At 39.6% G+C, this 288,358-nt stretch overlaps 1 protein-coding gene across 1 annotated transcript; it reads right to left on the bottom strand.

Moving 5' to 3' along the window:
* Nucleotides 1-97,937: 97,937 nt before the first annotated feature.
* Nucleotides 97,938-263,930, bottom strand: CHSY3 (chondroitin sulfate synthase 3). Its single transcript, XM_049796466.1, has 3 exons — nt 263,188-263,930; nt 261,073-261,356; nt 97,938-100,449 (listed from the first exon to the last, which is right to left on the bottom strand). The coding sequence occupies exons 1-3, from the start codon at nt 263,900-263,902 to the stop codon at nt 98,884-98,886; spliced, it is 2,565 nt and encodes an 854-aa protein (XP_049652423.1). The 5' UTR covers nt 263,903-263,930; the 3' UTR covers nt 97,938-98,883.
* Between the last annotated feature and the right edge of the window lie 24,428 nt (nt 263,931-288,358).

The raw sequence follows: 288,358 nt of genomic DNA, 5'->3' as shown, positions 1-288,358 counted from the left end.
CCCTAGGAGACTCTCCTAGCTCCACTTTTTCATCCTCTGGCTGAGAATGAAGCACAGCTTTTCCTTCTTGGCTGACTGCAGTATTACTCTGAAGTACCAGAGAACAGCAATTAGATCATGTCTACATGGAAACTTTTAATTGGACTGAAACTGGGTCAAAATCAATAGCTGTACTCTTCAGCAGTCTTTCTGTTTCAAAGCTGAATTTGCAATTTTTTTTTTTTTAAATTCCTTTCATGCTGCAAAATCAACATTTTAAAAATTGTGTGGGTTACAAGGTTAACCTGTGCATTGAACAGACACTTTACAGTGAGTGCAACAGGTCAGCTAAGGAGAAACAAAACCATATTTAATGTGCGCATTTCTGAAACCCAAAATCAGAGGTAATGAGAATAAAAAAAGTTGTTGGTTTGGGTTTTTTTTCCTGGGGGACTGTAGTGTTTGGGGCCAGGCCTGGGACCTGGATACAGAAGACAGAATTGTTTTCAGATCCTTTTGTTTTGCTTTCACCATATGATGAAGGTTGTTTTACTGCAGAAGTCTGCTGGTTTACTTTTGGCTCCTAATACATCTGATCTGCAGAGATCTCTTTCCACAGACTGGTGTGCAAATGGTGACGAGTCAGGACAGGCTTTCACTGAGGTGCTCCCTCAAAACTCTGGCTCAGCCAGACCCACCCTGCTTTATTTATCACCAGAGGTTTACTGTATCACTTTTTCTTTTGCTCTCAAATTTAGTTAAATACCTTTATTTTCTATGTTAAAACACATAGATCAATCTGGACAAAATGTAGCAAAACATTTCCAACATCCAGGGGCAACCTCCTGTCAGGTTTCTTTCAGTTGCAACAACAGCAATTAGGCCCACACTAAAAGGCTTTATTCAGAGCTGATGAGGACCTAATCCTGATGCCAATGGAATTATTGTCCTCTTGTGTGGGTGAAACAAGAACAAAATTTTCTTTTAAGTCAAGTGGGAAAATTATCTTCAGTGGGTTTTGGCCTGGGTCCATAGGCTTTGGTTTTTGAGGCCTGGTGTGAGGGAGAACCTTTTTTGTTGTTTATTCCTTGTGAAAGTTCAAAGGTGTAATAAGTCATGCCAGCTTGAAAAATAAAGCCTAATATGCAGGAATGATTGAAAAGTTAAACTGCTACAAACTGTAGACATTATGAAGTGCTAAATTCAGCACTGCTTACGGTCTTTTATTATCTGTCAATTGCATGAGCATGTAAGTCATTTCAGTTCTGTTCATTAATGCCTCAGCACTCACCCTGTCAGGTTGCGCTTCGCTCCATACAAAACCAGTGTAAGGAAGGGTGTTATTCTGAGCTATGACTTATCACATCATGTCATTTGGCTTTTTCTCTACTGCCTTTGCAATACAGTTTCTCAGGCAATCAGCAAGAACATAACAGTGTTTCAGATATGTGAAAGAAGATAAGGACTATGCTTTAATTAGGTGAGATGTTTATGAATTTAACTTATTCAGGAATGACTGACTACATCGTAGTCAATGCAGCTGTGATTCTTCTTTAATTATTTCTATGAGGCAAAGGATTTTCATAGCCCCAAGCCTTATCACAGCTGGCTCTGAGCTCACCCTTGAGAAACTTGTCCTCCCTGCATGGACAAGGCCCATACAGAGCTGTTTCCTTGCAGTGGCAGTCATGAGGAGCCCTAGCTTTCTTCCACTAGCTCTTGGTGTTGTCCAAAAAGTGGATTTGTTACCTGGTGTGCAACAAGCCAATAATCACACACTTGGGAGAGATATTATTTGTTTCGTATTTGCACAAAGATGGATGCTAGGTGGTAATTCCACAAAGCTAGCACACCCTGCAGTTAAATAAATAAGCAATTTATATTGACCCACTTAATTTCCAAAGAAGTCCTTCACCAGAATCGTTATTGGTAGTTGCTTATCTGCCATCATTTCTATCAGGCTAAAGTCTTCCCCTGTTTGAATTAAAGGTACAGTGTTCTTTAATTCTACAGCACATGCTCAAGGGGTGGGGGGAGGGTGTAAGTCTTTTAGGTCTTGAATTGAGTCAGTGGTCGTGATTTCCCCCTGCTGCCTTTACTTTTCCCCTAGTTCATGCTTCTTTGGCAATCACTGGGCCTGCAGTGCTTTCTGGAGCAGGATGTTTCCTTTTTATCAGCCTTTAGTTCCTTCTTCAAGGGTATAGTTGCTGGAAAAGCCTGCATCGTTTATACAAAGTAACCAGGCCTACATAGTGAAACTATTGGGTAATGGTCCTCCTTAAAGGACAATGCATCATGGTTAACCCTAAATTGAGCAGTATCACCACAGTTAGGCTGAAACTCAAACATACGACTACACTGGGAGATGCTTCCTTTTGAATTGATATCTAGTTTTTCAAGAGACTGGATAATCACTACTTAGGGCAATACCACCACAAGCAGAACATCATCTCCCTACCTCCTGCCTGCCTGTGGATGTGGCTGGAAAACTCTTCCCACACAGCATTGCTGTCTATAAAGGAAAAGTTCCTTTCCAGCAGCCCCCAGGACAGATCCTTCCCTTTACGGCATATCAGGGAAGGAAGATAAAAGCAGTCCATATAGACATGGAGGGGAGCACAGGTTGGAGACACAGAGCTTGCACTCCCCTTTTCCACCACACACAGTGTGCTGGGGTTAATGATTGCCACAGGTCTGTCTATACAAATGCAAAGCTTTCCAACCAACTCCTGCAGGAGAGACCCCACAAAAGAAGTAAATCACTCTTTCTGTGACAGTCTAGCAACACCACCTCATCTTATTACTAACGGTTCAGGCATCTTATTGTAACCAAAACTGAAGAGAAATATTTGTTGCCTGAAAAACATGCCCTTTTTTCTCAACTTCCTTCCTGCCATATCTAGTGGTATAGTTCATAAAAATGCAGATAAACAAGAAACCTGCCTCTAATGTCACCAGAGAGATTTCATCCACCTCACTGATAGACGTGAAATAGGTGAACTTTTTTCTGGCCTAACCTACCACATACCACTGCCTACTCTTGTTCTGGATTTGCAGGTTCCATCTTTGTGTGTTTCCTCTCCTGCAAAAATCCTGAATGTTGCCGGGGCAGGATAATGGGAGAAGAACAAATCTTGGTAATCCATAGAGTTATATTAATCTTTAACACAGAAAAACAGAAACTAGTCAGCTATTACAGCTTCCAGATGGGCACGGAGCTTTATTACAGTGACCTGGTGTCAGCTGGGATAGAGTTAATTTTCTTTCTAGTAGCTAGTATAGTGTTATGTTTTGGATTTAATATGAGAATCATGTTGATAACATGCTGATGTTTTAGTTTGTTGCTACATAGTGTTTACACTAAGTCAAGGATTTTCCAGCTTCTTATACCCAGCCAGCAAGAAGGCTGGAGGGGCACAAGAAGTTGGGAGGGGACACAGCCAGGACAGCTGACCCGAACTGGCCAAATGGATATTCCATACCATGTGACATGATGCCCAGTATATAAACTGAGGGGAGCTGGTCAGGAGGGGCAGATCTCTGCTTGGGAACTAACTGGGCATTGGTTGGCAGGTGGTGAGCAATTGTATTGTGCATCATTTCTTTTGTATATTCTTTTAATTTTTATTATTATTATTATTACAATTATCATTATTATCATTATTATAATTGTTTTCTTGCTTTCTGTCCCATTAAACTGTCTTAACCTCAACCCATGAGTTTTACTTTTTTTGATTCTCTCCCCCATCCCACTGGGTTGGGGGAGTGAGTAAGCAGCTGGCAGCTGTGTGGTACTTAATTGCCAGCTGGGATTAAACCATGACATACAGCAAACTCCACCTACTGTGGCACTACTCAGTTAGAGGCTGGAATTTCTTTTTAAAAGGGATCTTGTTAGGCACAAATGCTGGTACTCTCAGGCCCATCAAATTCCAGTATAAACTTACCAGCACACCATAGGAGCCTAGATGACACACTGTCCTTAGTTTGAGAAGAATACAAATGGAACAACATGACTGGGAGATAGCTAGAACAATGTTCTTGCTTAGACTCCCATGGTACCAATCATCGTAACAGCTAGGCACTAGTACTAAACAGACACAAAAAGATAAATCTCTTGTTTATCTGACATATGTAATTTGTCACTCTGATAGCACAATAACCACATGGCAATTTATTGTGGCAATTTTTGTAATCTTAACTTCCCTGCCAGTCAGAGTTTGCACTGTGACTATTGGCTGTATTTTAAAATAAAGCTGGATTGTCATGATCCAGTTTTTGCAGTACTTAGAAAGACAGTTCCTAGGAAACTAGGTAAAACGAAGAGCTGTATGTGACAAAAAATACAGAAACATCTGAAGGAATTTTGGCTAGAAGAGAAAGTAAGTATAGTGAAAATGAAACTGAAGGTTTTGTTACTTGTAGTAGGTAAAATTATCTCACTAAAACCTGTATACCTTTAATTCACAAAAAAAAAAAAAAAATTGTCAAGTTCAGAAGGAGCAGTAGAGCACGCTTTGGATGTTTCAAACTACAATCACTATCATACAGGGCTCAACAATATATCCAAGCGAAAAGTGATTCTCTCCACTCCTGCAGAATATTTATTAAATTAATGCATCTAATGAATACACAGTAGAGGCTTGAGCCATTTGTACAGTATCAGGAGCAATTAATTTTGGACAGACAATTTTAAAAAGAAATCCATCATTCCAATATTACACCCCCCCCCCCCCCCCGCTGTATCTCATTTACTCAGTTTTGCAGTATAGACTTCTCTCACTTCAAATTAGCACTAGCGTCTGCAAATTTCTTCCAAACTCTAGTAGTGGGTTTACTTGTTATTGTCCTAATAGTGATTGAAAAAGTCACTTCATTAGCTAAATCTGTTGCGCCATTTTTAGCTGCCACTGGTAAAGATCCCAGAGAGGTGACAAAGGTGACAGTCTGGTTTTAATAACCAACATTGATGTGGGGATTCATCAAGTGACAGGAATAAATGGATAAGGTGAACAAATGTAACCTGGAAGTCAGGAGGAATATTTCTGTACACAAAACCAGAAATTCCAGTTTATAATTATGTGGTTTTATTTTACCCATTACTGACATCTTGAAGCTCATGAATTTCAATGTGGCCTCCTTTTTTTGAAGGGCATTGCAATAGAAATTGTATTTTATTTGAAATTTATTTTTCTCTGTCAGGGCATAGGACTCAAAACCTGAATCTCTGAACAAAGATTTTTGCTGGATTTTACCATAATGTTGACAATGACACTGACAGGAGGTAAAAGGCAGCTAGGTAATGATATTTTGCTTATAATAATGTATAGCTTGCCTCCTGAGGAAGTATGCACATAGCCTCCAAACAGATTCATCTCTGTCCATGACTATATATGTGGTCCTGAAAAAACAGAAATGCCCCAAAAAAGGGCCTTTAGCACTATGAAGAGGATACAGGGCTACTAAGAGAATGAGAAATAGAAAAGCAAGTGGGAAGACAGCAAAACAACAACAGAGAAAAAGAGCTTGGAAAAGGGATGAAAATTTTCATATAGACACAGGAGAGTAAATAATGATGTGGCTCTGAGAATGAGGACAGAGACACTGGGAAGTGAGCAGATATGAAAGGAAGGATTAAAATCAGGATGGAAGGAAACAAAAAGTGGTGATGAAAAGCATGAAAAGGACAATGGAAAAAGTGAGGAAAACACACTCAATATATAAGCTGTAAAGAACCATAACCTAGAGAGCTAACACGAATCCCACAGCAAGTATTTAACCATTTTGTAGAATGATTTCACTTACCTATCAGAAGAGCATAAGATATAGGTAGGCAAAGAAAAGAAGACTTGAAAAATAATTTAGTATCAAACTTTGAAAATTCATTACTGGCTCACATAAAATATACCTGAAACTCAATGCATGCACATCTCCTTGGAAACTTGAATCAGAAAAAATCTTTCTACTTGCTATTAAATTAATATTTTTATTACTATACAAGAATTACATTAGATTAAACCTCAGAAACTCCATAGAGTGTTTAGGTCCCACAGTTTCTCTCTGTTTGGAGATGGTCTGTACTTCACAGACTTTGGAATCGTCAGCCATAGGGTGTGCAGAGCTACTTACACTTCTATTTCTTCCACTTTTCAAAGGAGAAATGGATGAGCCAGTTACCAATTTCTAAGAAATGTAAGACTAGCAACATTTATTAGCATCATCCAACAAAGTTTAAAAGACCACAGTCTGCTGTTCAACTTTTTTTCCCCAGAATGAAGCAAAATGGTATATTCACAAGATGATCCTTGGAGCCTTCCAGCAAACACGTAGAAACTAGCCAGAAGTTTTCCTATAGGACATTGGCTGAATTGCTTCAACTGGATTTATCTTTTCATTCGTTCTCATTCATTCATTTGGCAATTTGTTACAGCTCCTGTTTGGTGATGATTGTCTTCTCTAGTACCTGTTTATGTTTCCTTAACATTTATTTACTATGAAAGGAAAAAAAAGCAGTCATTCCTTCCAAGTACACTGCCTTGTCATGAGACTATGAAAAGTGTCTGAGAAAAGCCAAAGCATATGCAGTGCTTTGATAAGTGATTCAAAATGGATTCTATTAACCTCAAAAATGAGCAGTTGCTTAAGGAAGGTCATAAGCTAATTACTTACCTTATTGTGCATTGCAGAAATTACAAGAACCACAGCAGAAAGAATACTGGATAATCACTTTAATATTCCATGATAAGATCACAAGAAGGTAATAAAGGACTTTCAGCTGTTGTTAATAATTGCAGAAATTTTACACAGTCTTTTAAAGGAATGAAAAAACCCCTACACTCTTGATGATAAATACAGAAATGATTTTAAGTAACCAAAGTACTACTAAATACAAAAAAAACCACCAACAAAATGTCTAAATTTAGATTGTCCAATTGTCCAAATCAATTTGCAGAAGTGAGCTGTGCTCCAGGGTGCCTTAAAATTTGGGGTACCAAAAATCAGACACCCTAAACCATGTTATTTCTTTAAATGTGGGTGTGAATCCCACTTAATATGTAAGAAACAGAGCCTTTAAAATCATTCATCACCTTTGAAAATCATGGTCTATTTAAAATTAATACATGGTGTGTCTAAAAATGGTTAAATGAATTCTCAAAAAACAGATTTGTAATAGCATACAAGGTGGGTTTCTGCACTGGTAAATAGTTATTCCTAAACTAATACCTATAGCTTCTGGAAATTATGAATTTAAGTAATGATCAAAAGGGATTTTAATATGTTGGGTAACAAACTTACAGTGAGATGGAGAAGACCCTTGTTTCTGTTCTATAGTAGTGCTGGGTGTTATCTCATAAAACTACAGCTAAAAAAAGAGTAACATTTATGATCTCCAAGATTCAGTTCACTTCTTTAAAAAAATAATTGTATTCTCTATCATGTCAATTATTTTGATTCTCTTACACAGTAAGAAAACTGACCAATTCTACAACAGAAGGAGAGGAAAGCCTTATTTTGAGCAGCTAAAACATTAGAGAGACTATCACATACAATCATTATGCATGGGAATAAGGTATCACAATTTGACTGATTAACTACTGAATAATTTCCTTAGAATCAACAGTACAATAATGTGTTATCAATGAAACATGCCTGTATTCATGTTCTGAAGAACAGGAAGCTTAAGAACCATTCAAGCTAGACAAGAACTTGATGCACAATGTGGCCATTGCTGCAGTAACTGGAGCTCCAGCTGTGCAACAGAGCTGCAAAACTTGGTAACAGAAAGCCAACATACGCCTTTGTTCCCCAAGGTGCCTCTAACATTCATTGGCTGTGGGGACCTCAGCTGACAATTTTGTAGAGGACCTGTGCGTTTCCTGTGCACATGTGCATGAATAACTATTATTAAGTATTTTATAAAGGAAGATTAGCATAAGCTGCTCATTTTCAAGATGGAAAGATGAGCAATTTTAGTTGTCATGTGTAAGAAACCAGAAAATGTCCTCTACCTTACAAAGACCATTGGAGCTGTTGCTTACACAACCATTTTGTGATCAACCCATATTGCCACATATCCACCCCTGAGCTTAGGAATAGCCAGCAAAACCCATGTAGAGTGCTACTATGCAAGGGCATAGTTGCCCTGGCAATTGTAATACACAGAAGGGCTACTTAGAAAAAAATATCAACGGTCACCTGCCCACCCCCCTAGGGAGCCCTTGACCTGCACCAAAATCATGTAATTTCAGCAGAATTCAATATATTCCTACCAATCTTCTTTGTCTTAACATCCACAGAACCCCATTTCTTAAACTCATATGTGTGCATAATCAGAGAATCACAGAAGGACTAAGGTTAGAAGGGACCTTTGGAGCTCGTCTGGTCCAACCCGCTTGAGCTGAGCAGGGAGGTTGGACCAGATGGACCTAGAGTTAGTTGCCCAGGACCATGTCCAGGTGGCTTTTGAAGATCTCCAAGGATGGAGACTCCATCATCTCCCTGGGTAACCTGTGTCAGTAAAAAAAGTGTTTCCTGATGGTCATACAGAACCTCTTGTGTTTCAGTTTTTGCCCATTGCCTCTTGTCCTGTCATGGGGCACCACTGGAAAGCGCCTGGCTCTGTCTTCTTTGCACCCTCCCTTCACGTATATAAACACGTTGATAAGATCCCCCCCCTGCCAAGCCTTCTCTCCTCGAGGCTGAACAGTCCCAGCTCTCTCAGCCTTTCCTTGTAAGAGGGGTGCTCCACACCCTTCATCATCTTAGTGGCCCTTTGCTGGACTCTCTCCAGCAGCTCCATCTCTCTCTGGTACTGGGGAGCCCAGAACTGGGCACAGTACTCCCCATGAGGCCTCACCAGTGCTGAATAAATGGGAAGGATGACCTCCCTCGACCTGTTGGCAACATTCCTCCTCATGCAGCCCAGGACACTGTTAGCTTTCTTCGCCACCAGAGCACAGCGCTGGCCTGTGTTCTACCTGGTGTCCACTAGAACCCCCAGGCCCTTTCTGCAAAGCGGATTTGCAGCCTGTCGGTTCCCAGCGTATACTGGTGCACGGGGTTGTTCCTTCCCAGAGGCAGGACTTTGCACCTCTCCTTGTTAAGCTTCATGAGGTTCCTGTCAGCCCATTTCTCCAGCCTGTCAAGGCCCAACACAACAGCAGCATGAACCTCTGGTGTACCACCCACTCCTCCCAGTTTTGTAGTGTCAGCAGATTCACTGCAGGTACACTCTACCCCATCATCCAGATCATTAATGAAGGTGTTGAACAGGAGTGGACCCAGTAGTGACCCCTGGGGTACAGCGCTAGTTACTGGCCTCCAACTAGACTTTATGCCAGTGATCACCAGCCTCTGGGCCTGGCCATTCAGCCAGTTTTCAGTCTCCCTCACTGTCTGCTCATCCAGCCCATCCCTCATCAGCCTCTCCATGGGGATGTTGTCTCTCTAGGGGGAGACGGTTTCAAAAACTTTAGTGAAGTTGGGAGAGACAACATCCACTGCTCCTCCCTCCTCTGCCAAGCCAGTCATTTCATCACAGAAGGTTATTAGGTTGGTCAACCAAGACTTCCCCTTGGCAAATCCATGCTGACTACTCCTGATCACCTTCTCTTCCTTCATGTACCTGGAAATGGTTCCCAGGATTAGCTGCTCCATCATCTCTCCAGGCATCAAGGTGAGGTTGATGGACCCGAAGTTTCCTGGGTCTTCCTTCTTGCCGTTCTTGAAGAGAGGAGTGGCATTTGCTTTCCTCCAGTCCTCAGGCACTTCTTTCATCACCGTGATTGTTCAAAGATTATCGAGAGAGGCCTTGCAATGACACCAGCCAGCTCCCTCAGCACTTGTGGTTTCATCCCATCAGGGCCCATGCACTTATGTCTGCCCAGTTTGCTCAAGCATTCCCTGATCTGATCCTCTTCCACCAAGGGAAGTTTTCTTTGCTCCAGGCTTTCCCCTTGCTCTCTGAGACCTGGGATTCAGGAAGTCCAGTCTTGCATTCAGTACCTCAGCCTTTTCCACGTCCTGTGTCACCAGGTCCCCTTCCTTATTCAGCAGTGGGCCCATATTTTCCCTAGCCTTCCTTTTGTCACCTATGTATTTATAGAAGCCCTTCTTGTTGCCTTTTACGTCCCTCATCTGATTCAATTCCAGCTGGGCTTTGGCTTTCCTAACCTCATCCCTGCATGCTCAAGACACTATCACTCCATTTCTCCCAGCTTACCTTCTCCCCGCTTGCACCTTCTGAATTCTTCCTTTCTGTGACTGAGTTTGGCCAGGAGCTTCTCGTTCATCCACACAGGCCTCTTGACGTTTTTGCCTGACTACCTGGTCAAGGCCATGGACTGTTCTTGAGCTTAGAGGAGACGATCCTTGAGTATTACCCAGCTTTCCTGGGACCCTCTTCCCTCCAGGGTTTCATCCCATGGCATTCTTCCAAGCACATCTTTGAAGAGGCCAAAGTCTGCTCTCCTGCAGTCCATGGTTGTGATCTTGCTTTTTGCTCTGCTCGCCCCCTCCTCTCTGGGTCCTGAACGCCACCATCTTGTGGTCGCTGCAGTCAAGAATGCCTTCAACCTCCACATCTCCAGTGAGCCCCTCCTTGTTGTTGAGTATGAGGTCTTCGCCTCGTTGGTTTCTCTATCGTTTGGGTCAGGAAGTTGTCACTGATGACAGCCATGAACGTCCTGGATTGCTGACGTCCTGCTTGTTTTTTCTCTCTGGTAAACATCAGGGTAGTTGAAGTCTCCCATAAGGACTAGGTCCTGTGAATGTGTGGCTGGTCTTGTCTGTCTCTATAGGGCCTTATCTGCTTTTTCTTCTTCATCAGGTGGCCTATAGCAGACACCCACTACAATGTCACCCTCACCTGTCTTCTCTTTAATCTTCATCCATAAGCACTCTGTTGACTCCCTATCCACCCCAAGGCAGAGCTACTTGCACCCTAGCTGCTCTCTCACATAAAGGGCAACTCCCCTTCCTCATCTTCCTAGTCCGTCTTTCCTGAAAGAGCCTGTATCCCTCCATTGCAACATTTCACTCATGGGAGCCATCCCACCACATCCCTGTGATCCCAACAAGCTCATAGCCATGCAACTGCCCACAGAGCTCCAAGACATCATGCTTATTCCCCTTGCTGCATATTTTAGCATACAGGTACTTCAGAGAGTCACTCCAGCATGCTGATTTCCCAGAAAGGTTTTGGAGATTTCTTCATAATGGTGCCTTGTAGGCATTTCCTTGCTTACATGCAAATGGTGGAGGTGACCCCGCTTAAGCCCCATTTTGTTGATTTTGTGATTCCTTCCTGTCACATCACTCTGTGCTGTTTGCTCATTGAGCTTGTCCATTATTTCTTTCTAGGGCTGCTATTAACTCTCTTCCTTCAGCATCATTCATAGTTTTAACCCCTCCTTACCAGCTCATACATCCTACTGGCAAAGATACCTTTGCCCTGCTTAGTAAGGTGGAGCCTATTTCTGTCAAGCAGGTGCTAGTCTGCAAAAAAGGCTCCAGTGGTCACAGAACCCAAAACCCAGTCACCAGCACCAGCTCCACAGCCAATTTCTGACCTGCATTATCAGCACCCTCCTTCTGACACCCTTTCTGCTCACTGGCAGGATTGAGGATAACACCACCTGGGCCCCCATACACTTGACTACTGTCCCCAGAGCTCTGAAGTCACTTTTCATACTGTCCAGGTTACCCCTGGCAGTATCATTGGTATCCACATTGAAGAAAAGCAGAGGGTAGCAGTCAGAGGGTCAGACAAGCTTTGGCAGTCCCTCCAGAACATCCTGGATCTGGTCCCCCAACAAGGCAGCAAACCTGTACATGATAGGTCAGGTTGTCAGCATTGGAGTTGTCCCCTGCAGCAAGGAGTCACCCATTACAATCACTCACTACTTTTTCATGGTGGTCATGCATGGTTTAGTGTCAGGTAACCCAGTTCCTTTGCTTGAAGGCACATCTGGATCCTCGTCAACTCTGAGGGCAGCAAACTTCTTTTGTAGTTGTAAGACCTTAGGTAGGGAGGAGCCTTTCTCTTCATGCCTAAATTCACCAACTTCCATCCTTCACCTTCTCCAGAGGTTGCATTTATACTAGAGGTGGATGCTGCCTGCACCTCACTAGCCGTTGGGGTCCAGGGCTTTTCAAAGTGTTGCGTCTCAGAGAAGATATTTGTCTATCTCCCTTTCATACTCTCTGATGCTGTGCAGACTGCTCACTTCCTCCCATAGCTCCTCCACTTGAAGGGACAGCTCGTCCAAGATGGCACACCTTCTGCAGAACAAAAAGCCATCTCTCCTGGTGTCAGAGAAAGGCCCTGGCACTGCCTACAGCCTGGGGCTTGGAAGGATGCTTCCACCATCTGAAGCTCTGCCTGTGTCAAAGCTTCTGCCTTGGCAGGGACAGCTGCTCCAGCACTTGCTGGGGAAACTGACCTGTGGCATGTAATCACTGTACCTGACACTGTTTACACTGGTACAAGCTCAGCTGAGGCCTCCATCTTCATGCCTTTCTGCACAAACTGCTGCATCTGTTGGCTGTCTTCATGAGCTGTGTTCTAGGCTTGGCTCTTGTGTAGGCTCCTCCCAAGCACTGACTAAAAGATGCTTGACTCTCCCTAATCAGGGGGTTCCTGCAACAAAGGGTCCAGGCACCGTGGCTCAAGGACAGCTGACCACACTTGTTAGAAGCTGCTAGAGCTTCCTCAGGCCCACACATAATTGTTTGATTTGACTTTGGGAGACAAAAAATGGTCCCAGTGAAGAGTGAGACCCCCATTGACTTCAAAGAGATAAAAAATTTAAATCTTAATAACATGTATTAATTCTTCATACAGTCATGGGAAAGCAAGCATTGTATGATTTCTCATCTGTGGGAACTGATGCTACTCAGGCACTTTTGAAAAAATAGGATTATAAAAACTTAAAGTATGGGAAGACAACCCATGCCAGCTCTTTGCTAAGAATTCTCAGCATGTTTGCCAGATTTTTTAGCAAGGAGTGAAAAAGCAACAAAACACACTGAACTAAGCCACAGCTATATAATTGAAACAGTCATTTTCAGTACAAGTATTTGAGAAATTAAAAATGTTTGAGTCACCAACGGAGATTGTGATAGTGAGCCATACACAGGAGCTGCAGAAAAGTGATCTGGACCCAGAATGAGTCATTTCTTCATTCCCTGATAGTAGAGCAAACCCAGACCCAGACTAAAGCACACCAGTCACAGTTGCTTGGGGTTACTGGCAACCACAATAAAAATATGTCTGACTGTAGATGCTTAGACCCATGGACCAGACATAAATAAAATAACTCTTGCTTGCAAAGAAGGCAATCTAATGGTGGGGAAAACCTCTGAATACAAACATGTGGTTGAAAAAACAATGTCTTATCTCCCTTCTGTAGAACTCTCTATTTAGCTGTTCCGTATTTATTTGTAGCATCCAGAAAGAGACAGTCCTAGTGCAAAGTCTCTTTGTAGAAGATGCTTTTCCATTTCTAGGGCGGCAACTCTAATTCATCACAGAGCCTCCAAAATTTTTACACTAATTGTTCTGTATAAAATTAGGTGAAAGTAATTGGGAAAAAGTTTGTACCATGAAGAGCACTAGCTGATAATTTCAAGTAGACTAAGGAATACTTATACCACATGAAGAATCACTGCTTTGCTTTTTGTTGTACATTCGTTCAGTCATTGATACACCAGCTCCAAGCTTAAGAACTGGAAAGGAAAGAAAACATACTTTTTAGAAATTACAAAATCTGTAGGGCATGAGATATATTAAAAGAGTAGCATACATAAGACATGGAACTATAGAACTTTGTATGGTAACATTATGCAGAATTATATGCTGTGCTAACAGCCCTTAAATGGTGTGAATTATCTTGTTACTATACAGAAAAAAATCATTTGATTAGCTTACAGAATATTCACTAATTTGGGCTGATTAAACTGCTGAGTGCAAAGCAATTAGTAAAAACATTCCATACACTACTTGTTTTCCACAGACAAGAAGTAAATTGGTGTTATTAATCCTTTCAAATATAGCTGTATTTATTACATACAAATTCTAGTTTTCAAAGGAATGTATTACATTATCCTATATACTCATCATATATCTTGCATACTACAGTCCATGAGACATATCTAGGTATTTATAACAGCTAATGTCAATATTTTCCTGGAATTAAAATTCTGTAACTTACACCTGCCTTCATAAAGAAAATTTTAGGAGACCTCAAATACTAATTTTATTTCAGAAGTAACCAAAAGTTCAGCCTTTATCCTTGCTTAATTTCTTGTGTTCAAATGCAATAAATACCAGGGTAAGATGCAGTGAAAACAACTGTGTATTTTAAGGAGTGGTTCCTTATGAGGGCTATTCACCCCAAAATTATTAGTTAAGACAAATAATTACACAATAGAGGAAGTGCTTTGGCTGATGTTTAATCTAAGACTGATGTGAATGCTAGTAACAAAGCAATCCTGCACTATGCTAATTTAATGTTTCATCAGCTTTAAAACAAGAGCCACATTCTAGTTTTTAAGTTTGATATTCAGTATTAATCAATATAATCCAAAAGTGTTCTATGGCATGTATTATTCAGGATTTAGCATTAACCAGTTTTGTTAAATACTCTGCTGCCAGAATTTGTTGAGAAATATAGTCAATTCACATATGTAGTAAGGGAGAATGTAGATTAGTGGTAAGCCAGTGAGGTAAGCAGTGATGTTCTAAACTGCTGTAAAATGTGCATAAATAACTGGATAAACACAGGTAAATAGTTGAGATGAAACTAAATGCTCATTGTAAACTTGTTATTTGAACCCCAGATTACAATTTCTTTTAAGTTCTCCCTTCTGGGAAAAGTTGTAATTATAAAAAACTTTGCTGACTTCATTTCAATCCCAGACTTACTTTCTGAGAATTGCAACAAATATATTTAATTTAATGAGATCAGGTTATCAAATTATATAAATTGCTACAGTTCCTGTCATTAACTTTAAAGACAACAGCGGAATTTACACAAGTCAAGAATCCATTCTTTCCACTGAGGTGTAAGACTATCTTGAGTGCTTTAGTTCACCATATCTTTACATCGTATCTTCAGGCATATGCAATACATATTCCCAAATCCTAAATTTGCTTGTCTTGTAAATTAAATTCCAACACCTGTCTAATATGTTTCATTGAATAAAACAGGTAGCAAATTTTTGGATTGTTAATAAAGCCTTTATTAATATTTCTGAAGAATTTTGCATGTAAGAAGTACAAAGTTAGTTTGAAGATGTACTCAAATGCTCAAAATTGTTATTCATTATTCAAGGAAAAAGTTAATTATGGACCGCTGCTCAAAGTAGAGATTCTGGTCAGCACTGGAGTTGTTATTCCATTGTATTAATTTTCACTGTGTTTACCTTCCTCTTAGTTCTGTCTGCTTGCTGAAACATCACAGCAAAGTACTAAGAAAACATGGGGGTTCTAGCTACATTATTCTCTCATTTCTTTCTTATTCTTTAACTTTAGCTATAACAAAGTTAAAACACAATTGTCTCCCCAGTTTCACAGTTGATATTACCAGTCAGTTGCAAATCTTACTGAATCAATATTCTCTTTCCAAGGCAGCAACATTTGATCTGCCATAGATGATTTTTTTCCCCAGTCCTGCAAACTGAGAAGGTTGCTACAAGGTCAATGAAAACAAAGCACCATTATGTGGAAGATGGAAGTTTACACCTCTATAATGCCAGTAGGATGATTTAGCAACACCTAGTAAGCTAACCTTGGGAATGAAAAACAGCTCCTTTGAAAGACAGAACTATGTATACACACACACATTTACTTGGAGTGTGTCTTTTCTACTAACTTGCATTATGGCACACTACAGAATTGTCCATTGAGGGAGAAATAAGTGCTTATAAAAGGTATTGCACATACGTTTTGAAACCTACTTTTTGTTGCATGAAATATATCTTTGACATTAAACACTATCTTTGTTTTAAGAGGGAAGTTACCTTTTAATTCTTTTTTATAAGGAGATTGTTTAATATAAGGATCTCTTTGGTTTTTAACATTGAACATTCTTAAAAGGCAGATCTGGATTTCTGAACTTGTTTTCTAGAATATTTGAGAAATTACCTCAAATATTTTGAATGACAGGCAAGGAACTTGTGTTGTCCATGTTGTTCATCGATCCTGTTTTTGATCAATATAAGTTGCAACATCAGGGAATTATGTAATGTGAGTCTATACTTGCTGAAGTGGTTGTGTACAATTCTGTTGTCATGTATACTCATGTACGTGGAAGAGAACACATTGGGAAATATGGTGAAAGCATCTAAGGTAATTTGCTGAAGATATTGTGAGGTTTGTAGATGTTTCCATTGCATTCATCATCTTTTTTTTTTTTTTAATTAACTTCCCTTTCAAAAAAGCAATGCCAGCTATAAAAATGTAACAATTTCTTCTAAGCTGGCTATTATGACTCTAAGGAAAAAAAAAATCTGGATCTAGAGAGCTCTGAAAATATCTACTAATTTCTCTATAGTAATCAAAGGCAAATTAAATGGTAAGAATTAAGTGGAAAAGACCAGAGAGCAAAACAATTATACTACTATATACATTCCAGTTATATCTGCATCTTAAATTCTGCATGCAGATCTGATTACTTAATGTCAAAAGCATACATTAGAAATGAAAATGTACAAAGGAAAGCAACCAGAATTATTAGAGTTGTGGAAAAATTTCCATATAAAATGAAATTAAATAGACAAAGACTTCCTATCCTGAAGAAGAAGCAGTTGGGGAAGATTATGACAGAGGTCTACAAAGTCTTGAAGGAGAGAAGAAAGAATGATTAAAGTTCTTTTTCAGAAAGTATATAGTTACCACATGAAACTCACTGCTGCAAGATGCTTAGGATATCAGAATATAAGTAGGCTAATCATCAATTAGGTAAGTGAGTGGTAGAAAAATAGAGATATATTAAATTGATTGAATGTTGCTACAACTCCCAGCTCAGGGAGTACTGAAACAGAGATTGCTGAAAACTAGAATTTTGCTCTAGAAAGACTGTGTTGGCTTTCATTTCTAGTTTTTCCTCTGTGACCAGGGAGAAGAAGAGGGTTCAGGTACTGATGCTGCTGTGGATTGACCTCACATAGTCTTTCTTAATTTGGTTTTGGTAGTGAGCCCACACACAGATTCCTTTGATAAATCTGCTCCTCACTTTGAGCAGAAAGTTAGATTGCATTGGAAAAAATGTGATCTGACAGAGACATCTGAAAGGATGATACCTGAAAAAGATACCTGAAAAAGCACATCTCACAACAAATTTCGTGGCATTTGAATCATTAGGAGGACTTTGTTTTAGTAGGATTTCAGGACAAAATAGCAAACATGCCTCTACTTGAAGAACAATGTGAATTCAACATGCCTGGCTGGAATTAGAGAAATTATTGTTATTAATGCTGAGTAACACTGTACAAAATCCAGATTACTATGGTCTGTATTTATGATAAAAATATGGGATCACCTTATGCTAGGTGATATGTTTTGTTCAGCAGTGCTTAAATCACTTAGCAAGTGTTCTAAACATTGTTTTTTTCAAATTTATTTTTGGTAGTTAAACCAAGCTAAAAGACATGAAATTACTTTTGACCACTCAGTGTGAGGACAGAATAAAGAAACACTCTTGAGTCCCAAATAAAGGAATGTTAAGTATATTCCTGGTCACCAATTTAGAAAATTACTTAGAAATGAAATATTGTGAGTTTATGGCTGGTTGCCCAAAATTCAAGAAAAAATAAAAATTAAATTTGCAATGTAAGTACCTAATGTCTTCATAAGCAGTCAAAACCTGTTATGGGGTCCAACTGGAATCTCAAGTGTTACTTAAAACATTCACAAGGGTGAGAGATCCAGTATCATGCTGGAGTCAGAAGATTGTTTTTCAGAAGTCACTCATGTCAGTACCAGTCTCATAAGGACATGAAGTTATGGAATGACGGACATGTTTGGCAGCAGAGAGAAGAGATTTTAAAACACAGCATTAAAATACTATCAGGGAAAAGTAACAAGAAATTAATTGCCAATTGCATACCTAGAAATGTAAATAGGTTCTTAACTCATTCGAAAAAGCATCATATTAGTTAGGCTGGAGACTTAGCCTAGAAAATCATTTAGCTGGGAGACTGAAGGATTTATTTTACCTCCTTGTAGAAACTAGCACTTAAACTAAGATTCTTTCTCATCTTATTATTGTTATCCAACAGTACAGAGAAAAGAAAATAGGAAGACTCTTCTGAGCTATGTTTCCCTCCATAGAGGAGTTCTTCAGTGACAAATGACCTGTCAGATGAGATTGGTAGAGAGATCATTTTTGCACTGATTGCTTCAGCCTTCTGAGTCTAAACTTCTTATTAACAAACTGATTTCATCCTGGAAATTAATAAGGGGTTGTAAAGTAGTTAGATAATTATAGCTGTTTGAGTTCTCTGACTCAGAGGAAGATCAGATAACAAACTGGCACTTCTTAAATTATGCCCTTACATAAGGGCATGTAGACTGGGTAATGAGCAATATGCAGGAACTGTTGAGCTTTCTCATATTTTGATGTGATTTGAAAATAAGAATGAAAAGCATGGTTTTAGAGGAGTTATTTCTATGAAAATGGTAAGTGCCGTTGGAAGTGAAAATAAAATTTAAAAAGACTGGCCAGCAGAAACGAGAAAAACAAATACAACTTCACAAACAATGGACACAAGTGAAATAAACTGTTAAGGCAGGTCTGTCTGACCTGTCTTTACCTATAGAAAACTCTTGCCTCTAGTTCTGCTGGGTTCCCCAACTCCACCTTCCCCAGCCTTCTTGAGTTCCCTCAGATTCATCTTGACCATCACTCCTTTGTGTGCTATTACTTGAAATCAAATAGAAGTCTACAGTTGCTAGCTCTAAAAATTCTTAGTATGTTTGTAAAGCTCCTACTACACTTTGGGGCCCTATAAAACACTACTCTTACTAGCAAAAAGACTATTTAGAAAAAGCTGAGAGCAGGGCAACAGCAATATTTATTGTGATGATCACTAATATCCAGTAATGGCAGAGCTTTTCGTCTCTTTTAATTCCTTTCTCAATAGGTCTTTCCATTCAGTATACTCTTGTTTGAACTCAGAAGTAACATCACTAAATCAGCTTCAGCATTGCAGGGGGAGCATGAACAAACTCAGATTGGAAAGAGAGGCAGTTACACAAATACAAAAAAACTCATAGACTTGGGCAATGTCTGTGCCCAAGTGACAAAGAACTATTTAACAGTATTTTTTTAGAACTAAAGCTCTGAACTATTTTTATACCAACTAAGAATTGGGTCTATAAATCACATATTCCACTGTTACTTCTTTTTTTTTTTTTTCCTAATTGCTGTTAAAAATATAGCATAAAAAAGTAATTCAGAAGTTGAAGAAGCAAATGACTGAATGCTTTAACAACATACTGATTATTACTGTGCTGCATTTGGGAGCTGTCAATAAGAAGCTGATTTCTTTTGAAAATCATCCCATTTTATTACAGCTTTAGGCTTCAAGGATTTGTGATGATTGTGCTTGTCAGCCACTTGCCACACATGAAGCATGCATTGAAAACAGGTTATAATTAGTTGGGTATCAGAGGTGAGTTTTGCGGTAGAGTTTTAAACAGGTATATTGATCCCCCTTCTTATGTCAAAGAGGAAGAAGTATCATTTCTAGAGGCCTTGACTTTTCAGAGGTTTTGAGCACTTACACAAGGATAATGAAAAAAATCCTTATTGTAATTCACATGAAGAAGAGGAGTCAGAGGTGCAACAGAATATCTGCAGTCTCTGTCTTTATAAACATTGCTGTTTAAGAGGGGAAGAGAAGGAAAAAGCATTGCTGTGATGACTTAAGGCTGGTTTTGGATGGTACTTTTAAAGCCATGTTAATAACTCTCTGAATTCTTCAGCATTATGATTTCCAAAGGTGCTTGGCCAAGAAAGCTGCCTTGATTGCTGTTTTTATCCTCATTCTGAAAATCCTCTCAAGAGCTTAAGGAAAGTTTTGATGAATTATTTTAGTCTTCTCTTTGAAGCCCCTACAGTCCCCCTACAAAAGCTGTGCAAACTGTTATACCAAACTTCTGACAAAGTGAAAACATGGAACACCTTCAGGTGCAAGTCACTTGTCTCCAGGACTGGTTCTTTTCTGAAAAGGGAAGCTCAGCCAGCCTGTTCACAATCCTCTCAGCAGAAAAAGGCTTATTCCTCACCATATCAAAGACCTTCTGGAGAAAGTGCATGTACAACTCACCACCCACTTCAAAGGTGTTGTGTTATGCATAATTTGGTGGCATAACTAATTAATTTCTGTGCTGTGCTTCTCTGCCTGAATCCTTTTTAGTCTCTCAGGCATTTATAATATGGGATTTCACACTTTCTTTAAAAAAATCCTGTGACAGTTTAGATTTTATCATTTTGGGATAAATGTCTTAATGATTTTGTCCAGGGAAGTGACACAGGACTTTATGGGCAAAGCCCAGCAGAGAAATCCATGGACTCCATGGGTACTGAGATCTGGTAGATAAAACATACTCCTATCAGCTCTCCTGCCCTAACTCGCCTAGGTCAGAGGCAGTCTGTCACAACCACTTGAACAAAATGATCTTCAGTATCTCATAGTATCCTGACTTTTTAAATGTGGCTTGGTTTCCAACATAGCAATCCAAGTTTTAAGCATTCTTAGGATGTGAAATGAAAACTCATAGTACAAGAAAGCAGTGAAAAGGCTGAAGGGACGTTTCAGCAACTTACTACTGTCAAATTCATTAAGGATTTTGGCTGGGAACCTTAATTCTCAGCATTTTCCATAATTTAGACTTTGTGGTAGGTGAGCACTTAAATGATGATAAAAAGCAACAGCAAAGAAGTAGTTTACTGTGCTGTATTCTATGTATATTATTAGATAAAAAGATCTAAGATTTTAAATTTGCTAAGCATCTGCTGATCACCTTGAGGAAATCTGCTGTGTCCTGTGGCTTACTCAAGAAATGTTAGGACAGGTACACTTATTTTGCTTGTTTGTTTCATCTGAACACGTGAAATAAGCTGTAATGGAGGTAGTCAACTTGCCTTGAAGTGTTTCAGGGCCATACCAGGTTTGTGGTTTACAGACGTGAAGATGCACAGAATGTGAGTTGATCAAGTTTTCGGGACATAGTGCCGTTTTGGCATCCTCTTAGGACTGTTTTGTTTGAGGCTAAGAACTGTTCAATAGCGGTTCAAATGGGTGCCTTGATGGTAAGCTGAAATGAAAATAGAAAGTCCATTAGTGTCATATGTTTAATTTTTCCTCAGATATGACCAGACAAGGATTTAGAAATCCAGGACGCAAACCTTTTTTCTTTCCTTGCAAATACAACAAGAAGAATTTAATGGCCAAGATGACAGTTAAAGTGGAGCAAATGGAAGACTTTCAGAGGTTATTGCATTTTCTGATCTTTGGACGAGACATTGGTATTCAGAATAAAGAGTAAACAATTTCACAGGTCTTTAGACAGGTCATGGTCATGCACCTTGACTTATCTGCATGTTCATTTGAAATGGACAGTAATTTAAACAGGTTGTGTTTTGTTTGTTGGTTTTTTTTTTTATTTTGGTGGAAAGAGATTTTTACGGACCTTGGCAGAGTTATCAACACCAGCCAGGTTGCAATCACTTGCTGTGGGCTTTGGCTTCTACAATGAACTTGAGAAAGATTTACCTTTTCAAACCCTTGCTCTGCCTTCTCCAACTGTTCAAATTCCACACAAAAAGGGAAATTTTAAAATTTTTCTTTTCAATCTAGACTGTGAATTCAGCTCTATCTGTGACACCATAGGACATTCTGTGTAAGCCCCAACGTTCTGTTTCAGCACATTAAAATGGATATTCTAGTAAAGGAGAAGTTCAGAACAACTGTCTTCTTTTCTTTTGTCCAGCACTTCAGTACCACTATATGCATGTTCGAGACAGAGAAATGATAGCAATTTCTGCAACCTGTGCTTTAAACAATTTACTACTTTTTCCTGTGTTGGTAATTATTTCATTATTGACTGTTTGCTTACATTAGACTTGATACTGTTTGAGCATTTGTTTATTGTAATTTTTAAATACAACATAAGAAAGAATATATCATAAATGTGCATAAGACATGAAAGCATTCTTTTGGATGCATTATACTTAGTTTTAAAAAGATATATAAAAAAAGATTTTAATATATGTGTTACATAACCAAACGCAGGAGAAATATTTATTCTGATCCCAAACGAGCCTACCCTGTTGACAAGCTTAGAGTAAGCATTTGTTTTGTATATACATTAATGATTAGGCAATAGAAGTAATTTCTGAACTGCTCACTGTTTCAGTTTCATCATATGTGTTGTAGTTGTTTTAAGCTTTTAGAACCACATTCAGATAGAGGGATAGATAGATTCCTATTGAAATATAAAACTGACATATAAGAAGTCCATAAAGAGTTTAAAGCCCATCTATTTTAGGAATAAATTTGATAGGTAAATCAAGAAACACAAAATTTAATTACTATTTGTAAAATGGTTGGACAAACATAACATAAATCAAGAGCTAACTAACCATAGCTGTTGCCATTATCTCAAAGTGAATTGCAATCATTTGGAGATTGGATGTTTTTATGATTAATATAATTTGTACTGCCTGTTTTTCCTAAGTACTTTCTCTGCAAAAACAACCACAGCAATGACCTCTCTTAGTAATTTAATGAGCAAGAGGAGGTTCTCATGCAAATTGCTACCACATATATAACATTATGATGCCTCCTGCCTTGAGACATACGGTTGTCTGACTATTTGAAATAATAATAAGGGTCATCTTCTGCTTCTTACGCAGTATAAGTGGTAATCATAATGGTTCCCCAATTGCTTTATAAATGCTAACTAATTAAATGCCAGACTCTCTTCTGAGGGACCACTACTGATACACAGTATATTATGGATACTTGCTGGTAGCAAGTATGCTCAGAAAACAGTATAAAGACACATAGGAAATCTAACTTCTAGCACATTAAAAAAAAAAGGTGCATCCTGATTAGGGTATGGCCTTCAGCTAGGGTAGCTGATGGACCGTTTAGGACTTGCTGAGCTTCAGAAAAATAGATATAATGTCCCAATAAGGAATGGATTGGTTTACTGCTGAGTATAGTTTATCCCTTCTTACCTACAGACTGTGATTATGAAAATGAAGGGTAGAATCTTCCCCATCCTACCAGGAGCAAAATAGCTTTGAGAAGAAAAGTGAAAGAAACTGTAAGGACCAGAGTTTCCCAGGTGGAGAATGTACTTGATTCAGGACAATCTAAGAGCATTTTCCTATGCATCAGTCTTTCCTGCTGTTTCAAAGAGGAGAGATTTATATATAGATATTACCATAATGTTAGTTGTTGACTTTATGGTGTTTGGAGAAGAAACTGGAATGTTTCTTTGACATTGTATTCCGGAGAGCACTGCCCCACAGAAGTGCATGTTAATAGCTGGATGGACCTCCCAGATCAACATTTGAAGGAGAAGAAAGTTTTACATAGATGTAAAAGAGGTAGGTTAAAACAGAAACCTTGACCACCAAAACACAATTGAAAATTCTGAGAATTATTTCACTCCTTTGTATGCGATAATAGCGCAGCAATGCAGAATGGAAATGCACAGGGGTCCACGCCAAACAGAGATAACCGAGTGAGCTGCAGTCTGTCAAAAAGTGATCATGCTTTTATACTAAAATATCTGATTTTTCAGGGTTTAGTTGAAATAGCAATAATCATTCAAGTCTTGTGAGTTTTTTGGGTGCATTCATGTAGGTAGTAAAGTTGAAATAAAATGAAACATTAATTCCAACTGACACACTAGGCTGCTTCATCTGAGTTTAAACTTCAATAAACTCACTGAAAATGAATTATTTTAACTATCAGTTACAGTATTAAACATATCTTACAAATTTGGGGCTAAATATTGGTTTTATTCCAATTAGTGTAAAGTTTCCATTGACTGCTGTTGAACACAAGAGCCAGTGCAAGAGAAAGAATGAGGCTGTGAAGCTTTTTGTGGGGTACAGAGTTTACCACTTTGGAAGCAACAAGCTGTTAATTTGGTTTACCTGCCTGTGGAACTGTACCTTGTGAAAATATGCATTATTCACATACCACTGGCACAAAATTTTTTGATGGCTAAGAGTCAGTTTTTGATTTAGACTTACTTTGAGCCACTGCTTTCCCTTTTGCTTTTTGTTTTCCTCCCAACAATGCTTTTATGAAAATAACTATACAACTACTACAATTAACAACGAGGTCGACATGCAGTATTCATAAACTATTGCAGAGTAATAATTCCTTCGTTATACATACATTAGGAATTCCATCATAGAATCAATTTATCATGTAAGAGAATGGAGTAGGATTCTTGTCTTTTTTTAATGTTGGGAGTAATAACCCTGGAGCTGTCAGTATCTATAAAATATTCAACAGTTAGATTCTCCACTGTTTTATGTCATCCTTCAGCAAATTATGTAAGACCAGAACAATTGCTACCTTAGTCCAAAACTTCATTCGAAGAAATGAAGTTGACTAAAAAATGAAGAGAATTCCTGGAATATACTTTTTTAAAATAATAAAAGTAATCTGAATGACTCTCCAAAGTTTAAGTTTATGAAAGGTAAGTTGATAAATGAGTTGAGAGGAGGCTATGTTCTCAAATTATAGTTTATAGCTGAGCTTGAAACCCTTAAGCTAAAATACTTTGAGTGGGAAAGCTGATAGAACCATCAGTGCACAGGACAAGATGATTCCACTGCAACAAAGCACATTTCAAGTATATTGAAAGGAACAAACTGGATTCCTCTGGGAAAAGTACCCCAGAGAGTAAGTCCAAGATTTTTAAGTCAAATAGAACAGTAATGGAACATGAAACTTCAATCTAAATGTCATTAAATCCGTGTTCAGCAAGTTAGATCCTTGGAGTGCTTTCAGATTTTCAGCTCTTTTCTGAAAAGAATATGCAGAACTAAGAAGCTCAAAAGGGAAGGCTTAAAGACTTAAGCTGAACTTAGCAAGCAAAAAAAAAAAATAAAAATACCACACAGACCCAGAAAAGATATAGCTCAACATACGCATAAACCCTCCAGGCAACTTTCACTTATGTAATAGTCATTTTCTTAGGACATAGTCTAGGGGCTAAATGTGGCAGAAGGGTAATATTGCAAAGAAAAGTATATCTGATAAACATGGTAGATACTACGCACAAAGGGCTTGCTTCAGAGGCAAGTTTTCTTGTGGAAAACCTCTATTTAGTTGAACATATACAATGTGGAATCTGTTTGCAATGAGCCTTTCTTTTTTTCTCTCTATGCTGAAATTGAGCACTTTGTCTACTGGATTGAAGGTGCTGTAAGACCACCATTTAAGACCAGTTTGAGAATGAGAATTACAATGTTGAATTAACAGAAAGAAAACAACAAGAAAAAAAAATCACATTTTTCTTTCAAGGATGATAACATTTTTAGGTTTATAGGGATGAAATACCAATTTGTTTCACAGCTCACAATTTTCTTTTGGATTCCCTTGTTTATAAGTTGTGGCTGCAATATGAAATGCTTGGGATGTCACATCTGCAAGATTTTCTGTGTAAAATTCTTGTGGAATGGTAGTGACTTGCTTTGGGAATCAAAATGGAATTTTAACTTGTCTTTTTGAAAGTTCTTGGGAGAACTTATTGTCCTGTCATGTTAAGAGTGGTGTTAGCATCATAAGCCAAAGGGAGGAAGCAGCTTTTTTAAGTCATTTGAAAGGGCAGAATTAGCAACAGCAGTACAGAGCTTACTACTACATCCCTCCCATCCCATTAGAGCAGCTAGATATCACATTATTAGATCCTGCTTCTGATGCTTGCTGTTGTTGTCAGCCTGTTGACCAGACCATTATCAAGACCAGGCAATTCCCTTGCCAGTGCCTGAACCCTGAACACCTCCACTTATCAGGGAGCATGCCCACCGAAGGGGTATGTGAACTAAGCGCAGCTGAAACACCATTCAGCTCCTTGGAGTGTCACATGTTTGGTTGTAGCATGCAGGTTTTTGTCAATTATTTATATGCCATAATGAGTCTCAGAGTGGAAAATAAAGTGCAGCTGTAAATTGCACCCACTTTCATCACTTCCAGTGCTTCAAATTAAAATGCCAGTAGCAGACAAGAAAATGACTGAATGTCCACCTTTGTTGAAACAGAAGCATGACTGCAAGAAATGCTACTGTTGTATCCTCAGCTAAGCACTACTGTCCATACATGCTCACACATTTCATAGGATCTATATGCTGGATGCTCTACAGCCAAGAAATCTGTTTTGGTGAGAAGGTATAAAGATGAAAAACACCTGCATAAGTTAGCACAGGGCAGAAAAGATTACGTTCTAACGGGATATAAAAAATAATAATGACATCCCTGCAATTTTCTCAGTCATTTGCTGAGTTGTAGCAACAATCAGAATTCACCAGTTGAACTGAGTAATTAAAAGAATTAGTTATATTGTTCATATAGTGCTTGCTTCCCAGTACTACCCTTACTCCCTTTGTTAAGGCCAGAGAAGAAGACATTGCAAGCATGAAGTTCTGAGATGAGACTTCTTGAGTTTTAGTTATGCAATGCATAGGAAAAAGTCACACCTTAAAATGTTCTGAATAAAGTATGAGATTCAGATATAGCCCATATGAGATGATGAAGAAAAAGAGATAAACGAATGTGATATTCAGTGTTTAGTGGTGACACAAAATGGTGGTATTTTTGGAATGATGGCAAATGTAGACAAGTAGGAGGGAAAATCAACAGTGATGATCTGCCAGGATGACCTTGGACTAATAGTCAAGAGAGATAACAGAGACGCTGTAATTTAGAAAGCAAACCACAGACTTTTCTGAGTTGCAAATGTGAGTAAGAAAGTTAAATCCTGGGAAACACAAGCTGAAGAATGAAAGAAGTTTTTGCCCTACTGCAGTTTTTCTGTTGAAAGAACCAACTTACTCGATAGTTGTTACAAAATAAACCCCTTAATTTCTTTACCTAAGTACACAATATAGCATTTCACATTTCTTAATGTGGGGGAGATACCAAATGCCTGGTGTTTCTTTCAGCATATAAACAGTTACTATATTCTATAATACAGAAACACTAGATCCAAATTCCAGTTAAAGATTTAAAATTTCCAGAGATGTTTAATTATCAATCTCAGTTTAAAACTAGTATCTAACAGATAGAATTCAGCTTATTTTCACCCAGAAGCTTTAGCTCACCTATGCAAGCTGCAACATAAGCTAAGGCACAGAAGATGAGCAGATCTGCCATTAAATTAACTCAGAATACATAGGTACGACCAAAATTTAGTGATGCTGATGAATCACTGAAAAGCCCTGGTGCTTTGCTGTGTTACTGACTTTCTTAAGAATGACAACAGGACACACAGTTGGCAGTACTATAGAAGTTAAGCCGTACAGTAAAATAGTGTGTGGACTTGTGTTTTAAGATGCGTGTTAATATTCATTGTCTTACACATTACCTTATACAGGAATGGGATTTAACAAAAATTGAATAAATGTAAATCTCCTCAAGATTGTTAGCCCTCTTAACACTGAGATCAATGGGTTTGAATTAAGAAAACCAATGAAAAAAGTATCACCACTTTCAGGAATGATTCTTTGATTTTATTTTTTAGAACATACTTGAAAAAGTAAATCCTTCTACAGCAAAGCGCTTGCTGATGAATATTATACAGCACTATCTTGGTTTGGAAAAATGTAGAAGTGAAAAAAAAAAAAAGAAGAAAAAAAAGAAAGGAAATAGACCAAATTATAGACCTTTTTTTGTTATTATGTAATATATATATAGATGTACATACAAAGATGTACAGATATAATTAAACACACAATTACCTTCAGAATACTCTTCTTGCACACAGCAATGTATTTCAGGCATTTCACATTACTTGAAGGGCATCAAGGGCAAAATGATCATTGCTAGAACAAGTCTTGCATTTCAGTCATCCTGATGGACACGCGAAAAAAATCAACCCAAACCAAACTGAACAAAAAACCTCAGGCTGCAAAAGCACTGACTCTTCTAGCATACACAGTGTGTAGTGGAGGAAGAGGGCAACAAAGATGATGAAAGGACTAGAGGGCACGACTTATGAAAAATGGATAAGGATATGAGATTTGTTCAAGTTAGAGGAGACTGAGGGGTGACCTCATTGCTGTCTACAACTTCTTCAAGAGGGGTAGTAGAGAGGAAGGTGCTGATTTCTCTCTCGTGTCTGGTGACAGGCCACAAGGGAAAGGCTTAAAGCCACTTCATGGGAAGTGTGAATTGGATATTAGGAAAAAGTTCTTTATAGAGAGGGTGGTCAAGCACTCGAACAAGTTACCCCTGGAAGTGGTCATGGCCCCAAGCCTGTCAGTGTTCAATAAGCATTTGGACAACTGTCTTATTACTAAGGTTTAGCTTGTAGGTTGCCCTATGTGGAGTCAGGAGTCAGACTTAATGATCCTCATGAGTCCGTTCCAAATTAGGATATTTTATGATTGTAAGTGGAAGCTTTCTGCTTGTTAGCATAAATCGCAACTAAATGTAATCAAGTTTTATTTCATATTAAAACATAAATAACTCTTTTTGCCTCTGATGTTTAATTTTATTAATTTATTAATTACAACACATGATTCTTCCTTGAATGTACACTTCAAACTGTTTTGTGGACTTATATTTAATATCTTTAAATAACAAAATTTAAGATGATTATGAATAAAATACCATGATGTTTAAAGGCAAGCTTTATCCTAGAGGATGGACTTGCCTACTATTCCTCTGGCCTTAGTTCCTGGAAGTTTTTCGTATCGATGTAAAAATGAAATACCTCCTTTGGTGTCATATAATGTATATAATAAGGAAGCAGGTAAGTTTTCATTTTAAAAGAAGTAGTAAACTGGTGTTTATAGAAACAGAGATGTTATACCTGGGGCTTATTGTTTCCTTAAATTTCTTCTGACATCAGTAAGGACTAGTTATTCATTTACTCATAAGCAAGTGTCTGGCAAGTGTTAGCACATCAGACATTGACAACACAAGAAATAGCTGTAGGAATGGAACTATCTTTTTGTTGGATTATTCATACCTCTGTTAAGGTCTCCCTAAAGTAATTAAAGAGTAAGACATTCATCTAGAGAATAAATCATCCCTGCAAAATAGCAAGATGAGAGCAGAAGAAGAAAGGAGGGGGCGAATGCTATATGACTAGATATTGTTTGAATTTTTTTTTTCCCTGTTATGTATTAGGTGTTAGAAAGGATTATGGAAATGAGATGGGATAGAGACGAGTGCTCTGTTCTTGTGTTGAATGACTTTCAGGACAGCAGTTAATTGAACTGTTTATCACATTGGAAGGTCACATGAAACATGGCTGTCAGAAGACTTCAGAATAAACTGCACTTCATGCTAAAAATAAAAAGAGACCCCCACCTTCATTTAGGTTTTTTAAAATTCTAATGTGGTTATTTAATCTCAAAGGAGAAATACTCATCATGATTGTGGCAGCGCTGCTGAAATGAGCAAGTCATCTACTCTCTGCTACATTCCTCTGCTAGCAGTTTTTCATTTAACAGGGTTTTTGTATAAAATAGTCTTGGGGTAAAAATCAGATCAAGTGATTTTGGGGAGGAAGAAGAAAGTGCGGCAAAATAAAAGTACACTTAATTTAAATTTCCAAGGTTATTTCTACAATGTAACAACCAATACTAATAGTAGGTGTTATTCCAAAGGATTCACTGTAGGACCTGCACACAAAGATGGACATTTGGTAACGTGTCAGATAGATCAAGCTGGAGTTCCTTTGTTGCTCCCATGAGCAGGCACCATGCACCTGTTGTGGCCTCTCTATATTATGTAGCTACAATTCCCCTGCAGAGACAGAATTATATTTCAGACCTTGCACACATTCAGATTTCAGTGCTGGAACTTCCAACAGGAACAACCCTGGAGCTGACAGGCTTTTACTGATAGGGTCACCTGGCCAGGGGGAACCAGGGCAAAATCCATTTCATGCATCACCAGAAGATGTAACTTTTCACTCCATGAATCATGCTACATCGAATACAACAGAGTTCCTAGAAACTTCTTTGAATACTCAGAGACACGATAGGGCCTTGCACCAAGTGCACTGAGCTGACTGCCAGCTCCTAAGGAGGAAGGCTGTCAATAAAAGGAGGTGTACCTTTTTATTTTTTCAGCACTTTCTCAATATGCTGCCAATGCCAAGATCAACATGTCAGGTATCCTGAAGGTGAGACATGCTGATTAAGGACAAGAAGTAATTAGCTTAGAGCTTTGCCTTTCCTTCACCTAAGTGACTTCTAGCTGCAGTGTATTGTCAGGTAAATTATGACAATGAAGATTTTCTGCAAAGTTTTCTCTGGGATTGACACTACTAAGAGAAACTTTGAGTGGGATTTGTGGGAAAGGAAATACCTCAACGAAGATCCCAGGCTGAACAGTTTCTCTTGGGAAGAAAAAAAGGTGCCAGGGAATATCAAACTGTTGGTGCCTGTTCTCCCTCACCAACTTGCCCAATCAATCTTTTGTCAGAAAATGGGAACTATCTTTTTTTACTCACTTTTACATGCACAGCCAGTTTTGCCTGCTGTCCTGGGTTCAGCTGGGATAGAGTTAATTTTTACAGGAACCTGGGAGGTGGGGGCATAGCCGGGGCAGCTGACCTGAACTAGCCCAGGAGCAATTCCATACCATGGGACATCATGCTCAGTATATAAATGGGGAGCGGGCCGGGGAGTGCTCTCTGTTTTCGGTGGGGGAAGTGGCGGAGCGTCGGGGTCCAGGTGGTGAGCAGTTGCACTGCGCATCACTCTTTTTGTATATTCTTTCATTAGTACCGTTGTTGTTGTTGTAATTTCTTTGTGTTGTCCCAGTAAACTGCCTTTATCCCAACCCTCGAGGTTCCAGTTTCTTTTTCTTTTTTCTCTCCTCCGTCTCCTCCCCATCCCACCGGAGGGGGGCAGAGGAGTGAGCGAGCGGCTGCGTGGTCCTTTGGTACCGGCCGGGCTGAAACCACGACACCTACAAGGAATACACACACATTTCTAAAATAACGTCTTTTTGCAGTTAAGGTAGTTTTATTTCAAAAGAAAATAATTCAGTTTTGGCATGCATTTAAATGTAAGATTTTAATTTTTTTTTGCTAAAAATATTCTTTTTTTTTTTTTTTTTTTTTTTTTTTTAACAAAACTCATTGCCTTGATCTGTTCCTAGTGTACTTTCTGCTGAATGCACACAAAATTTTGCAGGTCTGTAGTTGAAACCCTAAACAAATTGAACTAAAGGATGACAACACTCTGTTGTGCCTCACCTACTCCTTTTCATAGGAAGTTACATTTCATTGAGATTGTCCTCAAAGGTTATCTCCCAGAGGATTTTTATTTTGATTAACCCACGATTGCATTTATCTTCATTTTTGTAATATAACAGTGTTTAGCTACCTTCTGCTGGTGGTTTCTAAATAGCAGGTAACATCACGAGCCTGGAAGCAGAGTCAGCACCATGCTTTATGACTGCTTACAAATTTAGGGACAGTTTGCCATGGAGTTACCTGAGCATTAATTTAAGAAACTACAAGTCAAGAGTCACAAAATCCTGGTTATGTCCAGAAGCCTCAGCACAGAATCTTTGTGCCTGCTACAGGCAACTCCTGTCATTTTTCAAATGCAGTGCCCCTTTAAAGGCCTGATGAACACAAAAACCTCTTCCAAGAAAGAACTATTAACCCCATGGGCCTTTACTAACTTCATCACCTTTTTTAGCTGAAATACTATCCCTTTCTAAGTCATCTAATAATGCACCTTAATTGTAATGCCTGTGAAATTGCTCAAGCAGCACTTTGGAGAAAGGTTAGGGAAATGTGAAATAGGCAGGCCACCAGAGCAAGAGAGAGAAATTTCACCTTCAAAACCAGCATAGAGCCTTTACCAATTCCTAAATCTTTGTGCTGAATGATAATAAACTTTGGATTTGGTGTCCAACTTCAAGCTCAAACATGCTTTCATAAAAAGCCTTCACAAAGAAAGATGTTTTCATCTTTCTGCTGTAAACAGTGGCCCACCCAGTTCCTGTGTGTATTCAGCAGTCTTAGTTACCCCTCAGGAAAAGCCAGCCTCCACCAGACACAGTTTATTTTATTTTTTATTATTTTTTTTAAATAATCTAGCCAATACTTTTAATCTAGCCAATACAGTGAAAAGTAACTGTCACTTCTCTTAGTTGAAGACATTAGGTTTATGATTACATTTAAAACAACCCAGGGAGGAAGTGGCTTTGAGCTACTAAATGAGAAGCACTGCATTTTTAACTGCTACTGAGAAGTAAAGATTTAGCTCCACTAGAAGTAATCAATTCCTAATCACATCAGTTTTTGCATGCATCTGTCACATTTTGCAGTAAATCCTTTATTTTCTAGAAAATTTTGCAAAACTTCTAAGTGTTAGCTAACAAGTACTGAATGACTTGCACTTCCACAGAGCTCACGTCTTCTTTCAAGATTGCGTTCCTACCTCTGAAATCCAGCTGTTGAACAGCAGGCCACTATGTTGGGCCTATGCCAGTGCAGTTGTGATGTGCAAATTTAAACATAGGAGACCCTAGGTGCTGCTTTTGAGGTAGTGTGACCTCTGACTCCATTTCCAAAAGGCCCTGTGTCCATGCAAGAAACAGATCCGACACCTGGAATTTTCACAATGCAAAGACAGGGGATATCCACATTTTCCTGGGATTTGCTGATTTGGGGGGCTACTTTACACAAGCACCTTTGCAATTTCCATTTGAAGATTACTGAACCCTTTAGTCATGGCAACAATTACTAGCAGGGTACATGCAGAATCACCTAACATTGAACGAATTGAATGCTATCAAAAACCATCTCCATCTATTCTATAATAATGGAATTCCTGTGCTATACCTATCTCCCACCTTTTATTTCACATTCAATATAATTTTAATTTATTTTTCATTTTTAACTGGTGCTATTGGATGAAAATGTTCATGGGGAAAATTTTTTTCTTTGTTGTACATGAATAGGTTTCTATAACGCTATTATATTGTATTGATTAAGCAAGCATATCTTTGCCATAGAAAAGTTGGGGGGGACGGGGGGGAGGCACAAGCCCCAGAGGACTAAAGCATGCACGATACTGTGGGGAAGGTAAATGTCTGAGAGTCAATCATTTTAAAGTACCCCCCACCCACTCTACACCCCCAGAGGCCTTCCCAGTTCTTGTTGACCTCAGCTTTGATTCCTGCCTTCGTCCTCCAGCTACTGCATCACTGTCTCGGGGTGCGACTGCAAGAGCTTTGTGCCTGACGTTGAGCCAGCAGTGCCACAAGCAGCCTCGGAGCCTCTAGAGAACCTGGAGGCTGCCAAAACATCAGCAGCATTTCCTCTCCATCCAGGGGGAGCTGCAGTGACACGATTCTGCAATCTCTCATCAAAATGAAAGCACAATATGCAGAACTAGACAGAGAACAGTTGGTACTCAAGAGGCTTTGTTATGCCTGTATTGGTGGTGTATTAGGGCCATGACAGGATGGCTTTGCTAGCACTGTTTCTTAGGTGTCTATACCTAAAATTTAGGAGAAGCATATTCCACCTCAACAGAGCCCAACTCCTGTCAGCATTACCTGTGCCTTACAAAAGCCTAGTACCTCTGCGCTGTAATAGCTGGCTGGAAGGCACATGATGTGAAGTGGTTCCAACATTTCTCACAAAGAGGCCAAGCAGGGCCAGTCTTCTATTTGAAACTCCATTATGTGCACCGTTTAATTTAACAAGTAGCAGTATTTCTGTGATGTGCTTTCTGTCTCTCATTGCTATGTTGTTTGTTTCCAGACTGAATTGCTTTTATTGATTTTGTACTGTTTTGTCTAATGATTTTTCTTGTAAACCCCACTTAATATGATTTATGACCCTCACTCCTCTGCTGCAAATCCAGTTGTAGGATGCTTACTCTACTAGTAAATCAATTGTTTTAAACATTACCTCTAAGGGACTTCTCAGCAAATTTCTCCATTGTACCTTAGAGATGCCCTCTGCCTTTTCTTCCTCCTGTCACTTCCTATTTAACATCTTTGTCTTTTGATATGCACACACTCCCCTTTGGAACACACATCTCACAAATGTCTTTTGAGGATAAGGTATCGGGGGGACTCCACTCCTTTTAACATTTACGATGTAGCTGAGAGTTTGCTTATCCATAGACCTGATGGTTACAAAAGCAATCTGTGGATGGTTTAAGCCTTTAAGTGTCAGAAGGGGATGTCAAATCTGGTTTGACTTACCACCCACATAATAAGAAACAAATAAACAATCAAAACCCTGGCAAGGCTGTGATCTGAACCAGCATCTCCCTCATGATCCTAGTAAATTCAGGCTACAATGTAGTTTACCTTGTTTCTGTGGTATGAAACTACAGAGATTACAAATTGTCTTGAAATCAGCAAGCAGGTAACTCATCCTTTCATATGCACTTACCAAATTTTAAAGCTAAAATGTCAAATGAGTAAAAGAGCAACCTATGTTGAAGGCAAAGGGATTTTTGTGGCTTTAGTGCAAGGAAGCTCTCATTTGTGGCTTACATAATAAAAGCTACAGAAAAGAAAAGAATCCTAGTGTCTCCGGTCATGACATATGACTGCATAAAACAACAAACCATATGACACACTAAAACCTTATGACACACTAAAAATAAGCTTTTTTCCTCCCCTTTTCATATTAACAAACCCTAAGAAGAAAGTATAACAAAAGGCAGAAACATCTGCTACCTTTTTACTTTCCTTTAATCACCAACTCTAAGCTGATTTTTGGCCTAAAAGCTCTGCTAAGAATAAAATATTGCTATTAAGTCAGACTACACAATAGAATTAACCAGTTTTCTCCTCCATTCAACTTAAAAGACTGTATATTAAAAACTTAAAATCAGTAAAAATGTTAACCACAAGACTTGGTCAACACTTACCTATTTTAACTGCAAAAGTGGTAGTGGAGCTAAAAGAGATTTATAGAATATACCAGAACAAGGACAGGTAAATATTATTTCCCATTAGTCTGATGAAGCAGAGGTGGTTAAGAGGTACTAGGTAAAATGGATTGTACTAAAATAGCCTGACTTGACAAGACTTACCTGTACGATGCTGCTACTGTAACAGTTTTCTGTAAATCTTTAATACTGATAATTGCCTCAGTTTTTCACAGTTTATACCTGAGTAGCCAAATGCAGACTATGGACTTGGAAGCATGTAGGCAGTAAGTTCCTTATAATTGGATCCAGATGACATAATTTCTTGCTGCAAAATTTATTTTGTCAGTCAACTTGAGATGCGCCATGGCACATGTTAAAGAAACAAATATAGGTAAAGCCACTGAATTTGCTTGATTTCTTTGGCTTGTATGTGGATGGGTTTATTATCTTCTGTTCAGTAACAGTTTAGCAAGTGGCTGGTGCGGACTACAGAGGTTAGAACATGCTTGTACACTGCATACTTAGAAATCGTTTATCTGAAATGAGTGCAACATAATCCTGCCCTTGGACACTGCAGGAAGGACAACATGATAAATGACACCAAGAAGCCCACTGAAGCCTAGTCTGATAGGTCGTTTAAAATTAAACGAGCACTTTGCTTCTACTTGGCTATGGAAGCATGAAGTATTTTGTGGATGAGTTTAAGTCATTACATTTGTTCAAATACATATTTTAGCTGTGTTTTCTGTTTCATGTTCATTCATCCTGATAAGCTGAAGAACACACATGCCGTACAGTTCATTTTCACAGAACCATTTTTGCTATGCCTCCTATTTCGTCAGGTCTTAACCCCATAACAATGGTTTGATTTTGCTTTACACTGTATAAATATGCAATGCTGACAGATAACCCCACATAGTTTCGCTCCCCCTACCCTACCCCCCTAGCCCCCCCCCCCCCAAAAAAAAGACTGGTGCTTAACTTTTGAGGATATACTGTAAAGTGAATGATTCATTCAGTGGAAATACCCAGTTGTTCACCACCTAGTATGTGCAGTATAACTTCAGAGCCATCTTGTCTTCCATGGGCTGTAGGTGGCATCTGCTCCCCCGCTCCCCTCCGAGGGCTGGGGGGACACAGCCTGCCGTCTCACCAGGGGCTGCAGAGGCATCCCCTCCTCCCCTGCTCCTCCTCCCCTCCTTCCTCACGGACCTCGGTGTCTGCAGAGGGGTTCCTCTCATTCCCAAACCACTACTCACTGCAGGTTCCCCTTCTTAGATCTGTTCTCCCAGAGGCGCTACCACTGTTGCTGATTGGGTTGGCCCAGGCCAGAGGCAGGTCCGACTTGAAGCCAGAGAAACTTCTACCAGCTTCTCATAGGATCCAACCCTGCGGCCCCCTCCCCCGCTACCAAAAACCTCGCCACACAAACCTGAAACACGACCCTCCATCCATGGCATCTAGGCAAAAGATCATGTGGTTTTCTTCAGTACATGCCCTAATCTTAGTCTCAGCAATGTTATTTCAAGGCGTACTCTGTAGAGAAAACAATACACTCCATAGACTGACAGTGTAATTTGTGTCTACTGTGTCCTTAAGGAACAGAGAGGTTAATGCCCATAAATGCCTTAATTAACACTAATAGGGGTTAATAGATCTGTATTAGTATAATTTTATAGAATTATTTTAGCTCTCAAATCCAAAATATGGTACAAACTCAGCATAACCTCTCCACAGTCACTGAAGGGTTTTGATCTCTTACGCAAAATCCAAATACAGAGGGCAAATTTTACTCACATCAAGTTCTTTTGGACTGTCATCAACTCAGAATGACAGCATTAAAAAAATACAATACCACTGGTTCCATTACATTGGTAATATCTCTAGAAGATTAATTAGTCTTGAGCAATGCATTCATTGCTTGTGTCAAACAAAACTATGTCTTCAGGAACAGGGTAGCAAAGGTCTTTTCCCAACGCTACCTTTGCCTTCTTTACGCAATCTCCTGTTCCTGTGTGCATGACAGAAGGAGGCATACGCCTGGTTCGTTTGGATGACTGATGCACAACCCTTTTGCAAGATGGCTTCCCCTAAAAACTGTCCAGCTGCACCTTGCATAGCTGGCAAGAGTCCTCCTGGTGTGTGTCTTACTCCTCCCTCACCTCAATATTTACATCAAACTCCACCAAAAGATTGCACACAGAGAACCTGAAAGGGAGAGGTAGTGCTTACCTGTAAAGGCAGAGATGCACTAAAGGGGTATCTCCAGGAGAGCAAAAACCACCACTATAGACATTTGTAAAAGGCATGTGCCCCGAAAAGTGCATTTGCTTATCCCTAATTCTCGTCACACACACGTACTGCCAGGGTCACGCAATAGCTCCTGAGAGAACACCACACTACCACGCAATCCTCACCACAGGCAGACTTCATGTTTCTGGCAAGCTGCAGCCTAAGAATCACAGAAACTTCATGCCAAAATCTGGCACCTCATTTGCACAGAGATTTGAGCTACTAGAAAGCTATCTGTGAATACTTTTTGATACATCAAGAAGATGTATAAATTTAATAATCTTATGTGAAGTGGACCCTCATCATGACAGTTGACCAATTCCTACAAGAAGCAAATACAAAAAAGAGACCTATTGTGAGAGCTGAGTACCTTTGTCCCCAAAGGGACAATGCCAATAAATACCTCGGCATTAACAATTACTAATAGGAAACCCTTTGTCTATGGAGACTTTGCCTTTCTAACCCATTGTAAACACAAAAGTTAATTAACACTAGTAAACTGATGGGTTTATAATAAAAGGATTGTCACCTCGCCTGCAACTATGATTCCTTACAGTATTCAAGTACAGTGGTTATTACAGATTTGCTGTGTGATACACCAATTTTAAATGTTGATCTGCTAACATCCTTGAAGCATCTCAATCTCTAGTGAGTACAGTACGACCAGATCAGGAGAGACAGCATGCATCATTGTAAGATTACAAGCACTTTTAATTCAGTCATGCTGACCTTCCAGCAGGGAACATAAAAGCAGCTGTAAAATGAACCATTCAGTGATAAGACTGACTGCCATTGAAATTTAATTGTCCCTGGTGTTTGTGCAACTAAGGGCCTCACCTTGTCAATGCTTGCACTGGTTTTGGTAGCAGGAATAAACAGAATGCTTTATCAGTTTTGACAGTTATGCCTGAGAGCAAGGATTTAAAATGAACTAGTCAAAAGAACCAAAATATCCTAGCTGCTATTTTAAAGAAAGAAATGTTTGATATTTCTTACCCAGACATGTGTCTTCTAGGTCCTGCAGTTTATTTGTTCCTTGTACTTTTATGGTCTTGAAAATACAGTAACTAATTTTTGAACAGAATTTGCATTAAATTTGCCTTAAACACCATACTGCCCCCTGCCGCTCCTCCCCCCCCCCCCCCCCCAAAAAAAAAAAAAAAAAACCACCAAAAAAAAGAAACAAAACAGAGTGTCAAGAGTTATTATGGAGGACAAATAAGTATCACGGGTGGAAACTGACCCACCTGCCAGACCTGTTGGTGAGCATCCTTCTGTTAGAAGTGATACACTCTCTTTAGCTCTTAACTTCAGAAATGTTAGCCATGCAGTGATGTTAAACTACCTAATTATGAATTCAATTAATTCAATGAAAGAAAAGTTGAAGACAGTGACAGACTAAGTTAACTTAATCTCTAACAATAAAGCTGGAAATGCAGGGGGACCATCTTTGTAGAAGATACTTTGGATAAGTGCACTCTGCATGTTATATGTTTTTTGCTTTTTCATGTTAAAGCAAAAATTCTGTCTTAAACTGTGATAATATTTCAGGTTAATTTCAGTTAGTAACTTGAGGCCAAGATTATAAAATGTATTTTCACAACTTCCTGATGAGGCCAGTAGGAAAAAAAGGAGTAGAAAGTTTTAGAAAACTAATACAAATGACAGATACGGCACATTGATGATCACTGTGTTGCACATGAGCTGCACAAAGAAGAAATGGCAAGCTAGAGGTTGTAAATTTAATAGGATGGAAATATGGCGAATCTGTCTCACAATTTATAAAGCGTTGGAACAGTCTTGAACATAATGTTCACAACAGAAAGGGTCTTCAAGCTAGGAGGAACCTGCTGAATGATGCTCAGAGGAGAATGAAGGTGAACTCCTAGAGCAGACAGTAAGTGGGTTCTGCCTCCTGCTACATTCACTTTGCCCAGCAGTAAAACCAGGAGGAGTTCTGTGGAAGAAGACACGAGAGAAAAAAAAAAAAGACTTTCCACCACGAATGCAGGAAGATAAGAAGAGGTAGTTTTTCATCACACTTTCTGCCCCCACACCCTGCCAGACGCTTCATGCCCTATTCCAGCTATGAGGGATCTCACTGTGAAAAAAACTGTATTACTTTTTTATATGAAACAGTTTCCAAATTTATAATCAAGAATTTAACCCTCTCTTTTGCTAACTAGATGTAGCAACTTTTAAAATAAGAAATCAGCTTAATCTGAACTCAGCCAAATAAAATATGTATTGCTGGGATTCTTTGCAATGTTGCAGATAACCCCTTTGGGTCCCTACATGCAAAAGCAATTTTGGGAAGTCTGGAAGGCCAAGTTTGTTTTCTACTGTTGCAGATCAGTTTGGGGATTAGTGGAAATGCAGTCTATAATAGATGCAAGAGGATAGCTCCTAAATCTAGATGTGCTTAGCAGATGAATATCCCAAATTATTAGTCATCTGCTGCGTGCTATCAAATTTCAACTGAAAAGCTTTCAAAAAACCAAGCCTAGCTATCATTCAAAAAAGAAGAAAAATCTTTTGGATTGATTTCTAACACTACTGCTCCTTAAGGAAATGGAAGAGTAAACAACCCACACCTCCAAAACACCCCATCACATAAGGACAAATGCACACTATTGAAGCAGAACTTTATAATATTCTTCCAAACATGTGTCTATATCTGAGAAGAAAAAGAGAGAACTAAAAGGTACACCTGATTTACCTTTAGAGATCTACCAGAAGGGGGTCAAAACCAGCAGAAAAGCATATACAGAATGAAAGACAAATATAAAAATAGTAGAGACCAGATCATGACTATTACTAGGTGAACCAGCTTTCCCTTGAGACATACCTGTTCCTGTTTCCAGCCATGGTAGATGATTATGTATAGGTATCAGCATGTCAGTGCCTGAACAATTTGTAGGTATCTTTAAAAGAGAGCTGAATTAATTGATAATTTTTTCTTTAAAAAAAGAAGGTAAAGTTATATTTGATCACAGCTGTTACATGCTGTTTAGGTCCCTTACTGATAGCCCCCAACCCTTCTTGTTTTGTGGGCTCCCCAGCAGTTCCAATAGGGTGTAAAACGGAGAGTGAAGGCAAGACTACAGGTAGACTGGTTTTCTCCTCTTTCATAAAGATCCTGAAAATAGCCTGTGGAGCCTGTGTTTCCTGTCCCTCAGGTGTCTATTAGCTGGACCCAAAGCTTTCTGGAGTACTATGCTCTCTAAGAGATCATCTCATTTACCTAACAGAAAGCTATGACCTACATTTTCAGCAGTGCTTCTTTAATGGAGAAAAGGACCCAGAGCCATTGCTGTTCTAGGTGGTGTCACCTGAACAAACTGAGCTGGAAACCCCTGATCCGAGCAGAAGCACAGTGTAAAGTAACAGAAAAACATTCTAAATCACTGCCAAAGACATCACTCAGACAAGCACACAAATTATTTTCCCAATGCAAGATGCCACTGTACAAAAGATTCTGCCATAATAACACTTTCTGATGAGCGTAGTTTCAACTTAAAATAAAAGGTTTTGCCTTTAGATCTATACTTTTTTGATCTTAAGAGCCACTGAACAACACAAAGCAAAGCAATGTGCAATGGGGATTATGCATTCATGCAAAGATATTTTGATAATTTGAGATAAAATGTAACTTCCATACTACCTAAAATATATTTCTGTTTTTTTCCAGAGTTATATCAGATCTGACATTTTAAATTATAAAATCATAGTTATTTGATAATTTAAAAAACCATAAAGTAATAGAATTTCAGATCAAGTTACAAAACAGCTAATGCATTATGTCTTTTCATATTCACTTAATCCAAATCCTCCAATGTTATTAACATAAACCAATCTGCAGAGGGGTATATTTATCTACTAACTCCATGGAAATGAGAAAGGAATTATTAATAAAGAGTTCAGGAGTGCAGTTTGCCCATCCTTCTACATACAAGAATTCTGGCTCAAGCTCACATTTTAGAAAGAAAAATTCCAGATCTGGGCCCAAGTTTATGATCCTATTTGTAAAGCAGTTGCTATTTTTGTGAAGTCAGGCACTAAAATCCTGCAAAGAAAGAGTCTAAACACATTCAGAGTTATTTTCTAAACTGTAGGTTAGATTCTGTCTCTTTTATATGGAATATGTTCTCCTTTTTTTATATCCATATATCTATACCTATATAAATAATATAGCCCTACCATCTTTAAATGGTAATAGCCAACAACACAAGAATAATTTCCAATTGTTGATTAAAACATATTTAATACTTTAAACCAAGTAACACTTTTACAAAAAAGTTTTAAAGAATCCCTAAGAAATGCATGTCCAGAGCAAGCAGGATGTGTGGGATGTCTTATCCCACAACATATTTCCTGTCATGTATTTATGAGTCTTCTATAACTGTTCTTTCAGTTTTGTAAATATTCTGTATATCATCAAGGGACAAAACAAGGATTAACCCCTTAACTCCTCCACAGTCTTTGATAGTAACTGAACTTCCTTCTGTAAATGTAGTTAATACACTCAGTCTGTGATATCTGTAGTTTACGTTTTGTGACTAACATACATAGGAAAACTGTAAGAGACATAACGTGCAGGAAGAAATATGAAAAACTCACTCCAAAACCATACTGTGAAGAACAATCCATTGTCCATAACATTGTTTTGACCCATCCCTTCTTTCACCATTAGGTGAAAGTCATGATTTGCTTCATTCATCTGTTACAAATTTATGATTTTTTCACTACCATCACAAGTATTTCTTTTGCTTACACTTCAGCCATCAGAAAAAAAATTAGATAAATAATTATGTTCAAGGATTATGTTCTTTGTCTTAATTGCATATCATAAGAAATGAAGCCCATTGATATAATAATAGTAAAAAGACAAAAAAACCACTCCACACCACAACCACATCGTATTTGTAAATGCCATTTGTTAGCTGGTAACATAACTGTTACCAGTTTAAGAATTGAGTGCCAATAGCAATTATAACATTATTAATAATGTTCAAAAGTTATTATTCCTCACCTGAGGAAATGCTAATCATCTGTTTAGATTTTGGTATGGGAGCAGCCTGACTTTTCTCTTTCACCCCTGCACTCTCCTAAATGTATGTCATGCTCTTTGTGAAGAGTTTTTAATTGCCTTGTGCTTTGCAAGGGCCCACCCACAGCACAATCCTCTTTACAAGAAGGAAGAGTTTGGGAGAAGGAAAGCACTCTTACCAAACCTGGGAAAGGCAGGAGAAGTTATATTTTACTTTTATTTGTGTTTTCCTCCAGTACACCTTCATCTTCAGCCAAAAGCAGGTTGCACATTTTATGGCTTTTGCTGCAAGCTACAGGCTTGGCTTACGCCAGCACTAGTTCCTAGAGGCATGACAGACACTTTATGCCATTTCTCCTAACCCACATTGCCCAACCCAAATTTCTCCCCTCCCACTTCTCCTAGTCCGGATGAGCTCTCAGACCAATATGCTGCAACCCACACAACCATACAAAAGCAAAGAGGAGAAGTGGTACCAGCCCTGCAGTCTCCCATACCCTGCTCCAGCCATCTTCCCCACCTGCAGCAGTTTCAGTTTCCACCCACCCAGCCACCCTAATTAAGTAATAGACCAGCTCCCAGCATGCTCCAGCTGGCCATCCCTGCTCCCAAAAAGGGGTGTTGTGGTGGCAAGCATGAGGTATGGGTGGCTGAAGAGGAAAGGAGGCAGGCGATCTCCCAATCTGTGTTTGCACCATGTTTGGGTATGCAGTGTCCACCTCCACCAGCAACGTGGCAGCCGTGACACTGCAAGCACTCCCAGAGGCCAGGTCCGATAACCCAAGCATTTACATCCACTCTAAATCACCAAAAAATGAAAGCAGGGTTGTCATGAGTGGCTTTGCACCCACAAAATGCCCCAAGGAGGGTCATTGCTTGCTGCCCCTTGTTACTTTGGCCATGCCTCTGATGGGCCACCAGTAGCTTTTGCGAGATCACACTGTCACCCAGATTAATTCAGAGAATATCAAGCTTAAAAAAAAAAAAGAAATAATAATAAATTTAAAAAGAGGAGGACTTTTCAGGTGGATCAGTTTGCTGGATTTTAAGTTAACCAGCTCCTCATACACATTTCTGAATAGGAATGGAGATAAGCTAGGGACAGAAAAATGTCCTTGTTAGGACTCCCGAGTCTCAGATCCTAATTTTCAAAGTGCTGCTGTTACACAATCACATAACAAAGTATTTGACAATAATAGGAATCCTAATTAAGCAAAATGCACTTTATGCTGTAAAATGAGATTGCAGAGATTAAGAACATTTGTCCCTAGTTGCCATACAAAGATAATGCTTTTATACTTGGAGAATCATTGGTCACCATATCTAATATTTTAAAACCCCAAAGAACTAAAAAGTATAGTTAAAAATTATAGGAAATTATTCTTAAATCCAAAGAGAGTGTCTAAAATCAGAAATATACACAAATCAGTAACCAGTAAGACACATTTTTACTGCAAATTGTGCCAAGAAAACTATAATGTAGAGATAATCAGAGCAATATTCATCACATTTTTCACATATATACATTGGCATATGTATACGTACAATGTACATTTGAGTACCATGTGTACAAATACACACATATATAAATTGGCTTCTTAAAGGAAGATAACTTCTGTTGCAGAAATAAGGTACTTCAGTTCAAAGATTAGACCAGATTGGAAAATCAAAGTCCTGGCCTTGAAAATGCCAAATGCCTCTTGGGATGTGCTCACTTTGGTAGAAGGGAGGATATTGAACACTTGTTGCAGGTGGAGTAACTCACTTCACTCACAAGAGAAAAGTATCAATATGTTTATTGATACAAAACAGCGATTTAACGAAGTTTGATACTAAATGCAACAGTGGTTTAACAAGATTTGATGGCAAGGTTTACCTGAGTATTTACCCGAGTATTTACTGCATAGAGGGCAGGGTCAGGCAAAACTGTCAGGGACACTGTCCCGTTGAATCATGAGGTTCAGAAAGGACTCCCTTGCATTCTAAACTCCTTCTCAGAGAGCAGTTTAGATGCAGCTGGATCCTAAATTAGTCCCAGACTTGGTCAACGGTTTATGTCTAAAAGATTATATGTGCACAATCAATCCCTGATACCACTTAGCTAAGATTTCAAAGTTCCAGCGCTTTTATTCCCAATTTACTTACCGAGTATCTGATGCAATAAGGATTCTCTCAACCTCGAGGAGTAACCTTAAGCGGCATCCCTACTCAAGAAGACATCTTGGCATGCAGCCCACTGCCATGCAGGAGAGCTCAACAAGCTCTGGCCTGACCACTGTTTATGGAGTGCAATGATTGACTTATAGTCATATTTGCATATGAGCCATATTTCAGTTGGTGCATGTTCAACTAGCCCTCAGCTGTTGAGCAAGATTTATGGCCCTTAGCTATTGTGTTGTTATCTGATTCCCTGGAGCCCAGCTTGGCCCAGATGCAGCCATCATGACCGCCACTGGTGGCTGTTGCTTAAGGAGAAAAGATGTAGGGGGGAGTATGTTGCCACAACCCTTAGCTGAAAACTTCTGCAGATGTCATGGGCTTTTTTAATGGCAGTGTCACAGATAACATGGTGTAGCTGAGAGTTAATATTGATTTGTTATTATGCTAATCTTCTGTTCTTTAAGAGTTTAATCCTCAAAGATGGTTAAAATATATTTTTCTCCACTTCCAGTATTGTATATTGTATTTCAACATTTCAGTTCTAGACATCTGTAATAAAAAACAAAAACCAAAGGTCAGCACAAATCTTTGACTAAATTTTGCATGGGTACACAATGGTGTAGAAGACAGCTCATACTTGATATTAAATCAAACACGTCTTCCTAGAAGAGTTTCAGAACTTGAATGGTGTCCCAGTGGATGGTTACATGTTGAGTTGTAACATGGCCTGGACTAGTATTTCATGTCAAATAAATGTCTACATGAGAAAACAAACTGAAAAGAAAGAAGACAAATTCCTCATTTTACCCTATTGTTCTGAATGCTGGCAGAAATTTTGCTGTCAATATAGGTGGGTCAGGCCTCTAATCTACAGTGTATTTTGTTCTACTTTGTTTTAAGGAAAATGTCTTTCTTTTCCACTTTCATAAAGAAATGTTAAATCCATATATCTTACTTTCATGATATTTGGCATAATTGGCCCAAATCTGAATTCTTCTCTCTCTGAAGTTTACTTTCTATCAAATTGTATTAATTTTCTATGCAAACGGCCAAAGGATAATTTTAAATATGTTACCCAGGGACCCCACTTAAAACAGATCAAATAGTAAAAAAATTAATGTTTTGCATAAAATTAATCATCTTGAAATGAAAACCAAGCCTTACCCTATTGCCTTTTAGGATAGTTCAGGGACACCATTAAAATGCCTTTTACATCTATGACTGCAATCATTAAACTATCTGTTCTCTTATTTTGCATATCTAATAAATACAGAGACATTAATACATTATTTTTTTTAGGTAATATTGGGTGATAAAGAATTTAAAAAAACTTCCTTGCTTTTCTTTTTTTATTTCTTTTTTATTATATATGCACATTAGTACCATCTGGTAGAACAATAAAGATCTCTTATTCTCCACATCCTTCTTGGTTTGAATATGATTACTGTTGAAAAGTTTGAAGAGGTTTCCAAGGGCAATGAAAGAAAAGACAAAATCCAAACAACAGACACCAAATCAAAATTTGTATTAAAAATGTTGACCATGCCTGCCAATTAAACAGCTTTAATTTGGTGTAATTTTGCCTTACTGTGAATATGTCCCATTCACCTCCATATGCAGGTGTGTATAGCAAACTCCTTTACATAAATAGAAAATATTTGATCTTGAACCTTCTTTCTTACTGCAAATTTTGAAGAATTGTAATCTCCATACCATCACCAACTTAACCAAAATTTACATTTTGTTTTCCTTTAAAGTGGCTTGATTATTTTCTTTTCTTTTTTCTTCCTTTTTTTTTTTTTTTTTTTCCTGAGAAAGCTGTTTCACTCTCAAGAGGTGTGATATACTCCTTTTATCTAAACATTTCCTCAGTCTTCTGTATAAATGCACTGGATAGCTTTGCAAAATCCAGATAGACTTTGTTTTAAAATTTAGAGCTTTGTGCACATTATTGTTACTCAATACAGAAATTGGCCCCCTTTTTTTTTAATTAATTGTGTTAGGCTAAAGATAGATGCTGTGTGAAAGATGGGAAATATCGGAGTGAAGTTTTTTTAAAAAACATTGTCACCGGGTGACTCCACTGACCTGAGAACTGCAGCCTAACAATACATTCTTATCCATGGATTTACTTTTTCATATTTATCAAGGCACCATCACAGTTCTATTTCAATGTATTCACTTGAGGGACATGTTCTATGCTTGGTGCTATCACAAGTTAGTAGTGATACATAAAAATGTGAATTATTCAGTGCTTTAACCCCATACGGGGTAAAGTGTGCCACTCCTATTTATGTTGAATGTCTCTCTTGTATGAGAGCTCTATTTGCTGCTTTGGAGCTACAGAAACATCCAAGGCCCAAATGAAAGGGAATGGCAGAAGCCCTGTGTACCAGGCATCTGTTTCATGTCCTATAGACTATAACACAAAAACAGTTTGCTTTTTCTGTAATCATGACATCTTCTTTCTCTTTTGGCACCTCTCTATTAAAATGGAGCTCCTCTGCATCACTTGCTTGAATATATCTTATGTGAAATAAGGGACAAGTGGAAGTGTCCCCTTCAGCTTATTTAAGTGGGAAGTAGGTGTCAGAAACATAGCTTGTAGCAGAGCATCGAATGCGTACACACACTCAGGTAAGCACTGTAGCAAGATTAATCTTCAAATAGCTGCTTAAGTATTTGCTTCAACTTTAAATTGTTTGGAGTTAAATCCTAAGTAGCTGCCTTTAGCAAGAGCTAGCTTTATCAGAGATAACAACTAAATAGACTTCTTCCCCACATGAGTTATTTTACTACAAGGGATGCAAAAAGGAAATCTTTGCTAACACTTTCACCATTTTGAATTCTCTAACGGTCTTTCAAATACAAAATCTAATGCTTCAAATCTTAATAGTTTCTGCACTTATTTCATCTGTTAACCATATATTACAACAACAGCTAGCCCCTTTAGACCAAATAAAATACTGAAAGAGAACAGCAACAGGTGACCAGAAGGGCAGATGCCCATGCAGAGGGACAGCAGGGTCACAGCACAGCAGAGTGCAACCCGTACGCGGTCAGTCCCCACTGCTGCTCCAAAGTGAGGAGTGTGTGGTCTCTGTTTTGTTGTTCAGTCACTGTGCAGTAGGAAGGAGGAGCAGAGGGTGTAAGTGATATTCCTGGTCACAAATCCTTGATGATGCAGGATGCTTTGCCCACCTTCTTCATCAGCAGCCACAAGTGCAAAATATGCGTCTATCATGGTTTGGGGTTGGGCACTTTCTGTGGTGAAAGAGAAAAGGAACCTTGTTCCTTGCTGTGCTCCCGAATCACTGCAACACTGCACAAGCTGGGCAAAAAACCCCATGGAAGTAACTTACTATAATATTTTCTAGCTACCCTAAGCTATCCATGTGAAGATTTGACATCATTCTTAGACACTCTCTTTCAAAGAGTGACAAATGTGGAGGTGTACAAACAAGGGTGTCTGAAGCACTGTCATTGATTATTCCATTTAATAATTTCTTCGCTACAAATGGAGACGTCTGATTTCAATAAAAATAGATTATCTCATTTCCCTCTCTGAGACTGCTCAGACTCTTGAGACAAAAGGTCTCCTTTCAGTTGTTGTCATTATTTACTACGTGTACGCTTGCTCTTCCATTGGAAAATTAACTCTTTGTTCTGCGAGTTTGAAATTGGAAAATACATAAGATTGGTAGAAAGACCCTAATTCTCCCCAAAATCCAAGGTGTCTTAAACATTCAGGATATTTTGCTGCTACTAAGCTGTTCGATTTCGGTCAATGTGCTATTCCTTTTGAGATTATAAAACCATTCTGACCTGGATTATGTAATACAGGGATTTTTCACAGCAGTTCCTGTAGCTGGCAAGCTATAATGTGTTAACATGAACATGCCTGGACACTTTGCTTTTTGGATATTAGATGAAGGTTGGAGAAATTATTTGGAAATTATTTGCAATGTGATTTCAAACAGTATAAGTCATCCTCAACACATACATAGCAATTTACCCTAGCTGCTTCGAGGTATATGTACGGGATGATAAAAAGTCTCTAGCAATTACCTCTTTGACTCTGATTTTACTGTATACGTATATAAATAAGGAGAAATTCAATATAGTGGTAAGAAGAAAATCAATATTGTATTAGTTTAGATTAGACACTTAACTGGTGAAGACATCAGTACTGTCATACACAGTACTATCCTTTTACTTCATGTAGAAACCAAACTGATAAAGTTCCTTCCTTAAATAGAACAAAATATGTGGTCTCAGGTTTTGAGCAGCTCCACTAAGCCAGGAGAGAATTTGCTTTTTATATTATGGTATGGAAGATATAATTTGCAAAGCTTTATGAGGCAAAAATGAGAATAAGAAAGGAAAGGCAAAGTTATAAAGGGTATTGCTAGGTAAGGAAGACTGCATCAGTGGAGTACAAATTTCAGGCCTCTCGGCACTAGTTCTAGCCTTGTTAAATCTTCATGCTCCAGCCTCTGCTTTGTTTTCTGTGAAAACTAGGAGTAGCTGTTTCACACTATTAAACACCAATGAAATGTATGGTGATAATTAACTACTATTTGTCATAAACAGGCAAACGTGTAAAATATTCTCTATGTTTACCAAACGTGAGCTGAATAGTACAGCAGGATCTGTGTCTTACGGAACATTGAACATAAAAGTTAGGAAGAAGCAGAAGAAAAAGTGGCACAAGATACTGCACAAATGAAGGTGAGAAAAGGAAACCAACTTTTAACATATGTTCCCTTTTCTCCTTTCACTGGGAGCAGAAAGTTTCACAAAGATTTCACTGAGAACTGATGATTGATATAGCAAAAAATCTGATCCAGCATTAGAAGACAGGATTGTCGAACTCAACATTTCATGTATATTTGTGGTTTGTTTTTTTTTTCGCTGCAAACCTAATTTCTTATTCATTGCCAGGTATCCCATATTCATGAATCCATGAATGGCAGCTGAAAGAAGAAAACCCATCATATGTGGTGAAAGTCACAATAAATTGGCCCAGTTTGGCACTACTGTAAGGGTCTCAAAACAACAACTGTTTTTCCTAGGTGTAAGAATTTACAATAGTTCAAAGGTCTAAGATTTTCAGTAGGAGGTCAGCCAAATATGCTGCATCTGTATGTCTTTTATATGAATTTATTTGGCAAGATTACACACAGGAACTGCTACTGCACTTGAACATTGTGGTGGGTTGACCCTGGCTGGACACCAGGTGCCCACCAAAGCCGTTCTATCACTCCCCCTCCTCAGCTGGACAGGGGAGAGAAAATACAACAAAGATCTTGTGGGTTGACATAAGGACAAGGAAAGATCACTCACCAATTACCATCACAGGCAAAACAAGCTCAGCTTGGGCAAAATTAACGCGATTTATTACAAATCAACCAGAGCAGAGTAATGAAAAATAAAACCAAATCTCAGAACACCTTCCCTCCACCCCTCCCTTCTTCCCAGGCACAACTTCACTCCCGGATTCTCTACCAACCCCCACCCAGCGGTGCAGGGGGATGGGGAATGGGGTTTGCGGTCAGTTCCTCACATGTTATTTTCTGCCACTTTATCATCCTCAGGGGCAGGACTCATCACACTCTTCCCCTGCCTCAGCTTGGGGTCCCTCCCACGGGAGACAGTCCTCCACGAACTTCTCCAACGTGGGTCCTTCCCATGGGCTGCAGTTCTTCACAAACTGCTCCAGCATGGGTCCCTTCCACGGCGTGCAGTCCTTCAGGAGAATACGGCTCCAGCGTGGGTCCCCCATGGGATCACAAGTCCTGCCAGAAAACCTGCTCCGTGGGCTCCTCTCTCCACAGATCCACAGGTCCTGCCAGGAGCCTGCTCCAGCACAGGCTTCCCACGGGGTCGCAGCCTCCTTCGGGCACCCACCTGCTCCGGCGTGGGGTCCTCCACAGGCTGCAGGTGGAGATCTGCTCCACCCTGGACCTCCCTGGGCTGCAGGGGGACAGCCTGCCTCACCAGGGTCTTCCCCATGGGCTGCAGGGGAATCTCTGCTCTGGCGCCTGGAGCATCTCCTCCCCCTCCTTCTTCACTGACCTGGGTGTCCGCAGGGTTGTTTCTCTTACATGTTCTCACTCCTCTCTCCGGCTGCCATTTTCCATCCCAGCAACTTTTTTCCTTCTTAAAAATGTTATCACAGAGCCGTTACCATTATCGCTGATTGGCTCGGCCTTGGCCGGCGGCAGGTCCGTCTTAGAGCTGGCTGGTATTGGCTCTGTCAGACATAGGGGAAGCTTCCAGCAGTTTCTTACAGAAGCCACCCCTGTAACCCTTCCCCTCCCCCCCGCACCAAAACCTTTCCACATAAAGCCAATACAAACACTTAAATATTTATGAAACTGCACATAACCGGTCTGAATAATTTTGCCTTCTAAATCAATGTTAAGACTAGATCTCCAGCATCTGTCCCTTTCTTACAACTAAAGACTTTTTCAGCTGTAGACATGGCACCTTCCTAAAATTTTTTTCTCAGTTAAATTTTATTTATTTGTATGTAACACTAACCACAGCTCTTTAGGGAGTTTTGCCTTATTTCCAGGTTGATAAATTTCAGTATCTCTGTTATCAGGCTATCGCTGCAAATACGGCCAAGTGTAAATGTAGGTATAGAAAATGACCTGCTTTCATGTGCAGAAACCAATCTCAGTTTTCTAACAGTGTGAAACCATGCTGCTTACTCTAGTTGCTAAGGTTCTTGAAAGTGAATCCACTGTCTGCCTGGATGGATTAGCATCCTGCTGCAAAGCTGTGGGGGGCCAGAGCCACTTGTTTCAGAGGGTTATTGCCAAATGTGCACAAAGCTGTTATGTATGGGATGCAGCTCATCACAGGACATAAGATAAGATATAAACTGGATTTCTAAAGTGTTAGAGACTCAAAAAATATGTACTGAATCTACCCTCAGCACATCTTTTATTTTCACTAGGCATTGCCTTTAAAATGCTCGGGACATACTCCTGTGGGATTTCCCAATGCAGATGCCCCAAACACACAGGTGGTGTAAAGGAGTATGCTAAATGGCACTTTCCTTTGCAGAGAAGAATGACAGTCTCCTGGGGACATAATTTTGCTCTAAGAGGTATCCATATGCAGTGCATGACTTTGGGGTAAAAAGAACAACAGTGAAACAAAAATTGAGTGTTTTGCCAAGAAAATACATTTTAAAAGATTTTCAGAGTGTTAAGGGTTATGGTAGCAGTGTTTGGGGATTTTTCTGTCCTTTATGTATTGCAAAGTTCATGTATTATAGAACTTGTTTTCCATTTCTTAGGACTGTTTCAGTGTAAAACAGGAATGAAATACCAAAATGCCAGCAAGGACACCACAGACATGGGGAACTGCAGACGTTTTACTTATTTTCATTACACTCTCGCTCTAACTTACTAAGCAGTCACTAATCCTACTGGTTATTATTCACCCAGGGCTACACTTTAAAGAACTTAAAATATCATTTCCTCTGCAACATCTGCTGCATTTGAAGAGCCATTTCACCATTTCCTTTGCAGAACAATCACTTAGGTGTTGTATTGTATTAAGTACTCTAATGCCCCCATACAGCATATTTTTGGTTTTTGTTTTTCAGATGAACAGGTCAGAAGAATAACACCTTTCATTACCATTTTAAAATCTGCATTGAAGTGGATCAAGTCTCCATTTGCTGTATGGCACTCAATCCCTACAATTTTAATACAAATCTGTATTGCAGTACATTGCAGGCATGGTATTATATTCAAAATACCAGTAACTTCCATAAACAACATTGTCGTATGAACTCACAAAGATTCTTTTTTTTTTTTTTAATTCCATGGTTTTACTCTGTGGCTAATAAAATTATGCAAAATCACAGTACATCAAGAGATGCAATTACCTTAAATGAAGCACTCTACTGTAACACAGAAAAAAACCAACCAGACAATGTTCCATATCAAAGCCATTTTAGAAACAAATGTGACATTTTAGGGAAGGAATTTGAAAACTAACAACTTGGAAGCCATGGAAGGAAATGGCCTTCCCAAATAAAAATGCTTGAAATCTCATCTTTTTGTCATCACAAGAACCTACTAAAGTGATAATAGATATTTTCCTCATATGTTCTTCATTATATATGGTTGATGTATTGGTATATGTTTTGCTGTGCTTTCTAACCTTACTGCCTTTCCTTTTTCTTCTGCAGAAAAGAGGAGTTATTTACAGGTATACTTCTAGTCCCTCACCTCATTTTTGACATAATGAAGAGGGCAAGTGTGTCTGCCTCTGCAGGACAACCTACAGACCTTGTATCTTGGAAGACTGGAAAAAAGTGTGCTGATGATGTGGTACCTGCCCTTTTCTTGATTGAGAAGATAATACTGAATTTCCCACTTCAGTATGTTGAGGTAAAATAGTTCTGGAGATATTGTGAATAGGAACACACAAACTGGTTTATTGTACCCTGCCTCTGACCACCATGAGTTTTGGGAAAAGAAAAAGTAAAAAAATGTGACTTAAATGGAGAGGCCTAAGGTATATTTTCCAAGGCTCTAACAGTTGGGAAATTACAGCTACATCAGATACTTAATACTTAACATAGCTGTTATCCATTACTTTGCCTAAGTGTTATTCCAAACTCTTCTGTACTCTTTCCCTCCACAGCCTGATGACTGAAGATTTTGCCCTCAGTTTGTAGGACCCGTAGTCATATACAGCACCACAGTACTCTTCATTTAATTGTTCTCATTTCCCAAGAAAGCCCTACACTTTCTTCAGCCTTTTAACTGTCTCTACAGCTCGTCCTTCAAAAACTGTTGCTAATGGACCCCTGGTTTCTTTCTTAAAGGTAAAAAGTAATTAGAGCATCTTATGAAGTGAAGATAAGGTTAGTTTTTCCTGTGTACTACTTTGCACTTGCTGATACTGAATGACATTTGCCCTCTCATTTGCAGTCATGCAGCATTAAAGGAACTTTCTGTAGCTCCTCCTGGGAGCTTACAATGCAGCTATTTTGGATAATTTAGTACCACCTTCAAAGAATGAGTTCAGAAGGTATCTTGTTGTTTTCCCAGCATCTCAGGTTTCTCTACCCAAGCACAGACATAGACCCTGGCAGACACTGAACTTGATCAAGAAAGCTTATTATATTATAAGACAATACAAGCCCTGAAAAAGATGTCTCTGAGGAATTTGTAAATCTAGGTCTGTTCTATTCCTAACTGCTGAAATGATGGTGATTTTGTCTCTGACTTCAGATTTTTATGTCAAAGACATATATTTTGCCTTCTGTATCGTACTATTTACTCCCATATTTTTCATTTTCTTTAAAGCTTTATTTATAGTAAATTCCAGTTGAAAAAATTCCCTGCGTTTCTACTACTGCAGTTAGATATAAAAGTTTCATAACCATTTATTACCAAATCTGTAGTTCGTATTTGTCTAACATTCACTATAGCTCCTGGATCTCCTGGATATGAAGATCTGGAACCTAGTAGATGAATGATTTTCATGAATCCGAGGGCACTTCTACGGAAGTCACTGGAATATCATTCTTTGTCTCATTTATTCATTGTCTGTGCTCTTTATTGCCTTTTTTATTCTTCAGGGAGTCATTATGTACTTTCCATTCCTGCAATAAGAAAGGACATTACTCAGGAAAATTCAGAGACTCAAGTTAAATCCATCAGCAGTCTGGATTACATTTTGTGTAAATCACTTTATACCAAGACACTATTCCTCTTTCTATCACTATCCCAATTATATGTTTCCCTGATGTCGTTAGTAGGTTTTCTGTAGAGTAAGTATTTTAGTCATAATCTGCTCAAGTGCTTTCATTCCTAATCACTTATTTCTCCAATTTAAATGAAATAGCCATGTAAATAGCTTCTTCAGAAGCCAAAACAAAGACATATAAATACTTTTATGTGTATATAGCTCTAGGTTCCCATGCTTGAGCAGAGAATTGGAGCAGATGACATCCAGAGGTACCTTCCAACCTCAACCATTCTGTGATGTTGTGATGTGTGTGTGTTATGGATAAAAATATACATATATACATATATATATATATATAAAATAATCAGATTTGGTTTCTCCTGAATGCTGTCAAGCAGGCATAGTTAATTCTCTTATGATTTAATGAATATCTTCTATCTAGACAACAAGAAAGCTTAATTAATTTCCATGAAATAACTTGCATGACTTTCAAAGCGTCATTTGGAATACATACCAATAAGTAAAATCCAAGAGTGATCCTCTAGACTAAATGAAAAACAAATCAGTTTTTAATTTGTTTCACTATTTTTACAGTAATTACAGAGCATTGTGAGGGAAGCTCTCACACTTTATCTGAGAAATCGTCATGACCACGTGCTTCTCTGCAGTGCCTGTACACTAATGATGGCAGGATGGGGAATAAACAGGAGGAACTGGAGGTCTGTGTGCCACTGCAGTGCTACAATCTCACTGAGATCACAGATGCACAGTGGAAAAACTCATGTGGCTGGAGTGCTGCAATGGATGGGTACAGGCCTTTGTAAAGGACAGGCTGGGACTGTGAGCGGGGGCAGTTGCCCTGGATGTGGGAGAGCAGCAGGAACACACAGAGCTCTGCCTGGGACAGGTGGTCAGCTGGCTGAGAGTTTATGGGTAAGGATTAGAAGGCAAACCAGTGTGGGCAGCATTGTGGGAGGTGTCTGCTACAGACCGACTGACCAGGGAGAAGTACATAAGGCTTCTTCAGCCAGGCATTTGGAGATCCTGGTCCTCACGGAGGACTTCAACCACCCAGATAATCTGCTGCAGGGACAATGCAGCAGGACACAGGCAGTTCTGGAAGTATTTGAAGTTAATTGATTAATAACTTAAGACAGATGACTGAGGAGAAAATGAGGGAAGGTGGATTGCAGCAATCAAGGGAAGCTGAAGTTCAGGAACCTGAGAGGAGGGAACAAGGCAAACAGCAGGATCACAACCCTGGAGTTCAAAAGAACAATATTTGGCCTATTCAGGGACCTGCTTATAGGAATCCCATGGGAGGTGGTCATGGTGAACAGAAGAACCAGATGATTTTCAAGGATCACTTTATCCAAGTTCAAGAGCCTCATGAGCAAGAAATCAAGCAAAAGTGGCAGGAGGTCTGCATGGGTGAATGAGGAGCTCCTGGCTATATTCAAACATAACAAAGAAGGATACAGGAGGGTGCAGAGATGGTGCTAGGAAAACTAAAGCCACCTGGGCTTTACCCTGACAAGTGATGTGAAAGGCAACAAGGGTTTCTAGAAGTATATCAGCAGTATAAGAAAGAAGAAGGAAAACATGGGCCTATTGCTGAATGGGGCAGGGAACCTGATGACAGAGGATATTGAAAAACTCAAGGTACTCAATGCCTTCTTTGCCTACACCTTCAGATTTGCTTTCAGAAATCCCAGGCCCAAGACCAGTGGGGAAGTCCAGAGCAAGGAAGACTTACTCAATGTAGGAAGATCAGGTTAGGGGGCATAAAAACAAATTAGACACTTTTTTATACAAGCCCGTGAATGGGATGCACCCATGACTGCTTGGGAAGGTGGCTGACACCATTGTGAGGCCAGTCTTGATCCTCTTTGAAATCTGGGGATCTGAGGAGAGAGGTGGTTCTTGAGGACTGGAAGAAAGCAAGTGCCACTCCTGTCTTCAAAAGGAGCAATAAGGAGGACCCAGGGAACGTTGATCCCTGGGAGGGTATTGGGGCAAGCCCCTGTAAGCTCTCTCCAAACACATGAAGGAGAACAGGTGATTGGGAGTAGTCAGCATGCATTTTAAAAAAGGAGGAATCATCCCTGACCAACATGACAGCCTTCTACAATGGAATGACTGGCTTTGTGGACAACAGGAGAGCAGTGGATGTCCTTTATCTGGACTTTAAGGCTTTTGTTACGGAAAACAGTGTCTCCCATAACAGCCTCATAGATAACTTTTGGAAGCACAAGCTAGACAAGGGGCTGAACTGCCAAAAGTCCAGTGAAGGGCCATGAATATGATTAAGGGTCTGGAGCATCTTCCATACAGGGAGAGGCTGAAAGACCTGGAACTATTCAGCCTAGAGAAGAGAAGGTTCAGGATGATCTTATATGTGTGTATAAATACCTGATGGGAAGAACGAAAATGAGGGAGCTAGACTCTTCTCAGTGGTACCCAGTGACAGGAAAAGAGGCAATGGACACACAAAGTAAAATATAGGAAAAGCTGTTTAAACATGAGAAAACACTTTTTCACTGTGAGTGTGGTTGAACACTGGCACAGGTTGCCCAGAGAGGTTGTGGAGTTTGCGCCTATGGAGACATGAAAAATCTAACAGCACACAGCCCTAAGCAACCTGCTGTAGCTGACCCTGCTTTAAGCAGGGAGTTGGACTGCATAATCCCCAGAGGTTCCTTCCAACCTCAACCACACTGTGTTTCTGCGATTGCTGTTCTCAAGCAATCTACACACTTTTAAATAATTTTTTCACTTCATTGTAATATTTTGAACAAGAGCAGTGTCAAGAACTATTCCTCTAAAGCAGCACATAACATAAGAAATTTTAATGGACACACAGCAGTACTTTGACAGAAGAAAATACACTTGTCAGAATGCATTATAGTCTTATAACACACTTTGAAACAGAGATCATGACTTTATCCAATATTAAACATAATCTGAGAAGAAAAAAACCAGCTCATCATATGAAGTTTTCTACATTTTAAGTTAATCACAGTGCATGTCCTCAGACTGGGGAGGTGATGCTGTTCCAGTTTCTGTTTACTGCAGGTGAAAACCCCATAGCCACACAGCAGTTAAAACCATAATCACACAGGTCTTGTTCATCTTTTATGATTCTGTGACAGTAACCATTACTGTTCTTTGTTATACAGTGAAATGTATTAACACAGCTGTCCCTTTTCAGTTTCTCCTAACTTTCCCTAATACATGTCTTTGGGACCAACATTTCCCATACTTGGTTTCTGTTTAAAACATGAATGCTTTTCTACAGTATGAGCAAATGTAGTTGGTTCTTAGGTATGTGACAGTGAAAACATTTCTCTTCTTGTATATTCCAAACAGAAACATCATGCTCAGACAAAACCATAACTCAGAAACTAGAAACTCCAAAAAAAGAAATGTAGCTTATTTCATGGAGACTGCTGATATCAAGGATGTAGAATTTGCAGCATAGTAATTGTTTAAATTATCTGCTTTACCATGGACAAAAGTTTTCTTCTGTGATTCAAGGCATTTTCAGGCTCAGTCCTCACTGGTTGGAGAAGCAGGAGGTGTTCAGCTTCATGGAGCAAACTGAACCTTAACAAAATTCAGCTGAAAGACCGTAGTTTTATGGGAGGTGGAAAGGTGTAAGTCTGCCAATAACCTGGAGGTCTCAGGTTTTATAAATTCTTCCAGTAGACCTATGAGATCAAAGAGCCTTTAGCAAGCAGGAGGATTATTTAAAAACAATAAAAATAACAACAACAACAACAACAACAGATTTCAAAACAAACATAGCAAAATAATTTCCTCTCATTTTCTTTTAATCCCACTCCCCCCCCCCCCCCCCCCCCCCTTGGTTTTGGCAGGGATAGACTGAATTTTCTTTCTAGTAGCTGGTATAGTGTTATGTTTTGGATTCAGTATGAGGAGAATGTTGGTAACACGCTGGTGGTTTTAGTTGTTGCTAAGTAGTGTTTATACTAAATCAAGGATTTTTCAGCTTCTCTTGCCCAGCCAGCAAGAAGGCTGGAGGGGCACAAGAAGTTGGGAGGGGACACAGCCAGGACAGCTGACTCAAACTGGCCAAAGGCATATTCCATACCATGTGATGTCATGCCCAGTATATAAACTGGGGGGAGTTGGCCAGGAAGGGGACAGCAGATCACTGCTCGGGAACTAACCAGGCATCGGTTGGCAAGTGGTGAGCAATTGTATTGTGCCTTACTTGTTTTGTGTATTCCAATTCTTTTATTATTATTATCATCATCATCATCATCATCATCATCATCATTATCACTGTTTTCTTCCTTTTTGTCCCATTAAACTCTCCTTATCTCAACCCACAAGTTTTACTTTTTACGAATTCTCTCCCCTATCCCACTGGGTGGGGGGGAAGTGAGCAAGCAGCTGCATGGTGCTTATTGCTGGCTGGGGTTAAACCATGACACCCCTCCCCATTAATTTTAAAAACCTCAGAGATGTAGAGCACAGAAAGAAATCATGTATTACTAATCTGCTGCAATGTCAAGCACTCAATGTAGGCTTCCACTAGAGTTTTCAGGAAAATTGTTTTGGTCAAAAAGTGATCATGTAGGTAAACCACATTAATTACTGCCAGGTCAGCTATTTGGCTGCCGAATTGGTGTAGGGAAAGAAAAAAACCCCAAACTCAAACCAATTGAATAGAATTTAGGGAAGCAGCAGTCAGACCAGTAGCCTGTAGATGGCTTACTACAGCCTCGGAGTTAAGGTGTGACAGCCACAGAAGAGGGAGATTTGGAGATAATACTGAGAGGGCTTCGTCATACAGTTTGAAATTGTTTAAAATCCTGAACTGCAAGAGAGAGAGGGGAATTTTATTCCTCTCTTGTCTTATAAGTGTTAGCCAAGAGTTTTAGATGGTGAAGGATTCCCCCACTTTGATACTGTGAATGTACAAGAATGTTCTGAGGAAATGTCAAAACGTGATCCATGGTTTTTAATGCTCCCACTTTCTTGCTTGGGCTGACTTTTAGTTTATTGTTATCAGCTTAATTCATACCTCCCAGCTACATAAGATGTTCTCAGATATACTTTCTGACACTGATTCGAGAAGCCTCTGTAATTATCTGTCATGCAGAATTAGGGACCACAGTGTGAAAGGTTAGATTTGTTTCTTATGAGCTTTGTTTACAGAAAAATCTGAATGTGACATCAAGGGAAGAAAATGATTGGCTATAAAGAAAAACAAGGCAAACAAAAAAAAATTTATTATCCCATCTCACTGAGTCTTAGACGATTCAGCAGAATTTCTGAAGAGATTCTATTAGTAAACAAATAGAAATAGAAATGGTTTTTTGACATTTTAGACATGATTTTGATTAAAAACAGACTGCATAGTCCTTGGCTCTTTGCATCAATGGTGTGCCAGCCAGCCTCTCTTGTTTGGTGAAGGACTGCAAAAGCTGGCTGAGAGCAATTCAAGGGAATAATTACATCACCCTATGAATTAAATCTCACCACTGCTATTCCCAGAAAATCTGATAAGCAGCAAGAGCAAGGGGAGCTGCACTGAATTTTCAATGAAACAGTGTGTTCACTTTTGGAGCAGATATCTTCCGCACATTTGGTTTAACCTCATTGTCACAGCCCCAAGAAATAAAGGCTGACAACAAAGAGAAGAAAGTTACAATAAAAGTTAACCAAGAAAAATACCAAGAAACTTTAAGACATTGTCTAAAGCAAACATGGGTATCCAATTGCTATGCAGAGTTCAGTTTCATGTTTTCAGACCTCTGCTGTAAACTTGTTGAAATGAGGTTGGAAAAACAAAACTCATTCACATTTTAATTTACATATTCCAGAATACTGCAAGGTGGTAAGCCAAACAGAGCCATGCTGAAATCAAGTATGTTACTGTGTAGACCTTAAGGCAATTTTTATAGCTACAGCTGAGTCACTAAGGCAGCTGGGCCACTCAGTGAAATTAAACATAGTAAATTAAAGTCACATGTAATTGGCTCTCTGTATTTATTGCTCTCTTCCTTTTCAGTGCATCTGAATGTGCTCAGGATCGATTTCATAAAATCTCTTTCAGGAGAATTCCTCTGTTCTCTTTCTTCTACTTTCCTGTAAAAAGGATCTTAGTGAACATCAAAAAACAAATTACAACTAGTGTTAAATGAGGTATATATGCAAAATGGTTCTTCAGGGGCTCTCAGGTCTCTCTGTTATTTGTTTGCTTTTCTCCATGGGGGTCTCAGAGGATAATGAACTGATCATTATGACCTGAACTGAGTCTCTGTATTCCTTTTCATACATTTGAGGCAATAATTTATTTTTTTTTTTTTAACTGCCTCAGTAGAAGTTGGTAATGAAAACAAATATGTACAAATGAAGGCTATCTTTCCTGTACTCAGACATTTCTTTGACTTTAATAACCTGCCAAAATCTGTCATCAGTGCCATAATTACAATAGCAAGTTAAAAGTGCTCCTCTTCCATTTACTTCCATCTGACACATCTGTTACCAGTATAATCAGTGCTCCCTTGCACTGCCCAATTATCTCCTAAGTGGCAAGGTAAACCTTAACAAGTTAACTGAATGTTGATGCAGCAAGAGCCTAGGAAAAAAAAAAGTTTTTTCATCATTAGGATCTTCACCATTGTGGGTCATCAAGTGCAACTATGGCCAACCTGCCATCCTAGGAAGGGCTATGCCACCATGCTCCTCTCCTTCCCCCTTCTCAGCCAGCACCAACCGTTCAGCCCCAAACTCAGGTACAAACTAATGTCCCTGAAATGATCAGCTCCAGTGATACCTCCCCAGAACTTGTGCTGTCCTGGCAGTACTCAGTTTGTTTGAAAGGTGGGGTAACCAAGAGACTGGCAATGCAGTATTAGTGCCACCGTGACATATTCAGCTCAGGGAGGGAAGCTGCCTTTTGAATTCAGGTCTGCAAGGAGCTGTTTTGAACTGCAGTGGACACCATTTAACAGGTTTGTGTGCAGGGATGTGGTGTCAACTCCTTCCCAGCAGCTTGGCTAGCTCCTTATTCAGTTATTCGTAATTTATACAGAAAGATAGTGAAGGTGTCATGACACACTCAAAAGAGGAGGGTGAGTGACTCAGATTCTCAAATCCCCAGTGGCGTGGACTAAGGTGAGACAACTATCAAGATCCATATACAAACACTTATTAGATTCCCACAGTGATTAATATATGTCTTAAACTAGGTTTTCCAATAATTGGTTAGGTATATAACAAATTATGGCAAGTAGTAAGGTACACCTTGTATTACTTAACAACTCTGAGAGAAAAGAGAAACAGAAGGAGCCAGGGAGAGAGAGATCAAGAGATCACAGGTCCTGGTTCCAGCATTGGTCCAGCCAATGGGGAGGTGTCTCTGGTTCATACGGGAGCTCTTCTGTGGATTCCCACCAGTGACACCTATCCGATGGTCCCTCCTTACGTTTGCCTTACCAGTATGACCCACACTGCTGCTATGGTGGCAGCTTTGTTTCAGGTTCTTCCCCCTTTCCCCAGAAGGGAAAGTACTCAGGCTCTAAGAGCATTTCATGTCACAGTGAGCATGTCCCTGAAAGTAGACACAGCTCTAATAGGGTGACATAAACACTGACTTAAGACAAGCCTAAAAAAGAAAAATTCAGTAAAAATAAATAAATAAACAGACAAATTAATATCTCCCTGCTTTTCTTCTTTTCCTTTCTATTCCTGCATTCTCCCAGATTTTCACCCTTTCTGTGGCCACTCTTAAAACAATTAAAACACAAGGATTTTAAAACTGCTTGCTTAGTTCTTAGGCTGTGTAGCAGTAATGGTGGATGCTGCAGCTCCTCAGTGAGGAAGCATTTGTTAAACTCCAGAAAAAGTAATTCCATGGCATGTCTGCAAAATCACCCTAGTCTGTCAAATACAGCATGGCCTGAGGGTATTGGATCCTGGACTTTATCACTCAGCATTATAAGAACAAGGCAGGACACTAAAGCTTTCACCACATGAAAGTTAAAAGGACACAGGACCATAACCTCATCCGTGGACAATTTTAGTTGTGAACAAGAAGTACAGAGCCTTCCCTTTCTTACTAAATTTGAATGGGACTGCTAAAACACATCAGTTATTCTGCATTACCCTGCCTTACTCCCCAAAAGCAATTTTGTTCCCACTGCAAAGTTTAACAGATTATTTGGCTAGCTTTGAGTACAAAGTCTACCCTGCTCCTTCTTGCTAGTGCCATTCAGCACCATGCTACTTCTTGCTAGTGCCATTCAGCACCATGCTACTTCTTTGCATTTCAAGGGCAAAAGAAGACTTTACATCATTAACATTGGGCTAATTACTCCAAACAGCCTCACCACACTTCACAAAGAAAAGAAGTGCTTGCCATTTATAAAATAGATAGATTGACCTGATACCAAAGTGAATCAGTTAAAACCTAAAAAGCACGCAGAAAGTAAAAGGAATACGTCTAACAGATTTAAAAGCCCTTTTGTAAACAAGAAGGATCTTCATTAACTTAACAGAATACTAAATGTTACCAAAAACACAGTGTTTCTGACAGATTCACATTAATTTCTCCAGTACTTGCTGGAAAGCAATTAGCTATTAAAGGCTTCTTTTTTTTTTTTTTTCCCCTTAATATGTAATTTAATGTAATTTAAAAATTGTCTTCTTTTATAATAGGTGGGGGAAACAGAATGATTTATTTTGCTTCATATACAAAACAAACTGCAGAAGATGTACCAAAAATTTCTAAGAACCACAGTATGATACAACAAAACTGAAACTGTTACCAGAAAAGCAAAAAAAAAAAAAAAAAAAAAAAAAAAAGGCAACATTATCATTTTATATATCGCAAATGCTGCACTATATTATTCTTATCCCTACATTCCAGCAGCAGCTTTAAAGTGGTCAGCTCATGTTCTGGTAAGCACCCAGGTTAATATAGACTAGTCTACCCTCCTCTCTAACTGATCTGGTACGGGTCTACCTCAGTGCCTAAACCAGCTAGCGCAAGCTAGGTTGAGTGCTGACTCCCTCACTGAAATCAGGTATCTCACCCTAGCAACATTGGATTTGCCCATGGGAAAAAAATGGCAACACAACCATGAACTCTTCTAAGACTCAGCATGCCCATCTGCCTATGTACTCGAATTGTAGACTTAGAAATAAGTACTGAGTTCGGTTTTCAGAACAGATGATCCCACCAAGTGGGGGAAACAGGTTGCTAGAATGGGAATAAGTAACTCACTCTTTCATTCTGACTTTACAAATACTTGCTTGGACTGACTATTCATTTACAACTTTTTACCTCTTTCTATTTTTGCTCATGCGAATTTCTCCTGCCACCATATAGTTCTTTTTTAAGCAGAAAAGGTGAAAGGAGAGGCTTTAAAAATGACTGCAAGTGCAGGGAGAAATGTAGAAAGGGCTCCAGTGGAAAAAAAAGTAACATGTAACCATGTCAGGAAGACAGCACTTCAAAGTAAGGCAGAGATGGCTGCATCAATTATATTGCCAACTTTAATTCTCATAGTTCATAATTTCAAAGAGATTGATTTAGCAATCTTTCCAGTATTTTGAAACATAATGACTCGATGTTGCATTTCCAATGCTGCCCTCAGGGTCATTGCACAGGAGGCAAAAGGCTGACTGTCAGACTGCAGTCCTGCACGGCTGCGCCCTGCCGTGTTTCTCTTCTAAGGATAACCACATAGCTTCAGGCTCCTGAGCTGTCAGAGAGACTGACACCTTGAATTATCAATGAACTCCCTCTCTCTCTTCCTCCCCCCTTCCTACTTTCTTCAAGAGCTGCTCAGTTGACCTGACAGGATATTTCTCTTATTCCTAGGGGAAAAGGATCTGGTTTATTTTCATACAAATCTGCCAGCCTCAATTCATCTGCTTACCTCAGTGCAAGTAATTTGGTGCATTTGCTTCAAAGAAAGCATTAAGCCAATTTAACTAACTCAAGACATTTCCCCAGAGGAGGACAACACAGATGTAGAGGAAAAGCCCCTCTCCCTTCATTGTCCTTCTCTGGCAGAAGGGTTTTCTGGAGACGGGAAGACCATACGTAAGTTTGGGGCAGGGGCTAGAGCTGCATGAACACTTTTCCAACTCACTTGATTCTGAGCTGGGCCAAAGTGCTCAAGGTGTCCCTTCACAAACAAGACCATATCTAGACCTGAAGAGGACAGTTCCAGTCTGGTAGCAGGTTAAAGTTATTTCAAAGCTACTTGATACAGCCACCTCTCGTAAACCAGCTGTTACGACCTGTTGAAGTTAACACATTAAAGAGTGCTTTTTCATGTGAAGAAGTGTAGGAAAGGCTGGAGGAAGACTCTATTCAGCTATGTTGCAGCACTAGAAACCTCTGAGGTCTGTGTAGCCAAAAGGCAAGGCAATTCAAGGGGAGTGACAATAAAGAATTCCTTGTCAACCTGGCAGAATAATGAAAGTATCTGGGTATGTAACCTTAGTGAAGACTGTTGCAGATTTTCTCGGCTGTATTATTCCCGGAGTATGTCCTCAATACAATGACTGTAATCTGTAATTCTGAACATAAGTGTATTGGGTTTGTGTGACAAGATTTTGGTAGGGGGCAGGGGTGAGCTACAGGGGTGGCTTCTGTAAGAAGCTGCTAGAAGCTTCCCTTATGTCTGACAGAGTCAATACCAGCCAGCTCAAAGATCGACCTGCCGCTGGCCAAGGCCAAGCCCATCAGCAACGGTGGTAGTGCCTCTGGGATAACAGATTTATGAAGGGGAAAAAGTTGCTGCACAACAGCAACTGCAGCCAGTGAGATGAGTGAGAACATGTGAGAGAAACAGCCCTGCAGACACCAAGGTCAGTGAAGAAAGAGGGGGAGGAGATGCTCCAGGTGCCGGAACAGAGATTCCCCTGCAGCCCGTTGTAGAAGACCATGGTGAGGCAGGCTGTCCCCCTGCAGCCCATGGAGGCCCACGGTGGAGCAGATATCCACCCGCAGCCCGGGGAGGATGCCACGCAGGAGCAGGTGGGTGCCCGAAGGAGGCTGTGACCCCATGGGAACCCCACACTGGAGCAGGGTCCTGGCAGGACCTGTGGCCCCATGGAGAGAGGAGCCCAGGCTGGAGCAGGTTTTCTGGCAGGACTTGTGACCCCATGGGGGACCCACGCTGGAGCAGTCTGTGTCTGAAGGACTGCAACCCCATGGGAAGGACTCACATTGGAGAAGTTCGTGGGGAACTGTCTCCCACAGCAGGGCCCCATGCTGGAGCAAGGGAAGAGTGTGATGAGTCCTGCCCCTGAGGAGGAAGGAATGGCAGAGACAACGTGTGATGAACTGACTGTAAACCCCATTCCCCATCCCCCTGTGCCACTGGGAGGGAGGAGGGAGAGAAAAATCAGGAGTAAAGTTGAGCCTGGGAAGAAGGGGGGGATAGTGGAAGGTGTTTTAAGATTCAGCTTTATTTCTTATTATCCTACTCTGATTTGATTGGTAATAAATGAAACTAATTTCCCCAAGCTGAGTCTGTTCTGCCCATGACAGTAATTGGTGAATGATCTCTCCCTGTCCTTATGTCAATCCACAAGCTTTTTGTTATATTTTCTCTCCCCTGTCCAGCTGAGGGGGGCAGTGATAGAGTGGCTTTGGTGGGCACCTGTCATCCAGCCAGGATCAACCCACCACAGTGAAAAAAGAAAGAGCAGGTACATTTATTATGGAGTTGTCTAGTACTGTTACAGATGTCTTATTAGTGTTCTTCTTATGATGTCTTCCCCCACCTCAAGCCAATGCATGGATTTATAATAGTGAAGGCTGAATCAAAACTGAAATAAAATGGTATTTTCCTCTACTGGGAGCTAAGCATACCCTAAATGTAACTCCACCAGGTCCACCAACACCAACATTCCAGCTCCACCCTTTATTTTAATTCTGGTCATATGTGCTTTTCCCAAGTCCTGACCAGGTTGTAATAGGAATTTTTCCAGGCTGGAAAAATTCTGATGAGATTTTTTTTTTTTCTTTTTCTTTTTTTTTTTTCTTTTCTCCCCCCCCCCCCCCCCCTTCCCCCCCCACTTTTCTGCCATCTTGCTTGCCCCATTTTGGGGGAACCTGGAATAAATCATGTCTGTATGGTATCCAGACTCTTATTTCAACACACTGTGCTTTATTATACTTACTTTCAAATCTTTTGGGAGGGAATAGTAGGGAAATGGAGTAAATGGTGGGGAACAAATGTTTGGGGAAAGCTGGACTGCACTGGGGACACAAAGGGAATATTTAAGGGAAAACCTTATATTAGAAAACTTTTATTTCAGTCTGTGCATATACTATGCACTATACAGTCAGTAGATTTAAGGAATATTTTTCTGGCAAGAAAAGTCATGCCTTTGAAAGCAGAAGAGTTTTTAATAAGCATACAAGTGGTGGAATAAAAAAAAAAAAATGGGGTTAGCTGATAGGGACAGAATAGAGTGGATATTCAGAAGGAGCAAAGAAGAATGGTTTGGGGACAGGGATGTCAGACTGTTATTGCTGTTGCGACAAGAGAGAGAAGTGAGCAATGTGTGATCTTATAAGGATTTCCTTAATCCTTATAAGGATTTTCCCATTCTAGCTTCAATGGTAACTTTATTTTTTTTTTTTATACAGACACTCAGCATGTGCCTCCTAAATGATTATGCCTTAAACTAGGAGATGATTATGTCACAGCTATTTCAGGATAAGTTACCATATGATCGTACTAAAAAACTAAAAAAGTCATGGAAATCGCTTTTTTAAAATCAAAAAACACTACAGCACTGCATAAAAAAATAACATTTTCCAGCTCGGTGCTGAGGACTGGCCTGCGAACTGCAATAATGAGGGATAATTTTAAACATGCCTTTTATAAGCCCAATTTAGTTTCACATTCTCTCTATAAGTTTTCTCATCTGATTGGGTTTTTCATATGGACACAGCTTTTGTTGAGAACCCACTAGGCTTTCAGAAGTTGATATTTAAGGATCATGTTCTCTAAGTTCAAAAATAGTCCATCCCATCAATTAGGAAATCAAGCAAAGGTGGCAGGAGGCCTGCATGAATGAGCACGGAGCTCTTGTCTGAACTTGGACATAAAAAGGAAGTGTACAAGAGGTGGAAGTAGCAGCAGGTATCCCAGGAGGAGTATAAAGCTGCTGTCCCACCTTGCAGGCGTGGGGTCAGGAAAGTCAAGGCTGACCTGGACTTGCTGCAGGGAGCAGGGGATCTGAAGGAAAAGAAGGCAGGTTTCTACAAATACATAAACAGTAAAAGGAAGACTAGGGAAAACATGGTCCTGCTGCTGAATGGGGCAGGGGAGCTGGTGACAAAGTACATGAAAAATGTCAAGGTACTCAACATCTTCTTTGATTTCGTCTTTATCAGTAAAAATGTCCTTCAGGAATCCCAGGCCCCTGAGACCACTGAGTAAATCTGCAGCAAGGAAGACTCAGCCTTCATAGAGGAAGACCAGGTTGGGGAGCACTTAAAAAAAAAAGGATATACATAAGTCCATGGGCCTGATGGGATGCACACATGGGGGCTGATGGACCTGTCTGATTTCATTGCAAGGCCACTCTTGATAATCTTTAAATAATGGTGATGACTGGTATAGGTGCCCAAGGACTGGAAGAAAGCAAATATAGCTCTTAGCTTCAAAAAGGGCAAGAAGAAAGACCCTGGGAAATACAGGATGGTTAGCGTCACCTTGATCCCTAGTGGAACAACTAATCCTGGAGACCATTTCCAGGCACATGAATGGTAAGAATGTGATTGCAAGTAGTCAGCAGGGATTTAGAAGGAGGAGATTATTGTTAATGAAATAGCATTTTACAATGAGGTGACCATTTTGGTAGATGAGGGGAGAACAGTGGATATTCTTTACCTTGACTTTAGTGAGATTTTTGACAGACTCCTATAACACCCTCATAGGCACCATGACAAACTATGTGTTAGATAAATGGACAGTGAGGTGAACTGAAGACTCACTGAACATTTGGGGCTAGAGGGTGTTGATCAGTGCATAAAGTCCAGTCTGTGGTATACTAGAAGTGTACCTCAGGGGTTAATAATGGGGTCAACACTGTTTAACACCTTCATTAATGACCTGCATGATGAGACTGAGTGTACCCTCAGCAAGTTTGCAAGTGATATAAAACTGTGAGGAACAATTAGTATAGCAGGTGGGTGATACCATTCAGAAGGACCTTGACAGGCTGGAGAAATACACAAACAGGAACCTTACAAAGTTCAAAAAAGGTAAGGGCAAAGTTCTGCTCATGGGCAGGGATAATCCTAGGCAACAGTACGTGCTAGGATCTGACCAGGACTGGAAAGCAACTTTGCAGAGGAGGACCTCAGGTCCAGGTGGACAGCATGCTGACCATGAGCCAGCAGTGTGCTCATGCATCAAAGGCAGCCAACTGCCTTCTGCACTGCATTAGGAAGACCATTGCCAGTAGGAAGAGGGAGGTGATCCTTCCCCTCTACTCAGCACTGCTGAAACACCTCTGGGTCCCATTCTGGGCTCCCCAGTAGAGGGACACATGGACATACTGGAGTGAGTCCAGTGAAGGGCCAAAAAGATGATTAAGGGACTGCAGCATCTGTCATACAACAAGTGGCTGAGAGAGTTGGGAGTCTAGAGAAGAGAAGGCTCATGGGGATCTTATTCATAACTATAAATACCTGATGGGGAGGAATAAAGAAGACGGAGACAGACTCTTCTCATTGATGCCCACCAGCAGGAGAGGAGGCTATGGGCAAAAACAAAAAACCCAAACAAACAAACCATAAAATTCAATCCAAACACAAGAAAACACTTTTTTTTTTCTTTTTTTTTTTCCATGAGGGTGTTGAAACACTAGACCAGGTTCCCCATGGAGTCTGTGGACTCTCTGTCTCTGGAGATATTCAAAGCCCGACTGGACAGGGCCCTCAGCTACCTGCTCTAGGCAACCCTGCTTTAAGCACAGCGGGGGAGGCTAGACAATCTCCAGAGGTTCCTTCCAGCATCAACCACTATGTGATTCTGTAAACTTGCAAGTGTAAGACTGTAATTGTAGGACTGACAGTTTATACAATTCACATCAGCTTCATCCATCAACTTAGCCACATTCAATATCATAAACTATGAGAGTCACATATACCAACAAAATAAAATAAACTGGAGATCTCAGATCATTAAAAATGTATGTCCAGGTTTAGTTACTCTCATGTGATAACAAAAATCTGAAATAAACTCCAATAAAAGACATATGGAATTAAGGCAGAGAATACACTTTCCTCCATGAAGTGAATAGGAGTTTGGCTTTTCATTTCAACAAGGACAAGACAGGTATGGCGACAGTGAATAATGTCAGACCCCCAGAATCTTCATGGAATATACAAAGGTGCAGCTTCAGAATAAAGTAGCAGCCTTTGTGTGAATTTTATTTCTTGGCTTGCTGAAATTGAAAAGTTAATGCCATTTGGGGTTTGTTTTGATTTTTATTTTTTCTAATTTATAGGGATAATTGCTTTAGCAGCAGTACCTCTAATTGTAGCAATTAGCAATGTCACTTTTTTCCTCTTTAAAAAATATTCCAGCTGTGAGTGTGGAAAGAAATTATAAAATAAATGAGATTAAAGGTACCGAAGACTTCCCACTATGGCATATTTCATTTATACTCTCACTAAATAAAGAGACAGCAGGATGATTTTCATTTTTGAGCTTAACGTGCAGTTTTGAGAAGAAAAAAACCATGACCACGTGAAGGAATGGTACAGACCACAGAAAATTCTCTCTAGTCTAGGAGAGCATGTTTTCTTCACCTGAACAAAAGTTTAGTTCTCTATTTCAAAATTCCCTTTGTCCTGATGTGCTGCTTGCCCAGAGGCAGGTGAATGACAACAAAAGCTTTAAAGACTATCCAATAAATACATAACTAAACAACTCCTGACATTTGTTCTCCATTTTGCGTCCTCTTCTTGTGCCCTTACTCTGTATTGGTAAAGCTATTCAGCTTACTGACTGCTGCATCTTCTATTCATTCATCACAGTGTTTGTGTAACTGTGAAAAGAAAAAGAAATTCAGTCATTTACATTTCCAAAGAGCTTTCTGAAATTTTTCTAGAAATATGTTGTATGTTCAGCCTTTCCCCATTTTGCAAGCTAAAATAATGCATCAACTTCATCCTCTTGGAAGGCAGGTAATGTCAGAGGAGCTCGGTAGCTCCTCCTCTTGCCCCATCCTCCATCTTCATAAAGCACACACTAGTAGTGCCCAGTAAGGCCAAGTTGGATAGAGATGCTCCATCTCTACTACCCAAGTGAAATGTCATGGGCAGACAGTAAATCACTTACAGAAGCACATCATTGGTCAGAGATAGAGCACAATGGCATGGGAATTAGCTTCTTATATTGCTTTTTACCATCAGTCTCTACTCAGCAAATGGGTATCCCAGTGTCCTCAAAGTCATGGCAGATGCTTTTGACTCTTTCTTGCAAATCCATCTCAAAATCCTCTCAATCTATTACAGGAGCATTTTTTAAAAAAAAAAAAGATTCTGGGCAAGCAACTGAAATTAAGGCATGCCAGCTGCATCAGCCAAATTGAAAGAGGAATACATTTTTAAAGGAAGGATAAAGAGACAAGGCATTTGGGTGGCCTTTAGATGCATAACTATGGTAATCCTAGTACTGTTCAAGGGCTCTGTTTCAGATGCCATTAATAGACTAAGCAGCTGCATATTTAAGCCACTTTTGAACTGTTCTTCTAGCCATACAGGCTGCACCTCTCTAGCAGCCTAAGTGCGATTTCTTCTTTTCAGCCAGCACATAGCATATTTAACAGTCTATTATATATCCTGAGGTAGTCCAAAGTGAAATACAGCAGTTATTCTATGAAATGCTGATTTGCAGCTAAGTATAATTTCATGGCACATCACATATTAACATAACACAAGATGGAACTGACTGCATGCCTTTTGAGAAGAATATTGCTATAAGGGGAAAAAAGGCAGAAATATGTAGCTTCTTAGGCTTACATTGTGAACAAAAGGCTTTAATGCACTAGAATATAGAGACTTTCACTATATTCCCGATTTTTTTTCCTTTATGCTCCAGCAAGCAGGACACACAAAGTGAATTTAACACTGGATAGTTGCTCAGATACTCTTGTGACAGCACTTTGTAGGATGAATGAAGGGAAGGGTGAAAGAGTGAGGTCTCACTGTTAAATGTGGAATATAAATATCTTCTTTGCAATAAGGCAGAAAGTCAGTGATTTGAGGTCAGATCATTGTCTGAAGAAAATACAAAAGGAAGAAGGAAAGAAGAATGGATATCAAAACAATGGGAAATATGAAATTGGCATATACTGGACAGAATACTTGGTCATGAAAAAGAACAAATAAAGAAAAAAAAAGCATATATGAAAAGGTTAAGAGAAGTTTGAATATTTATCGGTTAGGATCTCTGGATGTTTTGAGTTTTGGTCTCTCTTTAGAGAAGGCCTATTCTCATCATGCTTTCAAATTAGAAGGTGTGAATGTAGATTAAATCCAGTGATAAACTACAACCTAGAAAAACTTCTGTAGAAATTGAATTTTGGCTGTGAAATGAATACAGGATCAGGCTGTGATTCAGTTAGCAGAATTTGTTCTTAACCATCTGTTCCACATCTTGAATTAATATTAGACCCTTCCCTGGAGTGGTTTTGGAGTCTTAAATAATTCTGCTTCAAGAAAACAGCCAGAGCAACACACAGGTGGGATCAGCCCTGATCAACATGAGTGATGTCCAAAGGCATTGCTTTGGGTAGCAGCAGCGGGAGCATCCGACAATGTCTCTTCTCCAAGCACACTGCAGATTAGGTTGTGTGGATGCCAGGGTTGTAAAAAGAAGGAAACCAGGTTATTATTAGCTTCTGACATCACTGCAAATGTACAAAGAGGGGAGGGAAAGGGGAGGGAAGGGAAACATTTTAATGGCTTTTACTGGTAAATGGATTATTATTGTTATAGAGAAAAATTAAGCTAGCTGACCAAATATAATTTATTCTTTGCAAGTTTTCATTTTAAGATCTTTTTGAAGGGAAACATTTTAAAGAGGATAACTTCCTTTAAAGTAGTGCTCAAGGGAGTGATCCAGCTGCACTAAAATGTCTAGCAGCTGAGTACAGCTTCCTTTAAAGAACATTTCATTATGGCAAATAAAGATACAAGGGCAAGATACTTTTGCGCTACCAAATATTAGTAAAAGTTCAGGTTTTCATTAAAAATTCCATGCCATACACTTAACTTGTAAAAGATGAGGCATTTATTCCTGTACATAACATTCCTGAGAGAGCTTCTCCAGACCCCTGCTACGAACTTCCAGATACCCTCCAAGAGGTCTCAGTCATTTGTTCAGCCCTGGCCACCAGATCCTCAACAGAAACCATAGAAGCATCACCTAGAGCATATCTCTGTTATGAAATTCAGTGTACCATAATGTAGAAGTCAACATTCAGTCCACCTGTGGTAGTTACCATAGGTTGTCCCTTCATTAAAGGAATGATGCTGTTTAAGTGAGGACTACATGCTGACACTTTGCTCACTCATGGGGGTTTCGGTCTGTGCTAAACTTTGTAAAGTTTCCTGGAGCTTTGAAATATTATGTGAAGATGGACAAATATGGGATAGTTAGTTTCTGCATTTCTTCTGAAGGCTGTTCATCACTTTGTACTGCTTTTTTAAATACTAGGTGAATGAATACTGTAAATAACTAGAATCTTGTCCTTTTACACTTAACGAGCAACTGTAACATCTTTCCTCTGATCTACTTTATCTTAATGGTGGGTTTGCATTTGTAAATTCCTTCCTTTTATATTAATTTTTCCAGATTGTTTCCCTGAGTCATCGTTGCCCTCCAGAGAGCATTAAAAACCATCTATGGCTTAATATTCAGGCCTGTGAATCCCACAGTTCACATCCTAAATTCAATAGGATTTGAGCTCCTATGCAGCCTGGGAGTCCCTAAGCTGTTAATGGCCAGAAGCTGAGGCTATAGTGGTAATGAGGATGTGCTGGACTTGGGCACTGAATTGGTGTGATTTGTGGTGTGATCTGAATTGGTGGGCTGATTTGTCTTCTTCCTATTTGTCTATATTTTACATAGTGGATTTTGCTTCTGAGACTTCTTAAGAAGTGTAATTGATACTTTATCCCAGAGTGTGAGTGCAGGTGAAAGAAGGTATAAAAGCCAGTGCCCTCCTTGCCCTGCTAAGATGTTGTACTATGGTATGAGGCATCACTCATTCCACCTCAGTCAACCTGCAGGAGAATCGTGGCTGCCTTTTGCATAGCAGGGCACGCTGAAATAAGAGTTTCCCTTTCTCCAGTCCAGAACATCATCTCCAGGACCTCAGAGAATTTGACTGGCATTTGCTCACTGCTAAGCAAGTACATGTTGTAGGACTGACGTGGGATGCTGAGGTGTCCCTCTTTTTTTTCTTTCTCTTTAACTCTTCAATTGCTTTTAACCTACCTCTACTCTCTGCCTCTCTCTGCCAGAGATGGCTAAATGATTATCTCAAATATTCAAAACTTCACAAGCTATTTGCCTGAAAATTACTTCCTTTGAATTAGATAGGAAAGGCTTGGGAGCTCAGCTGCTGTTCAGGTGAGGGAACATGAGGGTAAACCATACCGAAAATCTTAGTATGCACAGGATAATTCCTCAAGATCCTCCATATGCCCAGTGTTTTATAGGTGAGTCCCAACACTGTCATTCTCACTGTATAAGCAGAGTAACTAAGGTCACTTAGGAAAGTTTTGGATTCTTTGCATACCTTTCTGTTGGTCTAAGCTTTAACATTAGACTGCTTTACCTCACTGTAGCCTCACAGCAGTGCACAATGTAAGCGAAGAGTATCAATAAATATTTCCTAGACATCTGGGCCAAAATCTTGTTTCAATATGAATCTGTTCCAGTAATTTCACTGCTCTCTCTTCCTTATGATTACATATTAAATGAAACCATGACTGTGAAAATAATTAATTTTTCTAGAAATCTTATGTGGGATCTCTGGCCAGAGCAGCTGCAAAACAACTTAAAATTTACTCATCTCAGGTTGGAATCAATTTTAACAGGTTTGGAGAGCTTGTGAATATCATATCATCATAAGAATATCATATTATCAGTGATACATACAAACCCAGAAAAATATGGCAACTTTTTAATGAGGACTAAATCTGCTAAGATGCTGCATTGAAAAATACAGAATACTTCTCATCCAGTGTTTGCGGCTCTTCCTCATAGGTCTGTTGAATTTGAATATCACAAACCCTATAGAGCATTGGGGGCACAAGGGCTTAAGCTGCTTATACTTCCAAGAAATGTACCTGGAGAGTACCTGGAAAGACTACTTTGCAAAGGTCAGACAGATATTTGAATCATCACTTTTCTGGCACATTTCTTGTTACATTGAGGAGCCAAAACTAAGTGATATAACTGAACTTTTACCATTTGACTTTGGTGTGTATTCAGTAAACTTCATAAGCGCGTCTTCGTAAACCAATAAATTATTCAGTTCCTTTGCTGTTTAACTGAATCTTTTACACCGAGAAAGAAAAATGCTTTAAAACATAAAAAATGACAGTCTAAAAAAAAAAGTCACATGAACCCACATCGTCTTTTGCATGATTCAAAGACAATAGACCATCTGAACTAAGACACTTGTCATCATTTAAGCCTAAATATTTCATTATAAAGGTTCTCCTGGAATTCTGAATTAATGTTACTCCTCCTCCCCACATTCACAGTGGTCATTTCAGAACTATTGAATTATAGAGCACCTTACACTCACCTTGTCTGCTTGCTCCAGCAGCAGGTGCTGGCTGTGATGCAGTGCTTCACGGCAGCGTCACCTGGTGACTACGCTGCTTTACCTCACTTAACATTGTTGGTGACTTGGAAATTTAGGTTATTGTAACAGAATAATAAATGTTTCAGACTTTTCTTAACAAATTGGCAGAGCTAACAAAACAAACGTGTGTATCATATTTTGGATTAGAGGTTCTTCACATATTGCAGAGCAGGGCACTATGACTGTCAAAAGCTCTAGAAAGTACTTCTGACATATAGTATGAGGCCTCTGAGCAAACCCTATAATTATTTTTCTCCTGCTGTGTTTACTTCAAAAGTCACATGTGGTGATGAATTCTTTAAGGAAAAGTATTGATAGGCTGCACTCAAAGGGGCTGGCATCTGCCAGCAGGCTAACAGACTCCCCCACCAAAAAATACCCTTAAAAATTAGACTTTTTGTTGTTCTTGCAATATTCAAAAGATTATTCTTCTAGCACAAATGGTTAGGATGACTGGGTGACATCTCCTTCTGTCAATGAAAATGACTGGAGCAGATTAGCATTTGCCTAGAAACACCGTAAATGTTTTTAGTCTCTCTCTCTATCTAGAGTAGAAATGCTTTCCTTTCAACAACTTTAAAGACTTAGGTTGGTCTTTCACAAACACAAGGCTTCCAAAGCCATGCCTGTAGATTTCAAAAGTATTATTTATAAAGCAACGCACAATTTAATCAAAGGAAGATATACAACCTTTGAGGTAAAAATGACTTATTCAATGATGGAAATAATTTTGATACTATTCTTCTCTAGGATTCTGATGATGTTTCCTAATTGTAAAGATACACCCAGCAGCTGAGGCACAGCTTTTACATAATTTTGTGTGAGTGGAGATTTACACCTGACCTTATGCTGGTATAAAGAACTCAAAAAAAAGGAAACATACAGTTTTAAAATCATTGTCATCACAATATTGTCATATTATTTTTATGTGGCACATCTTTTATCTGGGACTTTTTTTCCCTATATATATATATTTTTTTTTTTCCCAAAAGATGGCTTTACAATGGTTTATGTATAATATAGTACATCCCAGTATTTTGAAATGAGAATGGCTCATTAATCAACAGTCTGTAATGACTACAAAGGGAAAACACAGGAAGCATCACCTTAGGTCCAGTTTTCCCGTAAACTGAGAACACACATTGGCAAACTCTCTCTTCTTTGTTCTCATTTCTATCCCTTTTAACTTTATTTTTTTTTTATAGCACAAGAAAATCTGCACACAAGAAAAAACAATGTGTGTCACATTTCAAAAAGAAATAAATCAGTAATCAGGCAACGCATTTCTGGGCAAATATAACAAGCCTGCAGTAGCACTGAAAGGCAGGTGAGCATAAGCCAAATGGCTCAGAAACATGCCACCTCGAGAGCCTTATGAAAATGACCTTGTACATAAAAAGAAGTGCGGCAGTCAGACTTGGCTGTGAGCTTAGGAGATCTTACAAATATGAGACCACCAGCAGCCAATTAAAAGCTTCATGTCTGTCACACACCTCTAACTATTTCACACTTTACTGTGTTTCCTTACATAGAAAGTAATTAACAATTAACCAGTGTAAAAGACTATAATTGTGTGAGAGAAAGGACAGCAAACCCCATTTCCAGAAAAGACTGTTGTAGAGATTTTTTACAAGGGGAAGCACATGCTAGTGCTACCTTGATTTTGGGTCCCCAGCTGGTTCTGGTGCTGAGGAAGCCAAACCTGGATTATCCCATGTTTCATCTGTAGCTGGTGACAGTTTGTGTATGAAAATCTACCATGAAAATTAACTCTTCAACTTTAAATGTCATAAGAAAAGGTCTTTGCTGTCTGACCCACAGCAATTAAAGTTAAGCATTAAGCATGTAGAAATAAGAGTAATTTCTACACCTTCAGGGAAATCTGTTCTTTGCCAGATAATAGTTTTGGTATTGTCCTACCTGAAACATTATATGGAAGTTATTTTATAGCATAAGTATGAACTTGCTCCTGAGAGCTTTAGGGTATGCAAATGTTTCAATTTGATATAACTGATGTGATATATGAGAAGAAGGATCGCATTGGGTTTTTTCTCAATGCAAAAGAATGAACATACATCCCTCGTTAGTAAACTGAGTTCACTGATAAGATAAAGAAACAGGTGTTCATCTGTTGTTTCTCAATCATACTCAATTTTCCATGAATAAACAATAGAAACATAATTAGTTTCATGAAATACAAACATGTTAGTGAAGTTGCATCCTTTTGTTAGTCACTTTATTTATTGTGTATTTCTGAGCACTAGCACTGAAACTAATTTAGGATCTTCTTAGCTGGTGATATAGGATGTAGTTACAGGATGTTCTGATTGCATCAGATTTTTGAAGTGAATTATTATCTTTGCTTTCTACAGGTGGTTCTAAACAACTTCTTTCAGTCTCTGTAAACTATGTCCATTTTCACATACCTGATTTTGGAGAAATGAAGATAATGAAAAATAGCAAGACAACATAATGCTGTAACATTTTCTGCCCAGAAATTGTAAGTCTTTCAAGATGAAGTCTGTTCTTGGGGAGATTTTCTGACCAATTTCCCAACCAAAGAGCTTTGATAAGAATCTAAACTTCAGGGCACTTCACCTAAACTAGTAATTCTTTTGAGGTCTGCACTTCACTAATACTTATGAGTAATTTGCTTTGACTGAGAGCAATTTAAGCAGATCTAGCTAACTAAAAAAACCTCACTAAATCAAGAAGGATGAGGGTTTACAAAATTTCAGCAGTTTTCTAAGGAATGACATGACACTGAAGATCTCTGACATATCTGCAGGATTATTCAGACAACTCACATGGGCTGAAAGACTGTAGACTATGTTGGACTTGAGAAATTGAAGAGACCAAATTAATTTACAATAATTAAGATATTGGACTGTATTACTTCTAGTTGATTTTTCTATCAACCATAATAGAGCAAGTGGATTATTCCCTAGGCTTTCAACTATGTACAACAGAAATAATAAGTCCTATTGGTTTCGGGATCTATGGTTTGAAGAAGCAATACATGTGCTGGTATTTTCTTCTAATCTTTTCCTTTGTGATATTCTTCCATTGAATTTGGAAATTCAGTTTTTACTGCTCTGCAGAGTTTTGTGCTCTCCATGGCCCAAACATGTGCACCCTCAGGACACAACCTGAGGCAGAAAAAAACTGATGGCAAGCAGGAGTTCCTAGCAATTCTAAGACTTTAGGTCAAGCCCCTCTAATATATACACAACATTTTGGTACAAAGCCACTTTTTCAGCACAATCAAGGCAGAGTATAAAGTTAGGAAAACAAAAGTATGAAAGCAAGATAAAGTGTTGTGAAGGCAATGCATAAAAAGGAAAGCAACATTACTCCTACAGGCACTCTCTATTGCATGGCATGCAATAATTAATGATAATTAAAAAATGAGAGATTAATTTCAAATTCTTTCACAATGTTAGATTTTCTCAAATTTTCCTAATATGACAAAAGTGAAATTAACATATACAGTCCCCTGCCTGTATAATACATGTCAGAAGCCTCTTTTTGTTAGTACTCAGGGTTTAAGCCTGCTGTAGCAGGCTTCTGCTGGCTTGATCACAAATTGTCCCTGCAGTTGCTTTTTTTTTATGAGCAGAGAGAAAGATGATTTGGTTCCTTTTAACTATCTCATAGAGTCATTCCCTCCAGGAAAAATCCATAAAGACTGTTGAACACTCAAAACCAGTGCTGAGTAACCGCCTCATCTATTTGCTTACATGTTCTTACTTGAAATCAAGTCAGCATCTGTAAGGTTTTTATTCTTTTTTTGGTCAATGGATTTGCAAATAAATGGCTTGTATTATGCTGATTTATCTCATTTTTACATCTGGTCACCGTTCTCTCCAAAATTAATTAAGCTGGGGTTTCAAGTGTTAAGAGGTTGAGTATAAATTTTCAGTCATATTATCTAGTTCTTTTCAAGTCCTAAAAAAGAACCCAGCGTTGTTTAGAAATGTGACCATCACTCAATTCAGTAAGACTATGTACTGCATGTAGGGCAGCCCAAACCTCTTTTTTGTTATATTTTATCTCCAGGAAATCTACCATTCTGACAGTGCAATATAGTGAAAAGCATGAAAGCTGAGCCATGAATGTTACTCTAGTCATACAAAGAAGTGTGCTGACACGTACGTGGAGGGCTAATGCTCTTCAAGTTATTCTTAAAATGAAGAGGGACTGTGGACTCTAGCAGCAAGGGCAACTCTGGAAGCACATGTTTCTGTCATCCTTTGTCCTTCCCATTTCAAGCTACATGTTTCTATCCTTCATGTTGAAATACCGCATTTTCCCCAGATCCTCTAGTATGTGCTGACTGCTAAATGCATTGCTTCATGTGGAAACAATTGCATAGGCTTCTTCACAGCATTCCTGTCAGACAGAAGGGTGGAGGGATATATCAATCTAGTTTACAAATGAATGCTCTTGACACATTTTCTTATGTTTTTATTAACTGCAAAATTACATACTCAAAGGCTCTAATATAATTACAGTTAGATTCCTAAAAGGGAAAAAGGTAACTTTAAATTTGTCAGACTGTAAGGACTTGTCAGGGCATTCTGAATTTTAAAGAGACAATTATGTCTCTATCTTTTCCCTAGTTCCTATTACAAGGAGCTCTGAGCCCTCCCCTCAAGGAGGTCAGTCGAGGTACTGTACTGGAAAAGTTACATGCCTGAATTAGTATGGTAATTCTTCATTTGAATTCACAACATTCAATTCATCTTATTCACTTTGTGAGCAAAATATGACACGGCATTATCACTTAGGACCAGCATATGGACCACAAGCATAAATAAGTTCAGAATTACAAAATGATCACAGAAAAAATATGCTGAAGGTGTTCCCTCCACCCTTACCCCTCCAAGACCCTGTTTTCTAACTATACCAAATGCTATCAGATACTACCTGCCAACTGACACTGTGACACTGTAACTGCATTTCTTTTCAGGAGTCACTTCTTGTAAACACAGTGTGTCAAATTGAAGGGGAATATGTGAACACTAAAAATGTTAGCACTAATTACTATGGCAACTCTGAAAATTCTGATGTTAAAATTAGATACTTCGGTTTACATTGCCCCTTTTCTCTGGAGAAAAAACCCAACTTAATAACATTTCATATATCTTACTTATAATGAAAATATTTAAACATATGTACATTCTCTTCATAGAAAATCTTTACATCCAAATAGGAATCCCCAACACAAACTGATTCAGATCTGAAATCCGTGAAAGATTGTAAATATAAAGTGAAAATGTTCTACAGATATGTTTTGCAGGTAGAATTGAGCAATGCAGTTTGGAAAGTAGACAGCAATTATCTTCAACTCATGCTTATCTCACCAGTTTTTAAAATGCTTTATTTCCAAAATAGCAAACAGCAACACCCTATGTGGAGAAGTAAAAGCTTGTAAAATGTCATCCATGGAAACAACCAGAGCAATGCCAAGGGTGCATTTAAGAGGCACAGAACATGTTCTTTGATGGCCTAGAATAAAAAAAGTGACTTTAAGAAAGATTTATCTGGAGGAGGGAGAAAGAAAAATCTAAAATGAAATGGAAAAACATACACTGAGATTCCTATCTTGATATCAAGACTTCAGCTGAAGCTGCCATGACCTAAACTAAAACCCTGAATTATTCTAATATCTAAGAGGGGATGTAAAAATAATAGAATTAGAAAACTTTACAGATTTTTATTGCTAGCCACTTTTTGATAGCCTACCCCACTGCTTTAAATGAATGCTCAAATGAAGACTGGTAAAGCATCAAGGCACGGACCACAGAGCAGAGGGCAACAGTGCTGCTGCCAGCTGTAACTGCTGTGTTCACAGAGGTGGTAAGGTGACCAGAGGAAAGGGCAGTCCTGCACTCAGTGTGTCCTTTTCCTCACACACATCACACAGGAGCTGGTCCCTGGAGGGACCTTGTCAGACAGCCCCAGGCCTCCCCCCCCCCCCCCCCCCCCCCCCACCGCACACTGGTAGGTGAGGGTGGAAGGGGAACCGCTGCGTGCATAAATCTTGTTTGCACTGGGTTCTGGGAGAGGGCTGGAATGTCCTTCCAGAGCTAGGAGATGCTCCAAAGGCCCGCAGTGTAAGCTGGGTCAGAATCAAACCTAAAATAAATATTGAAGACCACTGACTTCAATGGAAATCTGCTCTGCTTCACCTGGCCTAGGTACCTTATTCAAGTCTTTCAGACACACTGGTCCCATACTTGAATGTCTCTTAGTAGGGACAAAGCATACATATCTCTTGACAGACACAGAGAATTTTTGACAAAAAAAGATGAACATGAGTGACAAGAAAAGATCCCCCTCATTTTTATGTAGTCAGATACTGCTCAACGAACAGTCAACTTCAGTGCTAAAGTGGTGAGGGATTTTATGCTTTTGTTCTCTTAAAACTAACCATCAATCAAATGCAACTACATTTTTACTGGCTTCAAAAACCACTGCAAGAGCAGTGAGAAAGCTGAGGGAATGCTACTGGTTCGTGCAAACAAAGATGAACGGTTTCTGGCTGCTTACAGTGGTCCAGAACTACAACACAACGGTGATATGCTACACCACGTTATCTGTGAGGTTTCTTCACTTTACAAAGCATGGAAAATAAGTGGGTGATGAGAGAAAGATGGGACTTTTGACAGAGCAGGGAGCTGTGCTTATTAACAGGTTTCCCCTTCCCCCTCTCATTTTGTGACAGTTGTCAGCTCATCTCAGATTATGGAAATGCTTTCAATATGCCTTTCTGCATTAGTCTGTCATTAGTTTTACACTTTGTTCTTTCATCAGTGGCTCTTAATTACTGTAATTTTGTTCTACAGTCTTTGATAAACTCATACAGTGTCCCCTTTTCACATTTTCGTCCTATTGAATTGAAGGCGATGACTCCAGCAGTTGTAAACGGAGTTAATGCAGGACTAAAATACCCCACTACACACAAATGATTAAGTACCCACATCATGGCTCTCGCTTTCATGTGGTTATTTCAGGAGATAAGGCTTTGATGTGAGTTAAAGAAAGGCCAATCTCTAGCATGTGTGGAAAGGAAGGAGAACAAAGCAGATTTCATTACATTTTATCTGGACCTGGTTGTGGCTTCAGTCCAGTTTCCTGGATGGTTCTCTGCTGCCTGCTTCTGAGTAGGCATCAGATGTCCCTGCCTGCTTGCCAGTGCCAGTGGCCAGCAGGAATAGGCTTTAGCTGTAGAACACTTACAGAGATGGACTAGAGGTGATACACTTCGCTCACTCCCAGCTGACAAAAGCAAAATGCTCAGCAGAGTTATAAACACAAATATTGTTCTGAGGACAACTTTCAGCTGACACGTTTAGAACAAGTATGTTCAAAGGCAGGGTGCCCATATCTAAAGACAACCTTTAAAAGCCAACTGGGTTATCTTTTTTTTTTTACTGATCCATGAAGACAAATCCCCTCTTACTGGCAGTTTCTCTCCTTTCATTTTCAGGCAAGAGACATCAAAGACAAAAGTGTGTAAAGTTTTTATATGACCAAATTAATTGCACTCTTGCACCTGATAGAGGGGGTACTTAAAGTGGAAGATCTATACTGTGGTAGAGGTAAACCTCTGTAAGCAGACACAAAGAACAGTTTTCTGGAACATACTTTTTTTGCCATTGAATGCTTTAGCTATAAACTTCTAAACCCAGAACCATTCAATTGAACTTAGAGTTGCAAGGGGACCTAGCTGCAGAACTCATTGATCTTAATGCGAATTGCGTGGCTAGAAACCATATGTTTCTTTGCAAATGTATGTATAGTTCTTCAGTCATTTTTGTTATTTAGTATTTCTACCTACTGAAGCACTTATACATGAAGTAGAGCGATTGGAAGTTACTACAACAGAAATTTCTGTAATATTCAAGTTCATATTTCTACAATTAGTGTTTCCATAACTTGCAAGAGGTTGTATACTATCATATTACAGATAAAAGCTTTATTTCTGCAAAGTTGGCCTCACAAGATCTTAAATTAGTACATAATTTTATTAAAGGGTGAAGCACAAATACAATATAAGGCAAAAATCACAGAAGGCTTTTTTGTTACTGGGGTGCACTGAAGCCCACAAACAGACTTGGTGGCCTATTGTACACAGCACAAACACAGGCCAAGAAGTTGAAAGGACCTCAGAGGCCTAGCAGCCATGTGTCAAATAAGAGAGAAAGGGAACAAAATGAAGATGTATTAGTCAGCAATGGCAAGCAGAATCCACTCCAGACATCTCTATAAGATGCTTGTTTAAAAACGTAACAAGAGTTTGGCAGTAGTATCTTATGTTGATGATGAAAGAGAGATTGTATGTATGGAGGTGAGCTCAGCCCTGGAAGTGCAGAAAAGCAGCACTCATTTTAGGGAATATAGAAGATGGTTGGCTGGCATGATGCTGAGTTCCTAACTTATGTTTACTCAAAGTACATAATGAAAAAGATATTATTGCATACTCCATTTTGGATTTGCCTGGGTTTCTAATGGTTCTCATCCTAACTCTGAGTTCTAGCATGGCTTCCACTGAATTTATTAATCTTGTCAAGGAAAAAATAAGGACATTGTCAATTTTTTCCTCACACAATAAATACAATTACCCTTGTAAAAAATGCACACTTCATGTGATTTACAATCTCTTTAAAAAACTCCAGGAAACTGCATTATGCAAAATGGAGCACTTGTTGTCAAATAGTCAAAGGTTACTTAAGCCAGACAGGTACCCTCCACAAACCATTACTGTTAATTGAAACTGATAATGCTGAAACTGGGAGGGTTTCTAAAGGGTCAGTGGTGATGGCAATGATGATGTTTAATGGCATCCTATTTCTAGGAAAGGCATCTTGATCTCATAGGTTTTAGCAGGTTGTCAAATTGCATTGCTTTGATTAAACTTTGAGCTGCAAACTGATTGTTCCCATGATAAAAAATATGCTAGTTGACAAAGCAAGTCACATTTGATTCCTTTGGCATTTGTTCAAGAACAACTCCTGCAACTGGAGAAGTTTTCTACTGCTTTCTGCCAGCAAGATCCTCTAAGCCATTTCAGATCTGACAGCATGGGCTTTCTCAAACAGTTCCCTAGCTTCAGTGATGTTTATGTCCTCATCTTTTCCTGTGAACAAGGTAATAACCTATTTTCCAGGGTAAGCAGCAAATTTCTTCTGGCCTTCTCATTCTTAGCTGTATAACCATGGCATGCAGCGGGGCTGGGCAGCATCTTGCTTTCTCCTTCTCAAAACCTTTAAGGTGTGGATTGTAGTCCCAGTAATAAAGCTTACCTGAGTGGATGGTTCACAGTCCTTCTCTTCCAACAGCTGCAGGAATCCTGCTGCCTCCAAACCTGTTCAGTTCAAGCAACCTGTCTCCCTCCTTACTGAAGCTGGGTGCAGCCTTTTGTAACCTCAGCAATCACCACCCCCTTAACCAGGGCTGAAGCTTTATAAAGAGTGATAGGGCTCATAAGAAAATTGGCTTTAAACTTATTTCAGCTTTCAGTATAATTCTGTCAAGTAATCTCAATCTTTTGCATTTGTCATTATCTGTTTTCTCCTAGATGATATTATTTATACCACTTTTCCAAAAGCTGGTCTTACCCTTACCACAACAGCAAAGATGATGAAAAGCTTCTGAGACAATCTAGGAGTTTCAAATGATGTCTAGTGTAGCTTTAACTAGCCAAATAATGTAATCCGAATGACATTTATCCTTCACTCTATTCCCTTTCCCTGGTGAATTCCATTTTAATAAAAAAACTCCCTGAAGAAAATATTTTAAAATCCTCCATGAAAGCCTTCTGTAAAGATGGCTTTGTCTATAAATGGCCCATGAAATAACAGAAATTCCTACTGTCTTACTCTCAAAGTGAGCCCAAATTAAGAGGTGACTACAATTCACTCATATGGCTAAATTAAAGTGGTACATATCAAAAATCCTTTCTAAAAGTTAATTTATTAAAAAACGTGGATCTATTGCATCACAAAAATATCATTTATGTAGAATATGGCCTGCAATCTGTCTTACCAGTCTGATTTATGAATCCTATCTGGCTGCAAAAAGCACTTTCTGAATCACTTCACTTTGATACAGTCCTTCTTTGATACAGAAGCTCACTTCTGTACCAGAATAGGATAAATATTTCCTGCTCTGAAGGACTGCTTTTCAGTTTCTCAGGAACTGAAGAAGCTTTTAGAAAAGGCAAGTAGTTCAGCTACCTTGTGCCTCCCCACTCCCCACCAATCTCATACATTCAAGGTGGGTGAGAAAGAACAGGAAACTGGTTCACATCAAGTTTTGTTGGAGGACAAGATGGCAGAAAAATAGTAAATAATCATGAGTTAATGTTTAAAATTATTTAAAAAAATAAGAAAGAAAAGAAAGAAAAGATTTTGCAAGAATAAGACAGGTAGAACATCTAAGCAAAGTTTTCTTTCATTAGAAGGTATTTACAGAACCAGATCCTGAGTGCTGTCCAAATGTGATCTCCATGAGTGGCTGCCTTGATACTGTCTACAAGTGCCAAGCTATTCCCAACCCATCCATTTTGCTTATTTTCTGAGCAAACTCAAGACTACTGTGATACCACTTAACTTCTATGTCAAGTAGCAGAAACTGTGTGCCGCACTCTCTGATGCTGCACGTTGGGCAGGAATCATATTAGTTTTATGCTCCTCTTTTATTGCTGGCATGTTCTCAAAGACTGTTTGGAAGTTAGGTTACAGCTTTATGTTGTCTGACTCATGCCAAATTTAGATAAGTGAACTAGCCAGAAAGATGGTGTGAATATGCCACTGAATATATTTATAGGGAAAAGCCCTCTAATTCCAGAGACACGTGAAAGACACAATCTCTATTACTAGTATTAGAAATTGCTACAGTAATCTGGAGTGTACAAGTTGCCATTACAAGATCTTGCTTTTTAGTTATAGGAAACTTAGAGCACTTCTATATTGAGTTCTAATGGATGCTTCAGTCTTAGAGGTACTCCTTAACAACTTCACAAAACTGTGATTTCTTCCTCCTCCTAACTGTTAAAAGCCACCAGCAATAATTTAATTGGTCACTTGCTGCTCTCCAGAGTTTTTACCTTTATTGTTTTGTGGGTTAATCTGTTTTGGCAGCCTTATGATGAGACCAATTTGGCATATATTTGTTGCCACTGCTAATGACCACCATATTTAGCAAGTCTAAGCAACCCAGAGTAGACAAAAAAGGAAGAGATTATATAGGGCAGTAACTGGAGAAGCCATTTGTTCCCTGTCCTAGGAGGAAATGTCACTGCCTAAAGAAACTCAAGACTGACAAGACATAGATTCTCTTATTTCTATAATCCTAACAGATAACAATACATACAGAACATTTCCTATCAGTGTCAGTGACATTCCCCTTTTAGTGCATTTTCTTTTCTAATCAGGATATTATTGCTCTTTGGTGGTTTACACTAGGTTTGCATCACAGACATAGATTTTCAAATCCCAAATACGCAATGGCTTAGTTTATCAATACAGTATCATAGCACTTAACAGATATCTCTGGCCATGCTGGTAGTCTAGCTGGTCAGTTTACTGTCTCAGTTCAGTCCTCAGCAGGTAACTGCCTTCTTAAAAACAGCAGCACTGCAGTTTATCTTAGAAATATCAATAAGAAATTTCCCTGAGATGCTCCATATCTTTTCTGCCTGCTCATCCCTGGGTCTTTTCCCTGTGACATCTTTGTATCATTGACTATCCTACTTAGCACTTCAGAACAAGCTGGGTCCTGGACAGAAGCTTGCAGTATCTGTTTTGCACCTATGTATTCACTCCACAGGCATTTTTCAATAAACAATCCAGCAGAGTTTTTAGTAGTATGAATTACATCTGAAAACACATTCAGGCTACTAACTCAAAGAGAAATCAATGGTTTCTACTGGAAGGCTGCCTGAATACTATTGTATGAAAAACAGGCCTGCATGGATGAACAAAACTAAACATAAAAGCATACAGGAGGTGAAAGCAGTGACAAGTAACCCATAAGAAACAGGGAGACATTGTCCAGCATGCAGAGGTAGGTTAGAAGCCAAAGCCACCAGGAGCTGACCCTGGCAAGTGACATAAGGTAACAAAAAGGGCTGCTAAAGGTGTATCATGGGCAAATGGAAGAGAAGGGAAAATGCAGGTCCATTGCTGAATTAGGCAAGGGGCATCATGACAAAAGACGTGGAAAAGGTCAAGTTACTCAATGACTTCTTTGCCTACATGTCACTATTAAGATTTGCCTTCAGGAATCTTCAGAGTTCTGTTAAGATTTGCTTTCAGGAATTTGCCTTCATAGACAAGCTGTTGATGTGTGGATTGGAAAAGCAGACAGTGAGGTAGGTTGAAAACTATCTGAATGGTCAGGCCCAGAGGGTGATTTATCAGTGGTACCAAGTCTAGTTGGAGGCCAGTAACTAGTGGTGTACCTCAGGGGTCTATACTGGGTCCAGCCCTGTTCAACTTCATTAAAAATCTTGATGATGGGGCAGAGTGCACCTGCAGCAAGTTTGCTGATGACACTGGGACAAGTGTCTGATACACCAGAGGATCATGCTGCCATCCAGAGGGACCTTGACAGGCTGGAGAAATGGGCTGACAGGACCCTCATGAAGTTCAAAGTGGAGAATTGCAAATTCCTGCCCCTGGAAATTAACAACTCCATGCACCAATGTATGTTGGGGGCCACTCAGATGGAAATCAGCTTTGCAGAAAGGGCCCTGGGGGTCCTAGTGGACAGAAAATTGAACATAGGTCATCACTGTGCCTTTGTGGCAAAGAAGGCTAATGGTATCCTGCTCTGCATTAGGAGGAGTGTTGCCAGCAGTGCGAGGGAGGTGATCCTTCCCCTCTCCTCAGCACTGGTGAGGCCACACCTGCAGTAGTCTGTCCAATTTTGGACTCTCCAGTACAAGAGAGAGATGGAGCTACTGGAGAGAGTCCAATGAAGGGCCACAAAGATGATGAAAGGAGTGGAGCAATTCTTCTGTGAGGAAAAGCTGAGAGAGCTGCGACTGCTTAGCCTAGAGAAGGCTTGGTGGGGCATCCTATTGATATATATAAATACGTGGAGGGAGGTTGCAAAGAGGATGGAATCAGGCTCTTTCCAGTGGTGCCCAGTGACAGGACAAGATGCAATGGGCACAAAATGAAACACAGGAGTTCCCATATAAACATCAGGAATCACTTTTTACTGTGAGGATGACTGAGCACCGGTACAGGTTGCCCAGGGACATGGTGGAGTCTCCATCCTTGGAGATACTCAAAAGCTGTCTGGACATGGTTCTGGGCAATCAACTATAGGAGTCTCTGCTTGAGCTGAGCAGGGGGGTTGGACCAGATCACCTCCAGAGGTCCTTTCCAACTGCACCCAATTCTCTGATTCTGTGAATCTCAGGCCTCTGACACCAGTGGGAAAGTCTGGAGCAACAAAAACTTACCCTAGGTGGAGGACAACCAGGTTAAGGAATATTTGAATAAACCAGATATATGTAAGTCCATGGGACCATATAGGATACACTCATAAGTGCTTGGGGAGCTGTCTGATGTCACTGCAAGGCCACTGTTTATCATCTTTGAAAGGTCATGACACTCAAGGAAGGTTCTTGAGAATTGGAAGAAAGCAAATGCCACCCCATCTAGCAAGATGGAGGATCCAGGGAACTACACGCTGGTCAGCTTCTCCTTGATCACAGGGGGGAGATGGAGTAAATAAAGCTGGAAACCATTTCCAAATATATGAAAGACAAACAGGTGACTGGTAGTAGCCAGCATGGATTTTCAAAAATGAAATCATGCCTGACCAACCTGACAGCCTTCTACAATAAAATGACTGACTTGGTGACTAAGAGGAGGACATTGGATGTTGTTTATTTGGACTTCAGCAGGGCTTTCAACTCTTCCATAACATCCCCATAGGCAAACTGAAGATGTACAGACTAGGTAAATGGACACTGAGGTGGACTAAAAACTATCTGAATGGCCAGGCCCTAGTTCAGATCCAGTCCAGTCACTAGTGTTGTACCTCAGTAGTCAATACTGGGGACAATATTGTTTCACATCTTAATGACCTGGACAGGGGGACCAAGTGCACTCTCAGCAAGTTTGCAGGTGATATAAAACTGTGAGGAATAATTAGTATAGCAGGTGGGTGATACCATTCAGAAGGACCTTGACAGGCTGGAGAAATACACAAACAGGAACCTTACAAAGTTCAAAAAAGGTAAGGGCAAAGTTCTGCTCATGGGCAGGGATAATCCTAGGCAACAGTACGTGCTAGGATCTGACCAGGACTGGAAAGCAACTTTGCAGAGGAGGACCTCAGGTCCAGGTGGACAGCATGCTGACCATGAGCCAGCAGTGTGCTCATGCATCAAAGGCAGCCAACTGCCTTCTGCACTGCATTAGGAAGACCATTGCCAGTAGGAAGAGGGAGGTGATCCTTCCCCTCTACTCAGCACTGCTGAAACACCTCTGGGTCCCATTCTGGGCTCCCCAGTAGAGGGACACATGGACATACTGGAGTGAGTCCAGTGAAGGGCCAAAAAGATGATTAAGGGACTGCAGCATCTGTCAGTCATACATCAGCCATACAACGAGTGGCTGAGAGAGTTGGGAGTCTAGAGAAGAGAAGGCTCATAGGGATCTTATTCATAACTATAAATACCTAATGGGGAGGAATAAAGAAGACAGAGCTAGACCTTCCGTGGTCTGGTTAAAGGGGCACAGGTTGCTCTTTGAGGCTGTGGACTTTCCACCCATAGAGATATTAAAACCCAACTGGACACAGTCATGTGCAATGTGCACTAGGTGATTCTGCTTTGAGCAGGGGCTTAAACTAGATGATCTCCAGAGGTCCCTTTCCATCTCAGCCATTCTGTGATCATGTGTGCTTCTGTGAAATATGTGCAGTACATAAGCATGAAAATTTTTAGGAAGGTGCTTATTCATCTTCAGGGAACTGCACTCCACTATGGAAGCGACGTTGCCCTCCAGTGGCCTTGCTGACCCCACCACTCTGGGAGTGCTAACAGAACCAGCCTTGCAGTAGAGAAGTATGGGTGCATTTTTCCTTCTCTTTTCTCTCCCAAACACCTTTCCTGACATTTTAATTTACTTCACAAGTACTACTGTCAGCCAAAACTTAGCACTTAATTCTGTAATAAAGCAACATAGTTGTCATGAGTGTTAGAAGGAAAAAGAGTATTATGAAAATGTGACCTCACGAAGTCTGATACATATCTCAGGAGCTAGGTACCTCCTGCTTCAACATTTGCTCTCTCCATTTTCAAGGGTTCGCTTCTCTGTGTCACTGAGCCCTTTAACATCTGCTGAATCAGCAAGTCTTGTATTCTTCAGCCCTAATGTTGGAGATGCATTTTAAATTCTGGAAAGGTTTTGTGTTCCTGTTCCTGGCAAGAAACTCAGGATGTCAGGAGAAGAGACCTTGGGAAGTGGTAATAAAATTCAGGATAGTTTAAAGAGAAGTGACAGGCAAATGGAAATGGCTTGCAATGGAGCTGGGAACTAATTCAACAAAGTGCTGTAGCTCAGCAATTTTACACAGCAGTGACATCACTACAGAGTCTAACTTAATCATATTTGTATGAACAAACTACCACGGTGTCGAAAAATCATTTTACCTGAGATACATAATTTTTGGTTAAATGCATAAGCTCACAAAAAAATTTGTGCCCAAAATTTAATTCCTTGCAATAGTGATACTAAAAAGGAGATAGACTGCCTTAGTCCTCTAAGTTTGTCATCAGTACCTAAGTACAGCAGATGCTATAAACTGAAGGTGGAATAGGAAGGGAAAGAAGATGGGACAAGACTGCAGAGCTTCCTCCAAGTGCCACCTTTTTGTAGAGGACATTATAATCTGCCCTCCCCCCCCCCCCCCCCCCCCATATATTTTCAGAAGATATACCATAGTATTGGGTATTGCCATTTCTCTACCATTATGTTTCAATTGTTAGTACTAAAGACAGCTTTCCCATTTTATTTACTCTGTTAAAAAAAAGTAAATCCCAGTAACACGGCATTGGAATAGATATTTACCACACACCATGAGGGCAAAACAACATGAAAACAAATGTAGGTATTTTAGGCTTTTATAAAAAACAAAAGTAGAAATATTTTTATATTAGCTTGGCATTTGCTCCTTACACCACCCCCAGTTAAAGCAGTGGGGTGCAGTGTTGCAGAAATATTTTCTTGTAACGTTTCCCATGTTTCTCAAACAGCACTGCAAAGCATTCTGTACTCAGTGCTTAATGGTTACATCTACGCTAGTCCTTCAGTTGTTTTTTTATTAAACCTTTCTAAGTTCTTCTTCTTTTCTTCCTGCAGTTTCTTTCCTTTTATTTCTTGTGCTTTTTTCCCCCATCTACTTTGATGTCTACTTTAATTAAATTTTGTGTTTACACAGGTACTCTGTTTTCTGCACTGTGTCTGTATCTTCTTCCTTTCAAATTTATGGCCTCTTATTTCTCCCTCTCTATTACTGGCTTTTGCCCTCACATATCAAGGCTAGTAAAATTGCTTACCCACAGACTGAATTTCTACTTCACAAGCAAAAAAAAGATCCATTTTCTTGGCTCCTTGTACGATTTCCCATGCACTTTCCTTCCTATCACCCACCCTTATCTGTTCCTGTCACATACACAGCATTTATGCTCTCTTTCCACAAAGCTTTATGAATGGGCTTCCCCACCTGGTGCTGAGCTGAATCCAGGCAGACCTAGATTAGCTCCCTGAAGAGCACTGCAACATGTCAAGCATAAAGAAAAAGAAGAAAGGGAATCTTCTCATTGATTTCTTGCATGCTCCCTTCTTTGCCCAGCCCCATGTTTCTCTCAGAGCATGCTATCTTCTAGGGATGTTCTAGGCTAAGCATTGACCTCTCTGGTCTCTTTCGTACATGAGGGCAAGACCCAGGGATCTGCCTTTGTGTCCTTCCCTTAAACACCTGTTGATCATGGCAGAAGTTATGACTGATATAATTCTACAAGTAATACAGATCTGCTGCTACCAGCAGCTTTGGAGTGGAAAACACAGCATTTCTCATTCACTATTACCAGCGACATCTTCCTGTAACTTGTTTTCTTAAAAGCACCTATAGTCTCTGGATATCCTCCAAAATCAGCACATGCCAGGAGTATGGCTCATCACTTGGCCTCAGTTATTTAAATAAATTTGCTCAGCTTTGTCAACAGAAAATATTCAGTGATAACTCATATTCATTCCAGATTTCTCATCAAGCAAAACCATTATATCAATGCAGCAAATGAAAGACCATAGGTGAACATACCACGTAGCTGTGGTTGCAAGGTTACCCGAGCTGTATATTACTGTCCAGAAGCCTTTGCTCAAAGAAACTTTTTCATTTAAAGCAGTAGTGTGCCACATAATAGTGCAACGTATGAAATTAATGGTAAGACTAGGGCATCTTAGGCACAAACAGAACAAAGCTGTCAAAGATCTCACTCCCAGTTAAATAACAAAGAATGTCATGTCGAAAAAGAGAACAGCAAAAAAAAAGTTGTAATTGCCAGTTAAACTATCACTTCAGTCAACTTGGGCTTGCTGGTCAGAACAAACTGGGTGTGAAAGGTCTATACACTTGGTATTGCTCCAGATGGTTTCAGCATTTGTCACTGCATGTACAAGTGAAACTCAAAGCAAGGCAAAAAGCTTTCAGGAAGAAAGGAAAGCCCAGTTCTACTTTAAAAGAAGTTTTGTGTTCCACTCTTAACATAACAAAGACACACACACCTCTCTGGATTTACATCATTCCTATCCATCCTGTCACCCATGAAACACCTTTTACTGTATTCCTCACTTTTTTGTTCAACTGGTGGTAGCACTGTGTTTGGACTTTGTGCCTGCTCCCACCAATCATACACTAGAAGCATGAAGGTAGATTCCCAGAATCCATGATGCTTTGTACAAACTCAGGCTTCTGCTTCTTACCTCTGTCCAAGACAGACAGCTAGAAGAATTGTCCTTATCTCGGAGAAGATCTGAGTTTTGGTTTTGAGGTTGAACTATGCTCAGCAGTTCTCTCTCTGGTCACTCATGGTTCAGCCACCATCTTCATAGCATTTATTCAACTTACCTTTTCTCTAGTCAGCAGCGTATGGATGAATGTGTAAAATAAACACAGTTTATTGCTCCAGATTACCCTAAGCAAGGGTGAGAGCAAGTCATGAAGGCTTCTCAAATAACCAATAATCAAAATGTTCATGAACTCAAGCACAAGCATTTTTTTTTTTCATAATTCATTTTATTCCTTCTACCCCTTTTTTGATGAAATCACCTAAAGGCAATTTACCTGCTCTAAGTAAAAGTGTTTGGCACCTGCATTAGCTAGCATACATCTCCTTTAGGAATATCTTCACAGAGCCCGCTGTGCTGCTGGGGCCTCCTTTTTAAAGGGATGTCTTCAGTGGGTGAGCCCAGAAGCTGTGGCAGCAGATGTTTTTGACCTAAGTACCTACCATCTGATTATGCCACACCAGAGTCCTGCTGAGTCTGACAATCAGTCTCTCACATGTTTAGGTAAGTCTTGCCTGCTGTATGGAGCTGGATGCTATGCCCAGCTTTGCAGACACTTAAAATCATTGCTAGACATGGCTGATTTATGGAAAACACTATCACACTGCAGGCATCCTATGCAGGGCTGAGATCTTTCCACCTGCACTACAAAAGAAACAAAACCCAGCAGCCTACAGTATATAGAACACCTTCTGATCTCTGCCTACATGGCTAAGCTTTCCACTAATGCTAAATAAACACTAAATCAGCAAGGATGCTTTTAATTTATCTTCAAAGTTCCTATAAATGGCAAACATTTGATGAATAATTAGGTGCCTAGAAAATAAGGATGTAAAATTACAGTTTGTATCATATAGTCCATATATGTGCTGTCTTACATGTTAATAACCATTATTTACTTTATTAAAACTATGGAACTGATAAATGTGCTTCTGGAATTCTAGATGAAAGATTTGAATGCAAAAAAAACCCCCAAACAAACAAACAAACAAACAAGAGATCACGAAAATCCCCAGATTCTGTTCATTTCCCAGACTTTGCCTTGGTGGGATTCCAGTACAAAGGAGACCAGAGAAAAGGATGAAGTAATAATATTCAGAACACTTCTAACTTACAGTGACAGGCAAATGGAAACAATTTGAAGCAGGACTGGAAACCCATTCAGCAAAATACTCTAGTTCAGCAGTTTCTTATGGCAGTGACATCATAAAACCATAACAGAAATATCAGGCTAGCTCCAGAAGTTTCAAATACTGTAGTAATAAATACTGCAAATGGGAAGACCCAAGGAAAAGAAAAATAGGAAGGAGAGAGTGAGTCATGAAAAGCCAGCTCATTAATCAAGTGAACAAATGCTGACAGAAGAAAATTTGAAGAAAATTATTCTAAGAAATGAAAGACTTTAAAATGGACTGATTTAACTTTATATGTTACTTACGAACTCATGACAGAGTATAACCTTCAGTGATATTCAGTTATTGTAAATAGTTAAAGACTTTTGTGGGACATCTCATTGTGCTGCAGTATAGGACCACAATCATCACTGCTACCCTCACATCATGGCTGATTTTTGTGTGTATCTACTATAGGCATTTTTTGTTTTCTTCTCAGCTGATTCTCTTTTAAAAATAGAGCAGAAACACAAAACCTTCCTCCAGTCAATGGCTCACCAATTCTTAGTACCTGTTTTTTTCCAAAAATTTTAACCAGTTTCAAGTTGCAGGAAAAGCAGATGTGGACTGCATATGTGTTTTGTTTATATCTTAAAACTAGCACTGCTCTTTGGAGCAAAATCTTCTGTGTGGCAGACTACGTCTTAACTAATCACTAGAATTACTTCTTAAGAAACCAAAAGAAGTTCAGATTGCTTATTTGCTCTATTTAAAGAAAATGGTTGTTAACTCAATTCTTCTTGGATGTCTCCACATTTCCTCGGGATCCACAGTACACTCCTGTGAGCCATTTTATCAGCATTATAATTTCTGTAAGAGTCTTGAGGCACTGTTAAGCACTGGTACAAAAGCTCCAAAAGGCACTTCTGCGCACATCTTTCTGGTGTTTGGTGAGTGCAGAAGGCGCTTCTCTCTGTACTGCTTTTTGGGAAGAGTGTTTGGCACCCTTTCCCCCACATGCCCCATGCTATGGTAGTACTCCAAGTGCATAGTCCAGGCCCACTAGCCCCACTGAGTGGAAGGACTGCTGGTTTTGTCCCTTCCTTCACAATGCCCCTTGAAAGGAAACAGGGAAGAGGTGTGGGACCTCCCTTTCCACATGGGACAGGGAGACACAGGATCTGCACAAGATACCCGGCTGCCCCAACCCTATGAAACCTCAGTTCAGTGTCCTCCTTTCACTCCTCCCAAGCCCTGATTAAAACAGCCCTTCCACTCCCCAAAAGCAGCTGGTGGCAGCAAGCGCAGCTCTTCTGTGCTGGCTTGCACTGCCTGTTGACAGGTCCAGGGAGAGGCACCTGGCAGTGCTGGTGGCAAGGAGATGACACAGGCAGAAGGTGCTGACTCCCATGGCTAATCCTCATGCCTTCCCCTGGCCGTCTGCCTTTCTCCAGCTTGAGAACCAGTACCCTGATGCAGAGTATACTCGGCAAGTCTTAGGAAGTCCAGCCTGATGTGTTTCCTTCACCCAGAAGATGCAAACGCTCTGTTAAATTGAGTACTATGAATGGGAAAATGCCAGGATGGGGGTGGTGTGGGGGTTTCTGAGGTTTCTGTGTGGTGATTGCTGAGATTTAACAAAGGCAGTGTCTGAAAAGCCAAAGTGCGAGCAGTTCGCAACCCATTTCCCAGCAATGGAACCAGGGAACCTCTTCCCAGGGTAAGGAGGTTTTGGGAAAAATTGGTCCTTACGTTCTATTATGAATTCCTTAGTTACGCATTTACAAAGGGACATCATACACATAGAAATTTCATTTTACAATCATGATTATGATTCAGACTAGACAAAAGCAAACAGTTGATTAGCACAGACATTCCCATCTTAATCTATACATCCATAACATTACTCTAACACTTTTGTGCTTTTTTTTTTTCTTTTAATATGATCTCCTTAGAAGGCATATTATTCCTTAAACAAACTAACACAAGTTCTCAAGTTATCTCAGGATAGTTATTTCAAAAGACAATGCAATATTTTATAATAAACATTTATAATCAGATTTTTAACAAAGTAATTCATCATATAAACAAATGAATCAGTCAGACACTAAATAAATATTTGTACTGGTAAATACTAGCATTTTGCTTATATCATGTAGGACCTGATCCTGCAAGCCCTCAGTATACATCTTTATCCCCACTGAATGATTGGTTTAATTTCTTGTTCTAATCTACTATTTTACTTTGAGCTGAGCAAATACTTTCTGGCCACTAAGTAAGTAATTGAAACAAGCACTGGAATACATCCCAGCAGACAATTATTTCCTTAGATGTCTTTGTAAATCATTATTTTTTTTCCTGTTTATGAAATCATCACAAACATTTATCAACAGGCATTCAGTTTTTGACATTTACAATCTGAGTTGCATCAGTTAGACAAGATTGATCAAGTAAATTGTATGTTCCTTGTTCTTGGCTCTCTTATTGAACAAAGTGTGATCTTTGCACTCAATTTAAAGAGCAGTTTCCAAGAACTATTTCCAAAGTAATACTGAATTTTACTCTCTCCAGACATTCGAGCTAACAATACTGGGCTAGGAAGGCAAGTGCCTCAAGAAGAATAACAAGCCAGGAGCTCTCCTTGGGGAGGGCAGACAAGCACGAATTACCTTCTATCTGTTCTCAGCTACCACAATTAATACCTTCTCCAAGGCAACTGGGATGGCCTTTTTTAAAGCATACAAAAAGCTATGACCAGCCCTTCAGTTCTGAGTTTATTCACTCCTTTTCAGGGATTCCTTTTTCCTTGCACAGTAAATCCCAAACAGAGATGTACCAGTGAATTCCAATCTCTTAGTTGTTTTTTTTTTGAAAGGAAACACAGAAGGACTCAGTTACACCTGAAAAACTTACAAACTTAAATTCAATAATTGCTTACTTTTTCCTGCCCAGCTCTATTTCAGATATAGTTTGAAATCAAGGGTACTGAGGTTATTAGATATACCCGCTGCATTCATTTAAGTTTGGTTGAATTCTGATGGTTTCTTGGATGACTTTGAGTGCTTAGCACAGTGTAACATGAATGTTCCAAGCATGTGGCAAAAATAACAATGATTGTAACAAATGACTGCCTGAACTGAAAAGAGGAACATATTTTGAAATTACTCTGTCTCTATATCTATCTCTATATAGGGATACACACACACACACACGCACATCCCCTATATAAACATTTCTCTAAAATATCAAAATCGATTTTATTATTTCTTATGTTGGTATCATTTTAAATACTTTACTCCATAAATCCACAATATGACAACTTCAGGCTGTCCAGAGAGATAAATCTTAACATAGTCTTATAACCTCCACTAATATAAATATATTGGCAAGGAACTTTGACCAGCAATAGTAAATTTTGTAACTTAAATAATTATGCTACAATTATTTTAATTTTAATAATAAATTGCTACTGAGTACCAATATTCATGGAAAATGTAAAAAAAAAGAAAAGATATAGCTTTAAGTTCTAACGCTGTATCAAGTGCAGCTTTATGAAAGGAATGTAAAAGAAAATTATGTATCAAGAGGCTCATTCTAAAAAGAGAAACAGCAGCTTACAGTATGTGTTTCAAAAAAAGAATATTGTATGCCTGCACTTTATCGTAAATGACCATGTTAAGTCATAGTTTCTTCTTGCCTGTAAATGAAGGATGTTGGTTCACAAATCTTCTAAAGTGTACATGAGCATTTGATTAAATCCTGTTCCTTTTGAAATTAAAGTTCATTTACACTTAGAGTGAACAACAATGAGAAGTTTGTTATTATAATAAGACATTTAAGGACCTTGGTAGCCAGTACCAGTTGTATTTGCAAGTAGCTCCTCAGGTTTTCTTTTTTTTTTTTTTTAAAAAATAAAGGTACAATCATAGTTATTCATTTACTTTAAAAATTCTAAAGATGACGAAAAGTAGCGTTTATACATATAAGTCCTCATATAAATTATAAAACTCAAGTTTATCTTATAGAGTTCCATCCCCAGAAGAAGCATAAAGCACTTTTGTGGTACCTTCACCAGTAAATATTTGTATCACACCAAATCTGAGAAATGCAACAAAGATGATACTGCATCCCAAAGCCAAGAAAACATTCTTCTGATGCAGTCTATTGTGATGGATGTGCTCCATGGGATCATATGATTGCCGTGACTTGACTGAATTTCAAATAAAGGAAATATGAAGGAATTCACCTCACCAGTTCAGTAGGTATAAGAAACATCAGTGAACAGCAGACTCATCCCGTTTGAGGTCAAAGGTCTTTGGAAGACAACGAGGAGGGAGTTTAAAACTACGACAGCAAAATCAAATAATAACAACAAGAATGAGGTAAACTCCCCTAAAAAGGCCAAATAGGCTGAGATGTCAGGAGAGAGTTAGATTGTACCTGACCCCCAAATGTTTCTGTAGCCAGAGTTCAGCGAGCTGCATGGTGGAGGCAAACGTACTTGCTTTGGACCCTAAGCACATTTTATATTGTTTCGGATCCAAATTGGGGTCACACTGAACTGGATGAAAAATATGGACGACTCCTACTTCCTGACTTCTGAAAGCCTTCAAGCCAGATGTTATCACTTTAGTAAAGAGGTCTACATCCTCAAGTCCCCAGCCTTGAATCGAGGTATCAAATCCACCAGCAGTAAGTAGATCACTTTTGTAAATACAGGTAATTCCAAATCCATACTCCCTCCAAAATCCAGTTCTTTTTGTGAAAACAAAACTATTGTCAGCTGGAGGATTGCCTCCATATATTACTTTTGGATCATATTGGCTAAAGATGATAGGGTAGTAAACCTGTTCTCCCTGAACAGTGTTCTCTCTGCATCGCTGGAGGAAGTCGGGTGTGAATACCAGATCAACATCACAGAACAGCAGCAAAGTGCCATTGTCAAATCGAGATGAGGCCATTTCAAGACCTAAACCTCTAGAAAACTTTCCTGCCATTGGAATCAGGGTCATATCTGCCTTAGGATACTTAATGCTGTATTCTTTCATTAGTTCTATGTGTTTACTGGAGTCTTGGCCTGACTCAGAACTGAAGAGAATTATTGCCAACTTTACATTCTGCCTGGGAATCAGACAAGTCTTCTCAAAGTTACCCATAAATCTTGAGAAAATGTCAAATCTTCCTGTGAGAGGGACAAGAATATGTATTTTCTTGTCACTGCGTCCCACAATGTCTTTGGTGCCTTGGAACGATGAGGAAAAAATGTTCAAAGAATTTGAAAGAAAAGAGAAAGATTGAGTGTCAGTGTTGGTATCCTCCAGCAAGCTTCTTATATCCAGCTCCTCTGCTTCTTTGAAGAAAGGTTTGCTAAACAATTGCTGAAGGTAAGCGTGGCGTCTCACTGGAACTGTAACTTTCCTTCCTTTGTGCCTTTTGTACAACAGCAGTAAATCCAGGATGTACTCCACTCCATGCAGAGGGTCCACCCTGCGGTAGCCATACTGTATTTCCTTGAAATCAATAAGCCTTCCTCTAGACCTAGAGTTCTCATTTATCATTTCCATGACTTGCATCACCGTGTCATCCAGTGCAGCCCGCAGGATGCTGCTCAGGCTCTGCCGCGGTGGCTGGTTCTCCACCATTGAGTAAAGAAATTTTCCTGTCAGGAACTCCCACTCAATGACTTCATCCCTTTCATGTGGCTGGAAATGATTGAAAGATGGCATTACTCCCAGTTGCTGATCTTCCTTATTTACTTCACTGTTACTGAGTTTGCTCATCAGGGCACTTTCTCTATGGAGCTGGATGGTCCGATAGCGCAGTTCGGAAATTTTGCGACTCAGTATGTAATTGTGCAGCCTGTATTGGTAGGCTGGTCTTTTGTTTGGATGAAGTGTTATGGCTGTGTGAATCTTGCTGTTGTGAAGATCTTGAATGTAACCCTTGCGGTTGTGTTCATAGTTTTCATGGAACAACTGCTGCATCTAGAAAGAAAGAGAGAGAAAAAAAGGAAAGACTAAGTGGAAGTGCTTCTACCCACAAAAGGACCCACATTGGTACTGTGGATCATTACCAATTCTTACAGATCATGGCTATTTTTAGGCACAGAACTTTAAAGTATTCAGTATGAATTATTTACACTGTTTTGGTCTCAATCTCAGTACTGTCCCCAGTAAGCAAATATTGTCCTCTAACTAAACAGAAAGGCAGATATGTTGGGTCTATCTTTACTTCATCTAACTGAAAAACTAAATGAAACATTTAACCAAAGGTCTGTAGGTAATATTTCTGAGTTCCCAGGTGCAGGCTGAATGCTGCTATGCATGAAACACTAAGTCTTCACCTACATCTGAACCCTTATTAGCATAGATCCTTACTGAAAGGTTACCAACACTGGTGATCTTTTTCAAGAGGATCCTGGATTTACGTCTATGCTTGTATTTTCTATGGGCATATGCAAATAGATTGTGCTACTTAACATTCAAAAACTGAATGGACATAATTTCAACAAAACTATTTTTTTCCTCATGTGGACAAAGAATTCAATGATTTAAATATAGCCATTGAAATATGTGTGTTGGCAGGGATACATGTAATAGAATACATCAATTAAGCTATAGATCATGCTAGTAACTCACCCTGAGTAATTTCCAATGTATTTCTGTGGCAAGAAAAGATATTTTACTTCTGTCAAATCAGTAATTGTAATATCTTCTAAATAGTGAAGAGATACATTTTATGGCTGAAGCCCAGGTCTAGCATTAAAAGTATCTGGCCTTGATACCTTTCTGTGCTAACAGCTAAACTATGAGCAAATCATAAAACTTTTTCTGACTCAGTTTTCTCCCTAAAAGAAAACTTAGCTCATTATTAATTTAACGTGATGAGTATTTATTCTTAAATGGGAAGGAATATGGAGGACTAAAATATTAACATCATAAACACATTTAAGACCCACTGCTGTTTGCTAAGCTAACACCTACTAACTCCAGAGAAACAGAATTATTTCCCATGAGTAGCAGATAAAGTAGAGGCTGCTCTTTTTCATCTGCAGACTGGTCTGTAATTAATACATAAGGAAAATATGCTAATTAGAAAACGTTCAAGGACATGTTGTAAGTTTGAGCTATAATCAGATTTTGAGATGAGTATTGAAGTTTATCTTTTATACAATGAGGAAATCAAGAGAGGTGAGGTCTGATGACACAATGTCTCAAACTCAAAATATTTAGCTCATTTTACTGCAATTCTTTCCACAACAGAGGCTTTGCTACCAGAAGTAATATTAAGCATGGGGCAATAAATGTAAAACAACTCCTAACAGAGCTAAGAACCACAACAACTACTGAAAATCCATTAGCATGTACAAGAAATACACATTGCCATATTTAGAAAAACAGAATTCTAATACAAAATTTCAAGAATGTCCCTCCTACTCCATTTAGACCCCAAATGACTCTGCTTGAGCAAACATAGCTACTACCATTAGTCAGGTCAGCATTTTTGAGGCTACAGTCATGTAACATGGAGAAAAGCAACAGCCTAATTCTGAGAACTACCTTAAGCTATCTTAAATTGGCCTTTAGTAAAACAGATATGTCCGTTATATTAAAGTGAGAGTGAGCGTGGAAAAAACATACGTAGTTACAAAATGACTCAAATACTTCTTATTCACAGAACTCCTACCTAAAGCTGTCAGAGCACATTTGTTCTGTCTTGGGAGGTGGGTATTCCGCTTGTCTTGTGGTACCTGACTTTTCACAGTAAGTTTTATTTAAAGTAGTATAATGTATTTTATCCAAAAGATTCTTAACAGATGACAAACTATTGCTGTAAAACTAAATGGTGTCCTCTTATTGTGCAAATTCTTCTGTAACCCTTGACTTATTACAAGCTCAGCTTCACAGCAGATTCATTAGCAGTACTCATTTAACAGGAATATCCTATTAACATAAATACTGCATTTTTATTACATTCCAATTTCAGATGCCTTAGTTTATTAGATATGCTCCACTGAAATCATAGCGAGAGGATGTACTCGATTATACTAATGATTTTGCTTTTGATAATCAACAATAGATTAACAGCAGCAATGAAAAAAAATTTGAATCAACTCAGTAATGCAATATTATCACACATATACAGAACTGTACTAACCCATTTTAAATGATGTTACTGAACACTTTTAATAGATCTCAATACAGAGAAAACAGTTCAGAACAAATACAACACTGAAATCATAAAATTTTCCTGAAGATAGCAGGTTTTAATCTTGGTGCGACACTGAAATTTGTTTTTGATACTGCAGGACAAAAATGTCTTTTTACAACTCAAATTATTAACATCTGGATGAAAGCAATTCAATGTGTTCCTAACTTTGCTTTGAAATTTCTAAGCAAGGTAGTCAAGCTTAGGAGGCAAAGGGAAAGATGATTAAGTTTCCTGGAGAATGGATCTATTCAAGGGCCTGAACTGGTCAATACAGTCATAAGTGATCTGGAAAAGGATATAAATTGAATATAAATTAAAATTATTCAGCATGGCAAAAGTAAACCTGCTTGCAAAAGCTCTTGTGATTTTGAATGGCTAGGTAATAAAATGGCAGATTAAATTCTGTGTAGATAGATGCAAAGCACATGTGAAGAAGGCAATCCTAATATACCTTAAGAATATCAGACTGTGTGCAAGCTGTTAGCGCTCTGGAAAGAGAACCTAGTTACACAGTAGGCAATTCTGTGCAGATTTCACACTGATGTTCAGTAGTGATGAAAGGAAAAGCAAACAGCATGAGGACAAGTCTAGAGTGAGTCAGAAACATCATTATATGGTTGTGGCCATAGTGCACTTGAATCTTGAAGGCTGTGGGCAGGTACCTTGTCAATATCATGATGTCCTATCTGAAAACAATAACATATGAGTAGAAAGGTACTAAACAAGGCCACCAGATAATCACACATGTGGATCATTAGATGAATAGATGACTAAGGCAAAAGGAAGTAATCCAAAGGGGGCCAACCCCGAGATCTATAAAGTCAGTAGCACCATAATGGAAATGGATAGGAATATTGACTGTCTCTTCTCACATAAAGAACTATGACACACACAATGATGCTCCCAAGATTCAAAAACAAAAAAGGAAATACATAGCTCAACCACAGAATTTACTGGCACAGCAAGCTGCTGATGGTAAAATTTTGCATGGCTTCAAAGAGTGAGCCAACAGCTTAGTGGGAAGGTTCAGTCATTGTTATGTTAAACACAAAGGTACACTTCCTCCACAACATTGCTGTACTGCAGGCTCCTGGAGCCACAGATGAGGCTATATCACAATATGTCTTTATTGCCTTACACCCCTGCCTCGGATTCTTCTACTGGCTACTGCAGAGAGAGGATATTTTCTCAAATGAAAATTTAGTCTGACATAACACTTTAGGTTCACTAAAAGCAGCAAATGAGAGAAGTTGTCTTCAATTCAGTATAATACATGGAGGCACAACATTTTATTTTTTCATACTGCATGACTCTCTTACTTTCCTGAAGAGTTTGCTGTCTTCTGAACAGTTCTTACAGCACAACTAACACAGGAGTTGGCAAGGACTTCTGCTTGCCTCTTTTCACGCCAGCTGAAACTAGAAGTTGGCAAGAAATGTGAATAATCTAATTGTGCTCTGAGGAACTCTGAACTGCAAGCAGGAATAAAAAAAAAAGAGAAGAAACAAATCAGAATAAAGGCAATGCTTTATTATCGTGGCAGAGAAAGACAATAGCTAATATGTAAGTACAATGTAATTTGCATTGCAAGCTCTGAAATCATTGCAATCTGTGATTTACTGAAGTAATAAAAAAGGAAAGTTCTTATTACGTATACACAAAAGCCCAAACCAACCTACTTTATTATTGCAAGACTATCACATATTAAAAGATTGAATGCAAATAGTGCTTTTAAAATTAACACGATTTTTCTATGAGCATTGTTTAAGAACATTTTCTCTCATTTAACAGAGAAGACATGGAACTTAATCCTCCATCCAGACTAGCTCTTCCTAAATCTACAGTAGTACTAAACTGTTGACCATTTTATCTGAACTGGACTTTTAATAAATTTAGAAATAAGATGAACAGGAACTATTCCTGGTCTTTCTTCACCCTGCTCTTTAGTGTTTAGCTCTCCTAAAGATGAAGATTTATTCATATTCATTTCCAGTGACTTCAAGGGGCATTTCATCCATATGAAGAACACACGTAAAATCTGCTGTGTTTGAGATGATACTGTTTGGCTGAACAGCAATGAGCTGAGTACCTTAATTGAAGGATGAATTAAAAAAAAATAAAAATTTCAGGTAACTACAGGCACATCAGGATATTCTCAATAATGTGTACTATAATGAAATGCAACACTAACCAAAGGGTGATCATAAGTTTCTGGACAAGAAAACAGATTTCAGCAAGTCATTTTACATGGTGCTATGAGAAAAACTGTCAGCCTGGAGAAGATAAAGTTTAAGACTGGCATTATGAAATGCATGTGAACTGGATAACGAAGCAATAGCCACCTATGTTTAAATGGGGAACTCTCAGTTTGGAGAAAAGTCATCACAGAAGTTTCTGAGGAAAAATATCATACCTAGTGACACTGGCACAAAATCTGGGACACTGCTCATGACACAAAGTCAAGGACATCATGAATAGACAAGAGGAGAAGACACCCCACAAGAAGAGCCAGGGAACTTGGAGAAGCAACAATGCAGAAATTCAGTTGTTATAATAATACCTACACCCATGGATTTAAGAGGTAGGTGACTAAACATCTTAGAACAAAATGACTTTTTAAACTGGAGATAACTGACAAATAAGGGGAACATTAAGAATATTAGCAGACAGTAAGGTGACATGGAGAGATTATGAAACATCAGTGTGAATCCTCCACAGAAAAGGAAAACAAGATTTTGTGTTCATCACTCAGAATATTTCTGCAAGACACAGCAGACAATTTCACACAATTCTGAACGTGCATCTTTATCAAATGCGTGAGACCAATCAATGCAAAAGAGATTTGCCAGGACCAGAAGCTAACCTATGAGAAGAGGTTAATGTTATTTGGCTTGTTTAACCTTACAAAATGAAGGATAAGAATAATATTGTCTCTAAATACATTAAGTAAATAAGAAAGGGATAATGAAAGCAAACTAGCCTTAGGTTTATCTGGGCAGAAAGTTGAAGGAAAATTTCTAGCTGTGAGAAGAATTTAGATCAGATTTTCAATACAAGTAATGCATGCAATTTAATCAGGTTTAAAAAACTAGATTACTTGTGACTAGGGGAATCAATGACTTGAGAAGTCCATTCAGTTTTTCCTAATGATACTGTGTTTGGGTTTTAGAAGAATTAATTACATATTATTAATCAGCAACAGCCAACTTTCCTACAAACAGACATTACACTAAAAATACGTAACATCCTCTTTCTACTCACAGTCCTCAGCCAACAGTAGTTCTTTATGTTTCCACTTAGTGCAACATGTAACAAACCAGCTTTATAACTGTAAAAATGATGACTGGTAATGTAATAGCTTTATAACACAACCATTTGTTTGTAGTTTATAACGCATCTAATTTTGTGAAGCATTTTGCTACAAAACAAGAACAATGATTCATGTTTCACTATCAAATTATTGTAAGGGATTAAAACCTGCTGCTATCTGTATGTTATGCCCATCACTTTACCGTATGATGGACCCAGAAACAACAGGGAGAACTGGAGTGTGATTATAATTTATGAGTGATAGTAAAATGCCACGAATACAAGAGTTATATCTTGCTCCATATTGAAAGGCATATCCACTAATTCTTCCTAGAGAAGTAAGTTTGAGCCAACCCAGCCACAAAAGAAAGTACTGAATACTATTCTGTTTCACACATCATTAACAGACACATTAAGTACCTTAAGCACCAGAATCAACAGTCTTCCTGCTGACATCATCCCCAGGATGAACAAAACTTCATGTACTGATGCCAGCTCTTGTATGTAGGTGTTAGTAAGCAGAAAAATTACAAGCGCACACCACAAGTTCAATTAATAATTTCTTCAGCATTAGGACTATTCACTCAATAGAAAGGGATCTAACTTCTTATTTGCAGATTAGCTAGGTATGATAAGTAGTGATCAAAATAAAAAAGAGCTAATTTTTTTAGACTTTTTAAAAGTAGAACTGTGCATTGATTATTTATAACTCTTCTGCTGGCCCTCACCTTAAGGAGATTAATAAATAAAGGTTCAGAGCGAACCCTTTTGGACCATTTTGCCCTCACCTCCTTTCTCATGTTAGTCAAGCTGTTAGACTAAAACCAGCTCAGAGCGCTGTAAGCCAAGTGATAACGAGAAAACCTAAAATAAATCACTCATGAAACAGTGCTGCTCTGTTAATATTAGTAGACTTATTTTGACACCTCATCTCTTTATAGCTTTCAACTAAAAAACCCCACTCCAAACCCCAAAGTTTTCCTCCAATGTAGGACAGACAGTACAAGAAGGATGTATTAAAGTCATGCTCTCCTGTGTGCGATTCTAGCTATCCTCCTGCTATAGGGATACTTCACCAAGCACACAATGTAATAAAATCCAACAAATCTGTACAGGCAATATAAGCATATGTTAGAAAAAGAATGGTAAATACATTAACTTTTGAAATTTAGCTTGTAAACAGAGAAATTAAACAGCACTGACATGCAAGTATAGCAGCATACATGCAAGAAAACAGCAAAATGTTTTAAATTACCCTCAGCATTATCAAAATGGAACAGTTGTGGAAAAAGCTGCATTTCAGAAGTCAACAGGTTTAAGGAAACTAGGCTATCACCCTTTCAACTTGCTCAGGTTTGGTCTGCCTGGTGTCATTAACCCCCTTCTTTGGCACAAACCAGCCTTCAGAGTAGGAGCACCGTGGGTAATGGGGAAGGGGTGAGGGATTAATAAATTGGTAACAGTGCAACACTGACAGTGAACAACAGTGAACAACAGCCCTTCGCTCACTGCCAATGTTCCTTCCATTGGCATGTGAAAGGTAGAAGGCTGCCCCAGGAATTTTGGCGATGCTGAAGATCTGACTTATTCCCTGTTCAGGATGAAAAAGGAAAAGTGATCATGGAGAAGGTATAACTAATTTTGCTATCATAGCTTAAGCTTTGTGTAATTCAGTGATCTTCAGACTTGTGGTTGCTCCTACATCCTCAAGTCACTGAGAGAGCTCAGGAGAGGAAAGCACATCCATATTCTCATGGAGTCACACACTGAGACACCGGCAAATGCACTGAGACCAGCTACATGTTTACAACATGAGTCTTGGGAGCTGAATGTGCCCTCCTCAGCACTAACTGAATATACTTGCAGTCCAGCAGGTAAATCCATCTGCCGTTTTGCCATTCATTTGTCCCATTACTGAAGGTGATTTATCACAGCCACATTGCCTGCTATTGCATTCAGGCACCAGTCCTAAGCATGCACGTACTTCATGCCCTTTTGAAGATCTTGGCAGGACACGTGCCCTTCCTTAGGCACCAGGTCCATGCTTAAGACTTTTCCAAATGATAAAAGTGTTCTCGGGTTCCCTCCAGTCAGGTGAAGGGGTAACCCACCCTGGTGCAGACGAAACCCTCCCAAAGCCCTCAGGGCTGTACTGCCAAACTGGATCTTGCCCAGGTTCCTGCCATGCGGCAAAGGCTGCTGCAGCTCCCCGTAGAACCACCCTTCCCCTGGGCTCTGCCCCTCACCCACTGGTGGTGGCTGTGCCTCAGGTACTTTGTGTGGAAGCTCTCCTAGAAACAGGGATTCTGACTTTATTTCTGCAGTAAAGAAAGATGTCCAGCATTTGATAGCCAGTACCCAGTTGGGAGATTTAACAGATTGCTGCCTTGGTTTTTGAGTAAACTGTTCCATCTCTGGGAGAAAGGAATGCTGACAGCTGTTTGCTACTTGTCAGTGACCCCTAAAAAAAATTCAGATCTGGAAGAACTGTGCCAAAGGTGTTGACTTTGACTAACTGGTTTTTTTCTTGTCTGAGCTTGCTGACAGTTAACGTTTATCCCCCATCAATTCTTTTTGGTTGGAGTTTTCCTAAAACCAAGATGTCCTTTTAATAGCTTTCTATACAGCTCGGAGAACTTGAAGGTGTGTAACGTCCTACAGTAGTATCTATATAAATAATTCAGAAAATACAATTCTTTACATACTGAAATTCTATTTTCAGACTGTAAATGCTATGACAATTGTTCTAGGATCAACAAGTAGTACAGTAAAATGCTCTCATGCTGAACGCTTAAATGATTTGCTGTGATCAAAGTGAAGAAAAAAAATTTTTATTCCAAATATTAAGTCCTAGATTTCAGTGATTTCTCTTTTAGATATACAGTAGGAGACAGCTGCAGCGTTGGTTAGCAAGCAGTATTTCACAAATTTTAAGATATATTCCATAACTTTGATTCAGCATTTTAGAAACAACTCTTTCAGCATTTGTATCAAGTCCTTAAAATATTTCATCATTAAAATAGCTTGCTTAATTTCATTCTGATGGTCCACTAGTTACCCGTAATCTGTATCAACTACGCTCTACAAGAAACACTTGCTTTTTTATGTACTTGCATTAGTATTTACAGAATTCATACTATATTAAAAAAAATTGCAAAATTTGATCACAAAAGTGATCCATAATCACTTACAGGAAAAGAAAAATTCATCTTCAGTGTAAGTCACTAAAAATTCCCAAAGGTTCACACACAACACTTCATTAGAGCAATTAAAAATATTTCTACCTACAAAATGTACACTTTTTTAATATGCAGTTTAGAAAACGCTTAGTTGTTAACTTCAAGGAGCAAAAAAAGAGTAAAGATACTTTGCCAACATCTTACCCTTAAGCATAGACTGTTTCTGAAGATATTTTACAACCACCACTGAGTCATAAAATCAAACCCCAAGTTTTTCTGTTAGCAAAAATAATAATAATTAAAGTTTTATTGTGAATATGGAATTATTTATTAAAATAAGTCAAAGTTACGATTAACTCTATTTCATAATATATGTATTTTGAAATGTGTAAGTATTTTTACTTCTTAAACTGCCCTTTCTCACTGTGTGACAGATTTGGCCACACACAGGCAAAAACATTAAAATCTGTTAAATTATTAGCCTCCAACACTTGCATCAGAAAAAAAATGGAGAAAGTCTTTAAAGGTCATGTATTTAGTCAGAAATATTGAATTCTATCCCTTGGATTACAGAAAAAAGATGAAATGGTGATTCAATGACTGATTATCTTTTCTGAATTGTTTCAGTGTCTCTTGTGAAATGAGCTAGTATATTTGTTTAATGATAAACTTTATTAAAACATGGAGTTGTTCATCTGTGTATCTGATCAAAGATCTGAACACTGTAATTATTCTCCTAAGTGCATTAATAGCACAAAAGCTGATTCCACATATAAAAATTATATAGAAACTGGAAACTTGATGTTTTTTCTGCGTGTGTGCTATATGGGTAGTATCATGCTTGGAGAAGCAACACATCCCACTTTACAGGATTAATCCAGAAGGAATTTTTACTGAACAATTTCCCTTTTGTTACATAGACAAAGATCATGGGCAAGTCCATTATTTTCATGACAAATTGGGTTTTTCAAGCTTCTGATTTTCTGATCCTGTGTTTTATTACAGAGGATTAGAGAACATTTTGTGGCTTGTGACATGTGGCATGGATGTCCTCTGGACCCTTGTGCATCAAGCAACTAACACGTGTTTGCCTATAATCATTGCTAATATTCTACAATGAATGCATATTGTCTTTCCATTCTCATGTTCCCAGCAGTGCTCATATATTTATATTCAGCTCATCCCAACAAACCTCCCTCCCACAAAAAAACCTTCCAAAGAAACCATACAAATCTTGACAGTTAGCACACTCAGCATTGTTTAGCATGGATGTACTCAGCACAGTAAGAAGGCTGAAGCTCTCCACAGCGTTACACCAGAGTGTAGTTTGTTCTGTGATTGTACAAGGGTGCACAGGACAGTATTTCAGATACTTGGCTACAGCTATTCCTAATAAAATAGCCGCAATGCATCCTTTCTGTTCTTCCCTTGTAGAGACCAATCTTCTCGTACTATGTGTTTGAGAACACATAGTCCATCCGGCCCTGTTTCATGGTAACGAACCACGGCTGGGGCCAGGGAATTAACGTCCTGTAACGGGCCCGAGGCTGTGCTGCCTGGCTGTGCCTCACGTCATGACTTCACTTCTACCATACAAGCTGATTCAAGGACAGAGGCTCAGCACATGATCAGCACTCCTGTCACATCGCCTGACGTGGGGAAGTACCTCCCTCCGCTCACGGCCCTGCCACGTGCAGTGCATGAAAACTCTACTGCTGAATGAAGAATGGGGAGATTTTCTTCTGTGCCTCAATTTTACAGTGCAATATAAAAATCTAGTGTTCTATAGCCTTTATGCTTCAATTACTCTGAGTGGGTAATCTTAGTACAGTGGGAAAGGAAATTTTATATAGCAAGAGAAAGCAGCCCCCCACATGCCACCGCCCCAGTAACAACACTAGCTATAAACAGTGTGAGGCTCCGCTCCCATGAAAAATCCTTATACAGCAGTCATATTTTACACGGCACAATCCTCCTTACTGGGACATGAGAATCTCTGCAAACTACAATGGTCTGACACAAAGGGTTCTCTGGTATTCATGACTTCCCTTGGAAAATAAATCTAACTGAAGAATCTGCATGCCTGTACCTTACTTAACCTGTTACCCCTACAGAAAATGCACATCTTATGCTGCTCTGCAGGAGCTCAAAAGGTCTTCCTTAACTGGTTCAGTCATAAGTATCCTTACTTTTGAAGTAATTCAGCAATTCAAACGTTGAAGAAAACATTGTGAAAAAGCCATTACCATTTCTGATTAATCCGAAAAAAAATATTAAAAAATCAAGCCTCAGGGCTACAATCTCTGAGATCTAAGTGCTGAGGTAAATTGCTTCAAAGTAGAAATGCTTTTCTGCCTCACTAGTTGGTCACATTTCTGGCTAAATGAAAAGTTCTAAGTGAAAGCAATTATTTGCATTTAATATTCACAGTATATTTATCATTATAGCTTACAAAAGGGAAACACTCTGAGTTATTATGCATCAGTGCAGTCAATTATTGGGACACAAAACGTTTTTCCTCATCTAGTTTGATTGGGTTTTAGGAGTCTTTAATAAGTATTACTGTTTGAGGCTAAAATTTGAGGCTAAAATGAAAGCAAAAAATATTTTTTCCAAGCTGTTTTTATTACTTTTTACCCTCAGTTTTACCTAATGTTCTGCAGAATCTGTTTGATACAAAAGACAGCAAAAATGATCAGCCCTGTGCTCCCCGAAGTCCACAGTTATTTGGAAACGGCACTTCACTTTGCATAAATGTTAAAAGAAATAATAGGAACACCTTTACTGTAAGTAGAGGATTTATCTATACAAGTCATGTACTAAAAAAGTTCTCCTTTTAGGCTTAGCATCACAATGATTTGTTTTGCACAGCGATAGGCATTCTACCACATCATTCTGTCACCCCCAAACACTTCTATTCTGCAAAAGCATGAGTTTTGAGAACTTGTGAAGTAATGTTAATACAGTGCAACTTTGATCGTCAACCTTGAAGCTGATCTTGCTTGAAGAGCAAGGGACTGGACCAGATGATCTCCAAGGTCTCCAACTTAAATTATTCTATGACCCTACAATTCTGTATTAATAAGTATTCTGATACTATGAAACTTAATTTGAAGATGAACATGTGGCAGAAATTTCTACTGTACTATCAGTATTAGGGAATCTGTACCTGGCATCCTCCAAAAGTCCTTCCCAAAAATATAAACTGACACCAACAATTCAGAGTATTTTTAACTTATTAATACCTGACCTGTGTTATACAGCATATATCCAGAGGTTAACATATAGCATGATTCAAAATTGTTTGGAGTAACTCAGTCTTAAAGAGATGCTACTTCCTCTGTTCATTTATCCTTTTTTCCCTTTATCTTACAGTTGATTTTTTCACCTACGTCTTTTCTTGGGAGTGTCTTTCTCTTCCACAGACGTCTGGAAAGTACTTAGATACAGCAAAAAATAATCATTCTCCTCCGCTTAGTTGACACGCTCCCATTTAATCAGATACCTAACTCTTTTTGTTCTCTCTCCTCATCCCCCCTCCCCCTCCTCCCCCCCCCCCCCCCCAGGTCTAAAACTAAATGGTTTATATTGGCCTGGAATTATGTATTAGGACCCCTATGAGAAAAGTACCACAACATTCCTGACGATGAAATACACATTCTCAACAAAAACTATGGTACCTGGCCAGTTAAACAAAATTACACCAATGGCAATTTCATCAGCTGAACATCCAAGCAACTTAAAAAACCTGGCTGATATTTTAGTAGTATGCAGTTGATGCCATGTAGAGTGCTGTATAATGTATTGTGAAGAATATGATTCATTTTTTTTGCTAACAAGACTGTATGCACATGTACTAGATAAATTGCAATTGGGAATAGTCAGCTTACTACTGAATACTCACTACTCGATACTTATTTCTTGGTCAAAGTAGAGCTGTTAAAATACTGTCTGAGCAGAAAAATCAGTTTGCTATGGTTCTCTGAAAAGCCTATGAAGGTAAGAACAGAAGTTAGTAAGAAGGAGGTATTTTAAAATGTCAAACCCAAAAGTCAAACCAGAAAGCATCACAAGAGGACAAGGATGGGATGCCAACCTACCCTGGGAAGTAGTGAGGACCAATTCACTTACATGACCAAGTAAGAGCTGGGAAGGTCAGATATGCTGAAGGGAACTTCTCAATCTGAAAACATGCTTTGCCCCATATAAAGGAATGCAGTTCATCAGCAGATCTCTGCTAATAAAATGCTTCAGAACAGTAAAGACAACAAGGCAGGGAACGGTACATTGGGCTTGCTTTGTCAGAAACCGTGCATTCTTTGTCAACAAGTGAATACTAATGGTGTGCTCCTAATGCCGCTGCAGTCTTACCTACACCCTTCTCCTCCCACTGGGAATTTAAGCTGTACCAGGAATGCTCACACATTGGAATTAGGGGATTTAGCTACAGGAGACCATGAGAAATATGCACTAGATTCATGAAAAAGGCAGCTTTTCTAATACTGAAGGGTTGCTAGACAGAAGATCAATCCCAAAGGGGCTTAGGACTGCCAGCCAGAACAGTGCTGGTCCGTGGCTGAAATACCAGGAGATTAAAGTTTGTTATCTCCTGCAGCTTGGAACCAAACAGAAGGGAGTTTGGTGAGTTTTTCACCACAGACTTTGTTCTCTGACATGAACAGATCTGCAAAAGAGGAAATGTAACAGAATGCTGCCTTTGCCTTCGCTGTTGCCTGTCTGCTTATTTCTATAGATATTTTCTCCTCAGTATAGGCACATCTGAAACGAAGTGTTTTCATAACTCGTAATAGCAAATCAGATTAGTAATTAAAAGAATAACTTAAGCACTTAAAAGACAAAAATTGTTTAAAAAGTCATTGAGGTCCTCAGGAAAAAACTGAGATTGGCTGGAAAAAAATCCTGTAACTCTATCTGTATTTCAACACAATCCATAATTTTGCATCTAAAATTTTACTTCTCTTGTGACACAGGCACAAAGCTTGTTTTCTTCTCTACTGTTTAACTACTACAATTTTCTTCTTTTTTATCTTAAGAAGTTATCATTGTACTGCAAATACTCTTCAGAAAACTGAAGGGTATTTAAAGGTTTTACCCTTTAAAGAAGCTTTTGAAGCCTTTTATTATTAGAAGAAAAGTCAATAGATGCTCGCATAACCAATTAAGTACAGGTTTATATTCCAGCACTATCAGATATTGTTGAAATGATGTATGAAGAACAGCATCCATAACTTCCATTAAATACCACCATTAATTCTGTGTTTAAATACTTCACCAATCAAACGAATCAACTATCTGAATATATTAGAAATTTGTTTACATTAATGCCTAAACACCTACAACAAAACCAGTGTAGGAAAACACTTGGCCTCAAATGCCTTTGTTTATTCACAGTTAGCAATACTTCGCAAAAAATTAGTTTAAGTATTTCAATTGCCCAGTCTGTTAGCCTCATTTGGATAGATTTTCACACAAAATAAAGAAAGGACAAGCATTATAAAGAGACATATGTAACTGAAAAACTTAAAAGCTTAGCATAGGAGAGATACTTGCTTATATCTTTAAAGATGGAGAATAAGAATTCAACCTGCAGCAGCCATTTTAAATTACACTCAGCCAGGCAGCATCAGATAAAAACTCACTGCAATCTTTTATGCAGTGCTGGTCTAAGGACAGAGGCAAGAATGTGAGATAGAGGCAATATATGTTTTTAAAACTGACTAACATAAAAGGACAATATAAACATGCTTCTATGGGAAGAAAACTTTAAGAGACCTAAAAAGCTGCCTGGAAGCCTTCTGGACATCTTAGATAGCTGACTAGTTTCCTTGCTTCAAGCTCAGGCTGTAATGTTTGGATTTCTGTTTTCTGGTAATAAATGCAACATATTGACAAAATCTGAGATATCAAAAGGGATAAAGGATGACGGAAATTGGCAAACTAAAAAGATAAACAGATCTGGGCTAGTATGTACCTAAGACTTACGAAGAAGAACATACTGTTAATATAAAAACAGGCAATCTCATAAAAATCAGCACTTGTAGCACGGCACTGACTTTCTGTTTAAAACTCTAAGGGCATTAAATTTATCTGATTGCTTTGAAGCCTGTGTGTTTATTCAAACTGCTCTCAAAATCTGGCATCTTGCAAAAGCTCTTGGGTGGAAGTAGGTGTTCAGTTATGAACATGCTGGAGCAGAGGAGTCCTAAAGACAGCATCCAGGGGAAAAAAACCAAAACAAACCAACAACATCAAACAGCAGCAAATCAAACAGCATCTAGCCTTATCGCCAAGAGAAAGGAGATTTACAGAGCCCTCTTTGCTCACTCAACTAGTGGTGGGGCTTTGTATTTCCATTATGCAGAGGTCTTGCCTGCCTGGGTGCAGGGTCTATCCTTCCCAGGCAGGGGCAGGTGACTAAGTTTTGCACTGGGAGCAGAGCTCTGAAGATAATGGGAACTAAAACCTGCCTCCAGCCAGATTTTTCTAATGCTAGGAATATTAAGTTTACAGAGGAAATATAAAGTTACGCAGCTACAATAACACAGGAATAATTTACAAATAATTGATAATGGAAATCAGACATGTTTTTTATAGTAGGACAAAGAAATAGAAAGTCAGCAGATGTAAAATGGAGAAAAGGAAAGTCTATGTGTGATAAAGTACCTAAGGGAGCCAGGGCTTCTTAATATTACTGAAGCTCAGAACTTAGCATGAAGCTAAAAGGATTAAACATACAGATAATAAGAACATCCAAGATGACATTATAAGGGACAAGAGCAGTGAAAAACCTTGCTGCTCGAGGGCAAAAGCAATTTGGTAGGTCAATAATGGCCCATTGCAAGGTCTCAGCATGACCTCACTGCAGAGATCAAGCCTACAGAATGCAATATTAATAATTTTTCCCAGAGAAATTTATTTAGTAAAAAATGAGAATTTGACCACTTTCACATATATCACATGACATTAACATACTGAAAACAGAATTTTCAATACCTTTGGACAACAAAACAATAAACGTGGACTGGTGAAAAAAGAACTTTTCTCTTTTTTTAACTTGATAAGCACATCTCAGGAACACAAATGTATTGCAAAGTCCCATTTTCAACTCTCATGTTAAGAAAACAGAAGCATCAGCAGACCTACCTAGTATGGACCAACACTCTCTATTTTACCTCTGCTGATTAAATACTCCCTTCTTATAATAAAGTTAAGCATAAAATTTATAGCAATCTCTACAAAATTTGGGAATGACTGAAACCTGTTTCTGGTGGCTGGTAGACCTAAAAGTGGTTTCCCAGAGGTTACCAATGGAGAATGAAAGACCTAACTATAGCTCCCAAAAAGTTAGAAACCTCCCAAAGAAACAACAGGCAAAATCAGTAGGGTAAGAATTTGTCATACCTCTCCATTCCCTTGACATAAAAGCTGCTCAGCAGTCTGCATACTGATTGCCTGCATGATAGGCCAGATTTAATCTCTTTTTGATTTAATTTTCTTACACTCGTACTACATTGAGTCATTACTCAGCTGAGGAAGGAACAGCATGATCTCCTTGTCAACCTAGTTTGCCCTTCTTGCTTTGTCAGTAAAAGAACTAAAAAAAAAAAAAAAGGATGTTCAAATTAAGATTTTACTTCTTATGGTGTAATCAAGGAGATTAAGTATAGCTTCCTTCCAGCTGATTTTATTAACATTAAAGTTTATGATAAATTATGAACCACCCTTGAGCTAAACATCCAATTAAAATAGCATACGCATGGCAGGATGTCTGTTACAATGTTTTTCTTAGAAGAAATCCTAATTATATTGCCATCATACTCTTCCACAGGCATAGCTGTGTTTTCTCACTGGATGGCATGAAAATATAGCATTAATTAATATGAATGCATTCTTACAACATCACTGAGAATTAGTCCTACACTAAAAATAAACAACAAGCAAGCCTACTGAGTTATATGCTTCATGGGGACTGGAGATGTTGCATTGAACAGTGACTCTTCATCCTCCCAGTATGATAAAATATCCTTAACAAGATAATTCATTGTTGAATTTCTGAATTGGGAAGTGCTGCTGATTAGTAAAAAGAAAAAGTCTTCCAGCTACAGAGCGGTAATTGAAAACCCATTTTATACTGCTCATATGTCTTTATGGCTGAAAATGTTACTGTTTTTAATACACATTTGAAGATTTATGTTATGAAAAAAGTGGTATTACCCTTGTAATGACAATTTCTAATTCAAGTCATAGAATTCAAACTAAATTTTTTTCAGGTAGTAAAAGGTCTGCACATTCCTTGGTTCTTCAGTAATAAACTCTAGCAATTTTCTTACAAATCACAAACGTACATCTAGCTTGGCGATTAACTCATTAAGGAATTCATAATGTACATGCCCGGTGTCTTGTATATCATATGACATCATTCTGTTTTATACCAAATTTGTTACAGCATAATCAAATATACAGAAAGCAGTTCTAAAAATGCTTACCATAAAGATTTTGGAACAAAACAGAACAAAACAAAAAAGATGACAAATGGGGAAGTGCAAGGGGGTACAGCAAATGGCCAGATTGATATCTTTGGAGAAATACTCAAGAGAAGCAAATTCCTGGTGAAAACAATTCAGAAAAAAAATTAAGGACTTCAGATTTTACCAATATCATGGACCTAAATCATTCAGAAATGAGTTGGCCCTTGTTTTTATCAAATTGTTGGTTGGCTTGATTTGTGTTTTGAAAGGAGGATGTAAGGCGTAAGGGAACAGGGAAAGGAGGGTAAAAATAAAAACAAAGGGCAATAGTTAATTTTAATTTTCTCTTGACTCACACTGTAAAATGTTATAATACTTTGAAGGTATGAGACCAGAACTACAGAGAGCTGGGGCTATTTCTGTAGGATAACATTACGTTTATTTTTAATAGGATGAATATTAAGAAAATGACTCCTCAGTCAAGGTGGCCAATAGTTCTATTTTGTAATGATGTCGACACCATATAGTAAGATAAACTCTTTCTCACACAATTTCATTTTATGATCAGCTTGAAAAAACATTACAGAGCTGTTTGAAACCCATCTAACAGGATTATTACATTTGTTTTCTTGGATGTATGCCTACAGGGAGCTGTTACTTCTGTTACAACCATGCCTACCAATTCCTATAAAAAGTAAAACCAGACAATGTTTGTTTAAAATACTGAACAAATGGGGAAAACAACAAAGCGCTTTAGAGAGAGATGTTAATAGGAATAAGTTCATTCAAAAATGTGGCAATAAAATTATTTTTCCTATACTGCGACTGCAGACAGATGTGAAATGTTGGGATTCAAGCAGTAAGGCACAAAGGGTGCTGACACTCAAGTCACACTGAGAGACAGTTTAGGAGGATGGGTTGACATGTCACTGTATCTGGCCCAAAACTAGGTGGACTTTGCCTTCTGAGAAAAACTATATACTATAATGTGCAAATTACCTCAGGTATATATGGAGTGCAGAAATCTTATAAAAAGGAAGAAAAAATAATGTATTGGAACTTCCTGCTAATAAGATAAACCACACTAAGACTAGGAATTAGAAACATAATTGGTTATTGATCCTACCACTATTACAAATATGCTGAACTGATCAATTGTTTGCTGAAAGATTTCAGCATGCAAGCAGAATATTCAGCTATCTTCACTTTGGAAATTAGTTTTGGTCTTTTCTCTTTAGCGTCAGCTGGGTTCTTTAACATTTAAAACATCTGTCAACATGTTTTCCTTATAGATACCACCAACAGGACTTTGTTTCAAGAAGGTCTAAATATACAGATATGGCACCATTTGGAAATGCAGTGACCTCTTTCACCAAATAGGCATGTTGTGTTTAATGTATTTGTAAAGGGAACTATAGTGCTGTTAGTAACTCAGATTTAAGCTTTTTCATACTTACTCAGCCTAACTCTGCAACAGCTTCTATATGTTAATGTATTGCAATCACTACCAGTCTGAATTACAGTTCCACTGGTGACACAGAACAGCTCAACACCACAACAATGAAAAAAACCCCATCTAGCCAAAAGGATCTTTCTGTATTTATATAATTATGAAGCATGTAAGTTACATCAACTCATTTCTATACTTGAATAAAATTGAAAAACCTCTTTTCCCATTTTACAATTTTATTCTTTCTCTCATTCAGCTCAAGAAACTGTAGACATATGAACTGGTCCTCATTTCTCTTTCCAAGATAGGTGTCTACAAGATAATTCCTTACCAGCCCCTAATTTTAAAATGCCCATGTTAGAAGCCTTAACACATAGTGACATTAAATCTATTTTTGTATAAATAAATTCAGAATCATAATCACTGCAATTTCATCAATTTCATTTCCAAAAGTCCTTCCCATGCAAGACTTAGAAGAGAAAGCAAAACCTGGATGCAGCACACACAGCAAGGAGCATCCACAGACAACTGCGCTTAATCACTGCTTTAACACGGGCAATTTCTGGTACAAGAGGTATATTTTTTGTGCAGTCTGATCTATTAATTTTATACAGTTGACTTAGATTAAGAGTATGAGAGGAAGAGAACAGAACCACTTAAAATATGGAATGATCCAAACCCATTGCTTCTCATTAAAGATGTTTCTGGAGATCCTTGAATAGCAGTTTTATAATGCCTTCAAATGCATACAAACATAGGCATGTAACTCTGCCTTCAAGGAGCTGTAGTATCTTATTTGATACTTCCCAGGAAGCTGGCCCACTAGCTTTTTTTACTTTACTTTAACTGACATTTGTTAGCCTAGGAGAGCCACAGGGCCCTGATTTTGCTGGCTTCTGAAGTCTTCACTTAGCATCTGGAAAAACTTTCACTTTTAAAAAGATTAAGTATAACAACTTGGCAAACACCCCAAAATAAGACAACTTTTACCTAGTAAGTTCAGAGAAACAGTGGATCAGCATTTCTGAGTTGAAACAAATGCTACCTTCATCTTGGACACCAGTCATATCCACCAAAACTAAGGTGGCAGAATCCACAAAGGTCCTTGTTTTCTGTAAACAGGCCAGAATGTATGCTAAAGGAAGATTTGTATTTTAAGATATAAATTGAACTGTTTTCATACTTGATTCCTTTTCTATTTATCACCTTCCATCTCCACATTGGCTAGTAACATGGCTAGTTTAACTGGCACTGACTGCCAGACAGCTTTACTCCTCACTCTGTATAAATAAATACAGGAGATGAGAAGTAATATACAGAATTGTTAATGTAACGTCTTCATTAGTCTTTGAAAACATTTTCTACATGCTTATTGCATTGTATGTACAGGCAACACACCTGCTTACCAGTTCTACTCTATCTAGGTGTATACAAAACATAGATGTTTATTGTTCTTATTTCAAATAAGCACTACACATTCTTTTTACAAAGGCTATGAAACATATCGGTGAAGACACTACACAAAGGGCTGTTCACCATCATCAAATAGATTTTCAGAACACTGAACTTCAAACCTCATTATACCAACACTATTTTCTAAAGCTGACAGCCATTTGAGAATTACAGTAAGCATGTCAATACCCTCAAACCCCTCTCCATTACCTACACATTTACCTTCCAGAGATGGATTAGAAATTCAATAAGCCCAATATCCCCAAGACAACAAAGCTGAAATGAATGAAAACCTCCATATAGTATTTGGAAACACAAGTAGCTAAAATACGTATTTCCCAGAAACGTTACACAAATTACAACCCAAATTTACAATAATTTTAAGTTTGCAAATTAAAATTCAGAATTTAGGAAACACAGGGCCCTTTAGAAAAATATTAAGTGAGTGTATCTTAAAAGGATTAAAACATAATTCACTTCCCATATTCTGCAAATAAAAAGATCACCCATAACATAGCATCCTATCAGAATAAATGACTTCACCACCTTTCCAACGCTGTCAACACTTCCTCCCACTTGCTGCAGTTTTTCCTCAGATTATTTAAGTGATTTCATATAACAAAGTGACAAAAAAGTCTTTTCAAGTTGTCTGTAATTGGATATTAATGCTGTACTGCAGACTTGAAGAGGGCTTGTATGTCCAAATTCTATTCTTCCACCTCTATGAAGTATATCTTCCTCTTATGAAAATGCAAAAGCCTTGATGCAAGGAAAGAATTAAGCCTGACCTTCCCCAGTTTGAGTGTACGAGATTTCAGTGCTTCTATTCTTTACTAAATTCTGGATGCATTTTTCCTGTTCCTTGCCAAGAAACAAAAATTAAAAACAAGTACTTGCTATCCCATCCATACTACATAAATAATTGCTCTTGTCCAATTGCGGATTTCACAAGAAAGTTCAGGATCAAAGGTATGGGACATGGCAGCCTAGGGCTGGAAGATTAGAGACTTCAAAGCACAAAGGTTCAAGCCTGGGCCAGAAATAGCAAGATAGGGCCATTTTGACTCCTGGCTGCTACTATTAAATGTTTGGTCTCTTAGATCCTCAGCACAGGCTTCATCCTTTGAATTAATGAAGGCTAAGAAGATAAAAAATTCCAGTCTGCTTTTAGCTACTGCTGAACAAAATGGAGTGTAGAAATGAGAACTCCTGCTGTCACTTCCAAAAGGTGCATGCTCTAAAACCTACAGGTTCTTCTGTCTCTGTCCCTGCCAGTACCTGTGATCATTCCCAGCGTATTTTCTCCTTGAAGCCTTGGTCATGGCCAGTGCTCCTCTGCCAGTTGCAGTCTCCACTGCCCCATTCCTTTCCTATCTACACTGCAGTGCAATTTTGTGTCCCTCCCCACTCCTCCCTGCCACAGAAGGATGTTTCTGTTTCACCCCCTCAAGTCACTGCATTGATATGCTTTGGTGGGATAATGAGTAACTAGTCTTTTTGGCAGGCGGGAACTGTCAGATGGCAAAACATCGTTCCAGCAGATGGTATCCTTGGAGAGCATCATTGTCTTCGTCTTGACTACAGAACCACTGTCAGTTTGGAAGTAAATTTTCACAATGATGGTAAGTACACATCTCCACCTTGGTCACCAGCTTGTTAACTTTCAAGTAGCCACCCCCAAGTATGAATGTGAAGCAATTTATCAGTAAGAAGGCATTTCTGTTTTCCTTAGTACAGATCAGCAATATATTTTCCCTAATCTTGTTCTTCAAAGGACAGCAAAATTTTTCACAAAATTTAAACAAATCTGTTCGTGGCATAGAAAATTTCAGATCAAATGGTTCAAATCTGGCACAATTATATGCAAAGAAAATAAAGCCCTTTTCTAGGAAGTTTTATATCGCCTGTAATTAACAGCAGCACAATTAGCCCAGGCTATGCTAAATAATAGCATATGTTCTGTAGAAGAACAAGGGCAACCTTGAGCTTCTTATACAGAATTAAGTTTTCCTTATGCTCACTAAAGCAAAAGACAAAGAAATGTCTTTGATCAAAAGTCCAGGCACGTTTACATGATGCATTCTGATTTATCCAAAGTGTCCCATCACTTCTATTACTATATTGTGCTTGATAAATGAGTTTACCTCCTCAGGGTTTGTGGCTAGACTTGTAAATGTTTGCTAATTTCATTGTGTAAAGATTTTAAATATATTGCTTAAGATTTAAAATATTGTAACTTTTGCTTCTTTTTTCTTCATTTTACTTAAATTTATTTCTGTCTTTTATTTTCTATCAGCCTTTAACCACAATCATAGGAGATTTTTTTTCCCCATCAAGAGAAATAATATGCCCTGGCATTAACCAAAATTTAGATCAATTTAATGTTCATTTCACATCAGAGATTTTTAAAATTTTGCTAGAGGGTAATAAATTATGTGTTTTCCTATTAGAAAAGTTAATTAATTTTGAAGGAAACTGCTGCTGTATGTTTGGATGAGATTAGCCAATACTTTTTATATTTCTGTCTAGTAAAAAAATTTGAAGTTTGATATTTGCAACTGCTCCTTCAGGTCTCCAGTTACAGAAAACACTGTATTTTACCCAAGGCTCTTCAGTATTCTTTCTATCCCCAAAGAACTATTTGGACATGGCACTGCAGATAATAGTTAACTATAAAATTCAGGTCTCCTCACTTTTGGCCAGGCATTTTTTGAGAGAAGCCATTTTGGGTTCCAGCTTAGTTCCTAGTAGTCAAAGGTGCATTGGGTACTTCAGAATTGTGAATATGGGGTACTGCATGCACTAAATAGTAATTGAAGTTCAGAGATTTTTCTTGCAAGGTATTACTGCAGATTTGAACTATGCTGAAGAAAATCCCCATATCTAACAATTAAGTAAAAAAAACCAACATAGAAAGGGACTTCTTCAGATTATGAACCAGATAAATTTAAGTTCTGAAAGGTCAAAAAATAAAAGTAAGAAAGGAAATGTGCAATATAGTGCTGCTGTGTGAATATATCCAAAATTTGGAACGGAAAATAATGCAATAAATTCTTTCACAGAATGAATTCCTACATACTATTTCCTTTGGAAGGCATGATCATGCAGACCACTGTTTCTATGACCTTCCAGAAGGATGTGACATGGAGACAGGAGCCTGCGCTAATAAAATCCTCAAGGCAGAACTGCAGCACCCCTGTGACAAACCTTTGATCGAAGTGGTCCAACTTAGGCTTGCGGGCTCAGCAGTGTGTGTATTGTATTTATAGCCTTCTACTGGTATGAATGAAATCCTTGCTGATAAAAGCAAAACCACCATCACTTACACTAGTGAAGTGCTTTGCACAGATGTTCAAGAGCTATGAAAAAACTGCAAGTCGAGCTGATTTTATACTTGGTTATATTTTCTTTTAAAACAGATGGGTTTCTTTTTATGACTTGTAAAACCAATTTTTATATGTGTTTTAATTATCTCTATTCCATCTGTGCAGTTTAATTACTGATTTATTTCCCTTTTTAGTAAGATATCCATCTCTGTATATTTAATTACTGTCTATAGTGAGGAATGCAAATAACTTCATTTTCCTTATGAAAGTGATGATGCATCCTTTAAAGACAGCACAGATAGGACATGTCATCACAAATAACTAAACAAACATCACAAATAACTAAACTGCAGAGAGTAACAACTGTAACTGTAGTTCCCTTTACTATCCCCTATATTTATTCAGCTAATTGTAAAACCCAGCTTTTCATTGATGAGACAAAATAATATATATACTAATTCAATGTCCAATTCCACCTCACTTTGCATAAAACTTGCCCAGAAGTGTATTACAATTGTCTCTGCAAATACACAAACCCTATCTCAGGGTCTCTAAAAAAGTCTGCCACTTTTTAATGTAAACACTAAGATGCAGTTAGGATCACTCCCAGGTCAAACTTGGACAGACTCATTCTAATTTTGATGTAATTCTGCACATACAGTTAAACTGGCAGCACTCCCCTTGAGAATGTGTCTTTTTTTTTTTTTGTAAAGCCATAAAACCTAATGTGGGTCCTGTTATGAACATTCTCAAGATTTTAACACAACCCTGTCTAAATGGCACAGGTGCTTAAACAGCCATAAGGAAACACAGCAACAGTAAAGAAATAGTATGATTGATTCAGTTCACTATCCACAGTTGGGAGGTTACGTATGTGAATATATAAAATTTAGGAAAATGGTGTAGTTAACTCCTTAGAACTGATCACCCAGATTAGTAAAACTAGCATGGTTGCTTTAACAGATGAAATATTTTCTGGTACTTTTTTTTAAGCCTGGCTTTTCCACATGTGAGATGTTTCCAACCAAACGGAGTGTAAAACATCATAAGCATTTACCACTACAGCTCATAAATTGTTTCGTCTCCATGAGCAATTGCCGAGAAATAACTACATTTCAATGGTGACATTCTAGTATAAGCAAAGTGATGTACAAAGCCTACAGAAAGGCAGTAATACTGCCAGAGGCGAATTCGTATCCAAACTCTGAAAGTCTTTTAAGAATGCATGTAACTTTTCAACAGGTTGATACAAATGGGATCAAACTGTACCCCTAAAAAGGCATCTTTTACATTTGACTTAGCAATAGTCACAGTAATATAATAATAATAATGGAAGAAAGCAAAAACTATATGCTACCATTCTTTATAAACAGCAGCTGCATTTAATTTATATCAGAGGAGCTGTGAAATATAATAACTTGCTAAGCACCTTATGACAGCTGAAATGTTTTATTAGAAACAACTGAGAAGATCCTTCCCTAGGAACTGACAGATTGCATGTGTCAAAGTGCATCACTGACCAAGAAGTCTATAGTTTATGTTAACTGAATTATTATCACTTTCACTGAAAAACTTCAGAACTATAGTTTGTTGAGCTTGATCTTAATTTTAGATTAAGATGATGCTTTCATACAAGTTATCATATAGTATTAGGAAGTCTTCGAAATAGAAATCATTTATCAAGCAAATTTAACCTCATTTGGTCCTGTTAAGTCAGGGTGTGGGCTTAAATCACCACTTAACTCAAAGAAGTATTTTTCTACAGAAAGTGGGTAAAAGGCAAGACCAATGATAGTCCACCTTCGTTTTCTGAGTAATAGGGAGAAAGGAGAAAGTGGATTCCCGTGGCGGTGGAATAAAACAGATCACACAGTATTAGACAGCAGTGGGAATGGACTGCCAGTGTAGGTATGCTTCTGCGTGGACGTACCTGCTGCCTGCCACGGGTTTATCAGCCCAAAGTACCGCATTGCCCTGAAGCAGCTGTACCACTTCTCCACCTGGGAGCCACAGGGCTGTATCTGTGAAGAAGGCGCTGGAGCAAATACAACCAGCTTGGCACAGGACCAGCTCTGTGTGCCTGTATATGACACACTCAATTTGCAGGTCAAATAATCCAGCCTTCATTAATTCAAGAAAGAACCCTGCAAGAGAGCTGGGAGCACAGAGAAGATGACCTCTAAGCGACCTGCACTACCTATCACTCAGGACTTTGAACTGCAGCCACGGAGTCTCCTGTTGCTTGCAGAAGCCCCATTTATTACAGTGACCATTCTAAATCTGATTTCTGAAGGACTGTAGGTAGACCACTAACTCAAGTCTAAAGGTGCTTTTATGTGTATATTAAAACTTGCAGGTGTGTTATTTGTTCATTGCTGCCTGAGGAATGCAAATGACAAAATCCACCAGCTGCAAAGTGCATGTGGTCTCTCTGATCTTTCTGGTGTGACAACTGGAGAGATGATTATTCACCTTCTTACAAGTAGGTGTGTCTACTGCAATTTCCACAAAGTTTGCAAATGGCTTTTAAATATTTCTTACTTTACATACAAAGGCATGTCCATATGTATGGGAAGTGAGAGTGATAAGCACCATAGTCCAACGCTATCTCACAGGGGCAAACTTTTTGACTAGTTTCACTATTGCATGTCTCTGCTAAAAGCACATTAATCTTTTGTGACTACATACTCACAGCATCAACATACTGATGAATTCCTATGATCCAGAAGGGTGCCCCCCCAACAAAAAATCTGGCTACTGGTATGTATACAAAGCCTGTAAGGAATTTTAAATCAGCTAAACCTTTGAGAAAACCAGATACTACTTTCAAAGAGTGCATGATAATCACCCTTGTGCCATTCCCCTGCTCCAAGGAGAACATAAATAGCATTTGATCCAAGAAAACAATATAAGTTTCAAAAAAATACAACAGAAAAAGATGGACAGTACAATGCTAAGTAGGTTTTCCATCATGCCTAACTTTTTTAATGATACTGCCTCCCCAAAAGTTCTTATTTATATTCTATTTATTTTAGTTGTTCAAAGCTTATGTTTTGGGTTTTTTTCTAGGTATTTTATCTATTTAAAGCTATATGGTTGGATTTCCTGTGTTAGCTAGTGAAAAGGATACTAAAGTTCTTCTTTCCCTAGACAAGGATATCATAGCCCTCCTTATTTAGAGGTAAACCGTATTCCTTTTCTGTAAGATTCTTTAGAAACCTCAATACTCAAGTCAAAAAAGAAAAGAAAGCAAGACAATAGCAAGACAAGACAAATACATAATGAAGTCTAGTACTCTGCAGAAAACTAACACCTTTAAAGACATTCAATAAAACAGGATTCACTGAAAACAGACAAACAAACATAGTAAACTCCAGCATGAAAAAACAAAGGAGAGCATTTATAACTTGAGAATTTGTAATTTAAGAATTTCTTAAGTCTCAAAATAATAAGCTGGAATAGTTCAGTTGATCACCCTATTTTCAGATCCCAAGATTTAAGAAACATCCAGATGTAAACATCACCTATGACTACTGCTGCAGAATAACAACGTAAATCCTTGGCGTGTCTCATCACAGAGATGGGACAATGTACAATCGTGAGATGTATCTGAGACCAAGTTCTGAAAAAACAGGAGTCTCAGCAGGTGACTGAACACAATTAATCCAGATTTTGTTGAGACTGTTTCAGTAACTAGTCACAAAGAAGCACTGCTGCTGTATTGATATCCTAGTAAACCAAACGTTCAACACTCTTTTTCCCCACCCAAAAGAGATAAACAAATATGCACTGTATAGCCCACACAGAGAATCACCTGAGAATTACCTGGACTTATTTTCAGCTAAATGTGGGACTAGATTTCCAAATAATGCAGCTGAAATTAAAATGATACCACCAAGACATGCATTAAGTGTATACCAGCAACTAATTTTTTAAGCTAATGTCCCATGGCCTGTAGCTAATGTGACAGTTTCACAGACTATTACATAGAACCATGCATTTCCCTCCTTTTTTTTCCTACATTCCTCAAGACAGAATCATAAATAACTTCTTGAAGATTCGGTAATTACTGTAGCTTGATCAAAGGTAAAACTTTCAAGAGATAAAATTAGAAACAGGGAGGAACATGCAAGTATGCATAAAATGATGAAATGAAACCCTAAACACAGAAAGAAGGAATCAATTGTAGCCAGGTTTTGGTTGGTTTTGTTTTTTTTTTGTTTGTTTGTTTTTTTAATTTATTATCCAAGATTAGTATTTTATGCCAGGAAACAAAATAATTCAAAGAATCTGAAAGTGTTCCAGTCAGAGCAGAAGATAAATATGATGAGATCTGATTAAGATAAAGCTTTAATATCACAACTGGAAATACCATCTAGTTATGAGTCTCATCACAGGTCATCACTTCCCTTGACCACTACTTCCCCCTCTTGCTTTGACTTGGGATGGCTGCCTTTTAGACAGCCTTTTCTTCTTTCATCTGTCAAAAATCTTTAATAGAAAATTGCAATTTAACACATTATTAAAATTGAAGAGGTGGCATTGTTGTGGGCAACAACAGAATTATTTTGGGTTATTAAGTAGACTCTGGTAACATTCAGTCCTAAAACCAGAGGTGGTAATCTGCTGGAATGGTATGTTCAACATACATTACAAACAACTGACAATGCTGTAACACATGGTTAAGCTCGGGGTCACACACATCAGTGTTTATAAATCTCTCCCTAACCTACCGAGTCCTTGAAGGCACCTCTCAAAATAAACACCGCAGGGAGCCTTAGTTACTGATTACATTTATTATAAAGTTGGATGGATAAACTTAGAAAACTAAGCATTCCTGCACTTAGGGGATAGGCTTAATATGAACACTGATCACGTCAATTTGCATAAAAGCGCACTTGTGCACACACACAAAGGCACAAAAAGACTTTAATGAAAACAGTCAAATTTGAACCAAAACAAAGTCAGCCAGTTGAGTCAGACATCTTCAGATATCTTTAGATATTATGGTTAAAACACTGTGTTATGTTTCACTTAGTTCCCTTGTTATAATTATGACCACTGCTGTTACTGACAAACATGGTTTATTATGAAACTTTTTTGCAATAATTTTGTGGGAGCTGATATCCAGTGGTGTTTCCCTAATCTGGTCAAAATATGATTTTATCATCACAGTTTTCCACCTCTTTATGCTTTTCCCCAGCTTGTGTTGTAGGTTTCCCACATGCAAAATACTGTAAGAAAATTTTCTGCAAACTGCATTTTCTTTTCAGCCAAAAGATGGTTGAGAGCAACTAACAGTGCTATAACAATATAGCAATCATTATTATTATATCACAAATGTAAATTGAAATACTGCAATCCTGTAGATTGTATTCACAACCCAATTGTTCTGTAATACTCTTATCTGCAAGCACAAAGTAACACAATTTATTTTGCAAAACTGTTTTCCTTGTGTTCCATAGCCTTTTGCTTCACCCATACTATGCTCCACAGAAAATGCTTGTTGTCATGCTAAAGCAAAAAATAAATACATTTACTGTTACATTTATTTCCCAACTATTTCCATTCTTAATAAAAAAAAAACATGTAATGGTGACACAAGACTGGAATTCATGTGCTACATTGAAAAACTGAGGTAAGGAGTATACTAAAAATTAATATCTCATTACAGTATCTGCAGTAAGTGTTAGAGTTTGCTAACTTAGCTAAACGATAAGGATTAATCAGGTAGAAATGCCAGTTTCTGGTTTGAAGATCTTACATGTTCTCAAATTTCTAGACTCGTACAGAAGGGTACCTCACCCTTTATTCCAATATTCAGATATACCTCATGGAGGTATTAAATCTAACAGATAAATTATTCTTCTAGCCTAAAAAAATAAAATGTCATAATAAACATTTGGTTTTAACAACCTAACCATCGACAGTTGGTTACAGGTATTCACAAAATCTCAGAAGGAAAAAAGCTGTGGGCTTGTTTCTCTCAAATCATAAAATCATTCAAGAGCCACAAAAAAAAAAAAAAAAAAAAAAAAAAAAAAAAAAAAAAAAAAGATCTGGTCTTATGTCTTTATGTCTTCATGGCCAAACACTGTATTTTCCTCTGGCAAATAGGTTGACTTTCTCCAGCAGAAGCATTAGGGATGAAATCATAGCCCAACTAAAGCACTGAGCAGCAATGTAGCAAAAGGATTCTGCAGAGAGCCCATGAACATATATACATCCTTTCTGCAGCAAAAAGGTCCCAGTTACATGTGAGCAACCAGGCATACAGGAAAACTGGGTCCCATTACCTCCTATCGCACCATCTGCTTTCATCATGAAACTAGTAGTACACTCGCTGCACTTTAATTAGAGTGACCTCCACATATGTGGTAGAAGGAGTAATGCTTTTTATTACTTTTCTGGATTATTTCAATACTTCTTACGTCAGCTGACTAAAAGAAAGGAATCAAAAGGTTTATGACTTGTCTTTTGAAATTCAAACTCCAGTTTTCAAGACAAAAACAACTGATAAATATCACTAGTTAGAGGAGAATCCAGAAAAAAAATAAATTAATAGGAATCGGGGAAAAACCCCAAGGATTGCTGTTTATGTCCACTGCCAATTCGAAGTTACATTTTTGTTGGAGAGGGAGCTTGTTCAGTTTTTCTGGTTAGTTTGCTGCAGCAACTCTGTTCTCTAACTACATATACCATCAAGAAGTGGCACTAAAGTAACCTAACAATGGGCAAATATATTTTTCAATATAATTCAAAATCTATTTCCAGTGCTCAAACTGCAGAAATACTATTTAGAACAGTTCCTGTTATCACTCTTCCCTCCAAATGTGTTGAACAGTTCTTTATAAATACTAGCTCTCCCAGCTGCTAGTGTATTTTAATGGACTCCCATCCTTAGGTAAGGTAAGGGGGTGATGGCTGTCCATTATGGTTGCTGAACTGAAGATGGCTCTTTTACAATTAAAAATGAAGAATACATAAAACCATACCCACCATGAGGATATCTATTTTAGCTGTCATATACTCTATTACAGTTCACAAGTGCTTTTTCAACACAGAGTAGAACATAAAGCATTTGTGCACAGAGTTTCTCAAATGTCCTTTAGAATTTACGTGCAAATTTGTTTCTATCACAGATAGCCACATACCGTTTCACTATTTCAGTACTGTAAATAAATCTTTATTTCCAGTAACATTTCCAGCAGGAAAAGACATATAAACTATCTGTACCCCCCAAAATGCTTATAATCATCTACCTTCTGCCTTTTCAAACCACAGGACCCTAACACTGGGTGTCACAAAGGAAATTCTGAAAAATAACTAATTGTGTAACACCAACTCCTACTCTGACTTTCCAAAAACATATACCGAAAAAGGGCTTCAAGGATGCTGCAAGGGAAAAAAACCCCATCATACTGAGCTTAGGAGTAAGAAGTTTTTGACAGGGAAGAGAACACTTCAGTTTTTCTCTGCTGACTTTCTAACACAAGACATCTACATCTCTCCAGCACATCTGACTTGTGTGCCAAATTTGCTTAAGAATTATCAACCTCAAATTTTGATTACAGAATACCTTATAGCTGCAAAATGCTTGCCAAAATGTGAAACCTTGGTACTATGTTAACACATTTTATCATACTCCCTACTGGTCCCCTCCTTCTTTCATAAAGAGAGAGAGTCAGTCACATATTTCATTTGCTTTAGGTAGCAGACCCAATGATGGCAAAATCTTTTGGGGTCCACAGAAATGTATTACTGCAAGATCAATTGCTATAGGTTACTTAATGGGTGCATACAGCGTTGTCTTTTTTTTTTTTTTTTTTTTTTTTAACTAAATGGGATAAAAGAGTGTCTCCATAATTTTGAAACTTAGATGTATTCACCCCAGAAATGGACTGACAATATACTTGTAAAAATAGCGATCTTCCTCTTCACTGTACCTCAAATGTTCATTTAAGCAACAAGAGTAAGAGTAGGTTAATAAAAATGAAAGAAATGACAGTTCTGTGATTCAGCCACTGCAGTTTGAGGAACTCATATTCAGTTCCTTATGTCACCACAAATATACCAGTGACACTTGAGTCAAGTCACTTTGAGTCATGATCAAAAAACTAAAGGACACCAGAAAGAAGGCACTGAACAGAGACTTGGGCACTTAGAATCCAAAGTCTCACTGAAATTAGTTTTAAAGCTTATGCTAATGTTTGCATATACCCAAGGCAATACTTGCAGGTAGTCATCCCAGCCTTGTGCTTGCATGGAGCAGTGCCAACTGCAAAAAGGTACTCAGTAAATTGGCTAAATAACATCAGCAACAACAGGCACTAACTGCAAATATGGATACACATCTAGATGCACCATAACACTGTTTGGGTGTCACTGGACTGACCCCCAAAGATCAGATGAGCTCAAGCTTGTGCATGGGTTTCTGCTAAATCCAAACTACCTCCAGGAATGTAAGACCTCTGTTTTTGTATCCTTTTCCTGTCTTTCCTTATTCTTCTCTTCCCCATTGTGCAGGGCTCTTTTTCTTTCTGGCCTCTCCTCTGGAAGGGAGAGGAAAGGGATATTCACAGAGCTAAGGCTAAACCAGTTCAATTCAATGAAGTTCCACCCACCTCCACCTCCAAAACTTTGCAGAAGAATGCTAAGAGCAGTCTTTCTCATTAAAAACAAAACAAAACAAAACAACTCTCTGCAGTTAAAGCAAAAGAAAATAAAGGAGACCATAAAAAACTGAAACCTTCCTTAAAACGTTGTTTCAAATGCTTTAGTGGTTTCCCTCCTTTCTGTGCTTTAATGAAGTGTTTAAAAGGTTTAAGTAGCAAGTTTCTATATCTGAAATCCCAAACCCTGTATGACTGCTTAGTATTTTTCAGTGAGAGGATCATACTAACACAGTTGAATTTCTGAGCTCATTTAGTCTACCAGAATTAATATACTTAGAATAAATAATTAGACACTTGCAGTGTATTAAGGAAAGACTTGTTTAAAAGCACAGAAAATCTGTCATTTATCACCAGAAATTAATGAGACTTTTCTAATGTGGAAGAACGCTCTACAAGCCAATGGTTTGAAGTGTACTAAACACTTGGACATGATTTCACAGTACATTTGCAGCAGTTGGCATAAGCCAAACTCATATATTCTTTCTAGGTCAGTTTGTCAATACTTAACAAAACAGCCTTTTTTTGGAAACAGTAGATTTGACATTTTCTTATGGACCCTCCTAGGTAGCTCTCCTTGTGCTTTAATATGCAGTTCTGAAGCCAGCCCTAACGATCTCCCTGGCCATCATGTAATCACAGTCGCTGCCAGCAGTCTTGGGAGTGGAGTGAGAACAAGGCAATGCCACAGGTTTTCAAATCAGATGCTGAAAAACTTTGAGATGCAGCCACAGGGCATCTCAAAGGAAAGGCATGAGAATATATACTACAATCAACTGTGGAAATGGATCCAGGAACCACTTTTCTGAAATTTGTTGGGATGGTATCTTGAATAGCGTAATAGAAGAGTCTTCAGCAGCTCCTCCCCGTCCCCCCGTCCAATAGGTTCACAGATATTGAGACCAGCAAGCACCATTATGATAATTCACCTTAACTTTCTATATTACATATTCTACAACATTTTATGCTGAAATTCCTGAAACAACCCTATAAAATCTGATTAAGTCACATCTTTTGAAAAGACTGTCAGTCTTAAAAGATCTGGAGATAAAAAGCTCACATACCTACTCATCAATTGTTTCAAAAGTTAATTGCCTTAATTACTAAGCATCTTGCCTTGTTTCCTAATTGTCTTGTTTAAACTTTTGTTTGCTTCTGTATCTTGATGCCTTTGGGATTGATACGTGTCCATGAAACCAAAACATCCTACCTGTGCAATATTTACAGTATGAAAAGGGATTAGGAATGCCTGGGGAATGTAAGATGGTGTTAGTTTTGCAGAATTCCAGTGCTTCCACCCAGAATGACTTCAACATTTGTGTCTTTTAGCAAATTATTTATATGTCCTTAAAATAACCGAATACCGCTGGACATTCTGAGAGTGGGAAGGAAGACAAGTGTGTAGGTAAAGGAAGGGAGAAGAATTTCTTCTCTATACCAGAAGTGTTCAACTTTCTATTTCACTGTTCATACATGTGGCTTATGTATTTCTAATTCTCTCTCTCTCTCGTGAGTATACAATTCACAGTATTTACAGGAGACCTGGGTATACATTATCATTTAACTGCTCCTTTTGCCTGCCTTTTTTTACTCTACAGCAGTAATTTGAAAGGCAGAAAATCAGTCTGACTTTAATGTTCCAGGAACTTACTAATACAGCTTTAAAGAGGGCTCAGAACCAATCAAAACTGCAGAGGGATTACTTGGAAGCAGTGCAACACGTTTTTAATTTTATCAAAGACCAAGGTTGACTGTTGATTTAGTGAATATTTTGGTCTTAAGTGTTTTACCATCTTCTGAAGTAATATAAAGAAACAAGCCTCCATGTTTTCAAACCAGAAAAAAGAATGTATTTAGATCACTATAAAAAACCCACAACTGTTCCCGGGTCTCACGAAATCTTCGGTCAGACACTATACATTGCTAAACATCTAAGATGTATACAAAATACTGTCTCAGACCTCAAATCTAGGTTAACCAATGGTGCCCAAATGACAGAATATAACCATGTTCTATCATTGGCTTCTCAAATTAGCATTATTTGCCTGAGTTTTGACAGACAACACACAAGACTGGGTACCTGGCAGCAATCTGAAGAAAGGCAACATCAACAAGAAGGGCACAGGCAGCATTCCACACAGAGGGGGGAAAAAAAAGAGAGAGAGAAACAGAGAGCAAAGAGAGAAAGAAAGGGAGGGAGGAAAGGAGGAAATTAAAGATAGACATCTAGAACAGAAATAGAAAAAACAGTTAAATGTTTGCTATTGCCAGCTGAGCAGAAGAATTAGGCTCAAGAGAAGGGGAAAGAAATGCAGGAGGACAACAGCAATGGATGAAGCTGGAAACATGCTTCAAGGCATTCAGAAGAATTCATGAACCTGCTCCCAGAAAATAGAGTAAGCTGTAAAAAAAAAAAGAAAAATCTCCTTGGTTTTGCTAGATAAAGTGACAGGTGTTTTGTTTTCAGAATATAGCTGGGCCTGATATCTATTTCTTTTTAAACTTTTCATTTCAAATATGAGAAGCAAAATGCCCTATTTTTAGATTTTCTCAGTGTATAGGCAGTACAGAAATTCTAAACGTAGCAGCAATATAATCTCCGTATATATAAAAGTACATTTAAGCTGTTAGAATAACTTCCTTTCAAATAGCTCCTCTATATTTCTCTCTAAGATGCTGGTATAAGAAACATGAACTGACTATTGTCCTATTCTTTCACAGAAAAAAATTAGTTTTTCTTCTACATTCTTAGCATCTCAAGATTCATAGAATAAGACAATCTGTGAATATTATTGCACAGCACTACAGGCCAGAATAAAAAAATGCAATTTACAGAGAAATAACTAGATTACAGAAAACTTTAAGATACTTACAGTTTTGGTTATTTTTTGTTGTCAAGACAATACTGGAAGAAAGAAAACAATCTGAAAGTTTTAACTAACTAGTGTTTTTTGATCATTAGTCTCTTTAGGGATTTCCTCTTTAGGAATTTAAAGGCCATAAAACCTCAAGATTAACAAATTTGGAAATCATTCTAATAACGTGGAATAAGGTTCAGCACTGATATCTAAAAAGTAAACACTTTTTGATTCTCAACTAGCATAAACACAGAATTGATATTTTATTTTAGTAGTCCATACAGTTTAGTCCCTTTTCACATATAGCACCTTCAGCATCGAAAGATGTCAAAATCTGAAATGCCAGCATCTGTGAGCCTGATTATAGTTAGGTATTTCACCACTGAAATAGAAGAATAGTTTTACTCCTTGTTGCCTCAATTTCATGAAGAAAAGGTTAGGAAGGTTTGAGTTGTTGTTCTGAAAGAGATTTTTCTGGATTCTCAGTCATAAAAATAACAGGAAAATCAAACTGTTTCTTCCTGGAATTTTGTCTTTAGAATGACTGGATTGGCACAGCAAGACAGTTCCGTGTTTTCTGCCTTTAACTGGAGACACTTGGATATTTTGAATCTTTAGTAAATACATAATTTCTTTAATCTTTTTAAACTGTAATTGAGATCAGCAGGTGTTAAAACAAAATACAGCTTTAGACATCTTGAACTAAACCTGCTTCCTTTTCTCTATCACCTGTTTGTTCCTTAATTCAAAAGATAACAAATTACATGGCCCTGCCTTTAAAGGAAAAGCCACATAAAAGACATAACTTTTAATGCACAGAATGGGAAAAAGAGAGAGGTTTTTTATATTGCAGGGTGGAAACAGAAGCAAATGAAAGAATTAATAAAGTATTTTGTGTATGTTCTAAAGATCTATTGTCTTACTATATAAAATTGAATATATAATATGTAACATAGTTTATATGTAATATATAATATATGAAAGTTCTTAGCATGGTTAGTGAAAGAATATCTCCAGTAATTTGAATTTCCTTACAAACCCAACCACAGTGTCAATGCTCCAAAATAACATTAAATGTAAGACTGCTTAAGTAAAATGCACACACAGTTGTGACCACCAACTTCCTTGCAAATCTGCTATCTGCACAGACAAGCAAACCCCAGAGATTCTCACTTTCAGATGTATTTAAACTGACATGTTTTTCTCTTCACGTGGTACAGAAACCAGTGAATAACTCCTGAGAAGAAATTAAGTCAGTATGAAAATCTGGCAGTTAGGGAGGGATGATTTCCCTATTTTCTGCACTGGTTTTGACAAAGGAATAACAGGAGTCTTTATGTAGCTTAATGAATATACTAATTTCTTATTAGTCTGGGACCATCTATTGTATGCTTTGTGAACTGTAGATCATTTGGACTTCAGACTGGTAAAATGAAAGACTGAAAAAATCAACCAAAAAAGATGCCGTGATAAATGAAGCAATCTCATGAATTCAAATGGTCATGCACTTATTCTGATTTGGAGCAATGTGCTCTTAAAAAACTAAAGGTTTAGTTTTGTCTGTTTGTTTGTTTGGTTTGGGTTGTTTTTGTTAATGACTGAAAGCATTATTGCTACTCAGGGTCTATTTTTATCACTTACAGTATGCCTCTCATATTCCTGTGAGTGTACTAGCTTTGAGGAGTTCCTGACTGTACCTAGAACAGAAAGACTGAACTCTGTTAAATTTTTAATAATTTTTTTTTACTGCCTTTTAACCTTGCTGCTCACTGTACCGTCACATTCCCTCTTCTAAGCACTTTGCAGCTCAGAGTGGGAACAGTGGACAGCATAGCATGGATGTCAGCTGATGTCCATAAACCCATGGCAACACATTTAAGGCAGCTACCAGTACAAAATCAGATTTACCGCTGCAACTGAAGAACTGGCCACTGTGTTGCTGCTGCCCATTTGGGTGATCACAGCCACAGATAGGACCCAAAGGACAGATCTTGCCGTATTTTTTCTCTTACATGTTGCCTCATCTGTTTGACTCTCATTCCCAAAGTCTCAGATCTCTCCATGCCGTATTTGCTTTATTCTGATCAAACAACAGTTAGTTACCTTGAGTTTCAAGTGCCAATCTGTTAATTTTTTCCCCTCTGTGCTGACAGTTTTCAACTTTTGTTTGATTTTAATTATCTTATGTTACTATTTTAGCCCACCAGGAAGTTACAGTAACACAGCTGAGTTGTTTAATGTGCTCCTTCGGTTGCTGTTAAAATTTTTACCCTGCTTATTTCTACTAGCAAAAATATTGGTAGCTATCTCCGCATTCTTTTAATCACTACTCCTGAGAACTCAGTTTAGTTCTTAAAGTTCTTTCCTTTATAAGGTGACCAACCTCCCCACCACCGCACCCAACTTCCTCAGCCCCACCCTCCCACCCAATTGACTCCATCTTAGTGCCAGCATTATATTCTCATTTTCTACAGTATCATGCATGCTTTCCTTCCGTCTCGCCTGCCATAGTTCTTGGAAGCATTGTGCCCTTGCCATTTTCTTCATTTCACTGCAGAAGGGTATCAGAAATGCAATTTAACTACGTAACACATCAAAGAGCAACCTGGCAGCAGGTAAGCCAAAGAGGATCATCCATTTTCATGGACTAATGGACAGACTAATAGACCAGAACATCCATTAGAGTACACAGTCAAGCTTACAAACCACAGGTGCTTACATACCTTCTAGTTCAGCCCAGTATTAAATTCTATATATTATCTTTGGCAAAGAAGTAGCTTTCCAAAAGGCATGCCCTGATTTGAAGGCATCAAAGGGAAGAGTATCTGCTGTGTGCCTCAGCTGTTGATCCAGGAATTAAACACATTCCCCTTACCATTGTCAAATTTTCAGTTTAATCTGCTTGCACCTTTCAGCCCTTTGTTTTTGTTTTGTTTCTTTCAATAAAAAAAAGAACCATTTAGTACCAGTAATTTTTTCACTTCTGTGTTCAAGTAACCCAGTCATGTCTACACCTCTTTCCTACAAGCTAAACCACTGAGCTCCTATGTTCACCCCCACTGACATTTTTTCTAACTCCTGGACAGTTTTCTGGATCTCTTTTGACTTATTCTCATTTTTCAAAATGCAAATGCTATAGACCCTCAGGTGACATTCACAGGTTTTCTTGGTAGAAATAAATCCACCTTCTTTCTATTTACTACTTCCTCATTTTCAAGGATTTTGCTAGCTCTGGCAGCCACACTGTGAGCTCACGTTCAGTGTTTTCTGCTCTGACCCTGGAATCCTGTATGGAGATGCTTTCAGGGCAAAAAGCCTCCCATCACATTTTATAGGATGTTTCCTTTCCACGTTCCTGAAGCACTCACTCTTCACTTGTCTTGGTTAAAATCATATGCTGGTCAAATTTACCATCACTCTCTTCTCTTTTAACCTATCTTTCAATTGTGCCTTTCACCATCTGTGTCAGGTCTAGCAGAAAATGCAATTCCTAGAAACAACTGCTGATGGTCTCTCCCAGTTGACAAATATTTTAAGAGATCTGACATGGTGTTAATTGTATCTTAATGGCTTTAACATGTACTCTCTTCATAGCATACAATGCTATTATGAAATATTATACCAACCAGTATTAAGCAGTTAACAAAAACCATTAGTTCTACACAATTTACCTTTATTAAGCAAACCTGAATCTCATCAAGGGATGCAACTGAATGTGGCTAACATGTAACAGTTCTGATGAACATTAACTACATTCTTCACTCTTAACTCTAATTCATTTTTCTTCCAAAAATTACAATTAATAGTGGACTACTGAACTTAAAGATGTTAATCTGGTTCCAGAATGAATTTACAGAAACAAGTTATGGAAGAAGGACAATCCATGATGAAGGAGCAAACAGGGACTTAGAGCCACCAATACATTGGCTTGCAGAATCCCTCTGAACAAGAGTACAAAACAAGCTAGTTCAAGCCATTGCTTTTATGTTACCAAACTTTGAAATTAGTTTGATCTGAAAAGGCCACAGGGCACAGGATTTCCTAGTGTCATCCCACAACACAAGGACAAAGCAAGACAATCTTTCTATGGACGTGCAGAGAGGAAGTCACTAGCAACATAAAAGAAAGTTATCTGGCAACTGCAAAACAGCTGTCCCAGTCTATGACAGACATGATATGATCTAGTCCAGTAAAATATTTCATAAAGTTATTAATTAAAAAAAGTAAGGTCTTACAACACCACTATTTCAATGGCATACCTAATGGCATCTTCTTTTTTTTTTTTTTTTTAAAAAGAGAAAGACATGAAGTCCTCATAAAAAAATTGAAATGAAAATCACTCTTCGTTGTCTCAGCCAAAGCTTCTCCCTCTCCTTATCCTCCTTAAGTACAGAATACACCTACAAGGTTACAGGAAATACTGAGAACATTGAGCTGGTCTCAAGTATAGTAATCCCTTACTTTTTGCTGAAGAACTATCACAAAATATCCAGGTCAGGGAAGTATAAAGAGAAAAAAACCCAGAATGGCCACAACCTGAGAAAAGTTAATATGCATTTTGTGAACTGCAACAGTGAAACCTCTGAAGTGAACAAAGCTTCTTCTGTTTGAATATAACCGGCTGAGGCCAGCAGCCAAAATAACCAAATAGTCTAACTGCGCTTTTACAGTAAATTACATAATTTCACATTTGTAGATCCTATTACCAGATGACATCATATTTTTTAGCTAATGGAAACTCCTGGCTGAAATCTACTATTGTGAGCATACTGTCAAAAAGTCTAGGTAAGGTATGCCCTGAAACCTTATCCTGTGTTTTACAGTCCGTCATTAAATGCAGAGACTACTATAAAATAGTAAACTACAATAATATCAAAGCTCATTTTTCATTCAGAAAATGAAGTACTAGAGTCAGATATATGCTACGTATAAAATAAAAAGAAAAAAACCACTATAAGTGGTTTAAATACAGCTAGTGCTTGCTGCATATATTAGCTGGGAGAAGACAGAAAAGCCAACTACTTTCTTTAAAATAAATTGTACTATAATTACAACAAAACAGGAATATATTTATCAAATGCATGGAATGCATTCATCAGATAATACCTTATAAGGAAAGCGTGACTCAAAAGATAACCTTTAGTGAATGTACAAGCAGTCTGCCAGGGTTCACACAAAGTGATCACAAGAACAGACTCTAACATACTAGCAGCCCTCTAAAAAAGGTTTTTGAGTAAGTGTTTGTGCAAATCATGTTATATCAAAGGAATAATTTCTGTTGATAGATACACTGCATACAGCACTCACTGAAAGTCACTAAAATTAAAACATACCATAAACTGTCACCAGTGGCTATAATACAGGGATCACAACTAACTGAATTCAGGAAACTGAGCCTAATATGGGGCTATTTGTGTCTACACGTTGAAGAGTATACAACTCATTCATCTACAAAGTATATTTTAGAATTTTTTTGCTTTGACTTGACTCTTAAAAATCGAGGTGGAGGACACTTAAGATTCTGAGAATTTAAAATGAGAAAAGATTGGAGGCACTGAACAAGTAAGGACATTAAAGAAAAAAAGAGTCAAGGACAAAGGAATATAGCATTAAGAAAAAGGCATCAGGAAGATACAATACTGCTTAGCCAGATTAACATTACCTGCACAGTATGTAAACATCTCTGAATAACAGACAGCCATAATGTTACAATAAAGAAGATATTAAGGTCTTAAGCTTGTGTACAACAGTCTTCAGAAAAAACAAGCACAGTAAAATAAACAGGCTCACTAAAAGTATATTCTGGAAAGGGGTGAAACGACTCTCATATTATTCAACTTATTTCCATTTCCAAGAGAGTTTTCAAGATTGAAGGCAAATCCATCATTCTTGGCTTACCCTATTCATAAACAGAACAAGATTATTTAAGGCAACATCTGCCTGAATTTACCACCAAATGTTCTCTCCAGCTACAATTTGTGAATAAATCTCCTTGGGTTTAAAAATTAAGAGAACTGATCTCTGCATCTAACTTCCAGTGGTGTTAGTATCCAACAAGGACAAAAGTATAAATGTACTCTAACACAAATTTCAAAATACTTTATTTCTTTTTCAGAGACCGTGGCAACAAATAAATAAATGCTGTTTTCCCTCCCCAATGCTTATTTTAGTTTTCTGCACTGATTACTTTTCAGTCCCATTAAAAACAGTCATTAGTTTGACTGTTTCATCCAGATTAGTTTCAAGGGATCTAATCGTTATATAATTGGACGCTTTTCTGCGTTGGTTAGATTTCAGACTCTAAAAGACAAGGTTATATCCTACCTAGCCTTTTCACCTTCCTAAGCTTTTCATTTTACTACACAATCCAAGTCTACTAAAAGTGTTTGACTATAACAGTATAGCTAATGTGGTAAGCAAGCACAGAGAAAGAGCTGCTGATTTTATGGTAGTATCATTAAGCACCAGAGATTCAAATCTCAAAGGGAAAAAAAGTACACATGGACCTCTTTTACATGGCTCCTTTTCCAGAAACAAGAGCTCCCAGAATCCTAAATGTATAAATGTACATATAGGAGCTTTGCAATTACGGTACTTTAGCCATAAAATTACAACACATTATATATAGCATTACTGTAAGAGGAACCAGTTTGATTTTATGTGTTGGGTTTTTTTTTACCCAATCTCAAATCCATGGATAATCACATCTGCTTTGCTGTCAAATACAGATGATGAGCATGATACCCATCACTTACCCAAAAAATCAATTATTTTACATGTAGATGATCTAAGCAAACAATTTTCACAAACACAGAAACCACACAACATTCATGGTGTATACAGCTCCTTTAGATAATTCCTTACGCAACAGATAAGGAGCAGCTTATCCCAGATTTTTTCATTTCTCTGCTCTCAGGTACAAAGTAGTTGGTTTCAGAGCAAGGAGTGCAAATTCTCATGAATCACTGAAGTGGCTTAAAAAGCCCGTAACATCCTCCCAGCCTATGCACTATAAATCTATGACAACACATCTGCCAACTTGTATGTCACAGGATAGGACCCGCTTAGTTAAGCTCCCATAATGCTACAGTTACGCTGCTTTTTCAAGCATCTGCCACTCACAGCTCTCCTCCCTCGCCACTTCATTCATCTTGGCAGGCAGCTCTGCAGGAACGACCGGCAGCTGCTGTGTCTCCAGATCCTGGCAGCAGACAACAACATGCTCTAACAATACATGCTGGAGGTTGAAGCGCTGCTTATTTCAGTATTCAGCTTATTTCAGAAGCTCTGTACAGGCTTCTTAGCCAAAAAAAACCCAGTCAGGGTATGGAAGTTTCAATTATTTAAATGAAGTCAAATAACAAATGAGACAAAATGAGGTCTCACTCTGCCTTCCAGAAGAGGCAAAGGCCTTTCAGTGCAAAATAGAGGTCTAACTTATTGAGAACAGAGAGTTCGATAAATCAGGTTGCACTTAATAACAACAATTACCTTAAGCTATTAAAAACACTTCAAAAGAATCTTAAAAAAACAGGCTTACAGAGTGCCTTGTAGATTGTAATGAGCCCTAATAGGATTATTAGCAATGATATTGGTGGAGAAAATCCTAATACCCATCCCACTGCTAGTAGTACGCCCACTGCTGCAAATAGATTTACATAAAGAAAACATGAAACCCTCCAGATCAATTTATAACCTGTATGTTGAGGAAAACCAAGAGTTTATTACTCTCAGTTTTTAAGCACAGAATCAAGCATACCTTCATAAACAGAACAGGTTTCCCTCTCCCCCGCATAAAAGCTGCACAAACTTATATTGTGCTGTAAAAAAAACCTAAAAGGAAATTCCACCCAGCGTGCAGTCTTCTTTCCACCATAAACTCACAGGGTGAAAATACTACCATTTCTACATGCTCAGGCCAGTAGGCTAGCCAGTTATTTGTTACCTTTGAATCCACCAAGTGAAGAAGTAAAATGTTATTTGCAGTGAGGAGGTAATATTTAAATCTGGAGTGTTGTATCAAGAGGTTAGGTTCTATCAAGAGGTTAGGTTCTATCAAGAGGTGTCTTCTAGCTCCTGCAAAGCTGGGATTTTACACAACATAGCAGACTCTGTGTTCTCTGTGTGTGGGGTGTCCCTGTCCCAGTGTTGGTGGGAGGGGGCTGTGCAGTGCCATGTGCCCATCATGCCAGTTACAAAGTGGTTCTGACCACCTCCAACGGACCCACTGCACGACACAGCCAAGCCCACCGGCCATGTTGGCGGTGCCTCTGCGAAAGCATGTTTAAGAAAAGGCAACAAGCACTGGACAGAGAGAGGAAGAGGGAACAAAAAAGAGTGAGAAGCAGCAGAGAGAACATCAAGGTCAGAGAAGGAGGAGAAAGAGATGCCGTTTCAATTGGCAATAAATTAAATTAATTTTCCCCAAGCTGAATCTGCTCTGCCCATGATGGCAATTGGTATGGGATCTCCCTGTTTTGACCTTTTCTCCCCCCACCCACTGAGGCAGGGGAGTGAGCAAGCAGCTGGGTGGGAGTTTGGTCCTTAGCCAAGGCTAACCCACCACACTGGATCAAATGCTTAATGAGCAGCTTCCAGTTTTACAAGGGCAACTACCAGACCAGTAGTGTCCAAACACGTTTTTTGCCTGAAAAGCTTCTACATTCCAGACACAACAATATATTCCATCAGAAGGCCTGTTCATGACCTGATTTTCTAATTTTGTCTGTAGAGAGCTGCCAGGATACACATCGCCAAGAACACCGAGCCAGTAAGCTGAAAGCAAGCTTGAATCCAGAATTCCAGGCTGCACCAGCATAAAACTCGTGCTGAGTATACCCTAGGTTTACTAAGGTATGTAAGACCATGATCAATAGCCATATCTGAACACAGATTTAAATTTCTCCCAATGTAACTAAAACAAAGTACAGCCCACTGAGTACCTGGCTGATACAATATGCTTAGTGGACAAATAATAATGCAACACTAGTTTTAGGATGAAAAAATAAATTTAATCTAAGTTAGTAAAAAATGTAACTGATATATTCAGTCTACATCTCCTTCAGTATGCTTTTTGAGTGATGGCTGACCTTCTCATCTTGAAAATATGCAAACCTATAGAGCATTCTTCAGAGACAGAATTCAGTGACACAGAGTGACAGATAAAAACCTAAGAGTTTTTCCTTAATTCTTTTAGAAAACAGCTTTTCACTTAGCAAGCTTCAGCAGTATTGGTATTTTAACATCTCCAAAACAGTAGAAAAGAAAAATACTCTAATGGTTATATGCATTCAGTGCTCTAGATGTAATGAAAAAATTTAGGAAAAAACCCACTCAAAACCCAACAACAAACCACCCTAGAAACATACCCTACTCTTTCCTTTCCAACACAGGATAGCTGTATGCAACCTGGAGCTAATCTGATTATAGAGTATGTGAAAATATCAGGAAGAAATGTAGAGTTTGGGAGCAGTGAGGGGTACACAGTTTCTTCATTTTTAACACCTTTTTTTTTTTTTTTTTTTAATATGAGCCTAAGGCAGAAAACAGCTATGTCCAAAAAACAGGTCTCATCTTTCTTCTCAAGATGCTATAGTCAATGTACATCAGTCACTTAGGCCAGTAAGAACAGAATGATGACAAGGTCCTTTGTGTTTGTTGAAAACTGAAAGTTGTAACAATGGATGCGAATGAGAAGAGTAGTAGACATCCATCAGAGGAGAGGACGGAGAAACAGAAAAGGTTACACATACATGGTATCAAAAGAAGAAGAAATGGCAATATATAACATGAGGTTGCATCATCATTCCTCTTTCTCACTACTAAAACCCAGTGTCTAATCTTCATAGACTGGAAATGGAAGAAGAAAGCAACAAACAATTTGGAGATCCAGGTGCAATCATCTACTTCTTCCGATAACACTGTTTCCAACAAATCTTTCAAAAGCCTAAATGAGAAAGAGTAGAAAATATAGTCTACAGAAAACACCATCAGCAATCATAGTTGAGACACAATCTTTAAATTTAAGCCTTTTCCACTACTTTAGAGAAGACTGAGGAGAAACATGCTGTTTGATGCAAAGAGATGTGCCTTGCATCCATAGTGGTTTGGGCAAGTGTTAATATTAAACTGCTGCATGAGAGAGGAAGGGAGAAAAAAGGTAGTAAAAGGAACCTTGGTTAATACCGAAATAGACTTCCTAATGATGTTATGAGATGTCCCTCATGGGAGGTTTCTAAAAAGAACGTAAGCAAAAATTTGTCTGGAACAACATAGGAACTGATCCTGCAAGCATGAACTAAGTGATCTTGTGAGGTCTGCACAAGCCTGATTTTCCCAAGAGTTCTTAATAAGTGCTTCCTCTATCAAGGCCAGTAACAGTGAATACAGGTGATGATCGTCTCTCATGGATAATACACAGGTAGAACCCTTGTTGCTTATTTAAGAAAAGGACAAAAGAAAAATCAAAATTTTTATAATTTAGCCCATTCTTAGCCTAAGATGCTGTTGTTTTTACAAATACAGCTTTCAGAGGACAGACCACATGTTGTATGCTGACTGTCATGTTTAAGTGAAGCTAAAAGGATCTAAAAAAAACCCATTTTGAAACATATTCTGTATGGTGACACTTTACCTTGAATATTATCTTCAGTTTTAGGCAAAATTTTAAAATGAAAATATCAACAATCTGCAGAGGTCGGGGAAAGCACAAAACCAGCTCATGCTGGAAACATGATCTAGCTGTAGAAAACAGAACTACAAAGAGAAGAATGAGCAAAAATAAGATAGCAACCTTCCAATATTGAAAAAATCACTATCAAGAATGTGGTTATGAACTTTTCCTCATGCCTGTTGGGCATGAAAGGAAAGGATATGAGGAACAGGATTTAATTTGCAGCAAGGTTATTTTGCTTGCACATTAGAAACAGGCCTTTTAGCTATACATACAGTGGAAAAACTATATGACAGCATTAAATAGGTTATGTTAGAGTGTCCTACCTGGGAGACTTTTAAGAACATATTTCCATGTTCTTAAATTTATATAAGGAGTGATATAAGTAGACTTAAGCAGGCCTCAGTGAACTGAATCAGTTGAGGTCAGATGACCTTCATGCAGTTAGTATTTCTGTGTGTGTAAATATCCCTGAAAAATTTAGACCCACATGTTGAATTTAGCCATTAAAAATTTATGTACACATATCAGAAGGAACAGATCTAAAATTAAATGTATTTTAACAGTGAACTAGTTTAAAAAATGATCCTTTGTAAAAATGTCTGAGGATTCATGAAATGATAATTTATACACAGAAACATCTACTTTTATACAGATACAGTTTTATAAAAACTTCTGAATTTTAAATAGTTTCAACAATAATTAAAAACCCAAACCAAAACAAAAACCTCCAAACCTGTGAATGATTGGTATAAGATGTGGGTAAGACCGTAAGTATCTGGAATACCATATTCTTGCTGGAGGACTTCCAGTAACCTTGAAGTTTTCTAAACTGCTCAAACCCAATACTCAGCAATAAAAAACTCATTCTAACTCAAAGGCTATATTTTGTTTGAATCTAAAATACAAAGATAGGTCAAAACATTCATGGTTTCCTCAGAGGAATGCCTTTCATGTACTAACTGAGAAGTGCTGTATCTACTCTTGAAATTATCAAAGCTTTTATACATGTCAGGCAGAACAAAGTCTCTCTCCCTTAAATTTGTCTTCCTGAAGACGACTACAAAACTCTTGCTATGAGGCATTAAAGTTTATTTTATAACTCTCATTGGTTTTTTGGTCCTGTTTACTGACTGATTTTTGTAAAGAGGAGAAATCCAAAGTCTTCTTTTTCAAAAGCTCCCAAGGATAGACATGTGGCAACTCACTCATAATCAAATGGCAAAAAGGCTGTGACACTACATGGCCTAGAAGAGCTCAAGCTTTCTAGCAGGTGGGCAGCAGCCATAGCTTCCAACGCATTTCTGCTGGTAAAGACACCAGAGGTCAGAACAGAATCAACACAGGATCAAGGACAAGCAGCAACCTTCCAGGGACTGAGATTACACCCCGTCAGAGGTCTTTGCGGGTCAAGTTCAGAGAGGTACTGTTAAGTTCAACTTGGGTGGGGAAAACCACGTCCACTTGAACCGGCATACCTGGAAATCCCACCTGTGAAGTCAGCATTACAATCTCCCTATTTCATTATTTTTCCACTCTTCTCCAGTGTCACTGTCACTCTAACTCAGGGATCATAACAACACACTGTTCTGAGTTTCCTCCACTGAGTTCTTTGATAAAATGATTGTCAATGAATAAAAGTTTCAGCCATTGTATCCACATCTTCAGGGTGTTGTAAAAATGTCATAATGTGACTGACTGTCTCTCAGCATGGAACATGCAACATTCAAATCATACCGAAAAGAGCCTTCATGTGCATTGGTGTGTTCCAAATCAGTGACCAACAACTACAAACAAGATCTTGGCATTTTAAGAGGTACTTTTACAATTTCAGCTCAGTACTAGGTTGTAGTCAAACACAACAGACAGAATTTTAGGAACTAAAAGGACAAGGATAGAGAAAGTAGAAACTATCACTATCCTAATCAGTAAGTGCTCTTCTAGCCTTCCTCTAGTTATAAATTTAGAAAAGGAGATGGCAGAGCAGAAGGGAAGTGAACACACAAATAAAAGGTAGGAAGGAAGGAGATGAACAAGAAAAGTAGTTGTAAGGAATGTGAAAGAAGAAAACATGGAAAAAGGAAAAAAAAACCAACCCACAGGAAATACTAGTAGAAGATTCTGCTGTTCATAACTAAAATACATATGGCATAAGGTACCTAGAAGAAGATGGATCACAAAGCCAAGGATATTATAGTATCTTTATGAAAACTCAGCTAGACAAAGCGAAACTTTCCATGATCATGAGCAAAGTGAAATGAAAATCCATGATTATAAATAAGAATGTAGGTTTTAAATACTAATTAAAAATAAAACATATTAAAAAAATGCTCAGTGACATTATTCTCATATAATGACTAGCATATTTACTGAAGACTAAGACTTTTGGAATAGAAGAGGGCAGCTGTTTAAAAGAAATTGAAGTAAAATTATTCCTTATTCCTTGTATTTGTGTAAGTATTTTGATCACTTATTATTCACTCTAATTTCATATAAAATTGAGTAAACAATGTTGAAGTTACTGGTTTCACACTATTCCTTCTTACTAGTCCTGTTCTCTCTTTTTTGGAATGTAAGTTTGGTCACTCTCCTGTTTCTTTCTCATTGCAAACTGTTTTTCTCACTCTCATCTTTTCTACCTTTCTTCCAGCTCAGAACTGTATTTGCTGACTCACTACCTTTTTTCCCAAACCCAAATCATCATTCCCTTCTCACAACACATACAGGTGTAGCATGCCATTTGACATATGAGAGGTAACAAAGCAATCAATCAGGAGAGGAAAGAAATACAATGTTTAAGTTAAAATACTGAGTATCTTCCACTTGATTATTTGTCAGCTAATAGATTAAGTAATAAGAGCTTCCCCCTTATGTAAAAGTTTATGCACAGTTCAGTTAATGTTCGTCATCAGCCTGGGCTTGGCCATTAAGTTTCTATCACATCAGCAACTGCAAGTTTGAATAAAATCAGTTGTGGTGTTGACTATTCATCTGAAGAACTACTCATCTAAAGCCTCTGCTGCCTGGATCTAAAGGCGCGGCACGCACCCAGCTAGCATGTGGGTGTGCAGCACATTAGCCCAGCAGATGGGCTGCAGGGAGAGTCTGACAGGACAACATCTATCATGTGTGTTCGCAGAGCTGGTTTTGAGCACAAATTCTTGACTGTGCTTTTTAACTAATATTTTTGTATTGAACACACAACTTCATATACATGCTGCAAACTCTACAAGCAGGTAAGCTTGTTTCTTGGTACCTTGGTGGGGTGAAATACATAGCAGGGAGCAGTATCACTATATTGATACTCTGCAATAGAGATTTATTGTTTCAGTGGGCTAAGAAAGGTCCTGTCTCAGAGGTTTCTTTGTCTTGTTAATTTTTAACAATATGCACACTTCCATGGTTAATGTGACCTGCAGCCCTGTAGGTAGAATCTGGATTTATACGTAACTAATATATTTTTTCCGCTGGCATGGTTAATGTCAGAGGACACATTTTGACTCATTCATCTGACACGGAAATGGGTTCAGACTGCATTATACACACTCCACTTTTTAGAAGCACAGATGCTTTCTATAAAAGTCAATTTTAACAGTTTGGCTAAAAGTGGAACTTTAAAGAGAAAAAATTGCTAAGAGAAATTCAGCCTGCCCAAATAAATTCCTTATTAACAGAGGCTAAATGAAACTGAACTGCACTGCAACCAAATTAAACATTTGTAAAGGAACTTCCATTAGCTTAACTTAAAGTGGTTTAACCAGCTTAAATCACTTTAACTACAAACACCAACAGGCCTCAGATTTCTTACCCTCTTGTGATTTCAGCACTTTCTGAATGTATACAAACACTGGACTTTGGCAGCAATTCAGCTCAGCACCATGCAAGTAAGAGTGACAGCTAAAGGAAAGGGGCACTTTCTCCAAAGATGCCAGACCTTGCCTTTCTTTAGGTGTAAGAGAAGCTTTGTGAAACAGCATTAACAAATTTTGCCAGTATTGCCATTTTTGTCTAATGCAGTATGGTTTGGAAACCAGTTAAATGGCATTTTGCCATCTTTGTACTGTGAGTTTGTGGATCAAGTTACCTAAATCTGTATAGATCCCATTTATGGGTATAACCCTTTATGTGCACATTCTCCAAATATTTTCAGAAAACCATGACTCCTTTTAATTAGATATTTCAAAAATCTGTTGTAAGGTTGTCTACATGATAACATAATGCAAGAGCCTTAAGAGGCCCCACAGAAGTGGGAGGGATGTCGGTACAGCAAAGCTCATCTGTGCGAAGCCCCTCAGCTGAAACGGGAGGTGGCAGACCCAGAAGCAGTTAGAATGGACAGTATGGGTCTACCAGAGTCAGGGACATGCCACCAGCATCTAATTCTTTGTCATTCTTGACTGGACAGATATCAGGACAGATTATAACTTAAACAATGGGTAGAACAGGAGTGGAAGGAGGGGAAAAAAGCATCCGGCTCTGAAGACAAACATTTGAATTGTCTAAACAAAGCACCTAATTTAGTCTCCCTTCCTGAATCACCTTAAAAAAGATGGAGGCATCTTTTTCCACTCAGTGCGGAAAGAGTCCAAGAAGATAAACTGATGAAGCTGATATGCAGTAAGCTGGTATGTAGACTCACGAGGATGTGACCACAGAATTCCCATCTGTACCTTTCCATCTTCAAAGGTGTTATCCTTTGCCTATGAAGCCTTTCCTTCTGCACTTTTGAAAGAACAAAAGGAACACCAGCCATTGTTTTAAAGTGCTCACCTAAAAGATCACACGACTTAAAACTTGCATCAGACCATTCATCATCCTGACCTATTTGGCCTCCAGTATCAACCCACTTTTAAACTTCACAGCTAAGGAAGATACACATAAAAAATCAGCAGCAAATATTTGGATACTAATAGGTAGCTTGCATGTAATATTTAAAGATACTATACTTAAATGTCATATCTTCACAGGAAATGAGCTACCATGAAGACCTCAAATATTGAAAGCAATTAAATAATTGATACAAACATTAGTAGGAATGGAAAACTATCAATGAAGATTAGATTCACAAGATCACATGTGAAGACACTGAAAATTAATCTGGAAGTGTTCACACGCAAATACCATTGTCTGATTGTAGTAAAATTTTAAAGTGTTACCTATACTCCAAAGTATGTCTCTGCCCAGCTATAAAGCATCTGAAGGATTTAAGTTACAAGCAAAGAAGATTGGATAAGGTATTATACAAAGATTTCTAGTTAAATATATTGAATGCTAAATTCAATAGATTCTTCCTTCTCCTCTAGCATAATATCCAGCTGCAGTTCCTGTTGTTATTACCCTTCTGGCTCAAAAGGAAACTCTTTCTTTCATTAAAAATTAATTAATAAATAAACAATAAAAAAGAATAGTAATAATAATAGAAAAGATGCAGGCCTTTCATGATATCAGGATATTTTACTAATTAATCAGTTGCAAGTAGGTGCCCCAGGAAAAGCAAGTTTTATGAAAGGGTATAAAAAAAGAACAGATGTACTGCTTCGGTGAGACAGAGAGAAAATATTGCAGAGAGCAGTTAGGACACCAGATTTTGTGTGTCCTAGGAACAGTTTTGTGGTTTAGAGAAAACAGAAGATTAAACTTGCCAATGAGTAAGATAACATCAAGAACCAATTGGATAAAATAAACATCATTTTAAAAGAGTAATTTTTTGTTGTCTTCCACTTTGCATCACTAATAAAAGAGTTCTCACTCTTCTGTGTGGATCTCAACATGCAATTTACACCACCAAAAACCTGAAAGCTTTAGGTTTCTTTTAAAAATTGAGTATTTTATTATGCAAAATATTTTTCAAGGAAAAGCTGTTGTAAACCAATCTGACTCCAGTACATTCTGTTGAAGAAAAGAAGAAATGGACTTTGCACCATATATTGTAACAATTTATAGTTCCTAAAGCCATTTGAAACTCATCCCAGCAGATATTTTCAGGCTTCCCCCCTACCCTCCCAGCCATTATAGCAAAACACTTAAAGATGCTATTAATAAACTAGCAGTGAATCTTTAAGAGTTCCACCCAAACACACTAAGTGGGAAATGTAGCTTTTACCTGCAGCACTTTAGGTAAGGCTGTTACAACTGTGTCATCTTAGAATCATTTCCCAAGCAGTTGCTGCCTGAACTTCTAGAGGAATGACTTCAAAATGATATTTCTAAGTGATAGGAAATCCTCTGACCTTCACTTGCTAGCTCTGCCTTCCTTCATGTGTTACCATGAGCTGCAGACACTTGCTTGACCTGAGTGTAAAAACAGCAGGTCCTGCTTTCCACATTTAGGATCAAACAAAGCTAAAATGAAATCAATGACTACCCCTCCTATGTCAGCACTAACTTCACACAGGGATGAGAATTCATTTTAAGCACCAACAGCTCCCATTTAGGGCTAGTGGACAAAAAGATCATTCAGCAAAAAATTTTAGGAAAGGTGTTCAGCTTTGGTAAGGGTGAGAGCTGGGCAAACTCTGGATATGCTACTTGGTTATAGAAACCTGTTCTTTTTTAACCTGCACAGAATTGCTTGCTCCTCAGAGAACAGTGTTCCTCTGTGTGGACTAACAGTGAAGACTGAGGAGATTGTTCCATCTATTTTTATTCTGTTCAGCATTCAAATCTCTCTAATCCAGCCAGAAACAGGTATCCGCAACGATATGTATGCAAGAAGAACTCGCCAAAGGAGACCTACATGCACAGTGAACATACAAAACATAACCCATATTCTGCTTTCTGATATGCTGAGGACTGCACTGCAGAGAAGCTTCATTTTAGGGAGAAAACAGGCAGATGGAAGCAAACAACTTGTGTCCTGCTATCCTGCTGATGAACTGTTGGGTTTTTTCCCTGCTGGGTGTCTTGCAGTGAGGTGCTTCCAAGACTTTGGCATTTCATTTCAAAACTTTTCATGTCTTCCTTCTGGAGGACAAAGAGGTTTTAGAATCTTGTCTTTTTATGAAAGAAAGTCTAACTTATTTCTTTGAAACAAACAGTGCATGCTATACCTTCTGGTTGATATGTCACCAGAATTCAGCAGCTTGGTATCAGAAGATTATAGAGGGAAAAAAAAAGAAATAAAAGCAATTAACTAGTTAAAAAAAATATTATTCTAGGTCAAGAATACAAGGTCCCTATGCATTCTGTGGATTAACACCTTCTAAATTACATCAGTGTTTTTTGGAAAAGCAGAAATATTGTTTTGTGGATGAAGATTCACAGGACAGTATAATCTTGTAGTTTAATGTTTAGTGCTGATATTTTAACTAGACATGTTAGTTATATTCTCATTTCCCCACAGTAAAAATTAACTCTTTTGAATCTACAGATCTGTAAAACTGTACTATTTGTTGCACGGATCAACAGGACTTATTCAGAAGGATGACATACAGCGCTCTAATAAACCAAATTCCATTTCCAACTTGTGGACAATCCCATTACTCAAAGAGCCACACTCTTGTGTCTATAGATACTGAGGTAGGCACAGAAAGCAGTCACACTTCTGTGGTCTGCTGCAACGTGGCTTTTGCACAGCTGAAAAGTGTCTAAGAGCAAGCTTAGTGCTGTGCTCAAGCCACTGAAGCTGCTCTGCTGCCAGCTCTCTGGTTCTGCACCACAGCTACACCCGCCTGCCGCTGCCTCTGTGCTTTGCTTCTGGCTGCAGCATTACAGCATCTAAAATCCAAACAGGTGTCTTAGCAGGCAAACTCACACTTTGGAACCACTAAGCATAACTTAACTCTCCTTTGTTTCAAGCTTCCAGTCAATGGGAAGGCTTGCAGCAATGGCACAGAGCTATCCAGCTGATAATTATTCAACATAAAGCTCTGTATTGGCGATGTGCTGTATGACAATATATTAGATTTACAGGCTTGTCAGACCAAAAAAATAATATGCCATGATTTGGCCTGGTAATTAAAGTGCCTTCAGAAAAATAATAAGAAAAGTACGTTCGTGCTGAGCTAGCTCAAAAGTTCACACTGTCACCTCAGGGTGACAGCATTTGCAGGCACAAGTTTGTACCTGCAACTTCTGTAAGGATGACTAATGAGCAAAGGCAGTAATCACTAAACTGCACAGTGGGGAAAAACTGTGTTACATGTGTCAGATATTTAGAAGCTAAATATTCATATAAAAACATCTCCTTTATGAAACACAAATCATAAACAGATTTAGAGGCCAAAGTGAGTACCTATTCAGTCAGAAGAGTGATGATGCAGTAAGTGGCCACGACTGGAAGATTCACTTTAAAAGCACACCCTTCCCACACTTAAAATGCTAACTGCAAGGGAATGGAGGTGTGTGTTATAAATGCTAACAATCAGTGTTTTGCTATTAATCATAGACATGTAATCAAGATCTGTGACCACAGGAAGACTTTTCCCACAGTTTTAGGCTTAAAGTAGGTCCTCCAGGATTGTCCCACAGACCAAAACGTGTATTTAAATCACAGTGACTTCTATAACTATTACAGATATTAAAGAAATCTAGATCTCTTAAACTATAACTTTCTTGTTATAGTAGTTCAGTACTACTAAATAAAAATATGATAAGAATAAAAATTAAGCTGTATGTGCTTTCTGAAAGTTTGGAGGAATTACTTTCAAATCTCTAAATGCAATAAAGCCAAGGGTTCCCTTGAAGAGGGAAAAAAATAAACTACATTAGTAAATATTTACAATGTAATAAGTTACTTTTGCTTATTTTCTTGCAGTTCTGATATAATCATTAAATTATCACCACTGCCTTCTGTAGAATTAATAGCTCAAAAGCGTTATGGGTTACATATTACATTTAAAAGAGTCTGTTGTTTTCAGTGGAAACTGCATTAGACTTCCACAGTAACCACTTAATTTTTTAATTTGTTTCTTATGTAAGTATCTCACTGCCAATCCCAGAAAACTGTAATCTCCTCATTAGCTTTAACTAGCAGTAAAAGATGTAAACATTGGTACCATACCAACATTTTCAGTGTTGCAGCATCTCAACTTTTTCATTTTAATGTCTCCAAATACAGAATAAATGCATCCCAGGAAATTCCTATCAGCCTGCTTTTCTTTACGGGAACAGAAACTGGACAACAAAGGAATTGGATCTGAATCCAATTACTGAATTTTGTGTGTTTATTATTATAACTAATAATATATTTATAGCTAAATATATAACAGAATCTCTACTATTCTGTTACTGAAATTGCCTATCTGAAATTCATCCCACTTTGTTATGCTAAAATATGAAATTACTGAAAATCATTAATCAGGAATTGCTCTAAAATGAGGCATTAAAAATAGCAAGTTTCTCATGTGTGTAGCTGACTGAAGAATAAAAACTGAACATCTACTTGAGACAGAAGAGATCCCTCAAGGAAATGCCAAAGTAATATCCTGAATTGCTAGTTGCAACAAGTCACAGAACATACTGAGAGGAAAACCCAGCCTTAGTTTCCATGCACAGAAAGCTAATTTGATGCCATGGGGGCTCCTATGCTTTTCCAGTGGTGGAGAGCTCAGGTGGAAGTTTTGTAGCTGGTATATGTGTGGGTGCCTGTCCACATGCAGAGGCATACATTGGCAACAGACAAGAACGCAGGTTAGTCATTATCATGACTTCTCTGTGTTGCATGGTGCCCAGATAAGTAAATTTTAAAAACCTATGTAACACAATTCCTATAGACAAGCTTGGTTGTCCTTTCCACAGACTAGGACGTGTTTTCACAGCAAACACCACTGCACCTGAGACATAGTTTTCAATGAGAACTTTGCCAACCCCAAGCTTGCAGAGATGGGCTGTGTCAGCTCTGGCTAAACCCAGAAAGAGCCGTGCAGGAGACAGCCACAAAGTGCTTTACACAGAATCAATCGATTTTTCTGTTCTCAAACACAAAACAGCTATTTCCATCTTGTTAGTATTTTTTTGATGCTGAAAAACTTACACCATCCTTTTTTTGTGTAACAGTGCTCTCTTGAACTTTCACTGCACCATGCTGTCACTGCATGTCACCACTAAAGCAGAATAAAAATGAATTATTTTAGCAAGTTGTGTAAAGTTCTGCTATGGATGGACTTTCCTATACCTAAGGTAAGAGCCTTGCACTGTTATAGTCAAAGCGCACTTCACTGCCCTGTGAGGTTGCAACAAACATATGCCATCAATAATTTTTGATCAAATAAAATTTAATACCAAAGTAACCACATAAAACCTAAAAAATTTACAGAACAATCTTCCCACTGATATTCTCCTGCCCAAGTGTCCTCACCTCAAAATCACCCATAGACATGCTCCAGCTCTATGAAGGTCATTTGGGCTGATGTAGTTTGAAAGTGCCAGTTTAAAATTCTGATTTGTCAGACAATCTGTGTAAAGTAGCTGAAGAGTTCCTAAGAGTATGCTGGGCAATCTGTAAGTAAATGGTGCTAAACACTATAATCAGATTCATATCCATCACTACTTGAATGTCAACACATAGTGCAGACAAACACTTCAGCTACCAAACAGTGGCAGCTCTAGATGTAACTAATATAATTTAGAAGAAAAATACTTCATAGTCTTCAGAAAATACAGATTACACTGATTTTAAAAAATAACCCCCAACCCCCCACCTTATGCTGGAGAGCTTGACTATTTGAGCTAAACCAACAGTAAATATTGGAGTATTCAGACTATGACAGCTATAAAATCCTCTCACATGAAAGTGAAAGGACAAATGGTATAAATAGGAACCTAGTTACTTGATAATAAATATGGACTTACTGGATTGGCATGTTTTTATTGACAGACAGACAACATATCTGTCAGCAGTAAATCTATGTATCAGCAAAGGTTTACATATAGGAATGAAACTGTGTATTTCACCATAATGATTTCTTTATAAATCCATCTAAAGATAGTTACTTCAGTATTTAATTGTATTTTCATCCTGCACTAGTCCTGTTATATTCATGAAATGTGCTCTCATTTAACTGGATTCTCTCTATTCTCACCAGTTGCCTTTCCTATCCTGAGGCTACCCTCTGCCTTTCAAATTTCTTGTTTCAGATTACTGCTTGTTCTGCTCACACTTGATTACTTTCTCTGTTATTTCTACCTGGAGGGATTCTATCTCTGATACTTATTTTACCAGATTTTCCCCTATGAGAACAAGTCCCTGACAAACCATTTTTTCCTCCATTTATTTCTACTCATTCACCTTTTTGATCCTTTATATGCAGACTCCGTATTTTCCTTTCCTGTTAACAGTACAGATATAATTAAAATGGAAATACCAGGGGGAAAAAAGATAAAAAAGGAAAGAATGCTTCAATTTTAAAGTGTTACTGAAAACACCAGTCATGTCCCCACCCATCCCCACCAATCATAGGCCAGAATATTGCATTGACAGGAATCGTAGCCATGAAACTGTGAGAGTTTATGGTTTGGTGTGAGCGCTATACTGAATGTCTGTATGTTAGATTGACCATATCACACCAGTTCCTATCACAAGTCTAAAAATCTGCAAACACAGCTATTGCATGCAGCACTGTCTGCAGTCACTCCTAAAACAGAATTCTTCATTGTTTGTGTGATCCCCACTCCTTTCATGATGTGCTGGGCCACTGTGTATTTTGTCCAGCACAGTGGCTTCAAGCGTCACTATAGCTGTTGTAAATCCCCCAAATCTAATAACTTCTCTTTTCGTGAAGGAAGAGAAAATAAACCTTCATTCATAAAGGTAGGTTGTATTAAGCCAACAACATTGTTCACAGTACCCACAGCAAAATTCTCTATTTCTCTATTCAGATTTGACATTTGGTATTTCTGCCCCCGAAACAATTTTTTAAATTCCATACAAGAGATATTTGCCATGTATTATTTTTAATCAACAGTTCCATATTCCTATAGACTGAGATTGATTTTTTAAAGTTTGTTAAAATTTATTTACAGTCAATCTTCTTTCATAAAATGTTTTCAACATAGAAGGCAATCATATTACAATTCTTCAGCAGCATTCAGAAATAATAAATAGAAACTCCCTTATTACTGTTGTGACTTTTATACATAACATAGAAGTGTAAAAAAGGTTTCCTTAAGGGTTCTTCTACTTGCTTGCCTGAGATCATACAAGGATTTTACAAGGATTTTAAAAAAACTTATATTTTGGAAGTTTTATTTCACTGTGTGTTCTGCTTTACTCGTTGATGACCCCATAAATCAAGCTATCTAAAATCATATAGACTGTTTACTGAAAAATGTTATTTTGAATGCAACAAAACTCAGAAATCTTAAACACACACATAAGTGCATCACTGCCTAAACTAGACCTACATTAGAATAGAAGCAACAATGACGATTCTCAGTTTCTAATAACAACCTGTTCAACTTTTTACCCGTACAAACATTGCAGCAAGGTTTGACTAAAGCAACACATTGTTGACTGTCCTGGGCAAGCAGGAAAAGCACAATCAATTCAAAAGCAATTGAGAAAGTCTAATACCTAGATTTAGGGTTGGCTGGGTTATTTGTTGGTTGGGTTGGGTTTCATCCAAAGCCCTAAAACAACTAAAATACATAGAGATCATAATTTATTCTATTAAGTTTAAAAAAATGTGTAAAAGTGTTTCTAATTAGTTGTCACATTTTAGTAATCAGTTGAGTCAAAGTTAAAGTCATATGTAACCCTTCATGTCTGTTCCCACGTAATACAGCAAACCTTGACTTGCGTTTCCCAGATGTATGGTTTCATCTATAAATTTCTTGAGTACTTTTTCTGCAATACTTCACCAAAAAAAAAATAACCATCAAACAACATAGAAAAGACAGAAAAAAAGACAAGTTCTGTCCAAGTCTTCTACCATCAAGTGTTAAAGTCAAATTCTCATATTATTTTGTTATCAGAAGTGTACATTATCTCAGCCTGGTAGATTTGTAGCATAAATGTGCATATTGTTCTAGCATGAAACTACTAAACAGACGGATGTTAGTAACTGACCAAAATGATGTTAAGTGTAAGCCAATGATACAGAGCACTGTCATAGGACATAAAGTTGGTACAAGTATACTTACTTGACTACTTGTACAGAACTTGTGCAAAAGGAAGTCACACAGAGAAAGTAAGATAAAAACTAAAGAAAAAAATGAGTTTGAAGAGAACTTATTTTTGGACTGCAAGTAGGATTGAAAAACTTGATTTTTTTCTTCTTTAATGGATACACAATTTACAGGTGTCTTAGAACTATTACAAGTGAGCAAAATGTATCAAAGAGTAAAATATCACTATACTCCTGGAAACTGGGGAACGTATGAGGGAGTTGTAGGGATGGATTACAATACTGAAGTACAAACATCATTGTTCTTTTAGCACCAGGGCTTGTGTTTACTTAAAAAGAGAACAGAGTCCAGATTAATTCCTATTTAATTTTAAACATTATGTTAGAAGCCCTTATCCACAAGGTTCAGTCTCTGGTGAATAGTAAAAGCATGTATTAATAACAGACAGAAAAAGCCAGCCTTAAAAGCTGTAGTAAGCAAACCTTCAGTGTACTATCTGCCCATATATACAGATATTGGGTATAACTCTAATAATAAATATTGTTCCTCTTAATGTTTCAAAGGCTGTATTTATTAGATAGTAATAGTACAATCCATTTTTTTTTCCAGCTGTAATGTACACTACATTTTTAGCATGTAAAATACACTTGAGAATGTATTCTCTGAAAAGGTTTTGGAAACTTCACAATTTAATATAAAACTGGAGAAGATATTTCAGTCTACTTCAATGACTTTAGTATGCTGTACTACATTAAGGCAAGTTCTCCAAAGACTACTCCAGTAAAATTCAGTAAAATATAACAACTGCAAGACAACATTGCACTACAATTAAGATGCCAGAAGTGTCTTTAATGGCATAATCATGGCTTTAAACATTGCAAGCACTTTAAGCAATCAGCTGGTGAGGTAAGGCATTACTTAGGGAGAAAGAAAACATTCAGTTACAATGAAAGCAAAGCAACTGTGAATTTATAATAACGGATTTTGAACACAACACAAATGAGGTTTAGTATAGAATTTGGATATAATTATATTTCTGCTATCATAACTTAAAGTAAATTTCAAATATCCATGGTCACACAATTTAGTTCAACTCTTGTAGGACAAGTTCCCAGTTAGATTAGACTTTTAAACTTTTAAATCCATCTGGCAGCTTTGGATAGACAACAAATCTTCAAAAACTTATAGCACTGTTTCAAATTCACTGACTTCTACCATTTTATTTCAGCTAGCATGAGAGCTTTTCAAATAATCAACTGATGAAAGCATTATTCTATACTAAAAATTAAATTTAAAAAATCAAACACCACAGGACTGCAGCAGGAGAAAGTTATATATGCATATAATTGCATAAAGCGTATTGGCAGGTGCAATTTTTGGTTGCAGAAGCAGTACTGATCACTATCCCTGGAAATGAATTAATGGGATTTTCTTGCAGTGAAACATGCCATGTTTACTTACAACTTGAAAAAAAAACCAACAACCTTTCCCGTATGATTATATGTATTTCACTTTTCCAATTATCCAGATGAAGTTAACTGCAAAACACCTGTTGATGGAAAGAATGTACCTTTTTTTTCAATGCTTGTTTCTTTTTTTAAAGCAGTCACAGGAAAAAAACCAACAATGAAGTCATATCTTGAAAAGCAAAGAATCTTTATTCAGAGAGAAAATCTATTTCAATCACTTTTAGAGTTTAAAGCATGTGTTTGGGGACATTTGTTCCCCAATGAACCTTTCAAAATGGATAGATGAAACAAAGACAAATTCATGTCAAAAAAGTGCTTACAGTTTTCTAAAATTGTTCAAAAATCTGTATGATGTGTACATGAACTACACTAGAACAGTATGATGTGGTATCACTAGCACCCTTGGGAAAAAGACTTTTGTTGCTGGATGCAATGTTTGCATTATAAAGGTAGAAGTTTCCTATTGCACTGCAATTCTTCAGACACATCCACATGTGTGAGTTCACCTGATAGCAAATGCCTTTCATGAAGTTCTTCAACCACAGTGAGAACTGCTAGTACCTTTTTTTAATATTGGTGAATTCAATCAGGATTTTTAAAAGAGCAAAGAGTCCTGTGATTAAATTAGCTGTCATGAGAAACATAAGAATCAAATCTTATGAAGCTGAATAACTTTAACAGAATATTCACTCCTTACGTCTATGACTTGCCGTGTGATATAGGGCTGCCAAGTGGTGATGAACCCCTCAAAGTGATCATGTTTATTCATTCTAATAACATAATTAGCATAATAAAAGATAAAAATCCCATCAGAATAGATGTTTTCAAACATAAAGCTACACAGCTTTGGTGGCAACTGAACCTCCTTCAGGAGAGTCCATGGCAATAAATCTTTGCCAGAAAAAGACAAATTTTGATGCAACATATTTATCAAATAGCTAGACAGCACTGATATTTAATCTTTGTTTCACCACATTTTGAAAATAATTTAAATTTATAATTATTTAATAATTATTAAATAAATTATTTAATAACTTCTATTGCAATGGGCAAATTTTTAATTCAAAGAAAAAAAGAAAAACACCCCAAAGCTTTTCTTGATTTATTTCCATAAATATTCTGGTAGTGGTGAGTTACAGCAAATGTAGTATCTGGTTAATACCAAAGTAGTGCAGGTTTGCAGTTTGGTATTTTCTTACAATGCTCCTATGCCTTCTGCAAATTAGCACCGCACTTAAAATGTCATATATGAACTGCTTCTTTTCCTGTGTGCAAAGACTGTGATTTTCTTGGGCAGATAAATTTGATGAACTACTTGCTGTGGAAATATCATTCCCATAGACTGAGAAAATAATTTTAAACATCAAACACAGACATGTTAGAAGTCCTTATTATAATCAATGTAATCTATTCAAATCTTACCGTCTAAGCATAATGTAAAGGCATTGTACAGGCCTTTAATGTATAAAATCTATTTTTTTCTACTGTGAATCAAAGGAAAACATTATTTATCCTTTTCCCTTTTGCCACATTTGAGTTAGTGCTCCTGCACTTACAAAACTTAGTTGGTTTTTTTCCTCTTTCTTCATCAAAGGCACAGATTAGCCAAGCAATTGTAACCCAAAGGTAGATTTAGAAAGCAAAACACAATACGACTGCTAATTAATTGCACAGAAGAGCAAAGATAATTGGTTCCAAATCTGTCTTAGAAAAAAGATCTGAAGTAACAATAAATTATAGCAGTGAGCATACAGAAATTACACAAGATGAAAACTGGACTTCCACTGATCTGAAATTATCAGCTAATCCTATTGGTACTTATAAAACAAAATATATTAATTGTCTCTTAGAAGAGGTTCCCACATTATTAATGGCTTTCCTCCTGTTCCAAGTCAGAATGTCATTCATATTATCTAAGATGTGAAAAGACGCTTATGTAAGAATTTCTGAAACAACTTTTCTTCCAACACTTGAGGTCTAAAAAGAGTCGGAGCTCTCCACATCCTGATATGCCCATCACAGGCATGGACGTAGTACACAGTGCAGATTCAAAAACAAAGCAAGAACCCTCTTTTTTAGAAAACCCACAACCCCCTTCCCTCCTCACCCACTTACCCCATAGTTTTGTAAAGCAAACATATAGGAAGACAGTCAGACCACTTAAACCCATTCCCTTTCATATCTGACCTTAGAAGTTTTCCAAAGTTCAGCTCATCTTAACCTTTTGCATCCTACTTTCTCTGTTTTTGCATTCCTTTCTCATGTAGCTATTCAGAATTGTTTCCAACAGCACATAGGCAGGTGTGTTTTGTTTGTTTGTTGGTTGTTTTTTTAAAGTTTCTCCAATAAAGAAGGGTGTGAAGATGATTATGGAACGGTTTCTCTTGCAAGGTCTCACATGGCAAGTCCAGGACAAGCAGGGCATCAGGCCCAGTCAGCATGAGTTTAAAAAAGGCAGGTCCTACTTGACCAACCTGATCTCCTATGACCAGGTGACCCGCCTAGTGGATGAGGGAAAGGCTGTGGATGTTGTCTACCTGGACTTCAGCAAGGCCTTTGACAGTGTCTCTCACAGCATGCTCCTTGAGAAGCTGGTGGCTCATGGTTTGGACAACTGTACTCTTCGCTGGGTGAAAAACTGGCTGGATGGATGAGCCAAGAGGGTTGTGGTGAATGGGGTGAAATCCAGTTGGTGGCAGGTCACAAGTGGTGTTCCTCAGGGCTCGGTGTTCGGCCCCATTCTGTTTAATATCTTTATCAAAGATTTGGATGAGGGGATTGAGTGCACCCTCAGCAAGTTTGCAGACGACACCAAGTTGGGAGGCAGGGGCGATCTGCTTGAGGGTAGGGAGGCTCTACAAAGAGATCTGGACAGGCTGGATTGATGGGCTGAGGCCAACTGTATGAAGTTCAACAAGGTCAAGTGCCGGGTCCTGCACTTCGGTCATGGCAACCCCATGCAGCGCTATGGGCTTGGGGAAGAGTGGCTGGAAAGCTGCCTGGCAGAGAAAGACCTGGGGGTGCTGGTCGACATCCGGCTGAATGTGAGCCAGCAGTGTGCCCAGGTGGCCAAGGTGGCCAACGGCATCCTGGCCTGTATCAGAAATAGTGTGGCCAGCAGGACCAGGGAGGTGATTGCTCCCCTGTACTGGGCACTTGTGAGGCCGCACCTCGAGTCCTGTGTTCAGGTTTGGGCCCCTCACTACAAAAAAGACATTGAGTTGCTGGAGCGTGTTCAGAGAAGGGCAACCATGCTGGTGAAAGGCCTGGAGCACAAGTCTTATGAGGAGTGGCTGCAGGAGCTGGGGCTGTCTAGCCTGGAGAAGAGGAGGCTGAGGGGAGACCTTATCACTCTCTACAACTACCTGAAAGGAGGTTTTAGTGAGGTGGGTGCTGGTCTCTTCTGTCAGGTGGCTGGAGATAGGACAAGAGGAAATGGCCTCAAGTTGCGGCAAGGGAGATTTAGGTTCGATATTAGGAAAAATTTCTTTACTGAAAGGGTTGTCACACATTGGGACAGGCTGCCCAGGGAAGTGGGTGAGTCACCATCCCTGGAGGTATTCAAAAAGCGCATAGACAAGGTACTCCATAACATGGTTTAGTGGGCATGGATGATGGTTGGACTCGATGATCTTGAAGGTCTCTTCCAACCTAAATGATTCTATGAGATCTACTGTTTGGCTAAGTTTAACACTGAAGATAATACCATAAAAGGCACATACAGGAAAATACCGTTTCCTCACAACATGCAAAAAAAGAGACAATACTAATGGGAGACAGCTAATAAAAATATAATGCCTGTGGACTGTATGCATTCAAATAATTTGGGAAATACAAAATGAAATTAAATTTATGCACTAAAATTGGAACAGAAAAATCTATACATTATATGAAATCTAGGTTCTTAGGTAGTTGTGTAAAGTCAACATGAAAGCTAATGGACCTGACTAGCCTTGGAGACATGTTTCTTCCTTCACATCTGGCAGCAAGGATCTGCACAGCATAGCACTGTCTACCTCCCTTACCAAAGAAACAGTCTCCTGTCTGGAGACATTTAATATAGCATTTAATTAATAAATAATTTGAATAATACAGATCAATAATTTTATATAATTGGTTACATTCATATATAATTTGACATTTATTGATATCTATAATTGCAAAATGTATTGCAATAAGTTTGATGAGACAGTTCCTACTTCTGAATAGAGTAAGATAGCAGGTACTGGATAAATACTGGATTTTCAGCCCCAGCTGTAATCATTCCCTGCCTCCAGCCGATGCTTACTGATGTAATGTTCAAGACAACACAGCCCACAGAATACAGCCAAATTAATAACATAATCCCTATAATAAGATAAGTAGTAAAATGTGAGATTAACTCCACTATCAGAGGATAGAAGCGCAAAGGAAAGAGTTCACAGGGAAGTGACTGAAGAGAGGTTACAAATTATGGTAATTAAGAAACGGAGAATACCATATAAAACCTGCTTTTTAGTTCCACAACAATAGAAAGCAGAAAGGGAATGAGACTAATCTGAGTTTCTGGAATGCTGAGAAAATAAGTCTACAGATCAACTATTTGAAAAAATGTAAAAAAATGTTAGCTGGTCAAGAACAGCATCTACTGTTATGAAGAGTACATTTACTAGAGCTTGGGATGGCAGCGAGAAAAAGCAAATACAACAACAGAGGAAACAAATGGAGCAGAAACAGAGATATGAGGAGAGAGAGAAATGAAAACAGAAAGAAGATGGACTGCAAATAAAGTCTATTACTGCAGACTGAAAGTGACACGAAATCCTGAGAAAAGATACATAACCCTGATTAAAGAATTTATTCAGAATTTCTGCACTTGCGTATTCTCATGATATGCTGATGAAAAGTACTACATTACTTTAGCAGGACACTGACAACTACTGACACCAGAGACAGCACTTACCAACAATCTTACTAGACTAATTACATTAGAACTAAATCAGACACTGCTTTTAAAGTTATTTACATGTAAGCTGCTAATTCTATTTCAGGATCTCAAACCACTTTACAAACACTAGCTTTTAGCCTAACAACATACTTGGGAAGAAGCTGGCTATTATTTTCCTCATGTAATTTATATATGCCATAAAAAAATTATTTGCCCAAAACCACTTGGGATGCTCCATAACATAAATTCTGAGGCCTACTACATGTTGTATTTCTTCTTCTCAATTTGTGTATTTCCCTATTGTACGTCAACTTTTAAAAATCACATCATTAGGCTGCAGGTTATGGAAAATTCAGCGAAACATCAGCCTAGCATAAACATATTAGCACAAAATTCAAGCCTAGCCATCAAAGAGTGAAACCCAAGAAAACTATTTCTAGATAGGAAAGGATGAAGAAAAAATCAGGTTTGAGTTATGAATCAGATGACTATTTTGCATTATGCTCACTCCCAAGACTAAAAATATCTTAATAAAAAGGGCTTATAGAACTTTGGGGAATAATATGTGCAAAATTCACCTTTTTGTAAAACTCACATATAGCAGCACATATGTCACATCTGGAGGAATGACTTCTGGAATGCAGAACTCAAATACTTCTGTGAATAAAATTATACAACTTCTCAGGAATATAATTAATATTTTCCTCTTCAAACAACAGGAGAGGCCTTAGAGAATATTCCCATCTAGTACAGAGAGGCAGACCTTAAAGAAATATTTTCACTATCTCAGCTACTGATACAACTATCTCATATCTCATGATCAAGACACCATTACAGGACAGCTAAAGTAAAATTCAGCCACATGTTCTTTTGAACCTCTCCCTTTGCAACACTATCTGCTAATTTTTCTCTTTTAATAAACTATCACTATTTCTACAAAACTGAAAGTTCAAAATAACTATGTATCAGAAGTGGAATCAGAGAAAGCGAGGTAAGACAAAACAAATAATGGCTGTGTAATTAAACAGAACATGAAAGTTTTCCATAAAAAAAACCCCAAAGCCCAACCGCCCAAACCCAACAAAACCCCCTTCCACAAACCTTCCCTCACCCTTGCAAAAAACCCCAAACTCACTTCCTGGCTATGTTCCTCACTGTTGTGGTTTCAGCCCAGCCGGTAACAAAGGACCACGCAGCCATTCACTCCCTCCTCCCGCCCCCCTCCGCTGGGATGGGGAGGAGACGGAGGAGAGAAAAGGGAAAAAAAACCCTGGAACCTCGAGGGCTGAGATAAGGGCAGTTTACTGGGACAACAACAACAAACGAAAAAAAAAAAGCAAAAAAAAAAAAGCAAAAAAAAAAGCAGAAGTTACAACAACAACAACAGTACTAATGAAAGAATATACAAAAGGAGTGATGCACAGTGCAACCGCTCACCAGCCGGAACCCGATGCTCCGCCACTTCCCCCACCGAAAGTCGAGAGAACTCCCCCCCAGCCTGCTCCCCATTTATATACTGAGCATGATGTCCCATGGTATGGAATAGCTCCTGGGCTAGTTCAGGTCAACTGCCCCAGCTATGCTCCCCACCTCCCAGGTTCCTGTAAAAATTAACTCTATCCCAGCTGAACCCAGGACATTATCCACCCCTTATTCTATACCATCTACATCATGCCCAGATCTTACATCTTCCAATCAACCACTACCACTTTCCTTGTCTTATATATATAAGTATATGGACACTCCCTCCCCTCCCCCGCCCAAATATTCCCTTGGTCAATGGGCTATCCTTCTAATGTGCCCATCAATTTTATTTAGTCCATGACTTTGGGGCTCTATCTGTTGTAACGGTTCTTCAGGGGAAGAGAGATGGTGTGAGGTGTTGGGTTGTTGTACGCTGCCTCTGGAACTTGTGGCTGGTACATTTGGTGCAACCCACACCCTTGGTCTGCAGGTCAAAGATGTTGATCTTGAGGAAATTGCTGGGCGCCAGTTCAAGTTCTATCACTGTTGTACTTGGCTCAGTTTCAAAGTCCATTCTGCAGTCATTTGGGTAATTCTTACAGTAATACTCTTGATATGGCAGGTTATTTAGTAGTTAAATATCATACAGCCTAATTCACTGGCTTTTCTTTTCTAAAACCAAATCTCCCTGAGGTACACATCGAACTTCCCCATCCTTCTGCATCACCCACCAGGTGTACCCAGGTCCCTGAGCCTTGGATGGGTTTGTCTCTGCTTGAGGGAGGACTAACCCAGACTGTCTTTCCTAACATACTCCTCATGCGCACTACAGGGACTTTATCTCCTTCTACAGTATGTGGAAGTCTTGGTTGGGCAGCGCCAGCCCCATTGGCAGATCCTCTAGTATTAACTAACCAGGTGGCTTTTGTTAAATGTGTAGCCCAATGTTTGAAAATTCCACCCCCCATCGCTCTCAATGTAGTTTTCAGCAGTCCATTGTATTGTCCGATTTTTCCAGAGGCTGGTGTGTGATAAGGGATGTGATACACCCACTCAATGCCATGTTCTTTGGCCCAGGTGTCTACGAGGTTGTTTTGGAAGTGAGTCCCGTTGTCCGACTCGATTCTTTCTGGGGTGCCGTGTCGCCATAAACTTTCTCTTCAAGGCCCAGGATAGTGTTCTGGGCAGTGGCGTGGGACACAGGATATGTTTCCAGCCATCCAGTGGTTGCTTCCACAATTGTAAGCACATGGCACTTTCCTTGGTGGGTTTGTGGGAGTGTGATATAGTCAATCTGCCAGGCCTCCCACTGTTTATATTTCAGCCATCGCTCTCCATACGACAGGGGTTTTAGCTGCTTGGCTTGCTTAATTGCAGCACGTTTCACATTCATGGATGACCTGTGCGATAGTGTCCATGGTCAAGTCCACCCCTCGATCATGAGCCCATATGTTGCATCTCTTCCCTGATGGTCTGAAGTATCATGGGCCCACTGAGCCATAAATAGCTCACCCCTATGTTGCCAGCCCAGGTCCACCTGAGACACTTCAATCTTGGCGGCTTGATCTGCCTGCTGGTTTTGATGTTCTTCAGTGGCCCGACCCTTGGGTACATGAGCATCTCTGTGACCTACTTTTACCACTAGCTTCTCTATCTGAACAGCGATATCTTGGCACAGTGCGGCAGCCTAGATGGGTTTACCTCTGTGCTGCCAGTTGCTCTTTTTCCATTGCTGTAGCCACCCCCACAGGGCACTTGCCACCATCCATGAGTCAGTACAGAGATAGAGCACTGGCCACTTCTCTCCTTCAGCAATGTCTAACGCTAGCTGGATGGCTTTCACCTCTGCAAACTGACTCGATTCAACTTCTCCTTCAGCAGTTTCTGTGACTAGTCGTGTAGGACTCCATGCAGCAGCCTCCTACCTCCGATGTTTTCCCACAATGCGACAGGACCCATCAGTGAACAGGGCATATTGCCTCTCATTTTCTGGCAGTTTATTATACAGCGGGGCCTCTTCAGCCCGTGTCACCTCCTCCCCTGGTGACATTCCAAAATCTTTGCCTTCTGGCCAGTCCATGATCACTTCCACAATTCCTGGGCGACTGGGGTTTCCTATGCGAGCCCGTTGTGTGATCAGTGCGATCCACTTACTCCACGTGGCGTCAGTCGCATGATGTGTAGAGGAGACCCTCCCTTTGAACATCCAGCCCAGCACTGGCAGTCGGGGTGCTAAGAGGAGCTGTGTCTCGGTACCAACCACTTCTGAGGCAGCTCGAACTCCTTCATATGCTGCCAATATCTCTTTTTCAGTTGGAGCATAGCGAGCCTCGGATCCTCGATATCCCCGACTCCAAAACCCCAGGGGTCGGCCTCGGGTCGCCCCAGGTGCTTTCTGCCAAAGGCTCCAGGTAGGGCCATTCTCCCCCTCTGCAGTATAGAGCACATTTTTAACATCTTGTCCTGTCCACACTGGCCCAAGAGCTACTGTATGAACAATCTCCCACTTAATTTGTTCAAAGGCTTGTTGTTGCTCAGGCCCCCATTTAAAATCGTTCTTCTTCTGGGTAATTGGGTAGAGAGGACTTACAATTTGACTGTAATTTGGAATATGCATTCTTCAAAAACCCACAACACCTAAGAAAGCCTGTGTTTCCTTTTTATTAGTCGGTGGAGACATAGCTGCTATTTTGTTGATCACATCCATAGGGATCTGACGATGCCCATCTTGCCATTTTACTCCTAAGAACTGGATCTCCTGCGCAGGTCCCTTGACCTTACTTTCTTTTATGGCAAAACCAGCCTTCAAAAGGATTTGGATTATTTTCTTCCCTTTCTCAAAAACTTCTTCTGCCATGTTGCCCCATACGATGATGTTACCAATGGACTGCGGGTGTTCTGGAGCTTCACCTTTTTCTAGTGCAGCCTGGATCAATCCATGGCAAATGGTGGGGCTGTGTTTCCACCCCTGGGGCAGTCGATTCCAGGTGTACTGGACGCCCCTCCAAGTGAAAGCAAACTGAGGCCTGCACTCCGCTGCCAAGGGAATGGAGAAAAATGCATTAGCAATGTCAATTGTGGCATATCACTTAGCTGCCTTTGATTCCAGTTCATATTGAAGCTCTAACATATCTGGCACAGCAGCACTCAGTGGTGGTGTGACTTCATTCAGCCCACGATAATCTACTGTTAGTCTCCATTCCCCATTAGATTTCCGCACGGGCCATATGGGACTACTAAAGGGTGAGTGAGTCTTGCTGATCACTCCTTGGCTCTCCAGTTGGCAAATCAGCTTATGGTTGGGGATCAGGGAGTCTTGGTTGGTGCGATATTGTCGCCGGTGCACCGTCGTGGTAGCAACTGGCACCTGTTGTTCTTCAACCTTCAGCAACCCCACAACTGAAGGGTCTTGGGAGAGACCCGGCAGGGTAGACAGCTGTTCAATCTCCTCCGTCTCCAATGCAGCTATACCAAAGGCCCAACGGTACCCTTTTGGGTCCTTGAAATATCCCCTCCTAAGATAATCTATACCAAGGATGCACGGTGCCTCTGGGCCAGTCGCAATGGGGTGTTTATGCCACTCATTCCCCGTTAGACTCATTTCAGCTTCCAATATGGTTAGCTCTTGGGATCCCCCTGTCACACCAGAGATACAGATGGGTTCTGCCCCTTTATAACTTGATGGCATTAGGGTCCACTAGAGCCTTATATTCCTGTGGGTCTGATGTGCCAGGCCATCGAATCCACACTGTCCAGTAGACTCGGTTGTCCCTCTCCTCCACCTGGCTGGAGGCAGGGCCCCTCTAATCCTGGTTAGAATATCCATTACTCACTTTTTGCACACGTGAATCCGAAGTCCCTTCAAGAGGATCAGAAATGAGATCAGCCCATCTACTGCATCTGGGGGACTGCTCATGGGAAACTGGAGCAACAGTTTTCCAAGAAGAATCCTCTTTTCTGGTTGCTTTTTCTCACAACTCCCGTACCCCTGCATCCGGAACTGACGTAGGTTTTCCATCCCACTTCCTCATGTCCCCTCCATGGTCACGCAGGCAAAACCACAGGTTAGCCCATCGTGTGTACTTTCTCTCTCCTGTCTCTTGGGCAGAGGAATGCTTACTCCCAATAGCTGCGATGTGGGCCTCTACAGGTGGGGAGGAGGACAGATCCACTTTGAATTGCTGGAACTCTTGGGACAATTCCTCTACAGCCAAGACACAGGCCCACAGGGAGGAAGACAGAATTCCTTCCTATTGCCGGAGCTGGACAGCCAATTCATCCACTGTTTGTCCATAGCCTTCTTTCCAGGACATTACTGCCAATGAGTTGGCATAGGTTGGTGGTGCACTTTGTAGAAACTTCCGCCACATGGGTTATGTGCATTGGACTTCATTTGGATCTGTGGGTGACTGCATTTTCTGGATCATTGTAAATCATGTACTGGATACCTGTCTCCATGGTGGTCCACTTGCCTTGGTGACATGTAACATCATCCCTGAAGGGGTATCTTCCCTATACACCTAACAGAAATCACCTCCATAGGCTGAGGACTTGTGTTTTTCTCCCAATCGCCTTGTCGATGCCCCCTTCCCTAGACAGAGATCCCAACTGCTTGGCTTCCTTACCCTCTAATTCCAAACTACTAGCCCCATTATCCCAGCATCGGAACAGCCAGGTAACAATGTGCTCACCTGGATGGCAGCTAAAATCTTTTTGCATGTCACGCAACTCACTCAGGGATAGAGATCAGGTGATTATTTCAGGTTCTGCCTCTTCCTCCTGTTCTCGCAATGACCCTGGTTCACTTTCATCTCTCACTAAGCGAACTGATTTCTTTGTGTGTTTCTTTTTCTGTACAGGGGCGACTGATACTGGCACAGGTTGGTTCTCTGGTTTAGCTGCAGTATCTCTCACCAGGGTTGGGGTAGCCACGCTGCCTGTTGCCGGGGTAGGGGTAGCCACGCTGCCTGTTGCCCTGTTTTCCATCTTTTCCCCCTTTTCCCCTGAGGGTGCTGCCTAATATCAAGCAGTGTTTGGTAGATACTGGCCAGGGCCCAGCACAGTGCAGTGAGTTGTACGTCTTTGGAATAGCCACAGCATTTTCCTTTCAAATATTCTACCACTTCATGAGGGTTCTGTAGTTGTTCGGGAGTGAACTTCCAAGCCACTGGAGGTGAGCAGTTCTCTAGAAACCTGCCCCTATCCTCCTCCCACGTGCCGTGCCACCCATGAATATCCAGTTTTGGGGCAGATCTCTGGGTGGTCCTCTTAAAGAGCCGTTTTGTAGGCCTAAACAAGACCTGAAACATATTCAGGAGGCATAGCACTAGCAGCACACTGGCTTGCGCATCCCAAGGATATTCAAAATTCTCGAAAGCTGTTGTAATTAGTCGGAGGGAGAAAAGGGAGGCGAATGGATGGGGGGAAGTACCCCCCCCCAACTTCCCCATGGATTGGGTGTAATTACCAATAAAATCCGATAGAAGGTGCCCGAAGTATGGAAGTGATATCACTGCCTCATACAGATACCAGCTTAACCTCATGACCAGTGATGTAATCATTTCACAAGTCGACATTGCCCAGTACAGCAAAATGATAATCCCAATCAATCTCCCGGAGGTGAGAAACGTAACTACAGGCAATACAGAGACCATATAAGAACTTACAAAACACCATCATGTAAATAAATGAACCAACATTGTGACTAACATCTATTTATATAGTATAAGGAATGCGTATGACAAATTTGTTTCAACACGCTCTGGCCAGATCTGTCGTTATCTCAACCCTTCGTGCCCCACGTTGGGCGCCAAAAAGGACTGTCGTGGTTTCAGCCCAGCTGGTAACAAAGGACCACGCGGCCGCTCGCTCACTCCTCCGCCCCCCTCCGGTGGGGTGGGGAGGAGAATCAGGAAGGAGAAAAGGAAAAAACCCAGAACCTCGAGGGTTGAGATAAGGACAATTTACTGTGACAACACAAGGAGAGAAGTTACAATAACAACAACGGTATTAATAAAAGAATATACAAAAGGAGTGATGCACAGTGCAACTGCTCACCAGCCGGAACCTGATGCTCCGCCACTTCCCCCACTGAAAGTCGAGAGAGCCCCCCCGGCCCGCTCCCCATTTATATACTGAGCATGATGTCCCACGGTATGAAATAGCTCCTTGGCTAGTTCAGGTCAGCTGCCCCGGCTGTGCCCCCCACCTCCCAGGTTCCTGTAAAAATTAACTCTATCCCAGCTGAACCCAGGACACTCACTGACACTCATTAAAATTTATCTTCTGGTAAAAAAAAATAATCAATTACAAATATTTCATAGTAAGATTGCCAACTGCACTCCAGTGTTGATAATCTGGAAAGTGGGGTTGCCATGCTTTAAAATAGATCAGTAATGTTCATGCATTTTACACTCTGAGGGGCACTTTACATGCTGAGGGGCATTTTACACACTGAGGGTCATCTTACAGAAGAACATGCATACTCCCAGAGTACTCACAGCTACATTCTGGGTCTACTTATACTACTGTACACACAACAGAAAGGAAATGCACGTTTTATCATTTTTCACACATACCTAATAATAGCTAGCTTTTGAAGAAAAAGCAAACAATAAAACCAGAGGAAAAAAACCAGTGGAGGTTATTGTCCCAGTGTAGGTCATAAAGGATCTCTACAGACACTCCCCAGTCATAGTTCACACTGCAAGCAAATCTGTGACAAATATATTCCTCTCCCCATAGGTGGCTGAGCACGTACAACAACAGCTCTAGCTTCTCAAATATATTCCCTGTTCTGTGTAGCTCCTGCAGCTCCTACGTGGACAGTCCTTCCTTTTCTTCACCACCTGCTCAAGCCCTCGTATTTCCTTCCCCTCCCGCATCCACTCATCTCAGTTTCCTCCGAGGCTTTGCAGCTCTATTGCGTGGCTTGAAATACCAAGTAATTTGCTATTAGTAAAACAGAGGGAAGAAAGGGGAGGTGTTGGTGGAAGAAGAGGGGATGATATGTATCTTTATGTACAAAGGAGAAAACTGAAGATAAAAGGAATGTGGCTCCTTGGCAAGGCAATACCACTGTTGGAGGGATTCAGGCTGACTCAGATGCGACTGATGAGTCAGAGGATAGAAGTTCATATTGCCTATCAACATGGAAATGGACTACTCATACTTATAATCATATATATTCATTTGGTACACCATTAAAATTACTTTTTTCAAACCCTATTTATCAACCTGGAGTGGAAGGCTACAGGCTCTCTAGGAAGGACAGGCAGGGGAGAGGAGGATGGGGTGTCACCCTCTATGTCAGTGACCAGCTGGAGTGTATGGAGCTCTGTCTAGCGATAGATGAGGAGCTGACCAAGAGTTTATGGGTCAGGATTAAAGGAAGAGCAGGGACAGGTGACATTACTTATACTGGGGGTCTGCTACAGGCCACCTGACCAGGAAGACCAAGCAGATGAGGCCCTCTGTAGATAGACAGGAGCAGCCTCATGTTCACAAGCCCTGGTCCTCATGGGGGGCTTCAACCACCCTGATAACTGTTGGAGGGACAACATGGCAGGTCATAAGCAATCCAGGAGGTTCCTGGAATGCACTGATGACAACCTCCTTCTCCAATGAGGAGAGGTGCTGTACTGGACCCTGTGCTCACCAACAAGGAGGGGCTGGTGGGGAATGTGAAGCTCAAGGGCAGCCTTGGCTGCACTGACCACGAAATGCTGGAGTTCAAGATCCTTAGGGCAGGGAGGAGGGTGCACAGCAAGCTCACCACCCTGGACTTTAGGAGAGCAGACTTTGGCGTCTTTGGGGATCTGCTTGGTCGAGTACCATGGGATAAAGCCCTGGAGGGAGGAGGGGCCCAAGAAACCTGGTTAGTATTCAAGGATCACCTCCTCCAAGCTCAGGAGCGATGCATCCCAGCAAAGAGGAAGTCAGGCAAAAATGCCAGGAGGCCTGCGTGGATGAACAAGGAGCTCCTGGACAAACTCAAAACAAAAAGGAAGCCTACATAGGGTGGAAGCAAGGACAGGTAGCCTGGGAGGAATACAGAGAAATTGTCTAAGCAGCCAGGGATCTGGTTAGGAAATCTCAAGTCCTGATAGAATTAAATCTGACCAGGGACATCAAGGGCAACAAGGAACGCTTCTATAGGTACGTCAGGGATAAGAGGAAGAGTAGGGAAAATGTGGGCTCTCTCTGGAAGGAAACAGGAGACCTGATTACCCGGGACATGGAGAAGGCTGAGGTACTCAATGGCTTTTTTGCCTCAGTCTTCACCAGCAAGTGCTTCAGCCACACCACCCAAGTCACAGAAGGCAAAGGTAGGTACTGGGAGAATGAAGTAACACCCACTGTAGGTGAAGATCGGGATCAACACCATCAAAGGTACCTGAAGGTGCACAAGTCCATGGGACTTAATGAGGTGCATCCGCAGGTCCTGAGGGACCTAGTGGATGCAGTGGCTAAGCCACTATCCATCATATTTGAGAAGTTGTGCCAGTCCAGGGAAGTTGCCACTGACTGGAAAAGGGGAAACATAAACCCCATTTTTAGAAAGGGAAAAAAGGAACTCCCAGGGAACTACAGGCCAGTCAGTCTCACCTCTGGGCCTGGCAAGATCAGGGAGGAGATCCTCCTGGAAACTATGCTAGGGCACATGGAAAGTAAGGAGGTGACTGGTGACAGTCAACATGGCTTCACTAAGGGCAAATTGTGCCTGACAATTTTGGTGGCCTTCTATGATGGCGTTACAGTGTTGGTGGGTAAGGGAAGAGTAAGGGTAAGGACATCATCTACCTGGACTTGTGCAAAGCATCTGTTATTGTCCCACATTACATCCTTGTCTTTAAATTGGAGAGACATAGATTTGACAGATGTACCACCCAGTGGATAAGGAATCGGCTAGATGGTCGCACTCAAAGAGTTGCAGTCAACAGCTCCATGTCAAGTGGCGACTAGTGGCGACTGGAATTCCTCAGGGGTTGGTACTGGGACCAGTGTTGTTTAACATGTTTTTTGGTGACATGGACAGTGGGATCGAGTGCACCCTCAGCAAGTTTGCCAATGACACCAAGCTGTGTGGTGTGGTCGACACGCTGGTGGGAAGGGATGCCTTCCAGAGGGACCTTGACAGGCTTGAGAGGTGGGCCTGTGAGAACTTCATGATGTTCATCAAGGCCACATGCAAGGTCCTGCACATGGGTCAGGGCAATCCCAAGCACAAATACAGGCTAGGCGATGACTGGATTCAGAGCAGCCCTGCAGAGAAGGACTTGGGGTTATTAGTGGATGAGAATTTGAATCTGAGCCAGCAACATGTGCTCGCAGCCCAGAAAACCAATCGCATTCTGGGCTGCATCAAAAGAAGTGTGGCCAGCAGCCTAGGGAAGTGATTCTCCCCCTCTACTCTGCTCTCCTGAGACCCCAGCTGGAGCACTGCATTCAGTTCAGAGGCCTCCAACATAAGAATGACATGGACCTGCTTGAGTGGGTCCAGAGGAGGGCCACAAAAATGATCAGGGGGATGGAGCAGCTCCCCTTTGAATATAGTATCTACATAGTCAAATTAATAACTTCATCTTTTTTTTTAATACTCTATTTGCAGCAGGTAAAGTCTAAAGCGTAACTCCCAACTCAGTAAAATTCAGTACCAAGTTCCGAAGAACACAGTTACGAATATTTTCAAGGGCAATACTAATCTTATTTTACCAAATTATGAGACAAAGTCACATGTACACTTGTGAAATTTTACTTTACCAATTTAGTGGTTTTTATATGTGCTAATACTCGTTGAGAAAAGATTGCTATCCTGGACTATCAACTCTAAATTAACATCAAAGCATGACTTAGAGCCAGAAAAGAAGCATTGCGAATCAAACAAAAAAACACCTTTGCCATTTGATGAAGGTACACATTAAAAGTTTTCCTAGTGTAACAATTGAAGGAACAAATGCACTCTCCCCACTGAATGTTTCATGTTACATGAGTGAAAAATATTTAAATATTACATTGCAATTTTCTTTAAACTCGTAGGCAAATTCTAGGTATTATTATCACTTAGAATAAACCTAGGCCCCATGTAACTAGCTCTATTACAGAGATGATAGAATGATTTCAATTTTATGTTGCTGCTTTGGGCAGTAAATAGAACATGATGGATTTTTAGATAGTTATTTTACTGTATCACTGAAACAATTATGTTTAAAACTTGGAAGTAGAAAGAATTAAATTTATGTTACAATTTGTTTGTCAATATCACACCTGAAAAGTTTAATAAATCATTCACTTAACAGCCACTGGAAAATCTCCCACTGTGAGAAATAGCAAAGGTAATTTAAAAATAACAAAGCACACCCACTGGAAATGGAAGAGAAAAGTTGTATAATTTATTCTACACACAATGTGACTAATATGTATACTTGTTGCAGATGGTAAAGGCTGATAGTGACCAGCACAGTAATAACACACATCAAACAACGCAAGACAGCCTACTTTGAAATGAGAAGAAATTTTGCAGCCAACATAATCCCAACAGCCAAAACACAAATGTTTCTGCTGTCTACAGGGTGCTCTGGGGGAAGGGGGAAACGGAAGGGTCGGGAACAGTCAGGACAGAAGCTGAGCCTGGTAAGAAGGGAGACTAGGGAAAAGGTGTTTTTAGTTTTGCCTTTGCTTCACTCCTTCCTACTGTATTTTTAATTGGCAATAAACAACATTCATTTTCCCCAAGATGAGTCTGTTTTGCCCATGACCCTAAATGGTAAGTGATCCCCCTGTCTATTTCAACCCATAAGCTTCTCTGTCTTATTTTCTTCCCCATCCTGTTGAGGAGGGGCAGTGAAAGAGCAGCTGGGTGGGTATCTGGTAGCCAGCCAAGGTTAACCCATCACAGTGTGTGTGTGCGCACATGCACAAAGATAGCCACAAATTACCTGGAAGATTAACAGCCTCAGTTATGCAGTAAGTATTATTTTCTTGTACAACCCAAGGAATATATTCTCCAATATCTCAGAAAATTACTTGGCAATGCAATACCACATTAGCAGGAGTAAAGCTTACACACACACACAAACCATGTCGTCCCCCTCACCCCCCCCGCTCTACTGGCAAAAATAGGTATTGCTGCAGAAGCACAAAATTAAAAAAAAAACCAACAATTTTTATTCCCCTAGTCCCATTATAAAATTCAGATACCTTGCAAATATAAGAATTCATCACTGCCCTTTCAGCAGAAGGTGGTCATCACCAACAAGCACAGCCTGCATTTCTTGTGCATCCCCTGCACTCCAGTGTATGTAGTAATAGCCAGGACTGCTATCATAAATGCAGCACAGCTGCAGCATCCACATGGCAACTCAATCACAGACAAGAAAACTAGAAGTAATACAGAATCCAGAATATACCCGTGTATTCAGTAACACATAAAATATGCACTGGATTTAACCAATTTTAAAAATAACAATATCCTCTAGCTACTGCATAGCCAACTTCTTCAAGTCCAATTCCTTTCCATCTGTCCTGTTTCCAATAGTTTCTTAGATAGCTAAGATTAGTAACAATCTATAGAGTTTTTCATTATCAAAATGTTTCCTGAGGGACTAAATAATTTTTTTACTTTGCTGTGTTGGCAGCAAATAGTATCGGAAGAAGATTTGAACATGCCTTTAAAACAATATGCCTTTTCCTTGTTGCAACCACAGAACAAAAAGAACAACCAACAAATAATTAAAAACTTCATACAGATTTCTGATTTGCAGTATGTGTTAAAGAAGATCATCTTCACTTATGTTTAACAACCTAAGAATGGGAGACTGTTCTTTCAGTAAGTTCTACTAAATCTCATTTTCTTTACTAAGTGGAGCTCACAGCTGCTACTGCTTCATATTTCCAATATTTCACCTATATTATTGGTAGATAAAGATATATATGTGCACATGTATGTAAGTGTATTTGCCACTTCAAACCATAGAACATTGAACTTGGTGAAGACAAACCTAGTTGCCTTCATATTTTACTGCTCATTTTTCACTCTCTTCATAAGAATGAAAAATTCTATTAAGTGCAGATTTAAAGTAAAAAGGAGACAACATTCCCCATTAGTAAACAGTACTCTTTCTACATCCAAGTCTATCTATATGTACTTGGTTACTATCTGTATATACTACAGGTTAGTATGAACTGAATTAGGATATGCTTGTAGCAAAAATGCTGGATGAGCAACAGTGAAAAGAAAATGTCATTATATGATAATTACTGCTGAATGTCTTATCTCCTTGCTGGTTTATATTTCAAAGAGGAAAAAAGAAATAAATCAGGCAACATTTTTTCACTAAAGCAGATTCCACTTGAATCCCAATGATTACTGTTGAATTCAGCAAAACAAGCTTCTGCAGCTTTACATAGTGGAAATGTTTCTTTGTCTGCTCTTCTACCCAGTGTGAGGAATTCATATAAAAGATTAGAGGAGTTAGAACAATATTCAGTCATAAATGGCATAAGCTAAGGCCAAAGTTTGGAATGGTCAGTTTCTCCAGCTTCCTTATTTTTCATTCTTTAGCCTATAGTAGCAGCATCATAAGATCATGTTCTCCTACAGTGATAATACTGGCAGGTTGTGAATAATTAATTCAAAGAGGAGGGAAGGGGAAAATTTAAAGTGCTATTCTAGCAACTGCAAGGACACTAGAACTGAAACTCCTTTCACATTCACAACTAGTTCCATTTGCAACTACAAACATCATTGGGCTGTGCAGTGGATTTGCAGCTGACAGCTAAGGTAGATTTTTGCTTTGTTTTGTTTTGTTTTTTTTTTAAGGCTGCCAGCATTCACTCAAAACAGTGGGCCTTCCCAGGCATCCATTTTAGTAAATCTTAAAGTTTACTGAAAAGCTTTGTTTTCAATTTGTCAACAATACAAAATTAAGCTAGGTGAAATCAATAAAGAAAAATATGCAGTTATACATGAGGGAATATTTACTGAAAGGAATATAGTATTCTAAAGAACCAAAAACTTTCTGAAATTAATCATCAGGTTAACATCACAATTTCAAAACTAAAATTATGGCGTCCTTATCTTCATAACTACATGACCAAATATTCCCTGTGGATGACAACCTTAACTCTATATTGATAAAAGCCCACAATTACAGTAGGAAAATCAGGAAGTGTTATTCAACCTCATAGACTTCTATTTTGTAGAGGTCTCAATGTTTGTTTTATCCAATATGAAAGTTAAATAAAACATTTCAGAATAAACCAGCAAATGATAGAGCAATTAAATTATGTCTGTTGAGTCTTATTGTGAAGACAGAAAGATATAGTTATTCTATGAAGCAAGAAGTTAAGTTGCTCTAGAACAGCATGTTCAAAATAAAGTTCTTCCACTATTCCTGTAGACCAGCTGATAGCAGAAAGAAATTACTTACATGAATGAAACCACAGAGTCTCCCTGAAGGAGAAAAAGAAGACAGTTTCACATGTGGTTACCACAAACATATATCTTAACAGCCAATACAAAAAAAATTTAGTAGGTAGCATTGAAAAAAATCTGGCAAATGGTCTCCAGTTGAATTCATGAAAGGTGGATATCTAATCCTAATTATCATATATTTGTTGTGTTTAATGTTTTGACAAACAAACTTTTTTTTTATCTGCACTTCTATGTCTACTTTTCCACTGATTTTAACATAGTACTGGAAGGATTAAGAAAGACTTTTATAGTGTATGTAAAAATAGAGCTGTCTAGCTGTACAGTTTTTCAACTTCAGTGTACTATTTAATGGTTTAAAATCTCAGGTTTTTAAATAATAGCGCCCAAAATTATCAATACATTTATATTTATTCTTCATGCTGAAGCAAGCTCTCCAACTGAACTTAAGACCCCAGGACACTGTACATGGAGATGGCTACAAGACCCATTCCAGAAGTAGGTTCCATGACATAAGTAACGTTATACAGTTGTGGTTCCTTGAACATCAGATGGGACAGAGGTACATACTAGATGAGGATTTAGAAAAGCCAATGGTCCAATCAATGGCATGGCAAGCCCAACACCCAAAAAAGGGATTTGCCAAAAACCCTATCTGTTGTATGGTCTTGAGCACATATTGCAGTGTAAGGTTCAGTGTCCATGTAAAGGTAAGCCTGAAAGGCCTTCAGCTCAAAATGCAACACAATCAGTATTTTCTCTGTTCTATTCACATAAAACTGGTTTCTGCATCTCAAACAGCTTTAGATGAGATGCATCTTCTGAATACAGGTTAGTGAAGACACAGTAGGACTCTGAACAAGTTTAAAAGTTTTTGAAAATTTCTGTTAACAGTTTGAGGTGTATTACAGCATTTCACAGAATTTTGTTGGATACCTCTCCTGAACTCTGCTGTCTTTATTCTACCCAACTCTTACTGTCAAGATTCCCACAGTCTTTTTATCTGGCCCAATTACACTCTGCACTGCAGAGGCCTCTACAGTAATGCTGAAAGCATACAAATGGATGACTTTGAGAACAGATCAGCCTATACTGTCTGCACAAATACAGTATTACGTTTAGGAAATCACAGTTAACTGTTTAGGAACTGATTTAAGACAGACATTACAGTGGAAACATAGATGAATTCTATCATATAGGGACAATTGCATACAATTCTGCTTCAGAAGGAATAACATGAGCCATTGTAAATCCTAATAATTAATTGTAGTATAAGAATTAACATATATTCAGCATCCTTTTAAATGTCAGTTCATTACAGGTGGATTTTGAGCAACACAAACCCGTAGCACCATAAGTAATTCTCCTTAGATAAGGAAACAGAACTCTTAACAGAACATGAAGCATACAAGCGCCTTAAAACCAGAAAACTTCTTCCCACAGGTGTATCACACAGAGTATTTTTTTCCAGATAGCCATTTTTAAAATTTAAAAACCCAAACGAAAGTATTCAAAAGAAGATACAATAAGAAAATTACAGAGACACCATAGAACAGCTCAGGATTCAGAAAGAGCTTCAATAAAGTTCTCCATTTTATAAACAAAATAGTGCAAGATGGAAGAAAAGCAAGTCTACTTTCTAAAATATTATATATTTACATTGCTTATAGATTAAAAACCCTGACAATACAGTTCAACAATAACTATCTCTAATGTAATTATAAACCAATCTCCTCCTAACTGTTTCCTTTACAGATGTATTGGAGAAGGAAAGATATTTGACTTTTCTAGCAGTGCTCCAAGATATGCTGAAAGACTTTCTTCTGTTAGGTGTATTTGCATTTTACAATAAAAATACAGAATCATCTGGAATAGAAAAGCATTAAGGATAATTTCATCTAGTTCTTTTCAGAAACACCTTTAACAAAAGGCCTCTCAAACCCAGCTACCGAAGGCACACTGAACATATTACCTAACATTATGGAAATCAAAAGGTACAGTTATACTATTCAAAATACTTTATGTTAAGAGTGCACTCAAGCACAATGGCAAATTTTAAAAAGAACTAAGGTTAAACAGGGAGTCAACATAATCCCTTTTTAAAAATAGTCTTAAAATTTTCTTTCTCCTTATATTGGCACATTTCAGAATCTGACAACATCCTATTTTAATACTTCCACAGTTTCCCTGAAATTATTGGCAAATAAAGATATATTTCCCATAAGCAAAAACTCCACCCAGACAAGAAGACAAACCCAGTATTTTTAAACTAACATTTCAGGTTTCTTAACCCATGATAAGACTGAAAAACAAAGCAATGCCATCCTTTTTCCACAACATACTTCTGATGTTAACAATTCTAGGCATTAAGCATTTTCATGAACAGCCAGCATGCTGAAGAAACTGTCTCCCTCCAACAGCTTTCAAGCATGTCAATTCAAAAACAGCACAAAAGGAGACAAAATAACTGACTTATCCTACAGATATATTTTTCTTTTTATTTGACATACTGAACACCAAAAAATGGGATGAATCATGCTTCTCTGCTTTCCTTCTACAGGGCTTTTTAAGACCAAATGTTGACAGACTTGCACAGAAAAGCAGAGTGGCAAAATTCTCTCAACAAGATGGGGAATGGCCAGTATTCCACGTATTTCCCTGCCATGGACTCTAAAAGGCTACAGATAAATCCTTAAAGTAACAACTGATGCAGTACAACCTTTCATCTGATTTTATGAAAGGATTTTTTTCCTCCCAACACAGCAGATACCAAAGGCTGGCAAGATATGTGGTGTTCAAGTTGACTTGAATGAAGGGATGCTTTTAAGTTAACACAGAGCAGCTGGGTTCACAAATGCATTTCTTTAAGGGCTTACAGGTGAGCTCACAAGGCTAACAATAGGCTTTATACAGGCATCTGTCCATTTTTAAGCAGAACCAGGTAGGCAAAGTTATCCCTTTTCCATTTTCAAATGCAACAATTTCCCCTGGTCAAATTAAGTGTGTCAAATTGTTTAAAAACCTATTTAGGGAAAATACAATCTTTTTTAAAGCTTTAACGGCAATCAAAAGATTTACTTTCAAGTCATCTTGCTAATTCAATGTCTTCTCTCATTGAACAAACATTGTCAGTGAGAAGGGATAAACTGGTATTTACTGATAAAAGAAGCCAGCAACAGGACTTTCTGACATTCTCTATTCTACAGAAGTGCTTAACAGCCCAATACCCAGACATCCTGAGTGTGGGGCTACTACTCTATGCACTGGATCACCACGGAGCTGGAAGTAGAGCATGTGCATGTGCAAATGCAAACATGTTGTCCCTGTACTTAATCATGCTGGTTTTTACCAGATGTGCATTAAGCTCTCACACTTTTTTCCAAAACCCAGGTGCAACTTCTTTCTTGTAGTAGTTACTACTGTTAGTTATTTTTCATTACTTCTAAGTAAGACTCTTAAGTAAGAATTCTTCTTACTAACAGAATTTACAGCTTCCATTTAAGAAAGCCACCAGAAAGATTATGTTCTTTAGAGAAAGTATACTCTTCTCAAATGTGAATATATTAAGGATAATTTGTAGTGTACAAAATGCTACGGGTTTATACTATTTATCAGTAAGCCTCAAAAAACTTCTGTTCAGTAATATCTGACATATTCTCTGTGTGATATTGTTAACTTTATTACTTTTATCTCCATCTTAAGAACAAGAAGCTCTCAGTGCCTTACCCCACAAGTCCCACAAGAAACAGTCACCATTCAAAGCTGCAAAGAGAACAGACTTGAGGGGTTGTACTTGCTGCCTAAAATATGACAGCTGCTGGAGAGCTTTGCCTGTACAGACAAATCTGATGGTAAAGCAGACAATTATCCGAACTCTCTATTTCTGTAAAATTAACTAGTCCAGAACAACTGAAAGCCATCTTTCATAAATACAAATTGTAAAAATGGTTTTGCTACCACTTTCACCATCTCTGAAAAAACCTGTCACGTAAGTTTCCCCTCCAACACCCCAGACACAATGCTTCTGACAGTTCCTACCTACTGAAGGCTCTTACAGGGCTATAAGACTTGGCAAAATTGTAACACACCATTATCAATAAAACCAGATGTTTGCAATTTCACTTGCAGGCTTTTCTTTCCTAGAAGTAGCTGCATCATACCATTGGAAGTTTTATGGCTCTGAAGTGTCTGCTCTAACCTGCTGTTGGCTTTGGTAGTACCTTATCCTTACTCTTCCCAGCTGTCTCTTCCTGTCACTGTTTTGACTTTAGAAGTTACTAGCCATAAATTGTCTTTCCTTAGGCTCCATGACACTTCGTAAAAGATATGGTTACTTGTAGTGATGATCAAAAGTTCAAAGGAAGAAAAGAAGTGATGTAGCAGCAACACAAGTACTCTCCAGGTCCCAACTGAGAACTGCTACTATAATGTAAATATTATATGGTCTTTAAGATTGATGAGGACGGGGAAGGAGAAGAAAGCACAAAAAAGTTAACCACTAATACAAAACAACTTCAAAAAGCAAGTGAAAACATATCAGAAGACATGCTGACTCCTTTTATACAATACCCAACTGCTTTGTCTGGTTTTATGTAATGAGAAGTTCAGATAACCTGGATGCATGTGATAGCTGAAAAACAACTAGCTCAAAATCAATAAACCAAGTTCTTACAAGAACATTCTAGTTGTCCATTAATTAAGTCTTATCCTTTGTTTAATTTTAAATTACCTGTTTCCCTTTCCAAATTAAAACATGCTGATGTCTTATTAATGGCACATATTAATTGGACTGCTCTAAATACAGAGTAAGAAGATGAAGCTCAGCTGAACGGCTATCACATACAGCAAATTACCTGTAAAACGTGGCTATTTTATGCTATACTCGCTGGAAGCTTTTCTGTGCAATGATCTGTTTGTGCACAATGTTAAAAAGTGTAGTAGGACCCTAATGTTTAAAGGTACCATCCTACAGAGAGAGTACACTACCCAAGTCAGAATACTATTCCAGGATTGTTTCTTTAATTCTGTGTAATGTGCTGTTTCTTAGCTTTTTTAATCCCTCCCCTAGGTTCATGTGTTTTCTTAACACTCTACTTACCTAACTATCGTCAAGCTAAAATTTAGTAGAATGCATGTAAAAAAAAGGTGACAATATTACCACAGAAATTTTGGCAAAGAATTTTAGATCACTCAAGAGCCAAACCTCACAACATTCACTTCTAGAAGTCAAAATTTAGTCAGTCTTTCCATGGAGTAACAATACAATGGAAATTATAGCAACATCAGTAATATTAACGTCCCTTATTAAACAGTGATGTAAATGAGATATTCTTTTCTAGTAATTTTATAAACAATCGTATCTTACAAAAATTAACTCTGCAAAAAAAAAGAAAGTAACTAAGCAAGAAAGAATTGTGATGTGAAGGTTAGAGGCAATGACACCTCAGTCTGACATCTGAAGCAAAATAATCCCATGTGTCAGGATGTGACATGGCTGGGATGTAAAGTTTAGGCAACGTACATCATGTTTTAAGTCTAAGGACAAAATGGTTCAGGGAACAATGACTGGAATGAATGGCTCTGAAACTGGCAAATATAATTAACCTTCCTTATATATTCAGAAAACAGGTGGGAGACTTAACCCACTCTGGATTCAAATAAAATATTTTTCCAGTAACTTCAACTACATACATACCAAGGTGAGAGAAAAAAATGGATGCATGAAACATCTTTCATAGCTCAATTTTAAGTCATCGTTTTCATGATTTTTTTTCATTTACTACGGTGCCCTCCCAAACAATTTGTGCATCATTTACTATTAGTAATTTATCTTCGTAAGTAGAATTCCAAGATTGAAAATAAAAGAACTTTACAAAGAACATAGCAGATATAGTCTAAACACCTTTCTTAGGCTGTTTAGCCAGTAACAGAATAGCTTGTGGTTCATAAACAAATGATACTAATTTTAATATGCTTAATGCAAAAAAAAAAAATTGCACGAGGAAGAACACATTTATTCTGAGGAATGCACATATATTTATTTCAGCCGAATACTGAATCTGTGCTAACCAAAAAAAGTTACACAAGTCAAGTTACATTTACAACACAGAAAGAAAACCAATCAAAGAAGAAAAACTTTGCATAGCATGTCTGTCCAATGTTCCCTGGTTTATAAGAAATTCAAGGTATACACATCACTGTTGACACCATCAGCTAATAAAGTATCTTCTGCTGCCTACAACTCCTTAGCCTGTCAGGTCTGTAAATAAGCAGAACTTCAAAAAAAAGCCATTATTGTTGCAAAACCACTTGCCAGTCTGCATAGTAAGAGCACAGGCATTTATATTCATTTCATCCCTAGAACACATTTCAGTATATTTCCATTATACAAGAGTCACCATGAAATTAAAATTAAAATCAAAACCCTCTGAATGACAATCAAGATTCTTTCTAAGAGTTTAATTGGCACTTTTCAATTTAACTCATAAGAATCTTAAAACAAAAAGGTGAACAGTTGTAGCCCTGGTGCTTTTACTGTCTCTTTCACACTAACACTACAGAAGAAAAAATAAATAATAAAGCTGTGGTGTGTCTGACCCTCATCTTTTTCACTCTCCTTTCCTCTCTATTGTAAAAATGACTCAGAACTATCCAAAATGCTGGAAAAACAAGGAGTATTATCTTTACAATAGCTTATCATTATCATGAATATTTTCATAAAGGCAGAGGAAAAAACTGACAGGTCTTAATGGAGCAAAGGTGCCACTTTTTAATGCTTCCTAATAAAGAAAAAAAAAAGGAAAAAAAAGTACAGATTTTACAATCAAAATCAGATTTTTATTTTGTTTGTAGTTAACTATTTCATAAGTCTTTGAGGAAGAAGGTCTAAGTAGAAAAAAGATATCCCAAACTTGCGTATCTATCCTGATGGGAAAGGCATTTGATTCCAGCAATTCTTCTCAAAAGAGTATCAAAATACAACCTTAATTTAATGCTGCAAGATTACTGGGGCCACAGTGATGAACTATGTATCAAAAATAGAAATTAATTATGTTAGGATGTACTAAGAATATTTTAAGATTAATCATCCTCTTCATTCACCCAGAGAGGTCAATCTACTCAGCTTCTGCTCTTTATATTCCACATGTGCAGTTTACACATCAAGAGGATAAACCAGCTGTTACAGTAGAGATGATAAACACCGTTTTCTGTCAGCATTTTGGTTAATTATGTTACATTCCAAGTTTAAAAAAACAGCATGGGTATCATACTTATGAAGACAGTAGTAACCAAGTGGTTCGTGAAGACATTGGTTACAATTTATTTATATTTGTTTAAATGCCTATTACTTTTAAATTAAAAAGCTGTTTCATTATATAAACTTCTGTATTGAATCTCTAGAGCCTTTGTAATACCACTGTTAAACATAAACAGCCTTTTTCTAACTGCTTTTATTAAAATTAACTCAGCTTCTTTAATTTCTCTTAGAACTGATGGTGGCTATGAAAACATTTATAAAAAGAACTCAATTTTTAAAGCCATTTCCTAAAAGTGAACCACCTCACCAGAGCACTGTCTGCCAGAATAACTATAGCTCTGTACTGAAGCAGCCATGGATTTTTACTGAATTACACTGCTGGTAAGACCTAGAATGTAGAAATAAAATGTACTTGCGAAGCATCTTCATGTTGTTTGCCAAAGAACAGAGGAAGGCCATAACAGAAAATACTACCTTTTTAGATCTACTTTTTCCATAATTGTAATTTTATAAACCACATTCAAAACTTGCTCCAGGGTTTTTCTGTTTGGGGATAAAACCAATATATGATATTACAAACAAAGCAGAAGAAGAATAACATAAAAGATAAAAATGTTTTTGCACTTCTTATAAAAGCCATACTATAAAGCCAAATAATTAATAAAAATGGGATATTGCTCATACTGACCAGATCCTGTTCAGTGAAGAAGTAATTCCCAGTTTAGGACAGTATATCATATATAGAAGCCTGCCTACACAAATCTATTGAATCAAATAGAATTTAAAAACTAAGAGCTGTTCTAACTTAACATTTACATAATTATACACACGTGGGTATATATATATGTGTGTATATAAATATATATATATAGATGAATAATACCCTCATTCCAGCTGAAATACTTTGGATTAAAGCAGTGCAAAATAAATACAGACACACACAAACAGTAGGACTTAATTAAGGGATTTCCTCCCCACAGACAAGCTCTGGAAGCATATTTTACATCCATGTATCAGAATCCACAGACATTCATGATCATAATTACCATTCAAACTAATAGTCAAACACAAGATTGTGTAATTCCCAACAATATTTTTTATCATAAGTAATGTATTGGACTACATCCAAGCTGATAGTTGTTAATGATGAAATTACACAGAGATCTTAAATAAATTGAGAACTAAACAAGGAGATGCTTAAGAGTCTTTGTAATATTAACACATAAATACTAATCTATATCTATGGGATAAAGAACTGCGTGCCTACCTACTACTCACAGAAAACTGGCTTCACTGCAAGTAGGGACTTAACATATCAAGTTTTCTGCTTGTTATTGCTAACTTTCCATGTTTATTTTTCAAGTTGTCTTACAGCTCCTGGCTAAGGAAGGAGACTACAGTTGCTTCTACATTTAAAATGTTCAGCTAGGTAGCCCCAATAGGCCAGCTTTTGTAGAGACCAGTTTCTCAATGAGAGAGCTCAAGTTACATGTAATATCTCCCCACAAAGATTATTCAATTCTACAGTCCACAAAAAGTGTTTATACGCTAAATGATCTTTGAGAGAGTCTCAGAATCTCTTCATCTGCTCTAACCTGAAGAAATCAGCAGCCACAATATTACCGGCTTCTAGGAAGCACAAATTTTTAATGCTTATACACTCTCCAGTGAAAGGAAAATAAGTATATGCTCAACAGTTTCATCCTGTAAAACAGAGTAAGTAAATGTATCCATTTCTTGTGTTTTTTATGTCAAGTATCTGGTGACTGGCAAAGCTAACAGCCACCTCAGTGTTGGACCACAGACTCCCTTTAGGGGTAGCTATTCCAGCTGACGTGATGGCAATACCACTTCAGTGTGCCCATCACTGCCAGAGACTTCTGACCCCTTCATTTATTAGTCAGGCTACTTAAGTTAAACTAATGTTTAAATGAATCCAGTTAATTTTCATTAAAACAGGACACAGTGCAATTTCAGGCACAACAGTTGCAGAGAGAAGTGATGTTCCCTGGAATGACAGTGGCAGTACGAAGGGATGACCTTCAGCCTGCATATTTATAAAAATCTCAACTTTCCTTTTAAAACCAGTATATTCCAATCTCAGAGAAGCTGCACAGAGAACTATTCCAATCTCAGAGAAGGTGCATGTGGGCAAGTCTAACAACCCCAAAAGCTTCAATACCATGCAGTCAAGGGCTGAAGCTGTGGTATGGCAGTGTAAAGTTTCTGCTATATCATCACTTTTATTTATATTTTTTAACAATCGTGGGTACTTGATAAAAAAAAAAGTATTATAAATAAGGTAAGTAGACACTGAGAAGCTGAAATCTAAGTGTAAAGTGGAAGTGCATTCCACAAACCTGTGCTCAGTTCAGATGAAATTATTGGAGAGTACGCTTTTCCACAGAGTACTTACAGTGGTGGAATCAAACATTTAGCATTTCATAATTAAGACACAATACAATAATTAGAAAAATATGACTCCAGGTGTCTGAAAGATGGGGTTTCCAAGAAAGGGGAGCTCAGGTTTCTAATACTGATATAGTTAAGATTAATTTCCACAAGCAAAAAGACAGCAGATATGCTTTTCTCTGATGATTAATACTATTATTTTGTTGCATCAAGTAGTTCCTTATATTAAAAAAGTGCTTGTTTGTATTATGTTAATAGCCTAAGTCAAACACAGTAGTAAAAAAAGCTGAGGAAAAAAAGAGGCAGGAAGGAAGCCCTTAATACAGAAAGCAACACAGTCCTATCTTTTATCCTTTGTCTTTGCATGAACACCATACTGTCAGGCTTTTCTCTCTCATCTTTGATGCAGCACAGCTTTAACCAGTGGAGCCAGTCAGTTTGCTTCAAGTGCCCAGTAGCTGCCATCAAAGGCTTTCTGGGTCAATGAATTGTATTCACTGCGGTGAAGCTAGGATGTGCACAGAAATGAAACAAAAGTGCAGGATTTTCAAGATAGCAACACATCTCAGCACAAAGGTAACAGTCCAGTAAGGTCTTGAAAAGCCTGAAGAGAAGTTTTAAAATGGCAATTTATGACCTAATCCAAGATAACCATGAACTAAATTACTGTTTGGCCTGTCTAGACTTTGACTAGAACAAAGTAGCTTCATTCAGATGCAGTGCTGACATATGCAGTTCACCTCCTTATTTATGGTTCATAAATAAGGGAACAGCTCCCCTACGGCAGTTATCTAAACAGCATAGCCTCCTCATATCAAAATGGCCCTTGCTCCAGTCCTAACCTCGAAAAAACAAGTGTGCTTTTAATTGGATAATTCAGCAAGGTAATACTCTGGATTACAAAATTGCCAAGCCACTCGGACAAAGTTCCTTTCATGCATCAATTAATATGTCAAGAAAACACTTAAATAACAGGTAGTATACTGAAGAATACTGAATCTCACATCCCTCTGTTAATCAGAGATTGATTAATTAGGCTGAAGAGGAACAACTGAACAGATGAAAGGGAACAGTTTTATACAGTGTCACTCAAATTCAAGGTGTTGTGTAGGCTACGCTACACTGATTCTACTTCATTGCCTTGTGCACTTCCACACTGCTTAAAATTTCTTAGTATAAATCAGGTCATATTTTGTTTCTAGGTATAATAGTAAAGCTGAATTATAATGATAACTTTTAGCTTAATTCATCAATATTTGATGCTTAGACTGGTTCTCACTTAAGAGGAGGTGGGGAATTGAGTAATATGGCAAGACCAGCTTTAGAGCAAGTCTTGCCAAAGGTCCTCTTCTTTTTAGTCTGACCACGTGGGTGGTTATCTCAAATATGTGACTATGGTTAAGTTTTGGGAGGAAGTTATTAAATAATCTGGTGTATTTCAATGAAGAAAATTTTTACATACACTAAAAAAAAATAGAAAAAGTTGCAACCTGTATCATTGTACTTAATATCATTGATTATTATTGGACACATAATAGTGGCTGACACCAAAACACATTTCAAATGTTAACCCTCCATAATGTTTCTTTCTCTCCTTCTAAAAATCATCAAAGCCTTCAAATAACTAAAACATCCAATTTCAAGCATGTGAACAGACCTGCCAGCAGTGTTCACGTGGTCATGCCTAAGAGCATTTAAAAGTCTGCTGAATGGATGTCTTTGGTATTTACAATTAAATTCTGTCTTGAAATGAGCTTAAGTTTTGCTCTCAGCTCCACAGCTGGACCAGAATTCCTCTCCTACAATTCCAGATAAGGATTTTAGGCATGTGCTCTGATTATGTTTTTAAAAAACTACACTCTACATTAAAACAATGTAGAGTTTTAAGCATGACGTGAAGCCAGTTGTTCGAGCTATTAGTGCTGATGTACGTTTGCCTCTGCGAAAATACAGGATGTTGAGCTCTGTTAGTTAATTATAATAGAAAAACCAACGCAAAACAACAAATGTCCCTCCTAGCACTTTGACCCATTCATAGCTAAGTTGCTACAGTGATAAGTCCATAGAGTAGTTAAGAACTGAAAAGTGTGAAGTGGCAGAGTGATAAAATAGGTGAAACATTAAGGAGCCCATGTAAATGCATTTCCCACTGGCTGCAACTCACTGCAGGTTGCAGTGCCTTTGCATTTTAGGCTGGCTTGAGTCCAGGCTGTTTTACCCTGCCCACATGTCCCATCCCCCTTCCATCAGCAGCTGTGCAAATTATTCCTCCCCTGGCTGACCCAACCTCAGAGGCTTCCCTCACTCTGAACAGAAGGTATGTATTTGCTGTTGAACCAGGGTGCACATTCAGTTTCCATGGCTACATTAAAAGCTATCTATAGTACTCCATTCATTTTAAACTTACAAATTAGGTAAACTGAATTTTATGAGACAACTTTTAATTTCTTTGACACCAGTCAAGTTGTTAAATAAATCTATATCCTTCTTTTTGTCTCTGAAAAGATATTTACAGAGTGTTCAGTTTTCCTGCAGATATGGACCAAGTGATATTTCAATTCTCTTTAATGAAACAGTGCAACTTTCTAGAAACCCAAATATGTTTCTTAAGGCTATAATAAACATTGCTGGCATGTGGGCCAGTCTCTGGCCAGCATATAGTACACATCTCTTTTGTCCACTGTTTTGGGCCAGTTATCTTCAGCAAATAATCAAGTGGTATATAAAATTTTAATAAACTATTTCCCCAAAATGAAGATGCTTCAGTCTGCAAGGCCACTCTCAACCTCATTTAAAGAATTATTTTTTTTTGTCCTTATGTCTCTAATAATCCAGACCTAATTCCATCATAACTGGAAATTGAGAAAGCAGTCAAAACAAAAATATGGAGATGATGCTTTTCAAATGCAGTCAAAACCAGTCCTCTGTGTCTTCTTAATATAAAGGTAAGTGGGAAACAATGAGGAGGAAAGACCTCCCCATGCTGTTTCCCGTTACTACAAATATTTTCAAAGATGAAGATGTACCTCTCTACTACCCACTCACTAGTAATCTCATTGCCCATACCATCTCCTGCCTTAAGTAGGATTTTGCAGGAGGAGACCAAGTACAAGTGGAGGAGGCATTTTCAGAATTCTCTTGGAAATTTACACAAAATGTCATTACTACACAAATACAAAATAAACCACAAAAAACTATCATGAGATTACTATAGCAGGTGTTAATTAAATTTTTGAAAATGCAGTTTAGACCAGGTGCTAAATCTAGTGAAGGGTCTTACCCTGATCCAAAGCATCACATGAGCTACACCAGCCAGCTAGGTAGAAAGCAACTTATATAAAAGATACCATTTGCAAGTATTTACCAAAACGCCAACATCTGAGATACTGACAATTTGCTGGTCTACAATGAAATATCACAGAATGTAGTAACCACAGACACTTGAAATGTAATGGTACTATAACAATACAATCAGACAGATGACTATGTAAAGAATCTAAAGACAAAATTAACACCACAAACTCATATGGTGCCTAGTTCAAATCAATGGTCAGGGATTTTATATTCCCCCTCTTCTACTCTGTTGCATACATGCCCATGGGTGGGGATGCCCCATGCAAAAGTTTAATCAGGCTTACTTCCACAGACATTTATAGACACTAGTGGAAAAAGATGCAGGTACTCGGCAGCAAAATAGTCACTGCATACTTGATGTAATGCAGATACAGTCAAACCTCCGAACAATTTGTTTTTCTGAAACATTCTTAGGTATTTACTTCTATTTGCAGAACAATCCCAAATTTCAAAGGCTTGACAGTCACCATGAAATGAATTCTAATCTTCCTAACACACCATCAAATACAGTAATCTCTATTGAGAATATGCAGGCTACTCCAAAGATATAAATAAATGTAATTCATAAATTACAGCCATGCAATCTCATTAAGTGCATTCATAAAAAGTGATTCAGAAAATATAATGAACAACTGAAACAAACAATTCAGTTTAGCTCAATCACAAATGATGGGCTTAACACAGACTCTGGAACTGATTCTTGACCAAAATTTGACTAGATTTCAGTAATGGTTTCTTCAGACTTAAAACATGGACACATTCTTTCATTTCACACTTCTCTATGCAGAAAATACCCAGAAATTTTCTATCACTTCCGTCTGAAATTCCTCAGTCACTGTATTAGCAACACGGGCACGCCACATTTCAGCATTTCAACGATGACCTGGAGAATCAGCAATACTCCTGTGGCAGCTATTTCTATATGATGCCTAGGGTAGCAGACAGGTTCTTTCAGTCATCTCTGAGGCAATGCACCCACCCTGAGATGACAAAGCAGCAAAGGGGCTTATGCAGCAGGGTTGCTGAAACGGGTCCTATTTAATAAAAAAATGGGATACAGTTGATACATAGAAGAAATGCTACCAATTATCTGAAGGAGGTGGTTTTGTGCTTACTTTGGTACCACTTCTTGAAGCTAGGGGCAGACAAGGCTGCTGCCAGGGCTGCAAGCCTCACTTGGTGCAGCAGAGGGTTTCCATAGCTCCCTTGCACCTCTGAGGGACCAGCAGCACTGACCCAGCTCTGCATTTCATGGGGAGCAACTCACAGGGCTTTAACTACAGTGGGGGGCACAGACAGGCACTTGCTTTTCTGGTAAAAACAGCAGAGAACAACCACAGTTCTTCAGAAGGCCAACAAAGCAGCAAAAGTTTTAGTATTTTACAGCAGACTGCCAGGTATTTTTTGTCACAAGCTAACATATAAACCAGCGCTGATTTGACACACTCACAGCCCTGTGCACTGGCCCTCAGAGAAAAACTCTGGCAGATTATTCTCTAAGATGCACAGTTAACTCAAGCCCACATTTTAAGCAAACTGCTTTTCCTTATACAACATTCACATTCAATTTAATAGAACACTGCAATGTTTCCACACAGTTCTGTAAACACCCATCAAATTTAATAAAAGTATCTATACTTTGCATGAATCTCTACAGAATGGCTCAACAGAAGCTATGGAAAAGAATGCTACTACTGTGTTTTGCTTGAGGCATCTGAGCATTACAGAAATTGCCCAGTATCCTGTTCGCCTGACTTGCAAGGTCAGTTTCACAGTCAGCTCTGTGGGGCTGTGCAACAGGTACACCTGGAAGAATCTTCAATCTACCTTAACAAACAACATTCTAACTGTTGAATTTTCTGTGCCAATGATCCTTTCTCATTGACATACACTGCATACGTGTTTGAAAGAGAAAAAACTACTTTGGGTTCTTCTTTCAAAAATGGTGAAGCCTGTGATATAGCTTCATTGAACTTAGGTTCTTGTTTTTGTAATCAGTTGTTCCCTATGCTCATTCTATATCAGTAAACGCTTGTCATTTCAGTGCTAGATATTTGATATCTAAGCATCGTATCTTCACCTACAGATGATATTAAAAGGTAAAAATTGAATACTTATTTATTTTTTTTAAACAATAATCAAGTATGCAACAAGGAATCCAAGAATCAGTTTTAAGATGCATGAGTTGGCTTGGATGTGTTATAAAAAATTGTTACATTTTAATTATATGTGTATATATACATACAGATGTACACACAGATGTTCTTTAGAGAACTCTGCTTCTCTTCTTGCATTACTTCTTTGCTGTTTCTCTTATTGCATTACTAACCATGAACCTGAATCTGAATCTTGAAAATCTCACTTCCTCTGAAGGAAGCTTCGAAGCATTTTTAGTAGGGGGATAAGGACATACATGCAACTACAATGTAAGGATTCCTTCTCACCCTCAAGCCTCCTTCAGTTAATGCTTGTGTGGCAAAAATTGGCTACAATGGAAAAATGTTGAAATAACGTATCTTCTATAAACAGGTATCAAAGTCAGGAATTAAGGATCAAGTACACCACTAAAGCCTGACTAAATTTTATCAGCAGTAAGCATCCTTCGAGATTGTGTTTAGATTAAATTCTAACATTCAATTTCTCCATTGTGTATGTCTGTGTATCTACAGTGTGTCTAATCCAGCTGCACAGCAGATTTAATTTAAAGGCATATTATCTCTTTTCATGCCCTCCCCTTTTAAATCTAACAAACTCAGTACTCCAATTCCAACTCCAAGTTGAATCAACGCATCCTGCAGCATCAGATAGCCTTTCCCTTTTAACTGAAAAGTTGTTTGTCTATTTCCTGTCTTAAATATCTGTGTGGTACACTAACAACCAACCTCATTCTAGAAGCTGGGAAGCTAGTATACTTATAGACATATACATATATGCAGAATATATATATGAATACATTCCTGACAATTTGTTCACTGAATCAGTCTGGAGCCAAAAATAAAATTAAAACTTTTATCACAAATCAGAAAATAAAGATTTTAAAATGTTAATTAGCAACAGCATTCCTGAAAATAAAAAGGAAAAAATAATAATTTCTTGGGAAAAATTTGAGAGAGATTAAAACATAATAAAAGACAAATTAAGTCTTGTATACTGATGGCTGAGGTCAATATAATGCACATTTTTGTTTGAACAGTCAAGCAAGTATGTTAGGATGGAAAATATTTTATGACGCTATATCCTGGAAAACTGAAATTGGTAGTCTGCTGAATTAACACTAATGATACAACATGGTATGATCAAAACCTTCAGGTTTGATTGTTACTTTCTGTAACTTTATTATTCTGACTTACCGTCACATCTAAATGTGGTTTCTGCCTTTGCCTGACAGATCTCTCTTCCTGAACTTTAGGAAGTTCCTTGGTTTCTTTCACACCTGACTAATAATTCTCGTTGTACCAAAATCCTTACCATTTTACTTTTAACAATCCCTGAACGAAGAGTGCAATCGAAAGGCTGTTGATAGTTAAGACAAAGGAGTGTTGTTCATTTTGCAGCTAACCAGGATCTCCAGAATAAGATTATACAATCTCTACTCCTTGGACTTCCTTACCCCTATTGAGGCATCACACTTCTTAAAATGTATGCAGCTAACAGATGCCTCCCTCCTCCCTTTTTATTACCACCCACACTCATTGAAACTTAGCTGCAGCCAGCAGTTCTGCAAAGGACCCCCATATACTTTGAAGCTAGACCTGTGACTGCATAATTTTGGTAACACCTAGAGATCTCTTCCAAGATTGGAACCCCACTGAATTAGGCACTGTCCAAACACAATGGAAGTTGTGATGGTTTTTTTCACAGTTATTGTTAAGTCTCTTCATAAAAAATACACCTTTACTGGCAAATATTCAGCTGGATTCCTCAAAAGCAAGAAAAAAGTAAAAATCGTGTATGTGCAAAACCAAGGCACTTGCACCTTTTAATTACTGTAAGCAGGTCATCAGATGAAAATTAAGTACATCTTTATAATCTTCACAAGCTTGCTTCCAAATTGTAGAGTATTACATAATAAGGTAATCTAGGAACTGAACAGACCCTAGAAACTGGCATTGTAGACTCTTTCAAATACAAGTATTTATAAAGTTGCAAATAAAATTTCAATGTTTCTGAGCTGGAAAATAAAAGGAGGGATTTGTCAAAGCTGCAAAAGCTACCTGATCCCCAAACCTAAGTTCTGAAGAGAGGTAGATTAACATTTCAAGATAACACTGATCAGAATACAGTGCATACACTTTTACTGTATTGCTATACTTTTTTAATTGTGACTCTGCTCCGTATTATAACACCTTTCACGCAGAACAGATTGTGACTGGCAATAAGAAAACACAGAATCTGATTATTTATTCCAGCATTAAACCAGAAATATCTGCTAAGTGTCTTTTAAAATCCATTATTAGAAAAAAAAAACCCTATGTTTGAATATTATAATTGGGTTTGTTTAAGGTTCTCCAATTAAAAACTGCAGAACAAAACATTAATAAATAAGTGTAAATTTGGAAATGCCATTTTTCTAGCAGGTCTCAACACATGGACTGGCAATGACCATCAGTACTTAGGGAGGTGGTTTGTAAATCTATTTAAACATCTTATTTATGACATGCTCCTACACTGATATTTTAAAGCCTTTATAGTTCAGTAGAAGTGAGAACTTTGTGACAGCTACAATGACAGAAAGAAGCAGAAAGAACCTGCCATACCGTTTGACTCCATGCATGTTGGCCAATAAATTAAGGTAGAAACTGCAAAACACACTTCCTGGAAAAGATAAAAGGTCAAGATAAAAAATAAATAAATAAATAGATTTGCTTTCTCTGTAGGAGTAGCATTTGAAGGGTTGCTGTCAAGGTTTTTATTTCTTTCCTGCCAAATGTTGGATCCCAACTCCTTCCCTAAAGTAGTCCTGAGCAACATCCTCCAGATTGTTTGACAGAATCAAAGCCTTGCTTCAGCTTGTTGCTTTTTCCTAAAGCCTCCTTCACAGGACAAACTTTCTTTCAGATTTTCACTTATCCTGAGGTAGCTAAGTTACTCAAGTCAATCAAACTGAAACAAAAAATACTTTTAAAAAAGCGCATTTTTCTCCTCAAATAAGCTATATACTAAGAAATATATATTAGTAACTATCAAAGCTATTATGAATAAATCATCTGATGACAATATCTATAGCTGATGTGTAATTGTCAAAAAGATTTCCTATTGATTTGAATATGACAAGGGCTACGAAGATCCAAGTTAATACTCAGTTAACCCTTTAGAATAAAGCACTGTAAATTCCGATTTTTTTCCTTAGCACTATTTTGGTTTTTACCATCAAAATTGATCATAAGAAATAATTTAATCCTCCTCAGTTGAATACTGGGTTTGGGTGTGGCTTTTCATTCTTTTTTTCACTTTCATTTTTTCCCCTAGTATCTTAATGTTTTTATTCCTTTTGGTTCCTTTTCTTTTTCTCTTTCTACGATTCCCTTCAATTTTTCCACTCAATTCCACAAAGCTATGAATATTTTTTAAGGAGATTCCATTTAGTGTCCACATTCAGCTAGTCTGTGGGAAAAAAAGTGTGAACAGACCAGATTATTGAAAAAATGCAGCCCATTCTTAAAAACAAAATATGGTTTGAATAAAAATTACTGGCTTTAATATTGAAAATAAAATAAAAATATGAATGGATTTTTTTTTTCCTGTAAGAAATAGAAAGACATTGAAAATAGACAATGTCTAAAAAACAGTTTATCCCTTAAATAGCACACAGTGTAGACATTGCAAGAACTGTGAACCAATATACCTGTATTCCCCCTGTGCATCTACAAAGGCACCTAGTAATATTTAACACAGAGAACATTTTTTTCTCTCATTTGGCCTACAGGAGAAATAATTTAATTTTTTTAATGTTATTTTGTGCATGGGGACGATGCTGTGTATGTGGGGGAGGAAGCCTCAACCATATAAATGAATCTGTGTAATTCAAAAGAGGTAAGAGTCATAAATTATTTTATTTTACAATATTTTCTGGCTCACCCATTTCTTTCCGCTACCTTACTGCAAGAACCAATTTTTTGCTGGGGAATAATGTTAATTACTTAGGCTTTTTCTTTCTCAAAATGGAGTTATATTCCCTTAAGATTTCAAGAACAAGAACAGTGGTGGACTACTGATATCCTGCACTCTTCTGCAAGGTGGCCGAGGGAGGAAACCAGGGCCCAGCAGAGTCAGGACATCTCCTGATGGTTCATTCATCCTTCTGCTCACTGTGCTGGGGCTTGCCCTTGCCACTGCAAGAGGGTATGGTGCGTACAGGAGGTTTGAACAGTTTCAGAGATAATGTGTTGCTCAAAGTCTCAGTAGTCAGAAATTACATGCACACCAAGAAAAAAGGGGAAAAAAAAGAAGGGTGGTTAGCTGCCCCCACCACTAGGTCCCCCTCTCCTCAGAACAACCCTGTACACTTGCCATATACAGGGACAATGTATATCCACATCCGTTTCCCAAAGACAGATTGATATTATCAGCATTACCTAACTCACCATTCTTCCACACATATTTTTGGTAAGCAGGATGAAGTCCAGCTCTGAAATTTTGAACAAGGTCAGAAATAGGTAGGAAAACCTGGTGTTTAGTTTCAGCAGTATCAGTCAGGGAAGAGGAGCTTCTTTTCTTCTGCTAAAAGTGAAACTGTTGATTTGCATTTATCTGAACTCTGTCAAATCCAAGTCAGTATTATTAAGTTTAAGGTTTATTAACTGTTGGCCTGACGGAACACTAAATACACATCAGCAAATCTTCTAAACTAGTACTGTATCAAAGAAAAAACTAAAACATATAAAATAAATTTAAATTAATTGTTCAGGGTTTCCTTTTTAGCTTTTTATTTATGGGAAGTTCAGTAGAAAATATTGTCATTGGTGTGGGAAAGTTCAGTAGAAAATATTGCCATTGGTGTGGCCATGCCCAATTAAAACAACCAGAGCTAATTATTTTAATGACATACTACATTTTTCCTGAACTGGAAGCAGGTAAGAGTACGAACAGCTAGCGAGATTCAAGGTGGGTTAATATACAATGTATTTCTATGCACCTACTCTAGTACTAGTATTGTCCTCATCATCTGATTCTAATTATGCTCATTTCTTACTGTGTTGCCTTTCTAAGATTTCATTAGCAGATGCACTGTCTTCCATCATTTTTAAGGTTTTTACAAATGCTGTCAACTAGGAGTCATAAATTTGATTCCAAATTAAACTGGCAAAATCGTCAGAGTATTATGCATAGGAACTGTTTAAACTTAAGCTCAATATTCAGCAGAATAAACAGTTCAAACACAATTCAAATGCAAAATGTGCAGTCCAACTCCTAATGGAACTTAATTAAACTATTTCAGAGATAATGTTCTGAAATTCCACTCACACTAAAAAAAAAAACATACCCAAACTCAACAACCCTCACCCCCCCCAAAAAAACCAGAAACATCTGGAAGATATAGTATCATTCAATAAATGCAACTATGCAGCTTATGCAACTTGGTCAGTGTAAAGTCTGCCAAGTTGATATGGACTGATCTGCAGAACAAGAGCTCAGAAGGTCAACTACAATTTTCAAGGAAAAAAAAAAAATCCAGGCAAGTAAAAAAACTATAACATTGTAGAAAACTTCTGGTATACATTTCTGGACACATTTTTGAAGACAATCAGAATAAAGTGGCTCTTAAAGCCTGAGGCTACACACCTGCTCAAGCAGTTAGTAGCTAGCAGCTGCCCCTTCCCCTTTCCACCCAAACTGTGTCCAGAGTTCCAACTCCCATCTATGAAATTCACACGTTTTCTTTGGAGAAAGTGAAAATGAAAATTCTTACTCTACTGTATATTCCTCGCAGTTACATGAAGGACTAAGCTACCACAACCTGAAACAAAATTACACTACAAGTACCACTGAATAGGAGCTTTGTGTTGTAAAAGATATGGTCAAATGGTTTTCATATATACTGTTTTTTTATGGATAGTAAGACAATAATTAGAGAGCTTTGCATGGAGTAACTTCTTATTTATTGACATCCATGATATGAAGTTAGATTTTTCCAAGTCAGAGTTCATTTCTTGTTAACAGTACAGCAAGTGACAGAGAGGCTGTGTACGTTTAACAGATTTTTGCTCCCTCCCAGCCTAAACAGAACTGTTCAATAAATTAAATCAGTTTTACCTCTGCAAAACCAAGCACCTATTTTTAAGTTAATAACTTAATTCTGATTACAATAAAGACAGAAAGAACACCTGTTTGCTGAAGACACTTCCTGTGGAAAGAAGCAATATGCAGCTAAAATTAAGCTTCTCGGGGTCACTGACTTGCTATTCAATAAGGTTTCCTCAGTGTTACAGTGAATCGGGTCACAAGCTTGTCATCACAATTTAAATAATTATTTGACCAAACTAGTGGCCTGCATTTGAAAAATAATTCAGAAATCTTAATACAAATACAAATTTAAAAAATTAATTTCATGTAATGATATGAAGAAAGGATTTCAGATTTCACCACATGCCAAAACCAGCAGAAGTGACAGTGGAAACTGGAGGGAAATTGACTGTCACAAAAATAAACTGTCTGATAGGAGACAGAATGGGAAAATGTTTTATCTGGATAGTTAATAGCTTGAAAAAATTTTAAAAATATAAATTGTAATAATTATTTAATAGCAAAGAAATAACTTTTCCTTATTTTTTCTAAAAAGCCTATTTAAATTGAAGTTTCAGAACTTTTTCAAAGCATGAACCAACAATTAGCAGACTTCTTCAGTTGCCTTGAATCAAATTCATGTACCTGTGCCTATTTTCCTCAAAAGACCAGAACCAAGCAAAACCAAGAGATTTGAGTGCTTTATAAATTGCTTTTTATTTAACATACTAGACAAACTAACAGATTGTATGAAAAAGAAGTATTGTGAAGGCATTTCCTTATTTTCTAATATTGCTAATTTTGGATCTGACCAAAAGGAGGTCAGTGTATTTTAGCCACTTTGTTGGATTTTGGATTTGCCTGTGAATATTTTGTCTTTAAATTGATTCTGTGCATATGTGCTTGTTTATACTGCTGGTATGGAAATTAGGAATAGCAGAAACCTTAAATATCTGTGCAGCCTGTCATAGTTAACCAATGGCCCATGGACTAAACATCGCATCCCCAAAGAGAACACCAAAATAACAGTGGTAGCACTAGCTGTTTATTTTTTACCTTAAATGAATACAGACACAAAACAAGACGGGTTTTTAATAGCATTCACAGTCACTCAACTGTTAGAAAACCCTTGATTTCCTGAAGAGGAGTTAATTTCTCCAAACTAATTCTAAATAATTAAATATATGTCATTTTGAAACATTAATACAAAGCAGAAATAGTTCTATAGCTAACCATCAACAAAGAAAGCCATGCTGCAGTATGCGATGAAAAGCTATGAAATGCAAATTGTTAGTGAATCTATGCAGGGTACAGTCCATTGGCAACAGTGAAATACATGATTTGGCAAAATGCATCTTTTTCAGTAATCTCTGTGGAGATAACCTTTATTACATCACATATTTGATTTAAAGATTTTGTCATTGTTTTCATAGATCAAGAATAAACTAGTTTTTGCTTGGTTAGTCTTGGTTTTGTATGACTGACTGCACAGAACAAGGTCCAGTATCAGAAACTGATTGATTGATATCACTGTTACTATTTGAAACAGATTGCTTATTGATAGAGAGTTATCCCAAATAATGAAGTCCATATTCAGCCTTCCAGCATGCAGTACAGTGAGCACTTCTATTTAACACCAACTGCTACCAACAACACAGGCTCTGGCTTCTCAGCTCTGTTATCAAAGACTTGAGTTGCACAAACATACTCTTACTCAAAGCTTATCATTCAACCATATAAGAAGTCTCACCCCAATTGGTATTTTCTATCAATACAACAGAACTGGGGTAAGTATGTAATACGAAATATTAGCAATAGCATATTAAATTTCAAGTTTTGGTATTTTCTTATTCGTAACATTACATACATTCCAGGAACTGTGATCCAGAAATGCACACTTCCTGCAAAGCTACACTTCCAAGCCCTATTTGTTTTGGAACTAAAATACTGTCTTAAGATGCAAAGGAAATAAAAATTATTAAATACCATAAAAATTAAATAAAAATTTAAAGATCAAGCAGAGTGCCCCAAAGAGATAAAGCTTACAGTACATAGTACATATGTCATTTTTGGTTTTGCTGCAAGACATTTGAATATTCACTCCTATGTAAAATCACTTTTCAATCTCAGATATTTGAATATTATAGTAAAATGACAGGTAAAGTGAAGAGTAATAGAAGTTTAATATGTGATCATTCAGTGTTGCCATAAATGAAAGGCAATAGCACTGGCAATAGCACTCTTTCTCATCAGTAGTTCCACTGAAAAGTAATAAAAAATGATTCTTCTGAAATTCTTCAACCACAACACCTGGAAAAAGAAATTATAAAGCAAAATACAAAAATATTATTCCATTTCAGCTAATAACTAAGAAAACTTTTTTGTCTTTCAGGGACAATATTTACAAGTTTGGGGTTTTTTTCATAAGAGGGGAAAAAACCCAAACCCACAGAAATTAGAGAGGTATGACGGCAAATGGGTACCCTAAGGACATACATTTAGGAAAGCTGAAGTTAGATTGAAAAAGCCTCAAAATGAAAACATTAAGTTCTTCACTTCATTCTAAAACTTAATCCAACAGTCAGATGAATAAATCATTCTCCTCCAGCCAGCTCATTTAACTGTGTTGCTTGCATATTCTTTTTATCAGGAGAGTGTTACAGTAATTTTGCCTATAGCTGCCATAAAATCTCAGGTGTACCTTCTGTGTGTTAATACAGTCTTAAACAAGATGTAAAAATCTGAAGTGTTTTATTAATATTTTTAAGATATTAACCAAATGCCAAAACAAGCCATAGGAAATTTTCCTTTAAATTTGATGGGGGTTGTTGACATGTATTGAAGAAATGACTCAACCTACAGACTGCCTTTCAGAATAAATAAACAATGAATGAAACCCCACTCCATTTAGTTCCAGGTTCAAAAATTAAAATACTTGAAGAATGCAAAAGAGAGAGCTGCAAAACTGAGTTGTCATATCTTGCAGCAAAACAGGTAGTGAGGAGAAAAAGGATAGTTAAATCTTCTCTCTGCAAAAAATATAGACAGATCAAGCAAAGAGGGCAGAAAGAGTAAATTGTAAAAATAGTCATACTTCAAATGTTTTATATAGGGAGAAAAATTGAAATAATTTACAATGAAACATAATTCTCCAGAGAGGAAATACCTTAACTAGAAGAATGATCTGACTAATGCAATACACTAGACAAAAGGAGATACGGAACACAGCCCAGGCTTCAACCTCATAATGTTGCAACCCATGTAAAGAGCCAAGCTGGTTCTCAGAATATATCAGGCTAAACAGGAAGATTCGATTCATTTCTAGTAATAAATAACAAGTACTCGAGAAAAAAACTTCCAAGAAGCCTGCAATAATTTATCAAAAAAAGTGTGAGAAATTAAATATCTTTAGAAAATAGAACTATTTCAGAAGTAATACCGGAGTCCACGTGAACAAAACAACTATTAGAGGACATTTCAATACATGTCTCGAAAATGTGCATGTGCTTTCAAGAAAGCTCCCAGCCAAGAAATGTAAACCAAGGAAGAGCTTTTGACTTTCAGTAGAATTGCATAAAATTTCCAACTAAAACTATTTCAGGAATTAAAAATAAGAAAAGCTATGGTAAATCAATTTCTGAGTTCATCAGGATTTTTTCAAATTATATCAAAACCAACAAAACCACCTGTGTTTCAACGTTTCCAACAAAGTGAGAAATTATTTTTTTCTGCAACTTGCCAATTTTAAGCAGAACATTAACATTCAAAACTATTTCTTCTGGATTCAAACAGATACTTCATTTGTTGTAAAACATTTTCTACTCCTCTGTTTCTTCTTCCTGCCCCATGATTTAAAAGATACCGTGAAAATTAAAAAGAACTAAAAAAGAAGAAAAAAAAAAAAAGAAGCAGGGGTAATGTACTTCTCACCATTTCTTTGTTTGTTCAAGATATAAGCATATCTTAAAATTCAGTCCTAAAGACTAGATGTTTGCCATGATCAAAGAGTAACTGCAGTTTCCCTTCTGCTCTGATAGTTGAAAAAGGAAGCACAGAAACTTCAAGCACCACAAAATTTAGAATAGGTACACATACAAACATTGTCATGTATTTTTCAGGAGACTCTTCAGTGGAAACAGTGCCTTAACTTTACCTTAAGCATAACCTTTCTTAAGATTTAGAACGGTAATAGATGACTAACTGCAGCTGTTCACCACCACCTCAACGTAGCTTAGAGGCTCGCTCGCACAAGCCCATGAAGTGAATTACACACTGTTTAAGGAAAATTCTGAGCAGGCATCTCCATTGACGGTGTTTACCTACCTGAACAACATGGTGCTTGTTTTAGTGCTGACCCTCATGCCTGCCATCTCACACCTCACATCTGCCAACTAAACTACTTTACAATAATCATACAAGATAACCAAACAACCAAATATAGTAGGAAGAAAAAAAAATATCTAGCTGTATCTTAACATTCAGCAATGAAAATTAAGTAAAAATCTGACTTCAACTCAACACAGTATTCAAACCTACATTTGTGTAAAACCCATGTACAAAGTAACCTTTAAAATAATTCTTCCCTGAAATACATTCTATGAGACTTTTTTCCATTCAATAAAAGCCTCAATATAAAGCACTTCGCTGCTAAACATGAGGCTATTGGCAATTAAAAAAAACAGTTAAAAAAAACTGTTTAAAAAAAACTTTAAAAAATTGTTTAAAAAACCTTTTATAATATAGCTCTCACTAAATTATGTTAAATCAAATTCAAAACATTTCAGTGAAACATGCAAGTTTTTAATACTTTTTTAATTAAAGAGATTTCAAGTATAGCATTATAATTTTGATTCTTCTTTCTACTTAAACAATACCTGAGCAATAATACTATATTGTGCACTGCGTTAAGTATCACAATATTTCAGCAATCCAAATTTGCAGCAGAGAATAGGAGAGGAAACAGTAGGAAACTTTTTCTTTTTGCTCACATCCACAAAGTTTTAAGCAGTTCTGATTTCCTACAGTTCTCAATAAACCACATATTATTAGCAATGTATTTAATTTTTATACTTACATATTTATATTTTTCCCTATGACTAGTCACAGAATTTTTGTATAATTACATTATCTTGCATAGGGTAATAAACTAGAAAAAGTATCATAGAAGACTGTGTTAAGAATCTGTAGAATCACTGTCAACAACTTATTGAGCATTTAGCAACTACTCTTAAAAAATCATAACTTTCCTGTTTTGGGTTGCTCAGACTGACGAGCTTCTTCAGAGCTCCTTTAAAATCCTCAGGAACGGTCCTGTTTGATACGCATCTGGGCAACCAGCTTTGAGCCTGATCTTTATTAAATTTCTTGTCTGGCTGCTCTGACATCACCTAGTCGGGAAGAACATGACCCTGATTAAGCCACTGGAAGAAAAACTGCCAGCATTTTTGTGATTCAGTTCCCATAAGTAGCAGTTTGCCAGAGTTGATTAAAGGGACAACTCGGAGGAAGGGGTGGAATGGAATGCTTAATGAGGCAGCCTAAAAACCAAATCACTCTGTCTCTCACATATGCACAGTGCTATGAATAGTCTCATGGCTACATTTTCAAAGAAACAGCCAGCCAGACGATATTCTTCTAATGAGTCAGAGCTAAGATTTAAAAAGAAAAAAACACCACACCAACTCAAAACACCTAAATAGCTACAGTGTGAACAGTAGGGATTTTTTTTTTTTTTAAATCAAAGTCATTGTAATTTACACTTTTGTGCAAACAAACATTTTACACATGGTAAGATTGTGTTTGTGACCAACAGTGATAATCACTACAAGTGAGGCAGGAAACATAAAAACATTCAATACTTGGAATTCCTATTATGTATGAAGCACAGCTAAAAAAAACCCCAAAACAAGAGCAAAACCCCAAAAGAAGCAGCCCTGCAATAACCTACTACAGACCCTTAACTGAAATTCCAGTTCCTGTTGGAACAAGAATGTGAATAAATATCAAGTGATTAGATTTTTGGTTTAAACATGTTACCAAATCTCAGTCAGTGTTACACAATACATAGAGTATTGGAGATTCACAAGAGAGGTGTGAAAAATCTACAATTGCTTCCCGATCCCATTAACTTTATGGAAGGAATATTAGTAGAGTGGACAAAACACAGAAGCAGACTTAGTTGAAAAGTTATTCTCCGGGGGGGGGGGGGGGGGGGAGGAAATCTTCCAGTCTTCCTAGAGATAGTAACACAAAAAAGCACTTAAATCACATATTAAAAGACAGTTGTCAAAAAGAAACACACACTTTGCTGGACATAACAGATAGAAGACAAAATAGCCCCTGATTTGATGACTTCATCAATGAGAGGAATCACAGGTAAAAATAAGGACCTTGATAGAAGGATAAAAAAAATTGCAATTAGAATAGATCTTAGCAAATAATATGAAATTAATTGAAAGAAGACTGTTGAGAGTACACAGGATTTAGTAAAACATGGAAGAAAAAATAGCCTAAGAACATAGTTAGTCTCAGTCAGTATACAGAATGAGAAATGTGTTAAATACTTATAGAAAATCTTCTTCCCCTTTCATGAAACAGAGGAAAAAAAGAAAGGGGAAAAATCAGAGATGAACAGATTTTTCTTTACTTTTTGCTCCCCAGTTCAGAATTGGAAGTGGATGTACGGACACCATCAGAGAAGACTGACACCTTCTAGAATGTAAACTGAACAGAATGTATGCTGATGTAGACCACCAGAAACAATACCATAGTATAAAAAGGCAAATTTTTTAACTCAAAAGAAAGAAAATGTACCAAAACACAGTATAAAGAGAGGAGAAATCAGAAGACACTGAATAGTGACGAGGTTTTAACAAAGACTGACAGAAATATGAAAGAATAAGAAAAACAAAATTACAGAAAAAATAGTAGTGAAAGATAAGAATAAACACAGAATAATATAGAAAGTAATGCCTAATAAAAATATGAAAGTGGCTGGAGAAAGGACACCTGAAAAATTACTTTCAACAACTCTTCTCAGACATCAATCTCTGATAAAAACACTATAGTGTGACAAATGCAATACTAAACGCACTTGAGATTGCAGTAAAGAATCACCTTCAAAAGAAAAAGGTCCAGGAAAAGGATTCTTTTCTCCAAATGAATAAAAAAAAAATAAAAAGGTTACATTTTTACATAAGAGAAAGCAATGATGGATAAAAACAATCCATCATTGTAAAGCAGTGATGTAAACAATAAGGATAATTTAGAGGTGGATAGGAAGTATGACTTGATGAACAACACTGAGAGTGAAAACGCGGAGGACTATAAAGTCCCAAAGCAACCCACAGAACTAGAATGTAAAGGATACATGGAGGACCTTAAGAGACCTCCATATGTTAAAACAGAGAAGAATCATATCAGAAGTCAGCATCGACATAGTAATTATACTGCAGCTGAACACAGACAAAAAAAGGAAAGGGTTGGAAAATGTTGTTACATAAGAGAAATACACTTAGCTTACATGACAGAATGGATGAATAGAGCACATATGCTACAGAAACAAAAGTGATGGCCTGTCTCTTGAACAGAAATGTTAATAAATGAGCAGATTAAAATAAACATAATGCACAAAAAAGAATATAAGCATAGGTTCAAAAGAGAAGCATTATCAATTGAACTAGATCACCTACCATATCACGTAAATAGCAGGCACCTATAATCTCAGAATTATGAAACCACAAAACCACCACAATTTTGCGTCTAAGAATACGGCTATTTTTAAATACCATTTGTAAGAACAAAACACAATAGAAATTACTTAGATAAACTAAAAAGTTTGGTTTTTTTTTTTTCTTGTGGCACGTGATATCCCATGGTCTTGAAATTAAAGGCATAATAAATGCTTCTACAGATGATGTGGGAAACAGCATTACCAAGACACTTGATGCTGAGAATGAACTGCTATGCAATTGCCGTAATTATTTCATACACAACTGCATTTTTCTCCAAGGGAATACACAAATATCTTGTTGTTTTCAAAATACAGTGTTGCCTTTGGGAATAGAGCCATATTTGTGTGTGATATCATGGAGAACAGCTCCCTGTGTTAGTGACGAATGTACTGTGAGACTGACGTGGTTCACACACTCCTTTCTAAAGCAACAGTTAGAAGCCCTAGTCAAGAAAGACACCATAACCTGGTATTAAAAACTCCCTACAGTTTTAGTTCAGAGAAGTAGAAAAAAAACCCCATTGTTTTTATAATTTTAGTTTGTTCTGTCTCCCTATTTTCTTATCCAGTGCTTATTCCTTTTGACAATATACCCACAAAAGAATCCCAGTGTGCCTAATATAATCAAAACATTAAAACCCTTCATAAATCAAATGCTATTGCGTAACACACAACTAAGCAAGCAAGTGTGCTTGCTCAAATAACCTAAGGGACTGGAAAATAAGGTTCATTTAAACTAATGTTACACCAACCTTTACATCTATTCGCCCAATGCTTGCACTGACTCAGTCACCTTTAATAACACCAAGTTCTGTCTTTACTGCTCATTTATATAAAACTCCACTATGTGGTAAAGCAGTAATACAAATGCTACATTGTCTTGCAATTGTGAAAGTGTAAAGTTGCACAGTAGATTTATCTTGTTACGTAACCTCGTATTCTACGAAGTCCTCTCCAGCAACACTACAACACACAAGAGGTATGGAATTTTCATGACTACCAACCAATACAATGATTTTGGATTGTTAGAACTGAGAATCTTCAGTACTATATATGTGCTCTGTGAGCTGCAGAATTTGCCTGAAATACTGTCTGAGGTGACACTCTCTGATAGAAATTACCACTCCTCTCTTCAAAACAGAGGTTCACAGGTGTGGTGAAATAGTAAAGCCATTTATTAAACATTACCTGCATCTTTGGTATTAACTAAGTTACCATAGAAAGCCTTCTGTATGAACACACTCTATTTTGCAGTGAAATGGACAAAGCAAGACAGACACCCTGCCAGCAGTTAGTGGTAATCATTTTGAAAGCATGTTTTTTTGCAGTGTTCAAGTGCTTCTCTCCTTCAAAAGGAAAACTGGAAGTCATCAGGATCTTCTTGGCAGGCAAGAGACTAAACTGCTGTATGAAAAAAGCAATACTCTGTAAAACTGACCTACAAAAAAGTGAACCAATACCTCAACACAAAACTGGAAAACTTGCAAGAGAGCTGCTACTTCAAATTCTGATGCAAATCCAAGCACAGCCACGAAGATCTGCATATCCAGAATGTGCTAGTAATTTATGTTGCACTGCTTACAGGGTGAATAAGCAGCTGCTCTTAAAGCAGTAATCCTGAAAACTAGCTTAATATTAAAAAAAAACCCCTTAGTTATTTAATCTTCATTAAATAGTAAACTATACAATCGTAACATATCTCAGCAATGCTTAAACACTATCAAAATAAAATTAAATATAGTCTTACCAGCAAAACTGAAATGTACCTGAAATTATTGCTATTACTATGCTCAAATACTCACATACTTGCCTTATATTTAAGACACAAATCACTTAAAAGATATTCAATGAACTGTCACTGTAATTAATGTACTAATTTTAAAACTTGTGTTTCTTATCTAAATCATTACATATTCTTCTTCCTTTCTATATTTAACTTCTTTGATCCTGTCACTGTTCAGTCTCATTTATTATAGAACAGTTTCTCCGTACTACTGAACTGAATTAACAGTTTTCTGCCATTAAACATAAGGGCTCTTTCTCTCCTTTCCCCACGACGACTCACTCTCACCTCTTGACTGCATGTACCAACTGCTTACCTTGGCCTAATTCTGATGTCCTTCCAAGCAGAAGGTAAGCCAACTGAACTCCACTAAGCCACCTCAAAATATTCATGTTTCAGTCAATACTTCACTGCTTCAGTGAGCAGAAGCAGGTTCTGACTCAGGGGACCATGAGCTGGACCAGGAGGAGGGGATGGGACTGCTGTCCTGTTATGGTGAAAGAGGGTTGACCACTCAACTCAAGCTGTGCAAATGTGCAATCACACACTTGGTCTGTAATGGTATAAAGGACAAGACAGTTTTTCATGGGTTCAACCGAATTCTAGTTGAAAATAGAAAGGAATATAGTTTTCCTGCATTTTCTAAGGAAAAATAAACTTAATCTCTTTAAAGTAAATAAGTGAATTTATCATACCTTTAAGAATGAGCCTAAGACAACTCAGCAGTTGATAATGTCAGTGTGAAGTCACTCTTGATAATGATTGAATAATCATGGTAATAGGGAGAGATGCTGGTGCAATCAAGGAAAACAAATGCTATTCCCCTCTGCTCAGCACCCATCAGGCCTCACCCAGGCACATCTCCTTTGGGGTCCCAGAGACAGGCTGATAAACCAGAGGAGCTCAGGGAAGGCAAGAAGGTTCTGTGAGCCTGGGGCTGCTTCAGCATGGAACAGAAAACGTGTTGGGGCACCTGACAGCACACCCGGTGCCCACAGGGAAGGCATCAAAGAGATGAAGACAGGCTCTTTCCAGCAATGCCTGGTGGGCAGCTGAGAGACAGTGGCACCTCCTGAAACTAGAGAGATTCAGGCTGGAGACAAGAAAGAAAAAACAAAATCCCTGTGAGGATCATAAAACCCTAAAGTGCATTGCCCAGAGAGGTCGTGGGATCCCTGAGCCTGGAGATCTTCAAGAACTGAGTGGCCACAACCCAGAGCACAACAGTCACAAGCCTGTGAAGGGATGCTTGCTGAGGTCCTGCAAGAGAAAACATTCCAAGTGCGAATGCAGCAACAGTTTCCAAAACTGCAACAACTTTCAGGAAGTTTTAACTTTCTGGTTTTATTTGGTTCAACAGCTTTCAAAAACATATATTTAGGATAGGATAGGATAGGATAGGATAGGATAGGATAGGATACGATAGGATAAGATAGCATTGAATAGAATAGAATAGTTCTACTTAGCAGGAACACACAACTATCATCCAAATGCCTCTTCCACTTCAGGGCTGACCAAAAGTTAAAACTTATGATGAAGAGCATTGTCCAAACGCCTCTTTTTAAGGCACTGACACGCATGGGGCATCGAACACCTCTCTAGGAAGCCTGTTCCAGTGCCCGACCACCCTCTCGGTAAAGAAATGCTTCCTAATATCAAGTCTGGACCTCCCCTGATGCAGCTTTGAGCCATTCCCATGCATCCTGTCACGGGATCGCAGGGAGGTCCGCACCTTCCTCTCCAGGGCCCCTCAGGAAGCCACAGAGAGCAATGAGGTTGCCCCTCAGCTTCCCTTTCTCCAAACTGGACAAACCCGGAGTCCTCAGCTGCAGGAGGCGGTCCGGGAAGATGGAGGAACTTGCTAGGAGTCTTCGCCGCTGCCGACACCCGCAGCACTCTCCTTGTGTCCAAGGCCCCGCGACAGGCGCCAATGGGACCTGCAGCACCACGCAGCAGGGCAGAGGGGAGAGGAGCGCTGGAAGGGGCTGCCTCGGCGCAGTGTCCAGACCTGCTTTCCTCCCCCATGCCAAAGCTGGTAGAGCAAGGTGAAGGTCCTGATGGAGCCCGCACACCTCGTGTGTGTGCCAGCAGGAGCCCTGGACAAAAAGTGTGCGCACAGAAGCTGTGGCGGCTGAAAAGCAGCGAGGTCAGGAGGCTGTCACGGCTGTTCCCCGCTGACATTAGAGGGGTGTCGGGGGCCGACAGCCATGCAGCCAGGGAAGGCAGACGGCCCAAAGGGGGAGAGCCTGCTCCACCGGACACTTGCCACCTTCTCGTGGCCTGGTGGGTGGGTTTTAAGCTCAGGCCTCTTGGGTTGTGTGGCAAGAGGCTGGTGCCCCAAGTACAAAGGCCTGACAATGGGCAGCAGTGAAGGGGGGGAGCCCTGGTGAGCTCCTCGGTGCCAATGGAGCACCCCGACTTGGCTCCTGCGAGGGCCGTCAGGGGAGAAGAACGCACCCCTTGTTGCCGGAGGGAAAGCCCCCGAGATGACAGAGCGGCTGAGGTTGGAGGGGACCTATGGAGGTCATCTGGTCCAACGTGCCTGCTCAGGCAGGCTCATGTAGAGCACATTGCCCGGGACCATGTCCAGCTGGCGCTTTTGAAGACCTCCAGGAATGGAGACTCCACCAGTGCTCTAGGCAACCTGTGCCACTGCTTGATCACCCTCACAGCAAACAAGTCTTGCCTGATGCTGAGGAGGAACCTCCCTCTCGTGTTCCAGTTTCTGCACACTGGTCCTGTCCCTGGAAATGGCCAGGCTCCGTTGTCTGCGCACTCTCCCCTCACATACCTCTACAGCTTTATGAGATCTGCCCTGAGCCTTCTCTTCTCCAGGCTCCACAGCGTGAGCTCTTTCCACCTTTCCTCCGATGGGAGATGCTCCTGTCCCTTCGCCATCTTAGTCGAGCCCTCAGCTGGACCCTCTGCACCAGCTCCTTCTCTATCTTCTACTGGAGACTCTAAAACTGCACAAAGTACTCCAGGTGTGGCCTCAGCAGTAGGGCTGAGGAGACAGGAAGAGTCACCTCCCTCAATCTGCTGGCAACACTTTTCTAATGCAGTCCAGGATACCAGCAGCCGCCTTTGCTACAAGGGTACGGTTCTGGATCGTGTTCGACTTGGTGTCCGCCAGGACCCCCATGTCCTTTTCTGCAGAGCTGCCTTCCAGCCCGTTGGCCCCCAGCACATATTGGTACATAGGTGTGATGGGTTAACCCTGGCTGAACACCAGGTGCCCACCAAAGCCGTTCTATCACTCCCCCATCCTCAGCTGGATAGGGGAGAGAAAATATAACAAAAGGCTCGCGGGTCAAGATCAGGACAGGAGAGATCATACACTATTACCGTCATGGGCAAAACAGACTCAATTTGCAAAACATACTCAATTTATTACAAATCAACCAGAGCAAGGTAATGAGAAGTAAAATGAAATCTCAGAACACCTCCCCACCACCCCTCCCTTCTTCCCGGGCACAACTACCCTCCCGGATTTCACCACCAAGCCCCCCCAGCGGCACAAGGGGACAGGGATGGGGTTTATGGTCATCACACGTTATTTTCTGCCGCTTCACCTCCTCAGGACGAGGGCTGATCACACTCTTCCCCTGCTCCAGCGTGGGGTCCCACCCACGGGAGACAGTCCTCCACAAACTCCTCCAACATGGGCCATTCCCACGGGCTGCAGTTCTTCACGAACTGCTCCAGCATGGGTCCATTCCACGGTGTGCAGTCCTTCAGGAGCACACTGCTCCAGCGCGGGTCCCCCACGGGGTCACAAGTCCTGCCAGAAAGCCTGCTCCGTGGGCTCCTCTCTCCACAGATCCACAGGTCCTGCCAGGAGCCTGCTCCAGCGCGGGGTTCCCACGGGGTCACAGCCTCCTTCGGGAACCCACCTGCTCCAGCGTGGGGTCCTCCACGGGCTACAGGTGGATATCTGCTCCACCGTGGACCTCCCTGGACTGCAGGGGGACAGCCTGCCTCACCAGGGTCTTCACCACGGGCTGCAGGGGAATCTTCGCTCCGGCGCCTGGAGCATCTCCTCCCCCTCCTTCTTCACTGACCTTGGTGTCCGCAGGCTTGTTTCTCTTACATGTTCTCACTCCTCACTCCGGCGGCAGTTTCTCCCCGTCCCAACTTTTTTTCCTTCTTAAAAATGTTATCACAGAGGCGTTATCACTATCACTGATTGGCTCGGCCTTGGCCAGCGGCGGGTCCGTCTTAGAGCCGGCTAGTATGGGCTCGCTCTCTCTCTCGAATACAGGGGAAGCTTCCAGCAGCTTCTTACAGAAGCCACCCCTGTAACCCCCCCCCGCTACCAAAACCTTGCCAAACAAAACCAATACAATAGGGTAGGTAGTTCCTGCTCAGGGGGAGGACTTTGCACTTCTCCTTGCTGAAACTTCATGAGGTTCCCACCAGCCCATGTCTCCAGCCTGTTGAGGTCCCTCTGGGTGGCACAGCAACGCTCTGTGCTATTAGCCACTCCTCTCAATGTTGCATTTTTGGCAAACTTGCCACCAGAGTGGGTACACTCTGCCCCATCATCAAGACCATTAATGAAGATGCTGAACAGGATTGGACCCAGTAGTGATCCCTGGGGTACGCTGCTAGTTACTGGCCTCCAACTAGACTTTGCGTCACTAAGCACCACCCTCTGAGCCCAGACATCCAGCCAGGCTTCAGTCTCCCTCCCTGCCTGCTCATTCAGCCCATCCTTCATCAGCTTCTCTAGGGGGATCTCCGTGGGGATCTCTCTGTGGGAGGACAGTCTCAAAAGACTCATTTAAGTCCACGTAGACAATATCCGCTGCTCTCCCCTTGTCTCCGGTCTTCTCCCCCCTCTGACTAGGCCAGAAAGACAGGAGAAAAGCCATGAGAGCGAGCCAAGTGCTGCCTTCGGCGCTCCAGGGGAGGAAGCAGAGGAGCCCAGAGGGCTGGCCAGCAGTGCTGGGGTGTGGGCAAAGCCTGTGGGACTTTGTCCTGCAGCCTCCAAGGGAGGCACAAGGTGTTGTTCCCAAATGAACCCTCGTGCCCTATGTGCCTGGAGACGTCTGCCCTGGACAGAGAGACCTGACGGGGCCGTGGGAAGACACGGCCGAGGCCCCCGTGACTGGAGTGGAACACCGGTGCCGAGCACAAGAAGACAGAGGGCGGGATGGAGCGGGCAGTGGTGCTGCGGTAACCCCAGACGCGTGCGCTGGGGCCGCAGCGCTGCCGGGGCGAGCGCTGTGGGCGAGGATGGCCTGTCATGATGTCACCCAGCAATGCATTGTGACACCCCCGAGCAACCGATTGTGACATCGCCGAGCCACGGATTGTGACCAGGCGACCCTCACTGCTTATATTCGGGCGCTGATGCTCCCCCGAGTTGGCTCGTGCCCACACTCCAGCTGAGCAGATCGCGAGGTCTGGAGCACTGAGCGAGGCCTTGGCGCTGGTGTCGTGCTCGGGCAGTTGCTCCGTGCAGCTGCTCCGTGCAGCTCTCAGTGCCTGACCCCAGAGCCGTCGAAGGATTTTCCCCGGCCCTGCCAGCTCCAGGCAGCCGGGGCACCCAGGAGCTACGCTTGCAGCAGCAGAGGTGAGCTGGGAGGGGACGCCTCAGCCTGGGGAGCTGGGAGGGTTTCCTTCTTGAGGGAACTGGGCACTTCTTCCACCCCTTCCCCTGGCCAGCCAGTGACCCTGCCCTCTCTCCCTTTTCTCGTGCAACACCGGCTGCTGCAGCGCTGGTGAGAGGGAGCGGCTCCGCGTCCCTGGTTCCCCCCAGCCCACCGCAGCACGTGGAGAGCGTGGCCACGGAGCTGGGTCGACCGCTGTCCCACCTGCCTGGGCAGCTGGGAGGAGGCCAGCTTTGTTCTGCCATGCCTCCACCGGTTCTGCTACCCGTGCATCCTGCGGTGGGCTGAGAGCAAGCCCGAGTGCCCCCCACTGCCAGACAAGCTCCAGCGCTTTGCACGTCTCTCTTGGCAGGACATAGCGTCGGGTGCTGAGGAGGACATGGCGGAGAGCAGCTCTGCTGCAAGGGACGGTGGCACGAGCCAGCCGCCCCAGGCAGCGCCGGCGCAGGAACCAGCCGTCTCCCAGTGCCCCATCTGCCTGGGAGACATCAAGAAGCCAGCTTACGCGGCCCTCTGCCTCCACTGCTTCTGCTTCACCTGCATCAAGCGGTGGGCCAGGACGGTAGCCGAGTGCCCACTCTGCAGGCAGCCTTTGGACCAGCTGCTGCACTCCGTGCGGGGGGACGACGACTACCAGGAGTACCTGGTCGGCTTGCCCGCCCGCCTGCGCAGGACAATGGCGATGGAGAGGGCCCGCAGCCGGTCCCCGCAGCGGCGCTACAACCTGCGCCCGCGGCCCACCACCAACCAGCCCTCGGCTGGCAGAAGCGGTGCACGGAGGCAGAGGCTTTCCAACACCACCTCCCAGCAGGCTCCTGCACCCAGCGCTTCTCAGCAGCCAAGCCTGCCGACTGCAGGCGAGCGCCCGGCTCCTCCGCGCCGACGCAACCGCAGGCGGTAGCTGCAGCCCCTCAGCATCCGCCTCTTCTGCTTTCAGTAAACACCATGATGCTCTGCAGGACGTGTGTGTTTTTCGCGACCAAAGAGCAACCCACCGCAGGGAATGCTTTCCAACGCTCTCTGGGCAGTGCGGGAAAGCCAAAGGGGAGGGGGGTTTCTCGGGGTGCGCCGCCATGTCATTTCACCCAAGTGCTGCAGAGGCGATGCGTCCCTCGCGCTCTCCCAGCCTCCCACTCCCAAGCAGCAGGGCAGGGCTGCCCAAGAATCCTTAGCAGGGTCCCCGGGGAGTCCGCTTTTCAGGGCTCAGGACTGCTGGTCAGTCTTGAAGAGCCACCGTTCAGCAGCACAGGAGCAGGCCATCCCATCGTGTCGCAAGGCAAGCGAGCGGGGCCGAGGACCAGCTTGGCTTGGCAGGGAGCTCCTCTTGGAACTCCCGAGGAAACAGAGGTTGGAGGATCACTAGAGGCAAGGTGGGGCTTCGCAGGAAGATGACAGAGATGACGTTCGCATATGCAGGGAGAAGACACGAAAGGCCAAAGCTCAACTAGAGTTGAAACTGGCTATTGTTGTGCCAGATGGCAAGAAAGGATTTTATTAAGTATGTGAATAGCAAGAGGAGGTCCAAGGATTTCATCCCCCTGCGCTGCTTGGAGCGGGGAGGAGGTAGAGAATTCAGGGGGAAAGTTAAGCCTGGGAAGAAGGGAGGGGTGGCAAAGGTTTTTTTAAGATTTAGTTTTTATTTCTCATTATCCTGCTCTGATTTGATTGGTAATAAATGATTTTTTTTTCCCCCAAGTCAAGGCTGTTTTGCCCGCAATGGTAATTGGCAAGTGATCCCTCCCTGTCCTAATGTTGATGCACGAGCCTTTCGTTGTATTTTCTCGCCCCTGTCCAGCTGAGGAGAGGAGTGGTAGAGCAGCTTTGGTGGGCACCCGGCGTCCCGCCAGGGCCAACCCACCACGGACCCATACTTGAGGAAGACGGTCCCCTGGCAAACAGGGATGCAGAAAAAGCAGGGCCATTCAATGCTTTTTCTTCCTCAGTCTTTAATACTAACGGTAGACCTTGGGCTGTCCAGTCCTCCCATTTGGAGGACCGCAACTGCAGGAACAGTGACTTTCATTTGCGCAGACGGAAATTGTAAGGGGCCGGCTGCATCAGCTGAATGTTCCTAAGTCCACGAGGACTTGCTGGGGCTCACCAGGAGCTAGTGGACGTTATGGCAGGAGCCTTCTCAATCATCCACCAAAGGTCTTGGGAGTCTGGGGAGGTCCCCGCTGACTGGAAGCTACTCGACATTGTTCCAGTTTACAAGAAGGGCACAAGGAAATAGAATAGAAATAGGAACAGAAGTAGACATACAAATAGAATAGAACAGAGCAGAACAGAAGACTAGTTCATTTGGCAGGGACCTCCAACGATCACCCAGTCCAAATGCCTCCTCCACTTTAGGGCTGACCAAAAGTTAAAACTTATGATGAAGGGCATTGTCCAAACGCCTCTTTTTAAGACACTGACAGGCACTGGTGTCCTTTCCCATCTGAAGTTTCCTAGGAGTCCATCATTTTCCATCTTCTGTTCCACGGCCCTTTTCCCCCATCCAGCCAGACTTATCCCCTTCCCCCTCTTTGGACCTTCCCAGAGACATCCTCGGATGAGCCTCACGTGTTTCCACAACCCCCTGAACAACATCACCCTGCAAAGTTTGGGCACAGCTTAGCATTTTTGCCCGGCATCCTGCAAGGACTCCCCCAGTGCTAGAGGCAGTGACCCTCTTTAGCCTGCAAGGCCCCCCGCACAGTGTTTCTGGGGTTGACCCATCTCAGCTCTGCAGAAAAGGACATGGGAGGCCTGGTGGACCAGTCAGCACTGTGCCCTTGGGGCAAAGGTAGCCAGTGGTGTGCTGGGCTGCAGGGGGAGGAGTCTTGCCAGAAAGCCTTGCAAGCCCACCTCAAACTGAGTCTAAAGGCAACCACAAGGGCTTCCCTAAATCGGTAAGTGGCAAAGAGAAAGAAGACTAGAGAACACGGGGGCCCATTGCTCAATGAGGCAGGAGACCTGGTGACACAGCACACGGAAAAGGCTGAGGTACTAAATGCCGTCTTTGTTCGGTGTTTAAAAGCAGACCATCTGTGAGAAATCCCACCAAACCCCTTCATCACCATCACCAAGCTCTAGACAGTCCAAAGACTCCCTAAGATACAGGGCTACCCCACCCTCCCTCCTTCCTTGCCCGTTCATTCTGAAGATTTTATAGCCATCCATCGCAGCACTCCCAATGTGTGAGTCATCCCAGCACGCTTCTGTAATTGCAGTTCTGTCATCATTTTCTAGCTGCACAATGGCCTCCAGCTCCTCCTCTTTGTTGCCTATGCTGTGTGCATTGGTGCAGACGCACTTCAGTTTAAGCTATTGATCCTGCCACCTTTTTGGGGGAAGAAGCCCTAAGTCTTATGTGACTGTTCTCAGGTGCTTCCATAGTTTCTAACACATCAACAACCCCTGCATCTTTGCTACCACATGGATCTCCATCCCCTACCCATCCTGAGTTGGCTAAGGAGCATTCACTGCTGCTCTGGTCAGCTTGGCTTTTTACCCTGTTGCCTGCAACTTCCTAAGTGTCACCACTATGGACCCCATCCCCCAGGCTTCTCAATTTAAAGCTTACTTCACTACATTTGCTAGCCTGTTGGCAAAGATTCCTTTGCCCTTTCTAGTCAGGTGGATCCCATCTCTCCCTAGCAGGTTATAGTCATCAAAGAGTGTCCCGTGATCATGAAAGCTAAAACCCTTGCCATAGCACCAGCCAGGTAGCCAAGGGTTGACTTGCATGAGGCCTCTGGTCCTGCCTGCAGCCTTTCCTCTACTTGGTAAAAGACAGGAAAAGATAACTTGAGCACCAATCCCTTTCAGTTGCACCCCCAGAACTTTGTAGTCTTGTTTGATTCTGCCCAGTCTGGGCTTGCTGTGTCATTCATGACTACATGAAAGAGTAACAGGGCGTAACAGTCCCTGCTTCCAGACGCTGTGGCAGCCTCTCAGTGACATGCCAGGCTTTAGCGCTGTAAGAGACTGAATTGTTATCTCCAAAGATCCTTAGGCTTGAGGGACCAGAATGTCATCGCAAGGAACTGTGAACTGTTTATCTCCAGCCCTTTTCCTCTGAGATGGCCTGTTTAAGCAGGACACTCTTCTGTCCATAAGGACGATTACCAGGCCATTGAGGCATCCAGGGGAAGAAAGGGCTGGAGCTGATAAAATACTGGTTTCTGGTGTCGATCACACAAAGTTCGTGTAAACCCGCAGCGCATGACATCATCGAAATATGCCCTATAAAAACCGCAGAGACAAGCCGTGGGGGCTTTTCACCACCAAAGAACGGAAAATTGAGGACCAACGGGATGCTGCTGAATCCGTGGTGGTGACTATCCTTGCAATCCTATCCTGACTGCTTGCTTGATTTCTGCCTTTTCTTCCATTCTATCCTATCGCCACTACTTTCCACTTTTGATAAGAAAAGCTTTTTTGGGTATATGGCACTTGACCTCGTTTGTGTCTTAATCTCGCTGCTGGGATCGTATCGAAACCTTCCCCGACACTGGATCGGGACAAGCACCGGGAAAGCAGCAAACTTTACATGATTCCGTCAGGCCAACAAATGGGTGCCCCTTAGCAGAGAGTCTCCCACTACAAGCACTCTTTGCTTCTTCTTGTGGTTTCTAATGTGTGCTGCAGGTATGGCTTCTCCCCACAGAGCTTGCTCACAGGTGTTTCCACCTGTTAAGACATCGCATCTGTCCCTGGTTGTTAGGCAGGAGAGGGGAAATGGAAGCGGAGTCCTGCTCATGTGGGCCACCAGGGTCCACAGTGCCTCAGAGTAGCATCAACCACAAGAGACTGGTTTTGAAACCCCTCATCTCTCTCTCCTTCTGCAGCCCCTCTGATACCACCCTGTCTTCTCCCTGTCTCCTGTGAGTCAGCCACCTGCTGTTACAGGCCCTTGGCTCGCTTGCATCTTTCACAGGTACTTGCTTGTGTCTCAGGAGAAAGGCCTGGACACTCACTGCGGCCTCAGGGCCGCACCACAAACTCCTTCCCTAGCACTGCTGTCTGGGTGGAAGCACCACACATCTCTAGGGCTTCTCCCTGTAAAAAGCCCAGCTTTTGCTCTGAGACGAGCGCCCACCGTTCTGCTGAGGGGAGCGGGGGGCAGTGGGGGGGGGGCGGGGGGGGGCAGATGTCGCTGCCCGATACCAGGAGGAGGAGGCGGCCCAACCGCCGCGCCGCGCGCCCCGCAAGCCCGGTTACCCGCCCAGGCCGCTAGCGCGCACTAGCGCCGCCTTTTCTACTGCGGGGCGTGGCCGCGGGTGCTCGGTCCCGCCCACGTCTCCGCTGCCTCGCTGACGAGAGCTGGCGGCTCCTGGCTCCGCCCTCCGGGCGCTTCCCTCCCTGCCTGAGGAAACGGCCCCGCCCGCCGATCGCTTCGGCCAGCATCTTCCCTAAGGAATTACGTTACCTGGGCTTACTTTGAATTTGCCATAGAAATCAACAAATAAATCCTTAAAAGGTGAGGAGAAAGAGGAAAGTGAAAGCCATGCTTCTACATGCGTCTGTTTGGGGATCCGTGTCCCCAGGTTCCCTGTCTGTCTGTCGCACCCGTCTCCAAAGGCCCTGAAGGGGTATTAGCTCCTTGGCTCAGCCGGAATACCCGTCTGGTTTAGACTTCCTACAACGCAAACAGGGCACTTGAGGGTATTGAGGAGGAGGAAAGTGAAAGCTCTTCTGTTAGAAGTAACAGTTTTCACTGTTGGGAGAATCGTTTGTCTTTCTTAGGAAGCCTACTTCTCAGAGGAAATTCCTCACAACAGCTCTCACCACTTCTGCCTCTGATGACTGCAAAAAACCCTGAAGCATTACCTTTGCTGTTGGTGAGTATCTTCAAAATTCCCAACATGGGAACCAAAAAGACCCTACAATTCTCAGAATAGGGAATGGCACTGTCTCCACATAATTATTAAAAACAGTGAATGCGATTACGCAAATCAATACTCAGATTAAACAGTTAGTGATGTGCCTACCGAGGAGGATTTGAGTAACATAAAAGTACTGGGGCTATGCTGAGATTGTACAAATCGGACACTAGGCACAGCTTTGCTGATTTCCATAGTCCAAGCAATAACTGCCAAGTTCAGCTGAATAGTTCGGTTGCAGTCCTCGAACTACTTGAGACACTCTTTTCAGGGCAATTTTAACTCAAGGGATATCCAAATTTGTTAGGATTTTTGCCTCCATAAAAAAAAAAAAAAAAAAAAAAAAGTACGTCTGAACACACTTTTCCACACATGACAGACAATGCCAGCAAGTTACTGACTTGCACAGCATTTGACGTGAATATTCGTCTTCCATAATTCTGCTAAAAATACTGTTTAAAAAAAGGAGACACCCAGAAGATCTGAGTGTGAGAAGAGTTTGTGGAAAAATGGAAAGAATTCTGCAGTTCTCATCCCAAGAAATAACATATTCGAAAAGTATAGAGATGCAAGAGATTCTACAAATGTGACATCAGATAGCATCCTTCCCATTTAATATAACAGTACTTGTCTTGCCAAAAATACAGGTGAGCCAGACTGGTGCTAACAGAAGAACATAATCGGTGTAATGCATTGTTGTCATCTTAGCTTTCTGAAATAACAAGGTGACACAAAGGAAAGTTAGAGGAAACACCACAGGAAAAAAGTAATTCATCTTCTCTGCAGCAAAGAAGCTGGGATTTTCTTTGTATTTTTTTGCCCACTAACTTGAACGAAATTCCGTAAAAGACAGACAAACAGCATGAGTGTCTTGACTTCAATGCAGCTAAAAGAGAGACCTAGGACAAGATTCATAGTGGTGATGAGGCATCAACAGATACAGACAAGTAGATAACATTAGGCATACCCTTAGATACCAAAGTTCTCTTAGAAATCAACACAATTAAAAAATGTATTCTTGTCCACAAAGTCTAAAACCAAAATTTAAATCCAATACTATAGTATCTGCTTTAAGATCTGGATGTATATTACAAAGAAGTATTTTGTTTGTTTTATAGTAGAAGTGCTTGGGAACACTAATGCAAGATCATTTATTTGCGGTAAGAGCCACCACATACATGAAAAAGGAAAAAAAAGAAAAAAAAACATGGCTAAATATCTGGTCACAAAAAGCAGTATTTTGTTTATTTAATTTTCTTGCTAAAACTGCTTGGTTTAAGGTTATTTTATGCTTCAGAGTTCACAGTCCGTTTTCTTGCTTCCTTCATTTCAAAATGATGGGAAGAATGCGCTAATCACTGAATGGTTGCCTCAGGTTTTGGACATTCCAATTTTCAAACAGACTACACATGAAGTGCCACAAAAATACTTGGATTGTTTTCTCAAGATTTCACATGCTTACTTTAATCATGCTTCTATCAGGAGATAAGAGACATTGAACTTTACAAGCTCCCATAATTTTTTTTTTAATTAAATGTATTTCATTTGAACACCCAGAATAGACATCAGACAACAGAGAACAATCAAAAGGTAGAGCTGAGCATGAGGCATCATCAGTTACTGCAACTGTCAAAGAATCTAGGCTTCTGTTGTCTTGATTAGTAACACTATGTTAGTAGTAAGTCAACACATTACTTCTAGATTTTGATCTAATTTAAAAAAATGTCAATAATCAATGTGGAAATAAACACCTCAAAATCAAAGGCTCACACGCTCTCATCCTGCTGGGGGACTCGAACCACCCCGACATCTCCTGTAAAAGCAGCGTGGCAAGCTGCAGGCAATCCAGGAGACTCCTGGAGTGCACTGAGGATAACTTGTTAAGCCCAGTAATAGACAGCTGAACCGGAGGGGTGCAATACTGGACCTGTTGGTCACCCAACACAAGTAAGCTAACCAGTGACGTGAAGATTGGAGGCAGCCTGAGCTGCAGTGATCACACACTGGTGGAGTTAGTAGTCTTGAGGGGTATGGGTCAGGCGAAGAGTAGTCAGGACTCTGAATTTTAAAAGAGCAACCTTCCATCTGTTCAAGGAGTTAGTCAATAAGACCCCCTGGGAAACTGCCCTCAGGAATAAGGGAGCAGAACAGAGCTGGAAGATCTTTAAGGATGCTTTCTAGAGAGTACAAGAGCTCTTGATCCCCAGGTGTAAGAAATTGGGAAAGGAAGGCAAGAGACAGGCACAGGTGAGTGGAGGCCTGCTGGTCAAACTAAAGGGTAAGAAGGAAATGCACAGGCAGTGGAAGAAGGCACAGGTATCCTGGGAAGAGTACAGGGATGCTGCCTGGTTGTGTAGGGATGGGGTCAGGAAGGCCAAGGAGCAGCTGGAGCTGAACCTGGCAAAGGATGCAAAGAATAATAATAAGGGCTTCTACAGGTATGTCAGCCAGAAAAGGAAGGTCAAAGAAAGCATACCCCCATGAGGAACACAACTGGTAAACTGGTAACAATGGATGAGGAGAAGGCTGAGGTACACAACAACTTTTTTGCCTCAGTCTCACTGGCAACCTCTCTTCCCACATCTCTCAGTGAATGGACTGCAAGATGGGGACTGGGGAGCAAAGTCCCTCCCACCGTAAGAGAAGATCAGGTTCACAACCACCTGAGGAACCTGAACATACATAACTCTATGGGACTTGATGAGATGCATCCCAGAATCCTAAAGGAACTGCCTGATGTAGTTGGCAAGCCACTCTCAAGCATATTTGAAAAGTCATGGCAATCAGGTGAAGTCCATGGTGACTGGAAAAAGGGAAATATTGCACCCATTTTTAAAAAGGGTAGAAAAGAGGACCTTGGGAACTACCGATTTGTCCACCTTGCCTCTGTGCCTAGGAAGATCACAGAACAGTTCTTCTTAGAAGCTATGCTGAAGCACATGGAGGACAGGGAGGTGATTCAAGACAGCCAACATGGCTTCTTCACCAAGGGCAAGTCCTGCTTGACCAGCCTAGTGGCTTCTATGATGGAGTGACTGTATCGGTGGACAAAGGGAAGAACTACAGATGTCGTCTATCTGGATTTCTCTAAGGCCTTTGACATGGTCCCCCACAACATCCTTCTCTCTGAATTGGAGAGATACCGATTTGATGGGTGTACTGTCAAGTGGATGAGGAATTGGTTGGTTGCATCCAGAGGGTAGTGTTCAATGGCTCAATGCCCAGATGGACATCTGTGACGAGTGGTGTCCCTCAGGGGTCCGTATTGGGACTGGTACTGTTTAATATCTTCATCAATGACACAGACAGCAGGATCAAGTGCACCCTCAGCAAGTTTGCAGACGACGCCAAGCTGAGTGGTGCTGTTGACATGCCTGAGGGGACAGGATCCATCCAGAGGGACCTGGACAAGCTCGAGAAGTGGATCCATGTGAACCTCAGGAGGTTCAACAAGGCCAAGTGCAAGTTCCTGCACCTGGGCTGAGGCAAACCCCAGTATCAATACAGGCTAGGAGATGAAGGGATTGAGACCAGCCCTGTGGAGAAGGACTTGGGGGTACTGATGGATGAAAAGCTGGCTGTGAGCCAGCAATGTGCACTTGCAGCCCAGAAAACCAACTGATTCCTGGGCTGCATCAAAAGGAGTGTGGTCACCAGGTCAAGGGAAGTGATTCTCCCACTCTACTCTGCTCTCGTGAGACCCTACCTGGAGTTTGCATTCTGCTCTGGAGTCCTCAGCACAGGAAAGACATGGACCTGTTGGATCAGGTCCAGATGAGGGTCACAAAGACGAACAGGGGGACAGAACACCTCTCCTATGAAGAAAGGCCAAGACAGTTGGGGTTTTTCAACCTGGGTAAGAGAAAGTTCCAGGGAGACCTTGTTGTGCCCTTTTAGTACTTAAAGGAGGCCTGTAAGAAAGATGGGGACAGACTTTTTATCAGGGCCTTTTGCAATAGGACAAGGGGTAATGGTTTTAAACTAGAAGAGGATAGATTTAGACTAGCTATAGAGAAGACTTTTTACAACAAGGGTGGTGAAACACTGAACAGGTTGCCCAGAGAGGTGGTAGATGCCCCATCCCTGGAAACATTCAAAGTCAGGTTGGACGGGGCTTTGAGCAACATGATCTAGTTGAAGATGTCCCTGCTCATTGCAGGGGGTTTGGATTAGATGACCTTTAAAGGTCCCTTCCAACCCAAAGTATTCTATGATTCTATGATAAAGTAGTTTGCTTTTGTGCAAGCAGCCTTAAAAAAAAAAAGAAATTCTTAACTGTAGCCAAAACAATCCTTTAAAAAGATGCTCACTGTGAGACCATGAGGGAAAAAGAATATGTAAAGTAATAAAACAGACATACTACATTCTCAGGAGAACATGAAAGTATTCCCAGGATGATTACCACTTACTGGATTAGTAAACAAAAAATTAGGGAACTGTAATCCTTAAATATGCATGCTTAGCCACAGAGATGAATGTCTTATTGTACTGCTAAAACACACAGCTTTAAAATGTATTGATTCCAGTTCAGCATAAAGATTTTTTATTTAAAAGGATAAATTACATATTCTGGACTACTTAAAATGATAAAGGCACAGCTGAAAAGATACACAAGCTTTTTCACTGTTAGGCAGTAGTGTTAGCCTGTAATATTTTCTTAACTCATTTTGATAATGCAGTCCAAAGACAACTGAAGCAAGTCATTCAGCTGTACTGAAGATGACACCTACTTAAATGAAAGAGCCACACTTAAATTACCATCCCATAACACAGAAATTTTTAACTTCCCAAATGTACTTTATGGCTGGCTATCTGTTCTGACTTGTTTTAACTGCAACGCATGTTAGATCAGCCAGGTGGAAGAGCCATTGTACAGTCCTCCATAGAAGAGTGTTAATAACATCAACTTTCTCCTTTAGCATTGCCTGTTTTTAAAGGTTGCTGAGAGTATCTCTTAAAAGGAGGATGAAAAGAAAACTCTACCCTTGCCAACTATCTTAAATTTATCTCACGTGCAAGGAAATGGAAAAATGTATTTTCATCTTGTTGAACTCTTCTGAATAATGCTTCTTTTATAACCTCACTCAAAATGTTTATCATTTTATAGTTCCAGATTGGACACAGACAGAACTCTGAAATGAAATAAAATAAATTTGTACATGTGTGAAGATACTGGTTTTGAAGGGATGGTTCCAGCCATTTGAGAATGCTCTACTGTCATAACCAGTATTTATTTTCCTCTAACTTTTAAAGCATTATCTGAAGTGCAACTCTCTAGAACTGAATGCAAATAGAAATGACAAGCAGATTGTAGTCAGATATCTCTGAGATGTAGAGACCTGCAGCACTTCATTTTACACTGCCAGCAAGGATTGCCTGATATACTTCCATAGAAGTAATTTTACATTTATCAACCTGTCAAAGCTATAATGTTTTTGAAAGTTCAAAGCCAAGAAATACATAATGTGCAGATTCATCACACAGCAAATGAAATGAACAGCAATTAACAGGACACATTTAGATAATACTACACAAATTCTCTATTTTATTCAAAGATGCAGCTGACTATAAAATAATCCATGGTCCACAAAACAGGGCTGATAGGTCTAAATTTCTCCCAATTCAGACATCATGAAAGGCTAGATACAGTGAATAGATGGGAAGTAGGAACACTTTCCTACACAAATGGACTCTTAAATTACTCAAACCTAGTCAGAAGGCATCAAGCACAAAGCATAATCAGCCAGTACCTACTCATGCTCATACAAAATTTTGGCTGTGTTTACACTGGATCACAACAAGCACTCCTCAGATGACTTTTCTTTACCTATCTCAACATTTTCCTCTGGATAATCAAGTCAGAGGCAACCTGAGCTGCTCAAGCCCACCCAAAGAAGTCACTTCATATTCATCAGTGTGCTCTGTTAAGCTGGCTAGCTAATACTAATCAGAGCAAAGCCTATTTTGTACAAGCTCATGCATGGCCGTCTAAAATATCAAAGGACAGAAAAGGCATGGGGCCACATGCCACTTGCCAACTACACTAGCTACACAAGGAGCTGGGTGATGCCAGCACAGACACATCTCCACATGCTGCACTCATAACTGTTTTTTTCAAGGTTTCTTATCCTGTGTACTATCTTCTACTCTGGAATTCACTATGCATTCCAATATAGTTCTGTCCAGTTAAGAGATATTACTACTGTAAAAATTACATTTCGAGTATTTTGTTTGCTCATAAAGTCTTCTTCCAGTGCCGTACCATATTCTAAAATAATACCCCTTTGGGCCACAGTATTAGTATATAGTACTGCATCAACAGTAAGTTTTGAAATAGTGCAGTATCAAACTTCATTATGGCAAACAGTCTCACTAAAATGCCCCATGCCACACTTTGCCTCTCCTTCTATTCCTTTATTTCTTTTATTAAAGTTTCAGTAAAAATAATTCAATTACTTTCAAAATAAATTTTATGAGAAAGTTTATGTCACAGCATGGTGGGGGAGGTGGAAGAAATGCACCCGATTATTTAAGTAAAAAACTATGAAACTGTCAAGTATGCTGTCAAATCAGGATGGACCTCTGACCTCAGACATGTGCTGAAACAGAGTACAAGGCTACCTTACCCATTATTTGCTGTCTTGTGTTTAAAATGTAAACCACAGTATGTAGTTATGTTATTAAAGCCTGTTTTTGTAGGCTACAAAACACATTCATAAGGATTAGGAATATGCATTTGAAAAAATTCATTATTCATCATACTACTCCATTTATAGGATTGTCGTCATTTGTGATGGTATGTATATTAAAGACAAACGAAATCATGATTTGCCACCTTATTGAGGTCACTACATGTTACTGTACAGCAACGAATGCTCCACCTGTTTATGATTTTGGAAAAATCCTTTAAAGCAAAAATTTACATTATCCACTGAAAGCACACCTACATGCATATCTACAGTTAGAAATTCTATTTTAACACAAGCAAGACACATTTAAATTGCATCCTGGTGCTTCAGGTTTTAAGTGCTTGAAAAGAAATCTTAATGCTTTTAAATAGATGGGCTTTGTTTGATTTGTATATATGCTTTTAATTCACTGCCAAATGGAAAATCATTTTAGAAAGAAAACTAATTCAGTAGCTTCCAGAATCAAGTTTCACAGAACAATTCCAGCAGGATGTCCAATTAAGTACACTCCGTTGTTTCCTTTCACTGTACTAACAGTAATTTTAAAACATACCATGATAACTGAATCTAGTGTAGAGCTTAAAAAAACCCACCACAGAACAAAACAAAACAAAACACAAGCCTTGTCACACAGATCTGTCCCAAGAGTTAGTAGATATTTAACATTGCCACCAAGGAGCAAAAAACCATTGTGAAAGTCATCTCTAGACTTTCATCAGCAGCTGATAGAACTATCTAGCCCAGAGAAGGATCATGGTGGTAAGATTTATCACAAATTTAATTATGAATTTCTATTACAATATACTACAGTTTCTTCATGACTCTTCAAGTCACATCACCCTATTACTCTTCGAGACCCATAAAGTGACATAATTGGCTTGCTTAATGGTAAATGGCAGGCTTTTAAACAGGAGACTTGAAGATGTATCTCTCCTAAAAAGAGTCCAGTTTTCATTATATAATACATAAATGCAAAAATAAGCTACATCGAGTTTTGAAACATTTTTACGTTCCTTTTATGTCTTCACATCAGACAACTTTTATTATAAGTCATTATTACTTGACCACATTTCATTAAATGTTTTTTTTCTTAATGTAGTTTATGCTGAAGGATTATTTTAATTGATCTATATAGAAGGAAAGGCAATCCATAACAACACGGAAGAGAAATCTTTTAACTTTTTTGCTGTCCTCAGAAGTGTACTGATGATTCACAGCAGGGTCTCCATTTTATTCTTCTGTCTCACCGCACTCTACAGAGTTTGTACAGCTATTGTATTGTCTGCTTTATTTCAAGAGATTACGTATATCCCTGCCATACAGCAGATCTAACAAAAATGGAATCTTCAGTGACTAGACTGCCTTTAGTCAACAGGGGGGTTGTAACAGACTACTACATCCTTTTTGAATTCAAAATATTATTTTATTTGAACATATTTTTGCATTTCTGATCCAAAAGTGATCAGAATGGATAGAACAACTTTCAGTAACTTCCAGTTTGCAAGAAGCTTAAAAAAACGTTAAGTAAGTTCCTTCAGTAGAGTCAGCTCTTAAAATGTTTGAGCGTTAAGCTTTTCTAAATTTGAAATATATAGCAGCACTAAGTACAAGAATCACGTCTGCTTCTGTGTGTGTTTACACTTAGGCAAAATTACTTATTGCAAGTTTCATACAGACAGTTATTTGTAATCCATAATACATATACATATATTTATTTCATTTTAAAAATATAGTCCAGTATTGCCATCCTTTTTTGTTCTGAGGGCATTCAGTTCTGTTCTACCTTTGCCAGACCAGTTTTTCTACAAAGGCGTAAGACAAAGATGGTGTGTTCATGCTGCACAGAACCTGGCCAGACCACTGAATTAGGCCCATTCCAGGGAGCTTTAGGACTTTGGCACCAGCTGATGATGGCCAACATCTCACCACATGGTGCCCTAACAGATCGGCATCTTTGGTCATCCAAGTCCCAGACAGCTAACCAGTCAGCAACGGACAACAGAGGATGATGTGAAGGTTTATAAAAAACTACAGCATTTACAAAAGAGAATGTATTACTCAAAGTTATTCAGTAACTTTGAAAAATTTCCTATGGTGAAGAAGTTGGATTTCCCATCTCTACTTAAAAAAGCAACAGATGGAATTTACAGTATCCACCTGGGGCATATATTGATATCTATAACAGATAAGCAGCTTCAAACAATTTAAGAAGGATTCAGCTCTGAAAAAGATAAACCTGATTTGATGTACTCCTTTAAAAAGCTTCAAGCATAAGCTTTTGTGGTAATCCAATTCCAACTAATTAATATTTTCTAGCAACATACTAAATACACACAACTCATATTTTCACCAAAACTACTGTTTTCTGTATTTCAAACCCTTCTTAGTCTTTGCTTCCTCAGACTAATTTGTAAAACACATAAATAAATTTAAGTAACACTACCATTTCCATAGAGGCAATCTGACTCATCTACGGAGTCAGCTTTCTTGCATGCTCACCCCTCACAAGGCTTGTGTCTGAAATCAAGCTGTAACAGATTTCGGCTCATACAATACATTATTGCTGTAAACTATGCCTGAAAATTGGCTTCCTGGTTGTTTAGGGGTTTTTTCCCCTCTCCTTCAGAGAGGAAAAACAACTACCTTTGGAGAACCAGAATAGACAAGTGAGGCTTTTTTGCATATATCATAAAACGAAGCATGCACGTTATTTAGTATTTGGAGATTTTGCTCCTGTAATAAGAAAAATATTTTTCTATTGAACTGTCCATTTCACATATTTTTGTTTGTTCATATTTGCACTAGATACAATTATATAAATATGTAGGCATCTTTCTTGAGTCTTTCACTTACATAAGCGACTTTATTATTTCCCTAACTAGTAAGGTGCAAAGCTTTAATAAAGGTACATGCTGTAGGCGCTTCCCTTGTTACAGGAGCTAAGGAAATATTCATACAGAAATCATGCACTTGGGATCACGTCAACAAAATTTAAGAATGTTGCTGGGGGAGAGGGGGGAAGGTGGGGGTGGGGCACAGACACCACCCAAAACCCTACTGAGATCAGCTTTAAAAGTAGATTATAATTCTCTCATCAGCTAATATAATTTCCCATTTTTTTTTATACTTATAGAACTATGAGGTTATCCTTCCTATAAAAGGAGAGGAAAGAAAGAAAGGAAGGATAACTATTTCTACTGTAAAATTGAGAGTTTGGTTTTTTCCTTGTTTTAAATGCAGCCAAGTCTTCTGGCCCACTTTCTTCGACTAACCTCAACTCTGGAGCAGTCAGCAGGAAAGAAAAGCTCACATGTCTTTAAAAAAAGAGACAAGAGACATTATTCTAATTTGCAATTATGAGTACTAAAAGACGACAAATCTTAACTGTCATTACCGAAAGAATTTCATTCTGATGACAACAGTGCATTTTCATATTTTAATACATTAGGGTTTTCTGCATTTATTGACAATTGGTTTTGCTAACTGTACATTATTATACAACATGTTCTGTCTTAATAATCTCATAAATTAAATAAGCCTCTTCTTAACACTATAAGGAAAAAAAAGGCTAAAAAAAGGGCAGAAAAGTGACCGCAGGTCTCTATGGCTTAAGGCCAATCTGACAAAGAAAAATCCTTGTTCAGCTTCTTAAAGACAGAATATTGCTGCAATTTGAGATTATCAAAAGGTGCAAGTCAAAGAGTTTATACAACTAACACTACCTTTTCCTTAGCAAAAATTAGCACAATTTGAGATACAGATATGAAACAAGGAGTCTCAGTGGGGTATGTGAGCATTGGAAAGGTACTATAATCCTGCTTTCATAAACCAAGTTTATGAAAATTAAAATGAAATGGCCAATCAGTACAACCAAAAAATGTATTCCACTTAAAACTGTAATGGAAAGTTAAGACATTTTCATATTTTTTACAAGGCTCCACTCTGATTAACAATTCTATTTAAGCTACTGACTTATATCATTCTGCCTTTCTCAAACTTAAGTAACATTTATTTTTTCTCTCTACTTTTGGCATATGAATGCCAAAAGCTGGATTTTTCTAAATGCCTTGGGAAATTCTAGTGCCATAACTTTATTGTTATAAGGTGCTAGAAATTATGAAAACAACCCATTTTTTCCCACTATTTTCTTTTCAAGTAAATTCCTGTCTTGGTCCATAGTTATTTGTTGTAAGGGTAGATGTACTTAAGGAAATGACCCTACTACTGCACAGACATTTGTATAGCATGCTGTAATTGTACAGCAAAGTCATCCAAACTTGCAAAAGATAAAATTGCTGTGATGACACTTCACTTAAACAATTTATAAATTCGACAGATCTCCCTAGCACTGGACAGCATCGTAGATTAATTACTGGCAAGGGTCAGCATCTTAGTGTCCTTTTGCTACAAATCAAATTAGTTCCTACACACAATCTGTTATCCAGTCAACATAATCCCACAAATTCTAAAATAGGAGATTGACATGACATCAAATTAAAAAAACAGTATTCTTGATCATTTAATGGGGAGGAAATGAACACATCGTAGAGCTGACAATGTTCTGCTGAGATGTATAGACTTAACACTACTACTGCCAGTAATATTTAAAAGAAGAGAGAAAAAGAAGGTGTTATATTCATTATTAAAGAATTAAAATTACTAAATAGGATTAGTATCATATTGTTCAAATTACATATATAAAATACTTAATTTGCCTTCCCTAAAGGTCTGGTCACAGTAAATAAAACAGACATATATATTATTAGGCCAGTAAGTCATCAAGCAGAGCACATGTCTTTCCTTTGTCAAAGAATAAAAAGAGCTGGTATCCAGAGACTGTAAACACAAACATCAGTGACCTACAATACTCAGTTCCTACTTTTTACTGGTTAAATAGTAAATACCAAGTCTGCATTTGCAACCCATAGAACAGACTTTTTCCATCTATTTAGTATTTTCTATTAAGGAAAAAAAAAAAAAGTACATATTTTTGCCCACTTTTTCTGCATATTGCTTAACCCAGAGTATTCCAAGTCAAACAGGATTACAATCCAAGCCTCTGCCAGTTTTTTCTTACTATTTTGTTGTTCTCCCCATTCATCTACCTCAGGCACATGGAGCAAGCCTACTTTCACAGACAGCCAAAACTACTTTTTACCAGATTAATTTACTCGCTACAGCCATATCATTACTGAGATACAAGCTGATAACCATAACACATTTTTTTTCCATTTTCAACATTTTGCCTCTGTAGACCAAATAGACCTGCACAGCCTTCAACAAGCCTCGATCCATTGACTAACCAGAGCAGAATTTTACTGTGATTTTGTGGTCAAGAAAACTAACGGACAGTGCACTGCATTAGTTGCCTTCTGCATACGGACCTGAATTACCATGTTGAAATCCACTGGCAAAATAAATCCATCTTCCTTTAGATATTTGTCAAAGACTGGAAATTGCCATTACAACAGCAAAATCATATTTAGCAGAGATTTCAAAAGAAATCTGCTTCCTAGAAATGCAGAGAAACCACACTTCAATATTCTTTAAACTATAAATTATCATCAGGCTTCCATGTGAACTACATAATCTGCTGTAGCTTGAGTGCTCATGAAGCAGAAGCCCAGCGTGTTAGTGACACAAAATCATATTCTAAAAATACTTGCAATTAATTAGGCAGTTCAAAACTGCAAGCATTTAAGTTTTGTCAAGTACTGACAAAAAAGTCACTTTTGAGAGAGGCTTGAAAAAGAAAGCAAAGAATTCTTAGAAACTAAGAGTTATCATGACCTGTTCCCATTCTGTTGCTGTACTTCCACACCTGTTTCTAGCCTGAAGTTTAATTTCACACTGATATTAACAAACAGTATTTTAATGGTGAGAGAAAAGCAGTATTAAGATAGGGGTTTATTAAAAAATTAGGTTAGCATTTTCCTAACACACACAGTTCCAAAGAAAACGAAACCATCTCATTGTACTGATGCACTGACACTCTGTATAGGTATTTGGATTAGCTTCTGCTCCACTTTTGCAGATGTATAATGAAGTTGTTATTCTTCTGTTAGAAGCTGCAAATATAAAAACAAGCCTGCAATTTTCAATGCATCTCATAATCACTCTTCATTAGAGGCTGACTACTTTAGATATTACACAAGCAGAACTGGCTGAAAGACCACTATGTTTTGCCTCTGAGGAACCTCAAGAGTGTGCTGTATTACAGACGTGGACCCCAAGTGAGCTTTGCTGAGGTTTCACCATCATTCAACATGCCATTTCTTCCTGTTGTGGTGTAACCCCAGCCAGCAACTAAGCACCAGGCAGCTGCTCCCTCACTTCCCCGCAACGCAGTGGGATGGGGGAGAGAACCAGAAGGAAAAAGCTAAAACTCATGGGTTGAGATAAGAACAGTTTAATACAACAGAAAGGAAGGTGTCGTGGTTTCAGCCCGGCCGGTACCAAAGGACCACGCAGCCGCTCGCTCACTCCTCCGCCCCCCTCCGGTGGGGTGGGGAGGAGACGGAGGAGAGAAAAAAGAAAAAGAAACTGGAACCTCGAGGGTTGGGATAAAGGCAGTTTACTGGGACAAACACAAAGAGATTACAACAACAACAACGGCAATACTGAAAAAAAGTATACAAAAAGAGTGATGCACAGTGCAGCTGCTCACCACCTGGGACCCGATGCTCCGCCACTTCCCCCACCGAAAACAGAGAGCACCCCCCGGCCCGCTCCCCATTTACATACTGAGCATGATGTCCCATGGTATGGAATAGCTCCTGGGCTAGTTCAGGTCAGCTGCCCCGGCTGTGCCCCCACCTCCCAGGTTCCTGTAAAAATTAACTCTATCCCAGCTGAACCTAGGACAGGAACTAATAATGATAATAAGAACAGTAGTAAAATGACAATACTAATAAAAGGATTGGAATATACAAGACAAGTGATGCACAATGCAATTGCTTACCACTCACCAACAATGCCCAGTTAGTTCCTGACCAGTGATCGCCCCAGGCCAACTACCCCCATATATACCGGGCATGACATCCCATGGTATGGAATACCCCATTGGCCAGTTGGGGTCAGCTGTCCTAGCTGTGTCCCCTCCCAACCCCTTGTGCCCCTCCAGCCTTCTTGCTTGGCTGGGCGTGACAGATGAAAAATCCTTGACTTAGAATAAACACTGAAAACATCAGTGCATTATCAACATTCTTCTCCTAGTAAATCCAAAACACAACACTATACCAGCTACTAGAAAGAATTAACTCTATGCCAGCCAAAACCAGGACACTTCCCCATTCTTCAGAGCATCCTCTCTTCATAGACGTGTTGAGTTGCAGAGGTCTAGGGGATCACCCACTGCAACCTCTGGCTTGAAGTGCAGCTTCCAAACCTCCCTCCACAGAGACTACACAACCCCCTGGGTAACCTGTCCCACTGCTGCCCTGCCCTCCTCATGGAAAAGTTCCTAATGTGCAAGATGAACCTCACAAGCACAACTTGTGACAACTGGCACTTTCTTATACTGTCTAGATCTATTGAGAAGAGCTCAGCTCTATCATCTTTGTAACTGCCCTAGGATTTTTAAAAGGCCACTATTACATCTCCCCTTAGAATTGAGCATGATCCTTCCAGCAAGGAATAGAGGGTAACATCTTCCCTGTCTACTGACTGTGCTCTTCCTAACGCAGACCAACATATAGCTTGCTTTATTTGCAATGTGAGCATAATTTTGGCTCAACTTGGCACCCACTGGAAACCTCAAGTCCTTTTCAGCACATCTGGTCCCGAGCCAGTCCCCTCCCAGACTGTATAGAGCATGGGGCTATTTCACCCCATCTGCAGAACATTTGCAGTATTTCTTGTTTAACTCACAAGGCTTCTGAAGGCCAACTCCTCAGGTTTCTCAAGGTCCCTCCGTACTGCACTTTACTTCTTCTGTCGGTGTCACTCCCCCAGTTTAATGTTTTCTGCAGACTTGCTGAGGATACAGTCTTCCTGTCTGTCTCAGCGACCAGGCTCTTAGTAGAGATACTGAACAGTACTGAACAGTACTGCACCCAGAACTCGACCCTGAGGGTGCACCACTTTTCACCAGACACTAACTGGACACTGAACCATCATGTATACCCATTAGCTCCAGCAGTTCAGGCATTTTTTGGCCTAGCTAGTGCTCTGTCCATCCAGCTTATACTTCTTCACCTTACAAATAACACAGGAGCATCAAAGCCTTCTAAAGTGAAAGTATACTCAGTCCACCACTCTACCCTTATCTGCAAAGCCTGTCATTTCATCACAGAGGCAGTAAGGCTGGTCAAGCATTGCTTGCCTTAATAAATTAATTCTTCTTGATTACCTTCTTTCCCTTTATCTGTTTTTCTTGCTATTTGCCTGTTGTAGGGAAAGTATTGCAGTCGTCCCTGAGGATTTGAGCTGAGTACTGTGCAACATCTGCTCATCCCAACGCAACTGGAGAACTCCTTCCTGCCATGCACACCTTGCTAAATTCAGTCATCTCCCTTTTTTAATACCTTTTATATTTAGCACATCTACACCTAGTACATAACTAGAGAGACTACTCAAAGTCACAAAAAAAACTACTTAAGACTAAAGGAAAGGAAAAAGAACTCCTCCAGGGAAGACATTTCAGGCTTACTTTCAAAAAAGGTAACGATTTGCATATAAGACACAGAGTATAAAAATTAAAGATTATTACTGGAATGGTGGTGACATCTTTCTGAGTGTGTCCTCATTACAATGGCATTTTCATTAGCAAATACCTGAGCATTTAAATGAGGTATGAGCAATTAAATAATAAAGAAGAAAACCAAAATATCGACAAAATAAATTTGCAAAAGGGACAGATTAATACTACAGAAACATTTTTATTAAAAATGCCCTTTTTTCACAATTCAAAATGGAAAAGCAGGTTTTGCAGTCTATACTAGGATTGCCTGAAACTATTTCACCACTGGGAGAAATCATACAATACAGAGATTGTCCTTGCTATTGTTTTTGTCATGTGGTTTTACTGTATTTCCTGCAATAAGTAAGAATCATCTCACTTGAAACCAAATATTTAAAGTGTTTTTTTCTGATATATCCTGCTCTTGTGCCACACTAAGGGACCAAAATAAAACTCACTTTGTATACACAAATTAATGTGACAAAGATATAATGTTTATAGCCAAGAGCTTAGAAAACATTATTAATAACATGCTTTGAAACCAATTTAAACATTAACTGCCTTTTGGGAAGAAAGAGGGCTTCTCCCCAACTTTGATCTCTTTTTTTTTCCCCTGATGTAGAGAAAGCAAATTATTTGCACTTGTAATTACTATCTGAACACACGGAATATTGACATAAAGGACACGAAAGTATTGGAGATTTTCCCAATTTTTTTTTAGCATTTTTGAAATTGTAATATAGTATTTACATCTTCTCCATAATAATGTAAACAAACTAAAAAGATATCAAAAGTGCATGTATTTAAATATTCCCTCACTTAAAAAATACTCATTAAAAAGCAGGTTTCTTTGCACAGTTGCAATGTAACTAATAAGAAGAAGCAGTGTTCATACAACACAAGGGCTTGCAAACAGGGGAACAACATAAGCATCTACATGGACAGCATGTTTCAAAACAGGAATGTAACAAGCTATCAAGAGGGGGAGAAGCTGAGAGTAGATGAATGATATACAAGTTTCTTAAATACGTTTTTACTTTTAATCAGTCTTTTTTATTCAACTGTATTTGATTGTGTAAGTCAAAATAGTAAGACAATAGTTTTGTTTACCAACCTTTTTGGAGAACACCATCATAATGTCAACTCTTTCAGAGAAGGCAGAGGAAAAAAGGCACTACTTACTGATTACGGACTGAGTGCACCAGATACAAACTGATATAATTACAATAGCTAAACCGCTGCCAGTGAATTAATCTGATCATTTACGGAAGTCTGCTAGAAACCAGGAGATACCATCACTGAAGATGTTATCATCACAGAAAAAGTCTATCCATCTCTGCTAAGTGTTCGACAGCATTTACTACCAGTTCATCCCCTACATACTAGCCAAAAGACTAGGTTTATTAACTGACAAGATGAATACTTAATGAGTTTTCTCTCCAGCAAATCTAAAAAAGTCAATCAATGCATCTTTTGATTACCGCACTAGCTAAACATTGCTTTTAGTCAACCAATCTCTATTTTTATTTTAATCATAAAGTTTATCCTTCATTTTTGACCAAGTTAAAAGATCAACATCCAGCAAAATAAAATCATGATAAATCCTCAGAATACTTAGTAAAAAGTGAAAAAACCTGATAAATCTTACCTGGTATTCATTCTTGCTTAAATTCTTATAATAGATTCTAAGTGGAACATTTAGAAATCTTAGAAAGCTTTTGGATAACTATCAAAGCCATTAAGCATAGTGGGAGAACATTTAGAATTTAAGAACCAAAAACACCAGCAGAGGGGAAAAGTTACAACACTTTATCCCAAAGACCAATGGAAGTTATAAAAAAAAAGTATGAAGCAGAAGCAACATTGTCATTCCACTGTAATACGACTCATAAAGGCTATGGCTATGAGCTAGAGCAGTTAACACACACTGTTTGTCTTTGAACAAAGTATATTGGTTTAGCTTTTAATAAAAGGTTTAACAATTCCTCTTTCTAAAAGTAGCAGATAACCACATAGTAAAGTTTAATCTATCACCAAAGCTGCTGAAATCAAGACACTACTCATATGGTAACAAACTCTTCAATATAGTCTGTCATCCATACAGATTATTTTTTAATGTATCTCACTAACTAAGGGACAAAGTGTTGGACTACAGCTTTTCATGAAGAACAATCTGAAATCTCATGACATTTACTTGTTCAAGACAAAATCTGTGGAAAGGAATTTTGGAACAAAAGGTTGAATGAAGGCATGACAGAATGGGTATTCACACATGCAGTCACAGAAGTACTTTTCCATAAATAGTAAATACACACACACAGAAATATATATATTCCTCCGGCACCTGCACAAAATAGAATAGCTGCCATTCCTTGGTATAGAAATCCTGCATCTTGTAAATGACATTGGCTTACGTGTCAGAGGATCTCAAAGTATGATGCTGACACGGTTACAGTTAGTATGGACTTTAAATAAAAGGTGCAAATAAAACCTTGAATGAAACAGTCTTAATAATGTAATCATGAAGCAGAAAAGTGCTCAGAGTATTAAATGTGCAATCACAATTTACAATTGACCAAATAATTGGGGGGGGGGGGGGGGGGGGGAGGTGTCCCTTCTGTGCTTCTTGGGCAGATTCACACAAAAAAAGTCCAGGAAAGGGCAACATGCATGTTCTGCAATTCAAGAAAAGAAAAGCCTCATTCTTTTAAAATTTGTGGGACAAAAAGGTGCAATGAATGTCTGTAAAAGTATTCCTTCGAAAGTCAATCAGGGACAGCAAGGCCATGTTGTGTCATATACTGCCTAGATAATTTAAAATATTCAGAGATTAAAATTTACAATTAAAAGAAAAAATCCTAATTCTTAGAGAGCTGTCAATTCACATGGCAAACTGCACCATCTCAAACCTGCCTTTTCTTTATGGGACAAATCTTGGGAGTGGCAACTGCCAGAGAATAAAGAAAAATGCTTTCAGAAAAGCGCGTATTTTATGATCCTCCCCATTCCCTTCACGCAGGGACACATTATTTTCCTCCTATGTTATGGCAAGTGAAGGACCACCCAGAATGTGAGGACTCTTCCATGCATATGGAGGGTCTTGGAGGACACTGGTAAGTGGGCTGAAGGCAAGAAAGTCTACCTGAATTGTACTTCCCACCTCCCATATACCAGTTTCTGGCGGGTTGCAGCCAGAAAGGCAAAACACGTTCCTGCCCCTCTCTGGCTGCCAAAACGAAGGCTCACGCTTTTTCTTTTGCATTCTGCAGCCAGCTGATGAGGGCAGTATTTCACCGTCACCTCTCTGTCTCCCACCAGTTCCTCACACCAACAAATGCACTGTTGGAGAATTTTCTCACAGGGCTTCCTCACAAAGAGCTTTTTTTGACAGCTGACATTGGTAATGGAAGTGTTGTGGACTATGGCAAAAGAGAAAAATAAGAACATTCAGAATTCATTCGCCTCCCCTTGGCTTATAGGCTTTATTTTATGCGATGGTCATTTGCTTTCATGTTGGATTCCTACCTTCAGTGTAACTCTCTTGAAATGTGTTGGGAGGGAAAACAGAAAAATTCACACCACCTGGCTAGCAACCATTTGAAAGAAATCGCACTTTGTTACCCATAAGCAAAGAAGAATTGCTAAAATTGATTAAGATAAATCACTACACAATTTAAACACTATTTAAAGCTATTGTCTTTACACAAGCTACTAAAAACCCTGCAAGTCTGTAAACTGTGCTGAGACAGGGATCAACTGTGTTGTTAGTTATCTGTTTCTACACAATAGCTATTCTGGAGTTAGTTTGCTTTTCTACTTTGGTACCACACAGGACGCAGCCTGCAAAAACTGACAACTTGCCAAGAATACAGAATGTCACCTTTAGCTCACTGTTGCAGAAGTTGCTCTACACTGCAGCATATTCAAATCTGAGCTGCTTTTCAGTAAGCTTAGTGAAGATAACTGTTGATAGAAGTGAAGTACAAGTATACATTTTCAACTGAAAATCTGTATAAAAGGATCGTATGCAGCATAAGACATACACTGGGTTAAAAATAAGATACAGTGTCCCAAAAAGATCACCAAGTAGAATCAAAAATTGTCTGAAGTTTGATAATGAGACTGCCAATGAGGCAAAACAGTAAAACTGACAGAATAAACAGGAACACATTTTCCAGTCATTTTTTCTGTTGTAATTTTCCACAGGAAGATAATAAATTGGCTGAAAACAAAAAAGTATTTCATGCAAGATAGGAAGCATCCAATGAGTAGAGAGCAAAAAAAACCCCATGCATTTGAAAATCCTGGGTTCAAACCCCATATTGCTCCCCGTAGCCTGGGAAGCCTGTTTGAAATGGCAGGAACCAGAGCCTCTGGACAGAGAGATGCTCCTGACTTGGATTGTGCATTTGGACTGTAGAAAAAGAGGTTTGCTTTTATCCAATGCCTGAAAAGCAACAGCTGAAGGAAAACATGAGCCTACCAGGTATTAAATGACGGCTACACAGCAGAACTTCTGTCTAGAAATGGTTGCCGTAAGTTGATCAGGAGTCACTAAAGCTGCAATTTTATACTTGGTTTTTTCCCCTGCTGCCCATTTAGACTGGACCCACACCATGAATTTTTACAGAAGAAAAAACTCAGTTCCTAACCAAAGGCAGACCTAGTAGGACAGAAACCCTCAGTCATGTCTGACCTACCTAGTGCAGCAACCAGGTGCTACAACTAGGTGTTTCAATCCAGCACTCAACAAGTAAACAAGATACGCATGCATTCTGGAAGTGAAGAAGATGAACAACATTATCAGCCTGCTGCAGAGGCTCTGATGTGACTTCTTCTTGTTAATAGTGAAAAGCTGGGGATTTATAGTCCAAGAAATTACACACCAAGAATGCCTGAGTGACAACAGTAATACATTGAACTGGAAAAAAAGAAAAAGAACAACAAAAACTGTAACAGCAATAGTGGCAAACCCCTATAAAACATACCTTTATACATTTAAACTTACTCCCACACTTAACTTTCATTCACGGATCATTGCTTTTTTGTACAGCTTTATTCATTTTGTATTGATTTGGGTGCCTACCACCTCTGCTGTAAAAATTAAAAAAAAAAAAAAAAAAAAAAAAAAAAAAATTAAAAAAGAAAGTAAACTAACCTGGAGAGCTATAAAGAAATTTCCAGTTGTTAAAGCTACTCAGGGAGAGGATTTTTTGTTATTAAAACTACAATCAACTAAACCCTTCATTCAAGTTTCATTTATGTTGGGTATAAACCGTTAATAAACTGGCTCTTTTAAAGAATAAGCGACAGCACATTAGCTGCTTCTGCCAAACATATATCATGTCTTAACTAGTGAAACTTTAATTTTGCTCAGAACATCCCATCACCATTACCATTATGTTTTAAACTGACTGCCTTTTGACATTATTAGCATTTAGTAGTTCTTCCAATTTATCCTTTCTTCAAGAGCCCCACATGGATCTCCTTTGCTGAAAACAACTCATGCACAGTCACAGAAAGCCTCCCTGTTTCCAACTCTAACTGCATTTGTTTACAAGTCCTCAACTTCAAGGCCCTGCCCCAAAGCTATACATGTCATCCTAGACATAATTGTTTTTATCCCTTCCTAGACAACCATATCTTTTCCTTACTCTCTGCTTTTCTCTTTCACACTGTCACATCATTCTCCCCCTACACAGGAGAAAATGGTGACACTGTTGCATGAACTTCTCCTTTTTGTCGCTCACGAGCTCATAGACAACTTTTCAAGTGAGCATTTGCTCAGGTATCTTCATTCTGCCTACTAACAACATCTCACAATCTTGCCTTCCACCTTCTTTCTCACCTTCTGTCTTCAGGGCTGATCATGCAGATGTCCAACCTGCGCATGTGATGCTCCCACACCCCCCAGCTTCTCACTGCTGCAGGGCTTTGCTAGCACCAAGTCACACCCTGGGTCAGCACCTTGCATTGTGAGCTCTTTGGAAACAACAGCATTCCTTGCATCTTAGCTACGATGCAATATTTCAACAGCATAAAGAATTAACCTCTACTAGTGGTAAATACACATGCAAAGACAGTTTTTGGTCTGAAGACTAATTCCTGTACAAGCTTCTAAATTACCCAAATGACAGTGCCCATCAGTTTAATGACTATTTCAAAACCTATCGATTTGGTAAAATCGATTATTATTTACTTACAGATTGCATAGGTTTTAGCAGAAAAGTTTACATATTCTTTTTCTCAAGTTAAGTTTATTTATGTATGTATACATACACATATAGTAACTTACATTATCTTTATTCAAAGGCAAGTAATTGGGTTTGTTCATCCCTCCAGAGTGTATATCCTCTTAAAGCTTTACAATAAAGGTTTTAATGTTGGGTTTTTTTCTGTAATTACATTTCAGGAACATTTTACAATACTGTTATAGAAACTCTGTGGCCAACCCAGTGGCATGCACTAGCAGTTCACAAACCAAACAACCTGTTCAGCTTTGCGTACCATTGACTACTTAAACTGAGCACTCTTGAGTGCTTAAGCGAGATCACTGAGACACACATAATATAAGAAAAGTCACCTGCATGAAGGTCGTAAACCATTTGAACATGAAAGATTTTGTAATTACTTGTATTGGATAGAAGTCCAAGGAGTTCAGCTGTTCTACAGGGCAAGAATTCATCTAGCTTAAAAAAAGAACATTAATGAGCTGTCCAGTAACACGTGGCAATACTGTAACATTGTGCAAAGAGATATATGTAGGCTGACCATAAACCAGCAGAAGTTAGACAAAGGTTGTCAGGCAGATTAAGATGCGATCTCTTTGGGTCATTAGTTGCCAGGACCACAAGTTGTTATCTTTTATAAAGATGGCATCTCAGCAAGGACTACCCCAAGAGCTCCACTCTTCACTACAGTATGGAGGTATTCACTGAGTGTGGATTCAGGAAAGTGAGAACTGCAGCAGGTATTGCCAAGATAATTTCTTTCAAACACCTAAGATCTTCCATAAGTCTCCCACCCAAATGATGTTGAGAACTAACCACATTTAACTGATTAAATCTGAAGGATTTAGAACACAGAACGTGACTGCAGGCATTCAAGAAGAAACTCTAAGAAAACACACATTACCGTGTTGGAAGCATTTTTATTCCTGGGTGATTTCATCACCTAGAGAACATTAAGGTATTAATGTATATGAAATTATTAAACATTAAAAATGCCTTCTAAAAGCGATTCCCTCCCCCAGTTTAGGAAAAACCTTTAAGACCTATGCCCCATGATGATCACATTCTTCAGTTTTTGGAAATTTGTGACAAAGAATGCAAAGAACTTTTAATAATGACTGAACAGAAAGGGTGTGTATAAACTATGTAGCCTCATGAGTTCAGCAGCAGTTTGTATGACTTTGTGCAACAGAACAACTGTACTGAAGATAAACTAATAATAAAAATATACTCAAGACATAGAGGTGTACAGAAAGCCCCAAGAAAATTGCATTTATCTTAAAATATGTCTGGTGTCAAAGCAACACTTCAGGCAATGGCACTCAGCGGCTTGGCACTGCAGGGTAACACAGAAGGAAGAAGAGCGAGCACTATCTTCGATGCCTTCACCAGTGTGTGACAACACAAATGTGGTGACACACTCTTCCATTGCAGGATGGACTGCACCACAGGTCAACACAACAGTAACCTATTCCCCACCCAACCTCAGAGAATTACATCCCAGTTGTCACCTTCCCACAACAGAAAAACTAAAAACCCTATAAAAAAAATTTAATACTTTCTCTGGAAACATAAGAATATAGAAGCCATATTCTTAGGAAAATGTGCATATTGATTAAAAAAAAAGCTTTTGCAACTGAAGATTTGATGAAGAGAAAGTAGTTGAGAAATGTCTATGCACATACTTATTTAAGCAAGCAGAGGAAAGTAGAGCTACTCTTCTAGGACTTCAGAAAAAAAAGTTAGAAAATTACTAGAAAAAATGTACTTCCTCCTCAACAACCTCCAAAAGTTATTAAAGTTTCACGCGCTGAAAATTACATCTCCCCTTTCCAGGTATGTTCAAACCACTGAATGCAACTTCAACAGCCCACATCATTCCTTTAATACGTTTGCCTTGCACACCTATTTCATTACCAAGATTTTCTTCTTTTTATAGACAAATTGTAGCTTTTATCAAAACAGTTTCATTCCCACAGTAACACAGTGCAATTCTTTATGGTTCTATAGGCTTTCATGTCCCTTCAAAAGCAGAGACAAGAGCCAAAGAAAAAATTTTACTGCAAACAAGACAAGGTGGCAAAAGAATGTGAAGGGCAAAGCCACAGAAAGGGACAGAGGATGGAGGGAGTGTAAGCCCTGAGCAAGAAGGCAATTTTATGGCAGAAAATAAGTCACTATATTCAGTATGTGACATACATTTAATTGAACTCTAAATTGAAAAGACTTCCCACAAAGTAGGCTAAAGAGATCAGATGTAGGAATGAACACTGTTCTCGCCCTGTACACTTGACAGCAAGTGGAGTAAGATAGGAGAGGAGATAAACTTTCCCTGGGTGAGGACTGACTCCACTTAACCAAACACTTTGGTGAAGTTTCCTACTACCAGACAGTTTGGTGTTAACCAAAAGCAAAACACAAAAAAGCCTTTTTACAGGCTATGACAAACTCAAGGGCTGCATCTCTTCTACAAGTCACAGTTTTCCTGTGACAGCTATAAAAAAGGACATAAAAAGACAAGGATTTTGATCAGAGCAAAGAGAGAAGGTGGACTGATTCCACCTCAGCTCACACCACTTGTTGTGGACAGTAGCTTTAACATCTGTGTATACTATGGCAGCCTATAGCTTCCTCAAGAGTTTTATGGCTCTTCTTATCATTCAAATGACAAAAGGACACCAAAACCAGATCTTTTCATGCCTAAGGATGTAGCCACATGTAACACAGGTCACTGCAAGGACACTCCAGAGACAGTTTTAGGTCTACAACTTGCATTCATTAATTTACTTAGGAAAAGTTGAGTTCTGCAAAAGTGGACATCTCTCTTCCAAGAAAGCTCCCAGCGCTGGCAGGAGCAGACTGCTTTGTCCGCTGTGAAGACTGAGCTGTTTGTTTCATATTAGTTGCAGGACTGATGCCAACCTCAAGACACAGCCATGATCTAAACTGCCTAAGGAGTATAGGTACACATGAGATTTAACACACAGGTATTTACTACGTATTACTGAAGTTGAAAAGCTCTGAAGAAGCATTAATGCCGGAAATAATCCTTGTTTTCATGGGAACATATTTTCCAACCTATCCAAAAATGTCTTTCAGAAGTCTGTATTTTATTGTAGATATTTCAAGGAAATTGCCCCAAGCTGTCACATTAAAAAGCACTGGCATGCTTTCCTAGCATACACACATACATACAATACGTGTGTGTGTGCACACATACACATATACACTTCTTCAAGCTTTAGTTCCTTAAACAATTAATTGGAGACTTCCACTTCAATTCATGAATTAAAGCATTCATAAACATACACACAGGATTTTTATTTTTTTTTTCAAATTAGGTATGAAGTCATAGCATGAAAAGATCTGCACTACACAGTCAACATTCTTCAACCAGAAACATCAACTCTACCAGCAGACTCAAGTATTCATTCAGTATTTGTCCTAGCTATGAAGGCTGTAGAGCAAAACGGGGAACTACTACATGTTTGTCTTCCACAGATATTCAGCATTGGAATCAAGTAACTGACTTGAAAAAGAAAGTCCAGTGTTCAAAGACAGTCCTTCGAGCTCCTTCAGTGGTTTCTGATAATTTACATGTTTATTTGCAGTAATTTCACAATGAACAACATCAAAAAAAGAAAATGGCAAATCAGAGGATAAGTGAAAAGACCAAAATGCAACTTTCCTCTAAGTTGCACTGAATTGCTTCCTTTAGTTGGAATGAAAGCCCTCAACAATTAATAACATGTGTGATTAAGCTCTTTGTGAGATGGAATCTTTCTTATTCACTAATCATTGCCTGCTAGGAGGTACAAGTAGACTTGGAACAACAGCTAGCATTCTCCACATGGGATGTGATCATGCAATACAACACATTCCCTCTCCTACTACCCACAGCATCTGCCCTTGCTGTGGAGGTCACTAAGCTAACCAGGAACATTTCATTTACACAGGAAAAACCAATTTTTTATCTGATACTGCAACATCATGTTTAGGACAGTACAGTTTTCCAACAGCAACAGGATTAAACATGTGACCACTATACTAGTAAAATTAAACACAAGTGAAATATTCTGCCAGTCAGAAGCTCAGTAAGTGAAGATGACCGAAGAAAACACTGACCTAGTAGTACTAACCAACTGCAAAATGGTGATGAATTTACAGTGTGATGAAGCCTTAAAAATGGTAAATGTAATCCTGAGCTGCACTGTAGAAGTTACTGATGAGTTCCCATACATAATGCCATAGGCAATCCTGACCACACATTTAATTAAAAGAAGAAAAAAAAAAAAAAAAGAGAAACTGAGGCAAATTAAAGGAAGGGTGATTAAGAGAAAAAGAGGAACAGAAAGCATGGATTCTTGTACCTCGTTAAATAAAAGCTCTGTAGCATTTATCAATATTGATGGGTAAGTACAAAGGATGAAACAAGAGCTTTCTAAAGTAAATAACTCATAGAAAAACAAATGGCTGCATATTTGCCTCAAAAAAGTTAAAAGCATAAGTAAAGAAGCTACTTATTACAGCAATTGCATTTTTATAACAGTATTCCAGTGGCACAGCACAGGTAAAATGGAAAACCCCATTATTTTAGATGGAGCTCAGCAACTTTATAAAAAGGAATGATGCAAGTATGGAAGGTATCTTAAGTACCTTCTTAGAGTGTGTGAATGAATGCAGGTATCAGCCTGTTAAATACAAAAGTGTTGCTGTTTTGTTATCTGTACTGATGAACAGAAGCCAAAAACTCTACTGGACATCTCTCATTACTATGTATTTATTCCCAGTGAACAAAGAATAATAGTTATACTATAAAACACATAAAAATTTTATTGAAACTGTTTAAAAAATAACAGAGTAGCACTGTATGATTCTATCCTTGTACTAGTCATTAAAGCGTCTCTTCCCTTATAACTGAAATACTTAATCCAGCAACTATTTTTGTTACCTACCTACATGATCATAATGGATGTGATAAGGACAAAAAGTTACTTCATTTGTACAAGGTAGTATCTAGTCTGCAGAGAAAGACTTATTTTGACCAAGCTGATTAATATAATTATGCTAAACAGAAACAACTAAATAAAAATCAACAAGAAAAGCACAAATCCCTTCCTCCCCAACCCAGGCATTGCATTTTAGTTTCTTTCAAGTTTGAAAGAACACAGAGTGTACCTACATTGAAGGTAACATGGATATTAAAACTCGTAAAACTATCAGCTAGTTTGTTTTTAATGGCCACTCCACAGATTTATGGCAGAATCTCCAAATAAATCTTTTCAAAGGCCACTTCCAAGGATAACAGTAGTCCTCCAAATGACATTTAGCAATGGAAAATTAACAATGAAGTTATTTACTAGAATTTTAGTATTAAACTGAACATTCTATTAACAACAGCAAAGTTCTTTTAAACTGAGATGAGCGGGAAGCTCCTGCTTCTAGGATTATGTGCAGCTAAAATAATAAAGCCACTGCTGTTCAAAACATTTTTCCAGTGATGAGTTAGGAAGCTTAGGCTGGGCTGGGACAGTTGATAAGCATACTGAAGAAAGAATACCAGCCCTTACGCATTCAAGGCTCTCTGTCCAGTAAAGACCATACATCTCTTACATCTCTCTCTCATGACAGAGTTGTCACCTTCAAGCATACATGCCAACAGCACAGCGTGGATAGGAATTTAAGAACAGAGTAGGTTTATTCTTGGATTTAGTACAATAAAAACTAAGGCTAACAAATTTGGAAGAGGGAAGAGAGCGCCAACTTACCACGGCTAGGGTGGAGGAATGCCAAATGCAAAGTTTCGTTACAGAATTCTTTATTGAAGGTACAAACAATAATCAATTTTTTCAAAGATGAAGAAGACATGCTCTACAACTGTAAGCAAACCTCAAGCATCAAATGCCACTAAAGAAATATATATACACTCACATGACCCTCTTGGATACACTAATACATTTCCCAAAATTACTATAGCCAAATATTAAGAAAAAATACTTTTTACTGTTTGACTATATTTTCTGTTACAGTCAACTACACTCAGTTAGGTGCAATTACTTCCCTCTACCACATGAAGAAAAATGTCTTCAATCACAAAAATTTAGAGTAGAAGAAAAGAAGAATCCAAAATACCAGCACTTGCTTTCGTTGGTTCTAGCAGGACAGATTTATACCTAACAAATTATTTTAATACAACAGTTAAAAATATCAATAGCACATAACAAAACTGTTTCATTTGCCAAGTTAAGCATTTTCATAAAAGCTTTGTCATCAGCTACACCTGTTCTAGTTAAATTCCCTGACTCTTAGAACTGATACTCATGCACTTCAGAAAATTTTGCCCCAAATGGGTAAAAAGTGACAGAAAAAGTCACTGTTTTATCAAGACCAACAATAGGAAGCCATGCAATTCTGGCAGGATAAGAGCTGGTCCATAAGGTAGTACCCTTTGGTGATGAAAACTTATTATGATAACAGGTGTGCTACAGTCTGTAGCTGGAAAGAAAAAGCTTTCAAGGAAAACAGAAAGCTGAAAAGGTTAGTCATATTCAAGCTGGAAGTGAAAATACATGTACATACAGAACAGAAGGATACAGATATAACTAAGAAGAGAAATGAAAAAATGAAAATGAAAAGCTGAAAGCCAAATTCTTACACTTTACAGTAGAGAGACTGCAATAAATACCTAGAAGCACAGCTTAAAAGCTCCAAAGGACCTTCACTTATGCCCCTGGGAGCTTGGTTATCAACAAGACACAAGATTTAAATATATGCATATGTACATACGAATGCACGTTTCTGTGCATACAGATTTACAGTCTACGCCTCACAAAGTCGTTAAGGCCACATACACTTCCACTGCAGTGCAGCCAGGTATACAACTAAAGAATCTGCTTCCACGCCATAAGGAGCTCGTTCACACATGCCACACTCAGAAAGGGCCCCATGAACAAACACCTCCCTGATACCAGGAAATACAGAGTCAAAAGGAGCATTGTCCCTGGTGATCAAATTATCATCCTTCAGATGTTAATTTGCCCTTGAATGGTTGTTTAAAAAAAAATCAAAAACGGTTGAGGGACTCAAATGCACTTTAAAGCAATCTTGAAAATATAAAACATGTCAAAGTATCAAGTGCACAAAAAACAAGGTAAAAAATGACAATCCTATTTGAAAATTATTAAAAGGAATACTTCCAAGTTTCTAAATCAAATATTTTATCGCAAACTAAAAACTAAAAACACAACAAAAACAAACAAACAAACAAAATATCTGTCCAGTCAGTACCTCAGGTTTAATCTTCAGTATTCTAACTGCCTGGTTAAACCAGCACATTCCAGAAGAGAGTTATTTTAGGCTCCGCCCCCCCCCCCCCCAACATTTCTAAATGTTCACAAAGGTTAGTGTTCTAAGGGTAAAACTTCAACCAATGCAGAAAACGACTGTGGAAAATGTGTCTCAAAAGCACTAAATACAAAGTAAATTAAAAGGTAACCTTCCCTTTCCTAGGTTCATTTCAAACTAACTCATACATAAAACAGCATTCAAGAAGACTATCAGTTACCAGGCTGCTTAACCTCCTCCAGAATTTCCTAAAATTATACCTCTAGTTCAAGATGTTCTTTGTTTCCTAAAGTATATGCATGCTTTAAAACAATTCTTAAAAAGAGGCCAAAAATCTTTTCGTAGTGTGATACCCAGGAAGCCAAAAATACTGCATCTGGGGTGGAACTACACATTTACTTACTGCCCCGTTCCAAATATGTACTAAAGAGTAACCAACCTCTGCGCTCATCTTGAGCTAAAATCATTAGCCAGCACTAGACAGATGGAATAAACTACTCATAGCATAGCAGTTCCTGCTACACTTTAAATAATATATGTATCCTTTGAATAGTTCATGGTAAATTATGAGATCAAGTAACTAAATAAAAGTGAATTTTAGAGAATGTGTTACCAACGGCAAATACTGACAATGACTTAATACATACCGTCTCACATAAGAACTGAAAATAGGTGGAAATCAGTTTGGTAATGAGAACCACAGAATAAATAAAGTCTGAAGACCTAAAATTATCCAGCTACACTTTATACCTATTTGTCTACTTGCAGAAAACTCCTAAGAAACATACAGAACTGGAACAGTAGCTTGAAAGCTTATTCTTCTAAAAAAAGAAACATAACCTATTTTTGATACCTAATGAAATACCACAGTAAATATAAGTACATTTAATTAGCAGTTATTTCAAATAATTCCTGTAACTCTCCTTGTTTACAACTTCCAGCTTCTCTCTTTGTGAGCATTTTCTACTTCAGCAGAAGTGCATCTTTTGATCTCATCAAAAGATGTGCGGTTGGAAAGTGAAAGTCAGGAAAAAGTTATGTCTAGGAGATTTTCTAAGTCAGGACAAGAGGATGTACAAAGACCAGTCCAGAAGAAGTAAAAAACCCCATCAACTCAGGGGGTTGGGAGGGAGTAGGAGGAAGCAACCTGTGAACTGTCAGTGTCTTTGAGAAGACTATACACACTTTGAGCAACTCTATACTATTTGATTTACCTGGTAATCTGCAACAAACACTTCATCTTCAAAAAGGCTCAAGCAGGACTGTTTAACAAAACTCTTTGTCAAAGTATGACCAATAACCATAACCAAATCTGTATGCATGAAAGGGAAATTTGCTTCAGAACACCTAGGAAAGACAAAATTTTGAAAATAAAAATAATTCTGGGAATATCTATAGAAACTAATGCTTCTCATGTAGTTTGGTTTACTTGATTTTAAGGTAAAGGTAAAATAGAAAACTATTTCAAGGCAAAAAATAAAAACATCAGGGTTTCATTGTGCTGTTTCATGGATTCACTTAAAGCACTGAATCCACTGTTGACCCTAAAGCAGTCAAGTTCTTCATCTGCAAGTCTCTTTAGAAATCAAGCTTATTCCTTGTATAATGTGACAGGCACTGTCAAGAGTGATGATGTGATGGGTTTAAATGAGATGACTCTTACAAAAGTTGTGCCACAATTGCGTCATCTCATGTCAAACACTATTTTTAAACACACTTGAACAGCTAGCCTTCTGCACTGGACTTCTACATCTATGGAAATACCACCTCCAATACACCAACTGCACAAAAGTCTTAGGAAAACATTTCCAATAAAATGAGAGCAAACATGAGAAAAAAGTTGACCGTGTTTAGGTTTAAATTTCTGTATATATTGAGAGATGCCTCCAGATACCCATATGCAGAACTAAAGACATATTTTTAATCATTTAAGAACCTCTCCTAATGTTTTTCTTTTGCTTGTCTGTGGGATGCTTTGGTAGTTCAAATAAGAGCTTATTCTTAAGCAGGAAAACCTTTGAAATACTTGCTTTAAGAATGCACAAACATTCAAAATGGACAGGTTAGCTGTTAGCTAGCCCAAATAGTCCTGCACATAAATAGCTGCTGGCATCACAGAAGAAAACAAATTAAAAGGAAGGTGTATCCATGATTTCTTCACATCATGGACATGAAAACACACCCCCAGAGTCCTCCAGCACCTTGGTAATTCAGCACCAGGAGTCTGAATTACACAGCTGTCATACTCCAAAAAGGCACGAGCAGTATTTCCTCTTAGGGCACAGCAGGAAAGACAGAACACCCAATCTGCAAACAAGCCAGGAACCTAAGAGAAGCAAACTCTCAACAAGGCTGAGAAACAGCCCCCTTAGCTCTTGGCTCCAACAGCTAAGATGCTATCATACAGTGGACTACAGCCATGGGCTTGCGTGTGCTGGCACACACCTCCACAGTAGCTGTGGGAATACCATCTGAATCCTTCTCCATAAAGACCCCCAAAAAAGGTATCTCCAACTCTTGCAGTCCTGCCGAGCCATGTGGGGAAATGCTTAAGACCCTTAATAACATGCAAGTACCAGGGACGACTGTTTTTTTCACCGTGAACTTCCTCAACTCACAGCCAAGCTGATCTTGCAGGATCAAGAAGGGCCAAGATGACAGGGAGTCCCCAGGGTGAACGCAAGGGAGGCAGCACCCCCAGGCAGTCTCCACAGATTCCCCAGGTAAAAGAGCAAATGAATGACAGGAGGTTACTTAAAAAGCCAGAGAAAGAGCAGGGAGTCTTCACAGCACAACAGGCGCAGGCAGCTCAGATGAGGACCAGAGCCACACAGGGCAAGAGTAATGACCCAATTTTAGCACCACGGTTACAGCAACAGGATATGCATTTAATGATTTGCATTTTATTCAGTATCATGTACACACAGAAACACTGTACTACAATGGTATGGAAATATAAGTCACTTTTCTAAGCAGGTGAGAATCACATTAAAGTAAAAAAGTTTGATAACTACCTTTAACATTACTGTAATTAGATATCTATTAATAACAAATGGTTAAGAGAGCACATGCAATCCTGTATCAGTAATTGGCCATTTATGCAAATAGTTCTGAGCCTTTGTGATCATCTCATTCCTCTCCATATACCCTCAGAGACCCCTGCTACAGTCTTAATTATGCACTCTTTCATGCATTTCTATTCTAGGACACTGACAGCTCTCTCTATGCTTTTTAAAAATGATGCTACATTTATGTAACTACCCAGTGAAGCTGCCCAAAACCAATAGCTTAAGTGGGGGTGGGTACTGCTGCTTCAAGATCGATCATTCCAGGATCCAAATGAGCAAAATACCATCTTATCATCATCAAAGGCAAATACACCTCTAATGCTTCTGTTTGGTGTAGTGTTCAACCCAAAGCTGAGTTGTGGCCCACCAACACCTTCACCAAAGAGAGAGTCAAAGCCTTGAATGAAAAATTAAAATATATCTGGAAGGAAAAGTGCCATTAAAAAGGAGAAGATAAGGTATTTTTAGAGGAAGCCAGAAGATGGCTTACAAAAGGTTCCAGCACCTCAGGAGACAGTCACAATACCAGTGCACTGCAAAGTGAAGCTTTTTGAGCACGCGGTTTGATCCAAATAGGCAATTTCGCTGTAACATTTACTGTTACTACTGGGAATCAACAACAAATAAGATATTAGAGATCTGCATTATTAAAAAAATGTTATAGTAATGAGAGTGTATACTATGGTCACCATAGAACTTTGTAAAAGGAAAAAAACAATAGGAAAACAATCATTAATGTGGACTGCTTGTATGTACAAAGTACGGTATTTTCTTTCAATATCAATGTACACATTACCAAAAGATCAAAAGTATATGGGGTGGTTTGTATTAATGTAGTTTTTTGTATGAATGTAGTTTTTAAGTTTAAAATTAATGTAGAGGGCATTGGAGTTGATACTTAATGGTTCCCTTTTAACTTGAGATATGCTATTATATTTTCTCCCATAGAAAGGGGAAAAAAGGCTACAAAAAGAAAAGCTTTACAAATTTAACATTAGAATATATGTTCCAAATACACTGACAAATAATCTAGAAATCTTTTTATGCTGCATTTGTCATTTTTCATCTTCTGAAGAAAAACATTCTCTGATTGTCAGTATTTATACCCTGACTGTTTGATTTCTGCTTGAATTGTTACAGCCACTTAATTCATACAGTGCATTTTATTTTGTTCTTTTGTTGAACTACACTATTTGATCTGTTATAAACTTAGGTTACAAATTACAAAATGGTCTCCTGAAATAAGAAACATTAAAAAAAAAAGGCGGGGGGGGGGGGGGGGGGGCACGGGAGGATAAAGCAATCAGCCTTTTTTTCCAAATGGTCCTCTATAGTCAAGTCCCTCCTAAACAGCAAAGAGAGGAATAACACAGCATCGCATTTTTAAACTACATTTTTGTTTTCAAAGAATAAAACCAGTATGAGTCACTAAAATCAAGCTAATCTTTTCATTCATTAAAAGAAAAACATTTCAAGGCTTCAAAATTAGTGGAAGAGAGAGTGCTAGCTTGAAATATGGATTCTGAAAGCACAAAAGCAAAAGGCCCTTTTTAACCTCTACTGTTACTGAGTTGGGGAAGCAGAAGGTGCTAACACCTAACAAACCAAAAGGCCTTTTACAGCGATATTTTAGACAAATTTGCCAGGTTTATTACACCTTGATCATTATAGCATCATCAAACCTGCAGGATAAATTAAGATATAGTTGAAAAACAGAACAAGGATGGATCTTCTGTAGAAAATGATCCATCCAAAATACAACACTTCCAGCAGATACTTCCTCATGTAGCAAGGAAATGTACTAGATTTAGGCTGCAGTTCAACCATTGCTTCCAGCCAATTTGAATGTAAGGTGCTGCCGAGAAGGGCGGTTTGACACTTTCCTGCCCCTTCATTCCTGTCTGAACGTGACCACTTCTTTCTTCTGATGCTCATGCTCAGCAAAGCTTTGTCTTAAGTACTGATTCAGCTGAAGAAAACATTTTTGGTCAAGTTCAGGTTTCAAGTGGACCCTGCTACATCTCCAGCTCACCACAGGGCTGCACGAGTCCTGCAAAACAGGACAGCAACCGAAAAGAGCAACCACCCTTCAGTATTTATGTCGGCTTAGAGCAACGGTCAAATTGCAGCCTGTGGGCACATTTTTGTCTCCTCCATTCTGCACAAGTGCCCTGAAAACCCTGTTATTAGATTCACTCTCTCAGCAATCCAATGACTAACTCTTTATTTAAAGTGGAGGAGCTCCATCAGGAGAGACAGAGACTCATCACCTCAGCCATAAGTATTTGCTAAGTGGGAGACCCAGCCTTTAGCCCTGGCTTCAAATCTGGCAGAACAAGAATTAAAACTCTAGCAAGCTCCAAGAATAAGAGTGGCTCATTGCAGCCTTGTGCACCTCTTCTTTTCTTATTCATTCTGAAAAAAAAAAAAATACTGCCAAAAAAAAGTCAACGTTGCAAACCTCTCCTTGCCAGCAAGCATATTATGTATATAAGCTATCATAGTTTACTAGGTAACTCTAAGTGGCAGCAGAACAAACCCTGACAGGCAGCCAGTCCCACCTACATCAGTTGAGCCACCCAGCTGTCATGGTTTTACCCCAGCCAGTACCACCAAAGCCGATCTATCACTCCCCCTCCTCAGCTGGGCAAGGGAGAGAAAATATAACAAAAGCCTCATGGGTCCAGATAAGGTCAGGGAGAAATCATTCACCAATTACCATCACAGGCAAAACAGACTCAACTTGGGGAAAATTAACGTAATTTATTGCCAATCAAACCAGAGCAGAGTAATGAGAAATACAACCAAATGTTAAAACACCTTCCCCCCACCCCTCTCTTCTTCCCAGGCACAACTTCACTCCTGACTTCTCTACATAACTCCGTACAGTGGCACAGGGGGACAGGGAATGGGGGTTACAGTCAGTTCATCACACGTTGCCTCCACCATTTCATCCTCCTCAGGGGCAGAACTCATCACACTCTTCCCGTGCTCCAGCATGGGGTCCCTCCCACTGAAGACAGCTGTCCACGAACTTCTCCAACGTGAGTCCTTCCCACAGGCTGCAGTTCTTCACGAACTGCTCCAGCATGGGTCCCTTCCAAGGGTTGCAGTCCCTCAGGTAAAGACTGCTCCAGCGTGGGTGCCTTGTGGGGTCACAAGTCCTGCCAGAAAACATGCTCCAGCGTGGGCTTCTCTCTCCACGGATCCACACGTCCTGCCAGAAGCCTGCTCTGGCACAGGCTTCCCACAGGGTCACAGCCTCCTTTGGGTACCCACCTGCTCCGGCGTGGGGTCCTCCACCAGCTGCAGGTGGATATCTGCTCTACCATGGACCTCCATGGGCTGCAGGGGGACAGCCTGCCTCACCACGGTCTTCCCCACGGGCTGCAGGGGAATGTCTGCTCTGGCGCCTGGAGCATCTCCTCCCCTCCTTCTTCACTGACCTTGGTGTCTACAGGGCTGCTTCTCTCACATGTTCTCACTCCTCTCTCTCCTGACTACTTCTGGTGTTACACAGGGTTTTTTCCCCCTTCTTAAATCTGTTCTCCCAGAGGCACTACCACCATTGCTGATGGGCTCAGCCTTGGCCAGTGGCGGGTCCGACTTGGAGCCAGCTGGCCTTGGCTCTGTCAGACATAGGGGAAGCTTCTAGCAGCTTCTTATAGAAGCCACCCCTGTAGCCCCCCACCTACCAAAACCTTGCCACGCAAACCCAATACACTAGCAAAGATCAAGCATTTCAGGTTTTCTCTTGAACTCTTTGATTTCTTTCATCCTCACCAAAAAGAGACCTTCCCATCCAGTTCTTAGAAAATAAATCTAGTAAAAAAATGATGCAACAGTGATTCAACTCTTCTATAGCTTTTCTGCTTCTATGAATTTTAATGGAATTGTTTCCAGTTTATATTAGTCTTCAGCAATACATACAAAATACAAATTATGCATCTTCCCAAAAGCTACAAAGTTCAAAAAAATCTTGCAGCTCAGCAGCACTCAGTTTAATATTTATATACAACAAAAGCACTTCATGACAAAAGTGCAACTGGCTATGCAGAAAGTCCTGGCCCCAATCTTACATTTTGCACAAGAGTATCTGAGAGAATAATTCCCCTTCTAGCACACAAAGAGTGTTGCTGATCTAAGGCAGGAATGAAAAAGCACAGAGCAACACTTTCAGTGCCCTGGGAAAAAAAATCACCTTTGTCACCAACTAATTTACCAACCCGCAACACGCCAACCTGTTCAGGTGCAGTATCAGACTGCTTGAAACAACCGCCTACACAACACAAACCATGCCAAAGCACAAATGCAACTCCACTCTCTCCGGACACCCTATTTCGCTTCTTCCCTTCCACCCAGATTTCACAGTGGGATAGAATCCTAAGCAGCTTTGTCTTAATCATCTGCATCTTCTGGAGCATCTCCTGTACCGGCAACAGGGTCAAAGATTCTTCTAACTAATGGAAAATACTGGTCAGAAATGAGCACCTGCTACTGCAATGCCTAACAGAATTTTTTCTTTTTCCATTCTTTACTATACAGACCTAGGGCATTCAAGAGCAACTCACAGTCAAGAATGGTGTCACTCTATTCCAGATTCCATAAACACACATGATTTTTCCAAAAAGTTTATGTTTTCCGGCCCCAATCCTACCGTGAAAAGCAGTGCTTCTGGGCAGTCACATAGCTCAGTCTCCAAAACTGAAGAAAGTAAACATATTTTTTTGCTCTATCCCACTTACACTCAGTGCCTGGAGCCAAAATCTCCTGACATTCAACATCAAAATAAATTATAACCATAGTGATAATGTTATCTGTTACCAGTTTTCTTTCCTTCCCCAGATTTCTTCCCAAGACAAACTAGAAAAACAAAACCAAAACCCCTTCCAAGATACGACTGTCAAGACAGAATCATAATTCTGCTGATACAGATCAGCAGGCATCACACGCCCATAAGGATTTGCAAACGACCTTGTACAGACACAGCCCAAACACATCAGAGTGTAAGATTAAGCTGCCAAAGTAGTGTGCAGTTTGGAAGTCTGATTAAGAACCACTAGTCCTACATCGATATCCATCTGCACGGTTAAGTACCACCCTGCTCTACCAGTGCAATGGCTGTATTATTTTACATCGGCATTTACAACCTTTGTTGAAATAGTCTCTAAAAGCACCCTTCTATTGTGAAATAAAGGATAAGATTTCCACATCTAAGATTTCTACCTAATTAGTATCAACTAGTCAATATTTATTTTTGTTCACCTGTTTACATTCACTGTAGCCTACCAAACCCATTTTTAAAATGGCCACCTTTCCCTGGGCCACTCAGAAAAACACTAATCCACAAAATTAATTATTTTCCCTGTCTTTTTGCAGTTAATAGCACATCACCTCTTTCAGTGACCCATTTAAATGATTTTTCCTGCTTAACAAGAGAGTGCCACAAGGGCAAGCATATATTAATATTAAAGAACTGGTCAAAATAACTAAAATCACATTCATCATATTAGCTATCACCCTTCACCCTTTCTGGCAGTTGCCTGCTTAGTCTATTTTTATCTACAAAGATAGTCTTGCCACTAACCACAGTATTTCCAGAGAAACAGGCCTGAATTTTGGTTGCGGCACTGCAAATGAACTTTTTGGGTATTGCAACACATCTTTGTTACTTTAGAAAATGTTACTACTGAATTAAGTCATTTGCTCCTAAAATGACTTCAGCATAAGAAGATTTGTTACATTGCATGTGTCCTTAATAGATTTTAACAGTATTTTACACTAAGAAAAACGCTGTCAAAAGCATATGGTAGACACAGGCAGTGTAACAAATTTCATTTCTGTACAAGAAAAAAACCCCACAACTCCCATTTCTGCTTTTGCCAGTAACAAATTCCATTAAAATACATCTGAGTAATTAAGAAAATACAGGCAATTCTTCTTCAAATACCACAACATACTTTAAGAAACTGCAATGCAGAACAAACAGACATGCCACACACTTATCCAAAAACAAGTTCTTAAAAAGATCAAACCTGAACAGCATACGTCCAATACAGCAGCATCCTGTCACGGATTACATGTAGAAAGCCTCAAGGTAATGCTTTAGCAACTTACAGCATAGCAATACTTACAACATGGCTGCAGTAATTGTCACCAATGAAAATTGAAAGACACAAGTAGAAATAAACATGCTTGCAGCAACATGCCATGAATGTTTTCCTCTCTTTTTTCATTACAGTCTGCGGTTTACATTCTGATGCATGCGTTAAAACATAATCATGGTGGAAAGAGATTGTGTATACAGCTACTGATATTGCAAGATGTAAAACTCTGTAAACAAACAGCACATTGCAATTTACACCGTCACTTACCTCATATGACCAAACACACTGAGTTCCTCCAAACCTTCGGACGCACCTGCCCACCTCCACGTCCTCATGAGTGGTGTACATTTCTCGAAGGCATTCACCTATATGTGGCACCATCCTCCTGAGAACCTCCCGGCTGAAGATCATTCCTGGCCCACCCATGCAGAAATTCTCTCCAGGCTCCAGCCCAAGTTTTCCGAGTTCTTCAATATTACCCAGACCAGTCTGTCCCAAATACAGAGGCTTACTGCTGTTCAGTGAGCGAAGAAACTCCTCCAATTTTTCACCTGAAAAAGAGAAAAGATTACTGTTATTTCTCTGCCTAGTCTGCCAGCCATCTCTTTTTTTTGTACCTCGAGCTTTTTTGAAAATGTAACACGCACCTGAGACTGTCACAGGAAATCACTTCCAAAGCAGTGTCCTATACCCAACTGAAAATATCCTTGGACAAGTTTACTTTTCACAGACAACTGTTTTTATTATTATTAATTAGCATTACAATGACATTTTCATGCAGCCAAAAGCCAGAATATGACCAAAACTTAATTTTACCAGTAAACCTTGTTCTGTTCAACTAATACTGATGGAAAGCACTCCCTTGCTAGTTTAAGACTCTCTCTAAAGTAGGACAATTTACCAATATAGTTCCAAGCTGGGGAGGAAGAGGAGGAGAAGACAAATCCCATGTATCATTCTAATAGGATTAATTTTTAAAAAGGCGGGAGCAAATCTAAATTAACCAAGATAAACATGTTTGATTACAAAGTAATTGTTGGAGCAAGGTAAAACTCAGGCTCCTTCCAAAGTATTTCCAGTGCTACAATGTCTACACACTTTTCCTTCAAACTCCGTACCTATTTCTTTTAAGAAATTGTGATTTCATATTTACTTGAAATTAAAAGTTTCTGGAGAGGTTTAACTCGGAAGCAGTTAAAGACAGGTTCATTACTACTCCAAAACGAGCCCAAAGGAAACACTGACAAAGTTTCACGTCTGCAGCCAAATAGATAAACCTATACACATGCGTACGTGTGCGAGTATTTCACAGATGAGTGACAGGTGACAAGCAAGCAGCCCATTAAACGACTCCAACAAAATCGAGTGACAAATAGGGCAGCACGCAGTTACCTCCAGTTAACTCTCAACAGTGCGTTCAACAGTGTAAGCAACCAGGACCGCAACCTGGGCCTACGCTTACAACTTCAGCCTCTCTTTCTTTCCCAAGAGCAGGACACTGCACGAGCAAGTCACAGCAGCACCAAGCGCAGACTAAAAGGAAGCGGGTTGCAGAACAGCATCTTCTAAGGGTGCTGTAAAACTCGCTGGGAAATAGGGCTAGTGCTCTGCAGAGAGACACGCTGCGACGGACAACAGCGGCTTTACAAGGAGCCTTCAGAGCCGGCGTTTGCTCAGCCCAAGTGTCGGTCAGCCAGCGGAGAACTTTTACTAGTGCTGAAAACACCATTCCCGAGGAGGACCGAATCGAAGCCGCCGGGCTGAGGAGCCGCCGCCGCCGCCGCCGGGGCTGCCCGGCCGGAGCGGGACGCGGTCGGCGCCGCTCCACCCCCCCCCGTCAACCCCCCGCCGCCTGCGCAAGGGCGGCGGGCCGAGGCGGCACCGCCACCCTTAGGCTGCCCGGCCGAGCGCAGCGGGACGCGGGGACGGCACCACCCCGCCGCTCCCCTGCCCACGCCCGGCCCCAGGACCCTCTCCGCCGGCCCACGGCAGAGCCTCGCCCGGCGGGCCGCCGCAGCGGGATCCCACGCCCACGCAGAGACCGCTCACCGTGCCCGCCGCGGTCCAACCCGCCGCCTCGGCCCTCCGACGCGCCCCGGACTCTCCGCGGGCGCCCCGGCCCGGCCCGGCCCGGCCCCGCGGGGGCACCTCGGGGTTCCCACCAGCGCCGGGACGGCACCCCACGCCCCCCCGCACATGGGGGCTGGAAGCAAACCGCCAAAGGCGCGCGGGGTGGGTCGAGGCACCCCTTGCGCTCCCCGCGCCCCCGGGCGGGAACCGACTCCCCCTCCCTACCCCCCGTGGCACCCCGCCGGGCCCCCAAGGCCAGCGCCCCCCTCCCTCCCTGCCGCCGGCGGCGGCGGCGGGGCGCGCCTCGGTCACCTTTAATGTAGACGTCGTCGTCCGCCCGCATGAACCACTCGTACTTGTCCAGGTAGTGGTCGTGCATGTACTTGATCATCATGAAGGACTTCTTCTGCGGCGGGTAGGAGTCGTCCACGCCGGGCAGGGCGACGACGGGCAGCGGGGGCAGCCCGGGGGGCGCGGCGGAGCCCTGGCTGGAGAAGAACTCCACGCGGCCCGGCACCGAGGGCGCCCACGTCCGCTGCGCCGCCACCGCCCGGCTGCCCAGGTACTTCTGGGCCGTCATCACCCCCACGTAGAGGAAGTTGCGGGGCTTGGCGCAGCCCGGGGCTGCCCCCCAGTCCCCGCTCCCGTTGTGGCTGCCGCCGCGCCGGCCGCGCCGCTTCTCGGCGCCGTCCTCCTCCTCCTCCGGCTCCCCTTCCCCGCCGGCGGCGGGGCTGGAGACCGTGCCCTCCTCCGCCGCCGGCGGCAGCTCCCAGGGGCTGCTCCTGAAACTCGTGCTGCCCAGCACCGCCGCTGCCTCCGGCGGCGCCTGCTGCCCGCCCGGCGCCGCCGCGCCCCCGGCCGCCCCCGGCCCCGCCGAGCGGCTGTAGTAGGAGCAGAGGCTGGCGCCGCGCCTCTTCTTGTCGCTCAGCTCGGCCACTTTGGGGGCGATGAGCCAGGAGGCGGCGGTGAAGCCCAGCACCAGCCCCAGCACCACGCTCAGCCAGGGTCTCCGGGACCGCGCTGCCATGGCGCGGGCGGGGCGGCTCCCGGAGCGCCGCCGCCGCCGCCGCCGGTTTTCCCCCCGCCGCCTCCCGCAGGAGGCGACCCCCGTCCCGCGGCGGCCCCGGGCGCGGCGACTCCCGGCGCGGCTCCCTGCCTCGCCGCGACGGCCCGGGCGGCTGCGCTGCTCCCGAGTCAAACTTCTCCGGGCGGGAGGGCGGCGGCGAGGACGGCGGAGCACTAGCGGCGGCCCCGCCGCTCCGCTGGCACCTTGTCACCGCGGCGGCTGGTCCCTCCCCGCCCCTCCCACCGCTCAGCCTCCTCCACACGGCGGCGGCGGCGGCCCCCGCTCCGCGCTCGCCGCTCAGCCGGCTTCCTCCGCGGCTTCCGAGCGCCTCACCCCGGAGGGCGCCGCCGCCAGTCCCCGCGCCGCGCCGGGGAAGTGCCGGCCGTCGCCGCCGCTCCGGAAGGAAACGATTTTTTTAGGTGCCGCTCGCGGATCCCCCGCGCCGCGTCCCCGCCCCCCGGCCCGGCCCCGGCGCCCCCCTCCGCCCGCCGGGGCCGGGGCCGGGGCCAGCCGGGCAGTGGGGCGGGGGTGCCCCCGGGCGCGCACCGGTGCGCCCCGCTCCCGCCGCCGACGCCGACGCCGCCGCCGCGTCGGGAGAGGCCGGGGGCTGATCGGCGGCCGCAGGCAGCTTCGCTTCGCCCGAGGGCGGCCACCGGACGCCGGGTAGCACCGTCCTGCGCTGGTCTCCCATCCAAAGGCTGAGCATGGAAAGGGATGTCGTTTTCAGGAGGAGGGAAGCCGTCTGCTCTGCCCCTGCGCTACCCACTGCTCGCCGGCGCCGAACGGCTAACAGCTTCCCAGCCGAGAAGCGTCTTTGTCCTGTGGCGTGTGTGCCCGCAGCCTGGGTGTATTGTTACTGTCACGAGCTGCTAGGTGCTGGGGCGTTGCCTCCTCATCCTGCCGACCTTAAGGTGACTGCACCGTCCACCGCCCAGGATGGCCGGCAACAGGAATTAATCATACAGGCCGCTGTGCCTGCGGGGACAGCTTCAATTCTGAAGTGTAGGATCTCCCTCATACCCTCCAGATTGATATGCATCCCTAAGTTAGTTGTGCAAGATGCTCATCTGCAGCAAAAGCCATAAATTGTTCCTCACATCCGTTTGTCATTTCACTGAAATACATCCAAGTTACTGAAGATCCAGTGGCATATGTTCAATCGTTTGTCAGCAAACCCACCCATTTTCGTAGCTACGTCTATGGTATTGCCTATCACTTCACGTGACTTTTATCAATTGCCAGACACATATGGCAAGGCGAGAGGAGGAGTATGGACGCTGGTATTGTGTGATGCTAGCAAAAGTAAGGGAATAGTGAGAAAAAAATTTCAAGCCTTTTTCCAAAAAGACAGAAGTTACTGTGCCCACCTAAGGAAGCAAAAAAAAAAAAAAAAAAAAAAAAAAAAAAGCCCTTTCTGCATAGCCTCTAGCTGTGAAGAGGTCACTTAACTGAAGTAATTTTCAGTTTTTCCTTGTGCCTCCACCACAGGCAGTGAGCAGGCTGTGTGCTCTTTGTGTTTTTCAGATGTGCAAGCATCAGGCTCAGGAAACATATACCCTCTAGCTTCCCCAGGGCTGAGCATCCTTTCCAAAGCAGCCCATCATTAATTTCCTCTCTACGTGCACACAGGCTAGAGCATTTATAATGCCAACCAGCAAGGCACACATACATATTCACTCCAGCTGTCACCACTAAAAACAACAGCCCAAGCAATGTGTCCGGGCACATAAATACCACCCAAGATGTTCTGCGAGCAGCAAGGTGGCACATCCTGGGGTCTGTCTTCACCAAGCTACTAACAGGCAACAAGCTAAGCAGGAAGGCTGTCCTTCAGAAAGCCTTTACCATGGCATTAGGAATTATCAGTATTACGAGCGTCTCAGCTTTCCATGAGTCTTCTTAAAAATACCGTCTCCCACTCCTTCCCCCCCCCCCCCCCCACTCCCTGCAAAGAGCTGGGGGTTGCTCAGTCCCAGTGAGTCATGTGCAGAACGACCTCCAGTAGTAAGGGCTCCTTCACACCTACACAACCCCATCATCACCGTGTCCTAAATTTTCACACAGCTTACTGCTATGGGGTTGCAGAGGTACAATGTATGACACTAAGCTACTTCCATTGCCTACGGATACGCTGAAATGACTCCAGTCAGTGTCAGCTGTGCCGAATTCTCAGGTCTGACAGCGCTTATTTTTGTCCCAATAAGAGCAGGCAGACCCATGAGAGAGGTGACCAGCAAGCCTTTTACACATTTCCGAGATGAAAATGGACATTCATGTCTTGTGTGTTATCAAGATAGTTTATAAAGGAATTGAGTATAAGGATAGTTGAAGCAGAAATATTGCAAGTTTGCACCTGCATTTGTATTTTTAGTTCAATGCTGTACCCATGCTTCGATACGCCGTGGGGAAATCTGTTGAAGATTTGTGGGCTTTTATGGACAGACCAAAAGGCAGACTGGACGGCTTTTGTAGGAGCAACAGTGGCACCTAGTGGTTAATAATAACAGTTCTGTAGCTGTGTTCAGGAAAGGCGCGAAACCCAGAAGGTACTTGATACAATGAGCTGTTAAACTGGGTATCGTGAGTTCATGTCTACGCGGCATTTGATAAGAAAATTACAGCAATGTCACACTGAATGTGTCTGGTGGGAATGGGAGAGGCCAGGGCCAGGTGGTAAGTTCAAAAACTTGAAAGATAATTTTGTAACAAAATTTGTTCAGAAATTAGAAAATCTGCCTTCTGTCCACTGTGTCACGTGTTTCTAATTATAACCTCGGGGGCCTGTCTTAACATTTTCAGTTTTTCTGTTGTAAAGAAGGTGGAAAAATACAATCTCCCATTTCATTCCCTTAGTCTTACAGCCTCTAATCAAATTTTACACACATGTCTTTTGATGAAGGAATGGCAGAAACATAGGGGTATCCTTGACCTTAGTAATCCTAAATAATACTGAAATAATACTTTTTTTAGCTCTAGAAGAAGTGGCCAATCTTTCTTACACAATGATACCAGCAGAAGCTAGAGTTCAAACTACTCACTCTCACTTTACTTTTTTGAAAGTCACTCTGGCTACACAAACCCCAGTCATTTTGTCTTCAACAGGTACAAAGCCCCAGAATGAAGGGGTGGCCAACACATCTGCAGTGTCAGAGAGGAACAAAGCTGTTTTCTCCCAAACTTTTTCTCCCATGCCTTAGTAGTAGTCTTACTCCTTTTTCTTCTCCGGTGCAAGTCCAAAGCCACCAGTGATAGATTGCTAGGAATTATGAGCAGGCTTCAGATTCAACACTGGACAGAAAATAAAGGAAGATAAATCTCAAATGCATTCTTGGATGTTTTCACTCAACTAGGTTCCTGAGATGTCTGAATATGATGCTGAGACTTGAGCTGCAGCTTATAGATTGTGTGAAGGGCATCTAAAAAAAGATAGCCATAACACCGTTCACAATGTCTTCGCAGCAGCTTAGGGTGAAAAGCACTGACTAAAGCTAGCTGCAGTTTAAGTGAGGCTGAGGGTAAGTTGTGAAACCATCTTTGGGCACTGTCTTTCATGCTGCTGGTCCCGTGTCTTGTATCAGTCGTCTCAAGAAACAATGCTTTAACGGTTTTTTTAATGTAGGTTGATCAGCTGAAACAGACATAGCCCAGGAGCAGATTAGAGCTAAACACGGAAGAGAAAGCATCCCATTTAATTCCACTGTCAGAAAGGAGCTCAGTGAACTGAATTTTGTTCCAGCTTTATTTTGCTTAACTCTAGATATCCTACATAAACAAATAGGTCTGTTAGAAGAGCAGGATTTCTTTTCTGCATTAGTAACCCATTGCTAAAACATGCAATATGTCAGCTGTAAAAGAAAACTGGAGTGCAATTGTGAGGAGAAATTCATTTCTCCAGTTGTATTAGAGCTGTTACTTCAGATAGAACTCCTGACCCTTAACTGTGCTAAGTTTTGCTCTAAAGAGAGCTTTATGAAACAGTAAGATTAAATATATACATACCAAAGATCAAGTAGCTGTTACGGTATTTGTTGATAAAGCAGCTTAGTGCCATTCCAGTTAAGAGACCGTTTACTTGGGATTGTCAGTTTGGTGAGTGTCTCAGCTTTCCATATGACTTTTGTTTGTATGTGTGTTGGTATGGAAGTCATACGATGTATGGTTCCCTCAAGGCAGAACAAAATCAACTGTAATGTATAATTAGTTTTTTTGTTTAGATTTTGAGGTACTAAGGTTTAGAGAATTTCAGAGAAGGAAAACAATTTCAGGGATCTATTTTGTGTTCTTTTTAAGAGGATCTAGGTAACATACTGTGTGAATTCAAAAAGCGGCCTGACGGATGGCTTCAATTTATGTTGTAGCAGCCACTACAATCAACTCAAGCTCTGTTAGGAAGCAAAGAAAGAGCAATGGCGATTAATGCCATTTTCAAAACAAAACAAAAAAAGCCTTAGAAAAATGGTGACAAATGGATCTGCTTGATGCAAGAAAGGAGAAACTCAAGACTGAAATAGTAGTTATGGAAAGGACTGGAGCAATTAGTATCACTAGTCAGGTCTGAAAATTTTGCAGCAGGGTCTCAGTCTTTGAAGCCAAAACAAAACTTTTTTCACTGCTTTTTCACTTTTGTTCTTTAACATATCACCAGGAAGCAGTGAAAAGTTAGGTGTGAGAGGTTACAAAAAATTTATAGCATTTGGCTCTAAGTGATATACCATAATGTGCCCACCCCACAAAAGTGGCTCACATCAGAGCTAGCATGGCCATCTGCAAGAGACAAAGAAATTTCAGTTGTCTTGTAAAACAAACTTTGAAAAAATTAAGCTTAAAATTCCCCTTGGGCATTCAGTATTATTGTGGAGGCATATACACATCACTTAGAGAGCAGTAGCTTTATCTGTCAACTATCCTTTAACATTTTTATAAGTATATATTTATTCATAGATACATCTGGGTAACCATAGGCATTAATGGTATATTAACTAAGAAATGGTTTTATTGTCTTCATTTTTAGTCTTATGTTCTAAAACACCAGGGTGTTTATGCTGAACTTGGTATTGTTACATGGTGTGGGCATTATTGCACCATCTGACTCTATAGCCATTTGCCTTTCTACATACGTTTGATTTTGGAAAGTAATTATAGGTCCAATCTGTTAACCCTCACAGCCACCCAACTGAATATGATTGAAGCCTTTTCTGTTGATTTTACTGGGCACTGGACCAGCCAGATCTTGGATGAATATAGCCCTTTATTTCAAGAGAGCTCAGCTCCTTGTGTATATTCGGTCACATCCACACACTTACGGTCTTACCACCATTTCCTTGCAGAGCATTTCAACCGCAGTATCTTGCTCCTTCACAACTGTCAGCAGAGCCATTTCTGAAGCTCCATGTACTCAGTCCTGCTCCAGATTGAGATCAGTGAAGTGCAACAGGCATTACTGAAAGCAAAACCTTTATATATTTGAGAATTATATGTAGTTCTGAAAATCCAGCGGTAACTTGAATTTTAGATTCAAGATGAGTTTTCAACATCAGGTATTACCAAACCCATCTTTTACTTGTGAAACAAATGTCCTCGGTCTGCAATTTAATGAAAGATAAACGTGGAACTCCGTACTTGTGTAATTTATGTTTGGATTAAAGCAAATTGAAATAATACAGGTGATAGGCTAGGCTGTGTAATCCATATTTAGGAAAATCCTTTCAGATTTAACATTTGCAACATTTATTTATGAAGAATTATTATGATACTTACATTTACATTGGCAGTTTATATGTCAATCTTATTTAGCCTATTTCATTTTGCTCCTCTTTCAAACTGTTTATTTTTTCTCTACTTTGTAGTAGTTTTACCTCTCTTCGTAGAATACAAATAAATGAGATTAAACCACTCTTTCTTATGAATAGGAGACATCCCTACACAGCTTCCACTTCTGTGGGACACGTTAAATGGTCCTATGTAGTGGACAGCGGTATTTACTCTCTACCTCTTCAGGTGCTGCAATAGCTGTGAACTTGTCCGGAAGGCATAGTCTCAAGTGGTTTTAACAGGTTTGAGAGATTGCATATAATTTCTCCCCGCAGGGGCTGACCTCCATAGGAAATACTCGGGTAAGTTAGGAAAGGTGCATCATTCCCAGCATTGTGGGTCCATCGTACTCTCACGCCTCCTAACCCGTAAGGCAGGTATGTTTTGTGACACACCACACAGGCTTTGATCCTGACACCAGATCAGGCAGGTGGCTGGAGAGCACTGTGGCAACCTTCCAGTCCATAGGCACAGCACCTTCTCCTTTGATGCCACAGGATGTGACAGTATGGTGCATGGGCAGCTCTTGTGCCAGCAGAGGTACTCTCATCTGGAAGCAGGGAAGCACTCTTCGGAGCCACAGTATGCATGCACTGGTAGAGGCGGTAGACAGAAAGGATCTTCCAAAATCCTGCAAAACCTGGAAGTTTCCAAATTTGGAGCATGTTCTGCAACTGTCATCCCAAGAAGCGTGCTTTGGCCTTACCTCAGTGGCTTGGGGTAATGTACCTTGAAGAATCCCAAGCAGGGGAATCCAGAGAACATTTCAGGGGAATTGAGAACCTTTGCATCCCAGGGGAATTGTTGACAGAAGGAGTCTGTTTCTTACAGGTTCTTGCACATTACTGATACTAGAGAATGCAGTGGTGTTTCCTGTATCAACACTTTTTGTCATCCATTATTGCCTACTATTCTAGTGGCAGATATAAGGATTAAGTGGAGTAATTTCTGCCCTTTGAAAGAAAGTCAGCAGTGTGCTGCATCTCCACATGCGCTTAGGATAGACAGAAAGCCATGTACATCAATCCTGGTAAAGGGGTAGCTCCGAGGAGCACAATAGAAAATCTCTCTTCTAAAGACCTCAGCAGAAACTTTTGGTTCTTGATGTACTCTGAGAACTGACTGTACAGAGAAAGATTAAGACTGAAAGTAAAAACTTTTTGTCTTTAACTCAACTCCCCTACAGCATCTAGAGTAGAAAAAGAACCTATGTAGTCCTTTCTTCTAAAATTTTAAAATATGTTCATAAGGTAGAAAAAGTTATTGTTGTAAAAACTTTTACTAATTGTTGTAATATCAAATGTAGCACCATGGTTTGATCAACCTGGCCACAAGAAGTCTTTTTTGAGGGGACAAACAAAAGAAGGTAAAATACAAGATTAATTTCTAATAGCAATAGCCATTATTCTCTTTACACAAACATCTTACTGGTTAATCTGCAGTGTGAAGCAACACACATGAGGAAGGTGTGTGGCACATACTTTGTTGTGGTGTTTTGCGAAGGCAGAGGGCACTGCTGGAGAAGCGGATGCCAAAAAACTCTGAAGGTTGTTCAAGCCATTTGAAAAGAAAAACCTGGCAGAGGAAATAAAAATTTAAACTAAACTAAAAAAAAAAAAAAAAAAAAAAAAAAATCCCAAACAACAAACACTTAGAAGAAAACTCCAGAAGGGAAACAGCAGGATGGCTACAGAGGTGATCAGGTGTTGCTCCCAGGGGAAGAACTGAATAGTTATCTTCTACTATAAATCAGCCAAAACAGAAGTGACGATAAACACAGACATACACCATCTTCCAACATTTAGTGTTGCTGAACGATGTGACATCTTAAAAGAAAAAATTAAAAGGAGAGAACTGTGAGCCCAGAAGTCTTTTAAACTTGCTCTCTCTGATCCTAGGCATGTTGGTTTGGTGAGTGTCCTACAGTGTTTTCTTTTATGCAGTCCTTTTCTAAGAATTGTTGAAGAGGATATGAACAAGTTGATTACAAACTGAACTTTTTTTCCAAATTTGCTAGGAATTTTACTCAAATAGTATTTTTCCTCAGACTTGGCATTAAAGCCACCTAATGAAATGTCCTTCTAGTCTTCAACTTGAAATATCCAGATGAAGGACAAATAATGATGCTTAAAAGACTCTTTTCATTAAATATTGCAATAACATTGTTTTGCAATTGTTACATAAATCTAGAAAAAAATAGATTTAATTTGTATATTATGTTACTTTTCCTTCCTGATCCTAGAGATGAATTTCCAAAGTTTGAATTAAGAATATAAAAAATTGTATTGAAATTACGAGAGCAAAAGATCAAGAATTCTAATTAGAATCCAATTCTCCAGTATGTAAGTGTTTTGAATTTACTTGGAAGCAGTCTTATTGAATTTGGTAGGATTATGGATGTGTCAATTCAGCTTTTAGTTCTTATTTCTAGCTGAGTTTATTAGTAATCATACTAAGATTTCTAAAAAGCCAGGCGAGAGCTAAGCATTGTGAGCTTATTTTTCCTGAGAAGTTTAATATGTTGTCTGCTGTAGCTAATCATGCACATGATTAGAAAGCCTGGCAGGAGAGTTTAAACACGCTGTGGATAAACTATTAAATTCCCATCAAAGATACTGGAAAGCTGCCTGTTGATTTCAACAAGCCTTGGACTGGGCCTGAAGACTTGTTTATGCCTCAGACCTTGCTTATGCTTGCTGTGTTTGAATACACGTAGGCTCTTTTACAGCTACACTGGGAGGCTGGTTAGATGTTAACCACTTCCTTGGTGGTTGAGGAAAAAGGTAGATGCACAATATGAAGAGTAATTGTGCCACCTTGTGAAACAACACTGTGGTTGCAGTCTGATGGTTTCTGGCAGCATTTCATTATAATTCAAACCATCACGCAATATCTTCAGGATCAAGTTACTATTACACCATTTTATTTTATACCTTTTATTAGAAAAGCCTTTAGAAGAAGCTGCTTCTCTACTTGCTTTCTGAATTACTTGCTGAAAATTCCATTACAGTTTTGAAAACATTATCTTTTACCTGCTGATTTCCTGCCATATGTAGCTGGAATAAGTGGTGCAAAGAGTAGATAGCTCTTGATAGCAGGTGTTTTTCCAAAATAATTGTAGCTTTGGCAAAAAATATCAACCATTTTATGTAAAGTGTCTTGTCCAGACAATCTAGAATTTTGAGGGGAAAAAACAACAAACCAACCAACCAAACAAATCTTCTAAATGCATAGGGAAATTTCTAAGGGAAAAGTTAAATTGTGTGTCTTATCATTTTATAATTGCATTCAAGAAGAAAAAAAAATTTCCAAGGAGTATGAAAAAAAACTTTTTTTGATTTACAATATATGATGATTGTGTGAGTAAAAGTATGTGAATGAAATATCAATCACTAAACCAGTTCAGCAAACTTCTACAAGGAAACAGTCCCTCTATTTTAAAAATGCATCATATAGAAGAAATACATCATGATTTTTACCATCATTGTTTAACCATAATAGGAATAGGAGATTGGATTAGTAATGTTTGAAACCTGCGTTTGGCTGAAGAGAACCCAACAGTTAAAGAGTCATCCCATATTTCCTTTCCACCTTTTCATTTGATTAATGAGTAATTTGTGGCATATTTTGGCTACTCAGTTATCCAGGACACGGTGGCCCAAATTCAGCAGAATATATTCTTTTTAGCACAGAAGCAATCCTAATGGAACTAGGACATTAGATTCTAGACATCTCAAAAGAAAAAGTGTAGAAGGTTCATTTTGTGCATAAAATTAAGAAGATGCCACAAAATTTATAATGGCTGTATCATTTGAAAATGTCAGAGGTACTGCAAAGTTGAAGTACTGGTTTACATTTAGAAGCCCAGGTTCCAAATCACTAATATGGGTATTAAGCTTGTTGTGATTATGGAAAGGATATGTTTGAAATTATGTCCACTTTAACTTCTCTTAATAAGAAAGTTCATAATTTTCTTAAGCCTAAACACATTTAAACATAGCTCAAAATAGTTTACCAGCTGAATGAATCTTTACACTTGAGCAGAAGCAGCTATAGTGAAGAGAGAAATTACAAAATTCAGAATTTGTGACTCATATGCATCTAGCAACTAACATTCTCAGAACAATGGCTTCAAGTGTGAGGTCTGGCAAATTTGCTTTGCAAAATCCTGCTGCTTACACAGCTACTTGTATTTTATGCAAAATTTGTGAAGAAGATCGCTTATTGGGAAAATGCCCTTTACACCACCATTAAACATCATAATGTCACAAACTGCAGAGAAAGTCCAAGACTCAGAATAGTTCATCCATTTAGTTTGTGGCCTTGCAGTGAGAGTGCAGAAAATTTACAGGTTTACAGTCTCATGCCACAAGTTTCAAAGAGGTATCTCCACACAGGCAAGCTTTTAAAATTTCAGGTGATCATAAGACAAACATGACTAAATTCCTCTGATGATAAAATAAGCCTATGTGTCTTATTTTCATTTGAATTATCTTGACTATGGCTGTCTCTAAGAACTGTGGCTATGCAAAATCTGGGTTAAAGCAAAAAGGCTTTGGATTTCAATGGTAGTTAGTCAGGCTCCTGTCCTGCACAGGAACCCCTCCTTCCAAGGCAGGAAGATGCAAGGCTGATGACAGTAGGCTGATCCTGGTAAATTTTCATTTCATTTCTACTAAGTCCATTGTTATCCAGGGTATAATGCCCCTTTAAAGCATTTGGCTTTGCTCTGCCCTGCTTGGTGACAGATCCTTCAGCGCTCCAGCTAAATAGCATTAAATAGCACTTAAATCACTCTCTGTGCAGTTCTGACAGGGACACTAACTTGGCTTAGAGTAAAGCAGTCTGTTTGAACTCCTCTGCTTCGAGGCAGAATGTCAAGGTGTTATTTTAGTTGAAACAGACAGTGTTCAGGGCCCAGAGAGAAGTCAGTGAGCATACTTTTTAGTGTTTTCCTGTGAGCATCCTGACTTCATGTAGGCTAGAAAATTCAAATGGCTCCTAATCTTTCTGTTTGGTCTTAAACAAAACTGTAGCCTTTGGCTGAGGTGATGAATGAATTACCATGCCATACCATTATTAAAAAACAAAAAAACCCAGACAACTTCATGCGCCATGTGGTATCTTGTGCCTCTGAGCTGCTGTGGCATATGTGGCTGCCACAGCAGAAGGGGGCTGCGAAGATCTGCAAGTGCTCTGTGGACAAAGGCAGAAAATTTACCCTGGGCAAAGAAGGATAAATTGCTGATTCCCCTTGATTAACATACCAACGACCTAGAAATCATTCCTCAAATAATCTATTCTATCACTTCTTTTATGCAGTCTTTCCAGATGGCTGGGACCAGGGCACTTCAGGAGTGGTACAGAGGGGTACCACCTGGCCACCCAAAGTAAAGTCCCACGCAGAGTCCTGTGGGAGGGAATGCACTGCTCATTTGGGCTGGACTGATAAGACTGACTACATTGGCTTCCAAAGCTTATGCTCTGTCATTTTCCTCAATCAAATCTTTTAAAAAGGAAGAGGCAAAAAAGAAGAAGAGAGCCAACCACCAACCAAACCAAACTTTGTGAAGCTGGAGATACACCTGAAGGCATGGCTGTGCAGTACAGTGGGAAAATATTCAAGGAGGGGAGACAACCCTTTCTTCCCTATTCTGGGACACAGACAGTAAACAACTCTTGACATCATCATCAAAAGATATTTTTACATGAATGTTAGTGGTTCAAGTCTATTATTAGCTATACTTGTCTTTATTTCACCAGTAATAGTAAATAAGAAAGCAAGGAATCAGGATTCCTTTGCCCTTGCTGTGTCTATATCACTAATCGTTATTTCTAGCTACTTTCATTCAAGTAATCAATACTAGGAATTTCAAGGCTAGAGCTTATATTTCTCATCTAACAACTTTTTTTCTCTTAACGATATTTTAAACAGATTTCAGCCATTCAGCAGCTAATGAAACCTAAGACTGCATCCAATACACTATGCCCTGTCATTTGCAGCCTTTAGCTGCTGCCGTGGTAAGAAAGGTGATTAACATGCTAAAACAACTGATACTTAAATCAGTAAGTATAGCTCATAAGTATTTTTCCTTAGACCAGTTGAACACACACCAAGATCCCTACTACTACCTTGAGAGTAGCATTCCCCAAACAACAACAAGTTTATTTGCTGGAGAAGAGCATTTTCTATAGGTCGACCTCCCTATTCTGATGTAAAGGTACTGACTTCAACTCTGCTCATACTCCATTTTTTTCCCAAAGTGTGGTTTCCTGAGCAGAGGGGAAGCAGAGGATTCCTTATCTGTCTTTTGCAATGCCAGGCAGGAAATTATGGATTCTATTGAAGATTTAAGATTTGCCATTCTCTTTCATTTATTTAGCTTCGCTCTTCTAATCCTGAGATAGGAGGAAGAGTCATATCATCACCTTCAATACATTCAGTGATTCATCTCTTCTGTTTTCAGAGTTATATTTGAAAGCCATTTTACACTGAAGAGTGTTCAGTTTGCTGCTTTATGCTTAAATACTAGCTGACAGATCCAACGTAACAAAAAGAGCCTCCCTTTCAAGGAAGCTGACAGTAGCGGGGGAGGGGGGGGGGTGGGGTGTGTGTTTTGCTTTTTCTTTTTTTTTTTTTTTTTTTGCATTAGAAGAAACTCCACCACTGACACTTGTTTTCAGCAGAGTGACACACTGCAGAATTGGCAGGCTTGAATAAGCTCAGAGCACTGCCAGGCAAAAATCCCTTGCAAGGTAAAGGAAGAAAAGAAGTGGTTCCTTGAAGAAACAATGCCAGGGGAAGAGAAATAAATTCCTGTAATGTGCATTTCCAGTGCACCCACTGTTATGTGCAATAGCAGAACAACCTGACTTAATTGTACATTCTTTATTGCCTTACATAAAAGAAAGAAGGATGTAGAAAGTGAAAAATAAGCCAAATTACTGAAGACAAGGATGAAAATGTCATCAAGCATCCAGGAACCAAGAGGATGCAAAGTAACAACAGATATCAGAGGTAACAAGAACTTATCCTGTAGGCACGCAGAAAGTGTGTGTAGGGAAGCAATGATGCTGAGCAGGCCAAAAGCCATGCATGTGACCACTCACTATATCTTTGTTTCCTGTAAAATGCCATCATATTTATCTTTTCCATTAATTTTCACTGAAGGGGCTATTTGTGAACTGGTTGATAACACAGAATATATCAGCACCAAAGACATAAGAATTCAGTTTATAATAGGGAGGGAAGATACCAGAGGGAGCCCTTACAAAAGTTAGGTGTTGCTAAGGTTGGTTGAAACTGTAAAGCTTCATTTTAGGATGCTTGGAGAACTGGGAAGCAGCTGTAAAGCCAGAAGTTATCTCAGAATAGTGAGTTTGGTGAGATGCCAAGAGAACAGAAAAGGACCAATATAACTTTGGTGTTTAAAAATTGATCAATTTGCCTAACTATGGTTTCTAGAGAGAATAAACTGAAGCAAAACCATAACCTGAAGTAAAAAACATAATGAGAGCTGAGAGTGGAAAGCTCTCCTGAGCAGGGGGCTCTCCTGAGCTTGGCCCATCTCTGTTCTTGACAACAACAAAAACATGTCCTGAAACATTAAGGTGCTTCATAGAATCAAATTAGCATTTCTCAAAGATGACTCAGGTTAAGTCACTCAGAAATCATATTAGAGCAGGGGAAATTCAAGATATTATTCTTGGTACCAGTTCTTTGACTACATTCAGATTTCTAAGGTCCTCTACTGAGACTGACATTGAAAACTAAGAGTCTGCACTGATGTTTTTACTTTAAAATCCCTCCACCTTAGTTCTACCCAGGAGCTCCCATCTGCTCTTTGTCTAAGCTCAAAGGACCTCAGTTTTTCCTTCTAGTTCCACTGGGTACCTCTGTAGTACTTGTACACTCTCCTGAATTTGGATGAATTTTTCCAAAGATTTCTGTCGAGGTTTCTATGTGGAGGCCCTAATGCCCTGCCAAAGCAAGTGATTTTCTGCCATGTCAATGCTGTACATGCCACTCCCCGAGCCTGTGCAATAAAATGTTCTTGTGCTCATTTCTGGCAAGCATTTGCTGGTACATTGACAGCAATGAATTCTTTCCAAAAAGCTATCTTCCTTGCCTGCCATTTCCATATCTAGGTCATCAGCACAGTACCTGCAGTAATATATTTTAACAGCAGTCTCCAAAAGAAAAGCCACTTTTATTAGTGTTGGAGTTCAGTTTGGAGTTACTGAAATTTTTATTTGAGGTGTGCAATTTCACGATGTCTTAGGAGAAAAGGATTGGTTTTATATTTGTAGGTTTTGTTAGCATTAAGTTTTGTCAGGGTGCATTTCATACCAAAAAAAAGTTTAATTCACAATAACAAAGTTAAATTTTTTTTGTTGAGGGATTGTTTTTGGGATTTGGGATGGGTTTTTTTAAATATGAAGAATGGAAAGATAAAATGAAAGATCAGCCCTCAAAATTAGAGATTAGCATTTATCTTCCTGGTTCTTCTGTTATTTCTACCTCCAAAAAAAGTATCAGATTAAGCTCTGAAGGAAAGCTTAAGGATTTAAGATGCTTTAAGAAACTATACCATAGAACAGTAATCACACATATGTTCCCTGGTTTGCTGCCAGTATTTTTAGCAAGGGAATAGCAGTTTGCTTAAGACTTCACTTTTATTTTAAGGTGAATTATCATCTGAGAATGCTAGCTGTAGATGAAGAGGTTATATTAAGTGGAAAGCAAATCTATGTTATGTCATCAAAAAAGTCCTTTTCTAATGTAATAGAGCTTATGGCCTTGCTTAGTGTGTTAATATTCTTCTAGATGAAAAAGGTGGATGTAAATTAGAACCCAACCGCATCATTATAATGCATAGCAGTTACAGTCAATTACTTTATAAAACCAGCTTGTATATTCTTTCCTTTCCTTTCCTTTCCTTTCCTTTCCTTTCCTTTCCTTTCCTTTCCTTTCCTTTCCTTTCCTTTCCTTTCCTTTCCTTTCCTTTCCTTTCCTTTCCTTTCCTTTCCTTTCCTTTCCTTTCCTTTCCTTTCCTTTCCTTTCCTTTCCTTTCCTTTCCTTTCCTTTCCTTTCCTTTCCTTTCCTTTCCTTTCCTTTCCTTTCCTTTCCTTTCCTTTCCTTTCCTTTCCTTTCCTTTCCTTTCCTTTCCTTTCCTTTCCTTTCTTTTCCTTTCCTTTCCTTTCCTTTCCTTTTTGAACTCCAAAGCTGGAGGCCTTAGAAGGCAGAACCAGGCTGCAAGGCAGAAGAGTCTGCTGTTACTTGATGAAAAAAAGGGGAGTATCTAGGTTTTGGGCATGTTCTGCCAACATAATTAAAGCAGAACAAGATCCTTATTTATAAGCATCATGCTGAATTACTCAGAACTCCTTCATTTTCTTTTTCTGGAATGGAAAGTAAGCAATTTTGTTCTTTAGCATCACCACATGCATGAAGTGACACGTGCAAGACCAGTCAAAATTATTCACCTCTTTACAGAGTGTAAGGGAAAAAAATAAGAAAAAATATACAAACACCTACTGCTTTCTTGTCAGAAGCAGCACAGTGATAAGTAAGTCAGTGTCTCTGCCAGGCAGCTCTCAGCTCCTGCCACGTTCCTACTATAGCTCAGGACCAGGATCTGCTCACCCAGGAGCTGGGTGAGGATTTAGCAACAGCAGGAGACACTGAGTCCCAAGGAGCCCCAACTCCCTGCTTCTCAAAGCAGCTCTGGACCATTGCTTAAGAGCACCTGGTCACCTGCATCCTGCCTCCAAGAGTATCATGTTTCAGAATCTATCTCTTCTCATCAGTCTTCTCTCATTTATTTTGGACTCTCTTCATTTAAAGCATAATGGCTACTTTCTGAGGTCTCTTGCCCTAACAAAAGCTGTAGAAAACTTTCAACTGGCTCTTTGCTGTAGCTGCTGGTGTATCTTACCTGCAGCTGGCAAGACACTAGCTGAGGTAGTTCAATGTAGCAAGCCAGTCTCTAGAGAATACTGAGTCGCCTGTGGTGTGAATATGGTGCACTGAAAAGACATGTCAGAGAGAGCTACAAAAATATACAGAATGATTTTGAAGCCCAAGTGTGCTTGCCAAACTTGCATAGTGACAATGTGCAGCATTAATGCAAACTGGCTTGCACTGGAAGCAAGCTGTGGATGTAGCTGGCTCTGTAAACTTGAACTTTGGCAGGTAACCAAATACACTGTTGGTATATTCAGATAAAACCAGGATGGATCAGTAAGGGTGAAGCTAACTTGATCTCCGAAAAGAAACTTGAAAAGAATCCTGTAACTATACTGTAAAAGGATGATTTGTCTCACAACAGCTCTGCTGATGTTAAGACCAACTTCCTGGGCACCCTGACATCCTCTCTGGACATCATGTATGAAAGGGAAAATAAACAAACTCCTAAATCACTTAACATTTTTATGAGAAGGACATTATTCTGATTCATTAGCAGGAATCCTAACACATGCCTCAAGTTCTTATCAAGTTTTAAAGGCACAGCTAGAAGCATGACTCCTAATAGAAGGGAAAAACAGAGAGCAGGCAGGGAAAGCCTCCTGGACTTTAGTATTTGTCAATTAAGTTTAGTATACCACTGTGCTATTAAGGACAGAATTTAGCTCTTTTTAGTTTGCATAACTTTATAATGGATGCCTTCCTCATCATCTCACTGATGAACAGCTTCCTCGAATAGATTCTGCTGATATGATCGGTAACAGCTTATTCTCCAATATTTCATAAGCACGCGTCAGCAGTTTACTTAATTACTAGATATGAGACTGATTTTGAACACTAAATAACTCCTGATAATTCACAGAAATACATACCATTTTGGTTTTGGTGAGCTTACCTGGTTTCTCACCCTTATGGTCCACATCACTGTGCTGAATAACGAAGGCAAAAAGGATTAACAGCAAAAAGAAGTTTTATTTTCAGCAAGCATTCAGCCTCCAGTCATAACATGTAAAAACATTTGCAGGCGAGAAAGTGAGGGGGCTTTTTAGTTGTTTAAGAGGCAGGATGCCATCTCCCTGGAGTGAGCTTATCCCACTACAAGTTTCAGTGGGAGCAGGCAGAGACGGCCAAGGCTGCCTGCCTGGTTTCCCACAGGTGCAGCAGCCCTGGCTGCAGGGCTGCCCCACTCCCCAGGCAGCCGGTACGGCCTGCCAAGCTGCTGCAGCGTCCAGCTGCCCAGCTCCTCGTCTGAGCTGCCTGTCCGACAATCAGGGTGCCTGCACCCCCGTGTGCCCTGGGCAGCCCCAGCTTGGAGCTGCATGGGAAGTGCAGCTTCCCAGACCTCTGTGTAATTCACGGGTTCGTTTCCAGCTGCCAATGAGTTAGTTACACAGCACAACATCTCTAAAGTCCACTTCCTCACATCTTCTTTCCCAAGAAAGTTGGCTTACCACTGGAAAGGGATGTTCAGCACAGATCCTTAAAAAGCAAACTGAAGTCATGCGATGGTCTCCAGCTGGCACCCTGGTTGCTTTCCCTTGCTGCTTGATCGCCAACCTTCCTCAAAGAAGAAGCAGTAGCAGTTGTTAGCAATGCGTAACAAGGGACTAATGCCATCTGGTTCGCAAGTACTATGCTTCGGGTCTTGTCTGTCTTAGTATACCCTAATTACTGCTTAAGAACTTCTTAAGCAAAATTGTTCTTGACACCAGAGATTTTCTGCTTTGGATGCTGGAAAAAACACATCACCTATTCCTTTTAGGAGGTAACAGCTTCACAGGGCCAATGGTTTTCTGTGTATACTCACACAGAGGTAAGTATCTATCATACATATGTATGTATACATATACCTACCTTCATGTATGTATACATAAGTATGCATGTATTGCCAGACTTCATTGGAAGATGCACTGTAACCTGAGAAGCCCAGACACTTGTTCTGGGTAGCAGTGAAGGTGAAGCTTTCCCCCAAATCAACAACTGGGCAAACTGTTTATGTGACTGAATATGTCTTGGGGTCACTCCTGAAAAAAAAAAGGACAGCATGCCTTGAGCCAGAGGTATACATGACTGAGCCTTCAAGAAATGTTACTGGCATCACACAAATGTAAAGGTTGCTGGCATCCCAGCTGCCAGGATGCAGAGTGAGGAGTGCCAGGCACATTCACAGCTTCTAACTGTCCCATCATCTCGATCGTTATCTCTAAACTGAGGGGAGCATGGAATACTCTACCCTGATGGAAGAAGATCTCAGAATGGAAGCAGGTTTTTTTGGTGGTAGAGTTGCCTTGTGAAAACAAGGTCACTGACTCCTCGCTTGTCATGGGGGTATGGACACAGCACTGAGGAAAGTATCTGACCAAGGCACATACAGTTAAAAGTAGTCAGTATGGTAAAATTTAACGGGTGTCACTATATAGATCCTAGTGTCACATACCTTTATTTTTCTTTGTCAAGAAAACCCCAAGGACTCTCACTTCAAGGTCAGATATGCATTTAGCTCCTTAGCAAATTCTCTTCCTCCGCAGTTTGTTATGTATTGCAACACTCATTTCCACACAACATTACTGCTATAAACCCTAGGTTTTAGTCATTTGTTTTCTACTGCCTGGGGATTTGAAAACTTGCCAATTTAATGCACTGGCATCCAGGCTGCAAATAGTATCTTTACTCCATTTGCTAGAGCTCATTCTTCTCTGTGTTGGAGCTTCGCATAATCTTATACTTCAGACCTACTTACTTCTAATGTTTTATATTTTTGCTCATATGCACAAAGCCAGAGCTGCTGTTCTATCAGCTCATTCAATTCTAAATGCCTCGTTCAGGATTTATTCTTGTTCTAAGTATAGATCACTTTGTGTGTCACATTTCAACCAGGGACAAAGCCAGATTTAATGTCATGGCTGTCTCTTTATCCTCAGCTTAATCTTAACAAATTAGGAGGTTTCCCCTTTCCCTTCTCATTATTTTATTTTTAAACAGCCCGATTAAAAAGGTCTCTTACATCATATTATACTGAAAACTGTGCTATATCATAACTTAATATTGCAGGCATATCAGAAGTTTTGATGGGGTGCAATGAAGATACAATAACTTGTCAGATGTTTAGAGCAACACAGATCATTTCAGAGCAAAATAGAGCTTTCCTGATTTGAGTTTTTCCCACATACCTAACACAAACAGTTCTGAAATTCAGTGCAGTTTATCTTAAGAGCAGCCTTAAAAAAAAAAAAAAAAAAAAAAAAAAAAAAAGAAACGGCACTTTCGGCTCTTGACTGTGTAGATTACCCACATGCCAATTTACTAATACTTGGTTCAGCTCACTTTTTCTTGAACTGGGGCAGCATTCATGATATTGTTCATTAAAAAGAAAGAGAAATAATGCAAATTTAAAGATTGAAGGCCCTGTGCTTATTTTACCCAAACAGCTACTTTTATAATGTACACAGTCATCATAGAATGATAGAATGGTTTGGGTTGGAAGGGACCTTAAAGATCATCTAGTTCCACCTGCCCTGCCATGGGCAGGGGCATCTTCCACTAGACCAGGTTGCCTAAAGCTCCATCCAACCTGGACTTGAACACTTCCAGGGATGGGGCATCCGCAACTTCTTTGAGCAACCTGTTCCAGTATCTCACCACCCTCACAGTAAAGAATTTTTTTCCTAGTATCTAATCTAAATCTACTCTCTTTCATTTTAAAACCATTATGCCTCATCCTATTGCTACACTCCCTGTTAAAGAGTCCCTCCCCAACTTTTCTGTAGACTGGAAGGCTGCTATAAGGTATCCCCAGAGCCTTCTCTTCTCCAGGCTGAACAACCCCAACTCTCTCAGCCTGTCCTCTTATAGGAGGTGCTCCATCCCCCTGATCATCTTCATGGTCCTCCTCTGGACCCACTCAAGCAGGTCCATGTCTTTCTTTTGTTGGCGGCCCCAGACCTGAATACAGTACTCCAGCTGGGGTCTCAGGAGAGCAGAGTAGAGGGGGAGAATCACTTCCCTAGGCTGCTGGCCACACTTCTTTTGATGCAGCCCAGGATACGGTTGGCTTTCTGGGCTGTAAGCACATGTTGCTGGCTCATATTCAGTTTTTCATTCACTAATACACCCAAGTCCTTCTCCTTAGGGCTGCTCTCAATCCAGTCATCAGCCAGCCTGTATTTGTGCTTGGGATTGCTCTGACCCATGTGCAGGACCTTGCACTTGGCCTTGATGAACTTCATGAAGTTCACACAGGCCCACCTCTCAAGCCTGTCAAGGTCCCTCTGGATGGCATCCCTTCCCTCCAGCACGTTGACTGCACCACACAGCTTGGTGTTCTCAGCAAACTTGCTGAGGGTGCACTCGATCCCACTGTCCATGTGACCAAAAAAGATGTTAAACAACGCTGGTCCCAATACCAACCCCTGAGGAATTCCAGTCGCCACTAGTCGCCACTTGACATGGAGCTGTTGACTGCGACTCTTTGAGTGCAACCATCTAGCCAATTCCTTATCCACCAAGTGGTCCATCTGTCAAATCCGTGTATCTCCAATTTAGAGGCAAGAGTGTCACGTGGGACAGTGACAAATGCTTTGTACAAGTCCAGGTAGATGACATCTGTTGCTCTTCCCTTATCCACCAATGCTGTAACCCCATCATTGAAGGCCACCAAAATTGTCAGGCACAATTAGTGAAGCCATGTCAGCTGTCACCAATCACCTCCTTATTTTCCACGTGCCCTAGCACAGTTTCCAGGAGGATCTGCTCCACAATCTTGCCAGGCACAAAGGTGAGACTGGCTGGCCCGTAGTTCTCCAGGTCTTACTCTTTTCCCTATTTTAAAAATGGGGTTTATGTTTCCCCTTTTCCAATCAGTGGGAACTTCCCTGGACTGGCACGACTTCTCAAATATGATGGATAGTGCTTAGCCACTGCATCTGCCAGCTCCCTCAGGACCTGTGGATGCATCTCATCAGGTTCCACAGACTTGTGCACCTTGATGGTCCTTAGATGATCTCGAATGTGATCTTCACCTACGGTGGGTGTTACTTCATTCTCCTAGTTCCTGCCTTTGTCTTCTGTGTCTTGGGTGGTGTGGCTGGAGCACTTGTTGGTGAAGACTGAGGCAAAAAATGTCATTGAGTACCTCAGCCTTCTCCATATCCCTGGTAACCGGGTGTCCCATTTTCTTCTGGAGAAGGCCCACATTTTCCTTCGTCTTCCTTTTATCACTAACAGACCTATAGAAGCTTTTCTTGTTGCCCTTGATGTCCCTGGTCAGATTTAATTCTATCAGAGCTTGACCTTTCCTAACCTGATCCCTGGCTGCTTGGACAATTTCTCTGTTTATTCCTCCCAGGCTACCTGTCCTTGCTTCCACCCTATGTAGGCTTCCTTTTTGAGCTTGAGTTTGTCCAGGAGCTCCTTGTTCATCCACGCAGGCCTCCTGGCATTTTTGCCTGACTTCCTCTTTGTTGAGATGCATCACTCTGGAGCTTGGAGGAGGTGATCCTTGAATACTAACCAGGTTTCTTGGGCCCCTCTTCCCTCCAGGGCTTTATCCCAGGGTATCTACCAAGCAGATCCCTGAAGAGGCCAAAATCTGGTCTCCTGAAGTCCAGGGTGGTGAGCTTGCTGTGCACCCTCCTCCCTGCCCTAAGGATCGTGAACGCCAGCATTTCGTGGTCAGTGCAGCCAAGGCTGCCCTTGAGCTTCACATTCCCCACCAGCCCCTCCTTGCTGGTGAGCACAAGGTCCAGCACAGCACCTCTCCATGTTGGCTCCTCCATTACTTGGAGAAGGAAGTTGTCATCAATGCATTCCAGGAACCTCCTGGATTGCTTATGACCTGCCGTGTTGTCCCTCCAACAGTTATTGGGGTGGCTGAAGTCCCCCACGAGGACCAGGGCTTTCCCTTAGCAATTTACCACTAACAGTTCTAGCCACACGCAGAACTTTATTCACTTACAGCTTCTGTATCTGTAACTCCAGATTGTCTTACCTTGCAAGCACTTTCAAAAGGTTACCATGCTTCCAGTTCAGAAAACTGAAGGTGAGGGTGTGAAAAAGAGAAACCAGACTTGGAACAAAACTAAGCATCTTCCACAACAAAAGCATCCTTTGTAATCTTCACTAGGGATCATCTTTATCACTTCCCTTTCTGAGGAAGCACTAAGTTACTTAGAAGAGAGAGACCCAAACAGCTGAACACAAAATACTGCTTCAGTGTGCACATTTATGTGTGCTTTCAGTATTCAGTTGTGCCTAGAGAGAAGAATTTTTAAATGTTGAACATTTACTTCATATACCACACCTGCACAGGTATTAAAAAACAGAAGTCCACCAAATTTGAAGCAAATAAGCCTGATACCAGTAGGTTTGTGCTGTGTTTGGTACAACTGTGTGCTGTCATAAAACTCTCTGCCTTCTACCTTGCCTCTACAGCACTTTCTCCAACAAGACTAACCTTACCACACGCAACAAGAATCCTCACAGATGAATCCATTTATAGCCACAGGAGTTTCAATTTACTGTAGCAGCTGCAGCAAATTGTTTTCTGAGCTGAAAGTGGCCTTTTGGAGAATTTCCAAGAAGAACACAATTGGCACAGAGGAAACCCCAGAGGGAAACAAGACCTCTTTGGGAAGGCTGGTTCATGTACTGGGTTGTCTGTAAAGCTAAATATGTGGGTGGAAAAAATAATGCACACCAACTCAGGATTTGCATGTTCTTCTGAAAATACAGCATGTCATACTGCTGTGAATTAACTATTCCCCTCTCTCAAGGTAACACAAAAACTGTCTGCCAGTTTGTTTCAGTAATGCATTGAAATGTAACTGTGTACATGTATTTTGTTGCTGGGTTGATTTAATAGAACATAATATATCAGAGGAGTGTCCAGCATTTATTTTCCACAACCAGATGACTTATATTAGGTCTGGTGAGGAAAAAAAAACCCCTTAATTATGTCATTCATAATTGAATATTCTGAGTCTTGGATTCAATGTGTTGTGGTCAGCATTAGAGCAGCAGGATCATTGCAAAGCATGTCCAGCTGCAGAGATTCACAAACTTAGCCTTCATGACTAGAAAATACTGACAAGTCCCCCTGTCAGGAAGAGGGCTGCCTGTCAGGAGGCACCAACACCATGGACCGGACTGGCTGCTCCCAGGGAGAAGTTCACTGAAAAGCAGCTGCAAAAGGGAGAAGTCAGTGTCACACCATCTGCGGGATCTGTTCAAAAGCTCTTTACCTAAACCACATGTGCACTCAGACTCCACCTTGGTTCAAACTTGAACTACATCTGTACTCCAGCAGAAATCTGCCTGGATAGTGTTTATGTTTGGGAAGTATCCATCTAGGGGCTGTCCTGTGATGATTCTATGTGGATAGCTGCAACCTTCACCCATTGCTGTTTGCAGCTGGACACATCTAGAGAAGCTGTGCACCTGCAAACATGGCAGATGGCCACTTTCAAGATACAGCTTAGTAAGCTTATGATTTGAGCCTAGCTCAATGGCATAGGTAATGTACCTGTCAGAAACACAAATCCCAACCCTAGGAAACTTAAAGGAAAGACTGAAGAGGAGAGGAGAGGAGAGGAGAGGAGAGGAGAGGAGAGGAGAGGAGAGGAGAGGATGCCCCCAAACCCTGAAACCTGCAAGTTAAATCTTTTGCAGATTTAGATTCATAGACTTAGAAAGAAGTATTTAATGAATAGATTTATTTTTCTCCAAGCCATTGTTCTGTTGTTCTTCTTCCAGCCAATGGACTGGAAATGGGCACAGGCCTGCCAAACTCAATTTACAATTCTGGGTTTGCAGTGCCACCAGGCTGCTGAGAAATGAGTTGAATCATGGCACATGTCATGTTCTTACGCATGAATCCAAGCACCCTGGGTCTGCTTGTAGCAGTGGCTTGAGTCTGAACCGATGCCATCGGAGATAGTTGGAACTGAGAAAGCCTTTCAATTTAAAGAGGAGCTCACAGACACAAGAGTCTCTCTTCTATTTATTAATGCATTCCTATGCAATGCAAATAATCAGGTTACAGCTGTAAGGTTGCAGCAGAGCTGTGAACCCATAGAAGTGCTCTGGATTTGTACCCCTCTTTGTCCACAAGGTAAAGCTTTCTAGGAAATTGTGAAAAAAAAAAAAAAAAAAAAAAACATATGTAGTGCAAAAAGCACATTTTATAAAGGAAACTATATAGGAGGAAAGTGCTGTTGTTAAACTGAAAAGTGTAATTCATCTAAAATATAAAAACTTTGAAAATTTATCTTGTGCAACAAAAAGGATGGTACACCTTATGTGACACCTGTCACTTGTTTCAGCAGGTAACTGCTGCTCTAGCTTTTTAAATCTAGAAGCATCTCCTAACCAGTAAAATCACATGAGACAATAGTGAACAGGAACATCACATTTGTTGTGCTGGAAATCTGATGCTTGGTTTGTCTGACTAGTATCCCTGTAAATTTGTATTTCAGTGAATTATTTCATTTACAAGAATGTAACCATGCAGATTTAGGTCCTTAGAGTGGATTCTGTAGTCTGATCTGCTTAAAAATGTCTCTGAACTAGCCAGTGGGGCACTCTCCTTGGGCAGGGGAAGTTGTAGGGATCTTCCTGATCTTTCATTGATAGATAACAGAGGT

Source organism: Accipiter gentilis, chromosome Z (assembly GCF_929443795.1).
Source record: "Accipiter gentilis chromosome Z, bAccGen1.1, whole genome shotgun sequence".
NCBI classification, from domain to species: Eukaryota; Metazoa; Chordata; class Aves; order Accipitriformes; family Accipitridae; genus Astur; species Astur gentilis.
The sequence above is the reverse complement of the archived record's forward strand: the minus strand, read 5'-3'. Positions and strand labels throughout refer to the sequence as shown.

Bases quoted from the DNA above. Each gene is read 5' to 3' on its own strand.
- CHSY3 (XM_049796466.1), bottom strand. From the start codon at position 263,902: ATGGCAGCGCGGTCCCGGAGACCCTGGCTGAGCGTGGTGCTGGGGCTG. The intron at 261,357-263,187 runs GTGACCGAGGCG...TCTCTTTTTCAG, and splicing joins CGACGACGTCTACATTAAAG to GTGAAAAATTGGAGGAGTTT. The intron at 100,450-261,072 runs GTAAGTGACGGT...CTTTCTTTCTAG, and splicing joins AGTGTGTTTGGTCATATGAG to ATGCAGCAGTTGTTCCATGA.